The sequence below is a fragment of the Catharus ustulatus genome, chromosome 5, assembly GCF_009819885.2.
Source record: "Catharus ustulatus isolate bCatUst1 chromosome 5, bCatUst1.pri.v2, whole genome shotgun sequence".
Taxonomy (NCBI): Eukaryota; Metazoa; Chordata; class Aves; order Passeriformes; family Turdidae; genus Catharus; species Catharus ustulatus.
Genome location: NC_046225.1, coordinates 71,073,109 through 71,305,221, shown reverse-complemented (window position 1 = coordinate 71,305,221; position 232,113 = coordinate 71,073,109). Strand labels below are relative to the sequence as shown.

The 232,113-nt window shown below is 43.4% G+C and overlaps 8 protein-coding genes and 1 non-coding gene across 11 annotated transcripts; 5 read left to right on the top strand and 4 right to left on the bottom strand.

Moving 5' to 3' along the window:
- The first annotated feature begins 5,230 nt into the window (after window positions 1–5,230).
- Window positions 5,231–21,072, top strand: RNF103 (ring finger protein 103). 2 transcript variants are annotated; one of them, XM_033060215.2, is made up of 4 exons: window positions 5,231–5,549; window positions 7,618–7,757; window positions 16,948–17,063; window positions 19,041–21,072. In XM_033060215.2, exons 1-4 carry the CDS (start codon window positions 5,324–5,326, stop codon window positions 20,617–20,619), a joined length of 2,061 nt encoding a protein of 686 aa, XP_032916106.1. In that variant the 5' UTR covers window positions 5,231–5,323; the 3' UTR covers window positions 20,620–21,072. The 2 variants fall into 2 exon arrangements, with proteins under 2 accessions (XP_032916106.1, XP_032916107.1); XM_033060216.2 differs by lacking the exon at window positions 5,231–5,549 and adding an exon at window positions 5,874–6,003.
- A 3,360-nt stretch (window positions 21,073–24,432) lies between these two features.
- Window positions 24,433–38,437, top strand: LOC116996492 (charged multivesicular body protein 3). Its single transcript, XM_033060218.1, has 6 exons — window positions 24,433–24,546; window positions 29,108–29,168; window positions 32,601–32,780; window positions 35,163–35,284; window positions 36,855–36,969; window positions 37,918–38,437. The coding sequence occupies exons 1-6, from the start codon at window positions 24,502–24,504 to the stop codon at window positions 38,052–38,054; spliced, it is 660 nt and encodes a 219-aa protein (XP_032916109.1). The 5' UTR covers window positions 24,433–24,501; the 3' UTR covers window positions 38,055–38,437.
- Window positions 38,438–40,253: 1,816 nt separating this feature from the next.
- On the bottom strand, window positions 40,254–69,064 carry KDM3A (lysine demethylase 3A). Its single transcript, XM_033060213.2, has 26 exons — window positions 68,976–69,064; window positions 68,402–68,590; window positions 65,793–65,942; window positions 63,584–63,694; window positions 61,988–62,090; window positions 61,265–61,389; window positions 60,708–60,780; window positions 60,539–60,627; window positions 58,255–58,406; window positions 56,724–57,295; window positions 55,320–55,521; window positions 53,675–53,889; window positions 50,951–51,103; window positions 50,645–50,740; window positions 50,211–50,338; window positions 48,402–48,588; window positions 47,734–47,903; window positions 46,758–46,994; window positions 46,206–46,377; window positions 45,180–45,270; window positions 44,511–44,641; window positions 43,580–43,699; window positions 43,355–43,494; window positions 41,421–41,597; window positions 41,206–41,340; window positions 40,254–40,998 (listed from the first exon to the last, which is right to left on the bottom strand). Exons 2-26 carry the CDS (start codon window positions 68,570–68,572, stop codon window positions 40,918–40,920), a joined length of 3,981 nt encoding a protein of 1,326 aa, XP_032916104.1. The 5' UTR covers window positions 68,573–68,590; window positions 68,976–69,064; the 3' UTR covers window positions 40,254–40,917.
- A 16,306-nt stretch (window positions 69,065–85,370) lies between these two features.
- REEP1 (receptor accessory protein 1) lies at window positions 85,371–149,602 on the top strand. Of its 2 annotated transcripts, XM_033060086.1 has the most exons (9): window positions 85,371–85,502; window positions 112,852–112,924; window positions 115,686–115,762; window positions 117,353–117,473; window positions 119,033–119,158; window positions 131,647–131,815; window positions 137,215–137,250; window positions 145,325–145,464; window positions 147,441–148,366. In XM_033060086.1, the coding sequence occupies exons 1-9, from the start codon at window positions 85,471–85,473 to the stop codon at window positions 147,510–147,512; spliced, it is 846 nt and encodes a 281-aa protein (XP_032915977.1). In that variant the 5' UTR covers window positions 85,371–85,470; the 3' UTR covers window positions 147,513–148,366. The 2 variants fall into 2 exon arrangements, with proteins under 2 accessions (XP_032915977.1, XP_032915976.1); XM_033060085.1 differs by lacking the exons at window positions 137,215–137,250; window positions 145,325–145,464 and having other exon boundaries at window positions 119,033–119,146; window positions 147,441–149,602.
- Window positions 149,603–152,646: 3,044 nt separating this feature from the next.
- MRPL35 (mitochondrial ribosomal protein L35) lies at window positions 152,647–155,972 on the bottom strand. The gene is made up of 4 exons (XM_033060876.2): window positions 155,839–155,972; window positions 154,467–154,847; window positions 153,214–153,358; window positions 152,647–152,997 (listed from the first exon to the last, which is right to left on the bottom strand). The coding sequence occupies exons 1-4, from the start codon at window positions 155,970–155,972 to the stop codon at window positions 152,809–152,811; spliced, it is 849 nt and encodes a 282-aa protein (XP_032916767.1). The 3' UTR covers window positions 152,647–152,808.
- IMMT (inner membrane mitochondrial protein) lies at window positions 155,888–177,135 on the top strand. The gene is made up of 15 exons (XM_033059893.2): window positions 155,888–156,015; window positions 160,741–160,817; window positions 162,120–162,309; window positions 163,653–163,773; window positions 165,880–165,963; window positions 167,001–167,093; window positions 167,604–167,740; window positions 168,734–168,837; window positions 170,735–170,870; window positions 171,833–171,962; window positions 173,385–173,399; window positions 174,395–174,618; window positions 175,220–175,351; window positions 175,730–175,859; window positions 176,181–177,135. The coding sequence occupies exons 1-15, from the start codon at window positions 155,971–155,973 to the stop codon at window positions 176,786–176,788; spliced, it is 2,226 nt and encodes a 741-aa protein (XP_032915784.1). The 5' UTR covers window positions 155,888–155,970; the 3' UTR covers window positions 176,789–177,135.
- A 348-nt stretch (window positions 177,136–177,483) lies between these two features.
- Window positions 177,484–194,364, bottom strand: PTCD3 (pentatricopeptide repeat domain 3). The gene is made up of 24 exons (XM_033059894.2): window positions 194,273–194,364; window positions 192,638–192,687; window positions 191,960–191,999; window positions 190,962–191,007; window positions 190,220–190,288; window positions 189,675–189,779; window positions 189,182–189,305; window positions 188,474–188,592; window positions 188,019–188,092; window positions 187,631–187,718; window positions 187,480–187,540; window positions 187,126–187,208; window positions 186,327–186,471; window positions 185,644–185,694; window positions 184,761–184,844; window positions 183,819–183,847; window positions 183,441–183,544; window positions 182,739–182,817; window positions 182,557–182,647; window positions 181,795–181,880; window positions 180,585–180,733; window positions 179,680–179,721; window positions 178,871–179,029; window positions 177,484–178,165 (listed from the first exon to the last, which is right to left on the bottom strand). The coding sequence occupies exons 1-24, from the start codon at window positions 194,362–194,364 to the stop codon at window positions 178,087–178,089; spliced, it is 2,049 nt and encodes a 682-aa protein (XP_032915785.1). The 3' UTR covers window positions 177,484–178,086.
- On the bottom strand, window positions 187,276–187,417 carry LOC116997157. The gene has a single exon (XR_004418106.1). It is a non-coding gene; the product is annotated as a small nucleolar RNA SNORD94 (small nucleolar RNA).
- A 106-nt stretch (window positions 194,365–194,470) lies between the features above and the next one.
- POLR1A (RNA polymerase I subunit A) lies at window positions 194,471–224,107 on the top strand. Its single transcript, XM_033060902.2, has 34 exons — window positions 194,471–194,644; window positions 195,118–195,322; window positions 196,399–196,548; window positions 196,641–196,748; window positions 197,694–197,779; window positions 197,886–197,995; window positions 199,483–199,569; window positions 199,954–200,056; window positions 200,496–200,655; window positions 201,606–201,779; window positions 201,946–202,068; window positions 202,850–203,077; window positions 204,018–204,272; window positions 205,484–205,675; window positions 206,043–206,186; window positions 206,637–206,820; window positions 208,039–208,121; window positions 208,235–208,393; window positions 208,724–208,822; window positions 209,635–209,787; window positions 209,976–210,058; window positions 210,797–210,962; window positions 211,451–211,672; window positions 212,705–212,919; window positions 213,544–213,711; window positions 214,359–214,494; window positions 215,223–215,380; window positions 215,858–215,972; window positions 216,547–216,663; window positions 217,393–217,674; window positions 218,278–218,478; window positions 219,226–219,343; window positions 220,531–220,695; window positions 223,139–224,107. Exons 1-34 carry the CDS (start codon window positions 194,568–194,570, stop codon window positions 223,237–223,239), a joined length of 5,127 nt encoding a protein of 1,708 aa, XP_032916793.1. The 5' UTR covers window positions 194,471–194,567; the 3' UTR covers window positions 223,240–224,107.
- The last annotated feature ends 8,006 nt before the right edge of the window (window positions 224,108–232,113 follow it).

Here is a 232,113-nt window from a genome sequence, read left to right as displayed (position 1 = left end):
GTGGGATGGGTGCGATGTCACTGCTGAGGAGACTCCCGGGTGGTACAAGGGGCACAAGGGGTTCTCTCCCAGCCAGCCTGCGGGGAGCACATCTCGCAGCTGCCCCAAACATCGCCCAAGAAAAGCTGAGCAGCGCCAGGGCTGAGTTAAGGAGCCAGGGGAGCCGGATACGGAGCATTTAACCTGTCCTCGGGTTGGTAATTGGTCGGTAAACTTCCTGCTGGGTGCTGTGTTGTCAACAGGCTGAAATGCATTGGACTGGCAGCGGCTTATAAAAATGTGCTCAAAGAGATGCCTCAGATCGAATTCCTCTTGGTTAACACCAGCTCCGGGCAAATTCAGAGGAGACCACCAAGTTGTTGAGAGTGATGAAGCACTTCTGTGGGGAAAGGCTGAGAGAATTGGCATTGTTCAGCCTGGGAGAAAAAAGGCTTTGAATGACCTGACTGTGGCCTTCCAGTACCTGAGGGGAACTTAGAGAAAAGATGGGGCAAGACTTGACAAGGGCGTGTAGTGACAGGACAAGGGGGGAAATGGCTACAAAGTGAAGGAGAGCCGGGTCTAGATTGGATATTAGGAAAAAAATTCTTCAGTGTGGAGGTGGGGAGGCTCTGGCACAGGCTGCCCAGGGAAGCTGTGGATGCCTCATCCCTGGAAGTGCTCAAGACCAGGCTGGATGGGGCTCTGAGTACCTGGACCAGTGGAAGGTGTCCCCACACGTGGCAGGGGTGTTGGTACTAAATGGTCTTAAAGGTCTCTTCCAACCCAAACCATTCTGTGATTTTATGATAATGGCTCTATGAGCTTTGGCATTTGGAGGCAGTAACCCAAGACACACAGGACTCTGTGTTTTGTGTAGCACAGTACAAATAAAGTTAATAAATTTGGACAAATTTAACTGGAAAACCAGCATTTGGTCTGAGTCTGGGCTAGTGTTGTTTCATCTGTGTCCACAGTGCTGGGCAGGATGGGAAAATTAAGAGGTCTGTATTCTCACAAGAACAGATGTGTTGTGTGGTGTGTACTGTCAGTAATTGGTCAGATTTTGGTCCAGACTGCTGCATTTCTGGTTTTGCTCTTTATTTGATCACAAATTATGGTTAAAGACAAGCATTATCTTCTGGTTTCCTAAGTCATCAGCACAGGGGTTTAATTTGTGAAGTTCTCCACTGCTCCTTGGTCATCTCAGCACACCCAAGCAAGACTCCTTGTTTATTTCTTTATTTTGGAGTTAAACAGAGCTGGTCTTCCCCAAAGGGGCAACAAATAGTTTTCTACTGGTACAGAAACAGAAAATGCAAACTGCCTAGGGAAAAAGTGTCTTTATCTGAAGCTTTAATTATTTCATTCTGCTCCTGTAAGTTGTTTTGCCCTGACTGATATCCGTTTTTGTGCCGTTAATCACTGAGTGTTTATAGCAGATCAAATTCCCTCAGGGGGTGACCATCAGATCCAGCTGCCGCTGGATCACCTGCCCGGGTGTCACAGCTGACCCTGAGCACGGGGTTGGGCTTCAGAGCCTCCCGGCGTCCTGTCCAACCTGAATTCCTGTGTGAATCACCACCAGATCATCACCGGGACTGCCTCACCCAAATGGCAGGGGGTGGAGCTGGATGGTCTTTGAGGTCCCTCCCAACCCAAACCATGCCAGAATTCCACGGTCAAATAGGCAGGGTTTTAGCTGAGCTGTCAGTAGTGGTCACTATGTTACAGATTCACACCTCTGTTAAATCTGCTTCCCCTTGGCCAGTTGTACAAAGCAGGAAACATCTTCTGATTTAAAATTCCTCTGCCTAAAACACAATAATGTCTGGGCTGCTGCCATCTTGCTTTGAGACTCTCACAGAAGCTTCTTTGTTTTATTTAGTATCAACTACAAGGAGGCACAGTTTCATATCACACCTAAAACATGTTGAGATACACCCATGTTGATAAAGAAGCACGTCAAGAATTTCTGTGTTAGTGAATTCCCAGAAATTCACAGAATCATAGAGTATCCTGAGTTGTAAGGGACCCACAAGGATCATCAAACTCCAATTCCTGTCATCAAAATAAATTGTATTTGCAGGGCTGGCTCTTGGGAAAACACTCAGGTTGTTTGAATATTATTGCTGAACTGTTATCTTGATAAAGTCATAAAAAATGGTGTGATGTTATTTTATCATGGTAAAGGAGTAAGATGGTTAATCCTCTCTTTTTCTGATTTCAAAATGACAATACTTATGTTCCCCACAGAGGTCTGGAAAGTGGGTTATTGTCCCTATTCCCAGGCTGCACAGTCAGCAACTGCTCCTGGGAGAGGATGGGGGAGGAGAGGGAATCCTTGCCTTTTACCAAGGGGCAGCAGATAAAAAGACTGCAGGTCTGGCTGTCTGACAAGGAAAAGTGGCTGTCCCAGTTCTCAGGATTTGGGCTCACGAGCTCCTAAATTATAGTATTTTTTTCATTTTGCTGCCAAAATTATTTAAAAGCAGATCCTTGCTTTGGGCTTTTGTTTAAAGGTGGAATGTATATTGTCCATTCTCTTCACATTTGTAATATTTGCTCTGTGAGCATAGGACTGACTGACTGATGAGTGTTTAATGCTGTTAATTAAGTAGTGTTAACCCTGGGGTCTTTAAAAATGCCACCGTGTGTCATCCTTGTGTTCAGCCCCAATGAATTTCAATTCACTCTTAAGATATTTAGATTTTCCAGATAATTAAAACTCCCTGAAAGATTGTTTGCAGGTGACATGTCAAAGACATTCCGAGTTACAACTGGAAACCAAATGACAACTACAGCTAGAAAATGGAACATTTTCTAGTAGGGTCAGCTTAGTGCATCAGGGATGCAGCGGTGGGGAGGGAAGAGAGGAGCAGAGAGCCTGGGAGAGGCACTGGATCCATTCAGGTTTGTTCTGCCACACCTTTGGTTAATTCATCACCTGCAGTTCTTGGTTGTACCCCCCACCCATCCGGGTGCTTCAGTGTTGGCAGCTGCTTTGGTTTGGGTTGTTTTGGGGGGTTTTTGAATACTGGCTTGAAATATCATTTGTACTTTCCTGAAACGACTCCAGGGCTTTGAGTTCTGGCAGATGATTGGCTTTGTCTCTGCAGGGGCCTCATTTAGCTCAGCCCATGAGCACTCGGAAATGACACGTTGGTGACAGCCTCCCCAGCAGTTGGTGTTGCAAATAGTTCAGCTGTGAGCGTAGAGGAGTAATTGTTGTGAGGTGCCTTCCTGCTGGGAGAAGCGAGGGCACCCCGAAGAAATTACAGGGGAGAATCAAAGGAATCTGCTGGAGTAGGGTCTGAGCTGCTCATGTAAAACAAACAAACCAAAACAAACAAAACCCAGCACAAACCCAATAAAAAACCCCACCCCAACCCAACAGTGTTTTCTAACTGAAGTTAAATACACAAAGTCCTTCTTCAAACTCCCACCCATTACTTCACACGGGTGGGAGTTACTTCACACTCACTTGAAACAAAAGGTAGAGAAATCAGGCAACTTCTACGTGTGACAAAAGAAACGGGCCTTCACAAATCTTCTGGAAAAGCTCCTGGGGCACTTCTGGGCTCAGAGCCTGCCTGAGGCCCTCTGACAGGTGATGGGAAATGTGCGTTTTATTGACTGTCCCCTTGCTCCACCAGCTGCAGGGACAAAGCCACTCCCTTGGTTTTTGCCAAGGGCAAAGGATTCATTTTACGATGCTTTGCCACCTGCTCATTAGGGAGATGGGCCCCGGCTCAGGCAGGGGAAGTTTCCCGGGCTGTGAAGGACAGAAGAGCACTTGGCCTCTGTGAGCCCCTCCAGGACCTTCTGTCCCACCCGGCCCTGCCACCCAAGGCTTGCTGCAAACACAGTGGAGGTGCTGAAATCCCTTTGTATTTAACAGAGCAGCACCGGCAGATAAAAGGCGTGCAGTCAACTTTTATCCTTTCCAGATAAAAATGTTGAAGAATGAAGTTGTATATGACAGGTGGAAGGGCATAACATTTACCAGCCCTTAACATCTTTGAGAGCTACATCTGCAATCCCTCCACTCTTCCCCTTTCAAGACCAAAATGAGCCCATTCCTGAAGAACACAGTGTCATGATTTTTCTTCTGGAAGAGGTAGTGTTGGCCATGTCACACAACAAGCTGAACCTACGTTGTTGAGTTTTTTCCTTTTTAAATCATATCAGCACACTGAGAAACCTATAAATGTGTTTTAAAGGCTCTGAGGAGTACAGTGATTTAAATGCTTTCTTCCAGATCAATATTATTGTGCCTTTTTGAAAATTGATAGTACAGAATTACAGCGTGTACACTCTGGGGGGTGCACAGTGTTTTTAAAATTAAGCTGTGCTATTTTTGTGCTCATCTGTATGAGCTGCCAATTTTCATGCAAATTGTGGATTCTTAAAATAACTGAATATACAGAAGCACTGTTGAGTTTCCTTCAGAGCAGAGCCTTCATCTCAACGCAGCAGCTTGATTTTAGTAGGTTTTTAGTAGCAGGCTAAATTGTATCTTTGCAGGCCAACGCTTCCTGTACAGCCTGGGACGGTTCTTCTTCAGCGGGGATCCTTGCTGCGCTCCAAAATGCTTCCAGTGTGAGCACAGACCCAATTTAAATCCTTGTCCGAAGTCGGGGTGCAGCTCACCCTTGCTGTGGCTGTGGCTTTGGCACAAGCTCTCCGCTCGAGTGCCGAGGCAAAGCTGCAGAGTCCGACCCGTGCAGATGAATCTCAGTGTGGAATTTGCTTTCGCGCCAGCCAAGGGCTGGGAGCGGGGCTGTCGTGCAGGAATGAGCGGAGGGATCATCCCTACACCCAGCAGCCCCAAATCAAATAAACTGAGTCCACTAAGCTGCCCTAAAACCGCCCGAACTGATCGGCCCTGCAAATATCAGCCCTCAGTTCTGGCTCTGTAAATATTTTTCTTTTCATGAAAAGCGTCGGCCGAGTCGGATCCTGCCCTCTCCCTCCCCGATATCCGAGGTATTTATATATTATTTTTCTCGCAGCCGCAGGGTCCAAAGTTGCAGCCGGGAGCGGGGACGCGACCGCCCCCGAGCCCGGTGATGCGGGGTCGGGCCGCAGTGCTGAATCACGGCGGGGGGAAGGAGAAGGGGAAGAAGGGGAAGGGGAAAAGGGGAAGGGGGGAAAGGGGAAAAAGGGGCAGGGGGGCGGTGCCGGCTGCTCACGTCACTGTTATGTCTCCGCGGCTCCGCCGGGGCGGGGACAGCGACAGCGGCGGGCGGGAGGCGGGGGGGCCGCGGCCCCGCTCCCCTGACAGCCCCCGCTCCCCTCCCTCGCTCCCCAGCCCGGCCTCCGGCTCGGCGCTCCCGGGAAGATGTGGGTGAAGCTGTGCTGTTTGCTGCTCTACTTCCTGGCGCTCTTCGTGCTGGCCCGGGTGTTCGAGGCCGTGGCGTGGTACGAGAGCGGCTTCCTCGCCACGCAGCTGGTGGACCCGGTGGCGCTGAGCTTCAGGAAGCTGCGGACCATTCTGGAGTGCCGCGGGCTGGGGCACTCGGGGCTGCCCGAGAAGAAGGATGTGCGGGAGCTGGTGGAGAAGTCAGGTACGCGGAGCTCCCCCGTGACCCGGGGGGACGGACGGAGGTCGGTGCCCGGCCACCCCCGCCTGGGCTCCGGCCGCCCTTGGATGGAGACGCGGGCGCTGCTTCCCTTGGCAGGGCGGGTTTGGGGAGCGAGCTGGCTCCCCCCAGCAGGGAGGGAGCCCAGGGACCTCGGGGGGTGACGGGCAGAGCCCGGCGGCGTTGTGAGCCCGAGCGGGTGCGCCGAGTGAAAGGCCTGCGCTGGACGGGGCACCGGCAGCGGCCCTTCCTTCCCTTCCCTTCCCTTCCCTGCCCCGGGAGTTCCGCTGCGGGCGGCCGGGTCAGTGCCGGTGGCACAGATGGGACCGAATGTCGTCTGCCCTGAAAAGCGAGGAGGAGAGACTCCAAATAGCTGCAGTAGGCCACTGTTTACAGCTGGGGCCAGCTTGTTCCCACCCGCTTGCTGGGTTTTTTACAGGTACGGTTGTCAAGATGGGCCCCAAGGAAAGCGGTGATTTCATAGCTGAGGAGCAGAAGGGATGGGTACCCAGGGTTGAGATGGTTTTATACAAGGGGAACAGAACTAGTTCCTGCCTACAGAAACAGCTTGGAAAAAGGCAGGGGGTATTTCGGAAGTAAGGAGAACCAGGTGAAAGAGATGAAGATTTCTTGGGGCTGATGAACAGCGAGGGGGGAAGAGCAGTGGAGATGTAAGAATGGCAGAAGTGTCCTGGAAGTAAGGATGCTGCCTGGAGCAGCTGGAGGGAGCTGGCCCCAAGGACTGGGAGATGGGGCTGATGTAATAGCTGTAGTGCCAGCCAAGCAGGAAAATGTGAGTAGCTGCTTTTAAATCAATGATGGAAGGGCTGGTGATCCAGGAGAGAGAGAGAAATCCCAGCAATCGGGATAGGTAGTGAGGGTCTCATGTCTGGACAGGAGGGAGAAGGATGTAGTGCCTGCCATATAACCTTAAAAATGCTCGTTTAAATAATTGATATTAATCCTGGGCATTTACATCTAATTTGCTGTTACTGTTCATTGTTTATTTATGTTTTTATGTTGTTTATTGGCTTTGCTGCTCCAGCAGTAAAAAGCATTAGGCACTTTCACTTTTGTTTCCAATCACTTTCACTCCTTGGGTGTCAGGTACTTTCATGATGTCATGATGTTTGGGTTGCATATGCTTCAGGGAAGTGTTTAACTCCAAACAAACTGTATTAACCAACTTCTTCAAATGTCATGGAAACACTTCTCATACCAACAGGCTTTGCAGCATTTTTCTGTGGTTGCGTTTTGGTTTGTTTTTTTTCCTCTAAATTTTATTAATATTTTTGCAAACCCCTCAAGGGTTTCAGCTGTTGCACTTATTTTTATGTTTTTAAGGAAAATGGTTTTGGACGAGACTTCATTTCTTAATGCTTAGTAGATTACTTACTAGAATGCAGGTTGTCATTAACAGTGTTTGTAATGATTGTGAAACAAAACACGAGGAGGAAATGAGATTACGAAGGAAACATAATCAGATGATTTTACTGTGAGCTCTTTACGTCGCTGCATTTGGAGTTCATGGGAACTTTTCCCAACTGTGCAAACAAAAGCCAACAGCTAAATCATTCTGCCCAAGATTTTTACTAGCAACAGGACCACAAACACTGGGTTTTGGTCCAGAATTAATGATTGAAGTCTGTTTGACTTATCAGTGTTAAGAAATTGCTTGCTGCAAAATTGCAATCTTGTGAAACGAAAGCAAAGATGTATCAACTAAAATTGCTCTCAGCCACTGAATGCTGTTACTTGCACAGAATGAGCCTTAGAAGATGTTCTTTTATTCCTTTGTGTGCATGTGTGGTACATCTGTGTAATCAGAAACAGAGTGTTCATGTCTTCTGTGGTCTGACTGAAGTCAAATTGTTCATAGTCACATCACCAGAGATAGAATTATAGTAAAAACTTAAAGTTTGGCTACCTTTGTACTGAAAAGGTTCTCAGAGCAACCATGCAGATATGCTTGGTTAAACTGTTACTAGAATTCATGAAGTAATCTTTCTCCAGTGTCATTTTAATTGAATTTCTCCAATTGTCTCTTTTTCAGGAGACCTTATGGAAGGAGAGCTTTATTCAGCTCTCAAGGAGGAAGAGGCCTCTGAATCAGTTTCCAGTACAAACTTCAGTGGTGAAATGCACTTTTATGAGCTTGTAGAAGACACGAAAGATGGGATCTGGCTGGTACAGGTATACATTTGACCGTTTTTTTTTTTAATATATTTATCACACCCAAAATGTGTTTCAAAGGAGGAGTTTATGAGGGTAGTTAACTAGTTGTAAAAATGTGTAACAGAGAGATGGTGTTAAAGATAAACTTCACTCAGGAGATGAACAGAGAAATAAAACTGGAAAGGCTGGAAATGCCAGAGTTCCTATACAGGAAAAAAAGCATGTTATTCTTTGGATTACTTTTTGAAAAGCAGGCATTTTAGAACCAGAAATCAAACAGAGCAGCACACACTGAAGTACACAGAGTATTCAAGTCCTTGGGCCTGAGTTTGTAAGAGCCCTGTAATGTGTGGTTTAAGTGCATTAGTACAGATTCTCCCAGCTGGCACAGGCTCCGGTGCTGCTCTTCCTTTTGGTTGCACTGCATGCTCAGACCCAACCAGTTTGAGTTTCTGCTTGTCTAAAGGGCTTAAAGCACTTGTAAAATCTCTGTTGGCTCTTTACAAAGGCAGGAAGGATATCAGTCTGCCAACTTCCCAGGCTAGCAGGCTGCTTCTACAACATATTCCAGTGCCTAACTTTCTCCCAAACCTTTTGTGGCCAGCAATTTTACAGTCTGTTTTCCCAGGGCTGCATGAGAGCAAGAGATCATTTAGGAAAATAAAGATAGACTTTTCCCAATAAGATTCTGAAGCAATTAATCATCATTCCTGAGAACATAAGTAACGTAGACCAAAATGTAGAATTTATTTTTCTATGTCAACTTCTCTGTTGATAAGAGGGTGATTTTTAAGGCATAACTTTCCTCCTAACAGCCACATCAAGTGAATTCCCCACCAGGCAATTAATTGTCCCATTGACAGCTCCTACCTGGTTTGTCTGGTCTCACTTCATGTTTTCCATTTAACAGGAAGTCATTAAATCTTCGTAATCTGTTTATTAGACCTACACTGTCACCACATCAGATCTCACTCCAAAATAGACAAGAGGACAGATTACCTTCAGACTCAGAATGGCATTTGTGTTTTGGGAAAGATACATTTGGAGTTTATTGAATCCAAGTTTGAGGTTTAAATCCTACAGGAGGGTATTCTTCAAGCAGAGAGAGAGTGTTGAAAGGCAGTTTACATGTCCCCAAGCTAGTTGACAAATAGAAGCATGAATATGCTGTGAAAAACCTTCTCTCCTTCGTGTGCAGCTCAAAAGGGTGAAATATGATAGTTCTCTGTTGTCTGTTGCTTGCAGAATTTTACTTGTAATGTATTTTCCACTAGCATCCTAATAGCAGGTCAGATAGGCTGTGTTTTGATATCTCCAGTGCCATGAATATTGTCATCATTCTGGGAATATTTGCACAGCTATTCAGCTGGTCACAATAGCTGTGAAAAAAAAAATAGTTGAATTTACTGAATAATTTACTTGCTGAACACTATTTGTCTGTTTCTCTACAATGAAAACCGCAAGAGATGTCGAATTTCTATTTTTCATTCTTGCTTTTTGGGTTTTCATCACTTGAAATTTTCATTTGCTCCGTTCCCCACCACAACTCCTGTCTGGGTAACTCCTGGATTCTTCATGTCCTTTCACAGGTTTTCCCACACTCTTTTCTTAGACCTCATCCCTGCAGAGCTGGTTTGTACCATCACTTCCCAGTTCTAACTCTTGATTCCCTCCTTTGCTGTTAGGAATCCTGTGGAAACTTTCCAGCTAATTAATCAGCTGGATGCTCATGTAGGGGAGTGAGGATGCTTCATGGGTGGGTTTGGTGACCATGGTCAAGGTTGGAGATTCCCCTGCTCTGTTGCTGCTGGCTGGGAAGCAGAAAGGATCTCCAGATCCTTTTCAGTATCCTGAACCCTGAATCCCTGTTCTGTGGGGGCTGCTGCAAAGAGCAGAGGGAGAGGAGCACTTCTGCCTCAGCTGGCACAGTGCTGTCACTTGAGCTGGTTTGAACACTCTGTGATGATGTATGAGAGGACTGAGGCTTTGAAGATGATTTTTATTTTCCAGTGCATATAAATGAAATTTCTAGTGTGGCATGGACTGGGTATGTGATAGCCATCAGTGTCTGCAGAGAATCAAAGAAAACAAGAGGAAACAATTACTATTTCTTGATATTTAGACAAAAATTGAGGTGTGAATTTATCCTTTAGAGTCAGCAAGATGAATTCCTTGAAGAAAGTCAAAGTCAATACACAAGGAATCAGTGTTCTGTGGCTTTGTTTCTTTATTTTCTGGAAATCCACATGCAAAGCATCCTGGTCCAGTGGTAATTTGTTTATCAGTGTAGCTGTTCACAGCTCCTGTGCAGCGCTTCCATAGAGCCACAAACAGCAGCATGTTCTTTCTCCTATTAGCTCATGATCTCATCACCTTTCCTCTTATGCCATTCTTCTTGCTTGCCAGCTGCTGCTGTGCACTTCTTTGGCTGGCAAGGAAAGTGGCTGGTAGTTTCTGGAGCTGCTTCTCTTGTTGGTTAGGGGAGTTATGTGTAATGTTCTTACTTTTCCAGGCTCTGGTTAGTCTCTAGAAGGCTGTCACATCCAACAGTATTGTAGTCATTATGGCTTTTGAAAGTGATCTATAGATAAAAATCCTCTTTGAATGAAATTAAAACCTAAATTAATGTATAATTTTATTTTTTAAAGTCTCTACTGCAATGTAGTGGCAGGGAGAAGTAAAGGGAACTTCTTGGCATCAAGGTATGAGGACAGACATTTAGATTGTGTCTGATAGAGCTGCAAAGGCCATTATTCATTATTATGGATATAAAATTCTGCAGTCTACTCTGCATCTCAGTTGCTAGTTCAAGTGTAGTCACAGGGCAAGGGATGTGCCTACAGCATTTTGGTGGTGATGGTTTGTTCTCCCTTTTGCTTGCATATAGGATGAGTGATTTTCATATTTATTTGCCTTCTGAATTCTGCCAGGTGATCAGCTGTTCTTGCTAAAAAGAAACAAAGCAGAAACACTCAATTCTTTCAAAATACATAATTCAGTATTTGTGTCTTTTCCAATAGCCCTTCAGGATCATTTACCACAGAATGCCTGATTTTAAGTTTCAGTTTTCTTCTTGAAAGGCTTCATTCATATCAGTCAGGGGTGCAGAATACCATCAGCTGAAATGCAGCAGTCCTTGTATTGCCTTGTGTCTGTGTTAACTCATTGCAGAAACTCGTTTAGTCTCAATCTCTGATTTAACTGACAGCATATCTGACTGTCCAGATCAGTGCATAGGTGACCTTCCCTCCCTGAGAAACTGCACATAATTTTGAGGTGGTTAATTTTTATATGCTGTGATGGGTGTAGTCTTTGCCTATTTTGATGCGATTTCTCACAATCTCTTTCTCAGAAAATAAGGCAAAAAACCTCCAGATATCTTCAGTCCATATGGGTGGATTCTGAATGAGTTGTGAATTCTTGGGAAAGAGTCTAAATGGAAATTCAGTTCTATTAACACATTGTCAAGTAATAAACAGAAAGTGAGATGTCTCAGAGCTAATAGAAGTGCAGACATTAATGTAGAAACTTATTGACATTATCTGGAAAAAGTGAGCTTTTTTACAAGCTTCTAATAAGTAAATTAGCAGTCCATTTATAATTAATTGTATTTTTACTTCTGTTTTATATATAGAAGCAGAGTTTGCAACATAGTTGTTGATAAAAAAGGGTTCAAGGACTAGAGTTTTTTGAACCTTCTTGTCTCTGTGGATCCCTAAAAATCTTCCAGGGCATGCATGGAATCTTTACAGTGATATTGAGTTTCCTCTGCTCATTTACCCTCTGCAGGCACTGTGGGGGAGTTCATGGGTGTCTTGAATTGGAAACCACTGAACCAAACAGACAATTCTCACGTTCATACAACCTTACCAGCTCATGAAATGAGTTAGAAATCAGTTTTGCCTTTGGCAAAACTACAAAGGTTTTTTCCAATTCAAATCTCTGTGTACCTTATGTGGAGTGACTTGCTGAGGCTGGGTGAGGGCTGATTGCTCCTGAGAGAACTGCCTGGATGTGTGTGTGTGCAGCAGGGAAAGATGGCTCTTACCTAATAGGTTTTGTTCTTCCTGATGGTGTGAAGTCTGTCACAGTGCCCTAGTGCCCTGTTGAGCAGCACTTGGAGTCGTCTTTGTGGCTGAGCTGTAAAACCAAGTTGTGGCTATTACTGTGCTGTTGGTATGAGCAGGTGTGCCTGACACTTGCTGTCCCAGCTAGAATTGGTTAAAATAATGAGAGTTGGAACCCATGAGGTGTTTGTTCTGCTTTTGCCCCTCTCTGACTCATTGTCATGCCTTGTGATATTCGAACACTTTTAGTTGTGAACGAGCTTCAAAACTTACTGAGAACAAATCTCGTTCCTTTGACCTGCTTTGAGATCTCTGTATACCTGCCTGAAAGAAAATGAACAAAATCTGATTTAAATGCACAGAAAAAAAGGATAATGCTCAAGTGAGGTCATTATCATATCGTGCTCAAGTACTTCAGTGGTACCAGAAGAGGAGTCTGTCTTTGCATATTGCATTGCTACAGCACATCTAACATCAGCTGTGCTTTCTGAAGCCTCTTCACCTTCAGTCATATTTTTACTTGTATTTTAAGAATCTATGTTTCATAAAATAATCTTTAAAAATGCTTAATGATTCTTGGAAATTAAGGAGCAGCTGGATCTATGATGGTTATAAAGTAGCTATTGCAATATTGATGCACCTACCCAATACACTGCATTTGGATTAGGCAGGAGAGGCAAAGTGCCTTGCTGACTTAGTCCTCTTTTCCCAAGTGTTTGTATGTTTCTGGTGCTGGGATATTTGCTGTAAAAGTCTTGTCTTTAATGTCATAACTATGACTACTTTAACATATAGATCAAAAGAATTCTGTTTTTCTAATTTTCTGATTTTTCTAATTGCTTTCTTGATTGAACTCTTTGGGGGTAATTCAGTGTCATGAGAACTCTTCCAATTCAGAAGCTCCCTATTCAGTTGTCTCTTGAAACCATCAGAATCTCAGCGTTTTCAGTCTTACAGAGATGGTAATTCAGACCCTGCAGTCAGAGCCAATCCTGTGGCCAGGGTTAGGTGTGGGTTTGGGAGCAGATGCATTCTGTGATGTGAAGTTGTTAAATAGCAGGGTTACTGTGATCTTATTGGATTTCCTTAGCCCATTAAGATGATTAATGGATTAATTGAGTTTCCCTCATTGTCTCACTTGTCGCTCTGACATGTGATATGTCACAAATTGTGAACATACCTAATAATAAGCAAAGCTGAGAGGGTTTGGGTTTGTGCTCCTCCAGACATGGTGTTTGTTAGCTGATCTCCTAAAAAGTGACATCACCTATGAGTGACATCTCCTATGAGCTTGGGCTTTATTTCTATAACATTAAACAGAGTGTATGATTGAAAGGGACCTTTTTGATGAGCTAGTTCAGCTTTCTGCTAGACTGTAGAGTATGTGTTTAGAAAATATTTTGCTGTGTCTCTTACACTGTAAGTTGTTCAAATACTCATGTTGACTGTTTTCTTCTTGGAAATGTGTGTCTGACTTGTGCCTTGGGTGTATTCAGGGCTAATTTGTTCCTATTGGGCATAAATTGACATTGCCCTTTAGTTTCACAGAGTCCTGATGTCAACCCCACTCCTCCCAGTAAGTGAGGTCAATCAACCAGTTTGTTTTGTCAGGTCTGATATATCCTGGGCTTTGCTTGTTTTGCAGCCAGTTAATATTGATGGCTCATGTTTTCTTGTGGAGCAACTGATAGCCCCAAGCGTTTGCTCCCATTGCTGTTCCTAACTGATGAACTCCCCAAGTGTTGTGTTCATTACTGAATTCAATTTCATGTGTGACACTCTGCATTACAAGATTTGTGCAGCTCTTCCTGCATGGTGTTATAATCCTCTTTCCCACATAGATGTGCTTCCTAGTTTTATGTCTTCCACAAATGGCTTTGAGAGACTTCAGGTTCCCATAGGAAGGGCTTTAATGGGAATAGATGCTGAACTGAGCTCTAAGGTAAATCTATTAAGAAGTCTGTTAGCACTTTTCTGGTGTTTTGATGTCTCTTTGCTGCAGCCAATTTCTTGCTCATTTTAAAACTTTTTTTTTTTTCACTCACTATAAAGCCTATCTGTAGCTGTCATGTAAATTTTCTATATGGCATAATACATGATACACTACCAAACTACAAACAGGGTACTACATTCCCTTTTTCTCTTGAAACTCAGTTCTTTTCCTTCAGGGAAAGTTCCTCTCAGTCAGAATTGATACATCTTTAGTAACTGCATGCTGGAAAGAGGTGAAAAATGCAACTGTCTCTGCACCTCTAAAACTTTATCTACAGTTTTGTATCCTATTGATCCTATCAAACTGGTGGGATTTTTTTTTAATTTGCTCTTAAATATAGCTACAAACTTGTTACTGTTCTGTCAAAATGGGAATTGGTGTGATGGGGGTTTGAAAGAAATTTTTCACAGGTTCACCTGTCATCCTGTGTGCTTGTGCTACAGTTCTAGGATAGAGATACCCTGCTTACTCTAATTTAAGTGTATAAAGTTATTTGAATTCTGCTTTCACCTTCAGGTGATGTAGTTTCTTCCCATAAATTTGCTAACTGGTCCATGGCCAGCCACCCCCCCTCACTGAAAACTGAGTCACAGTATTAATTTAACTTTTAAAAAGAAAATTATCTTACATTTCTATCCTGTCTTCATTGTTTGGTGATCCTGCTGCTTCTCCCCCTGCTCTGTTCTTATTCATATGACTGAAAAGCCTTCTGGTACAACTTGTAATAGTCTTTATATGTTCTAACTTGAATAGCTCATTTTTCCTTACTTTTTTTTCCTTGCATATCTCTCTTTGATAGCTCTTCCTTTTGACCTTTTTTCCAATCCTTGTAGATTGTCAAACTATTTCTAACCTCTCTTTGGAAGTGATTGCTAGGAAGAAATGCAGGATTTGGTAACCTTTTTTTTTTCTTTACTTGAAATATAAAATCTTGATAGCTTTAACACCATGGGCTTGAAGAACTTCCAGGCCTCTTCTACATACAAATTCCCAATCTCCTCAGTCACACGTTTTTAAGCTAAATTTCTTACCAAAATTCACACTTCTTAAATAAAATCTGTTACAAGTGTTTGCAGGGTATTTTTAATTTAAAGTACATTTTGATTGCTTAACCTTCAGTATTTTCTTGGCCTCCCTCATGCACAGAGGTGGTGACTGCTTTCCAAAATACAAAGCCTTGCCTTGGCATGGTGAACTCTAAGTGGGTGTTGTCTGCAAGGAGCAGCTGCAACAGACATGTTTATTTGGATTTTTTTCCATAATGACATAAAAAAGCATGAGCTCAAAATATTTTACAAAGCTTCAGTGTGCAAAACCACAGTAGGGTTTCTCTATGTAGTAACAAAGATTGCTATTAGGTCATTGTTCTTCACTATAAATAACTTTCTCCAAGAGGGAAGACTTTTTCATAGGAAAGGAACTAAGCTGGTGTTAAAAATCCCACCAGTACAGGCAGGTGACAATAAAATATAATGGTGACTGTAGTTGCAACAGATTTTTGTCTTGACACTTAAAATGAATGTTGTGGTGCCAGGCAGAAGAAATGGTGAGCAGGATCTGTCCTCCTGCACACAACATTACCATTCTCTCATCACTGCTTCAGAGCATGCACACAGAATTTTGAAAAAAGCCAATCTCTGAGTAGTTGTACCAAAGAATAATTCAGTCACCAAAGTTTTACTTCCATGCCTACTAATAAAACATAGTGGTTTCTTGCCATGTTGGAGGCATTTATCATGCCATGGCAGCTATGAAAATATTCTGGCTTTAAAGGGTTTTTAGGAATTTGGTTTCCCTTGATTGAAGTGCATGAAAGGAAGAAGTTTAAAATATCCAAAGCTTCAGTCACATTGGGTGATGTGAAGAAGCCTCAGTAATACAGCAGATTTCCCAGCTGGTTGTCTCAGTACCTGATGGTTGCATTTATCTAATTAAAAAGGCTTTTCTATGTGATGTATGTGTTTTAAGAATAACTTGAAGGATTTTTACCTAGATTTTGGGCTTAGAGGAATGGGAATGTAATCTGTGACTTCAGTTTGTTTCCCTATGTAGAACATTCTGCTTGGTGAATTCCTCTATTTTAAGATTCTGAGAGGCTGCTGCTTTCCACAAAGCAGATAATATTTATGAGTCTGGACACACTTTCTAGGTTGAATCTCAGCATGTCCACAGAGAACTGTTAATCATGGTGACAGCCCAACTTCCAGGGGCAAGCTGACATTTGAGGTTATTAAGTCAGAAAACAATTGGGATAAGTTTAATGGCGGGTAAACAAATATCTAACAAATGGAAGTTTCAAGATTTAATTTAAAAATATATTTTAAGTGGCTGCCAGGAAGCCTGCAGAAGCATGTGAGGCGTTTCTAAAATAGAAAATGCGACGGCTTGTGGAATAGTGCATGATCAGTCATGTCATTCAAAATTACCTGTCAGCTGCAGGCAGGCAGGGTTTTCTTTTCCTTGTGGGTTTTTTCCCCCTCCCAGTACGGTTATAAGTCAGAGGATGAATGCTGCTTCTTTGTCACCTGTGTCAGCAGAAGCTTACAGTCAGATAACCTGAAGTTCAACTTTAATATAGTGGGTTAGAACAAATTAAACCTTGGGATATATCACAGCAAGTGATTGTTCTGAAATGGCAGATGGGACACTGGAGCTGGTGGAGCAGTCACATAAAGTTGCAGTGAGTCACAGGCAAAGCTGGAATGCTCAGGAATGGCTGTTGGCAGTTTAATCTGGTACCAGGTACATGCATTCCCACTCATTGTACTTGCTCTGAGACTTTCTTTGGTATATTGTAACTTATGAGGGAAAATTGTAGTAAAATGGTGATCCTCTCCCCTACTATGAATTGGTTAATGATAGTTTTGTTATTTTACCAATGTTTTTGTTAACTACCACTGATTTTAGTATTTTAACGTGTACTTAACATGATGATGCACTTCTTTCTCTCTGCAGAAGGCACATTTCTGTCTTAGAGCTTCACTCTCCAAAGACATTTACCATGACTCCCAGTTGTACATTCATACTCTATGTCTTAAAAGAATGGGAAGGAGTATCAAGCATAACCAGCAGTCTGTTTTCTTGAAACTTGCTCTTTATTTCAGGAACCAATCTGTGATACTAAACTGGTATTTCCTTTTGGCAATAGGTCATAGCAAATGGCAGAAACCCACTGGTGGGTAAAGTCCACTGGGAGAAAATGGTGAAGAAAGTCTCAAGATTCGGCATACGTACCGGCACTTTTAACTGCTCCAGTGACCCCAGGTATATCCTTAAAGGATTATCTTAATCCCAAGAATGTCTTAAGGCTCAGCTGTGTTCTAGCAGCAGGGCTTGCTGTGTTGTAAAAGTAGCTGTGACAGAAGGTGGCTTTATTCATGTTTTTATCTCTCCTAAAGTCTGCTCAGAATGCTCCATTACATTATTTATCAGCTCTGCAGCTTCCTGAAGCGTCGTGTGGGCAATGCATGATTAGACTGTGGAGAACATAATACAGCAGTGGAGAGGAATGAACAGAAGAGTTTGGCCTTCCAGTCTAGGCATTCAGGGAGAGGAATTGTGCTTGCTTAGGACAAAGCCAAATATATCAGTTTTAGAGTTGTTATATCACCATTTGGAAGGGGGAAACTCAGGTTAGCATGAACCTTGCATACAGTGCCTGCCTCCCAGAATTACTGACAGATCCTGTTCCCTGACAAATGTATGTTTATATATAAACTGGCACACACCCTTGGACAACACACAGTGTGCTGTGCAAGAGTCACTGTGTTTGCATATGATTTTGAACAAGGAAGAAGAGCAGAGCCAAAGAAGCTATTAATAATTCTCTGCTGCTGTAAAAAGAGGCTTTTTTAAAACATTTTGTTGGAGGCGTTTGCTTTACATGACAGGAGACTTTGTCTAGAATTCCAGTGGCATGTATGGATACGCACATCTTATACAGCTTAAGTCCTAAATGTTTACAGAAATCTCAATGTTAATCATGAGAGGAAATTCTTAGACTTTGTAGTGCTTATGCAAAATAATCTTGTATTTGAACATCTTAAAAATTTGGCAGTGTTTCTCTTTGCACAGCTCCTAAGCAGCCTTAATGTTCTGATCAAATACCATGTTTTAAATTAATTCATTTTTTTAAATATAAAAAATGTTTTGTTGAGTAAACCCTTGTGAATAGTTTTCATCAGGTTGCAGTTGAAATTGAGAATAGTACATGCTGCAGTAATCAGAATACCTTTATTAGTAGGGTAATATGGCTCTTTCTAAAAATGCTACATCCAGATCCCTGGGAAGGGGAGGAGCTAGGTAGGATGGCAGGTGAATGAGGCTGGTGGTCCCAATGTGCAGATCATGTGCCTGTTGGCTCTGTCATATTTTGATTATTAAAGCATCCCAGATATTTCCTTAAAGGAGGACTAGATAATTGGGTGATAATGTAGTGGTAATGGTAGGGAAGATGCATGAGAGAAGGGATCTTGTGAGTCAACAGATTGATCTCAGAGTTACCATGCTCTGGACCATGACTCGGTTCAGCCATGAAGAGCCTCTTCTTTTAGTTATGGATTTGGGGTTTATCCCTTTCTCCTCTAGACAGTGTGGGTATTTTTTTAGCCCAAATCATCCAGCACCATGTGTCTGCTTCCTGCTCCACTGGTTTTGTGGCCAGCTCTCTCACTTCACCCCTTAGCCTGTCTGCATCCTGCCAAAATGGTCCCAGCAGGAAGTGGACACTTGTCAGCTTCGTTAAAGCAGCTGCAAACAGACCAGTGACTGCTCAACTTCACCCCACAGCTGCTTGGCAAAACCAGGATGGAAGGAAGCACTGGGAAAGCTGTGGGATATTGAGTTACACTGGAGTGGTTTTCTTCTTGGCTGGAAGGCCAAGGAAAAGTAGCTTGTATTACTAAAGCTTTAAAGTAAAGAGTCAGCTTGTGTATTACTCAAATCCAGTTATGAAGCATAAATGGCTGCATGGCCTTGTTTACTTTAATGACTCGTGAAAATTAACACTATTCCTCTTCCTGGTTTATGAATGCATATCTCTTTACAATATTCCTGTAAGATATAAACATATTGTAAGAATAAATACTTTCCCAGACGATATTGGGTGCCCTTATTTCCTGCTATTACATTACAAGGGTTCCCAGGTGCTCAGCATGTCTCATTTTTGGGCTTAGAATAGAAATGTAAGGACTCATTTCTGGGGTTATGAAACTGTAATCTGACCTGCTGTTTTCTTTGTAGATACTGCAAGAGGAGGGGTTGGCTGAAATCCACCCTCATTATGTCGGTTCCACAAACCAGCACCTCCAAGGGAAAAGTCATGCTCAAGGAATACAGCGGGCGCAAGATAGAAGTGGAGCACATCTTCAAATGGATCACAGCCCACGCTGCCTCTCGCATCAAAACCATCTACAGCTCTGAACATTTGAAAGAAGAATGGAACAAAAGTGACCAGTACCGGGTGAAAATTTACCTGTTTGCCAACCTCGACCAGCCTCCGGCGTTCTTCTCTGCGCTAAGTGTAAAGTTTACTGGAAGAGTAGAGTTTATTTTTGTGAACGTGGAAAACTGGGACAACAAAAGCTACATGGCAGAAATTGGTATCTACAAGACACCATCATACATACTTAGGACTCCTGAGGGGATTTACAGGTATGGAAATAACACTGGTGAATTTATATCACTGCGTGCCATGGATTCCTTTTTGCGCTCATTGCAACCAGAAGTCAACGATTTATTTGTTTTAAGTTTAGTTTTGGTTAATCTGATGGCTTGGATGGACCTGTTTATTACACAAGGCGCCACTATAAAGCGTTTTGTGGTTCTTATAAGCACTTTAGGGACGTATAATTCACTATTAATTATTTCCTGGCTACCAGTGTTAGGTTTTTTGCAACTGCCCTACTTAGACAGCTTTTATGAGTACAGTTTAAAACTCTTCAGGTACTCTAACACAACTACTTTGGCTTCCTGGGTGAGGGCAGATTGGATGTTCTACTCTTCTCATCCAGCCCTCTTCCTCAGCACGTACCTTGGCCATGGTTTACTAATTGATTACTTTGAGAAGAAGCGAAGGCGCAACAACAACACAGATGAAGTAAATGCTAATAATCTGGAGTGGCTGTCGAGCCTGTGGGACTGGTACACCAGCTACCTGTTTCATCCCATTGCTTCTTTTCAACACTTCCCTTTCGACTCAGATTGGGACGAAGACCCGGATTTGTTCTTGGAGCGGTTGGCCTTCCCTGACCTCTGGCTTCACCCTCTGATACCAACTGATTATATAAAAAACTTACCCATGTGGAGGTTTCAATGCCTCGGCGCCCATTCTGATGAGGAAATGCTGGAAACCTTTGCAGACAGCGAAAGTGACTCTGACAGTGAAAGCAAAGAGGTCTTCAGTAGCGACAGAGAAGTGTCGGAGGACGATGAGCTGGGCACGTTTCACAGGTGCAGCGAAGGAGAGCAGCGGTGCGGGGCCGACGCCTGTTCGTGTGCCAGCCACTATTGCCACCACGAGCCGTGCGAACGCAAAGCCAGGTCCTACAGCTCGAACGGCTCCGCAGGTGACCTGGAGCCAGACTGGTCAGCCTGGCCCTCCGGCATGTTGCACTGTACGGAATGCGTGGTGTGTCTAGAAAATTTTGCAAAGGGCTGCCTGCTGATGGGCTTGCCCTGCGGCCACGTGTTCCACCAGAATTGCATCGTGAAGTGGCTGGCGGGCGGGCGGCACTGCTGCCCCGTCTGCAGGTGGGCGTCCTACAAAAAAAAGCAGCCATACACACACCCGCAGCCTTTGTTGAGTGAGCCCCCGTCTTAGCTGTGTGCCCATGTCCTTTGTAAGCTTTCAGGATATTACTGCTTGCCTTTTAAATGTTAGTCACTTAAAAGATTACGTGGTTTGAAGTTTTAGTTTAAATGTTAGTGCAGTGAACTAAAATATACATGATGCTAACGTTAATGACAGAATCATTTGGTTGCCTTGTATGTTGAACTGAATGCAAACTTACCATACAAATAACTTGCTCTCTTCAACATCTGGAAACTTGATGCTGTTTTTGTAAGCACAAAAATCAAGCCTACAAGAGAAGCGTATTCCAGCAAACGTTTACAAGTTAGGATGTGGGTGAAATTGAAATTCTAATCGGAGACAATGGCTTAATTTAAGTGTTTCTTATTTTAGAGTCTGTTCTGCACATCTTTGTTGAATAATGTATGTTGTAAGACAGTACCATTTAAAAAGAAATTGGTGAAATAAATTATTTTAAAATGAGATTTGTAATGTTAATTGTTTTGATAAATATTTTGTGTGTATGGTTACGGATGTCTTGCTGGCCTGATTTATCTGTGAAGACAATAAAAATATAACACAACTTCTGTGACTAATAAATCATCTCCTAGGGATGCAGGAATTCAGTGCTCCGACCCACTGGCCAAGCAGAAGGCAGTGGTCTTTCACTGGGAACTGCTTTCTGCTGTGTTGAGGTGGTTTTCCAGTTGATTACAAGCAGCTTTTCCAGATGGAGACCTTCTTCTAGCAGTTATCTCTCCAGCACCCTCATCTGCAGATATCTAGAAAGACTTTAGGGTAGCTCCCTCTACAGCCTCAAAGTAAACTGTTGAGAAGGAGCAGAATATGGTCATGAAGTGACAAAAGTGGTTTGTAAAGGTAAAAATTGCCAGCTTCCAACTGTGCTGGTATTCTGAAGTGCTTTCTGGTTTCTTTGATGGTTCTTTGGTGCTGTGAAGAATTCACTCTGTTGTTTTCTTTTTCTTTATGAACCTCTGATTTTGGTGGTACCTTTCAGAAATCACCTGGCTGAAAATACAGAGGAATTGTTGGTTGGAAAGAAAAAGGGGGGGTGGGGAAGAGTAGGAGATGATATGAGTAGAGAAAAAGGCTAAACTAGAAAGATATTTTTAATTCTCTTATTTGTATCCTAAATCTTGTCTGTGTGATATGCAATGGCATAAAGATGATGATAATAGGAAATACAGCTCCTCATTGCAGTTACAGCCCATCTCCCAGTGTCTTTATAGAGTTGGAAGGCTGGTGCTCACAGAGCTGCTAGCATTGTTTCATCTGTCCAGGGTACCTGGGCACACTCTTTTCTATTAACAAATGTTTCGTGGCTCTGTCACCAGGTGTGTTCCCAAGAGGATATTCATGTAATTAGCAGAAGAGCTGTTTTTAATTTACCAAGTCATTTTTTCTCTCTCATTTCCTCTTTCCCAGGACAGTATTGAAGCAGAGAGGTACAAGGGGCACAATATCAGCAACTCTCCTGGGGTCCAGAAAGTAATTTTTATTCCAGTTGAGACCTGCCAGTACATGCCCTGTCTCTGTCATTACAGCCTCGGCAGAGCAGTGAAGAGGCATAATGAGGGCAAAGATCATTTCTGCTTCCAATTTGTGCAGCAGCGTGGCATATGTGCTTGTCGTGAGCTGAAATTCACATTGTTTCAGGACTGTTTTAAAATCTGCACTGAACTCAGGTCTTGCCAAGGGAAAGGAGAAGTTTTGTGAGTATAAATAAGGCTGTGGCTGAGGTGCTGACACACACAAGCGAGGTGCTGTTATCACAGCCCACTGTAGCCTTTCGCTGGTACCTCGGCAATTTGCCAAGTGCTGTGAGTGCTAAGCTGGAGCAATGCTGTGTCCTTGGAGCACTGAGTGCTCGTGGAGTGCAGCTCTGCTGCTGAAGGCTGACCTCCTCACCCTCACACACAGCCCCAGCAGCTCTGCTCCTGTGCACTGGCTCAGCCTTGTTTGCAAACCTCTGTGCACACCTGTTTCAGCTGAAGACTTGTTTTAATGGCCTCGGTTCCTCTACTCATCCTGTTCTTTTGATGGATGACCCAAACTGCTGTTTAATTAGCAGGAGAGCCACTGAGGGCACATCCACAGGAGCAGGTAATTATGACCAGTAGGTCGCTGTGAAGGAAGGTTTAGTCCCCTCGTGTCTGGGTTATATAAATTGTTGTGATGCAGTTCCTGGCAATGCATCTGTTACAGAATCTTGAGCAGCTGGCGTAGTGTATTGAGAGTCCCAGCAGGACAGAAAAAGCAGTTGGATGTGTTTATTTTATGGAATGCTCGTGTCAGTAGCAGCAGAAGCATCCAAGTAACATTGTTTTCTACTGCTTTCTGTGCCTTCCCTGACGCGATGACAGTTGAACATCGGAGAACGGAGCAAAGGCTGTGCCTGTAACAAGGGCAGCAGTTCCGCTGCTCACATGTTTTGCCTCGCAGGGCTGGGTTGTGCTAGTACTTGTGAAGTGTCTTAACTGAGATGCTAAACATTCCTAAAGTGGTATTTTATTCTCTGATGTCTCGTGCCTGGAAGCTGGAGACCAATTGTAAACAGAAAATGTCAAACCACTGAGGTGAGGGTTAGGTTTAATAAAGGTGATGGATGTTTTGTGCTGCTAAAGGATGGATTTAAATAATCTCTGAAGCTCTTTGCCACTCTCGAGTTCATCAATTATTGCTTTATCAGCACTGGCTTTCCCACTGCTGGTGCTTAGTCCAAAATGAGAGCTCTCTTTTCCAAAGCTTGTTTAGATTTTTTTTTTTTTTTTTTTTGCATTGGATTCTGGATGGAAAGATGACAAAGATGAAAGTGTACATTTTTGTAACTCATTGAAATGTCTGTCTCCGGTAATCAAATAATGAGGGTAAGTACAATCGTAAGGTATTAAAGAGTTAGATTACATTAATAGCACCTTCTTTTTGCGCTCTGTGCATCACTGATTTATTTCTAATGCTCTCAGATTGTGCACTGGGGCGTGAAGACATGGAATGACTGGCTGGAGCTCCAGCAGAGCAGCTCCAAGCTGTCCCTTCATTTCAGCCAGGTGACCCTGTGGAGAGGAGGGTGAAGATGAGCCAGGCCTGGCTGCTGGGATTTCTCCGAAAGAGCCCGGGCCGCTGGGGAAGGGGTGGCCACGGGCTTGTGTGAGCTTGGTATGAGCCTCGGGTGTCCTGCGGGCCGTCCCAGGGGACACACCGGAGTGGGAGCCCTCGCACCAGAGGTTATGGAGGTGCTGGAGCTGCAGAGAAGGCAGCGGAGCTGGGACGGGGCTGGAGCATGGGCGGGATGAGCGGCTGGGGGGGCTCGGCCTGGAGGAGGCTCAGGGGGCACCTTATGGCTCTCCACAGCTGACAGGAGAGCACAGCCAGGTGGGGATCAGCCTCTGATCCCAGGAAACCAGCCACAGGACGAGGGCGCCGTCTTAGGCTGGACCAGTGGAGTTCGGGTTGCGCATTAGGAGGAATTTCTTCACGGGGTGATTGGACATTGAAATGGGCTGCCTAAGGCGATGGAGTCACTGTCCCTGGATGTGTTTAAGGAAAGACTGGACGTGGCACCCAGTGCCACAGTGGAGTTCGGTCATGGCTGGACTCGATACTCTCAGAAGTCTTCCCCAACCTGACTGACCCTGCGAATGTGCTGCAAACACGCTCAGCGTGCCGGGCTCAGCGCTGCCGCCGCCCTCCGAGCCCTCCCTCCCCTCAGCGCGGGGCGGGGCCGTGCGCAGCGCCACGTGACTGGCGGGAAGCCATGAGGGGCGGGGCGAGGCCGCTCGGGCGCCGCCCCCACGCGGAGGGGGCGGGGTCTGCCGTGGCGGCGGCGCAGGCGCAGTGCGCGAGGCCGGCCCGGCTGTGGGGAACCCGGAAGTGCCGGGCGGTGCGGCCGCCATGGGGCTGTTCGGGAAGACCCCCGAGAAGCCGCCCAAGGAGCTGGTGAGGGGCGGGAGCCGCCGAGGCGGGGCCGGGGGGCGGCGTGGGCCCGGAGCTTGAGGGGGGAAGTGGCGGCAGGGCCCTGTGGCGTTGCTATGGCGTCGGGCGGGGACTGCGGAGGGGCCGGGCTCGGCCTGGCCCTGGCACAGGCTACACCCGGCCCGGGACCGGACCGGTGGAGACCTCACAGAACCTTCCAGTAGCTGAAGGGGCCTACAGGAAAGCCGGAGAGGGGCTCCTTGTGAGGAACTGGACTGGCGGGACAAGGGGAAATGGGTGCAAGTTGATAGAGGAGAAATTTCGGTTAGATACTAAGAAGAAATTATTCCCTGTGAGATACTGGAACAGGTTACCCATGGAAGCTGTGGCTGCCCCATACCTGGAATGTTCAAAGCCAAGCTGGATAAGGCCTTGAACAACCTGGTCTAGTGGAAGGTGTCCCTGCCCATGGCACAGGAGGTTGGAACTGTATGGTCTTTAAGGCTCCTTCCAACCCCTTAACGTTCTATGATTCTTTGATTCCAGCTCCTCTTCCAGACACAGCCCTAAAATTAGGAAACAGTAGCTGAAATGTTGGGACTTGTATGGGTCTGTAAACAAACTGTGTTTCTACAAACAGCTTTCTGATGTCAGTGAAATGGAATATACAAGACACTGGTGGATTTCACTGTTGCCTTTCATAAGTAGCTAGGAATGCGTTAGTGAAAAAAATCTGCTGTTTGGTGAGAGGAAGATCAAATACATTAGAAGTACAGGAAAAGCAGCAGGGAGAGGGATGACAGGCACACAAGTTGAAGACTTAGACAAGTGTCAGTGTCACAGATGTTCCCTGGTGCTTTGTAGCAGCTGAGTCCCAGGGGAGCAGGTTATGATTGTTGCTTGATGAGAGAATCAGATGAGGAATGTACCTTTGGGAGTGTCCTTTCCCTTCCTCCTCTGCCTGTGTTGGAGCACTGTGTGGGCTGGGTCAGTCTTCTGTGGTCATGCTGCACTGAATTCTTGCCTCCTGTCTCAGAGCTGCTCTTTTGCCTTCCCTAACTGATGAACTTGCTGTGTTTTCCAGTAGCACAGTCTGTGGGTCATCTTGGAGCTCTTGGAGGATGGTGCCATCCACCTTGAGCCTTCTTTTTGGTGGTGCACAGCAACAGGATAAGGAGCAGTGGCCATAAACTAAACCACAATAACTTCCACCTTTACATGAGGAAAAACTTCTTTATGCTGAGGGTGGCAGAGCCCTGGAGCAGCTGCCCAGGGAGCCTGTGGAGTCTCCCTCTCTGGAGACATTCCAAACACACCTGGACATGTTTCTGTGTCACCTGCTCTGGGTGAGCCTGCCTTGGCAGGGGGTTTGGACTGGATGATCTCCAGAGATCCCTTGCTATGCCAGTGATCCTGTGATTCTTTGCAGAAGACCCTGCAAAGGCAGTACGGAACAGGTGACATGGGAGAGGTGACATGAGTCCTCTTGCTCTCATGAGCACTCCCTTGGGGTGCAGGCTAACGTGGTGACTCCACAGGCCTAACACTGATATTGAGAAACCCATTAATAGTTAAAAACTCCTTTCCTTCTGTACCTAACTGCAGCTTTAGAAGGAAAAAGCAGTAGCTGTTTCTGCATCCTAGCTGATGGGGAAACAGCACTGCTTAGCTCCTTTCTGCCAGCAGCTGTGCACAAGATACAGTCCCTGAGCAGGGCTAGAGGGGGCCATCCAAGCACTGCAGGAGGTAGATGATGATGGGGAGGGGTTGAGATTTTTGTGATGGCAATGGTTTGCCCTCAGTTCTTTTGTCTGCCCACTCCTGATATGAGATAATTTGTTTATGATCAATACAAAGCAAATATCTTCAGTCCTTGTGAAGAACTGGTGATGCATTTCAGCCTGTCTAAAGCTGGGGATTTATTATATTTTTAATGCCATGTCTGGGTGGTTTGAACTTAAAAAGTGTAATCTGAGTTGGCTCTTTTTAGCTTAAGTGCTTTGCTGGCTGGCTGGCCTAATGCAGTGCTGTGAGAGTGATGTTTTTGTGTAGATCTGGAGTGGAAGCAGAATTGCTTCTTCAGCATCGAATTGTGTTCAGAATCTTTGCTCAGCTGGACCACATACTCCTGTTCCCAGCATTGCTGCCTTGTGCCATGGTCTGTATCTGTGTCCCTGTGTCCTGTGTGAGATGGGCAGTGTGGCTTCTCTACAGCTCGACAAATTGCTGTCTCATGTAGCTGGGAGCATGGATGAGAATTTGCTCCTCCTCTTACACAAAACAGGAGATGAGTTGGGAACACCAGGGAAGGCATAAGCACCCAGCTCTGCCTTTAGGACAGTCATGTCAAGCAGCTGACTCCTGGCAATGCTGGGGATGAGCTGTGAAAGAGTTTTCTGCTGTCAGAGTACACAGGGATTGATGACAACACACAACCAGTCTGAATTTAATGGTGTCTTTGTGCTGGGCTGTGCATCCCAGAGACAGAAGCTGCAAATCCTGCTGTGGTTCATTTGACAGTTGCTGATTGTGTTTGTACATGAAGGCTGTTGTGTGTTGGTTTGTTCTAGAATACAAATCTAGAGCAAATCTCTGGCAGGTGTTATGTTTGAGACAGCACAGTTGGCCAGCTGGATCTCTCTCATGTTTCTCTTCAGTCTCTTCCACCTGCTTTTTTCTTCTCATGTAGTCCATACTCAAAAAAGGGACCTTGTTAGCTTTCTGTCAGGGTGAGGAATGACTCAACAGGACATTATCTCCTCTGCTCTGAAGAACAAGAGGGGAGGCTGCAATCAGTTGTGCAAGGGTTGAGGACTTTTTGCTTGTAAACCCAGGGTTTGACTAAAGGTACAGGAGCTTTCTGACACCTGTTAGAAACTTCTGCACCTATGCAGGGCTTTGGGTTGTTTGTAGGGATTTTTAAGCTGATTTTGTGCTTGAGCACCTCAAATGGTGGCTTTTGTCTGCAGTCAAAACATAGTTTTGTTCACCATGACCAAGAGAAGAAAGTCTTTTGAGACTGGTGAAAGTCTAAATCTGTTGCTCTGCTGGGCATGTGCACTGAAGAGAACTTGTTTTACAAGTTTTCATTGCACAAGTTCTCTTCACTCTGCTTCCTTAGAGGGGAAAAGAAGCTCCACTGTCAGGGCAAGAGGAGCTCCCTACCTCCTAGGTGAGCCAGAGGATCTGGAACAGAGAGAACTCAGCAAGTACCAGGAGGGAGCTGTTGAAGGAATGGCTGTGTTTGAACCCCACCAAAGGCAGGGGAAGGGAAGCTGGAGGGCAGAGAGACCTGAGCAAGTGGGAGGAGCACAGCAGGAGCCTCATGATGCTGAGCAATGCAGGGTTGTGCAGGTGGGACAGCCATCCCTGCATGCACAGATGTGCAGCCTGGGGCTGGCTGGGCACCAGCTCTGCAGGAAAGGATCTGGTTTCCCAAGGATAATAAACATGAGTTCCCAGTGCACCTTTGCAGCAATGAAGGCACACGGGGCTGTGTTAGGAAGCTGTAGTCACAGTGTTGAGTGTTCAGTCACTGTGCCAGTCAGCAGTAAAGAGGCCACACCTGCAGAAGTGTCCCAGTGTGGGCACAGTTCCAGAAGGATCTCAGGAAACTGGGAAGTGTGGCAGAGGCTATCAGGATGGAGGAGGGCTGGAGCCTGTGGTACAGGAGGAGTGGCTTAGAGAACTGGGCTCGTTTTGGCTTGGAGAAGAGAAGGTGAAGGAGCAAGGATCTGAAGCTTCTGGTGGGGGTGTAAAGACAGAGACAGGTACTTTTGAGGTGTGTCCAGTGACAGGAGGGGGGCTACAGCCACAGCTGGCCAGAGGAGAGTTCTGAATTGAACATGAAAGGCCAGATTGGATGGAGCTCTAAGCAATCTGGTTTAGTGGAAGGTGGCCCTCCCAACAACAAGGCATTGGAAATAGATGGTCTTTAAGGTCCCTTCCAACCCAAACCATTCCAGGATTCTGCAAGGAAATGTCTTCACCACACAGGAGTAATTTAGGTGCCTTTGCTCAGAATGGCTGTGAAGTCTCTGCCCTCAAACAGTATCAAAACTCAATGGATGAGACCCTGAACAACCTGTATGGAGTCTGAACTTGACCCTGCTTTGAGTAGGGGCTGGCTTGGAGACCTCCTGGAGTTCCTCCTGACTGAAATGGGCAGTAGCACTGTTGGGGCTGTCATCCTGTGCCAAAGTCTGCCCCTTCTGCTGAAATCCCCTGTGGCAAGTTCCCTCTGTACACTGACATGGCTGTGATGTGGGAAGTTAGCCAGGCAGTGAGTGTCTGTCTCACAAATCACATCATGGAATCATTGAAGAGTTCTGGTTGGATGGGATCTGTAGAGGTCTTCCTTAACTCCTTGTCTGAACATTAAGAGCAGTGCAGTAATATGGTGATATCTCTGCAACGTTTGGGGGTTTTATTATTTGAGTAATGAAATACTTTAACATCACTCATAACTTGAAGTTCATGCCTTTTGAAGTGCTGCTTTTGATGCTGAATGTTTAAGTTACATGAAAGTATCAAAGCATAGTTTTAAAGTTGGAATTTCAAGTAACTCTCACTTTCTCTTTTTAAGGTCAATGAATGGTCCTTGAAGATAAGGAAAGAAATGAGAGTGATTGATAGACAGATCAGAGGTTTGTACTTGAGTCTCATTTTTTGTTTTTCCTCTCCTTGTGTGTCTTCAAGTTATTTTTGCTTTAATTAAGGCAGGCTGTGAAATTTAATAACCTGGGATAGTCTATCATATCTGGAGTAAAGGAAGATGAATGTGATCCTGGGGCCAGACTTAGTCTGTGTTACAAAATGATGTCGCTGTGCAGTTATCCAAGTAAAATTTTCAAAAGAACATGAATATTTCATGCTCCCACATAATGCTCTTAAATCCCTTTGGATAACATGTATTAGACTTATTATCCTGAATTTCACCCACATTAATTTTAGTAGTGTGGTATATAATTCCACATGTAGACAGTTCCACTGGCATGTATTGGGTGAAAGTGCATATGCCAAGCAAAAGTAACTTGCTGTCAGCTTGGAAAAATGACAAACAGAAGAGAGGAAGGGGGGGGGAAAGTATTTTCTCAGTGGGTGGGTGTTTTGCTCTTAAATAATAAGCATTAAACTGCTGAATATGTCTTGAAAAGCAGAAGAGTTGCTTAATATTGCACTGCTGTCAGTTCAGAATTTGTTCTACCTGCCTTCCCTGAGCCTGAAAATAGATTTGTGCCTAGGTTTTGTTTTCCCCTTCTTTGTCTTCTGCCCTGTCCCTGGGATTTGTCCCTGGGAGGTGCTGGTGAAGGATATTTTGTGTCAGAATCTGGTTACTAGGCCTGTTTGGAGCGAGGCCTTGAGGAGTACATCCTCCCTTCCTCTTCTATTCTTCCCCAGCCCTGTGCCTCTGGAGTAACCTGGCAGGGTTTGTGTCTTCTCCCTCCTGTGGACTTGTATGAGTTGGCTGGAGAAGATTGCTGTGCAGTACAAAGTCTGTCTTTGTCCTTGTCTCCACTGTGAGGAGCTGAGTTTGTCTTTTCAAGGAAAACTGATGTGCAGGGATGTGTTTTTCTTATTTTTTTTTACTTTCTCAGGGCACTATGTGTGGCTGTATCAGGCACAGAGAAGCTGCAACTCTGATCTTACTAGTGAAATAATGTTTTAGAGGTTGCATCTTCCATGAAAGCAAACTACTCACATGTTCACTACTGATGTTTCTTGAAATTTCAGGTTTCTCTTAACTTTTTACATGCCATAATACTTTTAATGGCCTACACAGATACTGGGTTACATGGTAGTGTGATTTTTTTATGTGGATGCAAATCTTAATTATTTTAGCAGCTTTTAACATGTCTGTGTTTCAGAGTCCTACATTCAAAGAAGTACAGTTCAGCACTAACCACCAACCATCTGCCATACTGATAATTCCCCTTAAAATAAGTACAGAATATCTTTGTGCCAGCATTTCACATTCTACAAGTATCACCTGTGGAAGTTCTGCTGGACACTTCCCAGGCTAGCAGGCTGCTCCTGAAGGATGACAGCCAAGTGCCACTGAAGGTTTCCTCAAAAATTACCCCCTGCACTTGGATTCTGCCATGCTTTCTTGTTTCAGCTGAGCCTTACAAGGAAATCCCTGCAATTTTTAAGTAAGGATGCTCAGCTGGAACCTGTTTTAGTTTCCTTGGAGAAAGCTGTGCTAGATGTGTCTGAACAAAGCAACACTAGATCCACCTGGGATGAAATGAGTGGGCTTGGATCACTGGAACACTTGGCTCACCCAGTCAGCATAGTTACTAAAATAGCAACACACTATTTGAAACCATCTGTTGTTGGACTCTTGCTGCTGTGGTGATTTCTCTTTGTGTTAGGTTGTTTTTCAGGGCTTGGAATGTTTGGGGAAATGAAAGGTATCCTTGCTACTTTAGAATTGAATTTTTTGAGTTGATAGAGTTGCAGTAGTACAGTGACTTTGTGTTTTGCTGAGCTTGTGAGTCCCTCTCGTGAATGCTTTGGGCTGCTTTGTGCTTGATAGTGCTGCAGAGGGACTGGAGAAGTGACTTTGGCTCCTTTGAGGAGTGTAGCTGGCACTGACCTTCAAAGATGGAGTTGACTGTTCTTGCATACTTGTGGCACTGATCTCATCCTCAGCAGTTGATGCCAGTGAGAGCATTCACTCGGGTGCAGGCTGCCCTACACTGGCCTGGCTGTAGTAAGACAATGCTTGTGGTTGTTCTCAGCCTGACAAAGTGAATGCTGTAATTCCTCAGTACTGCTGGAGTTCTGGTGCTTTCTGTTTCCTGCTGGAGCACTTCAGCTCTTTCTTACCTGCTCTGATGTGCTGGGACTTGGCTCAGTCTCATGTCTGACATATAAATGTCTTCAAGTTTGTGGTATTTCTGAAAATGATAGTGGGAAAGCACCAAAGGTATGTTTTTCTGATTATGATCCTGCAGCTTTCTGCCAGTCCTTTAAAGGTAAACACCTCAGTGGATGGTACTGAGAGAATTACTGGTCTTGAGTCCAGGGTTCATTAACTCCCACCTGAGAAGCTGTATTGAAGTCTCCAAGTTGGCCTTTGTTGCCAGAAAGTGTGTGTTGGTGACTTTGTTTTTATAAAGGGCAGCTTCTGATTCTTCCAACCTGTGACTTTGTCTGGTATAAATCAAGAAGACTCAAAGATAAATCTGAACCAAAGCTTTCCTTGAAATAATTGTTCTTGTGGTCATTTCAATCAGCTCTTTGCAGGAAGGTGAGGAAGCCTTATTATTGGAATTCTTTATTTACTTTAGGATAATTTTTCTTGTGCCCTCTGAGATCCATATTTCACCAGTGCCTAATTTATTGCTAAGTGTGGAAAAGAAAGTAGGTTGATATTAGTCTTGCATTTTTTACTCTGGGCTTTTTGGAGTACCTGGCTCCTGCTGTTCACAGCAAGTGTTACCTGGCAGGGCAGAACTGTGAACAGTCACATCAGATTTGCTGGAGAAACCAATGGTATTTAAGAAGGCCTTTTCAGTGTTTAATAGTTCAAATCCAACCAGCTCTTTGGTGCTCATGCTTAGTTCAGTATTCCCACTTAAGCACACTCTTAAAAATAGCTGTTGAACAAAACTGGATGCCAGGAGAGTTTGAACAGGATATTTTAAGTAAGATGTATATTTTGTGTATATATATTTGATCAGGCTGTTTAATAATCAGGAAATTATTTTGAAGTTGTAAGTCAAGTCATCCTCTCAGAGTGCTTTGTTCTTATAGGACCTTTTTTTGCTTTATAAGCTCTTAGTCAGCTCAGCATCATGGACTAATATTCTCAGACAGTCCTTTAGAGTACTCTTGTCTGCAAAGGAAATTACAGAGCTGGATGCTCAGTAATGAGAATTTTCCTGTTAAGATTTAGCTGAATGAATCAGCTGACATATAAATCAGCCTGGAACAAGGTCTTTGAGTAACGGAGAGTCTGAAATCAAGCAGAAACAATTCTTTGCATTGGAAACACACCTTAAAAAATGACTGATTTCTCTTATACATCCTAAGGAGTTCATCACTATTTGCTGTGTTTTTCTGTGCTCCAGATATCCAGAGAGAAGAGGAGAAGGTGAAGAGGTCAATAAAGGATGCTGCCAAAAAGAATCAGAGAGATGTGTGTGTGATCTTGGCGAAGGAGCTGATCCGCTCTCGGAGGGCCGTAAGCAAACTCTATGCATCCAAAGCTCACATGAACTCTGTTCTCATGGGGATGAAGAACCAGCTTGGTAAGAACAAATCCTGGGCCCAAGAACAATAACTGCTCTGACAGTAGAAGTGAGGTCTGAGGTTTCCTTGTCCAGAACCAAAATCAAAAGCAGGCAGAGCTTGAATGTGGGAGCAGCTGAGCTCCTGTGAATAGCAGCTGATTCCAGTGAGCTTCAGGAGCCTGGGAAGATCCTCCCATCACAGGCCCAGAGCTGTGAGGCTCTAATCCCAGCAGGCACAATCTCAGAGCAGAGCCTTTGCCACCACCCCATAAACACACAGCTTTCACACATGTATGGACAGCTCCATCCTGCTCTTCCTCTTCAGCTCATGAGGACTGAGGTCTACTGTAGAACACACGTGTGCACGATAGGTTGGTTGTTCCAGGAGCTGCTCTCAGATGCTCTGCCTAAGCTGGCCAGATATCCAGTAGCTGGCCCCAGATCTGCTCTGCCAGAACTGCTTGTACCTGGTCCTGCAGGCCCCTGAGGTTTGTGTGTTCCCTGATCCACTTCAATTCTTCCCCAAACTACCTTTGGTCATTCCGCTAAGATTCAGTTATGTTCCTGTAATCTCCTTAAAAGATCCATTGTAAGTTTTCCCCATGTCCAAACATGCTCTTTTCTCCTACATCCCTGTAAGGAGTTCTGTATCCCTGCAGGCAATAACCTCCCTCAGTCTGCAGGATGTTCTGAGGCTGTTTCTCCAGTGCCCTGCTTGGATGGGTGTCCCACCCTGAGCTCTGAATTAGTCAGAGAGCTCCCAGTTTTAGTTTCTTGGGGTTCCTGCCCCTCATTGTTCCCTACATCCTTGCTGGTTCCCTGTTTCCTTTGATGAACTGCTCAGCAGATGATCTAACACCTCTCCTCAGAGCCTGAGGGTTCCAGTGATGTGAGAAACTGAACTCACAGCAATTTGGGGCACATTCTTAGAGTGCATTTCTAAGCAGTTTCAATGCATTCCTAATATCCCTGTATCCTGGTGGAGCCTGTGTCACTGATTTTGACAGGAGCTGTCACAGGAGTAGAGTTCTCTTCATCTTGTAGATGGTTGCTTTCCCAGCAAGAGTCTGGGGGCATTTACCAATGCCAGCATGGGTATGGGGCAACAGTGTTTGATTTCTTAGTGTGGATGAATCCTTTTGCCCCTTGGCTTAAGACCCATGTTCTGTAAACCCTCCTTGGTTCTTTGTGCTCCTCCAGACCCAGCATATTTCCCTCATTCCTTATCCACACCAGAACTCTGTTGTAACACACTTCCTGCTGGAAACTGTCCAGCCTGTAACAAGCAGAGTAGAAAGCTTTAAAAACAGGAGAAGACTTGGTGGAGGCCGACATGCAGCTGAAATGTCAAAACATTTTCCCCACTCCAGCATCATCCAAGCAGATTTTAACACTGGATGAGTGATAAAACAGGAAGTCACACTGTGAACCTTGAGTGTAATTTTATGATGGTTCAAATGTGGCTCCCCATGCATCTCACTCAGGAAAGGAAAGTAGGACCATCCTTGAACCTAAAGGAAAAACTCAAAACAGCCTTCTCCTTATTATCACTGCCAGCATCTTCATCTTCCTGGGAATGTTCTGATACACTTAGATAAGAAATATGAAGGAATCCAGAGTTCAGTCTGGGGTCTGTAGTAACTTGAGAAATGACCACTCAAAGCAAGGGTTCTGTTAGTTTGTTACAAGTGTTGGGCTCTTAAAAGAAATTATTAAATTGAAAAATAATATGTGCTGTACCTCATTTTGCTTCGTTAAGGAGTGACTATTTTATGTACAAACAGGTGAGTTCTCCATGTCCAGGAAGCTGCAAAGTTAGATGGCAGAATTCAGAAAACTTCAAAGTACCCTTAATTACTGCTTTTGATCTTGGTCTATCAATACATATGAGGACAGCTTATAAATTAGGATAGCCTCTGTAAAGAGTATTGTTAAATTCCATTTAAACAAGCTTATTTTTGGCTTATCTGCTTCACTATTAATGTCACAACTTACTCTGCTGTGAAACTATTGCAGCAGAATTGGTGCAGAGTTAGTTTCCAGTACCTGGAGTCAGGCAGGGGATCCCTGGTTTCAGCTCTGCTGCTGAGGGGCCAGGCAGGAGCAACTCTCTCTCTGCCTTTAATGAACTGGGTGCAGGGGGATGAAATCTCTCTGCAGACCACCTGGGATCCTCATTGTACAGGACCAGTAGCTTTGCTAGAAATGTGACTTTTCCAGTGTGGGTATAAATTGGGCTTTTCAGGAATTTAGTCAAGAATAAAGAAGTGCAATGTCTGCTTATTTTTTAAATTGAATTGCTAAATGTAAACAAGTTTCCATATAGGGAGGATATTATTTTTTTTGCTTTCAGCAGTGTTCAAACTGTTGTTCAAACTGTTCTGTGCCTCTCCTTCACAGCTGTGCTCAGAGTAGCAGGTTCATTGCAGAAGAGCACAGAAGTCATGAAAGCTATGCAAAACCTAGTAAAAATCCCAGAAATCCAAGCAACAATGAGGGACTTGTCCAAAGAGATGATGAAGGTAAGATCTGGCACTAAAATCAGACTCGGGTGAACACAATGTTGTTACTGAGCTTTGTCGCAGGGCTGGTGTGAGCTCAGGACATCCTCTGACTCCCTGGCCAGTCTGATCCTGGTGACACAGAGAGTTTTAAATGTAACAACAAAAGGCTGTTAGATACATTCCTGATAACAATTTTGAGTCAAAATTTGGAACATATGGAGAATTTATTCACCACAATGTTGAAAGAAACAACGATTTTCAGGCATGTATGTACGCTATAACAGCCTAGATGTTTTAAACAGACACTTCCAAAAATCTGCCCAATTATTGCATTGTGGTAGAGGTGTTTTGTTGCTCATCTGTCTTTGTTTAATGGATAACCCAAGTTTTATCCAGCTCACAGAGCTTTATTAAATTTGCTGTCCTGCTTAGACAATTACTATTGATTAAGTTTTCTGGGGGTTACAAACCTATGAAATGGCTCCCTTACTAACCTGCAATGTATTAATCAAGTTTTCTGGAATTGACTCCTTAATTCTCTCAAGATACCATTCTTGTTCTATGACATCTAATTCATCTCTAGTTATATGATAACCATTAAACAATTCTTTATTGAATTTTGTTCTTCAGCTATAGATTCTCTCAGGGGTCAGAGTCCATGGAGTTCCTTCCTGCAGGTGCACTATTTTCTACTGACACTTAGCCAACACACATCTAAACCAAACCCAGACAAAATAACATAATCAAACTTTCCACTCTAGACTGTTTAGTTCAAATAAGTTTATTTCTAAATAATTTTACTAAGTGCACCAGCAGGGTTTGGCCATGTCTAGGTTGCAGGGATTCCTGCAAAGGATTCCTTTCGTAGGGATTCCTCTAAAGGATTCCTTTTGCAGGGTTCCTGCAAAGGAATGTTTTCAAATGCAGATAGAAAAAACCAAGCTGTGTCAAAGAGCAGTTTTATAGTGTGCTACACAATTCATGCTGCATGACTGAAATTTACTCTTATATTTCACATGCTTGGAGCAGGCTGGGTTCTTGGTTTAGACATGAAACAACAATAAATAACCACAGAATCGTAGAAGGGTTTGGTTGGAAAGGATCTTAAAGGTCATGTAATTCCAGCCCCCCTGCCTTGGACAGGGACATCTGCCACTAGACCAGGTTGCTCAGATTCCCATCTAACCTGGCTGGGAACACATCCAAGGATTGGGCATCCACAGCTTCATTGGGGAACCTGTTCCAGTGCCTCACCACCCTCACAGGGAAGAATTTCTTCCTAATATCTGATTTAATTCTCTTTTCTTTTACTTTAAATTACTTGAGGTTTTCAAAGTGAAACCAGATGCCTTTAATCCTCAGTTTTCTTCCTGCTTTTCCTGTGCACCACTTGCAGAGATGTGTACTCATGCTGAGGGCAGGTTTTTTGCCACCCTCCTGCAGCAGCCTCAGTGTGGAACCCTCCCTGGAGCAGGGGGATTGTTACATGTCTGGAGAGGCACAACCTCATCTCCCAAGTAGAAATGTGTCTTCTTACTCTGCTGTTTCCAAGGGCATCACATGCTGCCTTGGTTTTTTTTTCTGCTAGGCTGGAATTATAGAGGAAATGCTGGAGGACACCTTTGAAGGCCTGGAGGATCAGGAGGAAATGGAAGAGGAAGCTGAGGCAGAAATTGACAAAATCCTTTTTGAAATTACAGCTGGTGAGTTTGTGGGTGCTGCTGAGAGCCAAGTCCCTGCTCTGTTCAGTAACATGCAGCAACTGAAATCATCTGTTCTGCGTTCTCCCAGTGGCATCTCTTCCTTGGGTGATGGGCAGAGAGCTCTGACAAACTGGCTTCTCAGGGAATACTGGCTGAGAAGGCCACTGGGGCTCAGCAGGGCAGAACTAATATTCATCAGCTGCTGTCTGTGCAGTTATGTAATTGAGGCTCTAACAGATCTGTGTTTGGCTGTGCAGTGAATCCTCTCAATAAGGTGAAACTTCATGATTGACTAGGTATTGTTATTAATGAAACCAAGAAACAAACTCTGCTGCACTGCCTTGAGTCATAGATTTTGCTAGTCATAGACTGAGTCCTGGCAGTAAAATACTTGTTTGGGGGAAAAAACCCAAAACAAACACAAAAATCCTCTTAAAACCAAAACCACAACTTCTGCCTTCCAGCTCATGAAGTAACGTTTTACTGGTTCAGTTATTTGACTTGGAGAATGCTTAGAATGCTCCTTTCACCTGGATTGCTTGTGATGTGGTGTGACAGGAACAAGCACCAGGGCTGCATTAGCTGTGCCACACTGCAAGCACAGCACCCACCCTGCTGGCACCTTGTACCCAGAACCTGGCACAGTGCCCTGTTCCTTCTCACATCCTAATTTGCTTTTTCCATCCCCTTTCCTGGCTGGAGCAGCTCCCCTCCTCCCAAGCAGGCAGGGGGAGCTGGGAGCCTCCTCCCAGAAGGGAAGGAGGGCAGAGGCTCAGAGCTGGAAGGTCAGCACTGCTGGGCAGCCAAGAGCCCCGGGCTGGCCTGTCAGAGCTCAGGGGTGTGACCTCCACGGGAAAGGACTGGTTAGGTTATTTCAGATGTCCCTGAAAGCCACTAATTACTAAATGAAGACCTGACACTTGCTAACGAGCCTGTTTGTTGTTGCAGGGGCCTTGGGTAAAGCACCCAGTAAAGTCACAGATGCTCTGCCAGAGCCTGAGCCCATGGGAGCAGCTGCTGCTGCCGTGGATGAGGAGGAGGACATCGAAGCAATGCAGTCACGGTTGGCCACCCTGAGGAGCTAGGGACAGGATGGATGTGTACAGTTAGCTTTATTTTATTCTGTCCCCTCTTCAAAATGCAAACCTTAATGTATTCTCACTTATGGAATATATATATTTTTTTTTCTTGAGGATTTTTTTCTCCAAGACACTACTGTAATATACTTCTTGCGGAGTGCAGTCTCTTCCAGTTTTCTGTTCAGCCCATGTTTCCTGTGGTAACATGGCAAGGGTGGTGTAATGTTATGTATTTTTAGACAAAGTATTGAAATATATTCTCATCTTCAAGCAGCATTTCTCCCTAACAGGCACTTTGGTTTAATCTGCTACCACAAAACCTCCAGCACTGTCAGTTCTGTGTTTTCCTGAATCAGTACAAATTTTATTAAAGCTGCTTCTAACAGTCACCGCCACAGAGCAGTTTAGTTTGCATCACTTCGGCCTCTTTCACAAATACCCACCTCTAACACCTCCCTTTTAGTTTTGTAACACCTCACTTTAGCACATTTAGGGCACTCACTGTGTAGTTATGGAGTAGTTTTCAGTCTGTTTCAGGTCTGTACACTCACAGGAGAGCCTGGCTTAGCCAAGGCCGTGGCACAGTGAGGACAGGGCAGTTGGCAGCGGTGGGAGGGGGGCCCTGACTCACCAGGCTCTTGGCAAAGCTTCCCCAGAGCCTGTGGCCATGCCAAGGTCTTTCTGCTGCTCCAATTGCACATTTCAGGGTCAAATGAGAGCTGCATCTCCTCCCAAGGAAAAGCTTCAGGCAAAAACAGATGTCATGGCTCACAAAAGGCTGTTTGCAAACCAAAAAACTCAAACCCAAACCTGTCACTGCCACAGCACCTCCTGGACAAAGGCCAGAGGCTCTTCATTTTAAGAAAGGCAAGTCTCTAACTCCTTGTATCCCAACAGCAAGGGTAGAAAAACACACAAGGCACACAGAGAGCTGGATGGAGTCCAACACCTCCCATTTTCAGCCATAAAACTGGGGTGGGGGGCTGCTGGGGGAGGCAAAGTATCCCCAGTGCTTCAGGGCTGTGCAATTCAAGTGTTCATCTCCACCCCAAATGCAACAAAAACTGGAAGGAGGGACACTTTGTTTCTTGTGGTCTTAAAAATCCAGAAAGGAAAAATGGGTGAGAGCTGCAATAAAACAAGGCTGAACAACAGCACAGTGTAAGAGCTCAAAATCCAGTTTTAACAATGAGTTTTCTGTGCATACACACGGTGTGTAAGATCAGTGTGACTCAGCTCTCTGGGAGGTTCCTGTACTCCAGCTGCCCACAAACACTCCAGCTGGCTCCAAGGAGAGCAATTATCCTGCTTTATGGCATCTGCTTCAACTTGATAGTTCAAGGGAGAATGTTCAGCTAAGTGTTGTTTTTAAGCATACTTGACAAGTTCAAGCACAAAATGGCAAACCAAGGCACCTGAAGTGACTAGAACAAGTTATTTACTGTCAAGAGGTGTCAGCAAGCAAAGGTGGAAGAAAGCTCTCACAGAATACAGTGAAGGGCTATTGTGTAGGCAAACCTTCTGTAAGTCAACTTCAGTTAGCTCTTGGAAGAGAGAGACCCCTGCTCCCTGCACAGCACTGCAGCCTGTCCCCACTCCTGAGAGAGCAGAGGAAGTTTCTCTGAAAATGAATCTTGTCATCCAAGACAGACTCAACAGCTGATGCTGATCACAAACAGCAGGTGAAGTACTACAGGGAGGGGAAGTTGCAGAGTTTAATTTGCTGCATGAGCTCAGAAAAGTGAGCTTGGAGGTTTCCTCTTCTGCCTGGCTGTCCTCAACAGCCAGCCTGCAATTTTCAGTGCTGGGAAGGAGCTGAAAGGTTAATTTTGTCTAAGGGTATCTCATCAAATGAGAGATTCACTTTTCCACTCATAACTTCTCTTCCCGTTTTAAGTTCTACAATGTTTTCAGTGTTTCTCCAAATAACCCTGAGTTCTGTGTGCACCATTTCAGACTGAAGCTGCAAAGCTCATGTGATACAGACCACAGCACTGGCAGCAGTAGTGTCAGCTAAGTTGTGCTTGGGTTAACCAAAAATAACTATGAACAGGTCTGCTGCTAAATTCTATACTCTAAGCCTTCAAATAGTTCAAAAAACAGTATGAACCATTTATGATACACTTTTCTTTTGCATTTCAAAAGTACTGCATCAAATTAATTACATTTTAAACAGTCAATTGAAGACAGGCAAGGAACAGTGTCTGAAATAGAAGAATTTTTATGTAACCATTCAGTGTTAAAAACAAGAGAATCAAACATCAGTTCAAATTAAAGAGCAGTTTCGAACAGAAGACATTTGATTAAAAGTTTCTTTTAACATTTAGAAATTTAAATACATTTACCTAAAGATGGTTAACTCCCATCTCTATGTTACTATACAATAGCTTAAAGCTACTTTTAAATGCTAGTTCTATGTTAATTTGAAATTCCAGAACTGCATTCTTAACTTTTTATGTAAATTGGCTATTAAACTGAGTGATTCCATACTTCCTCCCACCCCAAAATAAATTTTAAAAATTGAAGCTTTACAATGCCTTGAATAATATTTTTCAAATGAGTAATTTGGAATAGTTCCCAACAGTTCTATAGGAGGTATTTTGTACAGTTTGGAGAGCAACTCCATATAAAGTTCTATTGCAACTGAGCATTCACAGTATGCCACAGTCCATACATATTACTACATATACATATCAGGTTTGTAAACATTGGAAGAATACACAGAACATAGTACCACAATCCTCTGGTACTGCTGAAAGGAAGATGAGGTAACATTCATATAATCTCAAAGTCCACAGAGGTCCTGACTGAGTAGGTAAAACAGCTGCCAACGCTTCTGTTTCATAGTGTGTGGTTAAGGCGCTCTACATCACGGTCTGCTAAGGCTGGATTCATTAGCTCTCAGTATCCCAACTGCATCTTTAACAGCGTGGTATATGACATTCTTCACCTGCAGGAGCAAAGGAGAGGTGCTTGATTTTACAAGCAAACAGCACAGATAGTTTTTTCCAGGTTTCCCACTCAGTTCCCCTCACCCTGTGCAGGTCAGTTCAGACACACCCATCTGCCCAACCTTCCTGCAAATCACAAACTTGGGAAAACATCTGTTCTATTTTAGTGGGGTTTTTATAAAGGGTCAAGAGCACTGAGCATTTACCTGCAATTTATCTTCATGGTTTGTATGCGTATGTGACAGATATCTAAATTCCTGAGTGAGCCAGAAGCAGTGTTTGACATGCTCTGGGGATACAAAGTCTTCTGCAACTTTAATACAACTGTACAAATTATGAACCTAGAGAAGACAAACAAGCATTAGCCACGTGCTCAAAGGGCTGCCCAAGCAGTCAGGCCCTCCATGTCCCTGGTGCTTGCCTGGTGAGGAGCTCCTGCTGGGATGAAAACTACATCTCCTAGAAACTGTACAATAGCCCAGCCTTGAACTCCGTACTCCTGATGAAGGCGTTTCCTCAGCGATCGGTCCAGGTACCAACTCTGGTCATGAATGGGATCATGATCTACAGGGTTTTCTTGGCCTTGCTCTTCTGCAACCTGGGAAAGTCACAAGACAACAGGCATTTTAATGCACCAGTCTGACTGTACTGTCAAGTTGTATCTGTGGTATTCCACAGAAACGTGTGCCAGAGGGACTTGCACCATGTGTTCAGGTAGGAGTTACACAATGAAAGTTTGGATCTTTACTCAGACCTTTATCAAGGTTTCAGCATTTCTCAGGTCCCACTGGCTTCACAAACACATTGTAAATGTGGATATGGAAAATGCAAGTAATCCCAACTGACAGTGGCAAGTGAAACAACTCATGTTCACGTTGGGAACCACTGTCACACATGGAACCAGTGTTCTGACACTACTGAAGGAGAGGGACTGTGGAGAAGAGTGGGAAGTGACAGGACAAGGGGAAGTGGCTTTAAACTGAAGGAGAGTAGGTTTAGATTAGAAGAAAAAATTAGGAAGAAGTTCTTTCCTGTAAGGGCAGTGTGGCACTGGCACAGGCTGCCCAGAGAAGCTGTGGCTGCCCCATCCTTGGAAGTGTTCCAGGCCAGGTTGGACAGGGCTCTCAGCAACCTGGGATAGTGGAAGGTGTCCCTGCTCATCACAGGGGGTTGCAATGAGATGGTCTTGAAGCTCCCTTCCAACCCAAACCATTCTGAGATTCTCTGACTCTACAGCCTGTGACTGGAAGACACCAAGTGTGGAATTCAGCAGGTGTCTGCCTTGAGGCCACAATCAGTCAGTGTGTGCTCACTGACCCAGAGGGTGCAAGCCAGATTTTCAGGAGAAACAAGACTGGGAGGCACAACAAGCATTTCAGGACAGAAATTTGACTATTGTGGGGAGAGAATATCTGCAAGAAATTACTGTATAAATCCAACTTGCTGCAGCAGCCATTTACACTCAGAACCGCAGCCCAAAAACTCATTTGGGAGGAGATAAACAGCTTGGTTCTGCTCCACTAAAAGCTGCTGAAAGCCCCACACCTGCCAGCAAGTGTGATAGGAGAGACTGAGGTGTAGGACACAGATGTCAGGACTCCAAGTGCTAATGCTTATCAAACCCAGTGTCATGTTTTATCAACCTTAAGATTTGTTCTTTGTTAATATTAAATAAATCTGTTGCAGCCTCTCCCACCAAGGAAGCCAAACTGACCAGGCTAACAGTTGCTGAGATCATCCCATTTATCCTTTTAAATTTCAGCATACTGGCTCTTTCCACTTCTAGAGCACCAAAGAAGTTTCACAATTAAAGCCACAAAGAACTCTGGACCATCGGAGGTAAATTTAAACACTGAAACAAGTCCTTTTGGATATAGTAGCAAAGCTCTATAAACCCTTAACTCCCACAAAAACACAACAAAATACCTCATGCTTTTTCCTTAATTCAGACCTAATCAAGGTATGGGGGAAAAAGAGGTAGCAAGAGAACAATGAAGAGCATTATGTATCATGTATTGCTCTGACATTTCTCAAAAACATCTCACAGTCTTTCTTAAAATGATCAAATTTAACTGCTTCTCCTTAAATCTAAACCAGCTATTTTCTTGTTCATTATGTAACATTACTCATCTATGAGATGAGTGGGCAGAAGGAACATCTGCACACAAGGGAACTTCCAGCTTCAACTCCCCACCCTTTTCAGACCCTACAAGACTCACGGCACACAAGTTTTGTCTTGGATACAACTCAAGATATGTTTCCACAACAACTGGGATATGAAAGAGGAGAAAAGCCCAAAAGGTAGACTTGCAAACCTACAGGGCCAGAAGATAATTTTTTAAGATGAAAGCTTACCTTCTTCAGGAACTCCCGGATTTTCTCTGTATCTTTGGCAGCATAAATGTGCCACAGAGCTCCAGGCTTTTCTCGGCTTTCAGTAAAACGTTTAATTGTCAGTTCATCAGAGTCACCATCCTGAATGGTCTTAAGCACTTCTGTGGAGAGTCAACATGAGCAGTTACACTAAAGGATCTTCCCTCTGGCCACAGAAATATCCCCCAGACACCACTAAGACTTTACCTTCTTCCTGATCAGCCTGGCCTTTGGGGATCCCCACATAAACCATGACATTGGCTGCATCAGACACATCCAAGTGCAGGTTTGTTGTGCCATATTTTCTGTCCTCTGGTGTTATTAAGCCTGAAGGAGGAATCAAAGTGGAGAAAAAAATGAGTGCAGATCCATTAGTGACACAAAGAAATGTTACACCACTTTCAGCAGCACTTTCTGAAAAGCTTAGAGCGCTTTTATTCCAACTAATAAATGTTTCCAGAACAGCAATATGCGCTTTCTATCCAGGACCTTGCTCCATCTTGTGGCTTCCCAAGTGATCTGCTGACAGGCTGATACAGAACAGCATATCTCTATCTAACCTGTATGATATCAGAGTCATGTTTAAGTCCTGCTAGAAAAGGGTTTCTACAGCAGTTCAGGATAAAGCATTTTGAGAAACCATCTCTATTTCACTCTAAACAGCAGCTGATACAGGATTTACTATCAACAATCTCACTACTGGCCATGATGCTGCTCCATTTTAAGTCTTTTGAGTGACAGCAGATGAACCAGACATGGGAAAAATACCTGCTCAAGGAGAGATTAAAAGCTAAATGACACAGCAAAAAAAAAGAGAACAAAAGCAATACAGCCAGAAACAGCAAAACAACAAATACAAGTTGCCAGCTACAGGAAAGAGGCTGTGGAGCAAGTTCATTGGAAGACCGGAAATAACAACTATTGTCTTCAAAACATCTGGACAAAAAGATGTTTAATAAAATAAATCATATCATTGACACCTATAGGGGAGCCAAAGTCAGATTTTCTGAATCCATGGGATTAATCAAATTGTCTATAACAGCAAGGATTCACATAATCTACAGAAATTTCAACACAAACGTGGGGAATGTGACCTTTAGAATGAAAGATTCCTCCTTTAGAATGAAAGATTCCTTACCATAGGCATTGTACATCTTGGGGCCCAAATCCGGTCGCACAAAATAGTTGGGAAGTCGAGAGGCCAGGTTGAGTTTGCCACCTCTCCTGGTATATTCTGGCAATGGGATGTTTTTCATCAGATCATCAAACCTAAGGTAATGCAGAAATTTAACATTAGGTACTGATAAAACCAAAACCAGACAGACTGCAACAAAATCTCTCTAGTCAAGGAAGTGTACTCTTTTCCCTCACGGGGTTTTGGTGGACACCAGGAAAAGGAGCCAAACAAAGAAGGAACAAAAATACAGCAAATAAATTTAACTGCTCTGAAGTGAAGCTATTTCGTTGTGCAATCATCTCAAGGAATATCAATCAGCCTAAGTCCAAATACTTAAAAATATTTGGCCAAAAAGTAAGCCTCAACCGAACTTCAGATTTCAAAGTATCCAGGCTTTTAGGAGCAGTTTTAAGTGCTCATTTAGCAACAAATACCATCAACCACATAAAAATTTATCATGAAACTTGTGCAGGATTTCCCTTTGTCAGGCATCTCTGAGAAACATATCTGTTCACATGTCACCAAGTGCTGCTCAAAGCTGAGGCAGGTATCACATAAGAATGTTCCTCCAGCCCATTGTTTTGGGGGTGTACCACAGAAACAGTGAATGCTTCCTCTGGAAATTCATACCGAGAGGGCATCATATCTCTGAAGTCTTCTCCTGGAGGCCAGTCCTTGAGCTTCAACACCATTGGCTCTCCCTCTTCTGTTCTCAGGCGACCTAATTTGAAATATTAACAAGTTTTAGTTTTCAGTAGTTGTACAACTCAGAATATAAAGAATTAAAATAAAGAAATCCTTATCTCACGTTTAAAATCATGTTCATTCCACAACTTTTCATGCAGAACTAAAGACATCCAAGTTCCTCTGACACCAGAGTAGGCTGTGACATTCCTGACAAACGTGTTACAACAGGAGATGTCAGACAAGCAGCCTTCACTGCTTCCCTGCCCAAGCACTTCCTACAACTTAGCTCAGAAACTGGTTTGTGTTTGAGGCCACAAGTAGCTGATGAAGCCAAACGTCTTCAGAGATAAAGTAGCAGAAAAGAAAGGTGTGAGTCTTCCACCTCCCACTCTTCTTGCCCTAAGTACAAAACTCCCTAAGCTTACAACTCATTTAAACAGCAAAGCAGATCTTTAGATAAGGATGTGCAACAAACAGATGAAGTAGAACTCCAGATGCAATAGCAAGTGTTAATTCTCTCAGAAAACCTCAAGCTCCTCTAAATCTATTTTTACACAAAACAACTTCAGTTCCTCAGGGCTAAGAAGTACCTTCAAGTTAAAACAGCAGAATCAATTTAACCTGTGAGCACCACCCCTACATGTGCTCTACTATTTCACTCAACTGGGAAAAAAAAAAGCTGGCAGATGAACCCTCTCGCTAAGAAAATCTTGAATTTCCTCAGAATGTTTCCCCAAAAGACTAAAGGCAGCCAAACATACTCCTGAAGGAGAGTACTTCATGGGAATGACAGTTTTTATCCAATCCACAATCCTACAAATGTCTGCAATGAATCCTCACCAACCTGCCCAAGGTGAGGAGAAATCCTTGAACATCTTGTACAGTGCTTATGGATCACAAATCTGTGCTAGGGTCAAATTACTGCTGCTGAGTGTTTTAGCTACTGGAACAAAGGTTCAAACTACTCACTTGAAATATCTTCAAAACCATCCCAGAAATCCCCTACAGTAGCTCCAGTGATGATTTCATTGGTCCTGCAGTTTACCAGGTCTACTTCCTGTTGGCCAAATTCCTTCCTAAAGGACTCTGGTCTCCAGAGGTCTGCATTTAATTTGTGATGCACTCCTGACACCATTACAGGCTAGAAATCAAAAGAATATATTTTGAAGATTTATTAAACACCAAAAATTCTAACTACAATAGGGTAATACATAAAATACACTGAGCATTTGAATGCAGGCATTTTCCAAACTAAATGCTCAGAATTCTGCTTTACCATGCATCTGAGCATTCTCTGTTTCAAACCAAGGCAGCTTTTTATACAGAGCTATAATTTCAGTTCTGTGTTTAGAAATGGATTTAAACAGTAGAACAGATCCTTAGATAAGGATGTGTAACAGTGCTCATGTCACATTTGATGAAGGTTGCACATTGCTTATCACTACAGCAGTTGTAGCTGTGCTTCAGCTAAAGAATGAAGTACATGAATTGCAAATGCAAAGAACAAGAAAATGAAAATACCTGTCCCTGCTTCCAGCACTCCCTGAAGACATTCCAATTGCTCTCATTGTTGGGATCCTGAAGACACAGCAGGCGGTTATCACACAGCCAGTAGTGGGGTGTGTCAAAGCCCATTATCGTGGGCTTTATGGTCAGGCCTTGAGGTTTCTTAGGCAAGTCTGTAATGGCTCTGTTTTGCACCAGGGAAGCAAAAATGTCATCAAGGATTTTGGGTGTACTCTTCAGTCCATTGTCTGTCTGATAAAACACATGAAAGAACAACAACAAAAAAATTAGTGCTCTTTTCTGTTGCCTTATCCTGCAGGCTTTAAAGAAAGTATTTGCAACTTTAAGATTTTTTACCAATCATGCAGAGAAGCAAACAACTGAACTCTATCTAAAAATGAACCATCATTAAATGCCAGTGCCATTTCTTACATTTAGTCTACAGAATTTTGGCACAAGAATTTCTGCTCTGATTTGCATCTCAGCAACGCTGCAGAAACCCATAATATGCAGCAGGGAACAGAACTTGCTTTATATCAAAGACAGAAACTCAGTTTTAGCAAAGAACTCTCAAGGCCAGTATTTTTCCCCACCACTTTGAAGTCACATCTGCAAGATCAGACCAAGTCCAGAAATATCTGAAGTGAACCAGTCTGCAAATGGGGTATGGAGAAGACACCACAGAAGGTTCTTCCCTCCACCTGCAACTTCACTGGCACTTTTTTTAGTCTAAAAGACAACCCAGTCAGTGCAGCTGCCAGACTCCAGCCTAAGGAAGTTAATCTGCTTTATCCCTTAGTTCCCAGTTCCTCAACAAGATTTGCTGGTAGCACCAAAACACAGAAACTGAATTAGTCATTTTTCCCAAATGAAGACAGAATTTTACTTACTGTGACAAGAAATTAAACTGCCTGTGGCAGTTGTTTACAGGTTTGAACAGAATCTAAACCTGGGATCAACTCAAACCTGTAGGACAGAATTTTTCCTGTACCTTTCCTGCAGAAGAGTTCAGCAGGTTCCGCAGGAAGCCCGTGTTGTTGTTGCTCACAGGGGTCAATATTGCACTGTTGAATGTCTGCAGGGCTGCAGCTGGCTTGGCTAAGCTAGGGAGTGTCTGGAGAGGTTTGTTTTCATTCTTTGAAATTGGTATGACAAGTTTCTCTGAAAAAAAAAAAAAGAGGAAAACTGTGAGAATACTTCGAATTTTTTTTTTCAAGACAATATCCTCCTACATGCATACATGTATGTATACATGTACATACACAGATATAAATCTCCCAATACATGCAGATAAAATATCCTTCACTTAACTTTCCTCAATAGACCAAAGTTTTTTACATCTCACATTCTAAAAAAACTAAAAACCAAAACCACAAAAAAATCAAAACCCCCAAACCACAAGAAAAAAAAAAATCCTCAAACTGAATTTTCAAGAATACTTCCATCAATGGGATTTTAATCCAGTTTTTGAAACAGAATATGCTAACTCTGCCAGGCTTTACTCTAAGCCATTGGCATGGCCAGTTCTGCAGCACAAGCACTGAACACTCATCCCAGCAGGCAGATGACATCACTCAGCACAAGACATGGTTGGGTCTGACCTATATTCCTCTGCCAAACAGCCACAAAGGGTTTACTCTTCACTGCTTCTGCACATACCTTTGTTTTCTTTATTCACGTTTCCACTTGTTAGGTTTGAAAACCAATTTAATGAAGGAGAAGTATTTACAGAAGTAGCTTGTTTGCTTCCAAGTGCTGACTTTAAAGGAGGTTCATGTGTAGTGACTTGTGGGCTCAGGACAAAACTGTTGTGTTGAAGGCCAGGCCTGTCTCCAGATGCCAAGTGCTGAAAAAGCAAAGCAATAACTTGTTTAGACACAAACACACCCTACACAAAGAACACAAACAATAACATGTCCAAACTCATCCTTTAAAAAGTAAAATGGTTTGGCCCCTCAAAACATGTGATCTCCACAAGAGGTCAGCACTGCAGCTCAGGATCAGGAGATGACAGTTCAGGATTGGGAATCTCCCAATTTTAGGGGCAGCCAGAGTCCATCACCCCTCAAGAAAAGCACAGAGAGACAAGTTTCCAGGTGCATTTTCTGGGATTGCTTTGGGAACTAAGGGCAGTTTCAACAGCAGTTCTAGTCATAGCTGATGCTCAGGTCAGGGCTAAGCTGGAGCTCCAGTTCAGAGGACTAACATAAGGAGCAGTCCTAAATTCTTCTCTTAAGGTGGCAGCAAAAGTGCCTGAGTGCAGCACTGGCCTGGCCAGCACAATCCAAGCCTAGGACTGTCCACCTCCTTTGCAGCTGATTTATCTGGTCATTTGGAGGTTCTAGGACTAACCAGAACCACAGTTTTGCCCTGGAATTCCTGTGTGACTGGTGACATTTCCTCTCTGCTCAAACAATTTCAGCTACGAAATTATTCTGCTCTTTTGTCTGCCTATCATTACATTCTGTTTCATCTCTCACTGACTGCTGATGCTTGGCAAGCATTCTAAACATGACATAATACAAAATGCTTCAACCTTTAATGAGCTTATCCTCACACAACCAGGGCAGTAACTAATTCTATAAAGATGTGTAGGTAAATTTAATGCAGCTCTCTGTCCAGAATCACAGGAAATCTTGATTCAGAAGACTGAAGCCAGGTCAGCTGGATGCTAACTTTTCATTCACATTAACTATCTTCCACACTTTTAACAAATGAAATATTTTTTGTCTCTTCTGTTCATTACTTATACCAAAATCAAGTCCAACCTGCTTCTTACACTAAAGGTAATATTTATTTTCAAAACAATGCTATGAATAAGCATTAAAAAAATCAAAATCACTTAATTCACCCTATTACTTACAAGATACTTCCAAATTAAGCTATTAATTTGTGCTGTTTTCAAAAGCAAAAAATATTACATCAATTTATAGATATTGTATCTTGTAAGGTTTCCTTTTTTTTAAATTTACAGAGAAGCAAATGACCAGATTGCCAGAGAAATCAGTAATTCTCCACACTCTCCTAACTCTCAAATTTTTTCATGCTTAGTTCTTTTATGAATCCCAGTATTCCTCCACCTTACTTTTTTGGATGTTGCATGTATTATATCTCCAGGACCCAAGGAACAGCCTACACTTCACAACCATTCCCTCTTGTCTGTTCTTCATATTCTTAAGGGATCTCTCAATCTAATCCCATTTTAGCTCTAAAAATCCTCACTGAGCCTTTTTCAAAGCCAGGTCAACTACTGAGGCCTCAGTGTCAAAGGTTCACAATGAGATTTTCCCCAGAATTTGAAGAGTTGAACCAGAAAGATGAACCATGAATACAAATTGTCCCTGTGATGGTGGGGTTATCACAGAGGTCAGGGCTGGCAACCTACAAAGTCAAATTAGGTGTGGCTTCAAGAACATTCAACAGTCTGACACAGACTTAACTGCACAGACATAGAGGCAGTAACAATACCTGTTTTGAATCCTCCTTAAGAGCTGGTTTTGATAGTGCTTTGAACTGCTTGTTTGCACAAGGACAATTTGCCTTTATTCCCCATTTGGTTCTCACGGAGTGAACAATGTCACCAACATCATAGAGAGCTGCAGGGAAAGAACCAGCAGTGAGCTCACATGTAACCACAACATCCAGCAGGCACTCTTTTTAAGAAATTGTGTTGTGTAGATATGTGAATACTATTCATCATTAAACAAGAAGTTCTACTACTTCTTTATAAAGGTCAAAGATAATAAAATAGTATTAGACACATATGCTATTCCTATCTTTCAATAATAAATTTTAAGCTTTTACTAATTTTACTACTAAAATCAAACCTCACTCAGTACAGTATCAACAAAAGACAGCAAAATCCTACAGCACATTTCTATGCTAATCAAATATTTCAATACCTTTTCCAGGAATAATTTGTGTAGGCATTAGATTCTCTGGTTCATGTACCTGCCCCTTCACACATTTAAACCAGGAGAAAGTATCAGAGTCATCATCTGTAAAACAAATCCATTACATTTTGTTACTGCTCTGGAAAGTCACATTTTACTATTACTGATATATCCAACCACAGGTGTCTACAACGTGTCCTTTAGGTTGGGAAGGTTTTGTCTCATTTAAGGTTGTCATTCACTTCCTAGTCCAATACAGAGATTTTACTTCCCCTCTTCCCCTCCGTCATTTCAGGTAGCAATAAGCACTCCCACCTTCATGTGAGTTTTTTTTCCTCATCCTGTAGCAATCCACGCACACCCCAAAGCCACACTTGGAGCAGACCCAGTGCAGGTTGAAGATGGTGGTGTCACAGACGTCACACATCTCGCGAACGCCGCGGACCGCGCGCTTCCAGGCCACCTGTCCTGCGGGCAGAGAGGACAGCCCGAGTGTCAGTGCAAACAAATCCAGAATTTGCATGTTCACTACAGCCACTTCAAATACAGACACACAGCTCAGACTCGGTTTTGTATTGGAGTTCCAAAAAATGTTTTTGCTGTTACACAACAGTCCAGGCAATTGAGAGCAGTTTGCTTCCTCCTGTGCAGCACCAACCACTTATTCCTGACACGTCTGCCCAACTTAACAAGCACACTGCTGATATTCTCCTAAGTGGAAATGCCACAGCTACTCCAGGAAATAAGTTCAGGTACTGCTGACAAGCTAAGCTTAATGTGTAGCTTGCCACAACCAGCTTGTCTTTGTTCTCTATTCAGCAGCATGGTGGCAAGTAGCTGGGAGGTTTTTTGTGTCTGTGTTTATCTGACCTTCTCAGAGTGGTGAATTTTCTTCTCTGAAGCACTGACTGCTGCTGTCCTATATGTTTCCTCTATGTCCCTTCTATTCCCCTTTCCTCATCCCAAACATTTGCAGCATCCTGCAAAAAGTTACAAGCCCTTCTAGGACAGTATTGTTTTTTGGTGGATTTGATTATGCAAAAATTATTTTAGCTTGATCTCTATTTCCTTATGTTGTGAGCTAGAAAACTAGCCTAGACAAAAAGCACACACCTGCCTCCTCCTACCACCTTCCACACTTGTAACTTCTCTGAAACTACTGCCCACAATGTTTCTTAATTTTAAAAGCAAGTTATGAGAGACCATGTCCTAATGCATGCTAAGAAAACCATACCAGGATCCAAGACATCTGTTGCTCTTCTTCTGAATAATGCCCATTGACTATGTATGGAACAACACTGGAATAGCTTAGCACAATTTGTTCTTAAGTAGGAGGTAAAGATTGTTTGACTACTTGCTTCAGAATTCTTCCAAGAGACACAGGTCTAAATAGCACCAGCTCCATTCTTCTCTGCATTTTAAAAAACATGCACTATATTTATCGTTTTCTAGGTCAACTCTCCAATTTCCCCCAGACAGGATGAAGGTTTTTTCTTATCTTTTGAATGCCACTTCCTATCTTTTCTGAATCTTCTCCCTTTCTACTCCTATTTTTTTGGCTCTTCTGTAGTTTAATCCAGTCTCCTTTTGGCAGTTGGTGACCAAGGAACAACATGACCTAATAAGCTGTTCTTGCTATATTGGTCAATCTTTTACTTCACAGGTATAATACACTTAAATTTACCATAACTTCAAGCCATGGTGGCAGAAGAATCTCCCTTTTTCCTGTGCTGACTGAGCAACTCTCCCACTGAACTGTTCAAAAAACACCACAAATTCAGACTGTAAATTACTTTTTTCCTGCCCAGGGCATTCAAAGCCTCCATATTAACGAAAGTGAGTTTCCTTACTCTCACCAGTCAGGGCAATAAAATCAAAGGTGAAATAATGAGATTTTGCTCCTTTCAAGTCAGTTCCAGAACTCACATGTCCCTGGCTTTTAAGCAGAGGATGTTTCTGGTAGCTATGCCAACAGATGCATCCTCTGCTATTAAGAAACACCACAGCTCCCCTTCGTTTCATGAACTCACCCAAAGCTTCACCCTCCCAAAAGTGTTTCTGTATTCCAGTCTATGTATCTCACTCTGGCTGCAGATGATTCAGTTCCACAAGACTGAATATATTGCAGGTCAAGAGAAGAGCAAAGCTTGCAGATTTCAAGGAAAGACCCCATAGTGAGTATTTCTGGAATATCTCAAGTCTTCCCCCTGCTTTTGAAGGGCATTCAAGCTTGTTCAGCTTTTTTTCTTCCAGAACAGTGGAGTGACTACCAAACATAGGATCTTTAATGTCAACACTCCACAAACACAGCAGAGAGTGGAAATCTCCTTAACTGTGCTGTACCCTGGTCATGCACTTAAAATTCAGAAAACAAATACAGTTTTAAGTCATGCTACTGCAAGAAGTGATTATGCAAGGTTGCAGACTTTCCCATTTGTCTGTCTGCCCACATTTGCTACAGAAATATTTTGATGTGGCCAAACCCCTGTGGTTTGGGGTGGCTAAGTTTGCCCTGTCTACATTAATTAACCTCCCCAAACAGTTACCCCAACACCTCTCTGATCTATGCACACAATCACTTCTGAAAGTGCTACTGGAAACTTGCAGGTGGAGGGAAAAATCTTTTACTCACAGACAGTATTAGGTCCATGATGCAGTTACAATAAAATAGGACCAAAGCAATCTAACAGAACCTGTGCAAAATAAAATCTTTATTTCCTTTTCATACCAACAACAGATCTTGTTGTCAGCTACCTGGTAGTTCAGTGGTTTTTAACACTTTGTAATAGGAAAAGAAATTTGATAAATTGAGAAACAACTAACAAAGAAGGGTGGAATTACCCTTCCCTTTCCCCCTCTCTAGAGGGGCAAAGAGCTGTTGACACTCATTCACAGTGGCTCTTCACCATTCCCTCTCTGAGAACAGAGACACTCAAGTCTTATATGGTACTTCCAAATATACACAATTTTCACACAGAAGCTTAGAGCTTCACACAAAGCTGTGAAAACACAGATGACTTCAACACAAGTTGATCTTACTGTGTGGTTCAATCGTTGACATGACTTCCTTTTCAGATATCACCAGCTGGCAGAAGTGGTCTCCAATGTTGGCAAGGATGTATTTTGCTGTGTCCAGATCTAGACCCACAACATTTTTGGATAAAGGTAGCCACAGACTAATAGCCTCAGGGTCATACTTATTTGGAGTTAAGAAACCTTCCTCACGCAGTATTCCATGCTTATTGAACTGCAGCCTGATGAAAAAGGAAGAAAAGGAGAAAGTCTTCATCACCTCAAATGCTGTACTGGTTTATATTCATTTCAACCAGTCAGTGCTTGAGTTGCAAGTGTGCGTACTGTAGACAATTAATTGACTCAAAGGTTACAACAGACATGGGTAAACACACTGGTCAGTGGCATTAAGCATGGTCAATGCACTGCTTGTTTTAAAGAAAAAAAGACTGAAAACATCCAGGTTTTTAGTTAGGAAATCTACCTTACAACAAGTGGCTCTTTATTCTCACAAAATCAAATCGGGTTTAGAATTATTAAAGTGTACCAGCATTAAAGCCACATCAAGAGATAGCAACAGCAATAATTTTATCTAGAACTACATAACTTAAGAAGTTAGAATGCCTTAAATGTAGAATATATTTCAGTAGCAATTCATTTGGAAGTAGTTGTCAAAAAGCACCAAGCAAAATTTGACTAAGATATTCTTGAGTGACTCTGAGTAGGTGGAAAGTATGAGATCTATATTGTTAGTAGTCTTTAATGGAAAAGATGAAGAGTTCTGCTCAGGAACCTTTTTACTAAATTCTGCAGAGGAAAGGCAACTTCTGATGACAATGCGTGCTCACTGTAGTGTTAAGTGTGCCATGAGAACATGTGTTAGCAGCTGCTGTCACCAGACAAATGCCATCTCCAGATTTGGCAGATTTCACATTCAATAAAAAGGGATAGTTCCATCAATTTAAAGTTCTAAACCAAAGGATTCATCTGATGAATTTGACTTGCACTGTAAGTCTGGATTGTTACCCTGAGAGGATGAATTAGCATAGTCTGTTGTTACTTTGGTCTCACATATCAGATTATACAAAGATTTACTATGGTAAAATCTCTAATCTGAGGATAAATAACAGATCAGTAGCACATCTGTATTTTTTTAAAATGTTTAGTAACAAATCTGAATTTTAATTGGGTGCACAGATTAAATGTTTCCATGGCAAGCTTAAATGTCTCCAGCTTTCTGGAAGCCCACAGCCACTTACTGCAACTCTTCCACAGCTGTGGGTTCATGGTTAACATTTCAGGTGTCCAACCACTAAACTTGGGGAAACCTGCATGGAATCTACCCTCTCATTAGTATCTCCAATTCTACTGAGCTGCAGCACTCAAACTAAACTCATGTTATCCTACTGGCACTCAGCCCAGAACAGCAAAATAAAGAACTCTAAGTCCTGCCAAAATATTTTCTGCTCAAATGAAGCAGTTGTATCATTTCTGAAGGCTAAAAAACCATAGGCAGCCACTCATTAGTGGGTCTATTGATCTTACAGCTACACATCAGCATTAAACAGCTTTGAAACAGAAACCTACACGAGACCATTCTGGCCACATCACTGGGGTTTTTTCACCTTCCACATTTAAGGAACTCCAAGGTGTTTCTCCAGATTGTTCTTACCTCCTGAAGTGAAAGAAGCGGCAGAAGACAGTGGAGTCCCTCTGCTCCTTGTTCTTGCGGTAGCTGTCCAGCCGGCACTCCCTGCACTTGTGCAGGTGAGGGGCGATGTTATTGCAGGAGCCATCCTGCACAAAGGCCTCCCCACTCTGCTGCAGCTTCTTCACTTTCGCAGCATCCGATAAAATGGACTTGCGGACAATTACTGCAGGGAAGAGCAGCCAGGATTAGAAAAGCCTCAGCTCTTCACACGGAAATGCCAGCAAATGTATTTTAGTGAAAGGTGCACATCAACTTTTCCTCTAAGTTTCACGTTACATTGAAACAAAGTTATGCTAAAAATATTTGCAGTTGGCAGAAACCGTCTCAAGCTGCAGTTTCAGTGGAGTCACACAGTCTGTGGACCAGAGTTTAAAAGCTCCTTTCACTTTTACACAGGGGAGCATTTTGAAAGAACAACTGTTTTTAAAAGGAAGTTCTTCAGCCAGAGTTAGAGCCCTGAGCAGATTAGGACATGCAGCAACCATATTTCACAAGAAATGGGGACAGAGTACAACCTGGCCATTTCTCAGTCCTGTTTTCTCCCTACATGATGCAACAGCTTTCAGCATCTTACTGTAACAGATGCCAAACGTTTCCCTTCCTCCTACACTGCCAGTGAGGCCTTGCAGGGGACACAACAGTGACTGCTTGGCTGGTTGTGTACCCATGCTAATTATGGAACAGCACATGGTAATCCAAGACCAAGCAACAACAGATAGGAAAAAAAAAAAAAAGAGGTGGGTATGGAAGGGGATTGCCAGAATCCTGAACAATCAGCAACACCACCTGATACACAGCAGGACACACCACACCAGGAGTCCAGCTCCTTAAACAATCACAGCCTTTCCCCTCCTGTCCCATGTGAAAACCTGAAGAGCTCACCAAATGGAAAAGGGGAACAAGGTAGGTGGCTTTGGGCTGAGTGGGTTTTGATTTCTGGTGGTGGTGGGTGGGTTTTTGTTTTGCTCTCATGACAGTTTTGAAAGGAAAGCTCCTCTTGAGCAGAGCTTTGTTGAGGATAACTTCCATCCCTCACCATGTTTGTAAAATTTAGGACCATTGCTAAAAGGCAGCCTCATTATACCACCAGCATTTGTATTCCAAACAGAACCTCTTTTGCCATTCTGTTCTTCTATCTTTTGTAAGAACTTATTTCTAAAAGTTAATAATTACTCATTTTTCTGTATCAGGAATGGGTGTTTCTCCAGTCTATTGCATTCCATCATAAAAGAACATACAAATGACTCAAATTCCCAATTTACTCAATTTAAAATACTAATTCTGCATATATAACAAATTAGCTACTTCTAAGTAGTTAGAAATTAGAAGAACTTTCAAATGACAGGAAATTCTAGAAACACTTACTATTATCCTGGACCTTGGCACTTCCAGTCCAAAAGCTTTCACTTTCACTTTTGTCACAAAGAATCTCATTTGAATTCCTTCTAATAAAAAATTCCATGTCTGCAAGTTCATCAATCTTGTTTCCTTTGTAGCTGCTGTGGCTGTTGCAGCTGCTTTGTGATTTAACCCCACACTCATTGAAGGGCAGCAGATGAGCATCTGAGGTTGAGGGTCTGCAATCTAAAGTTCGCTGCAGTTCAACAGTGCCACTGCCTCTGGGTATTGCTATGGAAGGGTTGGGATGCTGCAACTGTTTTATGGAAATGCATTCCTTGGGAAAGTTTGTTGTGGCCTTCATAAAAGGTTCATTAGTATTCTTCATGTTGGTTCCCTTTTCATTAGCTGGATCAGCCAAAGGTGAAGATCTTGAGGTTTTCAAAGAGGTATATTTACCATTTTGATCACTAAGATTTTGTGTTTGTTCTTTAGACATAAACCCCACTTTAGGAAAGGCTGTCAGATCTTCTGTCAATGGTTTAACTCCAGTATTAAGACAGGAGGGATGAGTTTCCGGTAAGCTTCGTCTACATGTGCTGAAACAACATGCAACAATTAGGAAAAAAAACAAACACATCAAAGAAATCAGAACATCAACTGCTCAATCTAGCCACACTTAAAGCTTGAAAGAAGAAATTATGTTATTTAATTAAGTGCTTTGAGTTCTGATGTATGAGTATTTTAAATTTTGTGTGAGGCTAAATAGGTTTGTGTTTTTCAGGTATTTTATCTGGTTTGATATTTTTTTTGAGAGTTAGAACAATAAAGCTCTACACCCATGCAGGCACACATAGATTTGGTTAGTGGTGCTACTCCACTACCCTCCTCTCACAATTAAATAGTTCCTTTCTCATTTTCTCCATGCAACTGCTGAATAACCAAATGCATTTCATTTGCATGTCTGTAGCAAGATTCTCAAGGAACTTCTGACTGGTAGCACAAGTCAAAACCCTGGAGACTGTAAAACCTCTCAAGAAAACCTTTTTAAAAATCATATTTTCCACATTCAGCATGTGAGAGAGACAACACTAGCAGAAAAAAACCCATTAGCACTTCTAGTTTGGGTTTTCCTGTCACACTATTTCTACCATGACATCTATTTTGTGACAGAATTGCAGGCAACAAAAGTTCAAAGGCACTGCTGTTCAACAGAAATATAACTGAGGACCTGTAGCTGATCTGCAAGAAAGCAGACACCTGTCTGAACATGTTCTGTTTTTTTTGGGGGCAGGAAAGGAATGTCTTTGACAAAGCAGGCACCACACCTGTGTATCCATTTACAGATGGGTACAATGAAGCAGTGACACTAGCCTAGTGACACTAGGGACATTGAAGGGCCACTTCCTTAAAGATAAATAAGAACATTGCACCAGGAAGTAAATTACATATCCAGGACAAGCAAGGCTTTAAATGTTCTTAAAACGACCTCAGTGCTAAGAATCAGAATTGTTTTTGGAGTAAAGAAGCCTGAGTAAGCATAAAAGTGCTTCCTTACCCCTGAGGAGTTTCTGCACCAAGGTTGGGTGGTGAATTGGCTGGCAGGGGCAGGCCTGGGTGCCTTTGGTCTTTATTTGCAGGAGTACATCCCAGCAGTGCTTCACCCAGCACAGTTGGTACTGACTGCACGTGTCCCTGACTGGGAGAAACCTGCAAGGGAGATTTTAACAGTTAGGAAAATTCAGGATAACAAATTACAGCTTTGCAGGGTTCAGCCTGAAAGGAAAAATACATTAATACCCTTCCTACCATGTTTAATAAACCAATTAAAGAGTCACTCAGTTCATGAGGTGGAAAGACTTTAAAGTCTCCTTTTGAACCTTATAGGTTCCATGACTGTTCATGTCAATTCATTTCCCCACAGTTAACAACAAACTTTTTTGGGGAAATGTATTAAGCAAGTGGAAAGGAAGACAGAAAGTTCTGCTCTTTGTAACTGCCAGTGCAACAATGCCATTAAATATCTGCAGTAATTGTCAGTCAGAAATAGACTTCTCAGCTGAAAATCCCAGAGAAAAACCAAAACTGTGAAGTCTGACAGGATTACCAAAGATCTAGATGTGAACTTTCTTGTAGCAAGAAAATCTTTGCACCAGAATTCTAGAAAGAGTTAATAAAGAAATCCTACATTGACTAAATCACCATCCTAAGAAAATTTTAATTCATTTAGGAATACAACAGGCCTACCAAATGAGCAAGTGTCTTTAGAACAGCAGCTTTTCTGTGGGGGTCCTTCCCCAGCTCCAACATCCATATTTAACTCCCACATGTTTCACTTACTGCTGGGAAGTTACACTACAGGCTTGTCTGCATCAGCTCCAAAATATTTCCTTTGTGCTTTGGTATTAACACAGCTGTCAGGCACCAAATCAAGCTCTCAGAAAAATGCTGCAGATAATTAACTCCACTCAGGAAATCAGTACTATCACATACTTACTAACAAAAAATGTGGCTTCAGCTAATCACCCCCACACACTCACATCCACCAAAATCAGAGTAACAAACAGCTTCTGGTTTCCTTACACTCACTGTAACCACTCTGAAAAAATGGTTGCAAGGCATTTCCCAAAGAGTACAAAATGATAAATGATCCAGTCCTTTGAAGGAAGGCAGACTGGAAAATGAGAAGTAAATAAATAACTTCACTACTTTAAGGAAAAACAGTGGTAAAACAAGTTATGAATTCAGATCATGATAATTCTTCAGCAGGGCATTTGGAATGTGAAATACAGACCAGCTTTGTGTCTGTCAAGCAGGCTGCTCAATGGTTGAATTATGCAGAAAACTGAAGAAAGGCAAACTGAGCACCAAAAGCTGCTAGAGGTGCCCAAGCACAAGCTGTGGAAACATAAGACTGCAATCCTTTGCTACTCCATGCTGCCCTGCTGCATGCTCTTCCTCAGCAGTAAATACAGGATAGGACACTTCCTGAGGCTCTTATCCTGTGCTTGTTCCCTCATGCTGCTTCTTTGTGAAGTTGTTAAAGATATCCATACCATTAGCCAGATCTGCACAACTGACCCTACACAGGACTGACTGCACAGAAACAACACAACCCCCTCCCTCCCAATTCCAGAGTTTCCTGAAGACTGGCTACTCCTGCCTAAAATACAGGCCTTGGTCTGAAACATATGGGCAAAATGACAGGGTAAGTTTGAAGTACTGTTCTTCAGCCAAGCCATGATTTTTCACTTGCATTTCTACATTCAAGTTACCCAGATTGTCTTTATACCTTGGAGAATTAATTTATCTCTCAGTTATACCTGGCAGGTCACTCACAAAAGAAATAAAAGTAGACATGGGAGTACTAGAGAAGTCACATCCCCTTTCTGTACTGGAACAACCTTCAACTGCAGCTTGTGCAGCTTGAATCCTCAAAGCATCCAAGTGCAGCTGAAGGTTTTGAATAAAGAACATGAAAAGCCAAAGGTTATAAACTTCAGAATTCCTTTGTGTTTTCTTCCATTGCAAGAATATATGACCAGATAGACCAACTCCTAAGCAGAAGGGGAAAAAAGCACAGTAAAAAAACCCCAAACATACAAAAATCAAATAAACAAAAGCTCTACCAAACCACCAACATCTAAGGCTTAGTAGCTTTTGCTCCAATTATCACAAGGTAAGACATTCAATTCATGCCCAGGCAAGTCTGAAAGAACTCAACACACCCTCCTAGGGATTATATATTTATCATTCTACTTTCCAAACTAATCCTTATTTAAGATGCTTTGAGAAGTGACAATCATTATGTAACAGCCATATACAACAGAGCAAGACATTACCTCAGGAGAAGATTTTGTGTGTTTAGCATCAACACTTCCACTGTTCTCAGATGACTTCCTTTTCACTCCCCCAATTCTTTTTGCTTTGTCTGAAAGAGAAGGTGATCAAGATTAGTCTATCACAAACAACCTACTTGGTGTTTGAAGGACAAAAAGTAATAGCTCTTACCACATTTTCCATTGTTGTCATAAATGATTTCAACATGAATTAATTCTGGATCAAGAGTTTTTAAAGCTGGAATCTTGAAAAAACACAGGAAACAGAAGACATTTAGAGAGGTGAAACTCTATTTGAATATATTTATCTTCAATGTGGTGGTATGGACTAAGCTCAGACATCTAACTTCTAGGTTCTTTGAATACCAAGCTGAATTTGACAACATACCATGTGACAGTGTCTCTGCATAAAAACACAAACTGGTGTTTGACAGCACTGTCTGCACAGCACAGAGAGCAAAGAAACCAAGATCATGTTTGCTTCACTCTTAGAATAAAAATTCCAGGTTTCCATCATTTCTCATAGAAGGACATTTGTTATTTAATAATCTACCAGCAGCATAAAGAAACACTTTGAGTTATATTGTTCTGCACTACACTGTCACATATGTTTAAAGATTATAGTAAGGACAGAAATAAAAATGGTGTTGGTGGAGATATAAATAAATCAAATAAAAGTTTGTTCTTATTCTCCATATCCATTTGTAAACCACTGCAACTGGTTCCTACCTCCTGACAGTTGACTTCTAGAGTTCTTGTAGCTGGATTACCATTGACCACAACTGCTGTGAACCACTGAGTAGAAGGGTCCAGGCTATAAATCCTAATTTTTGAACCAATGATATTTTTTCCACCTACAAAATTGAGGGAAAAAAAAAGCTTAAGACAAAGGAGGCATGAAGAAGACCACAGTTACAAAAAAATTTTTCCAGTCCTTACAGCATGGGAAATTAAAACTGTAAGCTGCAATATTTACCTTTCCATAAAAGTAACTCCCTGCATGTGCAATCACGTAACTACAAATATGCTGGTATGAACCCAGCAATTAAGAATTTAAAGCTGGTAAACAAAAATAACAATTTTAAATTTGACTAAGAAAGGAAACCTCTATGCAACACAAAAAAGCAACAAACTGGAAAAAAAATCAAGTTACTTTAAACAATAAACAACTACAAATGTTTGAGAATTGCTACAAATTTGAGCTATTTCACAAGTACCAGCCCATCTATGCATGCCTGAATTACACAGTCACTCTTACAAAAGAGATATTTGAAACTTAAACATATATAATCCTTCACATTTTGAATTCACTGCTATGAGAGTAAAATCAGTATTTTTGAAAAGCTTTTATTCCCTAGAACAGATTACCAATTCCTTAAACCAACACTGCAAGGATTTCCCTTTGGACTTTAGCATTTAAGGCCAGTTTTCTGCTCCACAGTATGCCTGTACCTTGGACTAAGCGTGTCTCATCAAGGTGCTTCTTAACCAAAGCCTGAATTTCTTCATTTACATTTTGATCATCCTTAAGAGAAAGCCTGGAACTGTCCATATCCTATTTCAGGAAAAAAGAACAGAAGTTTACATTCAAGATAATGCTTTTAACAAAATCCCACAATATTTAAGAACAAGATGCCAGCATTTCATACAAATCCAATTCTCATTCATCTGTTCCCCATCAGTATGTTGGGCTGTAAGAAAATAATTCCTTATCACTAATTTGCAACAAGCATCTACAAGAGAGGCTGAAGTGATTCTCCAAGCCTACTTTAATATTGTTCTGAAAATAATCCAGCTTTGTTGTACTCCATTGCTAATGAGAAGTAAGTTTAAGTGAACTGTCCATTCTCAACTTAGGATTTTAAGTTCTCAGAAGCAGCAGCATATTTGTCCTGAGCAGACACCAATGAAAATAGTTTATGTTTCTATTTATGATGCCAGGATCCAGTCCATCTCAAGACTCCATTATAAAATGTTTATATGAATGAAAACAGAGTCAGCTACATCTAAATTATTCATAATTCTTCAGCATAATACATGCATATTATTTTTTCCTCTCAAATTCTTGAATGAGAATTGATTTTCAAATGGAAAGGTCGCAGCAATTTTCCACCCAAGGCTCAAAGCACACAAATAAAAAAAGGCTTTGGGATTGAGTTTTATCTTTTTGTCCCAGACACTGCTCTGATAGTTGTAAGAGGCAGAAGACTGAAGAACTAGAAGTCAATAAACTGTTATTCAAGATGTCAGTAGAGCAATCTTTTCCACAGTAGTGCTGAGATAAGGCTTCTGCAGAAGGAGATCTTGACCCTGCTGTTGAGCCAACATAAGCAAGACAACAATCTACAACTCAAATTTGGCTTTTAGTGATTCTTGTTGGCTTCTCTAAAGAACTTGTGCATTTGCTGACTGTTAAGAAGTCAAAGTAGAACACTAACAACGGCACTACTTGCAGTCTCAACATGGGACAACCATTACTACTTTTATTCCAGATTTTTTACAGGTCTTGAGAATAGTTTCCTAAAAAGGCTAAACCCTTTATCTTTAGCAGATTCTATTCTTCCAAACACCTGCCTAGGGACAATTGTTTCAACCCATCTGTACCTAATTTTCACTTACAAACTTTCCTCTGCAGCTCAATAAAGGAACTCTAATTCAACCATCTCATTTACATTCTGCCCAATTCCTCATTTGTTTAGGATTAGCAGTGATGTGCTTCTGTTAAATAGCAAGATTTATGCCAGACATTCCTGCAACTCCTTGCACTGTAATGACAATCATGTTCAAAAGAAGAAAGAAATATTGCAGGTTATCCCCAAAATCAACATGAAACTGTTGTCACCTGAACTGAATAACTGTCCTAGCACACTCCCTCATACAGTTCTCCTAAGTGACCCTGTCCTGAATCAGATCCAAAACTGATTTTGAGTTACAGAAATAAACACTTGCAAGATTTTACACATCCAAAGCTTGCATTTCGATTACATTACCCTGATGCATCTTAAATATCAAGTAGAGATTCATCTTTACAATGCCAGTCAAGGTTACCTGGATGGGAGTCAAGAGGTCCTTAGAAAGAAAAACACATTTCTCTTCACCCAGGTAGCGCACTGAAACCAGTGATCCCATTCCAGCTTTGTCTACTAAGGACTTGTAGATCTAAAAAAAAGTGATAGACATGTTCTCAGAAACCGAGTAATAAGATCTCATCATTCATCATTCACATTTTAAAATTTAATTTTGCTTCTATTTCTCTTAAGTTACCATATCTACATGCAACTCTTGAAAACAAAGCTAGCTTCCAATAAAACTCCTAATACACACCTAATGGAAGTGGAAGTTACTGGACTCCACTTGAAATTAATTTCACATATCAGCATAAATTAGGAATTCAGGTGCAGATGACTATCATTAGCAATTAATCATTCATGTCCACATGAAAAATTTATTAATGTAATAATCCTAATTACGGATATATTACTAATAAACCTTCTTATGTTAGACTGAGAAATTAACTAGCAAATCAATTAATGTCTACAGCATAGTTTACATTAAAGTTCTCAAAACTTGTACAAAAGTGGTAATACACTGAAACCTTAATTTAGGCATGTGATGATTTGAACAGCCTCATAGCTGTTGGAAGATTGCAGTGCAATGATGAAGCTGTGTTCAGGTACACCCAAGGCTTTAAGAAGAGACAAGAAAAAAAAAACACCTTTAAAAGCTTCTGAACACTTCCTAATGTGTTCAAAATTAAATTTTGTCTAGTGACAGTAACAGATCTGAGAGGACAGGCACCAGGAGTCTGGAACAACAGAAGCAGCAAGAGTAATTCCTCCCTACCTGAAAGATGTAATTGTGCCCCATTTTAAAAAAGGAAGTATTTCTGATAGAAGACAGCCTTTCTTTGATCAGTCCTTTAAAAACCCAAACAGATACTCTTTCCTCAGTTAGGACAGCACTGACAAAGGGACAAGATCACCACAGGAGGGACAAGAGTCTCTCTTATAACTGGGCATTACAAGATTTCTACAAAGCTACTCCATTTGTCAGAAACACTCTTCCATATACTTGAACCAGTAAGTTGTGATCAAGTTTCAAATAAATTAATCCACACATCTCTTTTGTGACCTCTGCTTTCCTGCCCTGTGTGATGATAAAGGGAGAAAGTCTTTTTTTGCCAAGGCAAGATCCAGGACTGACCTACATTTGATCCTACATCTTCCTTTGCACAATGACCTTTGAGACATGCACCCTGCTTGAACTAACACATCAAACACTTCAGCAGGAAAACCTTATGCCAAAACTGAAGACAACTATCCAGCAAGAATCACTCAGACACTTGGAGCTGGACAACAGCTAAGCTTCAGTATGAAGGCTTTCAGAACAAGAACAGCAAAATCTACCAGAGAAACTGTTGATATTAATGCACAGCCCAGGAAATAAAATTAAGGATTTTTATTTCCACTTCCTCTCCAATTCTATTGGGTCCTACTTACAGTAACTATCTGCTTAGACTGACTTTGCTTAAGAAAGGCCAGCTAAAATGCAGCACAATGAATTACAATGTACACTTTATACCCAGCAAACTTAATACTATTAAAACACAGACTACAGCTTCAGCATAATTCATGTTCAGCAAGTTTGCATCTTCACTTATCTCACTACTTTCTTGAGCAGCAATATCCAAAGTAGTCAAGTACAACTATACTGGCTGAATACATTAAGAAATGTTCCCTGTTCACCTTCCCTGGCAGGTACAGAAAGCTCAGTTCTTGTACAGTATAGCTCAGCTCTTTGTATGCAGAAAAGCTAAATCTCACAAATCATTCATGCCAGGCAGGCACCACATGAGAGAAATCTGAATTATTTTTGTCTCAGGATCAAGAATCACTGTAGCATTAACTTGAGGCAGAGTCAAAAAACAAAAACACAGGCTATCCTTAGAAACCTATTCTTTACACTTTCTCTCTATTCTTAAGAGGAATCTCATGGAAGAAAACATGAGACTAGAGGAAGAAATAATTAAAGCACAGAACAGTGGTTTGAGAGAGAAGCAAAGTCAAAAATACACTCTTCTGTCCACCAACTTCATGGTGAAGAGCTGATGAGCTCTGTCAGCTCAAGCTGCACAAAGAGATTTTCTTCCTTCCAGGACACCCAGGAATGAGGCTGCACTGGAAATTCCCACTGGTGACAACACAGTGGAAAGGTGGAACTGCAGAACCAAAGTGAGTCAAGCCAAGAGTGTACTTGCCATTGCAGGCCACTGCACAGGAGGCATGGATTGGGTTTTTCTTTCAGCCAACACCAGCTTTTGCTCCACCAGGAATGCTATCATCAGTCGGTTGTAGACTTCTATCCATCTTCGCTTTTCCCATGATTCATCATCAAATTCTACACAAATCTACAGAAAGGAAGCAAAGAATGGGTGACTAACTATAAAATTCAGACACATTCAACACTGAAAAGATAAAACCACCAATTTACTCAAAAATAAAAAAACATTAAATGTACTTATAATTCCAGCATGATTATTGGCTGTCACATAATCAAGCAATCACTAAAACATCCAAGGTTGAGCCAGCATTTTACAAGTAACAGTCAATGTTAATTGGTTGATCATTATTACTGTCACATAAAATAACAGTATTTACATTTAACTTTACAACTTCCCATCTCAAAAACTTTTAGGCTGCTCAAGGATAGTTAAATATGTTAACACTGTCACTGGTGTTTACAAGCAATAAAAAATACACACCACCCCCTAAAAAGTCCACTGAAACTAAAGGACTGCCTACAGTAGTGGCACATGGATTCACCACAAACTCTAGAGCACTGGAATAAACAAAATGGCTTTTTTCCAGAAACATTTTTAAAATGCCAATCCCAAAGAATAACTTCAGCCAATTTCTTGAAAGCAGAAATGACAGGACAGTAAAGGTGATCAAATTACATAACGTGAAGAAGGTCACTTCCTGACTGCTTTTAACTGCTATTTATCCTTTTGAATTTCAGAAACAACTACACAGCTTCTTCAAAAGGAAAGGAATTTCATGGCAAAAATATGATGGTTTGACCAACATCTTTGGGATAGCGTTACCCTAATTTCAAAGGCAACATGGGAGATGAGCAAATTATTGGGAAAGACCACAAATACAACTTGGCCCAAATACAGGAATTGGAACATCTTGGTAGAGGACTCTACTCTTGGAAAAATTATTCTTTCTTCCCGAAGAACATAGCAATCCAGCTTAAATACATCTAACAAACGGCACAGAAATCTCATTTGAGTGAATTGCAAAAACATTTTATCGTTTTATCGTCCCTCTCACGGGAAAGGCAAGTGAAAACATGCACATAAACAGCATTACCACAGCCAGGAGTCATAGAACTAATGGGTCCAGAAATGAACTTAGTAATTCTGAGGTGCACAGAAACAATGAAAGAGATAAGCAAATAACAAACAGAACCAGAATAGCTTGTTTCCTAAACTGCATCAACACTGCACACACAGGAAAACACGGCTGAGAAAATTTCAACAGCAGTTGACAGTCTTCTATACAAAGTAAAAATCGAAATAAATACTCCTATTCTTTCACAGGAGAAACACTTCATCCCCCACTCTCAGCCCATTATTATCTTGGCTCTATCATGCTTGCACAAAGATTCGAGAGGAAAGGAGATGAGACGCGCTTTGGTACAAAGCTCTTCACACCTCCATTGTCCACTCCGCAACTTTTTAAACACTTGGGCTGGAGAACACATCAAGTGAATCGCTTCTGGCAGAACCGTAACCATCTACAGAGCTCACAATAGAGCCCCCAGCAGCACCTGCTCCTTCTCCTTTGCACAGAAAGTCCCTGCGACTTTTCTGCCAAGAATCGCCTCCTCGGCACCAGCACGCCCCAGGGCGCAGCTCCGCGCCCAAAAACGGACAAAGCTCCACCCCTGCCGCACATCCACAACAACAAGCCCAAAACAAAGTTTACGCTTTCAAGAAAGAGTTGGAAACACCCCAAGTTTCGTTTTGTTCGACAAGTGTGCTGCTTCTGTTAATCACGGGTCGCTAAGTCCTCGCTATAAAAAAAGAGCAAACAAAATAAAACGGAAAGATGGAGCTGTTCTTGCTGTCACAGGACAGCCACTGAAGTGCTCTGAAAAAACAAGCACAGTGTTCAAGATGCTACAATGGAGTTTTGTCCTTGGGGAGCAAGCACTCAGTCTATATTCTAGTAAGTGCCCGGACATAGCTGAATACTTTTAATTACTACAGTTGCCAAATAAAGCCCCTTAACAACTTCACAACCAAGCCGTAAACATCGCTTGACTTCCACAACAAAATACACAGCTAACCAATTACCCCACCCTTGCAACAACTGTATGTTCAAAAACCCACTTGGTAATCATTAATAAGAAGAGGCCACCGTGCAATACGAGTCCGAGAGACCTCCAACACGAGGCATGAATTCGGTGTGACTTTAAAACCTAAGTACCAAAAAACAGGAAAGAAAAGTCACCAATCCCAAAAACATTGCAGGGTTTTGGTTTCAGCTCTGCGGGCAAAAAACCTGTTCACAACTGGCAAGACCTTAAATTACCTTTAGGAAATAAACCACGGGCACAGTGGGTGCGGTAAAAACCTGCTTTTCAAAATGCCGGTGGAAGAAAGCACGTTTGTAATTAGTGAGCGATAACTTGCGGCGTTGGTACAAGCACATGGGGGCTCGGGCAGGGGTGCACATTTCCGAGCTGCTGCCGTCTCCTCTCCCCCCGAGAGCAGCATGTGCACACACGTGTACACACACCCACAGCAACTTCCCCGGCCACACTCTCCGTTTAGCAGGTCTCTAAGTTCCCGGTTACCTTCAGGTCTTGTTTGGATATGTCCGTGTGTGACACAGCCCGGATCCTGCCCGACTTCCAGGGCCATTCCGAGATGAGGCTGGCGTCCCATGTCCTGTCCTCCTCCTCCGACAGGCAGAGGAACCTCTTCCCTACGAGCAGCGACCAGCTCCCCTCGAGCCTCAGCACCATTTTAACTCATCGGGAGGCCTTCAGCGAGGAAAGCGACGGAAGGAGGAGAGAAACACACAGGGCAGGGCGGTGAACGCTTCCTCCTTCCTCTCCCGGCCGCCCCCCCCGCTTCTCCAAGCGGCTCCAGCCGGACCCTCGGAAACCCACAGGTCGCCCCCCCGCCCACGGTCCTGTTAATCACTACTCGGCGGGGGTGGGACACCAGAAGGTATTTCCAGAATGGCTGCAGCGCAGCTCCCGGCCATTCCCACCCCCGCCGCCTCTTTGTTTCCTCCTCCGAGGAGCCAAAGCGTCGGGCGGCAGCCGAAGGGAAGGAGCAGGCGACCAGGCCAAGCTCCTTCCGCTTCACCAACACCCCAGCCGGCCCACCCGGGCAGACCTCCAGCCCTGCCCTTGCCCTCACCTGCTCCCCCCCGGCCCCGCTGCCGGCGCACCCTGCAGTCACACTGGGCACGGGTCCCGCTCCCCTCCACCCCCCCGCCGCGACCGCCGCCGCGGCCAAGCGACACTGTCGGCGCCGCGCCGCGCACACGCCCCCTCACCCGTGCGCGCGCCCCCGTCCCGCGCCCCTATTGGCTGCGCCGCTCCAGCGGGGCGGGGCCGGCAGCGAGTGTCCTGCTGCGATTGGCCCGAAGGGGCGGGGCCCGCGCGCCCGGCCACACCCCCGAAACCGTTGCTCAGCAGATGGCGGATAAAAAATAAAAACGATGTATCCTTCCGCTGGAGCGTCGAGGGAAGGAGTCCCTCGGGGCCAGCCCGCGGAGCGCCCGCAGCCGAGCCCCAAGGGAGGCACGAACGCGCTCTGCGCCGCCGCACCTCCCTAGGCCCGTGCTCCCGCCTCGGGAGCGCCGAGCCGCCAGCTATAGGAGTTGCCTTTAGGGGCGGCGGAGGGATCGAAGCCAGGCCAGAGGGCGTGATACGGCCCCTTATACGTGCGGCTCGCGGCGTACTCAGATATAGCACAGGGGGCGGTGGCACCTGCGGGGCGTCTCCGCGCATGCGCACGGGGCGGGGCCAGCACCTGCGGGAGCCCCACAGGCCGCCATCTTGTCATGCTGAGGGGAATGGGGACAGGTGGGCCCTGTGGGACAGGGGACAGGGCACAAGGTGAAACATCACAAAATAACTGCGTGCCCGAAGTTCCTGGGGAGGATGGCAGGCTGTGGAGGTGCTCCAGTTGTGGTTGATGGAGGTTGTGTAGTTGGATCTAAAAGCAAATGGCTTCCAGCAGCTCACACCTCTGACATGAGACTTGTATTTTCTTACAAATAACAAGGCAAGATGACAGAATCATAACTGGTGGTTAAATAACATGATAACGAAGTTCAAGTGCCTCACTGCCCTCACAGGAAAGAATTTCTTTCTTATATTGAATCTAAACCTATTGCCTTTCAATTTAAAGCCATTCCCAATGAAAACCAAGGAGTTAAACAGAGAATATGACATGATCTGGGTGATGGTGTTCAGCAGTGACCCAAAAAGACACATGTACTCCTCTACCATAAAACTTTCCCACCAGAGCATGTGGGAGGAAAAGACCAAAAGTGCCGAAAATACCGAAGGCAAAGAAGCTGTTGACTCATCCAGTTTACTAAAAACTCGCTGTGCTCAGCTTGTGCTTTTTCCAGGGTTCTTTCTATCCCCAGAGGTGTTTAAGCTTTAAAAATCTCCATCAGAGAGCAGTGTGATATTCCTGCCATGTTGTGGTGTCATCTTCCATTTTCTCGAAGAATCCATTTCCACACTTGTATTAAATGTATTTTTAAAGCCTTTTCCACCAGTCCAATTTCTTTGATAAATGTAGGGAATCTCTAATGATTTCTCTCCATGAGAAGAACTTGATAATTGCTGTAATTTTCAACAGGGAGAAACAGAAGAAATGAAAGTGAATAATAAAAAGATGGTAGATCAGCAACCATGTGCAGTTTGAAGAGCCACTCATTAGCTGGCACTGAAAGAAAAAACAGGTATGTTTGCTTCTCACATTTAAATATTTACTATGTAGACAAGATCTGCAAGGTTGAATTTGTGATATCATATAAAGCAAGCTAGATGTGAAACTACCAAATTATTTGTTTCATTGTACAGACTTTAGTTTCGTGTAGCAGTGGCTGTACAATTGATACATCACACCATGCAGGTTTTGCATAACCTCATTATTTAAAGCCCTAGATTTTCTGCAGAGAGAACACTTTGCCTCAAAGATTAGATGATTAATACATGCAGGAAGAGAGATGTCAGGCTATAATGAAGCAATATTAGTCAATGCAATAGATCAAGCTGTTGGTAACACTCCAGTTGCCTAATAGTATTTTTTTTCCCATTAGCATCAGAATAAAGGAAGGCTTTAAGGAGAAATTTGAACGACAACAGCATGAGTTTAGTGAATGAGCAGCTCCTACATGCAAAGAGTGGCATGGAGGTTGGTGAAAGGTGTTTTAAAATTTAATGTTTTGGGTGGGTCCTGGCCTAGAAGGCTGAGAGTACAGGGTGACATAGTCCATGAATGCCCTCAAAAATGAACTTACACAGAAAGGATGCTAAAAGATGATGCGATCAAAAACAGCATTCTGAATGTACATAAATAAAATGAATTGGCAGAGACCAGAAAAAAAGATGGGGAAGCAGACAGAGCACAAGTTGACAGAAGCCTGGACAAAACTCAATCATACAGGTATAAACAAACTTTCAAAATCCTAAAAGAGTAAGGGTATTCAAACCCTAGGGACTAAGTAGAAGCCACATAACTGAAGACTTTTTGCTTTTGAAACAGAGAAGGTAATTAGCTACTTGCTTCTCTTCCCTAGAATTTTTCATTTCTTGATATTAAATACGGACCAAATATCTTTCTTAAATTATCTAGCTTCCTTAAAAGTTATGAATTAAAGGTAACCAATAAAATCTTGGGTCAAAAAGTGAAATACATTAAATTTAAAATTATGACTCTAAAGATCTCTGAATTTGCTGCATCATTTAAGAACATGTTTCTCAGTATTACAACTGTAGAACAGAGGAAAAAGGTACTGTTGTTTTTCTTAACTGGTTATTTTATCACCACTCACAATAGTCTCCACAAAAACTGATGTCTGTTAGAAATATTTTGTGTGTGTATGCCCACCTTCAGTGTGTCAAGAGAAACACCAAAATGTTCATAAGTAAGTCTCAGGCTACCCTTGTAACAATGGCACAGGTGCAGCTGTCTCACTCTGCATTATTTACCTCTGGAAAACACAATGTCTGCTGAAGTGCCTGGAAAACAAAGCAGTAATAAGCAGAACTGATAAAACCTCAAAACTGTGGGTTTCAGCCTCTTCTTCTGCCTGCAAGAAGTCTTGAGCATGATGTTTTCCAGCTGGCCCTACCTACTGAGTTGAACTGGTAATAGGTAAGCCTTTAGCTGCTGCATGAGAAAGGAGTAATCTCTGCAAACAGGAGCTCTTTAAACAGTAACTTCAGAACACACTTGAATAAATTCTTCCTTTCAACCTCCATTAAGTAACAGAAAATTTCTCTTGTGCGGGGTATCACTAGGGAAAAAGCAGAAGAGGCTTTGAGGTTTGAATTTAATTATTTGGATTTAACGGTTCAGTTTAAATTGGAATTTAGCAATAAAACTCAATAGCCAATTTTATGCCTAAACAATTGCACATTCAGGCATTTACGCCTACCTCTCTGCATATAAAATCTGGATGTGCTATGCAAATATTTGTGCTTGAAAATTGGCCTCCCACTACCTAGAAGTATTTGATGTCACAGATACTTTACAAAAAAAGGATGTTTCAGTCAGAGAAGGGGTTGTAGGTAACATTAGCTGTCCTTCACCATGTTCTCCAAAGATGTGTTCCATCTGAGGGAGCAAATTGTTTTTCAGGGCTCTCCTGCATTTCCAGGTTAAACCTGCAAGTGTGTGTGCAGCTGCAACAAGCAATGATCAGATAATGTTGTGGACTTGGTTTTAAAAATCTCTACTGTGGCAACATTTAAGGGTTTCCATTCAATCAAAGGCCCTCCAAAAATGGGGCTATACAAGCACAGAAGAGGACCGTGGAGTCTTTTATAGTCTAGAGATTCATGGTGGAGGTGTAAGGACTTTAAGTAAAGTTGGAATTTCTTATGGCCAGGCTGTGAAACCACCAGCTGTGCTGATAGCACGGTGCCAATAGCACCAGGGCTGTGGGTTTGATCCCTGTGTGGGACATTCACTTAAGGGCTGTACTTGGTGATCCCTGTGGGTCCCTTCCAACCCAGAATATCGTGTGAACTGGAAGCAGAGCTTTGGGAGATAACCATTAGCACATTTCTCCAGTATGTCTTGAGATGTGGTGCTAAACAATGAGTGAAAACTGCCAGAAACTTTCTCATTCAGAAGCACCAAACTGATGTAGTTAAATTACTCCTTAAGTAGCTGATGTAGATCAGTCACTGCTCATACCCAACCTAGCTCTAGTTATAGCAGAAAAGATAAAAGCCTGCAGGAGCTCCTTACTCAGGTACAGCCTCTTACCAGCACACCTCATCTGGATCAGCTTTGCAGGAGTGGCAGGACTGGTTCCAGGTCCTTTTTTCAGTGATTATCTCTTTACCATAAGTTAAAATAAAATCATTCATGTCTTACATTACTTAATATTTTCTCACTGTCTGAGGCTGAAGGAAGCACATGTTTTGATACAAAGTACATTCTAATTTTATGCAATTAAGTTTACTTGCTGAAGGAAAAACTCCATGAGAAATGCTGACGTGCTCTTTTCCACTCCCATACATATTCTGCAGTGGGGACTGTCTTTTGCTAGTGATGAGTGAGTGGGACTTCAATTTTTCTTCCCAACTGTAGAAACAGGAAATTGTAAGAGGACTCTTAGGATGATAAATCAGGATCAATTATTACATTTTAATTTACTATTAATTTAGCATTTAATTATTTAATTGTGTGTTAAATATTATCTGGGGATTTGAATTAGATATTAAATTTTGCAGCTTAATTCTAAAGTTAAATTAGTATTTATAGATAGAGTGATGCAATAACCTTTACAAAGTAACCATGAACAAACGTTAGACATAAAGTGTGGTGAGTAATTCCATGCTGGCTTTGTTTTTCCTTGACTGCTTCAGAGGAAGAAGGCATGTGGAAAAAGAAAACCCTTTCCCCTCAGGTATTAATACATTATCAGTTAATAATTCAAAGGGTTTGGGGTACCATTCTTTAATAAAAGAATGTAAATCAATATTATCTTGATGGATATATTTTAACCTCGTGGTAGAACTCACCACCACAGCAGGAATGTCTTGGTGACGTACAAAAGGAGACATTGAAAGGTGGGTAAAGAGATACAGAGAACTTCAGGGAGCACTGTTTAATGATCTGAGGGAAAGTTGTTCTCCGTTAATTATCTGACCAACAGAAGCCTCACACCAAAACTGCAAACAGAACACGTTACTCATATTTCACTACTGAATAATGGCTGGGCTCTTCCATCATGGAAACAATACAACCTGGCTTTGGAAGACTTTGTGTTAGACTTCACACCGTTTCCTGCCAGTGCCAGGGAGATTCTTAGAGCTTATTTCAAGTCCCTCTTGCTCTGTTTTTTTAAGGAGATATTTTGTGGTAGAGTGTCTTCCCTTGGGAGGAAACTTACCTTTCTCTTGTGAATCTGACAGATTTCAGCAGTTTGTGTAGGTGTTGGGTCAGTGAGTCCTGGACTGGGGATAGAAATTGTTCTAATTTTGAATTACCTTGCTATGTACTTTTCTAAGAACATTTGGACCAAATTCACACTGCTGCTTTTGATTATTCAAATCCACATCTTGGAAGTTGTCTTTCAGCCTCTGTAAATTAATGCAGTTTTTGACAAAATAGTGAACATTTGAGAAGTAGTGACCCTTGAGTTACAAGTATGTGCAATTTGGACAAGAACTTTGACTGTTCTTGAGTGTGTATTCACTTAAAAACAGGCTCAGCCTTTTGACTGGAGGGAGGGCACACTGGAGAGTGATCTCAGTGGGTGGTTGGACATGCATGAATCTTATTGACAGACTGCAAATCCTTCCACCCCCTGCAGAGAACACCAGCTCTCTTGGCTCTAGTTGTTCTGTCCTGTCACTTACCAACTCACCCTTGAACTGGAGCAATGGATATATTGTATGGTTTACCTGATACTGCAGTAACTGATTCCAGTGCAAAAATGCAGAAACTTTTCACATCAAGGGTCAACTGAGAAATAATTCCCTTTTTTTTTTTAAAATTCCATATATTGTGCTTATATAATGTTAACAAAGCTAAAGTAATGTATCACTGAAAAAAAAGACCAAAATATTAAGATACCAGATATTGGTGTCTATAGAACTGGTAATATTTGGAAGTTGTATATTGCTAAATGTTGGTTGAACACAGAACTGGGAGCCAGATCTGGAATCTAACACTAAGTGTGTCATAAGGCAGATCATTTAATTCACCTCATTTATCTGTAAATGGGGATAACGATAATCATTCTTATGAATTGCTTTGTGTTGTGCAGCTGAAAGATGATGAGTATTATAGATACTAATTAAACATAATTTTAATCTTCAAATTTACTTTCCCTGTTAAACTTTAATAAGTGTTTATGCTCCCTTAATGCCAGAGAAGAAAAAAAACATGATTGTGAAGCAGCTGCTAAGAATTTCTCCCAGAAGAAATTTAATATTAAATTGGGATTGAGTCATCTGTTTTAGATAAAGGGCCAATGCAAGAAATAATATATGAGAGTTGAAATTTTGAGTAAAATGTAATCCAAGCAGAATCAGAGCAGCTGACACTCCAGTTCCATCAAACTGGCTCCCACCTTCCAGTACCCTCCATCCAGAAATTGAAAATAGACATTTTAATTTCTCTTTAGCTTAGAGCTAATGTAACAGTATTGCTTAAAAATAGTTACAGCTGTAGGTTACAGATTGTTCCTGTTGTTCTCTTGGTGTCAGCTCTCCTGCCATGTGCAGAGGTCCCAGCCTGGGAGTTCTGGACCCGCTGGGGTTGCAGTGGACTCTAGGCTGAATCCTGCAGTGCAGCTGGGCATTGGTAATTGTACCACTCACTATATTTGTCATTGTAAACCACTTGGTGATTTTCTGCTCCTCTCTGTAAAGTTCTCCAAGTCAGCTACATGCCAGTGAAACTTTAGAGTGTCTTTTCCCTGGGCTCTCTTCACAGCTGTCAGACACTAATGGCTGCTCTCCAAACCCCAGGCTTTGATGGTAAAAGTTTGTGCCTAAAATTAAGAGTGGTTCTAAAGCAAATTCCTAACTCCAGTGAAACTAGGAATTTCCTCCGCTGATTTAACAGATCATATGTCAGCCTTGTCTTCTTGTAAGAGGGAGACTGCAATCTGTCCTGTCTCTCATCTCTTTGAAAAGCACAAGAAGGTAAATTTGAACTTTTCCTGCTTCCCAATATCTACTGCCCTAAATAGCATAATTGCAGTTTGCTCAAAAATGGAAATGACATTTTCCAGTTTCCTGTGTAGAGGAGCTTCTGCTGCAGCATAGATTTCTATTGCTGTTTTTACTCTTATTTCCTAAGCACAGTTTATCACATAATAAAATTTACAGCTGCAGTTTTCTAGTTAGAATGTAAGAAACACAGCCAAGTTACTCCAGTCTGTCTCTGTTGTCCAACAAACTTGGACACAAAAACAATGAGGAGTAGCTTAAAACCTGTATGTCTACAGGTTGGGGTAACTGGAGATGGATTTGTTTCAACAGCAAGTAGGGAAATATTTGAGGTGATTGAAATAATTAGCAAGGCTGAAAATTATTTTATAAATGCAGTACTGGGAAAGAAAATTACCAGATCATTGGAGACTGAATTTTAGCAGGCATGGTTGCGTGTCAGGTGTTGGGTTCCCTGACTCACCCCATGGGATGATTAGCATTGTGCCTCTGGTTGCAGCAGAGGTTGGATGTAACTCACTTTGTGTAACATATAGGTCACAATCTGCTAGCACAGAAAATGTGCATTTAATGAACTTCATCCACCAGCAGGCATTGTCTAAGCCTACTCTGCAGGGAGTGAAGAGAAGCTTCTCCAGAAGGAGATTCATACTAAAATAGATGTCTAGAATAAGTGGGACAAATTATCCCTCAGAGATGTCTGATCTTCATTTTCTGTAGAGGTCTCTCTAATTATTGACTTATGTTCTACCCCTTCTGCTGGAGTAAATGCTGAACTAGATACAAACATGAAGTGGGGTGGTGTCTCTGCTACTCTGGTTTACACGTTGTTGCCCAAATTAGGCAGGCATTGAGTTCTGGGGTTTTTCTTTGTCAGAAGCTACTGCAATGAATGCTGGTGTGGGGCACAAATGAGCTAATGGGGAGTGCAGGTGACCTTAGGATCATTAGAAGAATAATGTCTGTAGACAGGAATCACAGGAATTAGTTGTGGGTGTAAAGGATCTTTTAAAGAGGGAGAAAAATGAAAGCATTTTTCTTCTAGTTCATTGTTTTATCAGACTCTTTTAAGCACATATATTATTTATACACAAAGAATGCAGAATAATCATGACCACAAGCTATAAAAGATACATGCAAAAGTTACACATTGTTCAGAATGTTTACATTTGATTATTCCATAGCAGTGTGTTAAACACACTACAGTGTAAAGGGAAGTACTTTAGGCTTTTTTGCTCCCCAAATATATTTGTGTAAACTTCTTCAAAGTCAGCAAAACATAAGTAGTGAATATGGAGCTTTAACTGGCCATAGAAATATTGTTTTATAGGTGGCCTGTTAGCATGGCAGAACAGGGTGTGCTGTGATTGTTAAGACTTTATGAGCAGGTTGTACCAACCTCTGGCTCAAGGAATGCTGTGTTAAAGCATGGCTGGGAATAGTGCTACTGCTTCACTGTGGGGAACTGGTGTTATTACTTAACCTCTTTGCACTTACATTTTCACTACTGGGATTAACAAATATTTACCCACCTTTGAAAGGTACCTTCTGCTCTTCAGAGGAGTGCTGAATAAATACAGGGTAGTGTTCCCCTCATCAGCAGGTAATCCTGTTAATCTAACATATACTCTCTGTCCATGTTGGATATGTTCCTTGAATATGCTACTTGATCACTGTACTTAGATTAACAAAGGATATTACAGGGATTAACTCTGAAATAGTGGCTGCAGCTGCCCACCACGTGTGTTTACTCTAACCCAAAGCCAAGGTTTGAAATCCTCTTGCCTACAGCGAATAGAAGGAATGCACTTGACTTTTGCAGAACCAATTTTCCACCCAAAAGAACAATGTCTTGACCTAAGAGGTTGTAACAACCTGCTGCACAGTGCTCTGGTAGCTGCTGTGCTGCTGGCACCAGGGGAGACAACCCCAGTGCTGAGAGCTCCAGATCTCTGCCCACCACACCAGTTTTACAGAGTTGTGGTAAGGGTAAAACTGTCTCATTTTTTCACTGCACTGTTACTGCTACAGGTCACAAATTCATGTCTTGACTACTTTATAAGATATTATCGGAGGTGAGCTCCCCCCAGTGTAACGCAGGCTGAAAGTTGGGCCTGCTTTGAGCTGAAATTTGGACACAATGACCTCCATGGGCTACTTGTGACTCAACTGTTGTACAAAGTCAGGTGTAGCCTCAGCAGCATGGAACTTGGCATGAGCTGAAAATCATCCCCAGGGCTCCTGAGGACTACAAGTGTCAGGGTGGTTCTGGGAGGACTGTGTGATGTGCTGGCACGCTTCCCTTGGGATGGAGACACACCTTCACTGCTGTTGGCTGTGCTGTTCACTGGCTGTATTTTGTCCATTTTATTTCAGTGGCACTTGGAGAACCTCTGGGCTCTCAGAGATCTGGAAAGTATTTTCAGCAGAGGATGGCTGGGCTGGTGTCTGAGGGAGAAGGGAGCACAGAAAACATTGCATCACCTGCATGCATTGCAATTATGAGTCTCTTACTGGAGTATGGAGGGACAACATGTATTTGCAAATTCTTTGTTTAGCAGCTTGAGAGGTTGGAACTTGCAGTTTTCTGGCTGAGGACTGATATGGAAAATAGGGGTTGAGCACAAATGCTGTTTTAAAATGGTGCTTATTTTTTAAAGCAGTTTTCTCTTTTTTTTTCTCTTCATTGGAGTACATTGTGATATTGAAGTACAGACTGCTAGGAGTCCAAATTTCTATCTTCAGGTGCAGCCTTTTCAAACCTTGTGCTAAGCAGATGTGGTGAATCACTATTTGTGGGGAAAAACTACTGCTTTCCTCATTCAAGCATGCATGGTTCAGAAATGTGTTAGAATACCTTAAGCAGCCATATAAAGTGTTGGGAGCTCTCTATATGCAATGCCCACAGCACTCACTGTGACCTCTGTGAGCTGTAAGCAGGTACCAAGCCAAGGAACCATTATCTGATCTCATTAATAGTGGCATTAAATTGAAATATTGTAAGGCTTTAGAAGGGAGTAAAGTTTATAGGGGTGGGGGCCTCTATAAATAGCCTGCAGAAGGTAACTTGAAAACTTTTATCACAATAGATATGGTTTTCCTTTGTCTTTTTTTTTTTTAATTTTTTTCCTGAAGCCTCTAATTGTTTGGTTTGGATCTTGGGTTTTTTTCTGTTTCAGTTTTGGAATGCAGTCTTTTTTGTTCCTGGGAAGATTATTAGTTCTTGTTCCTATTGCCACATAATGAAAGGGAAAGAAGCAGGATGATGCTGCAAGTTTTTTCATATATCCTGACTGCAGAGAAAAAAAAAAGTTATATAACTTGTCCATGAAAAGAGGCCTCTTTTCCCTATCATCCTTTTTACTTTTTCCAGAATGGAATAAAACTGAAAGTAGCTTAGTGTGGTGGAATTTCATGTTCATGAATATACAGCATATGAGAGTTTGTGTCTTTAACATGCCCTGTGCTTTGACACTCAGCATTTCTCTTTGCATTTGTAAGTGAGCACAAAGCAGCTCTAAGGCAGTGGGTGGTTTACACACCCTGAGAGGAACAAAACAGAACACACATGGGAGGTGCAGGTGTGTTCTGGTGTACAGGAGGAAGAGGAAAATCCTGGCAGAACGGAAGTCTGAGAAATGAGTGCACTCACAGCGAGGTTGCTGCTCACCTGCAAGTACCTCTGAGCAGCTCCCATGGGAGGGCATCTTTGCCAGCTGTGCCAGGGCAGCTCATTTCCATCTGCCTCCCTCGGGGCTCTGCACAGAATTGAAACCATATCCTGGTTTGTGATGGGATTTAAACTGATCCAGACGGTCACTAGCAGCTTTTTATTAACTTACCATTAAGTAGTATTTATACAGTTATTAAAACATGTTTCTACCCTGTCATGTTAGCCTAGTAATTGTTTGGGTGATTTTATCTATGTGCAGGATACTGTTAAACAGAGCAGTGCTCATGGTACCAAATTAGTTGGTCAAAGGTAATTCAGCAAGTGAGCAAGCCCACTTTTCCTCCCTTACTGCCTTCAATTCTTATATTGCATCAGTCTCTGCAGACAGTCTCTAGAAACTGCCAAGAGCAGTCTGCAGCATTCTCCTGACATACTTAGAGCTATGGATAGCCTCCTGCACATTCCTCTTCTGTTTCCTTGAAGGAAACCTCTCTTCTGCCCATCAGAGGGGCCCCTTTCATTATTTACAGCTTCTTGTTATCGTTTGCATTCCCGTTTGCATGGCGTGGCGCCTCAGTGAAACCTCAAGGCCATGCACTGACCATATTTCTCTCAATGTCTCTCTTGAACAAACACCATGTTCACACTGGCACTTAACTGCCTGCCTCCTTTCTCTCTGTGTCTGCTTTCAGGTCAAGAACATGGTCAAGTCATCCTTCAATGCATTCACTATTGTTACCATCGTTAAACACTACACAGGAATAAAACTCAGAACAATCCATCCTTCCAGATCAAGAATGTAAGGACTGAATGTAAGGAATGTAAGGATCAAACCAAAGCTCTGTACATCTCAGTATCTCCTTCCTGGAGGTAGCTGGTTATAAGAACCCAGAGGGACACACACAAATTTAAAGAGGAACAAACCTTCTCTAATCTTGGCTCGGTGTGCATCATCCCATGGCCATTGAATGAGCTTAATATGTGAGATACTGGAGTATCAGTGACTGAGCTGTTTTGTCTTTGGATAACTGGGGCTAAGCCCTCCCATTGTGGTTGCCTAAAGCCAAATGATACACTCAGACATGCTGGTCTCCATGTTTTCCCTCAGCTCTGGTATGAGTCACTGAAATTAAGAGCATTTCTCAGAAATCACAATTCCCAGCACAAATGCCAGACCACACCTCTTTTGAGACAGAATAGGCATTTTTTAATCTCTCTTTGCTAATGGCCATAGCTCTGAAGCAGTTAATTCAATAATAAAGATGGAAATAGCAGCCAGGAAATGCTGAATGTCTCCCTGTGCTTTAACAGTTCTCCCCATGGGTAGGATTAACTTCTTCCTTCTACTCTGTATTTGTTAGTAGAGCTGTCATTTCAGAAATGGGCATTTTTCATTACTGTGTTCAGGAGCTGCATTCTTCTTGGATTTTTGCTCTAACTGTCCATGTTACCCCATTAGGTTTTAATTTATTTGTTTATTTTGTTTTACTTCCCAAGTAGAAGTCAGGAGATAACTGCAAGGAATTACCCATTCTATTCCAGTGGGTGGAACCCCAAACATTTCTCTTTCAAGAGGCTGAGTATATTTATCGATGTGTGTGTGCACATTCCTTGATGAGATGCAGCATATTTATTTCTGATCAAACTATCTTTCTTCTCCTGATACTTTTTAGGTGCTGTAAGAACACTGCATGATATGTGTGTGCACTATGGTTATATGTAGTTTATTTTTTTTAATATAAATTTTTGGTTTTGCCAGATGAACCTCAGCAGCCAACTATCACAGTTTTTCTGTCTGATATTTTTCTCTATTCCTGGGTACATTTCTTGGCTGGGTTGTCTGCACTTCAGCTGTTCTGAAATGCCTCTGATGTAGGTTTGATTCATTAGAGGACATAAGAGTTGTCTGCACTTGTTACTTGCTGACCTTTTCTGGATTTGGTAACAGAGTGCCCTGTGCATGTGTGTCAGTGACGCTTTTGTTCTAAGGAGCCCTGGCTTGCCAGTTGTTGTTCAGCTGTGAGGCAGAGATCCCCTTTCCCTGGCACAGAGGGGAATGTGTCTGATTATAGCAGAGCTCTTGGGGGTCTGACTTTTCCATGGCTATGAACTTCTTGGGAAAAGTTGCTAGGAGAAGACTACACAGTATTTAGGGCAAGGGTGGTGACTCTGCCTTCAGAAACAAAGCTGATTTATTTTATAAATAGGGGAACAGAAATCAGACCATCTAATGGTGCAATCTGTGTAGAATTTTTCACTGCCAAACCTTCTACTGCTAAAGCAGTTCCAAGATGTTCCACAAGCATTGGATGGCATTTCTGCTGAGCTGGCTGTATAAATTAATTCATATCTGTTCCTACACTTTAACTCTTCTTTTATCTCTGTTTTTTGGGAGTCTTTTTGTTAGTTCAGTTTGGTTTGGTTTTTTATAGATTGGATGAGGTGGTTTAACAGCAAAGGGAAGGCTTTCTTCAAGCAAAGCCTCTTTGCAGGATGCTTGGGATGTCACATGCAGAGCTCATAGGCACAGAGCTGTGTGACTCGTCCTAAGACACAGAACATGAGGAGTAGGTAGGGGGCATTGTCACCCTTCCACTGGTGACTTTGTGGAGCTGAATTTCTCTCCTTCACCCTCTGTTTGCCGAACAGCTGTTTCAGTAAATCTCCCTGCATTCACAGTCAGGCTCCTTAAGTTTGCCATCACCAGACTACCTTGTTAACTATCTGTGTACATTTGAGGCTTAAGACCAATCAGGTGGTGATTGTGCCGGTTGTGTACTGCAGCAGCAGCACGAGAAGTGTCCATGTCCTGCTTAACCCTGTCAGAGATTGTTGCCAGCCAGAAAAAAAAAATCCTCTAAACTTTTTGAGGTTTGCTGCCCAGAAAAGAGCAGTGGTGTCTGCAGCAATGGCAACTGGCAGGGGTTGCAGTGAACACGGTAAGCTGGAAGAGGCTGGACGAGGCAAGAGTGAGAGGAGTTGATGAGTAGTTGACTCATGTAAGCATGAGTTAACTATTAAGAGTCAACAAATATTAATCACGAGCCTAAGAAGCAGGATGCGACTTTGCCTTGTCAAGATAAGAGAAACAGAATGCTCCTTGCCTAGATAAGAGAAACAAAACCTGTTGTCAGCAGAAAACGCTGAACCAGCTGGTGAAGGACTGCACATGCTTCAGAAGGAAAGGTGAAAAGGGCGGAGTGAGGAAGACTGCCAGCCTTCATCGGAGCGACCCCCGAGGAAAACTCGGAGCCTTCCTCAGTGCGACCACCGGAGTACATGCCTTGTGTGTCACATATGCTAATACTATTTGTAATTTGTATGACCACTCCTATCCCAAGGAATGGAATGAATATGCATGTAATGTAACCATAAATTGTGCTGTGTAAAAGTGCTGGATGTGCGCTTAGGATTAGCGATCCCCCCAGATACACCTCCCTGAGTCAGTCTCTGAGGTGACTCTTAGCTCAGCCTTGGAGCGAACCAAGAGGACGTGAGGCTGAGTTATGATTTGAGCACTAAAAGGTTTTGTTGCAGCTTTGGGTGTTGTCCTCTGTATTATCTGTCTTTATGATCCAATATCTTCTCTTGTTGCTCCAGGAAATATGCAGCAAGTACTATGCTTGAAATATGCAGCAAATACTAAGTGGCAAGTTTTGTGTACTGTGGTGATAATACAAATATACTTGCAGAGAGATTTGTGCCTTGTACTTGGTAATATCCCATCATTAACTGTAACAATGTTGTGAATTGTCTGCCAACACGCAGTCTAAAAGCTCACGCTAAATAATCCTGACACAGGCAAAATCTCGGATAACAGATTTCCAAGTACTTATTTGGCTACGATATACGAGCAGGACAGCCACAGGATGATTCACTGCTTTAAGAATCTGGGCTGGATGACCTAATGGCTTCTTTTGGAGAGAAGGCAGTTCTCGCTTAGAGCAAGCACGCCTGGAGAAGACGGCTAATTTACTCTGGCTTACTGCAGCGCACCACCCAGCCCTGCCTTTGTGGTGCCTGTACAGCACTCAGTGCTCGCTGGAGCGGTGCTTCTGCTCTCGACCCTTACAGTCCCTGAGGAAAGGGTGTGTGGTGGCCCCATGTGTGGTGGTGGCCCCATGTGTGGTGGTGGCCCCATGTGTGGTGGCAGCTGTGGCTCCCAGCCCGTCCGTAACCCCAAGTGCGGCGCAGGGAGCAGGAGCGCTGCTGCAGCGGGTGACAGGTCACAGCGCGGGGTGCAAGTTCCCTCTGCTGGAGGAACAGACCCACTGCGGCCAGCGGAGCATCTTCCCCGAAATTTAAATTCTAGCGATGCTGAACTTTAATTACGTGTCTATTTGTGCCTGCAGCTTTACCTGAAGGCTGTGGGTTGTTGATTTATCTGTCCTTAGACGTATTGGTTTTCCGGGGACCAGGTCCAGAAAGCCAACATAAGAAAAGGCGATCCTGTTACAATGGACTTTTGAGCTCAGCTGAAGAAAAGTGAGGTGTAAGGTCAGGCTGGATGGGGCTCTGAGCAACCTGGTCTAGTGGGAGGTGTTTCTACCCTTGGCAGGGAGCTAGAACGAGATGATTTTGAAGTTCTCTTTCAACCAAAGCATTCTGTGATAAGGGCTGGATACTGTGGACAGGGCTGTGAGGATCCCTGTGGGACTAGGGATGTCTGTGATCAGCTCATGGAACTGCTGCCTCTGCTTTGAAATGTTCAGTCTCTCCTCGCAAGAGTTCTTCCCAGGTTACTCAAAACACGTGAGAGATTTTCAGCATCTTTCAGTTATGCTGTCTCGGATTGTAGATGCCCAGTCTTCAGAAAGATCGATGTGTGTGGCAGGGAGGTGAAGATCGTGCAGTGCACCCAGGGCCAGGGATGAACCTAATGCCAGAAACAGCCCAGCTGCTCCACAGACCAACCTCTGAGTAAAGCTTGGGGCTGCTCTGGTGGCAAGCTTGAGATCTCAGGATTACTGCAAGACAAAACCTCATCGTGAATTGCCATTGGCGTGTGTGCTTTCTGTAGAAGGGAAAAACCAAAGCCGGGGAGATGATTTCAGGCAATCTAACCACATGTGGCATGTGTCAGTGAAAGAAAGGAAAAGAACCCAAAGGAAACTTAAAGAGAACAACCTGCACGTCAAGCCAACGTGTTGTTTTGTGTGTGGGCAGCTGTTCCTCATGGAAATTGGACTTGATAGCCGTGAGACCTCCTAATGAAAACTGGTGTTGAGGAGAGATTGTTCCTTGTCATCACTGATGATGATGGGAATCTACCTGGATCGTGTGGCCATCACCCTTGTCCGTTGTGCTGGACACTTCGTGAGGAAACGGGGAAATCCTTCTTTTTCTATGGACCGAAGACACCCCTCGACCCCGAGCCTTAGCTTTGCCTTTCCTTTGCCATGAACAGTCCGTAGGGTTTCCCCCGTGTCCTGCTCGGCTGCGGCGCTCCAGCATGACCGCGTACCTGCCCGGTGCGGCGGCTGGGGCAGGGACCCCTCCCGCAGCCCCGAGCTCCGCGCACACGCCGGGGTCTCTCTCTGGGGAGTCCGGCGGGAGCGGGGAGCGTGGGGGGCTCCTCCTCCAGCCGCGGGGGGCGGCTGCGGGCCCTGCCCAGTGTGGGCGGCCGGGCCCGGCTGCGCGTTGGCTGCGGGCGGTGCCGCCAGTGAGGCTGCGCTGAGGCTGCGGGGCCGGATGGCCGAGCCGCCCGCCCCGCGCACTCGGGCGGCGGCCGGCAGCGGGCGAGGACACCGGGCGAGCCCTCCCTGCCGGGAGAGCCAGCCCTGCGGCACACGGCAGCGCCATGGTCTCATGGATCATCTCCAGGCTAGTGGTGTGAGTAGCTGCCGCTCGGCACCTGCAGCGTGTGCCCGGTGTGTGTGTGTGTGTATGTGTGTTCGTGTGCGGTGTCCGCGCTCTCCCCTGCTCTGGATACTGGGCTAAATTTAGCAGGTTGTTGTCGGGGCCGGCGGGTGGGTCAGACGGGATTTTCCAGCGTGAGAAAATCACCGAGGGGTGGAGGGCAAAGCGCTGCCGTACAGCGCAAGGTGACAGGGGAGAAGGAGAGCGGAGCGACATCGCCCGGCGCTCGGCGATGGAGGGTCCGGAGGGGCAGTGGAGCATCCAGCGCTGGGCAATGGGCACGGGTTGGGCAGCAGGGCTTTGTTTCCGGGCTCGACCCGCCGGGGGCTCGCGAGGGGGCGTGGGAGAGGCGGCCGCGGGGTCTCCGAGCCGCCGCCGCTTTCTTCTGTCTGTTTTGCGAAAGAAATATCAAATATTCCTTTGCTCCTTTGCAACTTGCCGCCCACCCTCTCAAAAGACGATCTGGCTCTCCCTTTAACCTGTCAGCCTGCGAGAAGAAGCGTGTGGCTCTTTGCGCTTGTCCTACAGCTTTTCCATGGCTGAAACTGCTCTAGGTGGGAATTCGTGTAAAAATTCCCTGGAAATTCTTCCTAGGCAACAGGGGAAATTGGAGCAGGCTCCAGGTATATGTTTATCTGCCCCATCTGAGAAGAGGTTTAGTGAGAAAAAGGCGTTTTTGATGCCTTTTGGAAAATTCCTGGAGGAGGGGGATTACCAGGTTTAAGGTGGGGCAGCAGGATGGCTGATCTCCCTTCTGGAAATGTGACTGGGGAAAGCTAATTCATGGCATCAGATGAATAATTTGCCGGTTTTCTTTGTCGTGTACACACAGATGCATCTCCTGCACATTCAGGAGAACATCTGTTGTGCCCGTAAGTTATTTTAGAGTGTCTGTAAAGGCCCATCACTTTCTTTGTCTGAAAGAAACGTGCCATGATGTTGCACCATCAGCATGTTTCCAGAAAAGCATTTTTAAGGTCTCTTTTGCCGTATGAGATGAAACATCCAAAGGAAAACTCATCTTCCTCTTAGCTATGCCTCTGTATCAGTAAGACATTTAAGTGTGAGATAAGATTTTAGGGGGCTCTAGAGTTGAATTAAGCCCCTGGAGGACTGACATCTGGATTCAGCTGCAGCTAGCCATTATTTGGCTTGCACTTCATTCTGGGAAAGAGTGTTAAATATTTAAAAGATTTAACTTGAACGGTATAACTGTGCAGATATCTCTGCCAGCAATGTGAGATGTAGCATGTATTGTCTAAGGCACATATAATAAAAAGGCAGCTTTTCTTTCTTCTCTACTAAACTAATTTCCACTTTGAAAAAACCCACATTATCATGTAACCCAGCTAATCCTCAAGAACAAAGAATGTCTACACAGGGATGGTAATTTAACGTACATGTCTGAGCACATGCACATCTACACTGATGATTTCATCTAAGACACATGGACTGGGTGAAAATCTGATAGGGGCAGGACCTGGAGCAGTTGACCAGTCAGGTAATTAGCTCACAGACCTTCCTGTTCTCTTCAGTGTTATCTGAATAACATGTCACAGCATGGAATCAGCTGTGCAGAGGGCAGTACCAGTTATTTGTTAGGCTGCATTTTCAGTGGCAAATAATGAATATGCAGTGTAAATATTAATTATTTAGTAGCCATAGTAATAAGTGAGAATTTTGCAAGGAAACATAGGGCAAGCCAAGCTTTGTCATCACCTTCTTTCCACTGCTGAGTGTACATCCATCATTTAAGAATATTTTGCACCAGAAAGTGCTGGTTTGTTATGATCCCAGTAAGAAACTTGGACTCTTCAGAATATTGCTTAAAACACCGTTTTCTAGAGGTAGTGTTGCAAAAAAAAGGAAAAAAAAAAAAAAGATGAGAGTATAAATAATCTTACGTTCCATCAGATCCTGGAAACCCTGAGGTGTCTGACATGGAAGAGCCCTCCAGTCTGACGCAGCACACCATGCAGATCTCTCTGTGGAAAGGTTCCCTTACACTTTGATCTTTTCAGCTCAGAGCATTTTCTTTTTATTTCTTAAGACATTTCCATTCATCACTCCCACTGCCAGATGAGAAGGATGTTTACAAGAAAGCTTGTTACTACACTTAGATGGAGACCAAGATGGGCAGGAGGTTTAATGTCAGGTGATGAGCAAGTTGCTCCTGCATCCAGAGGGTTTGTGCATCCCAGCACAGCCAGACAGCCAGGACACACCTGCAGCACAGCACAGCCCTGCACCCATCCAGAGGAACTGTGAGTTCCATCCCTGACTCCCTGGTGTGCAGTGGTCCTCAGATTGGGATCGTGGCAAAGATTTACTCTGTCTAATCCAGTTTCCCCATCTCATTATGAATCACCAGTTGATCCATCAGTATGGATAGCTGTGCTTAAAGTAGAATGGCCACCTGGTTGGGCTTTTTTTTCCCTCTACTTGTGTCTATGTAGTTGTTTTTTTCATTAAATCTTATTAACTGATAAGGATTATGAAGAAAGTGGTGTGGTTTAGTCACACTGTGAATATTGATATGTGCTCTTATGACTTCTGCTGATCTCCACAGGGATTATGTCTGATATGACTCAGCTAACAGAAAGGGCTTTAAAACAAAAAGCAAGCCTGTGCTTTCTTGGATGCTTTGCTGCTTCCACTGTCTCTGATTTGGTTGTTACTAGTTCTGTCCTGGCAGTTTCTATTTCTAAAACATTGCTGAAGGAGAAGGACCTGTGAGCTTTTCTCACCTTTTTCAGCAGGAAGTCAGGCAGCTTACTGCAAACCTTCTCTTACCTCATTTCACCTTTGGTGTTTGGGCTTTGTGTCCAGAGTGCTGGCTGGTTCTGTCCTGCCTGCAGAGCTGTGTGCTGGGAACCCTCAGAAGAGAAATGATACCTTCAGAGCAGCATCTCTGTCATAGCTGTGTGCTAAAGTCAAAGATATTATGTTCAGGATCTGCCCTAGGTACTGTACAAATGTGAAACAAAAAGATAATCTTAGAGGATTTTTCCTCTAAAAGCTCAACTCTCATTTTCCTGTGGTATTACTCCCAGGTAGTTTTTTCACTCATCTCAGTGAGAACAAAATCAGGATATTTCTTTTCTCATGGCAGTGGATTGCAGATGACTTTTCCACCAAGGGATGTCCATGATCACTGGAATTGCAACTGATGCATCTTGGAGTGATTTGTTCCTGTGTCTCTCACAATAACAGGAATGGGATAACATCATTATTTGTGGGTTAATTACAGCCTTTTTTTATTCTTCATCTCTGAGTACATCTCAAAGGCCATCCTGGAGCACCTGTATCTCAGTTTCCTCATCTGTGAAGTGTAATGAACTGTTGTGAATTTATCTTCCCTGAGGCAGAGCAGAAGGGACCATTGGCCTGTCTTACCAACTCCAGGTTATTGCTATTCATTTCAAAGGAGATTCAATTTGCCTCAAATGGTAGAGGCCTCTCTGGGAGAAAGACTTGGGATCTGTCTTTGTTACTGAAGACCAGCTCAGCTAAATACACAGCACTGACAACCCTGATAGCTACTTTTGGCTCTTGTCTACAGGCACTTTGAAGTTACAAGTGGTGCATATAAATGCAGCTTATTGTATTGGCATGGGAATCCTGTCCTTTCTCAGAACATGAAACTTGGTTTGTGTGCTTGGGGTCACACAGAACAGAAATAAAGGTTTTTGGCTCCCATTCTGAAAGTCAGACACATCACACTGCCTGTTGAAAGACTTTCAATTTGGAACACGTGGCAGAGGAAGGAAATGTCAGTAGGAACAAGGCTGGGTTAGACAGGTTATCAGTAGATGATGTGATGCTGTGTGATGACTTAGGCATTTGAATTCCTCCTGTGAGAAGCATAGCAAATGGATATAACATGATTAAATATGTTCTTCATGGTGAAAATCCACAGACTTAATTATGCTTTTTTTGCCTGCATTTATTTTCTTTTAAGTCAAAATATCATTAATGGTCTCTCTGATCTCTTATGTTTTGATGTGAAAGAGAATGGCAGCCTTAGATATGTTCACTGGGAATTCCCATCCCTGTGTGGAAGTAACAAGGATTTGAGGATCTGTCAGAGGCATCCTTTCTTCAAGCTGTCCCTGGAAGTGTTTGGATTCTGAACCAAATCAAAGGGGAACCAAAGAATTCTTTAACCTGATGTGTGAAATTTCCTTCCCTATCACGATTTGTTAGCTTTCTCTTTCTTGATTATTGTGATGCTGTTTTAGCAAAGCTGTGAGATTGGCCACCTTCATCTTCATCTGGTGTCAATTCATGGTGGTACTGAGTCAGACATCGATTTCATCTTCATGTCTGTAAAGAATTTCCATTTTAGAGAAACTTAGCAGATTCTTCCTCCTCCTGCTTTTCATATGTATGGGAAACCTGAAGAAATTTATGAATGAAACAAAACCTGAAAAGTCATATCATGGATATTATCTGAAGGTAGAAAATGAGAACTTGTGTCGTCTTTGTGAGAGGTAGAGGCAGGATCTGCTCAGGCAGGCAAGGACTGCTCTTGTAAAAGCAGAGCACAGCTTCAAGCTGTTGGTTATTGATACATCAGCATTGGTGTTTCAGTTGATGAATGACACTTGGTATATATCCTGTATTGGTTATCAGTTCATCTGCATTTGCATTTTAATTGACATACACCATGTCTGTGAAGGTCCTTCACAGCCTGCTTTGTTTACTTGGTGCTGGCAGGTGATGTGAAGGACTCAGGTGTTTGTTGCTCTCTACAGACCTCACATCAGCAGTGTAAAATTATCTGAAAATACAGCAAAGGACCCAAAGTGCAGCTTGAGCTCCCAGCCGAGGCTGTGGGATGAGTTTGCCATAGACTCTTGTGTCCTCTGGAGCTGGGAAGTGTGAAGGGCAGACTACTGCCTTACTTGCAGAGTTTACTGCTAAATTTACCTACCTAAAAAGTGGTGTAATCCCTCCAAAACAAAAGCTGCAGGCTTGCACTGCTGCTGTCCCTTGTGTGAAGAGCACATGGTCTCTGTGGCTGCCAGCTCAGTTCATGTGCATCCCTGCTGCAGCCTTTGGCTCTGCTGAGGGGGCAGAACCTGTTGGTGACAGTGACAGAGGAGCAGCCGGCGCAGGTGCGACATTTGCCGTGCCCTTGGTGTGAAATGTGACCGTGCGATCACGCTGCAGGGGACAGCACTGCCTGCTGCTCTGCCTGCCGTGACCCAGATTCTCCTGCCCAAGCACAGATGTGCTGGAGATGCTCCTGGCCCCAGTGGGGAAGGTTTTTCTAGTGTGCACATCACAGATCTTACTGGTTCTGGTGTGGTAAGGAAGGATGTTTTACCAGCCTGGCAGCTATGGAATATAACCAAGGGACTTGGTCTTTGCAACTGCCTTTGTGCAGTATTTTGCCTTTGTGGGACCCTTTCCATCCACTGCATTAAAGCACTTTGAAGCATTAATTTAGTGTTTTGTCATTAGAGGAATTTTTACTGCCACTGTACAGGTAAGGGCACCAAGACACACAGAGATCAAGTGATGTATCCCAGTATTCCACAGAGTAACAGTTAACATATTTCCTCCAGGCTCCTTGCCCAATTAATTAATAAAAGTGGACCTGATAAAGGGAATTGGGAAATGTGTATGTGGCTTTTGTATGGATTTTTAATGGTATGAGATAGAGCAAAACTACAGACTTAGATGCAACTGAAGTAGTCAAACAACCAAAGGCTGAAGTATTTGAATCATGATCTATTCCCTTTCAGATCCTCAGTGTTGTCCTTAGTGTCACAGTCAGCAGAAAGCAAGAGCCAGACTGCTTAATACAGGCTACTGTGTCAGGCATTGCACTGCCTAAAATTGGTTTCCTAGTTGCAGAAGGGAGATTTAGATCCAAGGTGCTTGAGCTGTGGTCCACAGATGGCTGGCAGTCCACAAAACATCAGTTAGTCAGTGTTTCAGCTCCAAACCAGAAACCCTCATACAGGCAGTTATGTACTAACTGATTTAGATAAAAGATACTATTTACCTTTTTTTTTAAATTACAAGTTTTGAAATTATTTCTATTAAATTACGGTTTTGTGAAGTATTAACATTTCAATATTTTGCCAGTTCCATGTGACTTATTATTTGTCATCTATCCTTAAGCAACAGTGGGGTATAAAATGAGCTGTGTGTTTCTTTCAAAGGTTTGGATGGTCCAGTGATTAGGAAAGGTAGAGAAACACACTTATGTGCTCTTACTGCAGTTAACAGAGTGAGACTGGCATCCCTGAGGAGCTTCCATCAGGGGTTGTGTGTTGCATGGAGAGCTGCTGGGTCAAAGGGAAATACTTGGTACAAATTGGACAAAGAAGGACAACATACAATCACACCTCCTACTTCTTGAGCAGTTACTTCTGAACACTGAGCACTGCATTTGTCTTTCTGCTCCCATGTTTCAGCAGACAGAGCTGATACCTTGGGAACTTTCAGGCTAATCAGGCTAAAGGTGGATGAAGACTGAGTGCTGCAGAAGTACTGGCAAGTTTGGATTGCTGCAGAATCTTTGTATGACAAAAATTCTTCTGTGTCTTCATTAGGCAGCAAGGATCTGAGTCTAGATTTCCTTTTCTTGGTTTGTCCACTTGGCTGGATTGGAGCCACTCAGGTTTCAGGTAGATCTTGTGAGGTGAAATGGCCTAATGAAGGGATGCATCCATGTAATCAGCTCTTTGCAAGCAAAACATTCATATGGCAAAATCTCCATTAGATCACCTGTATGACTGAAGTTAATCACATGCTGCTTTTTGCAGGGAAGGTCTCATACTTTTGTTATCACTGGTATGCTACTTAGATTGCAAACTCTTTTGGGCAGCAAGTTCATTTAGTATTTTCAAATGAGCAAGCTCATCTAGTGTTTTCTGTCTTACAAATCTAGACAAGTGGAGGTTAGTCTCTAACTGGTTCTTCTAAGCTGTTTTATAGTAACAGAAAAATAAATAAAGTATATATACATGTAATTCTGCATTCTAGATTAATCATTCTTGAGACTGATCCTGTGCTCCTCAGTAATTTGTCTGTGACAGTCTTGCTGGTACAGTGTTCTTGCTCTGATTTGGCATTTCACATGCATATAGTAAGACAGAATTTAAACTGATAGAATACAAGCAAAACAGATGGTGAGCAAAGTGGTGAGAAAGAGCTAGAAGAAATGACAAAATGAAGACTGTGTTTTATCTTTCCATGATTTCTGTGCCTTTGGAGAGAATGACTGAGGACAGGACACACCTCATTCCACAGGTAGGACTTGGGAAGACACTCCAGACCTGGAGCACCATGCCAGAGCTAGAAACATGGCTAGTACTTTCCCAAGATTTGTACACAGAACCACTCCGTCTTTTGCTGTGAGCTTCCAAACAGCTATAACCCTTTAGCAGAGTACCCTGCTGTTTGTTTCTTGCAGACACATTTTGCAAGAGAAGGGCAAGGGATTTTAATTTGCTTTGGGTGGTCAAGCAGTGATCTGCAGGCTGGTAAAAGTGGTCACAGAGCCAGAAGCAGGGCAGGGATGGCATCAAAGGACAGAAGCTCGTTGTACAGTAAGTAGAAATGAAGAGCAAGGATTATGTTTCAGAAGGGACACACATTTATATGGAGGCAGAGGGTTGGGTGTCAAGTTGAAGATTTATTCTTGACAGTGACAGGGGAACAGCTGGTGTCATGCTTAGGAAAGGCTTGTTTCTTTAAATGCTACTTGCTGCATCCTTACTGCTCATGCACTAATTGCTAATAAATAAATTCCAGTTTCAAAGAAGGAATCAATCAATTGGTCTGTAAAGCTGCAGTCTCTCCCCTTTCTCTCTCATGGAGCCAATAGTATTTTGGTATTTTACTTTCCAAAAATGGCAGATTTTACAGGAGAACAAAACCAACATTGAAGACCCTATTTGTGAGGAGCTACAAAGACTGCCCCTCATGTCTGGAATGTTGTACCTTTTAGGAGAGCTCCCAGAGATGCTAGGACCATGTGTGTGCCTGTGAATTTACCAGGCAGTCCAATGCTATCAGCATTAATGAACAGCAGCTCCTGCAGAAGAAACACTTCTGTGGAGTTCATACTGCTGCTTCCTTTCATTCAGCTCATTTATTCTATTTCTTGTTTCCAGCCTATAAATAAATGTTTACACAGGAAAGCAAAAAACTGACAGACATTTCTTGCCTCATCTTTTGAGGGAGGCTTGTAACCAATAACCAGCCTCATATAGGGAAAGGGCTTGTGCTGCAGATTTTTTACGAGAATACCAAGAACCTGGATTAAATGCAGTGCTGTAAATTCCCTGTGGGAAGAGGGGAAATTATTTATTCTTTCCTGATTTGGTAACTGTAAAATAATCTTAGTGATAATCTATCCATGTAAACTACCAGTTCTATCTGACACATGGTAGAGCCTGATGTGGGCATGAGGTACTCCCACAGGAGCAGAATTGGAGGGGTGAGGTAAACATCAATTGTGAGCTGAAATTTCCAAGGCAATGGTCAGAAGTCATGGGGTGCTCTGGGATGTTTTACATAGACAAGATTTTTCTGTGGCAGAGCTCTCCTGGCTGTCAGTCCCTGAGGAGCCCTCATGGAGAAGTGAAACCAGGAATCTTTTATGGCATTTCAGGAAGAAAACCTTTGCAGGGAGGACAGATGGGAAACACCTGGTGATGGCAAAGAGCAGAGCAATCACAGGAAGATGACCTTCTCCATTCACCACAATATTTCATGGTCACATTTGTCTTGATGTCTTCAGCACAAATGCTCTGACACTTGCTGTGAGCTCTCTCCAGCTGTAGGTCACATCAAACAGCCCTTGTGATGAGGTGGTTGTTCTAGCTTGGGAACTGCTCTGGGTCATGCTCTGCCTTAGGCCTTTTTGTGGATGAGCAGTTTGAAGCTCTTGAGGCTCATTCTGCTCGTGGAAGGGTTCTGCTTGTCCTGCTGTGGATTTGGGAGGACATGGTCTGTGCATATCTAAACTTAGACCTGTGAGCCACAGATTATGTGAAACTATCCCTGGTGTTAGATCAGGCTCAATAACTCCATCTGGTTCCTAAATCTACCTGCAGAATTCATGTGTCATGTGAAAGAGAGAGATGAATGCTGGAGCTGCCCTGAGGCTAAAAGGCTTTGACTTTAGTCAAATATTTCATGGGAAAAGATTGAGTGGTTTGCTTGAGAATGACTGCAAGACAGGTGGTTGTATGAAAATGAATTGATGGTCATTGTTTAGATTCAACTGAGCATGTCCTTCTGCAAAAAAGCCCACTATCCTAGCTGGTATTTTTTCTGGAAATCACAGCAGAGAGGCCAGGGGCATTATGGACACAAGCACTGAATGAGACTTTCCCTCTTTCAAATAATTTGTCTAGGTCTGAGTTAAAGCACATTGTCAGGGCAGCCTGGAGGCTGTTTGCCTTTTCCCTGGCTTAATTGTACCTGGTTATAGCTGAACAAAGGACTCTGCTTTCCAGGTTTATTGTTTTCATCCTGCTTATAAGGATTTTGGTCAAAACAGAAAGATGTTGCTGTTTAGAAAGAACATTAATAATTAAATTGAGATACTCTGGGGAATATACCCCATGAATTTGTTGAATTTAAGTAGATCATAATAGTTTCCATGGCAACACACTCTGCTGTCCTATATACAGAAAGGGTGTTTCTCATAGGATCAAATGCAGAGAGGAAGCTGCTATTTTAAAATATACCTTAAAAACACAAACACTGAACTAAGAGTAAATTGTTTCCTGCATAAACGTTGTAGGGGTTTTCTCATGCTTGTTATACTGTGCTCACTTCTTTTCATAGCTGTCAGAGTGCAATCAGTCAAACCAATACCCTGCTGCCTCTAATGATTTATGGAGAACCTGAGGTCTAATGATGCTTTCTCAGGATATAATCTATCTCATAGATACATCCATATCTGGATATTTATAAAGCTGTAACTGTCATGAGCCTTCCATGGAGACTTCTAGAGTCCTTTTGAACAGGTCTGCAAAAATCTTTGTATTCTATTTTCTGTCCTGGTGTCTGCTTGTCTCCCATCTGTGCTGAGTAAAGCTGGTTTCATCAGTATTTGGACACTTAGAGATAATTGAGGAACCACACATTCACTTAGAAGATTTGGAGATTCTTCAACCCATCAGGAATTGCACAAACTCTTCTCCTGTAATCTAGCAATCAAATAAGTGTATCATTTTATGTGCTCTAAAAAGCCTTATAGCCATGTGATCAGTTACAAAATCTGTGTGAAATGAAGTGGGATCATCCAAACAAAAGAGGGAATTTAATAGAAAGCTTCTAAATGTAGCTTTCTAAGAAAGAAATCACAGTACATGAGGTGGGGGGAAAGGTTTGAATCTGGAATAACTACAGCTTCTCTGTTTTGCCCTTATAAGTAGGCTAAGGGGTGCATTGCCAAATTTTAGCAAGAACAGCCACAAAAAATCCCAGTTCTGCCTTGTGGTAAATCTGAAGAATCAAGGCTGAATTTTCTGCAGACAAACTAAATAAATGCTGTTTCAATGCAAACCTCAATAATTTTCTCATCCCTAGGGCAATAGCAGAGCTTCAAGTTGTGTCAACTGGTGCTGCTTTGCTGAGATCTATATATAAATGTATATATGTATTATTATATATCTAATATGTATAATATGTACAAATCTACCCAGGTGGGAGACCTGAGGTTGTGTTTGTAACTCAGGATGGTGAGGGCCTTGTAGGTGCCAGCTGCATCCTAGAAAATTGAGTATTATGGGACAGAAGTTGGCCAGTTCAATGGAGGGCTTGTGTTCTTTCTGAGTTAAACTGCCCTTAGAGTGGTGACAGATCAAGGATAGAGGGCTCCTAAAAACATCATTCTGTCATGATCCTTCCATTTTAGTATTGGGAATTTGATCACTAAACAGGAATATGGCTTTGCCTGCACTTCAGCTACCAAACCCAGCTGAATGGGCCATCCCAAAGTCTGTAATCAACTCCCCTCTGACCACACCTCTGGAGCTCTGATGAGCTTTTCTCTAAAAAGTGGTAATACCCACTGAAAGCTGATGATGAAGTGCATAACCACCTTCTCTTTAGATCCAATCTAAAGAATCCAAATGCCTAGCCCATATATTTTTAAAGCTGCTTTAATCACATCAGACAAGCTGAAACTCTCCAATCTCTCATGCTTCATGCCTGTACCTTTGTGTGAAGCTTTGTTACAGAGGGTGCTGGCTAACCATGGCTGCTGCCATTGGCTCTGAGCTCATCCCTGGCTCTGGCTACCTTAAACCAGCTCTGCCTTGCAGACTTTCCAGAGCTGGACACCCCAGCAGCTCACTGACAGACATTTCTAGGGCCTGAGGGGATGTGACATATGTGATTGGTGATGCACACCCTCTGCCTGTTTCTGCATATTGTTCCTAGATCACTGCAAAGTCAGCAGAGCTGCTTGAGAGACTGCAGACAGCCACTGAAAGATTCCTTCCTGCTGTCCATGAGGCAGAATATGCATTTTAATTTATGAATACTATGCCTGCTTTTGCATGGTATTTGAAAGTGAACCAGTCTGCTTTCCATGTATTTTGTGGTAATTAATATTTAATCTCATGTAAACCCATTCTGTAAAATCATACCCCCCACCCCCAAGGATTTACTTGCAGATGTGATATTTTCATCTCTTTCATATAGTGTGTCCTGAGGTTTCTGCACTCAGATGTGCTATACAGCCGCTGGAATAGCTCAGCATTCTTTTTCAATTATCATTATGCTGAGGTTTGCAGATACTTGCCTGCAACAAATCAGGTCTCTATTCAAACATTATTATGATTTATGTATGTTCTTGAAACCAAGAAACCTCACTCTGGGCAGTCAGGCCATAAATGGCTGAAGTCTGTGTAAATTCAATTTTCCAGACACATTTTATACAGCTACATGTGTTTGAAACAGTTTTACCATTTCACTTCAAAATAATGCTTTGTTTAGAGTGGGACTTGCAACGTTGTCATCCTTCTGTGTGAATCCCCTTGCCTGAGAAGGAGGAAAAACACTGGACTGTGACATTTAAACCAGCAGCATTAACAAATAAGAAAAGATGGAAAAGCATACATAAGATAGCATGCAGTGTGGGCGTTCCCACAAAAAGTACAAGCTGCCTTCTCCAGCAGCTGCTTATTTAGAAATCTCTGAAATGGTCCTTGAAGAATTGGCTGTCTTCCCCTTTGCTTTCCTCTCCAGTTATTTCTGTGAAGTCTCCATCTGGCTCCTAAGCCTCTGTTTATATTTTATTTTATATTTTGGGTAGCTGCCAGCTGAAAGGTCTATGTGTGAGAGAAGGTGAGAATGGGAAAGAGGTGAGGTCACTAAGCTGAAAGAAAGAAGAGAGGCAAAGCCTTTTCTGTTCAGAATTGTGCAGTGCACTGGTTCCTTACCCAAGCCTGAGACAAAGTGATATTCCTCATGGTGTAGGAATGGAGCTGTGCCAGTGTCACAGGCTTTGATCTGAACACATTTGTGTTTGGGGAAATGCAGAATGGAAGAGAGCAGCATGACTTATCCCTTTTACTCTCTAAGGCTCTCAGCTAAAGCCTGAAATTCAGAGACATATGAGAAGTCCGTGAGAGATCAAAATTGAATGCAAATGGGAGCATGACATCTTCTGTCAGAAGGAGGATTGAGTATCTGGATAGCAATACTGCTGTCCTTAGGGGTTAAAAAAACCTGACATCTTCATCAAATTGTGAAACTGGATTTTAAATCCCAGCTTCTATAATATGTGCATATATTGCATGTATCTGTGGGCATCAGGTATTTTGATTTGTACTCTGAACCTGCAAGGCTGTGTGCGTGCTCTTTTCTGAGAAACTATTGCCTGATACTTTATTTTGAATGGAAACGTTCCTGTAATTGCTTCCAAGAAATCACCTGACGAGAATAAATGAGCAAATGTGGGAATTGCTGAGATGTGCTCCCAGTGAGATTGTCTCACTGTGCAATGGTGGGGGTGGCACAGCAGCAGTGCCTGGAAACTGAGACTTCTCCTTCTAGATCTCACTCTGCCTGGGCTGTGACCAAGCTGCTGATTTCCAGTGGAGAAACCATTTATTTTCCAGCATGGTCATTGAAACATGTAGATATCTGTCATCTCAGCCTTCTCTGAACGTTTTTACCCTAGGTATCTATTTGACCAAAGTCTAAAATTGTCAGATGTCATTGTAAAGCTCTCAATATGAGTGCTGTGCCATGAAATGCTTCACTGTCCTCACTAGTGAGTCCTGCCTGCACTTTAGGTAATAGGTGGTTGTTACAAAAAATGTAATGTAGGTGAATAGTAGTTGTACTGTAAAAATCAGTGTGAGTAAAAAGAAACCCATTTTTCTCTCTTACCTTTAGTTAAAGACCCAAACTTCATTCACTAGAATATTACAGGGATTGAAATCTAGTCTTTGTGTTTAACCTGTTAAGCTTCAGATTGGAAAATATCAGAAATTAAAAAAGAAATCGAATATTAGGCAAGGAATACAAAACCTACTTTAAAAAGTACTTAAAAAGATAAAATTATTTGAGAGGAATAGGGAAGGAATTGTTCTTTTTGTAGCAGAAGTGTATTAACTTGTGAGGTGAATCATGATGTAGGAAAGTTAAATAGATGTAGAGAGATTTCAAAGTTCAGAAGAGAAGCCTTGCATTTTAAGAAGCATCCTATAGTGGCTAAGGAAATGTGTCCAAGTTCCAGTTTTCTGTCTTGATGCATATACACTTTTACATATGTACTCTTTGTTGAGCAAAACCAGAGATTTTAGAATGCTCTGTACAAACTGCATGAGTTATATATGTCCCATGCATCTGCAAAGTGAATTGCAAGTCAGAAATATTTAACTTCAGCTGCAGTTCTGGGCAACATGCAGGTGTTACTGAGGGGATGGGCATGAATTTTGGAGGCTGGGCAACTGAACCTCCACCTGGGGTATCTTAGCCCACCCACACTGTGTGCTGGTATGCTCTGAGACAGAAACAGAGGCAATATCCTGCCCAACCCAAGCAGGTTAGAGGCATAACAGATGCAGATTTTGTGTGTCAGCACTGCATGATGGATGTCCAACCAGGGGAATGCTCAGCTGGGCTGATGTGGAACCAAAATACACACGAGGGGGTCTGAGAACTCAGCTATTTCCCAGAGACTGAGAGAACTAACTGAAGATGTTGGAGACTTACAGAGATGTTGGTATTTCTGTGCCTAGGGTACTGCTGTGTCCTCAGATACAGTCCTGAAAAGCCTGTTAGAATTATTAGATCAGAAAAATTAAAGATTCCCAGATCCTGGAGTGTGTATTTATCCTGTTACTAACATAGGTCAACCTTTCAATGTGCTCAATGTAACTATTCTTAGGATCAGTTTCATTTAATCTTTCTTCATTCAACCTGAAAATAGAGTTCTCCAACTTCTAAAGGATGAGTTTAGGGGTTCTGGAGGAGATTGTCATTTAAGAAAGCCCTTTAAATCAATTTTAGCTTGATCAAGGCTTTGCAGCTCCTGATCCTTTTAAAAATTATCATAACATGACTATTAACTATGTATGGGCAGTTTACTTTCCCTGTGAGGTTCCCAGGGCTCCCAGCTGCAGCAGAAGAAAGGATGTGTCATTTTATCTCTAGATATGTACTGTGGGCCATGGTGTTTGGCACAGGGGTAAATAAGCTGATAATGACCTCTCTACTCATGGCTTTGTGTAAGAATAGATCATGCAACAACATTACCATAAAACCATTATACTAAACGGCACAGTTAATGACTCAAAGCCTTGCATGTGAGTGTGTGGCTGTAGAGATAAGGGAAAGCTGTTCCTCTAGCTCACCAAAAATGGCTAAGAGAATTAGAGCACTGTTTGTAAATATTCATTTCATCTCCCTACCCCTCTTTTTGAAGCCCTGCTAACAGCACCCATTGTGTGTTAAGTCCCAGAGTTAAGACAGTGTGGTGATGCTCTTCACATGCTTCCCTTGGCAGCCAAGTAGGTATTGCCCAGTTTAGTTCCTTGGGGACAGCAAAGGAAGGGATGGGGCTGAGGAAGAAGGAAGCAGCAAGGAAGAACCTCCTCATCATTTAGGGAGTGGATCCCTGGCACTGCTGCACCTCTGATCCCAGGAATGATGTATGATCATGTAATGCTGTTCTCTCCCAGATCTCAACACAGGGTTGGGTTAGCAAGAGGATTATCCAGCAGGTTGAAGGAAGTGATTGTTCCCCTCTATTTCTCTACTGTGGGGGATGTCACAGTTTCTGGCTGGAGCAGAGTATCCCATTTGAGTTTCCCTGGTAGAAGGAGAGCCCTGGCAGCAATAGTTCAGTGAAAGAGGGCTGGAGTGCATGGTGCACCAGGGCAGGTGAGTGGGATGTTTGTTCAGCCTTAATAAGAAATGGTGAAGGGGAGATGTCATTGCTGGAGGATTGTTACAGAGAAGGCTTTTTGTGGAGACACAGCAAATGGGGGAGAGGCAATGGAAACAAGTTGCAAGGAAATTCTGATTATATATAAAGAAAAGAATTCTTCAAAGCAAGGATACGCAAACATGAACAGGAGTTCAGAGATGAACATACTGAAAATTTGACTGGATGGACCCTGGGGCTCCTGATTTATCTCTGGCAGGGGATTGGTGCTGCTCCTTTGTTCCTGGGTGAGTCTGGTTTCTCCTGATTCAACCATGGAGGAAGTGCTGTTGCTCTGCAGTGAGCATTATCCATGGAAGCTCAGAAGCCAAAGTGCTGAGTGCTGGCTGTCCCATATAATTTCACGATTACAAGCCGCACATGATTATAAGCCGCACTTTACAATAAAGAGTGTGATAAAAGGTATCTGTTCTATCACCATCTGTTGAGGGTGGGGGCAGTGATCCTTATCTCCACAAGAGATATTCTGCTAATGGGCCATCCATTGAAACCAGGCAGGGCATTGTTCTTTATCTTTTCACAGCCCATCCTTCCTCCAGCCAGTCATTTTCTGCTCATGGCCATTGAGTCCCACTGTGGGACTGATAAAATTACTGCATCCCATTGGGAGTTGCTCCAGCCAGGGGGAAGAGCCCAACATTTCTTACCAAGATAAAAACAGAGGTTTTGGGACACTAAGGGAGCCCCTTTCTCCACTGGACTCCAGAGGAAAACCGGATTTCTCCACATCACCACTGGAGCTCCGGAGGGAAACTGCACCTTGTACAGGAGCACTGCTTCAACTGAGCCACATCTGTCACTGCAGGAGGATGCAGCCACCATGGGATGGGACTGCTGCCAACACCCTGCCTGACGGGTGTCAGGTTGTACTCTGACTGTGTCAGGGTTTGGAGTTTGTTTCTTTGTAGTACTGTATTTCTATTTTAATTTCCCTAGGAAAGAACTGTTATTCCTAATTCCCATATTTTTGCCTGAAAGCCCCTTGATTTCAAAATTATAATAATTTGGAGGGAGGGGGTTTACATTCTCTATTTCAAAGAGAAGCTCCTGCCTTTCTCAGCAGACACCTGTCCTCCAAACTAAAACAGCAACTTTTCGTTCTTTGTCCATATACAAGCCGCACCTGATTATAAGCTGCACTTCGGGTTTGGACCAAAATTTTAGTCAAAATGGTGCGGCTTATAATCGTGAAATTACTGTATTCTCCACGAGAACTTCAGAGGTTCAGTAGTATTTTATGTGGTGATCACTGTGGGCGAGTATGTACAGAAGATGTGAAACAAGAGGTGCCACTGTACTGTCATTTTGGTGTGCTTTTCATTCCATGTGTGAGCCCACGTCCACTGTCTGCCCATGCATCCCATAATGAGTCCCATACCCCTGTAGGTACTAACCACCCCCATCTGTGAAGTGCTCTGGGGAGCCTCTCCCATTAATGTGTCATGATGGGGCTGATGCTGCCCTGGGACAGCCCTGAGAGCTGTGGGGCCAGGTTATTATTTAGGCTCTCCCAGCTGCTGTTTTGTACCACTTATCTTAACACCATGATTTAGGATTTGCCACTAAATGCTCATTTTTCTTCTAATTAATTTTAATTAGAGGCAAAGAGCTGTCCTGGTAGTTGAAACTAAATTCAGAGGTGTAGCCAGCAGGTCTGATTGATTATTCATTAGTGGTCCATGGCTTCAGAACAGAGGCGTGTTTCCTTCTGCTTTCCTCTCCCTTATGTCTGGTTAGACTGGAGGCTGCTCTGTATCAGTTCAGCTCCAGCTGGAGATCTCTGCCTTCATGTTTATCTCAGCTGCACCATGCATTTCATTACAATGCTGTTATTATTTGTATAAAATGGAGGGATTAAAAAGGATGAATGAAATGAGAAAAGACCCTGGAGGAAAGAACTCTATTAAATTCCCACTAGAAACCCTCATCAAATACCTGTGAGAAAAGAAGTCTCTCTTTTTCAAACTGTATGACAGTTTCTTGTTTTCCTTTGTTTTGAAATAAAAATTGTGCAGTCCTAGTAAGAAAGCAGGTGCCCAGCCACTCCCTAGAATGTTTATAGTGCCCAGAAGAAATACCAATCTGTATGTGGGCCAGAAACAGCAACTTGGTCTGCATGGCCTGTGAACTCCCCGCAATTTTGCTGCTGTTATATTTAGCATGTGGCATTCAGATACCCGTGCTAACCAAAGCATGGAGCTGGGCTGAATATTCTGAAATTACCTGTAGAATCATCTTGCCTTAGCTTTCCTACGCTCTTGCTTTAAAACTGGAGTTGTAAACTGGGCACTGTTCATGTCCTGGTATGATTCTTCCTGTATGATTTTAATGTCTCACTTTCTTATCGTTAAAAATAGACACAAGCCACCAATAATCAGAATAAATTATCAGAAATCAGTAGTAATGCCACCAGCTTTGATATTCACATCAATAACATTTATACCGCACTTTGAAATCCTTCTTTGAAATGTGTTATCAAAATGAGAAGAAATGTTTTAAAGATGTGTGTGGATTTTTTTTTTGTTTGTTTACTTAACTAGTAGGCAGATATTGTCTCTGGAAGGTGGAGGTTATGACTGAGTTGGGTCCCATTTGTTTTCAGTGAGTCTGGTCCCTCAAAATGTTTGGTCTTCTGGTTTTTCTGGTTAATGTTCTGGAGTCCTCAGAGTTGAATGACAGTCAGTTCCTATGGAATGAGTTATGCTGTTTACTGTTGATTTACCAGCATCCATCATCTCTGCCGTGGCCCTGCCCACAGCAGGAGAGTTGGAACAATAGTAAGAATTCACCCCAGGCTGTTTTGCACCAAGCTGGCTGTGACTAGTCCTGATACCTTTTTCTGTACCAAACTGCTCTCCTTGGCTAGGGGAGAGATCTACCCTGGATTTCTGTCCTCTGAGAGCTTCTGGAGAGCTCCAAGACCCAGAGGTGCTCACAGCAACCTTGGGATTGCTTGATTTGTTACAGTGGATTGTGTCATTGGTAATCCATGGAAAGTCAGTATTTTTCATTGCTTTAGCTGAATATCTGGGCCAAAGAGATCTTCTGGTTTAATTTTGAAATTACATTGAGCTGAAACATTCCTTGCATTTAGTTAAGCACTTCTAGTAATGTTCTGTCCCTGGGAAGCTGAATAACAATACTCTAAGGAGGTTATGTTGCAATTGATTTGGATGTGTTATAGTTTCATTTAATTTTTTATTCCTGTTTTCTATCCCATGAGTACACCACAAGAATTCTAAAGCTGTCTTTCAGTGAGGGATAGATGAACAGGAGCTTTTGTTTTTCTCGCCACTTCCTCAGACAGTGGTGAGACACTTATGGTTTGGTGGTGGAAGTCTTCCATAACCTGAACTGAGCTTTCAGATATAGAGAATGTAGTAGGATTGTGCTCTCAATTAGAATTTCTGTATGTGGTTACATGTCCTAAAAGGTGATTCACATAATATCAGTCAAAATAATTCCAAAATAATACTTGCAACATGATGTGGTTTTCTATGGAAATAATACAGAGTTTCTCTGTTGATAAGCAATCCATATTTTATACCTTTTTTTAGCTTAGAAATTAGTTTGGTTAGGTTATAAGTTTTTCTGTTCCTTTTCATATCATGAGCCTACCATGAATCTGTAGGCTAAATCATAATGCAGATTTTGGGCCATCTGTCATCTCTGGAATATCATATCAGCGCTTCTAAAAAAACTTTTCCCACATAAACATCCCCCTCTCCAGAGTCAGGAAAAGCAGCCCTTCCCATCTAAAACATACAATTTAGTTTTCAAATTGCCATTTATTTGGCTTGGGCTCTCAAAGCCGGAACTCTATGGTCGGTGCTGGAGAGGAAAACATCAGAGCACACAGAGCCTGAGCCTCTTTGGGCAGCGAGGCTGGGTGAAGATCTGACCCAGTCACAGAACAGGAATGTTTTCTTCTGTAGAAGGCACAGAATTTATTGCCCTCAGTATCACACTTTGATTAATTACTTCTTCTTCCCCAAGAAGTGCTGAAGCCGTGGGCTGTGCCAGCGCTCAGTGAGCTCAGTGCCCTGGGCTGTTTTCTTCTGCTGAGCTGGAGCGCAGAGCGGGGAGGAGCAGCGACACCCAAAATGGGCCACGAAACCCTATCTGTGACAGGCAGCTGCTCAGAGCCTCTTGGGGTGTGCCAGGCTCAGTGTTCTTGTTGATTGCAGCTTCTCACCAGCCCCACAGCAGCCCCACACGCTCCCTACACAGACCCCCTTCCAAACATTGTCTGGGTGACAACAAATTCCTCTCTCATTGGCGCTCTGGGCTCTGCGGCTCTGCTGAAGGCAGCGTGAAGTAGAACAGACCAGCTTAGTAAACCTCTACCTGCAAGGAATTTGCTTCCTAAAATAGCTGCAGAGCTGTGGGGTATTTTTATAGCAGCTACACAGGCATTCTCTGTTCTGAAGGAGTGGAAAGAGGACTTTAAAGTGTAAATTGATGGAATTCTGCTTGAGTTTGAAGAGAGTCTGGAACAGTAACCCTGGGAAGGGTTAAGTGCCTACCTAATCTTGAATGGACTTTAAATATGATGCTCAAGAGTACCCATGTAAACATAACCCTGTGAAGACCCTTCACTGCTGGTAATTTTTCTAGGAATGTCATGCTTCAGTAGGCATCACGTGCATTATCATAACAATCCCAATATTTAACAAGGTTTCACCATCAGTGATAGAGTTGTTTTAGTTATTTCTATCTTCTTCCTGGAACAGAAAGTGTGGAAAAGGGAACAGTGGGGGCAAGTTTATCTTGTTTAGATCAGTCTGAATGTAGGATTTCAATGTGAACAAATGTAATAGCTCACAGAATCACTGAGGTTGAAAGAGACCTTCAAGATGATCCAGTCCAATTGCCAACCCTGCACAGCCACAGCCACCCCTAAACCATCTCCCCAAGTGCCACATCCAGACACCTCTTGAACAGTTCCACAGATGGTGACTCATCACCAATTATTCCAATGCCTAACCACTCTTCAAGTGAATTTTAAAAAAATATCTAATCTGAACCTCCACTGGTGCCACTTAAGGCCGTTTTCTCTCATCCTTTCACTGCAGACACAGCAGAAGGGATCAACCCCACCTCACTACAACGTCCTCTCAGTTCTAAACAGCAGTGAGGTCTCTTTGGGCCTCCTCTTTCTCCAGACTAAACAACCCTGAGCAGTTCCCTGAGCTGCTCCTCATAGGACATGTCTTCTAAGTCCTTCACCAGCTTTGTTGTTCCCTGGACATGCTCCAGCACCTCACTGTCCTTTTAGAAGTGATGGGCTCAAAACTGAACACAGCACTTGAGCTGCATCCTCACCAATGCCCAGCACAGGGGGACAGTCACTCCCTGGAATTGCTGGCCACACTGTTGCTGATACAGGCCAGAATTCCATTTGCCTTCTTGGCCACCTGGGCACACTGCTGGCTCATTCCCAGCTGGTTGTCAACCAGCACGCCCAGGTGTCTTTGTGCTGAGCAGAAAAGCACCCTGCCCCGGATGCACGGGGTTGTTGTGACCCAAGTGTAGCTGTGTGACAGCTCCAGGCTGGCCAAGGCCAGTTTCTCCACCCATCCCCACTGCTGTTTCCTCACCTGTTTGTGCCTGGCCATCTGCCAGCTCCTGTGTGAGGAGTGCCCTGCCTGAGGAAAACAAAAAAAGGGTCATGTCAAGTGGAGAGGAATATGTGCTGCTTTCAGAAGGTGAAGACTGCTTAAATTAGAAGCATCAAGGACAGTCCTTGACTTGCTGTTCCTGCTGGAAGGCCAGTCAGTCCCTGTGCCCTGCAGTTATGCTGGGAGGAGCATTTAGGTTTCAGCAGCCATTAGGTTACATTAACCAAGATGAAGTTTCACTTTGCTTCTGTAGTGAAGTGGTTGAGAAGTCAAAGGTGGGTCTGGGTGGAAAGCAGAGCATCTTTGTGTTGGACACAGAGCCCTCCTGGCTCTGCCTTGTGCTTCCTTGGTATGGGTGTGTGTGTGCTTTGGAAGTGCAGATGTGGGGACGTGGTTTTAGCAGGTCAGAAGAGCTGAGCAGGTCACCAAGAAGGTGCAGAGGAATGTTTCCCAAAGCAGAGGGATGTGCTGGGTGTGCAAGTGGAGCTTTACCTGCCAAGGCAATGCATGACTGGCTGAGTGGCATGGGCACACCTGCACATTTGTCCTTGGGCACTGACCCAACCCTATAAGGATGTTTTTTTTAAGTTGCAAGTAGAGGTTGAAGTGAGCCTAATCTGTCTCAGAGGTGTCAGGACCCAGCGCTTTCCTTGAGAGATATTTTTGTCATGAGTATTCTCAGAGTGGATCAGGATGTCAGTCTGGCATGGTCAGGTATCCACATCTCTTGGGGCCCAAGGTGGGGATGGTGTCAGCTGTCACCCTGGGGTTGAACAGGCAAGCTCCTGATTTCCCTGGAGCCACCATTCTGCTGCACAGACCGCAAAGAATTTGCAGGAGCCACCTCCTAAGAGAATATAGCCCAGAGCCTCCTCTGCAGCTGGTGCTTCCTCCACCCCAGCCCCTTCTTGAATATCAGGCATTGGCCTGTCCAGGGACTCAAATTAACCCTTTCCCTGACCTTGTGGACTACTTATTTTCACATCCCTGACTGCTGTGTTTCAACTGGGAACCTTCAGTGCAAAGACAGTGACATTTATTTTTAATCCATGGCACTGTGTGAACATTAATTAGGACTGATAATAAGGAACACAAACCTATTGGCACCCTTCTTGGTGGTATCATTGAGGAATGCTGGCATGGTGACAGCTCAGCTTCTGCTGTCTGTGTAAGAAGCATGCACTAGCCATGAACATAGTGAGAAAATAGGAAATATCTCACTGATTCCTAAATGTGTCCATCCCTGTGAGCAGAAGTTGCCATCTTGGTTGCTGTGCTGGTGAAATGGGAACATTACTCATTTATGGGCAAAATAAGGTCTGTTCTATTTGTGTTGTGGTAGTACAATGTTCTAAGTGTTTGGGCAGCCCAAACACTGCTGGTGGCATGGTAACTAGAGGAGCAAAACTTGGATGGCTTGGGATGTAGACAGCCTGTGCTGGTATATTTGTAACAGCAGGTTACCACGCAGAAAATACCCCTGTGGTTAAAAATGCTCCAGGGAGTGGATGTGCAGGCATTTCTAGAGGTAACCTGAGTCCAGGCAAGAACTCCTGAGAATCACTAAGAGCCTTTCCATTTATTTCAGTGGCTCTACTTTGTGGAGCGTGAGAGTTAATTTTGTGGGTAAATGACTTTTCCATGAGGAAAGCAGCATCACCAAATCAGAATTTGAGCTGTCCTGTGGGACCCTCCCAGGTCATAGTGGCAGCTCTGAGGCTGTTCCCCAGGCTGTAGCCTAGATTCTGTCTGGGGATGGTCTGTGCTCTTTGATGGTCAGATCTGCTCCAGCAGATCTAGAGGAGGAACAGAAGGATTTAATAGCCAGGTCTGACTGTGGCTGTCCTGGTAAGTGGAGACAGAAGGAGATTTGGTGATGATGCAGCTGCTCCCCTGGAATATGGCAGGGTTTGCTAAAGAGGAGCCAACAGTTCAATTGCTTTACTATTCCCCTGACAATCAGGAAACCCCACAATGTGGGAGGCTTCATTCTTTCCTGTCATTTAATGGGAAACTTGGATAATGAAACCCAAACCCCAAATCCTACATAATGTAATTGTATTAATAAATACAGTTCATCCATTCCACATATCTCCTGTTGATAAAGGGGGTTTCTCCCCTCCTTTTGCCTTTGTTCTTTTTATTGAGTTTAGCATCCTCTTACACTGCATCAGGGGGAATAAATAACCTCAGTTATTTGTCTTTGTTGCAAAATAAACAATTACAGCCTTTACAGTCCCTCTTATGGATCCTTCCCAGTGTACTTCCACTTTCCCTGTCTTTCTCTTTCCCCTCCTGCCTTTGTGTCTCCCTTTTGACAAAGGATGACCGGAAGCAATGTAATGATCCAGACTGGGGATTGCTGCTGCTGAGGTACCTAATAGGATTATAGGATTTTCAGCATTAATCCTTATCCTATTCTTTAGGCAGACTAACCTTTTACTTAGATTTTTGCCTCCTGTTGCACAATTATTTGACTCTTCAGTGATTTCTTTACAGCTGCTGTTTTGTCCTTTTTCAAGGTGATTGTAATTTGTGTAGACCTCTGGCACAGAGAAGTTTAAGAACTATCAGGCTGTTGTGATTATTTGTCTAGTGCTGAAAGTGAGCTTTTCCTAACTCACAAATGGATATCTCCACTTTCTTGCCTGTCTCTATACCCTGAGGGTGTGTGCTTGCTTTAGCCCAGACTACAGAACATTTCTGTAGCTTTAAATGGAGCAACTATTGTACATCAAACTCTGGGAGATTTGATGATCAGGATATCTGCTTCTGCACAGAAGGTAAAAGGGCCAAGGCTTTCCTGGGTACACAGCTCATTCAAAGAAGCTTTGAAAGATGGAAAAGATGGAAATGGGTGGGGAGTGAGTTGACTCTGGTTTCCTAAGGAAATGAGACTTAAGTTGTCTGTTTTTCCACTGCTGCAAAACTTTTGGATCTGCAAAGTGGTTGTGGCCAAAATAGATGGGTCAGAGAGGTCTCAAATATAAATTTCCTACATTATTCCTAAGAATTAGCTGCTAGATGTGAGACTGTTTTGTAGCACTGCCAGGAGGTAAAAGCTGCAGTTCTGACTCCATAGGTAGGTCATTAATTTGGCTGGCTAGCACCAGGCAGGCAGTGCCTGTAACACAGAAAGAGTTACAGCACATCTGAGTCCCAGGTCAGCTGCCAGCTGTGGGAGGGAACTGAGGGGCAGTCCTGTGATTTTGGGATGTGGGAAGAAAGCTGAAGGTCCTGTGATCTGGTTCAGAGAACATCAGAAGTGTTGCAGAAGAAGAATATGGAGATGAGGAGGACTGGGCAATGATATGTTTGGAGCTGGTGTGGCTTGGGCTGCTGTCTCAGACTGGGAGCTGTCGGGATGACTGCCAGGGAACAGCTTGTTTTGGGGGCAATGGAATGATGTGCAATGGGGGAGCAAGGAGCACAGGAGCTCCAGGGTGTGGGAGAATACATGCAGGGAACAGCAGAGGAAGAGGGTGGTGGCTCTGCAGTTATTAAAGGAGAGAAGGGACCGAGGTAGGATGTGATAAAAGAGCAAACTAACAGTGGTTAGGAACAACGTTTTTCAGGCATGGAAAGCAAGATAATTTACTTCAGTTTGTTAGGCTGGGAGTGGGGGTGACAGCAACAGGGGTGAGAGATTTAAACACTGGTGCACCCAAGTGGGGTAGAGACCACACAAAGGAGTGGAAAGGAGACTTGGACAAGGAAAGACTTTATGTCTTTCAGGGGACAAAGGAGGGACAGAGGATCAGCCTCAGGTTTGTGTATAGCGTGCAGAAGGAGTGATTTGGCAACAGCCTGAGCATGGAGATGAAGGAAGGCAGGAATCAACAATAACTTTAATTACACGGGAAGCTTGGATGAAGAGGAAGTCAGAATTATTCAGCAGAGTAGAGGAACTGAGGGAAGAGATGGAGGGTTGATGTGTGTGTTTGTATTAAATCAATTGTACTCAACCCTCATCCAAAGCCAAGTGGAGACAGTAACTTCAAGAGACTTTTTGGAATATCTCTATATGCAAATATTTGTCCTAAAAACCCTGAATGTGCTTTACAGAAATACCCAAACATCTTTTGTCTTCCATTTGTAGAGTGTGCCAAGAGCTTAAGTGACCCCAAACCACTTAGTAAGCCACAGCAGTGACAAGACTGGCTTCCAACAATCCTTAAAACAGTTTTCAGTCTGGTAAACCACAGCAGTAATAAATGTCCATATATGCACACAACACACTGCAAGGCAAATCAGTGAAACTCTCAATCTCCAGTTTAGGGAGATCACATCACCTTATTAACTGTCCCTTGCTCTGCACATGCAAAATTATTGCAATTTCCTTCCCTCACAGGATTTTATTTTTTTTCCAAAGTATTTATTGTCTGCAACAAATTATTTTCTGGTATTCCTATAAACCACTTGCTTCTTCAGGATGCAGTGACTTTCTGTTACCAGCACAAACTGAGGAAATGAATATCAATCATTCCGTGATTATTTGCAGGAAATAAAAGTGTGGAATAGCAGCCAGCCTAGGCCAAGAAGGAAGAACAGCATTGCAGTGCTTTTTATAAGCAGAGCCAAAAATATTTTTCGTGTGCTCAGCTGTTATTTTCTGAATATTGTAGCTTTCTTCCTTTTGTGAACTCTATCTTCTTTGGGTTAGCTCCTGCTACCACTGAACTGGGAATATTTGTTATTTGCCTCAGTGAGAACAGGATCAAACCATTGTCTGTGTGTTTGTCCATGCCTTAACCCATGTTGCTGTTTGGTGGGACAAAACCACTTCTGGTTTCCCAGAATCTGAGTGTTTGTATATGATCCTTGCAGATAGCACAAACCCCTCTGAGTGAAATTGGTTTGGAGCTGGCTGTTTCCAGAAAAACTTTTTGAAACCAGTGTGAAGCCTCTGTAAAATGTTGAATCTCCTCACTCTGGCTGCATTTCTGAAATCTGCCTTGTGCTTCAGGTTCTGCTAAGCCATGCTACAGTGAGCATGATGAATAGCAGGCAAATTGCCTTCAGTCACTGCTTTGGAAACCAAGATGTGTGCTGGCTCACCCCATTCTTTCATAAATACCTTCCTGAGCTGCGGGAAGTGCGATGGTGCACCATATCCCAGAGTGTTAATTTTTAATGTCTTATGCACCTAATGGACTTGACTGTAATTATGAATCCCATGGCACACAGTCACTGCTGGCAGGGTGGAAAAAACATGACTGCAGGTCCGTGTGGCTCCACAATTAGGGATTGAAACATCGATCGTTTTCACTCCCTGGAGCAGAGGAAACAGTTGTATGAATTTAAAGCAAAAGCGAAAGATGGGTAGTTGCAAGCCAATAAGCATTACCCTGCAATCTATTAAATTTAGACTTTGCAGCATCATCCTCCTGCATTGAATAAAACTGACTGAAATCTGGGCAGGGCAAAGTGGTTTTGACAAGCCTATGCTTACGTCCAGAATAATCCAAGTGAGCAAGCGTGTAGGCAGTGATGCAGAGAAAATCTAGTATAAAAAATTCTCCATATTTTTTTCTCAGTAGTGCTATTTTTAACTTACAGATCCTTGTTTCTTTCTTACATGAAATCTTGAAGCTGACAGCATCCCTTTCAGACTTGGAAATGAAAGGAAGCTGTCTGAAAGAACAGCAGAGCTGGGATTTTTAGGCCTGTATGTTGGTATATCTTGGTGGGCAGATTCTTCCTTCTTTCATGAGCCCACATTGACTTTACTAAACAATGCAGGGCTCTTCTATATACCAGGTTTAATGTAGGATAAGGCACCCAAAAGAACTTGGATCCTGCTTTATTATCTGCCAGTTTTTCAGAGTACTGAATAGAGGGAGAAGGGATTTTAGACAAATAATTCTCTCCCTGAAAGCAATACTCCCATATTCCTGGTGTTGCAGTAGATTGTTTCAAGATCAGATTTTTATTTTCGCTTTGAAAGTGTGGTGGTGAACTTTTTTATTTTATTTGGTTATTTTGTTTTGTGTGTAACTCATAAGCTACAGCTTTGGAAACAATTGCAAAAGGAAAATCAGCCTGAATCTCTGCTCTTCATTCATGTCACTGGCAATAGCTGTTCTGAATTCAGTGATGCAAAATCACTCCTGTACTATACTTAGTGCACTCAAGCTTAAATCAAATCCTAACACTTTTTACCAGTACAAAAACCACATTTAAAACACAGGGAAAAAAAAACATTTCCCTGTGACAGGAAATCAATTTAATCCATTTATTGTTTGTTTGTTTTTTCCAGGCTTATATTTGGCACACTTTACCCCGCGTATTATTCTTACAAAGCCGTGAAATCAAAGGACATCAAAGAATATGTGAGTAATGAGGTTTGTGGCTGTGCTGGGGGGGTTGTTTTGTGAGATTGCTCCTCACCACACTGGAGAGGTGTTGCCTGTATTCTGGGAAAGCTCATAAAGCAGTCCAAGGGGCACACTGGCCTGAAGGACTGCACTGGTTGATTGCTGGGCACAAATGAGGTTTGGGTTTGTGCTTCTGGCTCCAGTGCTGAGCTGATGTGCTCCTCCTGACAAATGTGTGCTGTTCCTCTGGTGGTGAGATATACAGTCGACTTAAAAGGCATTTGGCATCCAGAGCTTTGTGTGCTCTTCTTTGTTTCTGAAGAGCAGCATAAATCAAAGCCTTTTCAAAAAGCCTTGAAGCTTTAACTGCTCATTCAAAACAAGGATAAGAGGAGGCAACTCGAAGTACATATGACTGAATCCTCAGACAGAAACATCCTTCCTTGCAGAGCGACCTATTTACAGGCAGGTCTGGCAGCTGGGGGTGCTCTCTTTTTTATTTTTGCTGAAAAATCTTCCCCAGGCCCTGGTTTCTAAAGGCATAAGGGGCCATCAGGGAAAGTGAAATGAGAGAGAATAAAAGCACTTGCATGCTGTTGGGGTCCTGTAGGATTTGTTGTGCCCTTCACAACCTGAGCTCTTTTAATTTCTTTGAACCCAGCTCAGCCTCCAGATCTTGACTCTTCAATCCTCTCAAGATCCCAGGGATAACAAGCCCATTTTCTCATCTGGATAACAGCATAGATGTCTATCCCATTAAATCTTTAGTGCAAACCCAATCTGGGACTCACTGTGATTGCTAAGAGTTTTGTTTATAATTTTCCTCCTTCAGAAAATGGTTTTGGGTATTTTGAGAATAATAAGTGTTACAGAACACAGCTGATAGTTAAGGCAAAATGTCTCTGCATCTCTGTGCTTCTCAGGGCCTCTTTGCTTGAAAATGCTGAAGAGGTGCACAAGCATCTCCAAGCAGTGTCTGCTACTGATATTTAATGTTTCCATAGTCCCTTTCTGGAAGGTATTTTGTTGAAGGGCCCAATTCCTGTTGGAAATTTAATTGTGAAAGAGGAACTCACATCAGACACTTGTGGTTGTGACGCAAATGTGAGAGCAGCTGATCTAAGACCTGCTCTGCCCTTACAATTGATTTTTTTTATAGCAGTTCTGGCAATGTATCCATTAAGACCTGATTTTAAAAAAAAAAAGTAATAATTTACACTGACAGAGGAAGAACCTTCATTTATTAATCAAAATTTATATCACTCTAAAGTAGTTTTTTTCTGCTTGGTAATAGTAATTTTGATGAATGTTTTAGGCTGATCCAAGCCCATCCACACCAGGTCTTGGTTTGTGTTTAAAAGTTTTGCTGGCAGTAGTGTCTGAGAGAACCATGTTGGTGCTGAGGCTCTGAGGAGTCACAGTCACATAAAAAGTCTGGCAGAAGCTGTGCTGGGAAGATGATGCTCTCAGGCATTTGGCAGTGCCATTATTGCTGTAACACTATATATAGGTATAAATATGCACATAAATATAAATCTCAGGAGAGCAGTTATGCAGCAGAGTGACAGGTGCTCAGGGAATAATTCCAGTACCTATAGGGAGATGGAGACTATCAGTACTGTCCCACTCTACTGGGGAGAAGATGGGGATATCATTTCCAAGCTGGTGAGATCCAGATTTATTGATGCCTCCGTCTTCCACTCCCCAGAGCAGTGCCTGGTGTAGGTATCACTCTTGTACTGTCTTCCCTCCAACTTTCCTTAGTCTATTGCAATTGTACCAGCCTTAGCTAACATGGTCCAATTCTCTAATTCATGGATTTTCATGAGTTTTGCTTCCTTAAGATTTCTGACACTCCAGCAAAGCTGCTTAGGGATCTCTATTTTCAAATACACCTAATTAAACAACAGTTGTCAGTTGAATAAACAACCTTTGTCTCACCGTCTTTTTCCATCCTAAGAAGAACCAATACTACATACTTCAGAGTAGTTGAGCTGTGCTTTTAGATGCCATTTAGTGCTCAGTGACACAAATTTCCAAATTCCTGAACTACTTGAGGTGCTACAGTTTATGTGACCAAGTCACCATCTCCAAAGACTCTCCTGCTGTCACCCCAAAGGAAACCATCATCCATGACAGTGGAGTTTCCCCAGTTGAACAGAGACAGCACAGCACATACTCTCACTACCAGTGAGAGGTAAAACACTCCCCCCAAAGCCCCAGGCAAGGGATTTAAACTATTGCCCTTGTCACTGTACTGGGTGTGGGTGTGAGCAGGCACAGCCACTCCAGGGCTGCCCACTGAGTCAGTAAACTGTGGTGAGTTGATTGTGCTCCTGAACCCAGGATTACAGGATGGGCAGTTGCCTCTTTACCTTTTCCTGGCTGTAGGTATTATGTAATTATATTTTGTCTTAACTGGAGTTTGGCCAACAATCTTATTTTAATATTTGCTATTAACATGAGCCAAGTGAGATTTTTAATGCCCTGTGATAGGGCTGCCATGCTCCAGTGGCCAGTGGAGTTTCTGTTAGGAGAGAGTCAGGCTTCTCTTCTTTTTCTGAAATCAGTCCTAAAGGCCGCAGTCACCTTCCCAAGGGCTGTGTAAATCTGACATGTTACGTGCTGAAGTGGGGCAAACTGGCACCTTCAAGTCCACAGTAATTGCTAAATACACAGTGGGGAGGGTGAGGGGATAAGAATTTCTTTTCCTGTGAGAGTTATTCTGTGCACTTGTGCCTGTAAGAGATAGTTTGAGACTGTTTTTGTTTACCAGGTCAAGTGGATGATGTACTGGATCATATTCGCGCTCTTCACGACAGCAGAGACATTCACGGATATCTTTCTTTGCTGGTAAGCATCAGAGGGGAGAGGCCCTTTGGCATGAGATGAAAAGAAAATGGAAATGTTTCCAAGGGGAAAAAAGGCACACAAAGGTGCACTGACTCCTGTGCAGGGCTTCAGCAGCTTCGAGTGCATAGAGGGTTTTTGTCTGCAGGAGACATGCTTCCTTTCTCAGTGCTGTCACAGGAAAAACAAGAAAGAAGTGGAAAGGCTCAGTGGTATCTCATTAGTGGGAAATCATTACTGCACTCTCAGGCCCTGCCTGTCAGAGAGGCACAGCTGACTGCCCAGTTGGATGCTTGCAGAGGTCATCACATAAATAAAGTTGATTTAGCTACGGGCAGGGTTTTAGACTTACCTGGCTGTATCCTTCAATAAATACACAGCCTGCATCAGGTACAAACAGCCCTGCAGCACAAGACTTTGTAGGCTGCTGTGTAGGGGTTGTTCCTTGGATGTTTTGCCTGACATATTCCTGGTTAGGCTGGGTTTCTGGTTTGATGGAGGACAGTGACAGTCCACAGTGTTGTGGCTCTCTGGTGCCAGTGGAAGAATTCCTGGTGACCTTTGTCAGAATGGAAGTGTGTAAATGCCCATTTATCAGATTCAGCTCTTTTTGGATGCTCAGGTTTGAAAGTGTTTGTTGCTTGGCTGTCCTTTATAGTAAGGTCTCTCTGCCAGAAACCAATGAGACCAGCAGACTTGAGGATGAAAATTTAACTAGTGCATGACCCTTACAGCCTATTCTTGCATAGCACTGCCTTCAGTGAGTCCTCCAGATAAAGGAAATCGGGACAACTTGGCAACATCAGATCTATTGAAAATGATATAAAATACATTATTGTCTATCTAATTTGCATGCAGACCTACCTCACCTGTGTTCATCTGGAGGTTTGGTTTTTTTGGAGGATGAATTATCACAGGTCTCTGCACTGCTCTTGCTTACAAAGGGTAACAATTGTCCATCACACCATTGTGGCAGCAACATGCCTGCCCACATGAAGATGGGTGGCCAGTCTTGAGCTCTGGGCTTCATCCTCCAGAAAAGAGTCTGGATAATTTAATCTCAGGATGTCCCTGGCTGCTTGCTACAGCTAAAGCATGTCCTGTTGTTAATGTCCTGTGTATTTTGCAGCCCTACCTGAAAGTCAGTGTGGATCTGCACCTTTATGTTGCTTGGACAACAAAGGTTCTTGTATTTCAGTTTCAGCCATGTAAGTGTTAGCTTAAAAGCTGAGAGGCAGAGAGATGGAACGTGCATAAATATATCAATGAAATATTGGTTTGCTGGTCTTTGCTTTTTTGCAATGACTGGGGATACTGTGAAGGCAGCACCTGTGATCTTTGCATATAGAAACCTCATCACACACCAGAGTCTCTTCCAGACCATTAAATAATGGCCTGGTAACCAAGTAAAGATTCACCCACATGCCTCAATGAGATGTGCTGAAAACTGAGTCAATATGCTTCAATCTTTAGATTTTCTGGTAAGCAAAAGCTGCCTTGAGCTAGGCTGGCAAATCCCTGCCTGTGCTGAGCATCTCTAATTAAGGGCAGTGGTTAAATTGGGAGCAGACAGTAACTTTCTTTTTCTTCTAGGTTTCCATTCTACTATGAACTCAAAATAGCTTTTGTAGCTTGGCTGCTGTCTCCATACACAAAAGGTTCCAGCCTCCTGTACAGGAAATTTGTCCATCCAACACTGTCTTCAAAAGAAAAGGTAATCACATGCCTGGACCCTCTCTGGGTGGAACAGAGCTATGGTGTGTTTGCTCCAGTCCCTGTATCATTCAGGGAATTCTTTTTCATTGAAGGATTGGGAGTTGCTGATTCTCTTCCTCTGTCATTTAATCCCCTCCTTTTGGTTGGTGTTTTTATCCTTTGTGGTTGTTGTGTTTTTAAATACTGGCATCTGTTCAGTACACTCACACTTATTAACTCATTTTTGTGCAGTTGAGAAGCTGGGAGGGAGTGGGATAAAAATACCTCCTAAGCTGCTTTGCATGTGCTGGGTGATTATAGCTGGAGTGCTCTGCTGTGGCTGGATATAACAAATAAGAGAAACTTGGTCTGGCAGCCAGGACTCCTCAGCTTTGTTCCCAGCTCTGCCTAAAACATTGTACAGGAATGAGACAAACAGCCCAGGCAGTCTAAAATGGGCTTAGCAAGCACATGCCTGGCTGTGAAATGTGGTAAAAAAAGGCATGTAGCATGTTGAGGTCCTAGGTTAAAAAATGTCTTGCCCAAATTAAAGATGCTAATTTTGGGAGGGGAACATTACAGCTTGGATCATTTGCCTGCCTGGCAGATTCCTGTGGCTGTGAATGGGACACTGCCAGGCAGATCCATTTGGTTCATGTGAATAACAGGCCAGGAACAGCTATTGTCACAGACCAACGTGAAAACTGAGTGAGTAACTGTTTACTGCCCTGGCAACTTGGAAATGAAAGCTCCATTTAGCCATAGGCAGTGAAGGAGCAGTTGGATCTCAGTCCTGTCCAAGTGGGAATCATTCCCCTGTCTCTGCTTCCCTTTGCTTGTCTTCTCCCAAGCAGGGCTCATGCACTTTGAGCTGTCACCTCTCACCCATGGGGAGTAGGGAGAGCAGCCAGCAGCTCCTCACAGCCTCCAGTCCCTGCTAACCCAGCATATCTACCAGCTGAGTGCTAAAAGTCATTGTTATCATTATCATCCAGACCCCAGTGTCCTGAGGGAGGAAGAATAAGGGCAGGAACCTCCTTAACTGTTTCACTGTATACTGAGCAGCATCAAAATCCAGAAACTCTGTGCCTACCAATTCCATGGGCATCTGTAGCTGGGCACTGCCATGATGTGCAGAGATATCCCAGATATTTCTGTGGCCACCTGTCCTGGACACAGGGCAGTGCAGCTTCAGCTGCCCACTGTCATAATATTAAGTTATTTTTAACTATGAGGCAATCCCATTTGTCTTTAGAATGCATGGTTTGCAAATGGCTGTCAGTCCATGTTGCTCAGGCAGATTTCTCTTGCTTCCAGGACCCCAACTTTGGGTGCCAATCTTCCATGTGTAGAATAAAGAGTTCCCAAACCCTGCAATGGAGGTTACTGCCCCCCAGAAAACTTTTCATCTTCGCAAATATTGGCTATGAACTTCTTTCCAACCAGGAGGAAATGGAGGACATCCACCTCCACAAAGTGTGCCCTGACTCTGCCAAGAGTTTGAGGCTGGGAGCATAAGCCTGAACTTTTCTTTCTTGTGCTTTTTCAAATTGTTTGTTTTGTTTTCTGCTCTGACAGGAGATCGATGACTGCCTCATCCAGGCGAAAGACCGGAGCTACGATGCCCTCGTGCACTTTGGGAAGCGGGGGCTGAACGTCGCGGCCACGGCAGCCGTCATGGCAGCTTCAAAGGTAAAGGTGCAGGTCAGCATGGTGACTCATTAACACCTTATCTGCATCCACTGCCAGCAGCAGCCACGGTGTGGAGGGGGACAGGTGGTGAGGACAAGGATTCTCTCATTATTTGTATAGTGACCTGTAGTTTTGTGTAGTGACAGGAAAGAAGATGGCATTCATGAAGGCTAAAAGTTGTTTTTCTGCAAGACATGCACATAACATAACTGGTGTATCATTCTCTGCAGAGATGTTGTATAAGAGTGAATGGGAAGTTTCTCTTTTTTCTTTCATTAGTTTCTTTTGGAGGATGAGTAGATATTGGACTAGGAATCTCACCTGAAGGGGTGCATTCTACACTCTCTTCATGGCAGAGCCAAACCCAGAAAAGAGCTGTTATCTCTTGTTCCTTTTCTTGCATAAAAGCTGCAAGGACTTGATAACTGCATTTTGGAGTCCTGCCCTCTGGCCACAGGCTATCATGGCTTAGAGTTGATGTGTATGGTGTGTTTTGGGGGTGAGACTTGGCTCCCACCCTGTTGCAAAAGGATAGTTAGGAACATGTGGACAAGGAGGTTACTGGTAGTAGGAACAACATGAGAATGGGAGTTGAAGGAAGTTATTTTCCTCTGCCAAATGCTTTTCCTATGACCTCAGGCACACCACTTTAATATGTCTTGGCCTTATTTCCTGCAAAAATGCAGAATGCATCCTTGGGAGAACAAATACCATAAAGTCTATAAAGCCCGTTGAATGCAAGGTATTACAGAAGGGGGGAGCCCAAAGGGTGTGCCATGCTCATGGGATCACAAGGATACACTAAACTCAAAAATTATCTCCCTTTTCTCTGCTTAGCATTGTGCAGACTGTGTTGTTGGGACTATGTTGTCCTGAACTGTTTTTCTTCAGTAGGGAGACTCTTCTAACCCAGAGACCGTGAGATAAACCAAATCTGGACTGAAACCTGGGGTAAACATGGAGCTATGCCCAATGAAATAACATTTTTGTGATGCCTCCAGGACATTTAACACTTTTGCTGCTACCATGATAACCTGAAGAAGTCACACTGGGGACATAAATAGTCTCTAGGAATGCCAGTTTTGCCAGCACTGCCTTTGCTCTGAGCCCCTTCCTGCAGTCTGTGCTGCAGACTGTCTGTGCTAGAGCTGTTTTTAGGACACAGTGAGAAACTATGTGTGAATCCCAAAGGAATTCTGGCTCCTCTCTAGGTAGATCCTGAACATGAGAAGCTCAACAGTAACCTAAACCCACAGTGCCAACCTGTTCCTCCATCAGGACTGCAACAGTGTCTGCATCAGCTGTTCATGTGGAATGAACAGTCAGCACCACAGTTCTCCTTCCCACTGGTTCACTTTCCTGGTGTTTTTCTGAAGAATCTCCCTGCCTTGAAATGTGGCACCAGTGGCAGTGGAGAGAAGAGGGAAGAGTCTCCACAGTACAAGGAAGCTGTTGTTTTTCATAGTTGATGAAACTTCTCATTCAGTGGTGGAAGAAAACAACTCTGTGACCCGTGTGGGATTATTGTACTGCACATCTGCCAACACGACTTGAGAGAAAACTGATAAGATATTGCAACCTGTAAATGGGCCTGAAGAGTCTTTCCTGCACACTGCTGTGGGGAGGGGAAAATTATTTGTTAATAAGATTGAGAGATTGTTATTGAATAGATTGATGGGTTTTTACAACAAAGCAAGGACTGTTCAAGTATTTTCTTCAGCCTTGACATTTAAATCACTCTGAATGTCTGAGGAAAAAATAGGACCCCTGGCTTCCTTCACTGCTTTGGCTTGTTTCTGTGTGCCTCAGGGTGCAGATCCAACAGAGTGAGAGCTGATCTGACAGCTCTCCTCCTCCAAAATGAGGTAGCTCTCCAGCTCCCAGTGTGCACCAGCATTTTAGACCTCCTCAGGTTGTCTCTAATCTATCAGAAAGTTAATCCTGAAAGAAAAAGAAAGGGGTGTGTTCTTTTGAGCATTGTGAGGAGCATGGCCAGAGGAAAGCAAAGTAAGATCATCCCTTCCTGGGGACAGATTAGCTGTGCTGTTCACAGAACTACACCCCAATCTGTTCCCAGTGTAATATCAGGAATGGTTAGAGCAGCTTCTGTCCCTTGCCCTTCTGAGACAGAATGTGCCGCTGTTCTGGCAGGGAGAGCTGCCTGGTGTGAGTTACAGCCTGCTGTGTGGCAGTGCAGGAATGCTGAGCTGGGGCTGCTCAGGTATTCAGGGTGTGATTGGGTGGGTGTCCCTGCTGCTGTGGAGGGAGCTGTTCCCCAGAGAGGAGTGGTACAGCAGGCAGGGGTAGGAACTGTTTCTGTTGCCCTGGTTTTCAGCTGCTGTCCACTGCATGTCAATGCCCTTACTTGCTCACTCGAGAAGGTATAACTGAGCCAGATTATCCTGTGTGAGAGGTGTTTAAATGACTAATTATCTGGAAAACACTTTGAGCAGACAGATGCCAGACCAGACTGCAGTGCTGTCCTTAGGGGGAAGCTTCCAGGGAAGGAGGAAAGAGAATATTATTTCTAAGGCTTATCATGGCTTTCTCAATGCCAAGATTTGAGGGTATTCCACTAGTCTGTGATAAGCGTTAAGTGTAGATGGGAAAGTGAGCTGTTCACTTGGTTTCAGCCTTTAAAGGATTGTGTTAAAATTGGAACCTATAGAGATGATGATTTATTCAGAAGCACTGAGCTCCTGCAGCTTCCATGGAAAACATGGCTTTTACCAGCAAGGGAATGTGAGAATTATTTATTCCTTCACCTCACTAGGTGAGGAAAAGATGCTTTTGTAGGCAGAAATGGACCCTCAGACTGTGCAAATCAACTTCATGTAGTGGCAATACACAGTGAGCTGCTGGGCTGAAAAGGGACTCTACAGACCTGTTTTTTGTAAATTAACTGAAATCTAAAGGCTCCTATACCTGGAGAACATCTCATGCTGTGCTTAGCCCTGTCTTCTCTGTTTGAGCTGTGATCCATCACAGTCTTTTGTTTTTCATGATAAGATCTTTGGACAAGGCCTGTCTTTTAATTCTTTCCATCCATCGTATTTTTTTAATCCATTCTTTTTGTCCATCATATTTTTAAATCCATCCTGTTTATCCATCATCTTTTTATTCATGTAGCACAATGTGTCTGGCTCTCTGATTACCCTTTGTGTGTGACAGGCTGCTGCTTGTGTATTTACTGCAGGCTACGATACTGCAAGCTGTGCACAGCCACACCTTCCTCATCTCTTATCCCCTGTCCCTTTCCCTTTTCTGTCTTAAATATCCCATGGTTTCAGTTAACCAACTGCAGGCTTGTCCTTCCCCCTTCTTCTGTTCCCTGCCCCTGTTCTGTTTTGTTTTGAAGCCACAGTTGTGCTAATGCTGGCACAAACCTGTGCCAGTTCATTTTACAGGCTGAGGAGCTGTCAGTGTCCCAAGCACCCTGGGTCTGCCCAGCTGGCTCACTTGGGTGTTTTCTCTCTCTCCAGAGAGTCTATTTTTGATGCTCACTAGGCAAACAGAATGTTGGATATCTGGTTTATTGCCCCTGGTAGGTGCTCAACACAGATCTTTTCCCTGCCCCCAGCAGCTCACATCCCCACCAGGGAGCATAATCTCATTTGGGGCTCTAATCCTGTCCTCATCACTTGGTGATTTTGTCACATGTGGTGACTTCAAGTGGGTCAGTCCTAAGTAGTAGGATTAAATGGCCAGGGAGTAAATCCTGCTGCTCTTTGTGTGTTTTCAATTAGTTCCAGCTAATTCAGCCATTTCCATTCCTGAAGAGCCTTGGGCATTGACCACCACCATCTTTCCAGCTCGCATTGATGGAGTGAAAACAAGTGGAAAAGGAGCTTATTTTGGGTCACACAGGAGGGAGCAGCAGCAGGGCTGTTCCTGCCCCAGTCAGGGGCTGCTGCAGGGCCTTGGCCAGGCAGTGCAGCCATCAGATGGCTCCTGGGCACCAGTGGGCTTTTCATTGCCCAGTGTAAGCATCTGGGACACACATGGCTGCAGCAAGGAGAGGCTCCAGTGGCTTGGGAGCAGCTCCTGCCTTCTCCAGCACACTTGTGTGTACTCCCTTGCTGCCACCACACTCCCAGCACCTATCCTCCACCTGCCAGCCTGAGCCTCCTACCCCCTGCTTTGCCATGTCCCCATTCTCCAACTCTTCTATCCCAGCCCTGCCATTGCCTCCTGCCTTTCTACAACCTACACACCACCAGTTTTACACTCTCCCCCAGCTTTCTCACTCTCTCTTTCAAGCTCCTGGGTTTCCCAGATCCTGTTTGGTTGTATCATTGCTCTCCACACTGAACAAACCCATTCTGCCAAACAGACCCACATCTTTCCCCACCTGAAGACAAATCCTGCTCCCAACCACTTGACCATCCCCAAGCTGCAGCCTCAACTCTGCTTTTCAAAGCAGATTTGGAGAAAACATCCCACTGCCAACAGATCAGTGTATCCCAGAGGTTTCTGATGATGTCCCCTGCCTTTCTCCTGCCCTGCTGCAGGGAAGGTGGCAGAGCAGCTGGTGCTGTGGCCCATTCTGTGCCCTCTTTAGTGAAGGGGAGTGGGGCACAGTGTGGTGCTGGCAGTGGGCACAGAGCCTTGGCAGGAGAAGATAAATGAGGTGGAGGGAGCAGGCACACATGACTGGTGTCAGTGAAAAGCCTGTTTGTGCCTAATAAGTCTGAGAAACAGTCCAGGAGCCTTTCATGCATGGGGAAATGTGGCTGGCAGTGCTGCTGGAGCCAGCAGTCACTGTGAGTATCGTTCAGAGGAGCAGGCATGCAGACAGGCAGCAGGGTTTGCAGGATGAGCATCCACCTGCTTCACTAATGCTCAGGAGTGCAGCCTCAGCAGTTCCCAAACACCTGTCTGGGCTGGCATTTCTGTTCTAGTCATTTCTGTTTCCACCTTTGGGCTCACCTTCCCCTGGAGGGTTATAGCTTCATTACCTTAGGGCCCCTGAGCCCAAGAAATTTATCAGGAAGTTTTTTCAGTACATTTGCTATTTTTTAAACAAGAACTCTGGGAGGGAAATGCTGGTGATGATTTAGGCTTTATCCTTTTTAAACAGACAGCACATTTTAATTAATTTCTAGTATCCAGCTGGTGTAGCCAGTGGAATTGCCCCAAAATCAATATTTAGATCCCTAATTTACCATGAGATTTTAAACTTATTTACAGTGGAAACTGGAAAAAAAATACTTATGTGGGAGAGACATGCTGCCTTTTGTGCCATACCAGTGGAGAACTACACTTCTGCTTGAATTGGGAGAGGGAGGCAGGGGGTGGGGAGCATCCTTTCCCTTAAGATGCTTGATAAAGCCTCTTTGTAATGATTAGATCCTGCTGCTCGGAGGGAGAGTGCTCCTTTGCTGAGCAAACCCATGGGAGCACAGTTCTGGCCAATCTGCTTAGCACCGTATCTGTGATGGCCACATCATGTGCCCTCATCAGTGACATGGCCTAGAGCTGCAGAGGGCAGGAGTGATTCAGAGTTCACAGACTGAGAAGCCTTTGGGGACACTTTGCTGTTGTCTCAGAGGAGCTGATCTTGTTGCTTTTGAAAGTAGCTTCTTTTAAAGGAATCTCCATTTGGGATCCAAAATCTAAGATCTTGGAGTTATTTTATGCCAATAAAGAGGAACAACAAGCAACTTTCTTAAAACACATGGTAGCATGCCACTGATTACAGTAGTTTGTGAAGTGTTCTTGTCATGTATGATGCATATTTCATTCAGAAGTCTTTAAGAATCTGTTTTTCACAAATCTATAGAATCCCAATGCTGTTTGAGTTACAATCCAGGTAACTCTTTCCAGTTTCTCTTTCATGTTGGCTTTGTGGTTGGTGTCTCCAGCAAGCAGACAACATTCACTGAATGCACAGGACAGCAGAACAAAAAAAAAAATTTATAGAGAGACTAGTGTTGGAGAAACAATATGTGTGGGAGAAACAATAACAAAGAGTTCCCCAGGGAGGAAATTAACTGCACAAACGAAAAGGGTGGATGAAATTACATTTCCACCATCAACATTAATGTCAGCTGGTTTCCCTTTCAGTCTTTATTACTGTCTGACATTTCCAAATTTCCAGACTAGGCATGGCATGCAGGCCCTGGCCATAAATAAGGATATTGCTTGTAGGATATTTGTGTTCATATGGTGGCAGAAGCAATTTACTCCTTCACTCATGACCATAAAGTTGATGGTTTTGCTAAGGGGCTGCCTGTATCCAGACATGAGGAAGGTTCTGTGTGCAAACTCCTGCTCACTGCTGTGAGCAATTCCCCACTCAGGAGAACTGTCAGTCCCCAGGACTAAAATGACTGCCACGTGTCCCTCACATAATCCTGTGCCTAAATTAGTCATTAGGCCCTGACACTGGGGATTTCTCCAGTGGGAAGCATCAATCAAGTGCAAGGAGTGGAGTAGCAGCCCATTGTGTTTATAATTTGCTTTACTCTTTAAAAAGACATGTTAGGTGACACCTTGTCAGCTGGGGTTGTGGAGTGGTTTCTCCATCTCTCTGGGGAGGCTGAGGAAGGGAGAACCTGTGTTCAGAGCTGTAGTCCACAGGTAGGTGTCCCTGCTTTTTATGTGTACGTGAGTCCCTGCACATGGTGCCCAGTGTCATGCTCATGTCTCACCTCGATTACTTATGCTTCAAATAGATCTTATTCTCAAAGCTTTTTTGTGTGTTGCCACAATGGCTCTCTTTTTTCCCTTTGCTAGGTATCTCAGCTACTCCATTTACACTTGTATTTGGACCAGAAAAAAGGGCAGGTAATCTGCTGAGTGCTTTTACTAACCCCTAACTAATGTCTGCTCCCTGTTAGACTAGTTGTTAGACTAGTTTGAGCTGTTTTCAGTTGAGATTGGTCTGTGACCAAATGCTGTCTGCTCTGCTTCCAGTGGGTAGATCCTGCGTGCTGAGCTTTAAAAGCCTGTCCTTGATCTCATCAGCAAATTGCCTTCCAAGTCCTCTGCTGGCAGTCACAGACTCCAGCTCCAGGCAGGGAGCTTTGTACATGGAGCACTCATTTAACTGGGCTGATTGCTGCTTCACTGGCCAAGCTGCTGTGTTTGCTGTTGTGTTCTCATGTTCTCACTAATGGATGAAGGGAGCCTCTCTCCCTCTGCTGTGATCCCTGTGAGGATGGTTGGGGTTGCAGTGGAGCTTTTGGAGGATCTCTGGCAGGTGTGGCTGGGGCAGCCCTCCTGACACCACGGCCATAAGTGACATCCTGGGAACGTGCACTACCCCTTGTAGTGCAGGATGGAGGCTGCAACGTGCATGCAGACATCAGTGGAGGAGAACTACTAACCACAGTTCCAGCAAAAAGAGAGGAGAGCATTAACAGATTGAGTATTGTGCTGGAAGTGTGCTGAGTGTGACTTAGTGTTCCCTTGCTTGTCCATTAACTGCTGATCCTAAGAGACAAAAGGCCAGGAGGTGCCATCCTGCATTAACACTGATTGTATTAAAAGCTTCTCTTCTGTGACTTGGCAGTTTTGGGTTCCTGATTTGTCATGCTGTGTCATAGTTTCCACAGCTGCAAAATGGAATTTGTAGGTATTAGAGGTGGTTTGAAGCTTAAATAATGTTTACAGAATTCTTTCATATTTTCAGACTGAAGAAAGGATAAAATCTAGACACTGTTATTTGTTTATATTTAGATCATTTTCAATGGGACTGTTTTATAAATTACAGATTTTTAAATTATATGCTTAATTTTATTAACTTTAGCTTTAGCTACCTATGTACATGATGTACTTATAATGAATAATTCCATTGAATGTAAACCCAGTATTTCCAGACTCCTAAATTCATCTCCCTCTAAAATGTTTTAATTCAAATGGGAATGCAGAGACTGATTATAAAGTGGTAAAAGAAATTAAGATATTCCAGCTTTTTCTGATGGAGTGCCTTTTGCAGGGCTTGTCACAATGCAGATTTCATTTTTTTGAAAGTATTTCTGATCCTTCCAGGCAAATACTGCATCAGTGTTTGTGCTCTGGACCCAGAGAGGTTGCTGTTTGTTTCTGGAGATGATGATGGTGATGTCTGCAACATGAGGAGGAAGGCAATGTGCAGATTGCTAGCTCTGGAAGTTCAGTGTTTTAATACTGTTTTGTTATAGTCTTTAAAGCAAAAAGGAGGGAATGTGCTAGATGTGGGTGAGGAAGAAATGTCTATGCTACAACTGCCATTTTGACCAAGTCAGGCAGATATACTTAAATTAGTTTTAGATTAATTACTATGCCAGGTGGATGGGAGCTTTAACTTCACTTAGAATCACAAATGAGTTTCTGTAGCTTGTCTTGATGGCCAGTGCCCTCACACTGTTGGTGCAGTCATGAATCTAAATAAGGTTGATATCAGGTGATAGCAGTTATTACCATGGTGTTATTACCATGTCCTTTTCAGTATTTGTCTTTTATCCTAGTAGCACTGAGCCCTGGCTCTTCCCTGTGAAAAGAGAACTTGTGAGGTTGGTAGATCCTGGGGGAAGAGGAGGCAAAGGAAGCCTGAAGAGCTCCACTTTCAGTTTGTGCTGTACCTTCAGCTCTCACATGAATTAGGGGGACAGATGCACTGTAGTGATCAGGGAACAGAGAGACAGCTGTTCCCACCTGTGGTCCCCAAAACCTCCCTGTCTAGCAGACTTACTCTCTGTAAAATCAGAAGTGCCATATCCACAGGGATGGTCTGTGTCTTAAGAGAAGCTGGATGAGAAGTTGAGTCCAGGCAGGGAGTCTTGGACTGAGGGAAATAAGGCTCAGTTTTCCAGCACCATTTTGTGCTTGTGTCCTCTAAAGTCCCAAGAACACAGGTCCCACACTGCCAGCACAATCATCCTGGCAACTGCTGGTGTTCAGTGAGAGGAGACAGAGGTGGTGTCACCCTTGGTCCCACAGCCCTCCCAGTCACCATTTTCAGAAGGCTGTGCAATGACATGGAGCTGTTTCTCTGCTGAAATGGTGTTACTACAGCTCCTGCCATGGTGTTACTGCTGTCACACTCCCCAGGATGAAACTAGCCCAGATCTGTGTGGATGTGCTGCAGTGTAGGCATAGCTTCAGGACCTGGGTCCTCTCTCTGTGCTGAGATTCCTGGGATATCTCTCATGTCTATAGCAGTTGGAAGAGCATCTGCATGATCATGGCCACAACAGTAAACAAAAATCCCCCAAACAGCTGCTCTTCATCTTCCACAAGACTGTTTTAACAAAACACAGCCCAAAACATGTGCTGTGCTAAATCTGTTCTGTTGAGAAATAAAGTTATTAACTTATTTTCTTTTGCTAGTAAATGATAAGTCTTTTTGTGGAATAATAAGCATTACATCTGGATAAAGTATTTCTAAAACATAGCTCTGCAAACCCTCACCATGCTGGCTTTTAAAATATTTGTGGTTTCATACACACCAGCTGCTTATGTGGCAGGGAAATAAAGGTTGGTAAACAATATTTTCCATTTTACTTTGAAACCATCCCCATTCTGTGGTAATTTCTGTCAAGCTTCTATTTTGGGTCAAGTAAAAATGTGGTAATTGGGAAAGAACTGTGAGTGTTACACTGTATTCTAGGAGAAGTTAATCAAATCTATCCCTACAAGGGCCAAAGATGCAGAAACTGGAAAGAAAAGAAATGGAACTCTGCAGGTTTTCCCTGGTGTTCAGTGCCTTCACTCAGTCCAGGCCTTTGATGTTCTTGCCATTTCTGATATTCAGCAAAATGGTTTCATAGAGTGGTAGGAACAGTAACAGTAATATTTTGCTATTACCTGTTTTATAAACAATCTTTATTTCTGCTGTTAGAAACTCAGGTTAAATTAAAGCAAAAATTAAGAAAAGGCATTTTAGTTATTTTTTTTCCTAGAGAAAGTCAAGTTCTTTATCTCAGCTGCTTCAGTCTGTGCTCAAGGCTCTGTATTACACACTGATATAACAGACTCACAGATGACAGGCACATATCAGGTTCCTGTTTCAAAGCTCTCTCTCAGGCTTTTGATCATTCTATGCTGCTATATCACAAGGTGCAGAGCAAGAATATTAACACATCTTCCTCATTTTCAACATGTTGGTGTCACCTTCCCTGCCAGGTTGGTGTGACACATGAATTTCATCTCCAGCCTGACTCATGTCCACATACATAAATTGCTGGCTGGAATGAAATGGAATTTGGGTTAGCTGGCTGAGCAGAGCAGCTGGGGGCAGGTTAAAAGCCTGAGCCCTGCTGACACTTGAGCTGGGTGTGAGGGAGGAACACAGCACTCAGGTTACAGATCATCAGCTGCTAACCCTCTGGCTTTGATGGCCCAGCCATTCTGCACTAGCAAAATATTATTTAATGGTCATCTTGCTCTCACTGGAGATCTGTCTGTTGTAATCAGGCTGCAGGGTAGGATATCTTGTGTTGGCTTTGAATCAGTCACTGAGAATAGGGTGTCTGTGCAGGAATTCAGTGCAGGTTCCAAAACCCATCCAGAGCTGCACTGAGCTCTGGGCAGCTGAGATCTCACCCAGCTGACCATCCTGCAAGGCAACCACAGTTACCAGCCCAGTAACATTTGCACAATAAATGTAGCTTTCACTGGCCCAGTAGAATTAAGTGGAGATGCCTCTTGGAGTGAGAACATACCCCAGGAGTGGCCAAAATTCAGGCATCAACTCTTATGCCAGGCTGGAGAATATAAGAGCAGAGGTGAGAGTTTAGCCACATATAAGTTCTAAAGACTCCACTCCACTGCCATGCATATAAAATCAGCAACAGAATGTGTCTTGGTGTATAAGCAAAGAAACCCCTTTCATTTATAATACTTACAAAAGTGGAATAGGCTAGTGGGAAAGAGCAAAGTAAGTCTGCTGCTTCTCTGTAATAATCTGTAGGAAAGCTAAATGATTTGAGAAGGAAGTTTGAACTCATTTTTTTTGTACAAAAAGCTTCAGGTTGAAAAGTTGGAGATTACTGGTCTGTCACTTCTTGAGTGTAAAAAGTGTCACAGTGGCTGTAGGTATGAGCACCTGATGCCCTCTCTACTTACACACCCTAAAAGTAAGGTGCTGAGGAATTTGTGTGAGGCAGAGGCACTGATTTTCCTTTACTGTGCATGCAGAATTTCTGAAATGGTGTTGATAAATCAGTAGGTAAATTAGTGCACAGGGGACAGGAGTGCTGCTCAACAGCTTTAGCAAGGGATGTGGCCAGTCTTACCTTTGATTGTAGCTGTCCAGGATGAGTCCTTTCTCTCTGCCAGGCCAGCACCAGAGTGAGCTCTCCACTGGCCTTGACCTGCACCCTGGGTCAGGACACTCCAAATGCAGCCCAGAAAGGAGCAGTGACATGTTCTGGTCCAGCCCAGCCTGAGTCCTCTGGCAGCATTTGGGCTGTGCTGTTTGGACAAACACAAGTCTAGATGAAAGTGGTGGGTGAATTGCTACAGGCTGTCTTATCTTTTTGTTAAACAGGACAATATTTACTGTCTGCTATTTGCCTACTTTCTGATTTCATCTCAGTCAAAGCATCCATTGAGTTTTCCTAATTTACAGTTGCAGAAAGAATGTTAGAAGCAGGCTCTATGTGTTTATTTCAGTATTTTTTTCAAGACTATGTGTTATGAAGTATCTTTCAAATCCTCCCCCCTCAATAAAATGTTAAAACATGAAGGTAATTTTTATCAGTTATGCAATTTATATTCTGAATGTATTTATTGTAGCTCAAAAATTATATGATTCTGTATAGATTAATTTCTAGTGTTCCTGCTTTATGGCTGTGGTGTAGTATGAGGGTTACAGAATAGTTACAGTCAAGCTTTTGATGTGATGCAGTTTAAATGGAAACCATCCTTTAAAGATGGGTTTCTTTCCCATCTAAATGAAATACATTCCTTTCACCAAGGAATAGCTTTGTTATCAGATTGAGAATTAGTGTAAAAAAGAAAGAAAAATATTGCATTAGTTCATTTCTTCCTTAAGCTGCATGGAAAAAAAAAGCATTGTTGTATTTCTTGGAATTTAAAAATATCTTTTTATTACTTTAAAATTTCAAATTTGTTGTGCTCTGGAAATGTTGTGTATTGCTGAGAATGGCTGGCTGAATATCATAATTGATAATTAACTTTAAAAGGGAGTTATTTTGATGCAGGCCATTTAACTGTGATTCTGAAGCCAAGCATCTGACTCATTCCTAGTGAAGAAAAGTACCTACTAGAAAGAGACAACAACATCCTGCTCCTTTACATGTGGCCAAGGCTGCTCTGTGCTCAGATCCCTGCAATGAAGAACCAGAGGTGTTTGCCATAGAACCACTCCAAAAGGAAGAGCCAAGAGAGGGAATGATGTTTTTAGCAACACATTTTTGTCATCTCTCGGTTACCGGACCACACAAAGTTTTTCTCTTCCTATTGTCCTGATGGATTTTAATGAGCAAGAGAGAAAAAAAAAGTCTCAAAATGTTGTGTATAACTGTGTTATTTACTCCCTTGTTTGCTAGGGACAGGGAGCCCTGTCTGAGCGGCTACGGAGCTTTAGCATGCAGGATCTCTCAACGATTCGCGGGGACAGCAGCAGCACCGTTCCTCCCTCGGTCACTGTACGAACAAGTAGCAAACAGAGCCACCCAAAACCATCCAGAAGTGCATCAGAAGGCACTGGCAGCTCAGGTAAGTGCCAGTGTTATTTTCAGTGTTGTGGTGCCTGGAATATCACACTGTTCAATGAAGTCATGCCCTTGGCAGGGACAGGGAGAAACAGACACTGCAGGCTGCACATACCAGAATTCCCAGGACACTGACATGCTGTTGAGTCCCTTGGCACTTAGGGGAAAAAAACAGTATCATCATTTGGTGGTTACTATTCCTGGCTGCTGCCAAGGAAGGGACTTGAGCATGCAGAGAAGCCAGACTCAGTCTTTGCAACCTGAGCTGGAAAGCTGGGCTGGGGGCTGCAAGCCATGCTGAAAAAACTGTGTCTGCTAAGGACAGTGGTTTGTTTTCTAAATTCTGAAAGAGCAGAGGGAAGAAATATCATGCTGTAAATAAGATCCATTCCTGAGGACTCAGCTAAAAAAATTATTTCAAGCTTGATTAAAGAAATCTTTTTGAGTCCAAATCCAGAACATTTAATTGGAGATAGCTCTGCAGATTAGATCTCAAAAATTGAGACACGGAGGGTTATCCCAAGTAGGTGGCTCCAGATGGCTTCTGGGATTCCCACACACCACCAAAGATCACTCCACTCCAGTGCTGGGATGGGAAGCCACAGAAAGTTGCAGGCGTGTTCCACTTGTGAAACATATGCTGGAAATTCAGAAATTCAGCAGTTTCAACTTGTGTGTTGAGATCTGTGCAAACACTGCAGTGTTTCAAGCCTGGGTAGTTGCTACCTCTTCTAATTTGCTTTAGTTTTGGAATGGTATTGGAAATGTCCTTCCTAAAGAGTATGATTCTGTGAATCAAACATCTCCTTTTTTTTAACATTATCTGTTGAATACATTTTCTTTATGAGTAAACTGAAATGTTTGGTGCACAGTGGTTTTATTCTCATCTTCTTATATAAGGTCTTGTGTACACTTCTCTTGAAGTAATCAATGTGAAAATAAACTGTCTGCACACAGAATATAAAGGTCTTTGAAAGTCACATATTTAGAATAAACCATAATTTGGTTATCTTAATTGCACGTTGAGTAGAGCAGGCTTTGTAGTTTTGCTCACCTGGCCACAAACCTCTGTCTCAAGACAAAGACTCAAGAGTTTTTTATTTTGCTCTGGTTTTGTATCCAGAGTGTACAAGGATCTCTCAGAATGAATCTCTAAAAAATTGTTCATAAACTTTTTGAACTCAGTCTAAGTGTTTAACACAAATTTTTAGGCTCAAGTAATTTGAGATTTTGGATTTAATTTTTTTTTTCCAATGGAAACTGCACAAATTTTCAAAATCTTCCAAGACCTCTATCTGTCCCATTTAGTTGGAGAACTGAACATAAGGGATAGACAGAATTTGCCTCTGCCCATAAGTGTGCTATATGTACATTTAATATATGCATATGTGAGAATGTGCATGAGCAATCACTACAGAACAGCTGACACACAGCCCTGTCCCCTGTCTCAGAGCCCTCAGATGACATAAATGGCCCTCTCAGATGTCCCCACTGCCTCACAGTAACATTGAACTCCTCTGTTTTTTCCCTGCTTCGGAGATGGTGTGTGTGACATCAGGTGGAGTCAGCAAAAATGACCCAGACCATGTGTTTGGCATGAGGGTGTTCACATTTTAAATAGCCAACTTTTCTTAAGAATTCCAGAACCTGCTTCTATTTATCTGATGCTCTATCACCTCTTATATCAGTGACCTGTCCCTCAAAGCAGACTTAGAGTAAATATCTTTGTTTTGATAATTTTTGCTGTTTAGAGGTATTTCCCTCTCTTTTTTCATTCCATCCTAGTCCCACTGCCAATCCACAAATTATGTTAGCAGAACTGAAAAAAGAACTAACAAAAAAGGAAACATCTTACCCTTTCCTTTTGCAAGTGTTTTAAAAGAAACCTTAAAATAGGAGGATAATGATTCCCAAAACAAAACCTAAGGTTTTATATAATTCAAAGAAGGCTTATGTTGATTGTCCTTGACTGCTGCCAGCTAGAATTGTGCCTGCTCCTTGATCTCTTTGTGACCACACTAATTGAGGGAATTAGCTGAGGACTGGGCTTAAAGGTTATTCTCACAGTGAAGAACCCAGAGTCCTGTTCTTACCTGGTGTATTTTCTTTGGCTGATAGGACAGCAGAGTTCAGTTTCTCAGGGGTAATAGCCCTGCTATTACAGAATTTTAGATGAAGCACTCAAGAAAGAAAAGCACACCTAGAACACCATTGCTTTCTGATGAGAGCTCTGAAACTCACATGGTTAGAATTAAGGTATAAATGGAATAAGCTGTCCAGTAGAACTCAGAGGAAGAAATCCTGATTTTGATATGTTAAAAAAATACTTTCTTGTACTATTTTTGAGGGATTATTTTTAGTTTGAGCCAATGTGCTAGTCTACCTTGTTGAAAGTGTCCAAGATCTCTGTTTTGGGAGACTTTCAGGGAGATATGAGATCAAGAGGCCAGGAACTGGAAGTTCCTCCAGCCAGCTTTGCTGCAGAACAAATGGTGTGTGGAAGCAAACTCTGACCTAGAGCAGTGAGGCAAAGAGAAGAGAGGGCTCTTCAGGCTGAGCTTAGAGTTGTTTATATAAGTTCCATTCCCTAAACAGTGGGAACACAGCCAGACCTGGTGTGGAATTTGGTGTTGCTGGTTTCAATCCTGTTGTGTGACCATGTTTAAGAGCAGATGTGACAGCTGATATAAAATGATTATGAGGCCAAGTGAAGGAGAGAGGTCTCTTGTCTTTTGCACATGGAAGGGAGTGCTAAAATTCAGTTTTGTTGGTTTTAAACCCTCTAGTCCTCCTGTGAGCACCAGCAGCAGTTCAGGTTCTGGTTTCACAACTCTTGGGCATGTTTCCAAGCCCATGAAGAATATGAAAAGCCTGTCCTGACACCAGTGGGCTGTGGCTGTAGCCAAAAGCTGGCTGTAGGACCAGGCTACACAAACACTCAGTCTGTTTTGTTTCTACTGTTGTTATTTTTGCAATGTGAATGGTGCTGCTTAGATGGATTTGTGATTCTTTGAATCCCCTCTTGACACAAAGTACTGTGTGAAGAGCTTGGCATTTTGTGATGATCTCATGCAGATACAGCAAAGGGGTTTTTTTGCCTGCTGAAGAGTGTGTTATGAGGCCAAAAAATAGAATGAGCAGGAGTTGCTTTTGAGACAAGGGGAATTTCTCCTTTTCCTCTACCCTTTGCTATATTTTTTCCCCTCTACCATTTGCTGTCTTTGCTGCCTTTCAGTGGTGCCTGTCCATTGTGCAGCTCTGCTGTGAGATTGTCCTTCTGCACACAGTGGGCTCTAGGTGTGTTCACACCCATCCCACACAAAGACCCTTCTCCCCCTCCTCACACCCAGCCAAAAGCCACACCCAGGTGCCAGGAAGAGGCAGAGGCTGCTTTTGCCATGGTTTGTGGGTGGCTGCTGACCCCACAAACATCCTGTGAGGCATCAGCTCCAGGGAAATGTGCACACCTCCCTTTGATGGGCACCAAGGACAATGATCCCCTTTCCCCACATAGCAGGCTCACCACCTCTTCATTTTTCACTCCACTCTTGGTTCAGCATTTCTCAGTTTATTGTCCTTGTCACCCAGATGATGGACTGTGACATTTTACTTCCATGCCCGTTCCAACCTGTGTTTTTTCCACAGGCAGAACTGCCTCTTTCCTTTGGGAGCTGTAAATGTCATGTGGCTGTGCATTGTTATGGAAAACTGTAAATTCCAGAACAGTGTCTCCAAATATTTTTCAGGGGAATCCTGTTGTTCTGGCAGCTGTCCAGTAACAATCCACATACAGACTTGTTTTTATTAACAGGAGCTTTTGCACTTTTTAACCTTGTAGTATTGCCTTGATTTGTGTTGCATCACAGGACAGTCAGTGTCCAGAGCTGATGCTGCCTGGGACAGAGGATCACAAACAATGGAGCCACCCTATGTATTGCCTAAACCCAGTGTTCTTTCTGCTTAAGCTTGTCCCAGGCTAAGATCATTCTTATCTGGAATGATTTCAAAGCAGAAATGGACAGTGTGCTTTCTGATACTCTCCATTCCTTGGAGCAGGAGAGAATCAAAGCTGATTTTTTGGTCTTGTGCTGAAGGACCAAAGGCTTTGCAGTAGAGAACAAAGGTGGGGGAACATCAGCAGTCAGGATGTGTTTGGATATTCAGTCCACATCAACCAGAAAGATATGTGACAACAAGCCAGATATATGTTGTCTGAACTCCCAGAGAATAAACTGCTTTAAAACTGTGATCAACTTCTTTCTGTGTAAAATCAGAGGCTGAACCCACAGCAGATCTCTTGAGGAAGCCCATAGTTTCACAGCAATATGAGGCAGCTCTCCCACTAAAAGGGTATAACCCATTTGCTTGCCTCTGGCCCATCTGTCTTTTCCTTTGGATACATTTAAATCTTATTTTTACATGCTGACCCCAGTCAAGGATTTGGTTCAAGTTAAATGCTATCCCTTGCTTCCAGGTTGCTCTTGATCCTCAAGTCAGTAGAGAGCTGCAGCACAGACATCAGCAATGGGACAAGGAGGACAGAGGCCAGAGTGCAAGGGACAGTGGAACATCTGCTGTAAATAGTGCTGCTTTTAAATGACTGTGAAACTATGGAAGAATTTCCAGTGTCTCCAGTGCAGGATAATCATAACTAAAAAAAAAATCACACAAAACTCAGGCCCTTTTGTTCTTCAAAAACTTTCTTTAATGTGGAGTCATTGATGCCACTGTAAGTGTTGAAGGGCTCAAGCTCGAAATTTAGGCTATTTCCTGGAACACAAACTGTGCTCAAGATGAAACTGTAAACATCACACATTATTGAACAGTTACAAATCAGCTGCTTTCACTGAAGAGTGCAATGCAATTCCCTTGGCTGCTTTCATTCTCATGGCAATTCCATCAGGATATTAATTCTGAAGGACCCTCCTGGTTTAGGAAGATCAGGGATGTGTGGATAGTTTTCTTTAGAAGCTGTATGAGTGGTTGCAGCAGCCAGACTTCTTCCACAAGAATTCTTAATCTACTGAAAAAATCCAGGCACACAGCCTTACAAACTGCAGTACTGCACCCTGCATTTGTTATCATACAGCCTTTTGCCCTGGGTTATGCATCCATGCTCCCATTGCTTATCCACACTCCCAGATCCCTCCAGTCAGGAGTTCCTTCTGTTCAGTGCTCCAAGAACAGCCCCAGGGAACTCTGCCTAACCCCATGCTTCTCACCCACATGGACACAGCCTGGGATGAGGCACATTCCTGAGTCTGTGCTCCATGCTGCTCAGTGGAGACACTCATCTCCCTGTGCACACAAGGGCCTTGAAGTCCACTCCAAAATGGTTCCAAGTGTTTTCTAAGAGTGAGTGGCTTCACCTGATGAGTTCCTAATGCTCAGCTCCTCTTTCAGTGTGCACGTGTTGCTCGGTATGCCGACTCCTCAGAGGTGAGTGCTGGATTTCCTGTGTCCTGGTATCCATGCATCCCTTTTGGGCATGGCTGCATTTCCCAGCCTGGCTTGCTCCTGATGCTCTTGCTCACTGGGTTTCCTAACACCAGGGGGACAAAGCAGGGGAAGGCCAGTCTGTGGTGGGTTTGGGAGCTGTGTGTGTGCTGATGGCAGGAATCGCAGTGCTTCTCGCCATACTGACCTGTGTTACCCAAGGATGGGGACTTTTTCCCTGGAGAAGAACTTCATTCCTTTCTCTTCTAGAGGATGTGCCATGTCCTTGCTGTGCAGAGCAACTCCTCTGCCCCATGTCCCCCAGAGCAGGTGTAAATCCACTGGGAATGCAGCAAGAGCAAAACCTTGTCAGTCCCAGCCCTGTTTTGCTCTGTTCCCTAAGGTTTGGTGCATATTTCTCCAGTAGTGGTGAGGACATTTGTGTTTGAGGTGAACAGGGTATGTAGCAAAACCCAGCAGCAGACCCTGGTATGACAAAATGAACTGACAATCCCTGATTCAGTCTCTGGCAGAAGCATTTCTGAAAAATGTCCCCACTGTCCCCAGCGTTTATTGTGTTTACAAACATGGGAGTGCAGTGAATGGTTTAGTTGCTGGTGGTCTTCTCAGTGCTGTGCCAGTTAGCTCGGTTGCTAAGAGCCCAGACATGTCACTTCTGCATTTTTTCCCAGTGACAGATGAAAGGAGTGGGAGAACTCCAATTTGGGCATGCAAGAGGATGGGGCTGCCAAGCAACTTGTCTGGGGAGAAAAAAGAAATACAGGCTGGCAGTGTCTCATGTTGGTGGAAGCAAAAGACCTTTGTAACTCCTTCTCAACTCATATGCTTTGTGTTTATTTTGCACACGAATCAACCTGGAGACAGCAGCAGAAGGACTGAAGGATCACAGTGCTGCCACCATGCTGCAGCCACCTGTGCCTTCCCACAGCCCTGCACCTGGTGCCAGAGCCCTGTGCAGTGCTGGTGCTTGGAGCTGGTGGCTCCAGCCTGACACAGCCTCCTTGCACCCTCCCTGGGTGGCAAACTCACCCTCACATTTGATTTGTTACCCTTCCTTTTCTGGGTGAATGTGCCATTGTGCAGGACAGGGAAGCATGTTTAAGGTGGGAATCTGTTGAAGCAACCATGAAACACTTGTATTCACAGGGCATTTTATTAGAACCCTTCTAATTTTAGCCTAAACCTATTTTATGGATTTGACTTCAAAGTGGTATTTATAAAAAGAATCACTGAATCCTTATGGGCTTAAGAGTCATGAGGTAATCTTAGGAAAGTCATTTAATGATGCTAGAGCAGCAATCAGTCCAATATGTTTATGAATTGGACCCAAATTAATTTTGATCTTGTTGAAATTGCTTGCCCTGTCTTTCACATTGGCTTGTTTTACTATTCCTGCCCCATCTCCAACATAATCCAGGCCCTCAGTCCATGTCAATAGGGACGTGCCGAGGCTCTGTGTCACAGAGGGCTCATTCTGCTTCCACAGGCTGCTCTTTCTCTGTCTCCAAGGCAATAGATGCATTAATGCACTCTCAGACAGTGGCCTGCCATTAAAATGCTCCTTTGTAAGTGCATCTTTGGTAGCTTGGAGAGCTGACTATGTCATGTGAACATTTTACAGTGCCACAAAAAGCTGGAGGAAGAGAGAATCTAATTTTGTTTAGCTAGGACTAAGTTGCCTTGAGCTACTGGCACTCATCTTTTCTTGGTGCAAACTTTAGTGTAGCAAATTTCAGAGTGCCATCATTAACAGCACTTATTTCCAAGGAGTTTATAATCTAAATGGGCAGATAGTCAAGTCTTTCCTCAAGCAGGGATTTTAAAAGCTGCTACAGAGCCTTGGTGCAGTCTTTTTGGCAGGAGCAGTTGTCTTAATGCTCTTGCAGGTCAAGCTCAATTATTTCCCTGTCTGACTCACAGAAACCTCCACAGAGCTCAGGCTGGTGGAGCAGAAGCCCAAGCATTCTGCTCCCTAGATGGCATCCTGAGAGAAGGTGTCATGAGGATGGGGGCTGCAGGTGCCATGGAGTGTGCATTTCTGCAGAGCTGAAGGCCAGGCTGAGCACAGCCTGAGCTGGAGCTGTCCCTGCCAGCAGTGGTGGTGGGCTGGCTGCTGATGGCTCCTCTGCTGCTGTCAGCAGTGCTGGGTTTCTCTGTGCTGAAGCTCTTGAGCCCTTCCCTGCCCACTTGGATCACCTCACTGGCCTCATGGTCTGCACATGACAGAGCATTGATGCATTCAGGACATTCATCCTCCTCTGCTCTGGGCAGCTTCACTGCAGTATAAGCCTGTTTGACAGATGTACTCCAGCACACCTTTTTGACAGCTCCTATGCCAGCTCCTTTGCTTTTGTTCAGGGCCAGGCCTTTGCTGGTGGAACTCCTTCCAGGTCTTTACCCGAGTTTCTGATTTATCTCCTTTGTGTTCCGTGGAAAGTCAGGCTGCAGCACTCAGGAACAGTGGTACAATTATGTAAGAGCTCTTTTTCCCTTTCAGAGAGGACAGGGTGAAAATCTCCAGGGATATCTGTTTGTCTTTTGGCAGTGCTTGGCAAATGCTGAAATGCTGCTTGATATTAAACAATCTTGCTTGGGACCGGCATTTAAGAAGCAACAAAATTGTGTTTGGTGGTGTTTTCTCAACTAATGTCTCTTAGGTGCTGTTGCAAAGACCTGGGGCATGGTTGAGAAGGAGAAACCATTTTAATTCTTGTGGAGAATAAATATATCATGAATTGAAGGATCAATTGTATATCAGGAGAATTGTTGGGACTGCAAGTATTTGAAGGGGCATTTAATGCTAAAATGCTGATCAGAAGCCTTAGGCAGTGTAAGAAATGTGCAGGGACATTGGTGATGAATGGGTCTGGCTTTGGTGTGCACTGCAGGGCTGTGCTCCACGAGGTGACAGATCACACACAACCAGCAGTGCAGCTCACCAAGGACCTGGCTGGGACATGCATTTAATTGTGCTTTAAACAAATCACCTTATCAGTCTATTAGCTGAATCCAAGCCCTTCTTTGTGGTGTGCTAAAAAGTGCCCAGAGTTATTACAGTGGAAAGTGCTTTAAAATCACTAATTGACTTTGTGTCAAGGGGGATGATTGTACATCTCTGAACTAATTCAGTCAAATGGTATAGGTGGTTTTATTTTGGTTCTCAGCCAAGTTTGCTTCCAGCTCTCATTTGGAGGATTATTTTTTAACCTTATTGAACTTAAAGAACAAACAACAATTTTCTGTTGCTCTAGGCATTTTATTCCTTAAAATTTCCCTTTACTAAATACTGAAGCAGATTTGCTGGTTTGCATTACTTTGCACTGTTATTTCTTAATACAAATTTGTGATTTTCTTTTTGAGATTTAAAAATAATTTCATTTATTTTGACTATTTCAGGGAAGAAAAAAAAAATCACAGAAAATCGGTAGTTTTCAAGTACATTTGCATTTTACCAGCAGAAAGTTAAAACATTAATTGTTGTTTAATAAACTCCAGCTGAATTACAGATATGATAAAAGCAAAGATGAATATGTCTGTGTTCTGAAACAATGTTACTTCCCCCTCTGCACCCAAATGTTTTCTCCTAACAGTTTATTCTTTCTTTTTCTCTATGTAAATATTATGGGACTCTGATGTAAGTGTTACAGATTGCATGAATTTTCCTCTGAGGTGTTTGGAATAGAGTAGCACTTAACAACTCACGCATTTGTGGGATGTGTTTTCATTAACGGATGACTTTGTTGATGTGATTAGGCTTGTTTGCTTTGGTTGCATTTGACTCCAGCTTTGGAAAGGATGTCTGTTTGGTGGCTCCTGGGCAGTGTGTGCTGTTGTAGTTGGCTGCTCCTAACTCCTTGGTTTGGCGATGAAAACTTTTGGGGAAGTACAGGACTTGGGTCAATGTGTTTTGGAAATGATGGTGAATTTATCTTTGTTGCAGGGGAAAGAAGCTGATGGCCATCGTATAATAAATGTCTCTTCTCCTGTACTTCCTAAGTGGTGTGCAAACCTCTTTGTATGAATGATCCCCTGGGAAGGCTTCACTTTGGAGTGACTTTACTTCCATTACAAACATACAATACCTCTCTCTTGGTTTGTGTAGTCTGTGACTGTGGTTTTCCCCACTGCTCCCAAGGAATTTCAGTGATGGGAGAAAGAATTATTGTTCCTAGCAAAATAAGGGCATGTCCAGTGTCAAAGTTGCCTGATTCCCACTGTAACTGTACTCAAGTGTCCAGATTTTTCAGAGGATCTAGGTCAAAGTGATTTGTTCACTTGCACTTAGGGTGGGCCAGGTCCTGACTTCTTCTGTACTCATGAAAATCCACAGGAATTTGCTAAAGATTTACTTGGGAGCATGGACCAGAGTCTGAACCAAAGTGATTGCTGAAAAAAACAGCACAGTGAATCCCAGATATTGCTGCAGAAAGAGTTTTGCAAGTGAAATTTCTTAGCCTTGTTGAATCACAGAGATCAAAGATTGCAATGATCTGGCCCTACATTTCCTGGTCCATGCTGGGTTTTTCCCTGAGCTGCATTAACAGCTCAGATCTCAAGTCTGCAGAGCATTCAAATGCCTACCTAAACTTGAAATGTGTCCAGGCTTCCCACACAATATGTTGGCTGTATCAGTTCCCTTGGGAGGAATTACGATGGAATGATAGGAACTGGAATTAAGGGGTCCATTTCCTTAGGCTGTTTACAGTCAGATTCTGTCTTGCTTTAGTGGAGAGAGCAGTGTAATCTGGTCTCTGCACTGAAAAGGTGTTTGTACACCAGCCTGTTTCCCACTTCTGCAGCAATTCAGCCCCTTCATACAAAGATGTGGAGTCATAAATGTAACAGGTGGAGATACCTGAAACACAGCCTGCCCTGGGATGGGGAGTGAGAGTCTCCCAAACAGAGTCAGAGCAAAGGTCTGGTGTACAGTCCATGTTTTTACACAGCCACCTCCTGGCTGTGACAGTCCCTGGGCTGTTGGCTGCTTTCCTGGAGCAGCACTCACTGCTGACTCTGCTGCTTTGGGGACATCTGATAATGACCTGAGGCCCTGCTGATCATAAAGATGGCTCTTAGAAACACACAGGGATCATCCAAGGCCAAGTGCTGTCCTCAAAACACATGCTCCAGCCCTGACAATATGTTTTGCTCCTCAGTCTTTACCTTCTCTGGAAACAAACCTTGGTGTCCCAGAACCCTTTCATTCACCTTAAACCTTATTCTTTCTCACCAGTTCCTCACATGTGTGTTTGTTCTTCTGGTTAACCCCCTGCTTTACATTGTTATTCACTCTCTTGGTGTCAGAAAATCAGTTTTTTACCATGTCATCACCATATTCACAAAAAATAGCAATTTCAGAGCTGTGGCTCACACAGCAGCCACTCTTTGGGGATAAGTTCTCTGCCATCCCACAAGAGCAGAATGCTTCTACAAATGTGGGACAAAGTCTAGCACCCCAAAGACTGGCAGATCAATACGAGCTTGGGTTGCTCACAATACAGATGACTTTCCCAAGGCAGGATGGGCAGGGATCCTCCCTTCTTGTTCCAGGTCTTAAGGAAAGTGCCATGTATATTCAAGATCTGTTCTCATCAATGGCCACAAGAGTAGTGGAAGAGCCTGGGATAGCCAATCTTCTTCCTTTTTCCAGTTCAGTGAGGCTGAAGCAAAACTGCTCCCCATTTGGCTGGTTTTCAGTGTCCCATTCACAACAACATGGAGCAGGGAAGAAGAAGGCATCAGCCCAACTTCCAGTGAACTTCTCAGACCTTCCAGCTGCAGGGATCAAAGCAGCATGTGCCAACTTGGAGGCTGAGCTTCCCCTTGATCTACATGGAAGCAGCTTCAGGACATGGATGTGCTGCTTGGACTGATGGGGAGAAGGGAAAAGCCTGCAGGAGACTGTACCTGCTGTGGAGGTGACATGGGTGGCAGAGCTCTCTGGGTATCTTTTTTTGCCCAGCATCTAATTTAAGAGAGAGAACAGTAATGAAGAAAGCAATGTATGCTGCAAAACCATGGGATTCACAGAAGCATGATCAGGCTGGCAGTTCCTTCTGTCTCTTTTTCCAGGGGAGTGGCTGGTTGTAGAATGGGAGCAGGGCACATTTTCATGATTCTGTCCACTCAGCCTCAGCAGGCAGTGTCTCCTCATTCTGGTCACTGAACACCCTAACTCTGGGGCTCCAACACCCCTCTATCCTGTCCCCTTTCTCCCTGGTGAAAGCCCCTGTCTGCTCTCAGTGGCACATGACTGAAATGTGTTGTTGGGCCACTGTGCAAACCTCAGTGATGCCATTAAAACAGGTCCTGGCCTTTTACTTCTACTAAACTTGACTAAATTTTGATTTGGCTTAGGCAGGCAGCAAAGAACAGCTTCTACATCCAAGGAGGGTCTAAGCTAGGCTGCTCCTGGATAGATCACTTCCCAAGTGGAGGGATAAAATAGTGAACCAAAACATTCCTGTACTGTTTTACCATGTGATCTAGAGCACATTAAATTCTCCCCAGAATGCAGATTTCACACTACAGTCCAGCATAGAAGAGAAACATTTCAGCATTATCCTGGGCCTCTCTGCAACGTGCCTTTCAACATCTTCAGCACAACTGGGGTAAAAGTCAGTATCCAGCTCTTCCTGAAAACCTGCAGTAGTGTCTTCCAGCCTGCCCATGTGAATGGTGATAAAGGGGTGGAAACATGGGGTCAATGGGCAGAGGATGGTGTGCACAGGCTGATGTTGAGCAGCAGCTGCATCCTGTGGGCTGAGAGCAATTAGCTGCTGACTTTAATTTGGCACTGAGAGAGCCCCAGTGACCTGCTCATGACTCGTGGTGTTGCTGTAGCCAAATCATTTCCCCTCTCTCTGTTACCCAATTGAAAGAGCTATCGAAGAATTCAGTTCTTTTTGGCTTTAAGAATCTAAAGGGATTAGTAAGTATTAGATGTTTAAGAACTGTTTTTGGTTTCAGTCTTTGGGGTTTAGTCTTTGGTCCAGAAGACTCTTACAGACAGGCTGAGACAAGAAGCACAGAGCATTATTTCTGTGTATGTTCATGCAACAAAGTATAGACTCAGTTATTCTGATTAGTGATCCCTAAACAGCAAATAGTTCCACTCCTGCCATATTTCAGAATCAAAAAAGCCTTCTCAATTAAACAGAGAAACCTCCAGCCTTGCTGGTAAGAAAATGGGGAGCAGGAAACTTGGTCATGTTGAGTTTCCTCTTCTCTATCTCTTGCTTTGGACTGGTCATTAAAAATATTCATTTTTATTTCTCATTTACTGAATGTATTTAGGCAGAAAGTGGATTGTGTTGTGTAACACAACCAGTCCCACAAAGATTGTGCCATAAGTTACAAGGGTAAGAACCACCAAGTGTTTGTGGTCTGTAGCTATAGGGCAATAAACTGCCTTCAGGTCCATCAGCAGAGCTAATGCTCCACACATTTGCTCCAGAGGGACAGAAAAGAGACTTTTCCCTGCACTGGCTTTCCAGCAACACACCCCTTGCTGGGTGTCCATTCAATGCCTGGTGAAGCTTTTTGTGAACTTCAGTGGATCTCAGACTGAGTGCTTGCCTTGACCACTCCCAGTTTCAAGTCTGTAAGTGATGCTGTGTTTCCTATTTCTGCATCCCAGGCAGGTCTCTCTGTGCTTAACCAGAGGACTTCAACACCCATTTGGAGTCTTCTAGAGGAAGCAGTAGATGCAGGAGCTATGGATGGAACCAGCAATTCAAGAAATCAGTTGTTTTGTTTATCCTTGAGTAAATAAACAGTCTTTCTAGTGTAAACCTCCCAAACATCAGAGGCTATGAATTTAGTCTCAATTCCATGGAAAATAATCAAAATAGACTTTATAGTGGCTTTGTAAACAAGAGCCTTTTGATTTCTAACCCCACAGCTGCTGTTTTTAGAGTGTGATGTGTGACCCTTGTGTCATTAATCCCTGAAGATGCATGGCTTTGCAGTGAGTGACGTTTGTGTGAATCAAACCATCACTGATTTCCTCATCCCGTGTCTTCACATTTAGGCTGCAAATGGCTGTGTTAAATAGGTGAAATAAGTGTGGACATTAGGTATGAGAAGCCACCTGAGACAAACTGTGAAACAAAAGGCTCAGTGTTCTCAGATGATGAAGAGAATGATTGTGCATCCATGAACAAAAGGCCCAAAAAGAAGGATCGACCCCTTGAGGTACTTCCATATTGTCAAGGCTCCTCCTTCTATGACATTCCTTCATTTTTCAACTGGAATCTTCAACTGAACAAACCTCTCTTTGGTCTAAACTCACTAAATGCACTCTAAGTTGCTTCATGGAAACGAAATAACTAAAGGAAATGCAGATCTCACTCTGTGATTTGCCAAAATTTTAGCAACGTTTTGTTATGGAGGAAATAAAACCTCAGTGGGAGATGCTGTAGGCAGAGAGTCCTTCAGATCTGGGCAGGGTGGATGAGCCACAGCCAGCTGAGGTCTCCACCTGTGGACAGCTGAGTTTGTTCCCTCTTTCCCTTGGCTCAGTGTGAGGGAGCAGAGATGTGGTGTGGTCAGCAGGTGCAATCCCTTCTGCTGGGCTGTCCTGCCTGTGGGGGCTTTCACCAAAGTCAGGGCTGCTATGGAAAGGTGCAGCCACTCCAGCTGCTCCCAGAGCTGCCCAGTGGCCTCCCAAAGGAGGCAGAGCTGTCCATGTCCCATTTAAGAGTCTTGGCTGTGCAGTTAATGACAGCTTTGCTGTCCATTAACTATTTGACATGGTTTCCCAAAGAGCAGCCTCCTCCCAGGCTGCAGGAGGTGCTGCTCTCACTGTCTGGCTGTGTCCCTGGGCTCCTGGTTCACAGAGCTGCTCTGAGCCAGCAGCTCAGAGTCAGGTGTGCTGTGGGATCTTTACTGCCATGCACAGCAGCTTTGCTCCTCACCTCTGCTCCAGCTGTGCTTTCTGGGCACAGCCATCCCATCCAGACCTGTTGTGCTGCTGGGGATTCACCATGAGCACCTGGGGTAAGATTTCAGGAAAATGGGGTGAAGTGTTGCATTAATCCCATCTCTATGAGAAACTACTTTGGTTTATGGTCAAGCTAAAAAAATGGAGATTTAGGTGGAGTCTAAACAAAACCTCACTGTGCTGCAGTCCCTTGTCTATATGAATATTTATATCTTGCTGCATCATGGGAATGCAGAAATATGGCATGGTCTTGGGTTTGAAAGTCCTGTAAAACAGAAATGACAAAGTCCTTGCTTTGGTGCTGCCAGGCCCTTACAAGTAAATATAGAATAAAGCTCTTAAGAAAACAAGGCTTTGGATATTTATGTAAATGAGGTAGCAGAGTCTACCACACCTTGCAGTGTTATTTGATGCAGTGACAGGGCTCTGTTACAACATCTGATAACCATTTCTTGTTGTGAAGCTCATGAGGCACAATGCCACACCAGAGCTCTTCTGAGAGAAGTAGGCACTGCAGATTGGGGCTTTTTCTGTCATTGATTTGCTAGCCTAACTAATATGTCTGAGTCTGGAGGACAGGGTTAACCACAGGAAACCAAATTCATGGAGTTGTCTGCCTCCTCCTGAGCAGTCAGGGCTCCTTGTAAAAGCTCTGCACCAGCTGACTACAAGGCAGCAAATTCCAATAGTTGGTTTTTAAAACAATTTCAGCAGATTTTGTCTGGCCTCTTTCCCAAGCAAGAGGGTGAATTTAAAGAGTTCTGCCTCATGAGAATTATGGGCCTGGTGTGTTTCACCTTGGGGACCCCTTCAGCTTTGTAATGCCATGAGCTCAGAGGAGCTGTGGATGGGTTGGACAGGGCAGGATGGGCTGGGAGACACCAGAACTGGCTCCCTGCCATCAGTTTGATCTCTAGATCCATGAGCTGCTGTAAATGACACCAGTTGGACCTGGCTCTCTCAGCTGTTGAGTTATTAGCAATCTTGAGCCACACCTTTAACCAAGAGGGGAAGATGTTGATGTTACCTGGGTACACAACAGGTTTCCTAAAGAGATCAGTCCTCAGCTGGTCATTCATTACTGATCTTCAGGGCCAAAACTTCTGCATTACTTCATGTGTGGAATGGGATCCTGGTCACAGAGGTCCCACAAAGATGGGTGAGTTGTAAGGGAAAAGAAAAGATGTTTCCTATTATGCCTCTGAAGTTGTGTCTTGCTTTTCTGCAGGCACCGCCTAGGACCCTTAGATCTCGCTTCAGGAAGAAAAGTACCTCGTCCTCTGCCACTGAAACAATGTGAGTGCAATGAGCCAATAGCACCAAGATCCACAGAATGTCTCTCTTCTGCCTTAAAGAGCTACTCGTTCATGACAAGGAAACAGCAGTGGGATGGATGTGTTTGCTGTACAGCCATGGCCTTTCTCCCTCCTCTCGCCGCGCCCTGCTGGGACTCGCTGCTGCCGTCTGTCCCTGACGTGGGCAGGACAGTCTGGCAGGCACCTGCAGGTGAGGGGTCCTGGTTTGGTTTGCAGAGTGTGCACCCACCCACAGTGTACATTTACAGTTTCATTTGTGTCTGCATAGCTCTTGCTCTGTGAATGCCCAGCGGAAACAACAGTAATCAGTTACTCATGATGCTACATTGACAGTGTATTTATTTATGGCTTTATCATGGATGAAGTGGATTTGCAGAACCCATGGATTTCTCTTTCCTCCCTTCCTCCTCAAGACTGTGAATGATGTAACAAATGTCAAAAGTACTTTGACTGTACAAAATGTCCATGATTTGTTAGCAAATACTGAGCTGCAACTGTGTTTTTCTGCAAGTAAATCACATGTTCTGAGAAAATCATTGTGCTAAACCCACAGAGACAGAACCACTTACAGAGGATGAGGAAGTGATGTGCAAGAGAAAAAAATGGTTTCAATAATGTAATGAAGGGGGAGTCCTAATTTTGATCAGCCTGAGCCAGGAGAGTATTTTGTGGAAAATGATGCATAGAAGAACTAGATCCCACCATTTGTGGCCCAGTGTTCTACTGTGAGTTTTAAAGTGTGAGCAAGCCAGGCTTGAGCAAGCTGCAGCAACAGAAATCAGAATCGCTTTAGTGATGCATTTCCAGGGGAAAACACACCTTTCTCCCCTGCTGCAACAGTGCCAGTCCCAGCACTCTGCTCTGCTGCTGAGGGGCTGCTGTTCTGCTTGCATGAGCAGAGGGTCTGAGCTGCTTTTGAAGCCTGGAGTTTCTCCTGTAGCGTGGAGTTTGGTTAGAACCACAAGAAGCAGATGGCGTGGTGTATTTGTATCCATATATAACTGAGAAATATAAAAGAAGAGGAAGACATGGTAGGGTTTGTGTATTTGTGCTTCAAGTTGGTGTCTCTTGTAAGTGTTGAGCATGTGAGATTCACACATAAGTTAATTCTGTGGCCCTTTGTGTTTGCTCTTGGACCTGTCACATAGACTAGAAAAGCATTTAGCGTTATGTAGGATGTGCTATCACCAATGGGTCAGCACAGGGCTCGATGGTGTCACTGTCACCTGGCCCAGGGTGCCAACAGCCAGCTGGAGTGTGCCAGGCTTGGAGATAACTCTGAAGTGGCCTTTGAAACCATTTCTCTGCTGGGTGTGCATCCATATCCCAGCTGCCCATCTGGTGGATCCCTGAGGTCACCCCCACAGCTTCCTACATGTGTGGGGAAGAAAGAAATAAATTATGCACACACAGAAATGTTTATCTGACCTGGCTAGGAAAAGAAAAAAGCAAGCAGGTATTTCCTGTGTCTGCCACAGTATTTGGCCTCATTACCTGAGAATTTTGTTTCCTTTACATATGCTGATTCAGTCATACTTTGCAAATTTTGAAAAATTCTTCAGAAAGTAAATTTGATAAAAACCCAAACAAACCTGTCTAAAGAGCAGTTACAGAAGAGTCAGTCCTTGGAAGATACTCAGCAAAAGCTTTGAGAAGCTAAGCTTATGTATTTTACTTCTAAGCAGCTTTAGAGTTTATTTGATTTTTTTTTTTGGCTAACATTAAAAAGAAATAAAAAAACTGCCTGCACTGTTAGCAGAAAATAAAATCCTGTTGCAAGCAAGCCATGTTTCCCTGCTATGCAACGGGCTGCTGTAAGATAAAGAAGAAGCTGACAAGTTTGCACTCAATTATGCCAAATAACCCAACAACATAGAGCTGCATAACATCTGACAAGTTCTAATCTCAGACACGCTGTATTAACATTGATTATCACTAAAACTATTTAATGTGCGTCTAATCTGCTGTTTTACTGTAAACTTGACTGTTTAGCATTTCTTAAGTGCTGAGGTGAAATGTTGACAAGGGAGTTGCCTTATATCTCTCAAAACATTCACTGTATAAATGAGAAAAATAAACCTTTTCATATCTCTGGAAAAGACAAAATGTATTATCAACAGAGCTGTATATTTGTGTATAGATAGACAGACGTGAATGCCTGACCTCGTGCACTTGTGCTCCTTGTGCTCCAGTGTTCTGTACAGATGAGAACGGGCACTTGCTTTGATTTCTCACTTTCCTCACACAGGTTGTTTACAGGGGCTGCCCCCAGCCTGTCAGTTCAGTGTTCATTCCGGATAAACACCAGCCCTGAAGGCTTTTGTTCCAGCTTTTCTCTGGAGCCTCTGCCAAGGAGCCAGCCCGGCTCGGTGAGTCACCTTCCTGCGCTGCTGCTGACCCCTCCTGGCAAAGCAGGGCGTGCAGGACCGGCACAGGAGAGGAGGAAGGGATGGATGGATGGATGGATGGATGGATGGATGATGGATGGATGGATGGATGGAGGGATGGATGGACGGATGGATGGATGGATGGATGGATGGATGGATGGATGGATGGATGGATGGATGAAGGAATGGATGGATGAAGGGATGGATGGATGGATGATGGATGAATGAAGGAATGGATGGATGGATGGATGAAGGAATGGATGGATGGATGGATGGATGGATGGATGAATGAAGGAATGAAGGAATGGATGAATGAAGGAATGAAGGAATGGATGAATGAATGAATGAAGGAATGGATGGATGGATGGATGGATGGATGGATGGATGGAGGGATGGATGGATGAAGGAATGGATGAATGAATGAATGGATGGATGGATGGATGGATGATGGATGGATGGATGAAGGATGGATGAAGGGATGGATGGATGGATGGATGATGGATGGATGGATGGATGGATGGATGGATGATGGATGGAAGGATGGATGGATGGATGGATGGATGGATGGATGGATGGATGGATGGATGGATGGATGATGGATGGAAGGATGGATGGATGGATGGATGGATGCTTCCTGGGCATGTGTTGGAAAGGAGCAGTTCTCAGCTCTCTTCCCATTCCAGCTCTGACTGTGCAGGCTGGCTGAGCACTTCCAGCTCTCCCCTCCTAAAATCAAGCAATCTTTCAGCTGATGGTTTAATATAGCAGCAGATCTGGCTAAGTTAAAAATGCCCAGTTTTGGGGCCTTTCAGGCAGCTGGCCCCTTCCATCAGTCCTGTAGGGAAAGCAGGCACGTCCTGATGTCTCAGAGAGGGCTGGAAGAGTGGAACTCTGAAGAGAACAGGCCAGCCCTAGGAAATGGCCTTTACCCAGCTCAAGGCTCCAGTGAAATGTGCATTACTTTAAGCACGTAAAATTGAGGCTGAGGGGAAGGGAACTGCAGCTGGAGATGGTCTGTGGTAAACAGGCCTGTGAATTACCCCCCCAATTTACCATAAACTCATGCAGTCATGAACAAATAAGCCTGGAGCAGCCCAGTGCAGCCCTCTGTGCCTCCTCTCCTGCCATAAGGGTCAGCATCAGTGCAGCTCCTGTGGTCACCAACTGCTGAATCAGGATCCCATCAAAACAAGACAGACTTCACATGTGTCCCTGTCACCCTGCAATGAATCAACCTAAAAACCTTGTGGAAGTGCAAACCCAGCACAGAAGGAAAGAGAATCTGGCAATTTATTCCTGCTAGGAGGGAGAAAGCTGCTTGGAGAAAGACAATGCTCCTCCTGTAAACAACCTGCTGCCTCCAGCTGCTAGCGAGTCCTCGTGTCGTGATGAACCCTTGTGCTCCTCACCCACAGTCTCCCTTTTGCTGTTAGTTTCAGGTACCTGTTTTGCATCCAGCACATTTGAACTAGCAGAGAACACGTTGGGATTTGCGTTTAGACAAACTATTTAAGGCTCATAATTGTGCACTCGGTGTGATTTCTTTCCTGTGATGGGTAGAAAAGGTGTGTGATACAATGGTACACTTGGATGCCTCACAAGGATGGCCATTACAACAGTATTCCAAAGGTTGATGTTTTGCTGGTTTTGTTATACTGCTTGATATACATCTTGAATAAAGTCTTAATCTTTTCTTTATTAAAAAACAGAAACAGAAACAAAACCAAACATCTTTAGTCTGTTCAATGTATCTGGCAGGCCAGAATAATCACTTTGATTGCTGTATTATTTTTATCTGAATTCTGGCTGACTGTATATAGATGTATTCACTAAGTGCTGCATGTTCTTCAGAACTTTCTGTATCATGAACTGGAAAAAGAACAAAATACAGCTACTGAACACTCTGAGTAACTAGTGAATTCATTGCCATGCTACAGCCTTGTACAGCAAACCACTTCTGCTACACAGGCAGCTCTGGGGCTGACAACCAGGGGCTGTCTGCTCAAAAATGGGATATCAGGAAATGCTTTAAAGCACTGCTTTCATAAACTTTCTGGAGTATCAGCTTTGTAGAGAAAACATCTGATCCAACCCTTAGCAAAACCATGGTCTAGTTGATCTCACTGCAAACACACCTCATGATAAACCCTTGGGTTTGTTCCATTTGTGTGTGACCAGGAATGTGCAGTGTGAGGTGTTAGTTAGGCTTAAAGGAAAAATAAACAAAAAATCACTCTGACTTGTCTACTTGAGGTTGTTATGCAGGACACCAAGAATAGAATCTTCTACTCAAACACCAAGAGAGGACACAACATGTGAGTCCTGTAATGAAAGCTGGTGGCCAATACATTTTAAAATCAGTTATAAAACCAGCATGTAGCTATGAAATTCTGGTTTGGGGATTTTTCCCCCTATGCTTTCTAGCATGGACACAAGCAACTGTGTGTTATTGTAACAGGAAACAATGCTGCGATGGACCCTGCTCTCCTTTTAACTCTTCCCCAGAAGACCTCATTCCGTGAGCCATCTGTAAGTGTGGATACACAAAATAGATTCTGGGGTTATTTAAACATCTTTATTGAAAAAATAATATTAAGTATGTTGAATTATTCACTTTTAGTGCTGTTTAATATATTCCTCCATGTTAGACAATTACAGGAAACTACCAGACATCAGAATGTGTAAGCAACCAGCCTGACCTCTGCTAAGTAAAACAAACTGCAGATGAAGATACTCTTGAATATTCCTTTATTTTGGGCATTAGTTCCCATAATTCTGCTCAGATGATATGCACATGTTTATTTTAAAAAAGTACAGGCATTGCAGATTTATGTTCCAAAATCCAGACCATGCCACACAACCCCCTTTCCTAGAGATTGCAAACCCAAGATTCCTACACACGAAGATTTGTGCGGTCGTGGTACTTCTGGTAGGGATCATCGGCGTACCAGTTCCTCCTCTTCCAGAAGGAAGTGGTCATTTTATCCAGGAGCTTACACTGTGTCCTCGTGCACAACACAAACTCCCTCAAACGCTTCCTCTTGGCAGCTGACTTCTTCCACAGCTTCTTCTTATAACCAGACTATCAGGAGAAAACACACACAGAAAACCCTGCTTTTAGTCACTGCAAATACACAAACACAGTCCCACTGCTCAGCAAACCTGGATAAATATCCCACTTTCAGGAAAATGGGAGTCTCTCTACAGAGTTTTTGAACTTCCACACCAGGCACTGCCTTCCAAGGGAAGGAAAACAATTACACTTTACCCTGACTTTTTTTATCCAAAAAAATCTCACCTTTCTCCTAACCCAGAGGCCGTTGTGCAGCCGGAGGAACCTTTTCACCACAGATTTCACACTTTTCCTCTTTCCTTTCCGTAAGCTGCAGTAGGTGAGGGTCCTTGCTGGCTGCTGGAGTAAACTTGGAAGTAGAGGTGTGACACTAAAAAAAAACCAGACCAACACCAAAACAGGGAGGAAAACAGAACAGGAATGAAACAGCTTTTTCTAAAAGTAATAATTGCCTTTGTCACACACAGAGAGATCAGAAGGGCTGTGGCTTGTTTGAAGGATAACAAGGCTTCCTCTAATATTACAGCGCAGCACCTAATGGGTGTAGAATACAACAGCAGGGCTGGACTCTTGTCAAAATTCAGCTCAAAGTTATTCCACAGAGCACCTTTTTTTTTTTAATCTACTAAAAGTCTACTAAAGTCAAACACACACTCAGAAGCAAACATTTAGCTGATATTTGGATTCAGAAATCACTCTTAGAATTTTAATCACAGACTCAGAACAGTTTGGGTTGGAAGAGACCCCTGGAAATCAACACCTATCAGCAGCAAAACAAACAGCAGTGATTACAAGAAAACTAACAGTAAAATACAGCTGCAAGGAATATCCTAATTTACCTCCTGCTTCAAGCATGAATGGTGGGAGGCTTGCAGTGGTGGAACCACCATGCCTGTAGGGATGTAAAATCTGTGCAGGTGCGGCATTTGGGGGGGCATGGTTTAGTGCTGGCCTTAGCAGTGCTGGGTTAAGGGCTGGATGGGATGGTATTAGAGGTCTTTTCCAACCAATGATTCTAAAATATTCATATATATATATGGAGGAGTTTCAGCATATACACTACACATATTTTATATATTATATGATACTACATATTGTATTATTAAATATAACATAGGCTATATTAACAACTTAATATTAATGCATACGATGAAAAATTATATATGTTAGATATATATGTTATATACTGTGAATATACATAATTCATTCACAGTATATGATATGTAATGTATATGTAGTGGAATATAATAGATTTATGTATAAATATATTTTAAAATAATATAAATGTATTTCAATTTATTTACATTTATATGAAACAATACAATACATATAAAACATACAAGGTGTACAAATATAAATATATATAGTATATATATATATATATATATATATGTAAGATATATAGAGAGAAACTCCTCCATGTATATCTGAAACCCCTTTTAAGGCTTTTTGCAGGAAGGAGAAGCCGCGAACCACACCTGCTGAGCACCGAGGGGGTCCCTGCCCGGGGCCGGTTCTCGCCGAGCAGCCGCGGGGTCCAGAGCGGGGCCGGGGCCGGGGCCGGGGCCGGTCCGTGCCCGACGCACCGGGCGGAGGGGCCGCAGAGCGGGAGGGCGCGGGGGGCCCAGCGCCGCAGGATCCCTGGGGGGACACGGGAGAGCCTCAGCACAAACGTCCCAGCCACACAGCCCCAGCCCCGACACCGAAACCGCCCCGACACCGCCACGCCGCCCCGGTACCGATCCGCCCCGGTACCGACCCGCCAGGGCCCCGCGCGCCGCCGCCGCCGCCGCCATGGCCACGCTGCGCCGGGCGGGGCCGCGCCGGGGCCCGCCCACGGGGACTGCGGAGCACCGGGGCTGGGATCCGCACGACCCCAGGAACCCTCATGGTCCCAGGAACCCGCACGGCCTCGGGATCCCACACGGCTCCAGGAACCCTCACGGCCCCGGGAACCCCCATAGCCCCGGGTCCCCCACAGTCCCAGAGTCCTCCTCGTCCGCCCCGTCCTCGGAACCGGCTCGGTCCCGCTCCGTCCCCCTGCGCACTTGTCACCCTAAGTGACCGGGACACACCGAGCCTCCGCCCCAGGGGTTACTAAAGTCTCCTAAAGACCCCACCAAGTGGATTGAACTCATTGTTTGTGGACATTACTGGTGTATTCTGATTTTTTCTCTTCAGAAGTCTGGCCGGACTGGTTGAAGGATGAGATAATGGCTTCTGAGAGCTCTCAGCGAGAGGTTTATGAGAGAGCTGTGAAAAGTCACGCCTGTAAATTGTTGATAAATGCTCTAAAATGTGCTGTGTGACATTCAGACTGGGGGTCTGGAACATCTCTCTCCTGAAGAAGGGCTGAGGGGAGCTGGGGCTGTTCAGCCTCGGGACGAGACACCTGAGAGGTGCCCTGATCAATGTCCGTCAGTGTCTGAATTGATTTCTAAAGTGTCAGTGCTCGGAGCAGGGACCGGGCAGTGGGATAAGAGGAAATGGCAGAAGCTGATCCCAAGAAGTTTCCCCTGAACATGCGGAAGAAGTTTACAGCGCAGTGACCGAGCACCGGCGCGGATTGCCCAGCGAGGGTGCGGAGCCTCCTCACTGGAGACATTCCGGAGCTGTCTGGTTGCAATCCTGTGCCGTGTGCTCTGGGATGACCCTGTTCAAAAAGACAGGTTGCACCAGCAACCAACTGCGGTCCCTTCCAACCGGACGCATCCTGTGATTTTTATTTTCATTTTATTTTATTCTATTCCGATCCGGCCGTGCCCGAGCGCCACTCCGCGCACGCGTCCCCGCCCGCCGGCGTCGCGCGGGCCGTGCCCGCCCTGCCATTGGCCACGCGAGACCCGTCACGCGCGGCCGCCCCCTGGCGGGGCGGGAGCGCCGGCGCAGGCGCAGTGCCCGCTGAAGGGGGGGCGGAGGCGGCGCCGGCAGGACCCGCGCAAGGCGCCTTTCCGCGGGCCGCGCCGGCTGCCGCTCCGAGCCATGCTGCGGGCGTGCCGCCGAGCGGGGCTCGCCGCGGCCAAGCAGGTGAGAGTTCCCCGGGGGAGCCCCGCGACTCACCCCCGCTGTGGACAGCCCTGCGACCGGTGCGGCCGGGCAAGGCCTGTGGGGAGGGGGGAATCCCTGTGACCGCGACTCGGCGCGCGCTGAATGACTCCGCACGCGCGGGCCGCGATTGGCTGCCCAGCCTTTGACGGGCGGCCGCGAGCGCCAATGGAGGCAGGGGGCGGGTGCTGGTCTGTAGGACGTACTAGCAGTCCCAGCGTGCACCGCGGCAGGGCAGCGCGGGACGGAATTAGGCACGGCCGCAAGGCACGCCGGGACTCGTAGTCCTTAGTGGGATGGCGGGGCGCCGCGTTGCTTGTTGGGTGTTGTAGTCTCGCCCGCCATGGCCACGCTGGGCCCGCCACTGCGCTCCGCCGCGCCCGGCCCAGAACCCCGGACAGCACCGGGAACCGCGAGCGTGGCCTGGGGGTCGGCGGGAGCTCGGTGGGGCTCCGTACGACCCGCCGGCCCTGCGCCGGATGGGTGGCAGGCGCGCTCCCCAGCGGGGAAGGACGTGACCTTGCCTTCCCCGGCGCGGCCTCCCGCGCAGCCCCTCCGGAACCCGGTGGGTCCGGCCGCCCGAAGGGTCGGGACCGGAGTGTCGCGTGGGGACACGAGCGATGTCACCGCGCGTGTGCGAGGGGATCCTTCTGTCCGCACAGTGGGACACGAAGAGGACACAACACGGGTGCCGAGGGTAGAAGTGCCCATGGGACTCGTGCTGTGTGTCCTGGACCTTTGCTTCTCCTTATCAGCAGAGATAAGGATGACGATGCGCTGTGGAGCCTTTTAAAAGCAGTAGGCCAACTTTAGGAAGCCACAGGGATTTATAGGTGAGGGTGACTCCTTTACCAAGGCCCCAAATTGTATTTCAGCCCACTCATAAAAAATGGCCTGAGTAGATCACTTTTATATCCCCTATTCCATCCCAGTGTTCATTACCCTCTGTTCACACAGTTTAGCAAGGTGAAGCTGTATGTTCTTCCTGCTGAAGCTCCAGCCTTTCCCACTGCAGCAGCTGCATTTCCTCTGCAGCTCTGTAGGGCTGGAGAGTCCTTGGGTCACCTGATGCCCGCTGAAAAAAGGCTCTGGGTTTGCCTGGCTGTGGAAAGTTTCATCTGGAAGTTGAGAAGACAGAAAGCAGGCTTTGGCAGATGTTTATCACTTGAGGCTATTTGCATGTGCTTGGCCTTTAGCAGAATGGGTCTGGAATGACTGTACAGCTCCGGAACAGCCAGGGTGGTTCTTTGCAGCTGGAAGTTGGTCATCAGGCTATAAATATTTGGTGGGAGAGTCACAGAGTGGTTTGGATTGGAAAGGACCTTAAGATTTTCTCACTCCAAACCCCCTGCCTGGGCAGGGACACTTTCCACTATCCCAAGTTGCTCCAAGCCCTGTCCAGCCTGGACTTGGATACTTCCAGAGATGTGACATCCACAGTTTCTGTGTGCAGCCACCATACCACCCTCACAGGGGAGAATTTATCCCTGAGACCTGTGCAAACACAGAGATACCACAACACTCTCTGAAGTTTGTTATCTGTGCCAGAGAGGTCGTGGTGGAGACTGGGAAGACTTTATTCATTCTTTCCTACTGTGAGCTCTGTGCTTCCAGCATCACTAAATTTGTAACAAGTAAATTGAAGTGGCTTTGAGAGAAGGGGATCTTCATCACTTTCAGAAATATTTTCTGCTACATGTGCAGTGCTGCACAGAGAATTTTCTCTTACTTGAAGTATTTTTAAAGTTTTCTGTGAGAAGAAACAGGGCTTTTAGTAAAAGTGGGTGATATTTGGCAGAAGTCTTGAATGATGGGAAATCAGACTTTTGTGGTTAGATGTCCTTGTTGTACCGGATCTCTGTCTTAATGAAGAAAAACCTGTGAGTTTCTGGTTTGCCCTTTCTGTTTAAACACATGAATCCCGTGTTACAGAAATTCTGGATCAGGGTTCTGGTGCCTAAGGGAGGTTGAGCTGGAACTGAATGAGCAGAGGATGGTGTGTCCTGGCCATGGTTATTTGAAGTTACACATAAAGTATAAACCTGCAAGGCAAATTTAATTTGTTTAATGATGTTCTGCCATGCTGTTCTTGACCTGAGCACTGTGCCAGAATGAGCTCACACGGATATCCTTAAATGTCCTTAAATTGCTGGGGCTCATAATATTAACCAGAAGGTGTGATGTGCCCTGCAAAGTGATTCTTGTGGTGATTAAATAGTAGATAATAAATGTAAAATAATAAGCATTTAAGAAGTTGAGTAAAGTTAATGTCATGTAGAACTGCTGAAGGAGGAGGAAGAAATAGAAACAGCTGCCCTGCAGTGCCCTTGCTGTAGGCATCCTTGCAATGTCTATGCTGCATCATCCAAAGGATTTTCTGTGTTCTGCAGGACAGAAAGTGATTTATTTCTGCCTTTTGCAGGGCACAGCAAAGCACCTGTAATGTATTTCTCCAAAATTCTTTGAGGCATTATTTAATTACAGGGGTCTAAAAATTTACAAACTCCTGGAAATTATGCAAGGGCGAGATTAGAAACTACCTGCAAGTTTCTGAATTATGGTGGTATAGCAAATACAAGCAATATTATTATTACGGTGGCCAAAAGAAAGCAATGCTTCTTTAAAATTTGATTTTTGAAAAATCAGTGATTTTTGGAGGTATTGGTGTATCTGGATGTGGGGGAGGAAAAATTGAACCTGGGCCTCTGTTTATAGAATGTGGGTACTTACAGATTTTCGTTTGCTGGCCAGCTGTGGAAATTTGTTGCAGTGTCTTGAAAGATGGAGTAGGTGAGGGTTTGTTTTGGATTTAATTACTTAGGTGTGAGAGTCCCAAAGCCAGAGATGGAAGGCCTGTATTTTCATTCCTCTCATCTTGATGAAAAATAAACAGAAATGAGGATTTGGCTAATTCTAGAAGAGTCCAGCTTGGAAATGATTTCAAAAGATCATCTGGTCCACAGGGCATCTGGACTAAAATCAATAATCCCTCCAGAAAACTCCTCCTGGTGTATAAAGCAGAAATGCTGAGCTAAGAGAAGCAGGTTCTGTGCCTTGGTGGCTCCCTGAGCACAGCCTGATCCCGAGGGCAGGCGCTGATGTTTGCTGAAGGCGTAGAGCCAGATGGGTCCAGTGCTGTTTGCCATCAAAGGTGTGAGAAGGGGTTTTAGCCAGCAGGGACAGGGCTGAGCTGGCCCAGAGGGCAAGTCCAGCTCGAGCAAGGATGTGGGAGTGACAGTGGTGCAGGGTGGGATAACCTCCAGAAGGCCTGGCCAGGAGCTCAGGAGTGGTGGCTTATTTCCAGGGGAGCACTAGGCAAGAGAGCATAATCCCAAAGTGCTGCAAGAGAAATTCAGTCTGAACTGATGAACAGAAAATCAGAGTTTTTTCCTTTCTTGTTTTATTGGATTGAGCTGTATGCATAATGCTGGATTATTTTGCTGTTTCTGTGCTTCATGGTGTAACAAGGTCATGCTGAGAATCAGGAGCCCCTTCAAAAGTTGATTACAAAATGATTTGCAAGGCTTTTATTGATGAAATTCCCCTTGAAAGGACCGGTGAAGCCTCAGGAAGTGCTCCTGGGGTAGTCAAGTCAGTAAATCAAAAACATTACAGAATATATTTATTATTTTGTTGCCTTTCTATCCATCACTGTTCAGAAAACCAACCACAGAGCACAGTGAAAGTCTGAAGGTCTCAGGCAAGAAGAGTACGCTTCCTCTTGCTGTACATGTGCTCCTGCTACTAATGAGAAGTGTTTTGGCTGCCTTTGTGGAAAGAATGGGAATGCAGTGTTCCTGCCTTTTCCTGTCTGTGCTGTTGGACAGGGGTAGGACCTAAACCACAAGAGTTGTGCCACATGTTACTGCCATGTGCAAAAGGAAACAGAGAAACTTGTCTTCTGGGATTATGTTGTAGTGGACCATCTCCCATTTTTTTCTTTTTAAAGGGAAAATTTCCCTTTTGGGCAAAATACCTCAACTGTGGGAAGAGTTCTTTTTGTGCCTTGTACTTTGATTTCTCATGAGTCCTGTATTTCCCTGTTAGTAATTCCCATGTGGGGAAAAAACCTCTGAGGCCAACAGTGTGTTTTCTTCTGTAGGCTCAGAGTAGCTTAACCAGTCCTTCAGAGAAGATAAAAATCTTGGTAAGGTGGATTTTGCTAAGCAGAATGTAATAAAATATCACTCTTCATATACTAATTTAATTTATATTATAATCTGATGTCTGTCTGGAAAGTGTACATGTTATTAATTCTTTTAAAGAAGAGGTCTTGGTTTGGAAGCTCAAGGAGAATTGCTTGAGAATTAAAAATAGTTTTAAACATTTAAACAGCTGTTGTTGTGTTTTGCTCTGCTCACACTGAGCTGTTCTAGTGCATGAGATTGAAGTGCATCTGAAATGAACCCAGCTGTACTGCCCTGCACATAAATCAGCAAAATAATGCAGAAAGAAACGGGGGTAGAGGTTTATTCCTTCTCATTTTTCAAATTTTCAATTCATTTTTCAAAGAATTGAATGACTTCTTAAAAAGCCCTTCACCTGGAACTGCACCTGGGAAAGCTCTCCAAGTGTTTACAGAAGAGTCCAGTGTTGTAGTGCTGGTCACAGAGACACGTTGAGGTTGTGGCAGTGGAGCAAATCAGCCCAGTGCTGGTGTTGAGGGGGAAATTTTCAGTGTGCTCACTGTGACCTCTGTCCCTACAGAACAGTCGGTGTGTGAGAGCCTCACTCCGTCCATCGCGGCTGTACCGCGGATATGCCACCCACTCCGGAGAGTCCGGGTACGTAACGGGGCTTGGGGGGGGAGCTGGTCCTGGGGTGTTCACCAAGAGGGACTCTGCTCCTTGTGTCACACCAGAGCAGACTGCTGGCAGTGGGGAGTAACTCCTGTTCTCATGGGGTGTGTTCCTTGCTTGGTTCAGTCAGATTTAGGTGAAGAAAATGAAGATGATCAGTATTGATTGTGGAAGTTGTGGGCTGCCACCTTACCTTCAGTTAGTCACTAGCCAGTGTTGTATGGGGTGGATGTGATTTGTAGCAGGTTCTGGATTTGTTAACAGAGTGGTGGTCCCAGCTGTAAGCTGAAGCCTCACAAACTGATGTTTGCCATTTAATGTACAGTAATTTCATGATTATAGGCTGCACCATTTTGTCTAAAATTTTGGTCCGAACCCAAAGTGCGGCTTATAATCAGATGCGGCTTATATATGGACAAAGAATGAAAAGTTGCTGTTTTAGTTTGGAGGAAAGATGTCTGCTGAGAAAGGCAGGAACTTCTCTTTGAAATGAAGAATATAAACCCCCTCCCTCCAAATTATTGTAATTTTGAAATCAAGAGGCTTTCAGGCAAAAATATGGGAATTAGGAATAACAGTTCTTTTCTAGGGAAATTAAAATAGAAATACAGCACTACAAAGAAACAAACTGCAAACCCTGACACAGTCAGAGTACAACCTGACACCCGTCAGGCAGGGTGTTGGCAGCAGTCCCATTCCATGGTGGCTGCATCCTCCTGCAGTGACAGATGTGGCTCAGCTGGAGCAGTGCTCCTGTACAAGGTGCAGTTTCCCTCCGGAGCTCCAGTGGTGATGTGGAGAAATCCGGTTTTCCTCTGGAGTGCAGTGGAGAAAGGGGCTCCCTTAGTGTCCCAAAATCTCTGCTTTTATCTTGGTAAGAAATGTTGGGCTCTTCCCCCTGGCTGGAGCAACTTCCAATGGGATGCAGTAATTTTATCAGTCCCACAGTGGGACTCAATGGCCATGAGCAGAAAATGACTGGCTGGAGGAAGGATGGGTTGTGAAAAGATAAAGAACAATGCCCTGCCTGGTTTCAATGGATGGCCCATTAGCAGAATATCTCCCACAGAGATCAGGATCACTGCCCCCACCCTCAACAGATGGTGATAGAACAGATACCTTTTATCACACTCTGTATTGTAATGTGCGGCTTATAATCAGGTGTGGCTTATGTATGGACAAAGAATGAAAAGTTGCCGACACCCGGAGATGTGGCTTATAGTCAGTGAGGCTTATAATCGTGAAATTACTCTAATTTACATCCTTTCACTCTTCTTTCCTCCTCAGCGTTTCTGTGGGCAAAGTCATTGGTGCTGGTCTGCTGTTTGTGGGTGGAGGGATAGGTGGGACCGTCCTGTATGCCAGCTATGACAAACAGTTCCGGGAGAGCGTGGAGAAGGCCATTCCCTACTCTGACAAACTCTTTGAGATGGCACTTGGCCCTGCACCTTCTAGCACACCAATGCCAAAGAAACCAGTAAGTGTTTCCCATCCACCCCCACACATTCACTTCTCTGGTTTTTAAAGAGAGTGTCTGCACTTAGGTTTCAAATTGTGATTAATTTTGCTTTGTGCTAAGAATTAAAAAAGTTTAAGAATTATGAACTCAGTTTCTACTTGTTGCTGATAAAGTGAAGCTTGTATGTTTCCCATTACCATCTCATTATTGAGGTGTGTGGGTTGTAAAACTTATTTTTATTTACAGTAAAAAAATCTAATAGAATCCCAACTGAATAGCTGCTCTGCTTATACTCAGAAGTAAAATGGGGACAGAGAGAGGCAGGTGACAGGCTGGAATTTAGCTGCTTTACTAGAGGCTAAGTGCAGTTAGTGGTGTAGGAGAATTATAAAACTTACTCTAAATGAACTTATTTTAAAGAGGACTGAGAAGATTCTTGAGCAGGTAAAGATTTGGATGATGGAGAGCCAGGGATAAACATCATACTTCAAAATCTTTGTGGCATTACCCTGAAGAAAGGAAAGTCTGATACTGCCTTTGGCACAACTCTGGAAATTGAAACCTGGAAGTTTCTCTGCTCCTGCATGTGAAAGGAAACACTTCCCAGTAATCAAGAATACTGTAAATCTGCTCTGGCCGTGGTTATTTTTTTTGAGCTTTCAGAAGCCATTTGTCCTTCTCAGAAAACTCAAAATATTTTAAATTGAATTTTAAGAAAGCTGTTCTTAATGAGAGAGGAAATATCAGTCAACAAAATGTTCACTCTTCTCATTTATAGCTACATTTTGTGTGATCATCCAGGCTCTTGGTGCCTCCCAAGCACTAGGGGAATTTTACAAACCAGATTGATCAGCAGAGTTACCACCTCCCCAGTCATGGCTCTAACTCACATGGTTTTATTTTTACGTTGTGGCTTTCCACAATGGATATTAAAGGATTAATATCATAAAATCTCACAATACTCTGTGTTTGAGTGTTTATCAACCCCAACCAGCAGCATCTGAAACTTTCAAAAGGAAATTGGTGAAGCCAAACTTAGGGTTTCTGCATTCAGCACACTCAGAAGTGTTTGAAATATTTAGGACATGTAACTATTCGTTCTTTTATGCATAAGTTCATAAATATTTGTTTATAGTGAAAACCACCACAATTGTACCTGCATTTTTGAGGAGGTGAAAATTGTAAAAATTCCTCCTGAATTATAATCAAGTCAAGACATTAGATGGCTGTTTTCATTTTCACTTTGACGCTCAGATTTATGGTACAGACACCTGCATGTGGAAAAGTTCTGTTTCACTGGAATCGATGAAATCCAAGCTGCCTGAAGATCTGATTATATTTTTTATTTCTGACTTTTCAAGATACATCAAGGTCCACTGAAGATCTCATCTGTAGCAGAAGTAATGAAAGAGTCTAAACAGCCTGCTCCCAAATCCCACATAGTCAAACCAGAAGCTACTGCTCCTACAGAGGAAAAAGGAGGTAAATTTATAGAATGTCATATATAAAGGAAGCAAATCACCTAATGACCTTCTGTATCATATATGTTAGAGTAGATTAAAATTGTCCTTTGAATGGTTGAAGGTAAATGTTGTAATTTCTTAGCATTAAAGTTTTTTCTTTCCAAGTCATAATATTTGCCTAAAATGGCTTTAGCTTTTTTTTTCTTTCTGTATTTTTAAAGAATTTATTTAATTTAGAAGATACTTGGAATCTAAGATAAATAATTACTAACCTGCATAGTTTAGATGTGAGACTCAGCAGGAAGAGAACTTAAGGTGCTGGACTCTGGGGCTCTTGCAAGAACAAGACATTTAATTTTGGATAATTAGTGGGCTACAGAAAAGCCAGATCAAATGGAACTTGTTTACAGAGGAGCACTTGTGATGTCTTTTTACGTTTATTGCTGATGGCTCTGTGTATGTGTAACTAATATCTTGTTGCTGTTTATCCAGGAAATCATCTTCTTCTGGAAATAGTAACATCCATATCCAATTAATATTTTTCTACAGAGGGAAAAATTAAGTGTTGTATCCCTGTTATTGCATTATAACACTTAGCATGGAATGGTTGAGAAGGGAGCTTAAAAATCATCTCATTTCAGCCCCTTCCAAGGGCAAGGACACCTTCCTCTAGACCCAAAAGACCCACCCAATCTTGAGCACTTCCAGGGATGGGGCAGCCACAACTTCTTTGGGGAACCTGGTCCAGGGCCTCACCACCCTCACAATAAAGGATTTCTTCCTAACATCTAATCTGACCCTGCCCTCTGTCAGTGTGAAGCCCTTCTCCCTTGTCCTGTCACTCCATGCCCTTGTCAGAAGATCATCTCCATCTCTCATGAAACCCTTTGTTGGTAGTGGAATATATTAGGAGGCTTCCCTGGAATCTTCTCTCCAGGCTGAACACACCCAATTCTCCCAGCCTGTCTCCACAGCAAAGATTCTCCAGCCCTCTGAGCATGTTTGTGGCCTCCTCTGGACTTGCTCCAGGTCCTTGTCCTTATGTTGGGAACCCAGAGGTGGATGCAGCACTGCAGGTGGGGCCTCACCAGAGCAGAGCAGAGGGGCAGAATCACCTCCCTTGGCCTGCTGCCCACACTGCTGGGGATCCAGCCAGGACAAAGGTGGTTTCTGGACTACCTGTGCACATGACAAGGTCATGTTGAGCCTCTCATCCACTCCTGGGGGCTGTTCTTGATCCATTCTCCCTCCCCAGCCTGTGTTTGTGCTTGGGCTTGCCCTGACCCAGGTGCAGGATGTTGCACTTGGTCTTGTTGAACTTCCTGAGGCTCTGTACACAGTCCCACCTCTTGAGCCTGTCCAGGTCCCTGTGGGTGAACATCCATTCTCTCCAGTGTGTGACTGCATAGCTCAGCTGGGTGTCATCAGCAAACCTGTTGAGGGTGCATCAATCCCATTGCCCAGTCACTAACAAAGATGTTAAACAATCCTGGTCCCAGGAGTGACCTTGAGGAACACACTTATCACTGGTGTCCACTTGAACATTGAGCCGTTGTCCACAACTCTGAGTGCAACCATCCAGCCAACACCTTATCTGTGGAGTGCTTCATCCATCAGTTCCGTGTCTGTAGTTTAGAGATAAGGATGTCATGCAAGACAGTGGCAAATGCTTTCAGAAATCCAGGGAGATGATGTCACTTGCTCTTCCTTATTCAGCAATGCTGCCCACTCAGTGGAGGGCCTCATCTACTCTGTCATCCTGCTCAGGCAGGCTGTAGCAGAGCCCCAGTGTCATGTCACCTATCCCTGCCCTCCCTTTAATCCTGACCCATAAACTCTTGATTGGCTCCTCATCCATCCCCAGGCAGAGCTCCATGCACTCCAGCTGGCTCTTGACAGAGGGTGATTGCACTCCTTGTCAGACCTTTCTAGAGAACCTTCATCCTTCCACTCCAGTTGCAGGGTTCCCTTTTCCTGGGTCCCCTCTCCCAGCAGCTTCGGTTTAAGCCCTTCCTCACCAGCTCAGCAGGCCCCTGGCTGAAGATGCTGTGGCCCATCCTTCTGTGGCAGATGGAGCCCATCTCCCCAGCTGTACTAACTGGTGTGTTCTGCAACTGTTTAACAGCAGGCAAGGCTGCAGCACAGATCATCTCTGCAACAGGGGTAGCCATGTCGGTGCCAGCTCCGGGGATTGAACAGACTGAAGAAGGTGAAAAAAATCATGTGAATACAATGAAGAAAGCCCAAATGCTCTAGTTTCACGTGCATGCATTCTTGCTTCTGTGTTGGTATTTGTCAGTGTTGAGAGGTGTGTGTTTCTGTGCCTTGTGCAGAAAACTTCCATCGTCTGTTAATGGATTTTTAGCACAGTGAGAGCTGTGACTGATGCCTGGGACAGGTACAGGTGTGAGCACAAGAGCAAAGCTTGCCTTTGGGCTGAACTGAACTTGCACATTCCAGTTTGCCTCTGCTCTTGGTGGCTTTGTGATTCTGTTCAATAGGGACAGGTGAAGAAACCATGTTTATTGTTAAACTCAACAAGAGACACCAACCTCGAAATGATGGTCTCTTCCAGATGAGATTAGGTTATAGTAATTGTTTTAGTTATGAACACATTTCATAGAAAGCATGTTGGGGTAAGTACAGCTGCAGAGTAGCATCAGCATTATCCAGAGGCGACCTGATGTGTTTTATTACAGCTTGAGGCTGAGAGCTCTGGGCTCTCCACAGTTCAGATGCAACTTGCTGTTGATTTTGAGAGCATTAATTAGGTCAATTGTCACTCTTAAAGGCATTTAAAGTGGGTGTAGGCAAGGGAATAGAGTATGGTTGTGATCCACCATAGCCTTCTCACTCATCCTTTGTTCTTTTGGTTGGGCTCTGTAAGCATGCCAGGAGAATTGAAAAAAAGCACGAATGGAGATTCACTTGAAATTTAAACTTGGCTCTGTGTTTCTCATTTCTTGCTTTGCCTTTGGCTTCTGAGTCTTATGTAATTTTGTAACTAGACAGTGGAAAATCTCCAAATGCATGTCAGGTGTCCATTATCTTTTAAGTTGTGAGATTGGCCTTCGTAATTATGGATATAAAGATTCTTCAGTATGGCTTTGAGCAGGAGTCAGATCTACAAAGTGATACCAACTGTATAAATCAGTTTTGATAAAGTTACTTCCCTACAAGTAACCTCTGTACACTAATTTGGACTCTCCACTTAAGCAGTTTAACTCTTCTTTTACTTCTGAATAGGTAAACAACAGGATGCTCTAAAAGAACGGCCACCAGAACAAGTTGCAGCCCGGCTTGCCCAGCAAGACAAAGAGGAGCAAGAGAGGGTATCAGGTGAGTCCACACTGTCACTGTTACTGTGTGTGCTGCATGGGACAGAAATGTGGAATTGCATTGGCTTTATAGTCCTAGGCTCCTTACACACCTCTTGGCTGTTGTCCCTGTCAACACAGGCAGAGGTTGGCTGAGGGAATGGTGGTGAAGTTTCTTCTACCCACTCAGAAGTAACTGAGAATTCAAGAATAATGAACTTCAAGGTTCAAGGAAGACATTAAAATTTGTTTCCAGACCCATTAGAACAGGTGAACGTGGGATATACATGCACCCCCCTGCAAACCCATGGCAAAGGTCTTCCACTGGGTGGTGGTTTGCTGTAGGTACAGATTTGTACCTCCTACCCCTGCTCTAAATGAGGAGAGCATTTTGGTGACCTTTAATTCCCAAACTGACCAGCCCTCTTAGGTCATAGAAAGTAATATAAGAGATGTAGAGGCTGTAACATGTTATTTTACTAATTATAAAGTTCTTTTCTTTATTGTTTAATTGACTTAATTTTTTTTCCAGCCCTTGTAGCAGCTCTAGAAGGAGCCTTAAACACAACTGCTCGTGTAACACTTCAGGCTATCACTGCTCAGGAGTCAGCTGTGCAAGCAGTGAATGCCCATTCCCAAATACTGAAGGAAGCCATGGATGATACTGAGGTAAATTGGACAAGTGGGGAAAATTTTTTATTTTTCATTGTGTTTAGCAATATGTCAATCTCAATTAAAAAGAAACTTGAAATCTTTTTTGCAATGCCATATATGTATCACAGTTTTAACGTACCTTTGCACTTGTGAAATGTGGTATAGTCAAATAATACAGAGGTTTTGATTTTGAATTTTGTTGGTTTTTTCCCCCCAACACCGTTTTTTTTTTTTTGCAAGAAGAAAATTCAAGTTAAGACATGAATAGTCTTCACACTGTATTTTATTTAATTTTATTATAATTCCCAAGACTTTTTTTACCTAATTGAGATCATGCTGTCCACCCCAATAATGCCATTGAACTTTTTCCCTTTGCCAGCATCCTCTTAGTGAATTGTTTGTTTCTTGTCAGGAAATAGGAAGGGGATGTACAAGTTATAACATTTGTGGTGTGCTCCTGCTGGGGTTTGTGTGGGTCTGCCACTGCCCATTCAGTTCTGGAGCAGAGATAAAATTCAGTTGTTAATCAATTAGCAGGGACATGGGCAACCAACCAAGCATTCAAGACTTAATCTAGTAGTTAGTAAAATAACTGCCTTAAGAGATTGATTTTAGGCTTAATTACTAAGCCTAATTTAAGATCAACCAACGTTAAAGTATTATGGTACTTTAAGTATTAAGTTTAAAAGCAATTTTAAAGTATTAAAGTACTGTAATACATGAGGAAATTTCCCCACAATGCATTGTGCACCATACAGTGATCCTCATGTAAGCCCTTCCCTGTGGCTCAGGGAAAAAAGCCATTAAGAATGAAACAAAACCAAAACAAAATGTTGGAAGAAAAACATCATTTGTAAAGCTTCCAGCTGTGCTGTTGAAAAACAAAAGAATGGTGCTCAGTTTGAGGGAAATGTTCAGCGACATGTGAATCTCTGGAGGCTTCCACTCCATGGTAACTCTGTTGTTCAGTGATTGAAATGACCCTAATGAGGAATGTGTGCTTCCCAGGATGCTGGGAAGAAAAAATCCTCCCAGTGGCGCACGCTGGAGGAGGCACTGAAGGACCGGAGGAGAGCAGTGGATGAAGCTACTGACACCCTTCTGAGAGCCAAGTGAGTTGCTTGGTTTAAATCTTGGAGTAATGACTTACATTGCTCATGTAAGCACTGCTCAATGCTTGCATTGCTGGCAAACACCAGATGAGTTTCTAGAAAGTATGGAGTTAATACATGTTCATATTGAATAATCTGTTTGTGCCAAATCAAAAAATGCTTTAATGCTCACTAGCATGAGCATTTTAATTTGACATGTGCAAAGCTTGGGTGCCTGTACACAAAGTCCTCCCTGTACCAGAGAGTCTGAAACAGTCCTGTTCTTTTTAAGAACTTGTCCATCTCCTTAGTACTAATATAAAGTGCTGGTAAGTTCAAGTAAGATGAAGAAAAAAATAAATCCAAAGTCCTTTTAGTATTATTGTTGAATAATTTTGTTAATAATAAACCTAATGTAAGGACTTGGAGAAGAGACGGCTCTGGGGAGATCTTCAAGCACCCCAGCAGCAAAAGGGGCTACAAGAGAGTTGGGGAGGGACTTTTCACAAGGGCAGAACAAGGGGGAATGGCTTCAGCTGACAAAGGGCAGATTTAGATTGGATATTAGGAAGAAATTCTTCCCTGTTGGGGTGGTGAGTTTGCTCAGAGAGGCTGTGGCTGCCCCATCCCTGGAAATGTTCCAGGCCAGGTTGGATGGGGCTCTGAGTGACCTATTCCAGTGAAAGCTCTCCCTGTCCATGGCAAGGGGTGGAATGAGATGATCTTTAAAGTTCCTTCCAACCCAAGCTGTTTTCAGGATAACTCCATGACTGCACTCTGTATTGAGTCAGTTATATCACCAGCTTCTTTTAGTTGTAATGAAAAAATTAAATCTTGCAGCATCCTTTGACAGTTCCCTGTGTCCACAGAATTGCTTTTAAGCAATTAGATTTTTTTCTGAGCACATGCCTAAAAAAAACTTGAATTCTGAAGGGCAGCACTGTTATTAGTACCCAGGGGTCTGTATGACCTTTGTTGATGTTCCCTGAGTGTGGTCTGTGGGCACTGAAGGAGCAGAAATAAAATTACAAACAGTATCTCCAATATGCCCTTGTAATGAGGTTAGAAATAAATTTGGAAACCCTTTGATGCTGCTAAGGCTGAGAGGGTAACGTCATCCTTGAAGCTGCGTGGTTGCTATCACATTATAAACTTCCCTTATCTTTGATGCTGCTGTGCTGACTAAAATTAGTGGGAGGTGTAATTGAGGTTCCATTGTTAAAACACAGCTAATGCAAACCCCACATGCACCAGCTTTAATTCTCTATTGCTTTACTGGATATCTTTGCTTTTATTTATTTTCTTAATTTACTTATTTTAAAGCTTGTTCCTTATTCTAATGAGGTCATTGGAAACCTCCATTGGTTTGAATGGATTTGGAAAAGGAATATTTTTACACTTTTTCCTTGATTTCCAATTGTGCTAGAGGAAAGCATTTCTTTCCTAATTACAAAACCCCATAATCTATCTTTACAGAGCCCTATAAAATCTGTCCCATCCTCATTAATTTCCACCAGTCACCATGTCCAAAACACTTCTGCAAGCGTAAGCCATCTATATTAAAAATGTTTCCTTGCTGCTGTTACATGCTGGAAATGTCTGCTGTCTAATTCTAACCTAGTTCTACTAATACTAACTCTATTCAGTGAACTTCCATCTTCCCCTCCAGCTAAATCCTGAGTACTAATTGCAGTGTAAATAATTCTCATTTTACATGGAATAGCCACACTGACATCTTTAGATTTCAGGCTGTGGGAAAAAAGTCATCCTTAGTCAAAGCATCTTAGAATTTGTAGATAGGAAGCACCAGTAGAGCTACCCAATAGTTCTTCCTGTGAATACCAACAGCATAAAGTAAATTTTCTTTGGGGTGTTGATCCCTGCATGTGTTACATTTAGCAGCTGTTTCTCTTTTCAGAGAGGAGTTAGAGAACATGAAGGGTGTCATTGAAAGGGCCAAGAAGTCTCAGCTGGCAGGAGCCAAACCTCACATTGCTGCTGCAGAAGAAAATCTCCATCACATGATTGGGGACTTGGACAATGTGGTGAAAAAGGTAAAGCTTCCTCAGACTGTTTATAATTTCTGTAGAGAAGGGACTCTTTGGCAGCTTGTGCAGACCACCCATTCCCAAATTCTCTGCAGGGGGTGAGATACTTCATAGAATCACAGAATATGCTGAGTTGGAAGGGACACATCAGGATCATTGAGTCCAACTCCTGGTCCTGCACAGAACACCCTGAGTATCCCACCCTGTGCCTGAGAGTGTTGTCACTTGAGCTCAGACAGGCTCAGTGCTGTGACCACCTGCAGTGTATTGTGAATTGTAAACCCATCCTCCTGTAGCTGTACTCAGGCTGTGAGCTCGTTATATTGCCAGTAATCAGATATGGCAGAACCTTCATGAGAACTTGAACTCTGTCTTGAAAGAGTCTCTATGTGGTATGATATTGCTAGTCCTTTTTGTTGGCAACTTCTAATTCTTCCCGTTTGATTCCAAGGTAATTTACCACAAGGTTAGGGAGGAGTTCAACATGTGCTAATGGTTCAGAAGACTGGGAAAGAAATGTAAAGCTGAAGTTTGTCTCCCTTTGCAGGACAGGTGGTAATTCATCAGGCATTTGGAGTGAATATAGCCTGATAGTGGGAGCATCACTGAGGATGGCAGCAATCACAGGCATTGCTAGGCCTGTATGATGGCTGGGAGCAGAGGAAAGGAGCTGGAGATATTTTAAGATATAAACTGGATTCAAGATACTCTTGGTCCTGTCCAGGCTGCAGACTGGCTGTGTAGTTATAGTGGGCATGTGAGGCAAAATGGATTGGTGATAGTTCCAGCAAAAAATTATTGTGTAAGAGAGGTTTAATATCACTTTGTGCTCTCCCAAGTGAGTTTGCCTTGTTTGGGCTGAGGGTTGATATGTGCCAATATCCCAGGGCTTGGCTTTAAATTAACTGTGCCTTCAATTTCAATCCTTGCCTTGAAAAACAAATTAATCTCATCCTTGTTTGTTCCAGGTTCAGGCAGCACAATCTGAAGCCAAGATTGTGGCTCAGTACCACGAGCTGGTGGCTAAAGCCAGAGAGGAGTTCCAGCGGGAGCTCGACAGCATCACCCCCGACGTGAAGCCTGGCTGGAAGGGGATGAGTAAGTCTCCCACTGTGCTGTTACCTTGTGCTCCTTGCACTGTGGTTTGTAGGGCATGACCACTCAATGTCCAGCACCCCAGTTTTTAAATTTTCACAGTATTTGCTTGGTCTGAAGTGAAAATGATTTCACAACTAAATTAAATAATCTAAAGCAGGTGTTATGAAGAGAATTAGATCTATCTGTGCTGTATGGGAAGTATCACAAAATGTAGCTCTTGTGTGATAAATATCATATTGGTTGTATGAACATCCCTCCCTTGGTGTTTCAGGAAGGGAGCCACATCATTCAAGATTTTAATCAAATCTCTCTCAATCAGTAATCAAATATTTGGTTGACTCTGTGGTTAGAGGTATTGTAAAAAACCGTTGTTATAGGGTGATAAAGAACTCCTGAATTTTTCTACATCATCACTTAAACTGGGAGGTTTCATTGTTCTTACCCTGCCTGCCCCAGTACATTTTATTTCTAAACTAAACTGACACAGTAACACAGTTTGACATAAATGTACTAAGTGATCTCAGACTTTTCTAGCTGATGTGTTCAGAGGCAGCTGTTAAGGCTTTATTTCCAAGTTACAGATTTTTTATAGCCATTAAAAAAAAAATGTGGTGTCAGTATTGCCTTAATATTTTTCATGAAGTACACAATGCAGAATTCAACAGATTTTCTAAATGCTACTTTATGCTTTAGGAATGGGACCTTAGTCCACAAAATAATTTTCCTGGCTAAATGAATACACCAGACCTTTGGAATGGTCAGTTCTCATTTAAAAAACAGCCAACCCCACACCCAGTATATGTGGTGAAAACATTTTAAATTAACAAATTGTTTGTGCAGTTTGCTTTTGGGGTGTTAGTAGTTCTGAAGAAAAAAACTTGTTTAGGCTCCTTGGGGATGGAGCTTCCTTTCCTTGCACAGGACAGAATCTTGGGTTTTGTGATCACTGCCCTTCTGTGGGAGGAAAGGGAAGCTCCTGGTAGCTTCCAGGTGCCCCATTTCTTATTGGTGTCCCTGCTGAAGCACATGGGACAGACTTGGGGTCCCTGACTCTCACTGCCAGTGGGGAATTTGTTTCTTGGCCAACTGCTTCTGTTTGTAAGAACCTAGAAATCTCAGACTAAAATTTCCAGTGTCTTGTTGCACTTTCCTACTTCAGACTTCTGTTCCTTGCTTTGGCTGAAGTCAAGTGTCCATCTGTGGGTTTCCAAGGGTGATTTTAGTGGTTGGGGTGTCTTGGGCTACATCTTGCCTGTAATACAGAGACTTTTATACTCCACATACTGTTCTTCCTGAATTCCTAAAGACTTGGTCTCATGTTTAAGTCGCTGTAGATAAGCTCTTTGTTTTCTGTTTTACTTTTGCCTGACTGCCTTGCTGTAGTGAATGTGCACTAACTTTTCCAACTTCTTTCTGTTGCAGAGATAACTGACTTAGGTGAGTTACTGTCACTTGTTCTGATCCCTTGAAAGTTTTCTTTTTTGTTGATTTTTATGTTTGTGTGGGACATGGCTTTAAGTTACAGCTATCAACAAAGGGTGAAATGTGGCATTCCTAGAACATTTCAGGCTCAGGTATGCCTTGGGATCCTTTCCAGTCATTTTGCACATTTGGCTTAAACGACAAACTGATCTTTTTGTAACACTGTTAATCCAACAGCTGAGCTTGGTGCTGCTGGTCAGCTTTCCCACTGGACAATGAGCACCACTGCTCCAAGTCCTCCTGTGCCAGTCCTTTGTCCAGCACTGAACAGCAAGGTGACTGAAGGACTGTGAAATCTTGCTTGCTTTAGACCCTGCAGGAATGCTTTCCCAGGTAGTCCCAGCTTTCCATACAGATGGTTTAGGTGGCAGCCAGTGCAAAATGAGCTACAGCATTTTATAAAGCTCTTCTCAGGTCACCAAGTGCTGCAGGGCTAGCTTGGGTCCTCTCCCAGGTACAATGTGGTTGTGAATTGTGCTGCCCTCTGAGTAGCAAAACCTGAAAGGCACAACCTGGGGTAAGGAATCTGATTAGGAGCAATTGATCTGGAGGACTGTTGAATAGAAAATGTAATTGTCTGTCCCTCACAGTGACATTCCCTGCTGCTCTGTGTGCTGGCAGAGGGGAAAATATGTGATGGTTTAAAAACCAAGAAATATGACAGAGCTGTTGACAGTCTCTGAGTGTGACATGGCTGTGGAAGTGTAGATTACAGCTGGGAATAATCCAGAAGAAACCAAGATAATTTCTCTCCTGGAATGGAAATACAGTTCAGAAAGTGGTCTTGGGTGGGCAATAGCACAAGTCAAGGGCTTGAAGTGCTCAGAGACCTTTCCTAGAGCAAGCTCACTGTCAATAACCCCTTGGAGTGCTTGGGTGGGAGGCAGGGGGGCTCTGCAGTATTTCCCTGTGGTTTCCATTCCTTCCCTCACACCCTGTGTTTCCTTTAGCTGGGCAGTTGTCCACGGATGACCTGAACTCCCTGATCGCGCACGCCCACCGGCGCATCGACCAGCTGAACAAGGAGCTGGCGGAGCAGCGCGTCCGCGAGCAGCAGCACATCGAGTCTGCCCTGGAGAAGCACAAACTTGAAGATAACAAAGTATTTGAGGCAGCTGTGGCCAAAGCGCTGGAGCGTCACAAAAATGAGATTGAACTAGAACAGGAGAAGAAGGTAAAGTGGCCTAAAGCACCTGGTTAATGGGAAGGATTTTGTGAAGTTAGTTGCCTCCTGTTGCAGATAGGATTACTGGTTCAAAATAAATCCTGGAATGATTTGGGTTAGAAGGGATCTTCAAGATCACCTTGTTCCAACCTCCTGTCATGGGCAGGGACACCTTCCACTAGGCCAGGTTCCTCCAAGCCCCACCCAGTGTGATCTTGGGAAGGGGTTGGAGCAGCCACTGCTTCTCTGTGCAGCCTGTGCCAGTGCCTCACCGCCCTCACTGTGAAGAATTTCAGTGTTGGGTCTGACCTTGTGTGGCCATTATAGGACTATGTATGGAAAAGGAAAAGTCTCTTTGGTTTGGAAGCTCATTTATAAACCAGCTTCCAAAAGTGCCTACTGAGTAACCAGCAGTTACTCACATGGTGAACCATGAATCTATTCCTTAGCATCTTTAGGAAAAGGCTCAGCTGTAAAACTGGACCTCAGCAGGTCTCTGAGATGAAAGCCAGGCTCTGACATGTACTCTCAGTAGTCAGTGGTGTGACACTGTGGGTGTGTGACAAGCAGCTGAGCAGCAGTGCTGCGTTAACCCCTCGTGTGTGTCCAGATGGAAGAGGTGCGAGAGGTGATGGAGGGCGAAATGCGGACCCAGCTCCGGCGCCAGGCTGCTGCCCACACCGAGCACCTCCGAGACGTCCTGAAGATCCAGGAGCAGGATCTAAAGGTGGAATTTGAGCAGGTAAGGGAGAGGAGTCCTCAAGGGAATTAAAGGGATATTTAAACCCTTGCAAAGCACACGTTTCAAATGACAAGAGTCTTGAACCATTTCCAGGGGATGGAAATGGGGGCTGGGGAGAGAAGCAAGCTTATCTTGAGGTGATACAGAGTGCCTCACTGTGTAGTTTTTCTTCAGACTGGTCTGAAAAGCTTTTGCTGTAGGTGACAAATTTTTGACACGAGTGCAGTAACTGTTAAATTCACCCCAATAAGTTTTCTTACTGGTATATTGTATTTACTGTATGCATTTTTCCTAACAGGTTTATAGAAATGTGTATTAAAAATAAGGTAAATATTATTAACCAGCCCTTTCTGTTACTTACATTGCACTCTGTTTCAGAACCTGTCGGAGAAGCTCAGTGAACAGGAGATGCAGTTCAGACGCCTTTCTCAGGAACAGCTTGACAACTTCACCTTGGACATAAACACCGCCTATGCCAGGCTGAAGGGAATTGAGCAAGCAGTTGAGAGTGAGCACTGAATTCCTCTTTTTTAAGTACTAAAACTGTGTTCCCCCAAGGCCCTTGCCCAAACTTGGGTGTCTAAACCGAGGCTTAGGCATGTAGCTCACACACTGCTGGCACTTAGCAAATCCTGCATGAGCAAGTGCAAGGTGGTTCTTCAAAAAGTTGTCTCCTTCTGGCTCTGAACTGTGGGACAGCCTTGCTTTAGAGCACGTGCTGAGGGGGTGGCTGCTCTGGAAAGCAGAGGGTGGAGAGAGATGGCTGTTGCTACTTGTTCTCAAAGCCACGTGTGCCCAACTGAGAGCCCCTTCTTGGCATCCCTTGCAGGTCACGCAGTAGCAGAAGAGGAGGCCAGGAAGGCCCATCAGCTGTGGCTTTCCGTGGAAGCGCTCAAATTCTGCATGAGATCGGGCACGGGGGACAGTCCCACGGAGCCCCTGGGGAGCGCGGTCAGGGCCATCAAGGCCAGCTGCGCCGACAACGCCTTCACGGAAGCCTTAACAGCGGCTCTGCCGCAGGAGTCCCTGACGCGGGGCGTGTACAGCGAGGAGGCCCTCAGAGCGCGCTTCTACACAGTCCAAAAACTGGCAAAACGAGTGGCCATGATCGACGAGACCAGGAACAGCCTGTACCAATACTTCCTGTCCTACCTGCAGTCGCTGCTGGTCTTCCATCCCCAGCAGCTGAAGCCACCGGCCGAGCTCAGCACCGACGACCTCGACACGTTTAAGTTACTGTCTTACGCCTCCTACTGCATCGAGCACGGAGACCTGGAGCTGGCGGCCAAATTTGTCAACCAGCTGCGAGGAGAGCCCAGGAGGGTGGCACACGACTGGCTCACGGAGGCGCGCATGACCCTAGAAACTAAACAGATCGTGGATATCTTGACAGCATACGCCAGTGCTGTGGGGTTGGGAACAACTCAAGTGCAGTGAGCTAGGATCGGAGCTTTGGAGGCAGTTCAGCTGTTCTGTGCCAGAGAGCAATCCCATGATCTCCTGAGGGTTCAAACAGAGCTGTTGGCAGGGGCTGGAAGTGTAAATCAAAGCACGGGTACCGTCTTGTTTCCTTGCACTGTATTTAATTTCACCACCTGTTGTATTTTTATTGGTTTTGAGATGTCATGACAACCAACTTCAGGAAGCTTCCCTACAATTTGTGTAAGAATTAATGTTTCCCCATCTTACCAAGTGGGCTTGTGATCCAACCAAAATAATGTTTGTAACCTGCCATTAATCATTTGCCACTTTGTCAGCTGAATAAAACAAGACTTTCAACCACTCGCTCCTGCTGTTCAAGTCTCCTGTTTAAACTTCAATCACACCTGAGCAGTACAAAGCTCAGTCTTTTTCCAGGACCTGAAGAGTTAAAACTCTAATTTACTTCTTTCAAGGAGCAAGACAGCAAGAATTCACTGATGTGATTTATTAATTTGTACAGCATAAAAATAAATTAACCTATTTTTGAGTACAGGATATGTACAAAACTGGTGTCAGAGCACAGCTTGCCCTTGTAGGTTTCTTGTCAAAGCTGCTCTGCTGTAGTTCTAGAACACCAGGTCTTTCTACCAGGAAGGCAAACTTTGGTTCAACAACAGTTTTTGCTCAAGGATTATCAGAATAGAGCCAGCTTTAATGTCAGCCATTTATTAGAGACAGTCTCCAGCTGTACAAAGTGTAATTTAACATCACTCCAACCCCTGGCCCAAAACACCAACAGGATGAGGAGTAACAGCACAGGGGCCGAGTACTGCATTGCTTCAGTGTTCACATTCAGAGTAAACTCGGTATTTAAATAGTTGAGCAAAGTCAGATGGCAAGGAATTACATCTGGTGTAGGGTTGAGTGACAGGAAGCCCATGAGAAGTCTTGCTCAAGCTCTGGAAGTCTTGTGCCTGCCTGAGGAGCCTCCAGGGTGCACTGCACCCCTGTCCCTGCAGCCCTCCACCCTCAGTGATGCTGTTTGTCAGGAGCCAGCTCTTGCAGGCATGCTGGGGAGGAGACCTGGGGCAGCCCACGCTGTGTTCCACATTACCAAGAAGATGTAACAGCTTCCAGCTACCACATGAGGACGGTGTCTTGCCAAGCAGGTCCCGTATCAGAACTCTCCGAGCGTTCATCAGTGCTGCAGAATCTCCCAGAAGCCATTCCTTCAGTAATTCCACTGCTCCCAAAGTCTCCTGCTATGGCAATGGTTGCTCCCATTTTTCCCAAGAGGGAGGCAAGAGAGACAGCTACTCACTGTCACTGTCACTGCTGTCACTGTCACTATCGCTGCTGTCACCATCCCACTTGATACTCTCCAGTGCCTTCCTGTGATGGCAAACAGATCAGACATCAGTCACCTGCTGTGATTTCTGCTTGAAAACAGAGATCCCAACACAAGGCACAGAGAACATTATGGGCTGTCTAATGTCCTCAAAGTGCACCCAGCATTGGGTGGAAGCAAATCCTCTTGGAAAAGCCAACTCCTTCAGTTCCCCTCAGAGTGGTGAGCTGGCTGTCAGGGATGCTGGGCTTGGATTTATTCCCTTGGAGCACATCTGGCTCCAAACTATGGTGCTTCAAGCCCTGATCACCATCTGAGGATCATCTGGGCTTGGCTGCAGCAGGGCAGTGAGAGGTGACCACAAGCCTCAGAACCTGGCAGCCACATGCAGGGCCATCCTGTACCACCCCCCTGCTCGTACTGGGCTGCAGCAGTGTCTTCACAGACAGCCACACCCAGCTAGGAAAAGATTCTGGGAAAGAAAGGAAATAAACAGCAGGACTGAGCAGTGGATAAGGTCAACCCCACCATGGAAATCTGCCTTCCCTCCTAGGTGGGATGGATACAGCATGGAATCAGAAACTGAGGGGCTATTTCAGTCCTGGAATCAACACACCAGCCCATCATTCTGAAGCCAGCTGTCTGCTCCCTTGTCAGAGAAGCCTTTCCAAAGCTTTCCAAAGGCACTGCCCCTCCAAGACCCTGTCTACAGTACCCCTTCAGCAGTAACATTAAATATTCCAACTTACTTCTGTGTTTCAGAGAGTTCAAACTCCTTCTCCATTCTGCTTTTCAGCCTTTGAGATGACAACAGCCCAAGGGATGCTGCCAGCTTCACCATCTTTATTGCCTCATCTGGACAATTGGTTTGCTTAGCACAGTTCAAGAACTCATCCATCACCTTGTCACTGCAAAGGAAAAGGGTGACTGTTCTCAGAGTCACAGGAGAGGTGCCCATTAACTTACAGCCCCAACTTCATTTTAAGAAAACCCACACCCAAACAAAACCCATTACTATTCCTTACAAGTTGTGTTCTACTTCAAACAATTCCCTCCTCCAGAATCCCAAGACAAGCAAGCTGGTGTAGCTAACAGGGAACCACCTAAGATTTGGCATTTGACTTGATAAACTTGTCTTCAGAAATGCAGGCACCTCTGAAAAACCTGTGCTTGGTTAAGAGCATACTGGAATATTTCTGAGCATGTGGGAAACCAGATGTTCAGGAGTCCTGCTCAGATTGACTTGCACTGCTGGGTTCATCAGTGGTACTGCTCTCCATGGCCCAGAGCTTCAGAGACCAACCACTTCACTCCCTCCCACTTTGCACTTCCAACATGTTTTGATTCAGAAATCTCTTGGAATATTTCCACAAACAGCCATGCTCACAGGGGCAGACACACATTCATGTTCAGACCACTACTATCAGTTACAACTGGAGATGGGACTACCTGGCCTTTAAAAAAGTCCCATCCCAAACTATTCCTTCATCCTGTAACAGAAATTCAAGATCTCAGCCAAAGGGGAGACTCAGGAACTGAAGAACCTAAAAATACTTACGTAGGAATCCTATTGATTTTCTGGAAATGCTCCATCATATTCCTATTAAAAAATAAAAATATAAAATTTAGTAACTCCACATAACAAGACAGACATATTCAACCCCTTGGATGAGCCTCCACTGAAACACAGTAAGCTCAAATTCATGAAACAATCTTCCCCATGGATCCCATGCTGTATCCTTGCAAATGCAATCCGTACCAGCTAACTTCACTTATTTTAGTTTCACTTAGATTAGTTTAACACAAAGTATCTTAAACCCTACAGAAAATGTTAAGTGTAGCTGGTGGCAACTTTCCCTTAAAATACTACGTATTTTTAGTATTTTAAAATACTCTATTGTTGCTATTTCTTTGTTTCAAATGAATCACTGCACATGGAACATTTGTATTTAACAGAAAATAGCTCAGAACCTTAAATTGAAGGCTGGATATTTTAACCTGTATTACAAGTTCAGAGCATGTAGGACAGTAAATTCTAGCTATTAGAATTCTAAAAATAGCCTTTTTGAAGTTTTAATTAGTGCTGCTTCTAATTAAAAATTTAATTTAACTAATTAATCTCTATCAGTTCGAATTCTAAAGAGTTCTATAAATCAGAAAATGGCAAGTTGTGGGCACTCAGCAGTGCTCAGGGAAGTGATTACCAGAACACACCTTGCCATAAGCAGCTGCACAAATCTCTACACCAGATACTACATTAGTTTCTGAACCATTTTTGAGACAGAAAACTGTAACTTGATGTCAAGAAGGAACAATAACAAAGAAAAACCAACCCACATCACATTCTTTGCAGGCTTTATCTCCTCCCTTTGTCTGCACTGGCATTCCAAGGAATCAGTCATTAGCTTTTGCTTTTTGTGACTAAGCCATGAGCTGCAGTGTCAGCCCAGAGCCCACACGTACCAGGCATCCTGGGTCCTCCCAGCCCTGGAAAACAGCACCACGACATGGCCCAGAGCACTCCCTGTCCACTCCAAGGGGACCTGCCCCGGCCCTGCAGGCTCATGGACAGCTTTGATGTCTTCAGCACACTTGGCAAATGCCAGCTGAATCTGTGAAAACATTGCGCTATGAAGAACAAAACCTCTGACGTTAACAGAAGCTTTTCAGTGCAATTTCTCCTGCAGCTCCTATAGGTTTGCTCTGTATGTGGCTTAAATTTGTGAACCAACAGTCATTAACCCAGGAGACAAATCTGTCACTTCTGTCAGGACAACTGTCCCCACTTTGCAGGGACAGCTATATCCATCTTCAACACCTTTCACCTCGAGAAAGCAATTTCTACAATTAAATCCTTGGTAAAAATCCCTGAATTCTGCCATGTGCTTCCCCAGAGATACGGCTGGTTGGGCTGCATTACTTCTCCAAACCCTGGTAAGAAGGGATCCTGCTCTGTCAGTTTGAGGTTTCTTTACAGGTTGAAGACAATCCAAAGGGTTTGGCAGGCCTGGATAAACTCACATGGATCTGGAAATCTGCAGTGGCAGATGCACTGGAACTGGATCTCCAGGAATGACCAAGGTTACAGCATTCACCTACAATCTGGGAGACACCACTACTCTTTACTGAGCTTCTGTGCTGATTTTGGCTGGGATAATGTGAAATTTCTCCACAGTTTCTCCTTTCTTACTGTGGGCCTGTGTTTTATATTTAAGATGGAAAGTACGCTGATAACCCAGGGATATTTTTGTTATTGCTGGGCAGTGCTCAAAGAGCATCAAGGCTCCCCCACCAGGGAGTGGGCTGGGCATACACAATGTGTGCAGTACAACAAGGAGTTGGGAGGGGACATCTCTGAGCCAGCTGACCCTGTGTGACCCAAGGGATATTTCAGACCCCAGGATACCATGCTTAGCAGATAAAGTAGGGAAAGGAGGAACAGGGGATACACTTGCAGTGATGCTGTTTGACTCCCCAAGTAACTGTTAAGCATGAGGTTTCCAGGAGCCTGGCTCTCCTAGGGATGGCTGAACACCTGCCTGTCATGGCAAATGGTAACTGAGCTTGAGTTTTGCCCTTTTACTCTGTTCCAGTTCCCTCCACCCTCTAACAGGGGAGGAGCCAGCAGCTGTGTGGGGGCTCAGCTGTTCAGGGGCATTATCAGCTTCCTTACCTCACTGGGGTGCTGGTCCCTGCTCATCAAAGACAAGAACTCTTCCAACACATCTGGTATCCTGCTAAACCCCAGCTGTTTCACATCTGTTTAGAGAGAGGCAGTAATTGGTAGGTGTGACCAGTGCCCCTGTTCCTAAATCCTGCCAATATGGTGAGCACAATTTCATAAGGCAGAGCCATTCTCTGTGACTGAGCAGGTCACATTTAGTTCCCTTTCTTTCCCCTCATTATCACATCCTGTGCATCAAATACATGAACTAATCTGATTTCTTCTTCCCTTCCCTGCTGGTCTCGAGATTTCTGGGTGACCCTACTCCTTCTGGTCCTAACTACTCCCCTTGATAATGGCCTTCAAGGTCCCCAGCACTGAGCAACCTGGTGGTGGTGATGACCCTGTCACAGAACAGGGAGGGAACAACACACACAGCACTGTCTGTAACACCAACTACCAGTTCTCAGGGGGAACATGAACCTGATCTGCTGCAGGACAGTGAGTCCCACAACCCCCTGTAGCCAGAGCCCTCCACCACTGTCTGCTGAGGATTAAGGAGTGACTTGTATTCTTTTGATTTTTTGGAGGGCTAGATTACATCTTAACCAAGGATCTGCAGAGGGTCCAGGTGATTTGATACCACAGGCAAGCACTGCACCTTATCATGGCTACTCCAAGCAATGGGAAATTTCCAAACTAGCTCCAACTTTGCACTGCTCCTGGCATTGTCAGACAAGCTGCCTGTGAAGCCACGTGGCCATCACTGACCTTCCCAGACTGAAGGAATCACTTCCAGCTGGTTGGCTGCATCCAGTGCTTGAAGGAGGTCCAATATATTCTTAGGACTTGGATAGAAGAGCTGATGAAAGAAGAGAACCATTTCAGTCACCTGTGACTGCTCCATTTCTCCATGCACAAGCTCTGCAGCTCTTAGCCTGGCACACACTTACCGAAGATGACATTTCTTTGTACCACTTCAACACCACCTCAATTTGTTCCATCATGCACAACAACGAAAAGAATTTTGACCTAGAGAGAAAAAAAGTCCTAATTCAGTGATGATTAGATCAAGCAGACCACACAGAAGTTCCAGCAAATGATGGTGTGCTGATCAGATTTGTACTGCAGATCAAGGACATTTCACTGATTGTAACACTCCATGCAATAGAAAAGCAGCAGTGTTTCTAACAACAGCTTAATGCTGACACTAGATTATTGGCAGAACTCATCAGACCACTGTTAAAATATATTAAGAAAAGCAATCTTCCTGCCTGATACCAGTTTCAAGGTACCTGAATCTGTCTCAAATGCAACTTTTTCATATAAGAACTGAACTATATTAACCTTGTTACTTGTGCAAGTTCACAAGACAAGCCTGAGTTCTTTATCCAGTGCACTGACTAGGAAACCATACCTACATTAAGAAATTATGCTGTTTTGGTGTTACCTCCAAAGCTGCCATCCAGGGCACACAACAGAATGGCAGAACCCACAACTGGCTGTTCTAGTTGTTGGAGGGTGTTGAGATAAACTGATGCTGTAAGACACTGGACTTCAGTTCAAAGGCCACAAACTGAAAATAAATCCTAAGCAATCACTGCTCTTATGAAGGATCTAATTCCCAAACTGGACACACAATACACTTCACTCACCAATAGCCATTTAACCGATCCACATCCAAGAATTTCCAGTTGTCTCCCTTCTCCAGTGCCCTATTTAACTGATAGGCAAGCTTGATATCCTTAAGATCACAGCACTGCAATAAACCAGTCGGATTTGAAAGCTGTTACCAAATGTAACTCACAATACTCACAGAGATACATGCACGTATCATGGGCATGCAAATTACCAATTAGGGAGGAGTCAATCAAAGAACTGCAGAATTATAAAGTTACAGAAGGTAATGAGCACAGATGAAAATGGGAGACATTGAAAGCTAAACCTTATATGACAGGATGTAAACTCACAGACAATTCTCCAACAGCTGGAGGGGCTCAAAGGAATTCTGATGGCAGGGAAGAGGCACTTACCACTTGCATGGCGGTGTTAAAAAAGTTGGCTGAAAGGGAGCAAACAAGAGACCATTAACTTCAACCTTCCAAGGAGACATAAAACAGCTCATTAACCCACTCTCCCAGCGGATGGATGAGGTATGTTCAATTAGAAACTCAATCTGTAGCTCAGTTTGACAATGTATGAGAGCTCTTTCCTTTTCTTTTTCGTGGCATGAGTTGGGCGGGGTTTTTTACACACTTCTAGCCACAACTTAGAGCACAGAAACAGTTTAACACACCTAGGAGGACAGAAGCAAAGGAAGGAGGGGTACAACATTCTGACTATTTCCAGGAATCCTTCCAAAGACAAAAAATAAAGCTGATGAAGAGTGGCTTTCAACACATCATTAACACCATGCTGCCTTACAGACCTTTCTATGCCAAACCCGTTTTCAGATGGAAGCTGCATTCCAAACTTACAGAAAAGTTTATGAACTTCCTAGAGCAAAGCTGTGCACACACAGATGGCAGAAGGAGCCAGTAACACATGGGATGTTCAGGATACACCCCTCTACAGACCCACACTCCGGTTTCCCTCTAAGCTTTATCCAATGAAATTTTCTGAACAGGATTAGGAAGAACTAAAATAGGAAAACTCACACCATACCTACAACAAAAACCTGCCATTCACCTGATGTGCATCATTTCATGAAACTGCTCTTCCTTAAACTGAACTTGCAAATAAACCTAGGATTTTTTATCCCATGGACTGAAGACACTCATTCACACAAGCTACACACCCACTTTATCACAGAAGCCAGCGCAGCAATGCACAGCACAATTCCCAGCATTGGAATTGGCCCTTTGTCTCCAGAAATATCAGAAGGGACAGAGAAGCAAGCTGCATGCATTTATCCTGGCTGAGTAAAACTACCTGGCATTCACAGGCACCTTTTCACCCAAGCTTGAAGTCCTTACCATCATCAGGGTCCTGGGCAGTGAAACTTCGCTTTTCAACCTCATTTAGCACCTCAGAGATGATGTCTGATGACTGAGGATCAGCTGTGGGACAGAGAGACAATCACCATCAGTTGTACCAAGCATTTCCTTAGTGAAGAGCATCAGTCTGCAAATACAATATGAAACTGGGAACAAGCAACATCATTTAAACAAATGTAATTTCCATGGTGCTGCACACTAGCTGCAATTTAATTTGCTCTAAAATTTGCCCTGCTACTGCCAGATTTCCACAGCACAGCAGGGCAGATTCAGAAAGATAGAAGTGCTTTCTAGCAAGGAATCAAACAGGCCTGTCTGTTAGAAGGCTACACTAGAAAAAGCAAAGCATTTCATAAACAAACAAAAATTTAGAAGGGGGAAAACCAAAACAAACCCCCAAACCCCAGAGAGACTTCAGAGCAATTATTTTACATTTCTTAAAACACAAGGACTGCAGTTACAGCTACTCTGCCCATTCTCTTCCTATAGCCAAAAGTCTGTGGGCATGGATTGGGTTCCTGCCTTCTAACATAGCTGTTGCTCATGACAGCTCTTGTGCAGAGAACTGTTGCAGGAAAACAAACTCCCTGTGCAATTTCATCCCTGTGAGTGACACAGAAAGAAATCACACATATGTGGTCAGATCCACCCTCCACACTGACTGAGCAGCATTTGCTCCCTGTATGAGGTTCTCTTTATTTTTTCACCCAAGCAGAATCAGGCAGCACAGGGAACACTGAGATCACACTCATTAAAGGTTATCTTTCAATCCATGAGTGAACTGCCTTCACCCATCACATGTGAACAGCACCAAAGCAGCTGCTACACAAGGCACGTTGATGGCCAGGCTGAGTGCACGTACCGCCTTTGTAAAACATGGACAGGAGATGATCGTAGGATGCAAGGCTGGGCTCTGGAAAGCAAAAACATTGCAGTTACTGCAACATTCCTGGCTGAGCTTTGGGCCACAGCTCTAATAATTCACAGTCTGCTCCTCCAAGCAGGCAGCATGCACAGATTTACTCTTATCTCTCTCCCTGCCCGCCCTAATGCTGGACCAGACCTCACATCCACACACCTAGGAGAGGTGATATCCAGCACTGGTGATATCCACCAGTCAGAGTATCCTATTTCTATGGGAGAGCAGCCAAGCTTCCCTGCTCTAAATTAAAATCAATAATACTTCTTGGTTAGTTTCCCTTCTGCTCATGAATGTAATCTTTAGCCTATCAACAAGCACGTTACTGGGGCAAAGCAAAGCCCATAGGACATCAAATCTATTCTGCAGATATTCTCTGTTTCTGCAATACTTATTTGGTAGAACAAATCATCATCTAAATCAAAAACTTTTTTTTCTGTAGAGATGCAGATCTATAGACCTGAACTGGCTTGGGTGGCTTGTGAAAGACATCTTCCCTGGAAAGAGAGAATCACCGCTGTGTTGTGTGGTGCTGAACTCCTAAGTCAGCTGTTCTTTTCTGGAGGTGGCACTGCAATATCCTAATCATATAATAGTGCATGTAATAAATACTCTGGTTCTCTTACCTATATCAAGTGCTTCCATTTCCTTTAATACCGATAAAGACACAGCTCTGCCCACACCACCACATCTTCTCAGACTCTTCAGTACAGAATTAAAAGTTAGCAGAGTTGGTTGCACTTTCTGTTGAGCCATGTGAGTCAGGAATTCCTTAAAACAAAACCCCAAAATCCTTAGTGCTTCATGTTATGGATCACAGTTCAGCTTTAAGATGAGTTATATATATATTTCCTCAACTTACTCCTTCTCACTCCCTTCAACTGAACAACTCTGCTTTAACTGATTATTTATTAAGGGAGTACTGTTTAATTTTTAAAGATCAAAACCCAAAGCTACATTACATCAAAATAAATCTTAGACAATTACATCTAGAACAAAATGGAAAATTTTATAGTTACATAATGTTTTTCCTTACTGATGTGTTATTAAAACCCAAAATGCCATTTCTGTTATAACACCATGAATTAAAATGCAAAGAGTTTTTATCTATAATTGTTCATTTATTTTATCTCCCAGCAGTAATTTATTTTCTGCCCAGGCAGCTCCTGGATCAAGTGCATTCTCACAAGGCAAATCACTCTGCAAAGGAAAGGTTGGATTTTTCACATCTGCCACTCCTCCATAGTTACTTTTTCTGTTTTAAACTGCTGTACTTCCTTTACAGCAGAGATCAGTATCTGGGGACATAGTTCTTGCTTTTAGTCTTCCAACAACTGCAAAATTTTACTAATAAGGCACACCCTTATTAGTAGGAAAGCCCACACTCTTACCACTTCCCCACTTCTTTTGCTCTACCCTCCTTACCTTGGCTAATTCCCATCTTTCTGGGAACCTCTCCTTTAGATATGGGACTGCTCTGATCAGCGCATTGAAGGTGTGCACATCAGCTAGAAAATGTAAGATAATGCATTTTAAATTACAATTTATAGCCTACAGTTAACAGTTTATTCTAGCATGGCTCAGTTTCTGGCAAAGTCTCATGCAAACCTGTTTCCAGAGAGCCAGCCACATGCCAGCTGCACTGGAATTACCAGTCTGCATTCAGCTCCCATGATCCAGCTGAGGTCCGTACCCCTGCGCCAATCATCACTGCCATGCACAAACACTCCTGTGCCCAGCAGGGCTTTCTGTACTCAGAGACCACAAAGGACAACTCACCCTTGTGCCTTTCATTCAGCAAGTCTATGTACATGTCATAAGCTTTAGAATAAGCCTCATGCTGCAAAAACAAAACCAAAGAATCTCTGATTATGTGAGATCTCACTGAAAAAAGCTGAAAAAATCCCCCAGCACTGAAGAACAACTTTACCTTCACCATCCCACGGATCATCGTGCAATAGGAGTGTGCATTCCTCTCTGGCATTACCTTAAATATCCTTTCAGCATGGTTGTTCTCCCTAGAACCAATGAATAAGATAAATGTTAACCAAATAAAAGATATCCTTAGGAGAAGGATTCAACATGCAGAACAAAATAAGGGCTGTATCCCCAAAGACTGACATGCACATATCATACTTGTGATACTTGAAATTAGTCTACAATCACCTACCAGATTTCCATGAACACTTTAAAAGATCAGCAAACACAGGTTTATTTAACAAGTAACACCTCTGAGTATGGGCTGCTACAGGACTTAAGTCTGCTCTATAACAGCATGTGCAAAACCCACTGAATATGGGAATATACATTTTCTGTACCTCCATTTGGGGCCAGATGACTGTGAACCTCTTTGAAATTGTCTCTTTGGAGCTTTCTGTTCTGAAGCATTCACCTGGAGAGATTTTTGCAAAAAGAGCTTTCTCAGAGTTAAATTATGATTTAACATCAAATGACATGATTTGCTAACAAAACTGAAGATCAGCAGCATGGACCAAAGGTGTTTTTTAATGGGTTATATTAGAATAATTTCTATCAAAACATTCAGGAAGCAATAAATAGATTGACAAGAATGTTTGTTATTAAACATATTAACAACTTTACACAAACTGCTGCTACTAGGTCAGTTTTTATAACAGAACTATTTCCTGGGAATGTTGTCTGCATCTGATCCACCTCATGGCATCTTCAATGCAGACAGTACAAAAATCTTGATGTCACCTTGATATACTCCCACTATGTATGAAATAAATAAAGATCAACAGGTTTCCCATACCTCTGGTTCTTCCAAACCCTCTTTTTCTTCCTGCTCTTTTTGAGGAGTAGGTTCACCACCTCCATAGAAGCATAACAAATCTAAAAGGCTGTTTGTGGTCTCCAGAGACACAGGGGTACCTTTAGAAAAGGAGAATTTATGACAGAGAAAGTGAAGAGCTCACACTCTACAGCCATATCAGAACACCACTTTGCTTTCTTCCAACACAAAAACATTCTCTAGGCAAGTCTCCAATGCTGCATGTGACACCCACAAACCCACTCATCACAGGAGACAATTTTAACACTGAACTACAGTATGTTTTTCTACTGAAGCCACTGAAAGGGCAGAGTTTTCCCAATCAAGTAGGAGAAGGAAGTGACAGCTGACAACCAGAATTGTGAAGCAGCACAAGCCCAACACAACATCTGAAATTTCCAGTCCTTTCCTCCTAGGATACATCCTGCTGTGAAGAACACTTTGCATGTTTCACTTTCTATGAAATATTAAAAATCAACAGAAGTATTTAATCAGCTTCCTCTTCAAGAAGTCATTTGTTCTCCTTATCACCAAAGTAACATGTGAGACAAGCAGTGCCTAAGATTCTCCAGAGTCAGTTGTGAAAGGAGCAACAGAGTCACAGAATTGTCTCCATAGCCTGTGCCAGCTACTGAAAGGTTTTTAGCCCAATTTAAGCTCCACCACAGAACCTGGCAAGTGACCACATACCTGCCTGTAGAAGCTGATCAAACATGTCCACAGACTCCTTCACCAATCTGAGGTGGATGCGTTCCCTCAGAGCCCCCTCACTCACTCCTTCAGTCTGAGGTGTGAGACTCTCAGGCATCAGGCACTAAAAGCAAACAGTGGAAGTTCATCATAAGCTCAAACCTCCTGTAAATATTCTTCTCTTCACCCAAGACACTGCTTGCAGCCCAACACCACCAGTCCTGTTGGTGATGAAGGACCACACACACCCTCATCCCTCACTTCCGTGCCAGGAAGCAACATCTAAACAACAGTGCTTTTCTTACTTTTATCTCAAGAACCTGATATGATACTGAACTCTCAAGGAAAAATGTCCATTAAAAAACATAATGGAAATACAGTACTGTGTTTACACTGTCTGCAAAACAGTTTAGAAGTTATCCTTTTAGCAGTCTGACAGTTGATTTCACTGACAAAGCACAAATACATTGAAGAGAAAAAGCAGAAAGCTTACTGGTACGTTGGGCTCTGCAAAAGTCTTGTCAAAATACTGAGGGAAGTTCTTTATGATGTATTTTGCAGCATTTCTCCCAGACTCCTTTGACAATGAATACAGACGCTGCATAGAAATGAAAGAGAACAAGATGAATAAATACACAAGTTACAAGGCTGAGAGTGAAGAAAAACATTTTCTTTAACTATGATGGGATCAAATTAAACACATGCATGATTTTGAACTTAGTAAAATCACAGGCATGAGACAAAATTCCAGGTAAATATTCTGGTATTTGTGCCAGTATAAGAATCCCTATTCTTTAAATGCTATTGTATACTGCTTTCTTGTTACTTAGTCAAGGGACACAGTTCAGACATCTGAAATGCTGCACTACTACCTCAAGCTCAAAAACATCTCATTTTAGAGAGAAGAGAAAATTCTGAATGCAATCTGATACTTCCTTTTATTTTGTAATCAGAACCAGGCTTCAATCAGGTAAGAGTCTCCATAGCCTAGACAAAGGCAGGAGGGAAGCTATCAAGGATGTGAAAGGAAATACCTACAGCATTAGCTGCATTTCTTGGCATCAGGAAAGGGTCATCCTGGAACATGTAATGAGCAGCAGTAGGATCCTGTAGAAAGAAGAGTCCAGCATTGAAAAGTTTATAGTTATGTGCACAAGCACAACACACTGCCTCGTGGAATTTAAAGCACAATGAATTCTTCCACCATAACCACCACCACTAAAGCACGTTTTACTGAAGTTCCTCTTGCTCAAAAAGGTTTAGCCTGTTTGGAAAAAGTTTAGAAATATTTCCATTTCACACACACACTTGCAGGCTAACATGGTGACAAAAAAGGGTCCTTCCTATAATATATGAAACAAGTAGGACCCCAAGTGTAACAGCCTTGGGAAGCTGATGGGACTTGGCAGGTTTTGATTCAATTCCCAGAATTCAAGATAGACAGGATTGAAGAACAGCATCACAGCATTTCCAGCTTTTGCCCAGCAAGAGCAGACACTGACTGTATTTTTTAAAGGCTTTCTAGACTGAGATTGGGAAGGACATTGGAAGCTGAACTGGTGAAGGAACTTGCTCCCTATGTTAGTGAAAGCATTACCAAAGCACTGCAGCTCTCTCTTAGCACAAGAATGAGGCTTTAAGGACACAGTAAAACTGAGCCAAAGAGAAAACTCTGATGTGAAAGTCCCACCTTGCAATCATGGCCACAGAAGAAATTAAAGGACTCCTGAGCACAAGGGTATTGCACAAAATGGACAACCTGACCCACAGAACCACTCACCCTGTTCACAGTAGAAGCCAAGGCCTGCAGCACCGCGAGCTTGTCCCTAAACACAAAGAGTTTCATTAATGTTCAGCTGCAGACTTTGCGTGCTGTTTGTCTGGAGAACAGGCACAGGATTATCCTGACTCAAAAGGAATTTTTTACCTCTAGGAAATAATGCTTTCCCTGCACTTATAAAATAGCACTTTTCACAAAGAAAGGGAAAATGCAAGAATGGTCTCAGTTCTTTAACAACTCCAGGAAAAAAAATTATTTTGAGGAAGACCATTTGTGTTCACAACTATTACTCCTGCTCTTATAATACATTATCAAAGAAAGATCATAGGGAAGACACACAGAAATGATTCCTTGGAATGTTGCTCCTAGAGCATCTCAGAGGCATAAATACATTAAGTCCCTATCCAAGACACAATTTTGCATGAAAAATCAAATTAAATCAAAACCAGGTATCTCAGCACTCCTGCACCTGTGGATCTTCAAGACTTTGGTTGTTTCAAGCAAACAAGGAAAGGCCAGTGAAAGTGTTTAGGTGAAGGTGGCCTTACTTTAGGTTTATATGCTGACATCATTTGACCATAAACTTAACTTTTGCTATACAGTCATGCAATTCTATCTTAAGTGCTCCCAACAAAACAGCTTTTGGTTCAGTTGTGTGATTTCTAAGCAGGATTTATTCAGTCACCTACAAATGACCCAGTTTTATTTTGCTGGAAGAAACACATTCCCATGCAAACTTATAAATGAACTTGGTTTCACAGATCTTTAGCAAATGTAATCTTTTACAAAAAAAAAAACTATGCTTAAAAATACAGTTGTGTTTTTAAAAGAAATGTCAGGAATGCAGTGTACATAATCTGCACAGAGAGTAAGAGTCAAAAACCACATCAAGGGATACAGGAACCTCAGCTTTCTTTTTTAAATCTGGTGGACAGACTACATTTAGCTGTCTAACACTGATTTTCTACCTAGTCAAGATTCCAAAAGTAAACACTCACCATGTTTTCCTTCGGGGAAGCACAATTTCTTCTTGAGTTACTGTGAGAAACAATATTAAAATGGTCATTAGAAACAGATGCCCAAAGAAAATTTTGACTTCATAGCTGTAGCAAGGTAGGGTCAATCTATTCTCCCAAGTAGTAAGTGACAGGACAAGAGCAAATGGCCTCAAGTTGCACCAAGTGAAGTTTAGATTGGATATCAGGAAATTTCTTCACTGAAAGGTTTGTCAAGCACTGGAACAGGGGAGTGGTGGAGTCACCATCCCTGGAGGGATTTAAGACATGGCAATGTGGCACTCAGGGATGTGCTTTAGAGGTGTCTTGGCAGTGCTGGGTTAAGAGCTGGACTCTGCTCAGAGGTTTTTCCCAATCCAAACAATCCTATGATTCTACAAAAAATTGGTGAGTTAAGCTGTTTCAGCTGAAAGTACTAAAACAAGGATTTTAAAACCACAGTCTAACATAGGCTAATGGAGCTGCACAACTCAGTTCATGGTCTGGGAGCATGGAGCTGATTGGAATCAAGTTAATCCAGGAAATTTATGCACAATGAAGACAGGAAGAAAGAAAATCTGAGGGTGGGAAAGAGGGTGTTTATATCATCTTTATTTCCTGACACTGTGTTGTTTGAAGATTAACATACATATGCAAGGAACCAGTAATGAGACATCTTACCTTGTGAATTGTCCACAGTCTTCCCAAGAGCACTGGTGCTCGAAGAGCTCCTACAAAAAACAACCAGGGGTTTGAATTTATGGCAGCCACATTAATACAGCAAAAGTAGAATAGAGAAATTCTATACTACAGGTCAGAATTAACTAAAACATTAAAAGGAACTGGAGTGCATTAAACTAACTGGCAATGTTGCACTGTTACTAACTCCAAATTATTACCATAAAACTTGTATTTGATGCTTCTCTTAAGGCTCTCATTTCAAGAGACCAGAGGTTATATGTGAAAAATTGTATTGCAAAAAAAATCTGTGATTACTTAATAGTGGAATGTAACATTTTTAAAGTAGGTTTCATGAACTACTGCATCTTAGAAAGAAAACCACGAACATAAACGAGAAAAGGCATTTCATGCTTTAGAGACAGGATCACACTGAAAATAGCACTTAAAAAAATAATTTAGACAGGAGCAGCGCTCACAGAAAGAGAAAACCAGAGTAATGATGCAGTGAATCAGCCCTGGTGAGTTCCATATGTCTCTACAGAGGTGCAGCAGCTCCTCACCAAGCCACAGCTGCAGCACACACAGACACATGGACTCACTCTGCTGCTTTGTGCTCACTCACGGCACTGCCTCAAGTCTTTCTCACCACTGTTCACATTCTACTGCTTTTCACACAAACTAAGGGTTACATGAAAATACTTTTACTCGTTTTACTCGTGAAGCAACCTAACAATAAACTTTTACAGCAACTCTGGCCTTCAGTGCCTCCACACTGACCTTGAGCCTGAGGGAGAGGCTGTTAAGGTGCAGTCACAGCTCTGTGCTTTACCACGGCACTGCACAGTTCTAGCTGCTCCTGGGAAGTCTCATAAACTGATCGAGTATGATTTTGCCATCCCAAAAATGAGTAAGTGGGACCCTTTCATTTGAGAACCATTGCATAGAATCATGGAACGTTCAGGTGTTGGAAGGGACCTTTGTAAGATCTTATTCCACCTCTGCTGCAATAGGCAGGGACCTTACACTAGACCAGGTTGCTCCAAGCCCCATCCAATCTGCCCTCGAACACTTCGCTGAGCAACCTGCGACAGTGTCTCACCACCCCCACAACAAAAAATTCTTCCCAATATTTAATCTGTATTTCTCCTTTTTCGATCTGTACTCGCTATTCCTTGTTACTCCTATCACCACAACTGCTGAAGAAAGGTCCCTCTCTGGGTTTTTGGTAGCCCCCTTTCAGATACTGGAACAGTTATGGGGTCTCCATAGAAAATTCCTTTCTCCAGGCTGAACAGCCCCCAGCTTCCTCAGCCTCCGCAGCGGAAGTGCTCATCTACTTTTTCGGGAGACTCAGCTCCAGGGATCGCTTAAACGCTCGAACACCCTCCCAGGGAGGCTCCGAGCCGCCAAAAAAGGGAAGATCCCCGGGAAAGGCGTCCAAAAGTGGATAAAAGCGCAGGAATTGCGCTCCCTCCAGCCACGCCGCCCCGACCACGCCGAGCCCCGCACACACTCACCGCGCCTGCGCGGCCTTTCCCGCCTCCCTCCCCACACCCAGCACGGCCCGTCCGTCTATTCCTCCCCGGTGCCGCTGCTGCCGCCGCCACCGGCCCTTCCCTCCCGGCAGACCCTCACCGATAGCTCTCCCGGCCGCCCGGGAGGCGGCACCGCCGGCCCAGGCACAGGGCCCGCTGCCAGCAGCCGCCCGCGACCCGCCGCGCCGCCATGCTGAGCCGCGCGCTGCCCGCCGGGAAGGCGGGCGGTACCACTCCTCCAGCGGAGGGCAGCGCGGTGCCGCCCCTCCGCGGCGGTGGTACCGCCCGGCCCCGCCCGCCCCCTCAGCCCGGACCGCGTGGTGCTGCCCGTGGCGCGGCGCTTCCAGCGGGAGAGCGGGACCGGCTGGCGGCAGGGAAAGAGTTGCTCGTTCGCCATGAAGCCGTCCAAAGTGGTGCCGTGGCGGCGGCTGGTTGGGGTGACCTTCGGGATGTACACGGCCGAGGAGATCAGGTGAGGCTCCATGTGTGCGCGTCCCGAGCTGTGCCTGTGCTGCTTGGCACTACGAGTCCCGGCGTGCCCCGCGGCAGGACGCCGGGCAGCTGCGGCGGGCTGTGGCGCGCGGCATGCTGGGACATGTGGTCCGACTGGGCCGTGGCCCTGCCGCAGGGATGGCGGCAGCCGAGTTTTATACAAAATCTCCCACCGCTCTCGCACCACTGACAAAATGACGTGATTTCTTAGTAGGGTGGCTAGAGATGTAAAATAAATATTTGGTGTGATATGAATGATTTTGCTCATTGTATCATGAAATCAATGGTATAAAAATTCCCGTTGCATTTGGAAAAAATTCCTTTCAGAAAAATCTTTTCATCAATTGAGAAGATCACACAGATACTAAATGCCCATGCTATTTGTATCATTCAAGTGTGTACCATGTCGCTGTTTACTGCCGTTGATTTTTTACTCTTGTCTTTCAACTTCAGGAAATTGAGTGTAAAACCCATAACAAACCCCCAGTACCTGGATAACGTGGGCAATCCGGCTGTAAATGGTCTCTACGACTTGGCCTTGGGACCCCCGGACTCCAAAGAAGTCTGTGCGACTTGCCTGCAGAACTTCAGCAACTGCCCCGGACACTTTGGCCATATAGAGCTGCCTCTGCCTGTCTACAACCCCCTGTTCTTCGATGTATGTACACTTAATTTCTGCTGTGAAAGGGTCCTGGTGCCCGAGCTGTCGTGTAGTTGCAGTCCTTGGAATTAGTAAAGGTGCCAAGGTCTGTTTTCTCTTTTGAGTGTAATATAGCAAATGTAGTAGAAGAGCTTTGTTGTGTTGTGATAGTTGAATACAAATAGAGCTTTTGAAAATACACACTTTGTTGTAACTATTGTTTAATTCAATATTAACGGGCAGGTGATGGGGGAATATTCATCCTAAAGTGTGTGACTGACTAGGATGTCATAGGCTTTCATGGATGATGTAGGCTTGAATTAAATGAATGGCACAGTAAAAATTATAATTTCATTTAAACAACTACTGCACATGAACAACTATCTATTCTTCCAGTTTTTCACAATCCTGAGCTGGGATGAATTTTCCTCCTGAGGTGTTGGTCTCACCATTTACAGTAGCTGCCTTTTGCACAGGCTACTTGAGAGTCAAAACCTCACTTTTTAGTGACCAAAGTTAGATGAGGTCCCCACTTCCAGCTTTCTTACAGCTTTAAGTCAAATAACTTGTCCAAGGATTAAAACTCTGCAGCAGTAATTCCCAGCCTTCAGACCATGGGGGCTGTGTGCAGCTGGAGTGAGAGAACTGTGTTAATAATAACAGAGCTGTGTTAAATAGGAAAACCCACTGATAATTTCCCAGACCTTGATGAGAATGTGTGAAGGATCTTGTGGGATTGAGACCAGAATGTTTCACTTACTGGTGTGGGGGTTTGGGTTCCACATGGTTCTCTGTGGGGTGAGCTGTTGGGAGCTGTAGTCACCATGCTGTGTAACAGCAGCCTTGGTCTAGCTGCTGTAGATACCAAAGTGTTTCATGTATCTGCACAGAGTTTATCTACAGATCATGCTTTTCATATGAGCTTGGTTGAAATAATTTTTTTAAAGCAAATTCTTCATGATTAAAATTAACCATTAGTGTAATTTCCCAATTATACTAACACTTTCTTTAAGTCCAAACAATTGTATTTACTTGCTTACTGTGCAAGCTAGTAGATCTACCAGAATAACCTTTCTTTCTCTCTTTCATTCCAGAAATTATACCTTCTAATCCGAGGTTCTTGCTTGAATTGCCACATGCTGACATGTCCTCGAGCCGTGGTTCACTTGCTGCTGAGTCAGCTGAAGGTGCTGGAGAAAGGTTTACTTCATGCTGTCCATGACCTTGAAATCATTCTGAACAGGGCAAGTACTGTGCAATGCTCCATCCCTTTTGGAATTCACAGTTTCATAATTATAAAGCTCTCTACCAATTTCTTTCCTTCTGTTCCTTTTAGTTTGTAGAGCAATGTGCAGATGCAACAGGCTCAGAAATTGAGGAAGAGTTAAATCACCACGTTCAGGAAATGTTACAAAGCTCTCAAATAAGAGATCGGTGTTCAAATGTAAGTACAGGCAGTGCTTCCCCTAATTTCTTGGGCTTTATCCTCTTAAGGTAGCAATGTGCAGAACAAAACCTGTCTCTGACTCTGCAGGTGCTGGATTTTGTCCAGTTCTGAACTGAGTTATTAGCTTTTTGAGGGAAATGTCTGAAATTAAACTTAAAAAGGATTTTATTTCCCATTAGTAGAACTGTTGAGTTTCTGGAAAGTAGTGTCTGTGTAGGGCAGTGTTTTGGTGGTGTAAACACCACATTAAAATCTGATACTGCTGTCAGTGTATTACCTGCAGATGTTGATACTTCTCTGTACGGTGCTTTGGCTGTTTTGAGCTACAGAACACAATTTGAGAGCTCATGCTTCCAGCAAACTTGCAGAATTAATTACAGTGATATTTTTAGGAAGATTTGTGTAATTGAATTCTAGCTTCCACTTAAATGTAGTTTAATCTATATAGTTAGTAGAGGCAAATGAGTGAAGAAGATACTAAAAAGTCTAACATCATTGAGCAGATTTGTTTATAAGCCAGGTTTAATTTCTTGATTGCTTTTTTAAAAACTAAGCTTAAGCACTTTGTACATCATACATTCGTGAGCAGTCAAAAGAAGCAATTGTTGTCACTTTTCTACCTTGTTAAGTCATCATTAGTGAAAAGCTTTAAATTCCAGTAGTGAGTTGAAAAGTAAAGACTTTATGGAACAAATTGAAAAAGGAGGGTGGAAAGCACTGAGGGATGTATGTCTCCAGCAAATGGGAAAATGATGAAAGAGCACTGCAGATCAAGGCATGAATTAATGAGTTCATAGATGTGTGTGCATTGATACTAAAAATGTTCATGCTGATAGTTAATGTTAATTGTATAATATTCAATGAATTCTTCATATAGGATATCTTAATTTATTTTTATTATATTCATTATTTTTAAGGTTTTGTTTCTTTTTTCTTTACCAGGTCAAAAATGTGTGTGAGTGCAGAAATAAACTGGTATCACAGTTCTGGAAAGCACACATGGCTTCAAAGAAATGCCCAAACTGCAAGTAAGTTTAACAGCATGAGGAAGCTGATTTCTAGTTAAATGCTGTATTTATATTAACCTTTATCTGCCTGTCCTGTTTGTTGTTTTGGTTTTTTTTTTCCTTTAAGATCCAGGAGATCCCTGGTGCGAAAGGAGCACAACAGCAAGCTGACAGTAACCTATCCTTCTGTAGCCTACCATAAGTCAGGAGGGGAAGGCATTCTGGATGAAACAGCAGGTGAAATATTTGTCTTCTACTCAAACATGTTTGTACTTTTTCCCTGCATTTAAGGGGCACAGATTTTTAGCACTGGCTGTGCACTTGGAACTCATTTATAAAAAATACTGATTATAACTAAACCAGTGAGCTCAGGAGGCAGAGAGAGCCCAACTCCATTAAATTTCTCTTTGAGAGCCTGTTGTGCTTTTGCAGCTTCAAGTGTGTCTGTGTCAGGAAAAGAAGTACAACAGCATCATCTTTGTCAACTTTAGGGTGGTTTTGGGGCACTTCACTTTTGGCAGGCAATTGATTTTCTGCTGGATTTTTTTAAGTGAGCAACTACAGATCAGATTAATTAGGAAAAGGATGACCTGCTTCAGAAAGCAAATCACATAATCCTAAGACTTATGGATGAATTTCCTCTTAAAGAGTAAAATACAGAAAAGAAAGTAGGTGGCACTTTCCAGGATTAATTAACCTATTGTTTGAATCAATTTAAGCCTTTTTCTTCTCGTATCCTTCATCCTTTACACCATGAGACAGAATTGAAGCAGACATTTATGTGAAACCTTAGGAAAGGTTTCCATAGAGGGTTTGTTTGCTACTCTGTGATTTAAATACTAGATTAAGTCACTGGAGCTGTGGCTGAAAAAGCAAAATGGGAAGTATTCTCTATTCTAAACTGGGATGGATCACACAGTTGGGTACATTGTGCACAGCCTAAGGGAATACCTTTAACCTTGGCATTGATGCACCTCTGTTTAAGGGATGGAAAGGTTTTCTAGGTGAATGGAGAGCTGAACTTTCAGTGTGCAAAAATCTGCATTTCTGGACCTAAACCAGGAGAAGAAAAGGAAACTGTCTGAGGTCGTGGGAGAATTGCTTTTCACTGAGTTGTGGAAATTGAGATCTAAAATCTCTGGCTTTGTTCTAGAAGTACTTGATCTTTTTGCTTTTCAGTAGCAAGACTATGTGTTTTTCTTTCTCTCCAGAGCAGAGGTATCCCAGACTCTCCCTTGTAATATGTATTGATTGCTGGCTGGTGCTATTGTCTCCTTCAGCTGGGCATTTCATGGGGACCTTGGTACCTCACTGGTAGTACCTGAACCCCACTGAAAGATTCCCCAAATGCAAACTGGCTCTTGATTTGTATTTTGGTCATGGGATGAGGTCATTTGAAAAAAGGTTCCAGTTCCCTATAAGTCAAAAAAAGCATAAACTTCAGATGTTAAAATGGAGTCTTATTTCTGTTACTTATATTCATATTCTCTAGTCACAGAAATTATTTATTTTTTACTTAATTTCATATTCCCAAAGCAAACATTTAAGTAGGTGTCAGCCAGTATATTTTGTGAATATTTCCATTCTTTCTCTGAGCTGGAAATACCACTGTAAGCAAAAAAAAAAACAAAACAAAACAAAAAAACCAAAAAAACCCCCCAAAGTTTCAGAGTAATGCCTTGAGATTTTTTAAAATAATTTTTTTTCTTTTTTTTTTTTTTCAGGTATTGATGAAAGCCAGTTAGGGAAGAGAGGATACCTGACACCAATGACTGCCAAGGAATTCATCCTGGCCCTGTGGAAGAATGAAGGTAATGGTTGTATGGTTGTGAAGAGAAACATTACTTTGTTTTCTGTACCATTCAGAGGACAAACCTGCAAATCTTCCAATATGAGCTCCTTGTCAGATCTTTGCCTTTTGCTTTAAGGGCTCCTGGCTGCAAAATAGGTTTTGTGACAGGAGGACTGGCAGCCAGTTGATGCAGAGACCTGAACTAAATTAACACTTTGATCAGTTATTCTCAAACTGTGGCTCCCCACAAATGACAACTGTGTCTGAATGTTTTTATTTTAAACAAGCTCAATAGTGTTAACTTAGCTGATTCTTTTGACTTGGTTGACCAAATGCATCTGGGGGTTTGGATTCCCTAACAAGAGCAATGAGAATGAGTTTATATTTCTTTGTATCTTTTTAGGTTTCTTTCTGCGTTATCTCTTCCCTGGGATGAATCCCCATGAGAGTTCAGAATTCAGTCCAGAGATGTTTTTTTTAGACCTACTTGTGGTTCCACCTTCAAGGTAAATTTTATTTTGTAGAAATCACAGGGTTTAGTGCATCCTTTGCAGGAGCTGGAGATCCAAACTCCTGTAGTACAGACACTGGTCTGCTCAAGTGTCAGCGGAGTGTTTAAATTATAAAAATCACACTAATAATCGATGATAAGTTCTATTGTAACTTCGAGTGAGTTCATTAGAAGACTGAAATAGTAATTATGGAAACATATATTTTAGTGTTAGTATTTTAAATTATTATAGAATATTATAACTGCACAGTATTAACAGAATTTCTTGTTAAGCATCATTCCTCTATTATGACTGTCCCAGTAGAATATATGCATTTTTAAATGCCCATTTGGATTATTTTCCATGCACTGAAGATTTAGCTTAGAACATTTGAGGTTGATCATGCTGCTTTTGAGTGGCTTTCCTCTTCTGAAGAAAGTTTGATTTGCTTCAGGTATCGTCCTGTAAATCGCGTTGGAGATCGCCTGTTCACCAACGGGCAGACTGTGAACCTGCAGGCTGTGATGAAAGATGCACAGTTGATTCGGAAGCTCTTGGTTTTCATGGCTAAAGAACAGTGCCAGCCAATAAAAATCACAGAAGAAATTCAAACAGTAAGAGTTGCTAGTTTTCTTACTCTTTGCTTTTTTGGACATGTTGGTGGAGTTCAGGAAAGCTCCTGTTTAAGCTGTTTCTATAACAGCTTTTGCCTGAGCTGTTGGAATATCTGCTGCTGGAGATGTTCGATACCTTGTTTGGTTTTTTTCCCTCTGCTCTTTTCTACCTGGTGGAAAGGGAAAAACCATCTTGGTCAGATTCTCTTAGCCACGGATTTTTGGTGTTAGATTACTGTATGTGAGACATAACAGGCTCCTTTTTGTGGAGAATGAAATACGTACAACGCAAACAAAGTTCACAGCAAAATTTTGTCAGCATCTCATCACATGAAAAGAGCCACTTTAGCTTCTAAGTTTAGTGGAGCCAGTTGTGATTGTGTTTATTTTTTGACAGTTGATGTCTAAGTAGGACCCAAAACTTCATAAATAATATAAGTAGTAACATTATTTGTCTGCTTCTGACAGTTCACATAGTTGTATGGTGTAAATAATAATATATGTCAGCTGCCTCATTCCATATTTGTTCATCAGTTGTATCATTGAGGGGTCTTTGACTTTGGACTCAGTTTTAGGGAAGCTTGATTTACATCTTCAGTGTAAAACATTTTGGAAACATTGTTAGTTAATCAGAATGTAGCCACTAGGTGGAGATCTGTTCTTAAAACATTTGACAGGGGGTCAATGAGTTTTGGATGAGACTGGTTTAGCAGCATTTAGACTGAAAACAAAGTGATGTAGGTGATAAAAACTCTTGGATTTACATAATTTTTATATAAGAATAGGATTTTTTAGTTCCGACGATTCCTAACATGGACTGACTACCAGTGCAAAATAATGATGAATGTTTCTTTTGCTGTATTTAATACTGTAATTAATACTGTAAGTTCAGCCTAGTAATTGGAAGATACTTTCTGTTGTGTCCAAGTTTCTAATTTCTGTTTCTGTAGGGGACAGGAGGGGATAGTGAACCTCTGGACCGTTCTGTGCTGACAACAATTCCAGGACAGAGCCTTGCAGATAAGCTGTACAGTGCTTGGATACGTCTCCAGAGCCATGTCAACATTGTGTTTGATAGTGACATGGACAAGCTGATAACAGAAAAATACCCTGGCATTCGTCAGGTGGGTAACAGGTGGAGTCTGAATTAAAAAAGAGAAGCTGATGGAGTAAGAAAAAAGCGAACTGATTGTTGTTAGTATGTGGTCATTTTCATGCCCCTCATCATTGCAGGGATCCCTCTGGTTTTCCATACTTGCAGGTTTTAATTGTCACCTTGTGTTTCCAAAGCTGTTGGAGAAGAAGGAAGGGCTGTTCCGCAAGCACATGATGGGGAAGCGCGTGGATTTTGCTGCTCGCTCTGTCATTTGCCCTGACATGTACATTGGGACCAACGAGATTGGCATCCCTATGGTGAGCATAAATAAAGGACTTTTGTGTCTTTTTGGAGCAGCTCAGGACTGAACTGCACTGCTGGCACCTTGGTAGCAATTTAAAATCTAGTTAGAGGGTTTCTGACTGTACTCTTTCCTGCCCAGTGTTAATAAGGAGGGAGCACTGAAGAGCAGGAAATTCTTGCTGTTACAAAGAAAGAACACCACATCTGAGAAAGAGGATAAAATAAATAAAAGAAAAAGCTGCACTTGCTTCATGGGATTAGGAATTGGTGCAGACTTGAAAAGTAGATCCTGTTCCTTCTATGGTCTTTGCACAAGATATTTTTGAGGTATTGCAGCCTTAAGAGAAGGCCATGATAATGTCACCAACTTCATTCATCCTTAAGGATTTTTAACTTCATGGGGATGGCACCAAGCCTGAATTTGAGCTTCTCATTATAATATCTTTGCAGAAAATAGTGAACCTGATGATACTGTGCTTTTTCTCTGTATATGTTGGTTGATTTGCAGAATCTAAACCCATGCTTGCTTTCTTTAATTGCTAATTGAGTTTTACACTGCAGTAGAAAATTGTAAGAAGGACATTGTTTATATTCACATGATAGAGGATTTTAAAGCAGAAATGTATTTATTTGACATTAGAGTAGACTGAGGAGGAGATGCATTCAAGAGCTTAAAGTAATTGATGCTTGCATTGTATTTCCTAATTTTTGATGCTGTTTTATCAGTCACTTTTAGAGTTTTAAGCCAAAATTGAACAACATATTTTTTTCTCTCCTCTTTTCCCTTCTGTCTAGGTATTTGCCACCAAACTGACCTACCCTCAGCCAGTGACTCCCTGGAATGTCAAAGAGCTGAGGCAGGCTGTCATCAATGGCCCCAAGGTGCACCCTGGGGCCTCCATGGTCATTAACGAGGACGGGTCTCGCACGGTGCTGAGCGCCACCAGCCTGACCCAGCGCGAGGCCATCGCCAAGCAGCTCCTCACCCCCTCCTCAGGGGCACCCCAGACTGGGCTGAAGATTGTGAGTATGGGCAGAGCCCTCCTCCATCTCTGGTTGAGGGGGTAGGAACAAAAACATGATACTTTTTCAAATTCTAAACCCCATTGTCCCATCCTTTACTTTCTTGTGCTACGCAGTGTGTGGCATTCATGGTGCCAAGATGTAGAATGTTCTTTGTGGTGGCCTTGGCAGTGCTGCCTTAGCAGTTGGGCTCCATGATCTGAGAGGTCTTTTCCAACCTAATTAATTCCATGTCAGTTTTTTCTCCTCTGTGTGACAATTTAATCAACCTTTGAAACTTTTTAACTGTATCTCTGTCCCTTGCAAGAGTTGAAGATGTACTATTTAGCTACTAGGGCACAATTTTTGGTGTTGGATAGTTTTCACATTGTTATATATTACCCTGTCTCTCATAAAGTCTTAGCAGAGATTTAAGTCTGAGTATTTCTGTGATGTCAGTTCTTTCAGAACCTGTCAGAGAGTTAAACATACCAGTATTTAAATTGTACAAACAACTCACCATACTCTTGTTGATAATCAGTTAAGTGGATATTTGGATGTTACTAAGAGAAAAATTAAATGAGAGTGTTCTGAGAGACTGTGTTCTAGATAAGGTTATATTGTGTTGTGCTCAAAGCTGAAATTAAGAGATTCCTGGCCTCTGCTTCAGGCATTGGGTCATAAAACCACCTTAGTCTAGGGTGTATTGTGGCAGGTATCAATTCAGCCCAGTGGGTTTGGATGAAGAGCTGACTGATTTGATCACTGTGGTTTGGGGGAGTTAATGGGGAATAACTGTTTGGTGGAGAGCAGAGTGTGTTCAGGGGCAAGCAGCCTTGAGTTTTGCCCAGAACATGAATACCAGAAAGAAGATGTTTAGGATGTGTGTGCAGTTAAAGATAAATTAATCCTTCCTGAGGCAAGCAATGCCTCGTAGGCAGCAACCACATCTCTCTGGCAGGTGTGTCGGCACATTAAGAACGGGGATGTGCTGCTGCTGAACAGGCAGCCCACCCTTCACAGACCTTCCATCCAAGCTCACCGAGCCCGAATCCTGCCCGGGGAGAAGGTGCTGAGGCTCCACTACGCCAACTGCAAGGCTTACAACGCTGACTTCGACGGCGACGAGATGAACGCGCACTTCCCGCAGAGCGAGCTGGGCAGAGCAGAAGCCTACACCTTAGCCATCACTGATAAACAGTACCTGGTGCCAAAGGCAAGTGAAACTGCCAGATGCATTCATTTCTGGATGCAGTCACTTTTGTTTATTTTGTCTAATGATAAATGAGATAATTAAAAAAAATAAAAATCTATTTACAGTAATTTCACAATTATAAGCCGCACCATTTTGACTAAAATTTTGGTCTGAACCCAAAGTGTGGTTTATAATCAGGTGCGTCTTATATACGGACAAAGAACAAAAAGTTGCTGCTTTAGTTTGGAGGACAGGTGTCTGCTGAGAAAGGCAGGAATTTCTCTTTGAAATGGAGAATATAAACCCCCTCCCTCCAAATTATTATAATTTTGAAATCAAAGGGTTTTCAGGCAAAGATATGGGAATTAGGAGTAACAGTTCTTTACTAGGGAAATTAAAATAGAAATACAGCACTACAAAGAACAAACCCCAAACCCTGACACAGTCAGAGTACAACCTGACACCCGTCAGGCAGGGTGTTGGCAGCAGTCCCATTCCATGGTGGCTGCATCCTCCTGCAGTGACAGATGTGGCTCAGTTGGAGCAGTGCTCCTGTACAAGGTGCAGTTTCCCTCTGGAGCTCCAGTGGGGATGTGGAGAAATCCGGTTTTCCTCTGGAGTCCAGTGGAGAAAGGGGCTCCCTTAGTGTCCCAAAACCTCTGTTTTTATCTTGGTAAGAAATGTTGGGCTCTTTCCCCTGGCTGGAGCAACTCCCAATGGGATGCAGTAATTTTATCAGTCCCACAGTGGGACTCAATGGCCATGAGCAGAAAATGACTGGCTGGAGGAAGGATGGGCTGTGAAAAGATAAAGAACAATGCCCTGCCTGGTTTCAATGGATGGCCCATTAGCAGAATATCTGCCATGGAGATCAGGATCACTGCCCCCACCCTCAACAGATGGTGATAGAACAGATACCTTTTATCACACTCTATATTGTAATGTGCGGCTTATAATCAGGTGTGGCTTAAAATTGTGAAATTACTGTACTTATTTCTGATGTTTATTTCTGTGTTCTTTCTCTGCTTGTGGTTCTGTTCCTGTAAAGAAGGCCCAACACATCCAAACAATTCTGATTCTCTGAATCTCTCCAGAGGAGATTCAGTAGAGAGTTGTGGTGTTATTCTTTACAAATTACTTAAGTGGTTTTTTATCCAGGGGGAATAATTTTGGGACCTGGAGGCACACGACTTATTAACCCCACTACCACCTTTTTCTTGTTACCCCTTTAGGATGGGAAGCCACTTCCTGGCTTGATCCAGGATCACATGGTTTCTGGAGTCAGCATGACCCTCAGGGGCTGCTTTTTCACCAGAGAGCAGTACATGGAGCTTGTGTACCGAGGGCTGACAGACAAAAAAGGAAAAATTAAAATCTTCCCTCCAGCCATTATGAAGCCACAGCGACTATGGACAGGAAAGCAGGTAGTTTATAATTTGCTGGGTTAAAGAATGCTGGTGGTTTCAGAGTAAGCAGAATGCTAGTGCTAGAACCAGTGCTGCTAAGGGAATTTGGAAAGCCAAATCCCATCAGCACCAGGGTTTCTGAGCTGTAAAACACAACAGACAGCTTTTTTTTTTTTTTAATTTTAATATATCTAATTATTGGATAAACCTTTGCTGTTTTATATTTCTGAATAATTATGTGTCTCACTCACTGATCCTTCAGAGGACAGAGTAGCAGGAGGACATTGGACATTGCTTTTCTCATCTGTGCCGGATTTTTTTATGTTGAGAAATGATTATACAAAAAAAATATATAATTCCTGCAATTCATTCTGCTTCTTTATAGGTTGTTTCCACTTTGCTAATAAACATCATTCCAGACAACTATGCTCCACTGAATTTGACTGGGAAAGCAAAAATTGGTGCGAGAGCCTGGGTAAAGGGACCTGCAAAAGGATCTCTGAATCTTGATTCAATATGTGAATCTCAGGTATGCAACAGCTCTGGGGGTTGGCTGGGCTGTGTTATATTAAAATTGTGTGTACAGTAAAGGAGTGGGAAAGGAGCAAGGCAGATGACAGAGTTAGAAGCAGATTTTTGGCAACAGTTACTGCCAGAAGTAGGTGATTGAAGGATAGGCCTGGGAGTCAGGAAAAATTCCCTGTGGTCCTGACTTAGGTGAATTCCATCTGTTTTTGTTAGACCATGGATCTTCATTGTCAGAGTTTATAAGTGGAAAAATGCAGGTGGTGCTAGAAGTTCCATTTCTGCTGTAAATTTTGAAAGTATAGCTAATCTGACCACATTTAACCTTTCACCAATATGCAAGCATTTTAAACTTAAACCAATTTTCCCATATATTACATGGAAAAACCTGTAGAGGTCACAATAAGATTAAAATTTCTGTTTTCCTGATTCAAAGCTGTGTTTTATTTTTCAGGTTATTATCAGAGATGGGGAATTACTGTGTGGAGTCTTGGACAAAGCTCACTTTGGCAGCTCTGCCTATGGGCTGGTCCACTGCTGCTATGAGATCTATGGGGGTGAAACCAGTGGGAAAGTGCTCTCGTGTCTGGGGCGCCTCTTCACTGCTTACCTGCAGCTGTACAGGGGATTTACCATGGGTGAGTACCTGCAGCAGTGCAGCACCTCCTGAGGTATAAACCAGACATGGCTGGGCAATAATACATGCTAATTCTGTTAATGACATTCTGCAAGACTGGGATAGCTGCCTGCCAGCCTTTTTTGTTCTTGGTTTTTGTCAGTGCACAGCTGGCCTTCTAAGCATAAAGAGAAGGTACAGTCTTGAGCATGTCCAACAATTTCTCTTTTCTGTCCTGCCTAGCCAAAGTGTTCACTGTTAATGTGTCTTGTGTTGAACTTTTGTTTAGATCAAAACCTCATGTTTTGCTTCTCTGAAAAGTATTTACTGCATAGAAGGCAGAACATCTAACAAGCAAGATGAAAGAACTCTCTAAGGGCTTGGTGATCAAGTCTTGCACATCACATTTTACTGTAAAGCTTTCTGTAAATCAGTTTGAAAAGCTTTCATTACAGGTTTTCAAAGTCATACAAGAATTATGGAGACACAAACAGAGCTGTGAGCCAGGGAAAAGGGAGGGGTGTCTTTTGGAGTGAGGAAGGTGACTGATTAACTGTAAGACACAGGACTCCTGAAACCCAGGGTCCAAAAACTAGTTAGGAAAAGATAACGAGCCTGGGACCACTAGGGCACATCAGAAGAGAAGTGAGACTGGAGCAGAGTTTGGGATTTGGTGTTTTGACAGCCATTTTAGCGACCATTTTAGTGTCTGTGGCAGGACTCCTTACAAACAGCTCACAGGAGTTCAGGTTCCAGGGTTTAATCTTTTCTCTGGTCCTGTCATCTCAAGGATCTGTATTTTTAATTTATCTTTTGAAAAAAAAAAAAGCTAAGAAATGCCAGACTTTGAAAAGTTCAGGTAATAGGAAGTTTGGTGTGGATGAAAGGAAAAAGTTTGATGTGGCTGGTTCATAAAGCATTAGTTTGTCTAAGTGCACTAATTAAGATTCTTTTAGAGACTGTTGAAGTTAAGACTTCTTCACTTAGAGGGTTGATTTTGCACTCTTACTGCCTAGTAGATACTGCTTTTTTTTTTTTTTATGGCTTACAACTTCTCCATCCAAAAGCTGCTCAGATTGTTTTTCTTCTTGTCAAACTGCAGGCCCTGAGTCTAACCATCATTATAACTTTCATTCTGACTCTTTCTCAGCTCTTCACTCAAAATCCATGACATCAAATATGGTTCCTTCCTTGGGTTTTTTTCAGTTTTAGACCACTATGTTCTGTCTCTCTTTAACAGGGATTGAAGACATTTTGGTTAAACGTGAAGCAGACCACAAAAGAAAAAAAATCATTGAAAGGTCAAGGCAGAGTGGTATTGAAGTAAGTGTGCTTTGCAGATTTATTTTTTTTTCTATAAAGCAAAATTTTTGAAATTACTGCCTTGTTTAATCATATCTGTTTAACACTTAAAACTTTCTGTATTCTACTTTCAGGCTGTTAGAGCTGCTCTTAATTTGCCAGAAACAGCATCATGTGAGGAGGTCCAAGGGAAGTGGCAGGATGCTCATCTCTGCAAAGACCAGAGGGATTTTAACATGGTTGATATGAAATTCAAGGAGGAAGTAAACAATTACAACAATGAAGTCAACAAGGTTGGCATCGAAGCATCTGTGCCTACTAATCTTATTTAACTTTCCAATTAAGTTCATTAATGTGGATGTGCAGTGGCTGACTCTTGTGGAGGCTGCAGCTCTCCATCTGTCCCCAGCATGAGGCTCCACATTCTGCCTCTCCTCCTCAGCCTTGTTCTCCCTGAGTGAGGAGATGGCTTGCTATTCAACATGCTTTTGAAATTATAAATAGGAATGTTTGTGATTCCTCATTGTTTCACTTGGTTAAAGCCTTCCACAGGAATTTCTTGTGTTTATTATTTTATTAATAACGTTTGGTTTTGTTCCTTTCACTCCTCCACAACTCTGTAGGTTTGCATGCCCCTGGGTCTCCACAGGAGCTTTCCAGAGAACAATTTGCAGTTGATGGTACAGTCAGGAGCCAAAGGATCCACTGTAAACACAATGCAGGTAATGACAGCCAGAGTATGCTCAGCACCTACATGTGCTGTTGGGAAGCTGTTGTGGGGGTATGTGATACCAGAGCAAGGTTTGCATTCTGGGCTTTGGAATGGAAAAATGCTAGAAGAATGTAATAAAGACCTCAGAGGGTGATGGAAGAGAGTCACTGTTTATTATAACCTATTTTTGAATCCTCAGTATATATTGAAATAGCAGATCTGTTTTTGAGAAGGAATGCTGCAGTTTATACAAACAAACCTACAGCAGGAGAAAAAACTTCTGGCCTCTGTTGGAGATTGACCCTCTCCTCCTTCTGAACAGGAGCAACATAATTTTTGATTTTGGTAGAAGTGGCAAGGATGCATTTTCATTTTTCCATTTGCAACACAGACACTATAAAAATCCCATCTAAAATGGAGAGAATGACCACAACTCAAAAGAGAGAGCATTTTGGGTTGAGGTTTTTGTTCTGTTTTTAGTACACTGCTGAGTGGTGGTGAGGGTAATGTAGGGACATAAAAAATATTTACAGTATTTTTAGTTTCACATCTGTGTTAAAATAAGTATACAGAATGGGATATTGAGGTAATGTTGAGGATGAGTCAGGGTACTGGAATAACTTTAAAAAACCAGGTGAGATCTCCATGCCTTTTCTGCCCCTCAGTACCTAGAACATTTCATGAACAAGTCCACATTGAGCTACAGAGCATTTACTGAACATTTGACTTTTTTTGCTGTATTTTTCAAGAAAAATTACTAAGCTTATGTGAACAAAAGTTGGATGAAAAAGTGATGTTTCCTTTTTTCCTGTCCACATTTAGATTTCTTGTTTGCTGGGCCAGATTGAGCTGGAAGGCCGAAGACCCCCACTGATGGCATCTGGCAAATCACTGCCATGTTTCCAGCCTTATGATTTTTCCCCTAGCTCAGGAGGATTTGTGACTGGCAGATTTCTCACTGGGATCAGACCTTCTGTAAGTTTAAGACTGCTTGTGTTGATACTGAAGTTTATTTAAGTCTTGGTATTTTAATAGGAAGTATCTGCAATTACAGATAAATGGATTTTTTTCACCCTTTTGAGGAAGCTTTTGAGGAAGAATATAAATTGCCAGATTTGATGCACTTTTCAGCAGAATGCTGATGGTATTGTGCTTGTGTTTAGGAATTCTTCTTTCACTGCATGGCTGGCAGGGAAGGTCTTGTGGATACAGCTGTCAAAACCAGCCGTTCTGGGTACCTGCAAAGGTAAGAGCCTAGTTTAGAGTTGGAGCCTTTAAAAGCTCCTTTTGTTGGTTGCTTGATTTTTCTCTTTTTTCTGAGAACATTCTGTAGACTTTTAAGTGCCTGTATTGCTTAGATTAACTTCACTGTATTTGATTTTTACAAAATAGTCTGAATGTTTGTTCTAAGTACAATTTTCTAGAGATCTAGATACACTGGAATATTGTCATTTCAAATTTACCTCTGGCACGTAACAGCAGCAGCTTCTCCTTTTGCAGAAATCTTTTTTTCTGGTACAAATATAGATAAGTTTCAGGCAATTCTATTTTTTCTTGGCCACATAGAGTGGCTCTTGTCTTTACTCAAGTAACACCTCTAGTGTATATAGAAGAAAATGGAAATTTTTAATTGTTTGAGAGGGTAGTGACAAGCTCTAAAGGAGGGATGTTCCTTTCTTTCAGAAAACTCTTGAAGCATGACAGCAGAAATGGAGAGTAATTTACTGTTTCATTTTAAGTCAGATCAGTCCAAGGAAGCTGGAGGGAGCAACATGCTGAAAGCTTTGCAAATTAAGCCTTTCACATGAGTGTTGTGTCTATAGGATTTTGGCTTCCAGAATTCCTGATCAGCCCTTAAGTACACTTAAGATGTTGATGAATGCAGTGGGTTTTGTGTTGGAGTTGTATCATTCTTGTTGCTTTGTAGCCTCTTAACAGCATTTTTCATCTCTCTTTTTTTCCCCCATTTTTTCCCTGTGGGTAGGTGTATCATCAAACATTTGGAAGGACTGGTAGTTCAGTATGACCTGACTGTACGAGACAGTGATGGCAGCGTGGTGCAGTTTCTGTATGGAGAAGATGGGCTTGATATCCCTAAAACTCAGTTCCTACAACCTGAGCAGTTTCCTTTCATTGCAGAAAACTATGAGGTAGAACACCTAAATCTTAATTATTTATGAGGGGTGAAGGGGAGGCTGAAACACATGGTTAACATCTGGCATATCTGTCAGGGATGCAGTGGCAACACTTGTCTCAGTTACATTCAGACTAATGTACAATTTTATTTGCCATTGTATTCAAAATATGGAAGCAATCTGAAGTCTGCAGTGTGATTTCAGCAGTCTCAATTTCAGCAGAGCACCAAGCACTGTCTGTTCTAACTCTGCACTTGAATTTGACAAAGATGATTTCACTTTTCAGTCTGTCAAGTTTGATTAACTTCCTTTTACCAGTATCACCACTGCTTATTATTATTGAGTGGTGATAATAACATAAAGTTATAAGGAGTTTTGTCTCAGTTGGGTTGAAAACCAGATCTGTTTTACAGCAGTGACAGATTACCTTTTCAGTTTGCTTTGCCTTTTCTGGTACAGTGAGGACAGGGAGAAGAACAATCACACAAATTACTTTCTTACAGGTAATCCAGAAGACAAACCATCTGGATGAAGCTTTAGCAAGGATGGAGTCCCACCAAGCTAACCAGCAGTTCAAAGCCATCAAGAAGTGGCGAGCCAGACACCAAAAGTCTGTGCAAAGAGAAGGAGGCTTCCTGTTGTTTTCCCAAAAGAAACTGGCAAGTTTGAAAGCACAACTTCCAGGAGGTGAAATAAAGAATGGAAGAGATCCTGCTACTTTACAGGTAACACAGAAGCAGTTGAACTGACCAAACCTTTCAAAAGAAGTTCCAGAACTCAGTATCTGTTTTAAATAGCTCTGTGTATCCCAGAATGTTTCACAGTCTAAAGTTGCCTTTTAAAGGAATCATGTCAACTAGGTGGGTGATAAGCAGAGATTATTAAAGTCTGTGGCCCCTAGTGCTAGGGAAGAGGCTAGAAGAGGTTAGAAAGCAGGTCATGTTTGTGAATGGTTTGGGGAGGTTGTTTTTGTTCATTGGTGAGTTATTTGGTTTTTCTCATGTATACAAAGTAAGTCTCCCTTGCATGGACAGCTGTCTGCTAGCTGGATGAGAGCCTGTTTGAATACCAAAGATCAGAGGGCTGAGCCAGCCCTCCCTAGTTTTTCCAAAAGACTCTTGCTTAAGCCTCTTGTCCATCTCTAGGACATGTCTCTAGGACATGGCTTCTAATAAACATGGTGTGTATGGACACCAAATGCAGAAAGGTCCTGCTTCACAGCCTTACTGTCACAAGGAATGTATCCTGATGGACAGTTAGCATGGAATTCCAGGTTGAAAGTGTGAGAGATGACTCCTTGAGCTTGTCTGCAAAAGCTGTTTTTCCAAATCAGAGTTTCATTTATTGAGCCATGCTGAATTTGTGTTACTCTTGCATTTTTTGATAATAAGCTCCTTTTTCATGCCAGCTTTGGACAGGTGAGGTGAGAGTCAGCTACAAGCAAAGGTTTAAGTGTACTGAGGGTGTTCACTCCCAGTTAAAATCATTTTTGAGGCCATGTTTCACTGATTTCTGGAGTAGTTACTATGGATACATAAGTTGAGTATTTTTAGGTATGTAAAGAATCTTGAAATCATTTGGCTTCAAAAGTATTAAATATCAGAAAAAGGAGAACACCATATTTGTAGCTGAGCTGTTCTGTTGTGTACACCCTTAAATTCTGCACAGGTCATCTTTCCCTCCTTCACTGCTGCTTTATTGTTTATGGTCCTGCTGTGGATAAACCACCCAGCTTAAAAACCTCCTCTTATTTTCAGTTGTTGAAGATGTGGTATGAACTTGATGAGAAGAAACAAAGGAAGTATCTGAAGAAGACAAATAAGTGTCCTGACCCCAGCCTTGGGGTTTGGCGTCCAGATATTTATTTTGCATCTGTTTCAGAAACATTTGAGAATGGAGTGGAAGGTTATATCAATAAATGGGAATCTGAAAACAGCCGCAGTTACACGTGCCCAGCACTTTCTTCTGATAGGTAAAAACCTCTGAGTGTCTTCTTTGCACTGAGCCAAAACCCAGAATACCTTTTTGGAGTGAGTTTGCTAAAACTGAAACATCTTTTTTTCTGTTTTGGTCTTTGTGAAACTAAGCAGGGGGTTTCAGAATGGTTCTTCAAAGGCAAACATGCTTAGTGTGCAATGGAGAGGCTCTGCTTAACTGTTCCTTCCAAGCCTGAATTTTCCATGCTGCTGAGTGCTTTAGCAAAGCCTCTCTGGAACATCAGCAATGTATTGTTGTCCCTATACATATAAAATAATATTTTATGGTAATCTTGAAAAGCAAAGTATGCTGTTGATGCACCTTGGAGTTAGCAAGGCAGTTAGGAAGTACCAGTGGGAGTAAATGAATTCTCTTGACATTCTGGGAATTGGCAGCAGAAATAAAATACATTTTGGCCAAGGCTCCAGTTCTGTGTTAATGGGCTGTGTTTGTCTGATCACATGGGGATAGACAATTTTACGTTTCTGGAGTGTATTTATCTGTAAGCTACCAGGAGAAGTTGTCTCAAAGATGTCACTATTGAACTGAGGAATAATTCATTCTTTTTGGAGTTTTAAATTTTGTATGTTGAGCTAAACCTTTCATTTCCTGTCTCCAGATTAAAGGATCTGTTGTATGTAAAGTGGCAGCGTTCTCTTTGTGACCCAGGAGAAGCTGTGGGGCTTCTTGCTGCTCAGAGTATTGGGGAGCCTTCAACACAGATGACTCTGAACACCTTTCACTTTGCTGGCAGAGGTGAAATGAATGTCACATTGGGTATTCCAAGGTGAGAAAGCTGTGTCCTCAATGGGCCCTTTATTTTAGGTATATAATTGTTCTAGGTACACTAGCAGGCATGTGTGAATATTGAGGGTGAACAGTCCTTCAGTACTTGTAGATTTTGCCTGTTCAGAACTATTTTAATGTTACACAATTTTTCAGTTATTTTGGTTCATTTTCCAGATAAATATTTGTGAAAGCCCTTTTCTCCAATCTGATATACAGCAAATCCTCAGTTTATTTGGAATAATGTGGGTCCTGACCTCACCTCATGTGAGAGTGTGGGATGCCTTAGGTGGGAGGAGATTGTGTTGCTTCAGAGAAATGGGAAGGAAGAATATACAAGGAAGCATCCATCATGCATCTGTAGGAAACAGACCTCATTAGTCCTTTAGTTCTTGGAACAATTTATTATCATCTCATAACTGGGGGAATAATCCATTTGAGGCACTGGGGCAGCTGTTGTGCTGTGCCTGGTGGGCACAGAATCAGAACAGAGAAAAGGAGCAGTGCAGTGTAACCACAGCTCTTGGTGCACATGGTTTTGGTGGAGCTGCCAGTTGCTGCATTCTGCCTAATGAAATTACCTAGATAATTACTTGATTTGCATGGTGCTTTTATGGCTTAATTTGAATGATTATTCTTTGTTTAAAGATTGCGGGAAATACTGATGGTGGCCAGTGCAAGCATTAAAACACCAATGATGAGTGTTCCTGTGTTCAACACCAAGAAAGCTCTCAAGAAGGTGAAACAGCTTAAGAAACAGCTCACAAGAGTGTGCTTAGCTGAGGTGAGCCTCCTTTTCAGTGCATCCTTTGAGAGTCAGCAAAACAAGCTCTCATCTGAGCTCATCAGTAGTTTGCTGTGCCACAGTCTGTGGCTTTTTCTCAAGCACATTTTCCTGTAGAATTGGAGGGATTCTGTTTTGTCTTTGAGACAGGCTAATCTGAGATTGACACAGCTCAGATAGAGACCTTTCTATCTGTCCCCCACCCCTTCTTAATCTCACACAAATGGCTGAGCTCAATAAAAGTAAAACATGTCTCTGTGGAGATTCATTACACTGGGATGTGTTCAGTGTTCCCTCTCTTCCTGGGAGTGCAGCCTTCTGCTCTCCTACATGCCCTCCCCTCTTCTGTTTTACTCCTGTGAGTTGAAAGCAGCAAGAATCAGGTTAAGGCTTAGCTGTGTGCTGGAATAGTGTCCTGCTCCATGAGCATGGTCAGTAAAAGGAAGCTGATGGTCCCCTGAGGAAGGGTAATCTCTTGTGAAGGAGTTGGTGAGAGGTGAGGCTGTTCTTCTTCTTCCAGTATTGTTTGAGTTAGTTGTTGGGAAGAGTTTAAGCCAAAAAGTGCAGTAGGGTACAGTCCTTTTGCCCAGGAGCAAAGCCTCCAGAAAAGTTTGCCAGTTAGCCTTGTGTAATTCTGGTTTCCTGTGGAAAGCACTGGAACTGCAGGAAATAAATGAAGTGTCTGCATCAAAGGAGTAACAACACTTCTGCTTGGGAATGTTCTGTAGGTCGTGCAGAAAGTGGACATTGAGGAATCCCTGCATGTGAAGGACAAGCTGAACAAGCATCGCCTCTACAAAATCAAATTCCATTTCTTGCCCCATGAATATTACCAAGAGGAGAAGTGTGTGAAGCCCAGGCAGATCTTGCACTTCATGGAAACAAGGTGAGTTTGCTTTCAGATACTTTAATATTTGCTCTTCTTTTGTTTTATTGGCTTTGAATGTGGTTGATTACAGCTGGTGTGGCTTTTAGAGCAGCAATTCCAGCAGATACACAGAAAAAATTTACACAGTTGCTTTTGTGTCTTGAATAAAATTGGCAATTTTATTATTCAAGTCCAGTAATGAACCATCTCTTCTGAAGGTCAATTTGATGTGCAGGTTTTATGTCCAGATGAGTGTATAATAGCTACATCTGTGACAGTAACAGAGCTCATACCAACCTTTTGATTCCTAAATGAATGAGAAACAGCTGAGAAAAATTATTTGCATTATCCTAGAAGTGCTTTTGCATCCTGCAGGGAATAATGTCCTGCTATGAATTGACTGGCTTGTTAACCAAAATAAATAAATTTTTTCACAACTTCAGATTTTCTGTGGCACTGCTGAGCTTTGACATTCTGAGTTGCTTCTTCTGTCAGGTTCTTTAAAATTCTTCTGGAAGCAATTAAAAAGAAGACTGCAAAGATGGCATCTTTTAATGAAGTCAGCACTCGGAAGACAACTCGGAAGGATTTAGATGATGACCAAGACAAGGTAAAAAAAATCCCCTGAGAAACACCTCACTTCCTTTCACTGTTGTTGAGAATCAGAGTTGGAAAAGTGTAGCATGTTGCAGTGTACACAAAAGTGTGAATACTAAGTTACTACTTAAATACTTCATACATAAACTGTCTTTACATTCTCATAAAATTAACAAGGAAATTAAAGTTTTTGTGTATTAAATGCCTGTTAATTTTAGCTTCTTTGAGACAAAAGCATATCACTCTGCTTGCTCCCAGAGTTGCTCCTGTTGGAGCAGTGGTTGTCAAAACTTTGGGGAAGGTCCTTTGTTCATTGAAATGCTTTTGCATGCTTCTTCTGCCACTCCTCTCCCATCATGGACTGTCAAAGCAGAGCTTATCCATCTTGCAGACATTCTTTTTATTAAATGTGAAGTTACAGGAATGTGAGTTCATTTCTTTATAGTAGTGGACATACAGAAATTAATTTGTAAAGGTAGAACATTGAACAAGAGATTGTTAAATTCCAGATGTTTGGCTGAAGCCTTTTGATGCTATTGATACTTCCTAGCAGTCAGCCTGATTATCCATCTGTCATCAATTTTTAGACACTGAATGGTCTGGAAGCTGTAGCAGAGGAAGAAGAGAACATTGTTGATGCAGAAGCTGATGAAGGGGATGGTGATGCTACAGAAAGAAAACGGAGGAAAAACCAGGAAGAAGAGGTAATGACTTTATAGGTGCTGAGCCCTGCTCTGTAATTCCCTATTTTTTCTGTATTTGACTTGGGAAGAAAAAGTTCCACTGAAACAAAATGCTGAAAAGAACCAAACCTCACTTGAGAAGACAGGAAAGTGTCAGCTTTGGGCTGAAGAGTTTTCATTTATCCCTTTTCTGAAGCTTTGTTCTGTAAGCATTTGGGTGGATGTGTCTGGCAATTAGGCTGTCTGTGGTGAAGTTAACCTTAACTTTACCATCTGCTGATTTCATGCCATGAATTGTTTTTGAAACATTACTGTGGTTCTTAAAAAATAGTCTCCCTGCATGTTTCTCTATGTTCAGTACTTCATAATTAGATCTCAAAAGATGGAGTGCTGTAATTTTAGCAAGAGGGTGGGATAACTGAAAATTCTGAGGGAATCCCACCATTAGAGTTGGATTATGGAAAGAAATTGGACTTTCTCAGGGAGAGCAAACTAAATTCTGCTACAGTCTCAACATCCTGTAGCATCCTGGACTGTGCTGAGAAATAATGGTGAGATTATAAAGAAATAAAGACTAAACTGAATCTGTTGTATTATTTTCTTTACAACAAAATTGCATTTTATTTGTGCTGTAGGGGCAAGATCCTTGCAATTCAGCAGTGGAGAACATTCCACAATTAAGCTGTTCATGGTGTGCTGTGTCTCTGTACAGGTTCTGGCTCAGATAAACACAATGTTATTTCTTTGCAGGTTGATTATGAGAGTGAAGAAGAGAACGGGGAAGAAAATGCAAATGAGAACCTGGAAGATGAAGAGGCTGAATCTGAAAAAGAAGGGGGAACTCCTGGTGCTGAAGAGGATCAGAACACAGCAGAGGGTGAAGATTCTCAGCATCTTCCCTTTGTGTCTCAGCCTAAAAAAGGGAAAGATCGATTGCTTCAGTCAGCAGAGGTGCGAGTGAGCGCTGTTGTGGAGAGCCACCCATCCATACAGGATTACACATTTGACACCAAAAGTGAGCTCTGGTGTGAGGTAAGGTGGAACATCTGTGGGTGACTGCTCAGTGGTTGCATGTAGCTCCCATAAAAAATGGATCTTTTCAGTGCAGTGCTGCTGTTTTGTCTCAACAATACCATATGAATACAGAAAGTGGCACTACAAATGTATTTTTTAATGTCATTTTTAGTAATTTTTCATTTTCAGAACACCTCATGTAACTTTTTCTAGAAGCAGTTCTTTGACAGGTTTATTGTGTTTTAATCTTTTAGTATGTGATTTAGTCTTTTAGTCTGCTCTGTAGCCCTTGATGAATAAAAGTGATGGCTGGACTGTTGAAAAAATATGTAACTATCTTAAAAACAAATAAAAACCTCAACAAACATATTCCTGTCCCACTCAAAAAAAAAAAGTCATCCTAAAAAAGCAGTCCTCCTAAATTCAGAGACATTAAAAGCCATGCTGGGATGGGGAGTTCACATTATCATCATTCAGCTCTAATTCCAGTCCGACATTTATGTCCCTTAACACACAATGAGGATAATTCCACTTGTCTGCTTTTTGCCTGAAAAGAAGCGTACTGGTTATTGAGCTTGGTGTTCAAGCCTCCTTACACTGTGTTGTTTTTTATTTTTTTAGGTTTCCTTGGCATTGCCACTGACCAAGGTGTACTTTGACCTCTCCTCCCTGCTGGCGTCCCTGGCGCGCAGCACGGTGATCCACGAGGTGAAGGGCATCACACGCTGCCTGCTGAACGAAAGCACCAACAAGGAGGGAGAGAAGGAATTTGTTCTCCAGACAGAAGGGATAAACCTGGCAGAGCTCTTCAGATACTCTGATGTGTGTAATCTATTTCTAATCCCAGATTTCAATGATCTTTTGTGTTCTGGGGGAGACGGTGGATGATGGATGTCATTTCAATTTCTCAGGGGTGATGTGCAGCCTTTTCAGCTCTTGAACTGTCTTCCTCCTCTTTTTATCCCCAGATGTGTTCAGAGCTCAGCAGAGCCGTTTCTCAAGGGCAGCTTGCAAATCAGTGTTTGTGCAGCAGCCAGGGCCTAATGACAGATGATTTCACACCATTCTTCTCTCTCATGTCTCGCTAAATGTTACTTGAGGGACTTCTTCCATCTCAATGAATTGCAGAGCTTGGAGATGAATAGTTCTGTTATCCTGTCTAGCCCATAGCTCTCCAAATACAGGATTGTTTTAAGCTGCATCTTCTCTTTTGCTGAAAGTTCTGGCTGTCTGAGACACACTGGGCATTGCATTGTGTTGTTTGGAAGACTGTAACATGTTTTGCTAGTGTATTTTTCTAGCTTGCTTTTTGTGATTTCAGTTTATTTTCTCCTGTGGTGAATTTTAACTCCAATGCTCCTAGTCATGTATTTAATGCTGCTTAACACAAATCCTCAGAATCATTTTTGTCTTTGTGTGACTCTGAGCTGCTGCCTAGCTGTTCTGTTACTGTTGGTGCTGCTTGAGCTCATGAAAAATGGAGGGAAAAAAAATTTATCTTAGCTTAAGGTATTTATAAATACAGACCAGCTATTGTCCTGACTTGTATCTCTGTTTTTCTGCTTTCAGATTTTGGACCTGAATAGACTTTATTGCAATGATATCCATGCCATGGCTAAGAATTATGGAATTGAATCAGCCCTGAGGGCGATTATAAAGGAAATAAAAGATGTATTTGCTGTATATGGTAGGATTTCTTTGTATTTTTATAGTCTTTAATACCATTAAGATAGGAAAATTCAGCCACATGCTTTCAGTTACAGTTTTGCATGATCTTTTCATTTATGTGCCTATTTTTAGGTTGCAGGTTTTCATTGTTTTAAGGATTTTAGAGTCTTCTGTGAAGACCTTGTTAGTTAATTATTAGGTTTCTTTTAATCAGTAGAAAATAGGTGAGGTTGAATTTATTCCCCCTTCACAGAGTTCTTCCATTCTGGTATATTTTTTGCAAGCTTCAAGTTTCAGAACAATTAATTATTAATCTCTGAGGAAGCCAACTGTTAGACTTGTACAGTGGCCCTGAGAATAGGATCAATGTTGCTTCACTTTGCCTTTTTAATGATGGGAATCTAGGCTCCTGAGTTTTTTTTTATCTTTCCTAAAATAGCTGCACTGCACTGTCTGAATGTTCTTCTCTCAGATAGATGATTCAGAGAGCCTGGGGAAGCTGCATGACTTCATAGGCACTCACTCACTGGAGTGGAGTCTTGCTATGAAATAAACTATTGAAAACAGGGAGGATTAATACAGTGGGAATTTAGCAAGCAGTTAGATCAAACAGAATTGCCAGCTGGCAGCCCAGAATGGTCTGACCTTCAAGTTGTTCAAAAACTGCTCAGTAAATGCTGACAGAGCTGTTAATGACCCCCATTACACTGAGTCCATAAGTGTTGTTTAGGAATAAGTGCATTTTTGTTTTTTAGCCTAAACTGGGTTTTCTGTGAATGCCTGATGTCATGCACAGAGGATATCAGAACCTTTCTGACTCTGGGGCCCAGCTAATCCAGGCCACCAGGTGAGGGGCAAGAGCTCTGTCCCTCCCAGCTGATGGATGTGTGGTCCCCTTCTGTGGAAACAAGGATGGTGCAGACATTTGCTGATTTTTATGCAGACAAACTCTGCTGCCTTACATTGCAGTTTCCCATTCTTTTCATTTCAATTTGGAGAGATACTGTTTTTATTAGAATGAGGTCTGCCTCTCTTGGATATTTGAGGGGAGCAGTTAAGCCAGAGAGACACTGCCAGAAGAATGTAATAGAGAGGTTCTCCAAGCTGGTTGGATTCAAGGGGTTTGTTTTAGACCTGATTTGTTTAAAAAGCCTCACAGACTTAGCCCTTGAATGCTCTGATGATTGGTTTGTCTTGTGTTTTAAGGAATTGTGGTAGACCCTCGACACCTTTCACTTGTGGCAGATTACATGTGTTTTGAAGGAATTTATAAACCACTGAACCGAATTGGAATTCAGTCCAACTCCTCCCCTCTGCAACAGATGACATTTGAAACCAGCTACAAATTCTTGAAGGAAGCAACAATGATGGGTAAATGGTTTACTTTGAGATCTCTTGCTGCAGCATTTCACATATGCTTGGTTTTTGTTGTAACTTTCTAGTATTTTGAGTAATGCATAATTGCATTAGAAAAAATGCCAGAGGCAGAAATTTTAATTAAGCCCTTGCCTAGGAAAATGTTCCAGATGTTTTTAGTAAAATTCTGTCAGCTTAAATAAAGCCAGCTCCCACATGTAATTTGTGGGGTCTGTGACTACTTTCTGTAAGAATTAGATGGGCAATTTTACAACAAACCTTAAGGCTGTTAAGATTTGTTGCAGCTAAGCTTTATAACAGACCACTAAATCTGCCTTTTTCTGTCTCTACTATTAAAATTATCTTCTCTGCTTTATTTTTGTGCCTATGTTACAACTTCTATATCTTTTCCAGCCTTGCAATCCAGCATTCTATTTTGAGAACAGACCTCCTGGCTGTTACTTTGACTTAGCACTTTATCTGTGTGTGCTTTTTTCCCCTCAAACACAGACAGAGTCAGACTCATTTGTCTAATGGTAGGTTTCTGCTGCCATTTGAGGTTCCCAAGAGTATCCTGCTGCCCTCTGGTTGCCTCTCTAGAAGGTATAGAGATCACATGGCTGTGTGGATCATTTAGGACATTTGGAGCAGCACTAGCCATCTACATTTAAGGCCTTCTTTAAAAAAAAAACCTTTGTGCTTTGTGTTATTTGACAGTTTCTGTGATCTCAGCCTTTTGATACTAATTACATCTCCTTTTAGCAAATAGACCTGGTTTCTGTCACTTGCCAGTCAGATGCTTGCTTTGCAGATGTTGCTGTGCTGTGTTCTTCCAGTTACAAATGGGGAGAGCTCTCAACATGATCTCTTCAGCTTTTCTTAAACTGCCTTGCACTGACATCAGAAATACTTCCGTCACTGAATTCCTTTCTGCTAATGCTGTTCTATACCTTTCTTAAGAAGAAAGATTGGGTTTTAATTAATAGCATTGGTTACAATTGACATAATTAATCTGAAAATCGTGAAGGAAAATTGTAAATCCAGGGTGAAATTAAAGAGAAGAGGATGTTTCTTGCTCAGTTTCACTCTCTGGATTTATATTGTATTGCATACTGACTTAGAAATGAAATCAGGGGAGGTTTTTGCCAAGTGAAATGTAATGTATGGATAATATTATGAATAAAGACATTCAGTGCATGCTGACAGAAGGGCAGGGTGGCTTGGCAGGAACTGCACTGATTACAAGCAGAGGGAGTTAATGATTTCACCACGCTGGAAATCAAAGCCATAATGGGGATTGCAGCAGCCTGGATCTAATTTGCTTTAATGCAACTGATAACTTGACTGTACAGTTCAAGAGACACTGAGGGTGCCTGGGGCTGATGCCCTGAGCAGCAGGAAGGAAAGGAGGAGGTTTGTGAGGATGTGCCCAGCTGGGGTGAGCAGGGCTCCTTGTGCAGGGAGCAGTGAGATCCCCAGGGCTGTCTGCTCACTGAATGACTCTTTGTTAACATCACATGAGCAAACAGGGCAGCACTACTGTCCTGTTTAACCGTCTAACAAAGGGGCTTTTTTTCCTTCAGCTGACGCACATTTAGGAGCAGCTATTTAATTATCCAGCTGTGGCTGAGAGCAGTGAGCACATGCCATACACAGTGCTGTATATGCTCATGCCCCCACCCTTTGCATAACAGAAAGTTGAGTACGTTTTGCTCAGTGGAATAAAGATAACCAATCTTAGCAGCAGTTCAACAATTTTATTTCCAATTTCCTACTGCTCTAGTGATAAACTTTTAGCTTGCTGTAGTTAGGATGAATGAAAAACAGCCTGAATGCTTACAAAAACAGTGGAGGCAAAACAATCCCAGCCAGACATGTCATCTGGAGTGCTTCCAAATTTCTGTGACACTATTTCGCTACAGTGAGTAACCACAAAATCAGAGGAATTCATGGAATGTCTCTCCAGTGAAAAGTTCTCTTCATATCTAGCCAGAAGGATTTAAACTACACATCAAAAGGATTCATGCTAACAAAGGAAAAAAGGCAGCAATGACAAGGGAATCTTTCTGGTTTTGCCTCACATGTATTTTTTAGTCATCTGTATAGACACCAGGATGTGTTAACTGGAAGGTCAAATATGTGTTCTCTTGGAATTCAGACTGTTTTGTCTTTCCATGTGGAATCAGGAGATTTTAGTAATGTGTGGCCTGATTATTTGCTTGGACCAAAGATGGGGATGAGATAATAGTTGTTGCAGGAGGGGTAGGAAGAGTTCTGGACTCTGAACTCCCAGAAATCCCAATTCAGTGTGAACAGCAGGTGGCAGAACCTTTCTGAACCTGGGGGTGCTGAACCAGATGGCTTCTTGCACATAAACCAAAATGTTTTCTTTCCAGCACTGACCTTGGAGAAACCTTTGGGAACCTCCTGATAGGATTTTGTTTGAATTCTGTTGCAGGTGCCCACGATGAGCTGCGATCCCCCTCAGCCTGCCTGGTGGTTGGAAAAGTTGTCAAAGGAGGGACTGGCTTGTTTGACCTCAAGCAGCCCCTGACATAGTGTTTTGGTGGTAACTGAAGGATCTGATTGAAATGTTCATCTGAGAGCTGCATGTGCCCTACAGCTGCACAGTGAGGGCATGTGCTGTGCCTCCAGACATCTTCCCTGTGCCAACAGGTTCCTTTATCTGGATACCCAATGAGCCTTACCTGTTTAATGACTATAGGAGCTGTCTTTTGATCCAAAGAAACACTTATTTACTGTTCATCAATGTAAAAAATGAAGTTGTTTACATAGAAAAGAATAAAATGCAGGAGTTGGTCTGGGTCTCAGGCAATTCTGGCAGGCAGAAGTGGAAGCAGAATCTGTTTATGCTGTTTAATCTGTTCATGACTTTAGTGGGGCAGAATCCCATCAGGGTGGGCAGTGCCAGTTTCCATGTGGTCATTAACATGACAAATTTCCAGTACTGGAAATAGCATTCCAAACTGGCAGGTGTAGCTGGGCACTGCTGTGCTGAACCTCCACACTGCATTGGAGCATCTGTGCTCGAGGCATTTTCTCTGTTTTTGCTGCACTTGGGTGCACTGACATGAACTTGTATAAACTTCAGAGGATGCATTTTCCTGTTCATTTATTAAGAAGAATGTGTCTGTGACACAGTTGTTAAATTTCTTTTAGCTGAAGAGTGGAATTCAGAGTTTTCACAGTTTCTGTAGGCATTTTCCAATGCTCTTTTAACTTCTTTGGGTAGAACAGATCTCACACAGTGAGAGACTCAGCTTTTGCTAAGGATTTATTCCTTAAATGCCAACATGAGCTGCTATAGGAATGACTATGCGAAAGACTCCTGTAAGAATTACCAAAACAGAGATTGTAAACTATTTTTGCTTAAATATTCTGTCTCAGAGGATATTTAATAAAAGAAATTGCAAAGAAATATTCTGAATGCCCTGTTGTGTGGTTGTCTTACCAAGGGGAGTTCACTTTTGACTCTAATGATGTTAAAATCATGTGGCCCAGGGCTGTTTGCCACTCCTCAGAAATCAGACTCATCTGTATCTTCTATTTTAATCAGGATGTACTGCACACATGTAATTAAAGTTCTCTGGAGTTTGCTCACTGCCATCTAGGCAAGTTCTCTAACACATCTCAGTGTCTGATTCTTCTCTGCACCAGTGGGAGTGCCAGAGCAGAGGAGGGCCACTTCAGTGGGGCTGCACTGAAGGGATCAGATCAGACAGTGGGAGATGTTGATTTAGGGTTGTGAAAGAGCCTCTGTGGAGTCTCTTGATTGACTCTGTTCTGCCTCAGCCCCTTAGAACTGTGTCACATGTCCTGCCAATTGCACTGAAGCTTAACAAATGCATTAACTCAGCAGGTGTCCAGTTTCACTTCAGAAATCTCTGTAAAATATTTCCTTGTGTCTTACTCCAGTCTTAGCACCTGCTTTGTAGTTGTCAAAAATGTCATTCAGCAAAGAATCATGAGAGACTCAGTTGGGTACAGTTCAGCAAACAGATGGGAAAGAACAAATGTACAAAAATGCTTTTACTTCCAGGTTACATCTGTATTGGTACAGCCTGTTTGTTGAGGGATCCCCAAGATGTGTTCACAGTCCTGCAGTGAAGAGTGCTGCCTTTCCTATCTGGAGATGTGGCATCCCTTGGTGCTCAAACCAGTTTGATCTAAATAACTCTCATTCAAGTTAGGTGGTTAGTCAGTGCTGCTCCCAGTAACAATGGTGATTCTTTAGCTAGAGCCATTTAGAAAATGGGCTCAGGCTATGGCAGGGTCTTCTAACTTTCCCTTTCTTTCAATGTTGAGTTGCCTTTAAAATATTGGCATAGACCAGGATCCAAAACCTGATTCTGATTGTGCTGAAAGAATTGGCACTGTAGGAAAGTCTCAAACACACTATCTTAGATAGAAAAAGGAAGTAGTGGCTGTCCCTGTTCATGGACAAAAATTATACGGGAGAAACATGACCTGAGATGAGAGGCCATATCTCCAAGGCTGGAGAAAGGAACTTATTTTGACACATAAATGGGTTATTTTATACTGTGAAGGAGAAGCAGATGAGGTAGCAATTGCTCTTAATCCCTGGTGTGAGCAGGTTGGTTTGGGGATCTAAACTGCTCTTTCTGAGAAAGGAATTTCAGTTTGCTTAGAATTCGTGGGTGTGTAGAAAACTGCTAGAAACAAGTCCTGCTTCATGTGGTTAGAACACTTTTACTTTCTTTTCACATCCCCTGAACCTCTATGCATCTAGATCTTTTCTTTTAAAGTGTCTTGTTTTCCTCCTTGCGCTCATTGCTCTCACTGTACAAAAAGTACTTTTTGAGGAAGTGTGAGCTGCTCACCCGCAAACACAGTGTGGAAAAAGGATGCTGTAATGGGTGCGGCTCTTGCTGCTTTGTGATTATTTGCAACAGACAAATGAGAGTCACTTTTTGGCATAAAGAACCCCAAAGAGTGAGCAGTAGATGTGATTTTGTAGAGAGGAGATAGTGATTGAAAGGCTGGAAGAAGGGAACCATCCCTTCTCTTAGCTGTCTGCTGCACTTCAGGGTGCCAGGATATCCCAATGCTGTGAAAACATGGGAGGAATGAGAGAAGAAAAAGTAACTTCCAAATTTTCTCCCTTTCTTTATGTCTATTAATAATAATGATCAATCTGTCTGGAAAACTAAAGGATATAAGCTTCACTGAATGGGCACTCCAGGGATGGGCTGGTGAGTGCATGAAGATGTGAAAGCTGGGCAAGAGGATTTTGGAAAATTGTAATTAGGAGAACTTGGAGTTAGCCACAAGTAGGAAGCAGTGATCTTCATCTGGTCCCACGTGCCTTGGCAAGCAGGACATAAGCTGTGGGTTCTATCCTTGTAAAGATGTGCTTTTGTGTCCTATGAGACAGGCTGAGTTAGTCTGTAGAGCTTTGGGGAGACCTTATAGCAGCCTTCCAGTACTTAACAGGGGATATAAATAAGGGAGAATTATGTTTTACATGGGCAAATAGAGATGGCATAAGAGGGCACAGTTCTAAAACTAAAAGAGATCTACATTAAATGTAAGGGAGAAAGTCCCTGTGAAGGTGGTGAGACACTGGTCCAGACTGTCCAGAGAAGCTGTGGCTGCCCCTGAAAATGCTCAAGGCCAGGCTGGATGGGGCTCTGAACAACCTGGTCTAGTGCAAGGTGTCCCTGCCCATGGTAAAGGGTTGGAGTGACATTTTAAGGTTCCTTCCAACACAAATAATCCTGTGGTTCACACCCACTTGCTGGTGCAGATTTGGTACCTCTAAAACAGAGATAACAGATGTTTTCAGTGTGTTGGTAACAGTGAATCAGCTTCTATTTGTTCAGGAGTTGGAATGCAAGCCATGTTCAAGTCCAATACATCATAATAAAAGGCTTGTTTTTCTCAGTAAATGATTTTAAAAAATCCTAATTTGGGCAATGAGAATGGATACGAATAGAAATTAGTTCTTCTTTCATCTGAAAAGCAAAGCTAAATATTAGAAGACAGGGAGCAGAAAGGTTTGTTTTCCCAGGTCACTGGTTCTGTGTTGCTATGCTTGTGTAGGCCAGTAACCAAGCAGTGGCCACAACACAGCTCCCAGAGATCTTTAATCACTCTGAGTCTTTCTGGACAAACCACTTGAAGCTTGCCAGTAAGTGCTGAAATCTGGAAGCAACCTCATCTGCTGAGGAATTTGGCAAGTGGGAGAGCATGTGGCACCCCAGGGACGCTTCCCACAAGGTCAGGCTGTGGTGACCAGGCCGCGCTCCAGGCCGTGGCTGGCAGCAGGAATCCAGAGCAAAAATCTTCCTCTGGAATTAGGTCAGATGGGAAAACTGCCCCTAAGGGCTGAGATCCACTCAGTGTTTGGAAGGTTTTGGTGCTGAATGTGGCAGTTTTGATCTTTGGGGTGGGTGTGAAGGTGACGGCTGTGGGGTGGGGGAGCCTGAGCTCTGCTTCCCACAGATTCCTGCATGGCAACCAACCCCCTCAGCCAGAGGGGACAGCAGCAACTTGGTGCCTCCTCAGTCTCTGCTTTGCTGTTTTACACACCATGGATGATGATTTGCTTTGTTTTGTGGATAAGACAAGTGAAAGAGAGCAAAGGTGAGTTCTTAGTGCACCCAGGGAAGAGGCAGTGACCTGTGCCTGGCCCTGCCCTCTCACTGAGGACACAGAGCCCTGCTCTGGGCTCTCTGCCCTGCCCTGAGGGGCTTCAAACCCCCTCCCAAGTGCACCTACCACCAGTACAGGAAAATTCCAATTTTCTTGCTCCAAAACTCCTTGCTGCTGCTGGAAATAACACGCTGTTCACAGGAACAAGGGCAGAAGGAGGTCAGCTCCATTCCCAGGGGAAGCTCCAGGGCTTTCTTGGAAGACCAGAGAAACCTTTCTCCTTGTTTGTGCAGTCTCATCCCGAAGGGCAGAGAGAAATCCTGCCTCAAAACAATATTGCAATTAGGTCTTTTTCCAGGATTTAAGGTATTTTCCTATGATGAGAAAGGCAGGGGTTTTAAGTCCTCAGGGAAAAGAGGGTTATGAAGCCCTGTGAGCACTGTAACTCGCCTGTGAGGCAGACCCCCAGCTCCTCCAGCATTGCCTTTCCACAATAATTCTGATTTACAGTGCACTACAGGTTTGATGAGGCCTGAAGATGCTCCCAGTGGGAATTGAACACCAGCACTGCAGTACCCAACCCTGGATGCTGAGCTGGAGATCCATGGGGTGCAGTGGGGTGCTCAGAGGGCTGTAGGGTGGGAAATGAAGGTACCTACAGAGCCCCACGGGCTGCAAGGTCAAAGGGCAGCTAGGCAGCATTTTTCAGAATGCAAAATTGATCAGGGAGGCATCATTAGAGCATCCTCCATGGAGGCCTGCACTGCTGAGCTGAGCTGTCAGCCAGAGCCATCCCACAGTCTGTTCCTTCTCCTGTTACAGTGGGTGCCACACAGCCAGGATTAAGCAAGCTGCTCATTAATGATGCTTTAGTTTCCTGGCTTAGATCCCTCGACAGAGCTGACTGTCCAAACTGCCCTGGAGAAGTTGTAGGTCTGATCACAGAGACGGAGAGGATGTGGAGCTGTTCCTGTTTTCCTAGTGCAGTGTGCCCTGCCAGCATTGGGAAGATAAATGATCCCCCTCGGTGGAGCTGCTTTGAGTCTGGAGGGGCTTGTGGCTTGCTCTGTAGTAACACTGCTGCCATTGTTTGGGTTTTGGAGGCCTGCCTGGCACTACAGACAGAATAACGAGTGATCAAGAAGTAACAGTGGAACAGTAATGCAAACTGCAATAAATACAGAGATGCATTATTAATGGGACATTAAAACCAAAAGGGCAAGTAGAGCAAATCGTATGCTGGCAAGCACAACAGCTCTGCAGAAAAATCCCAGGGCTGTCCCTTGAAAAAAAAACAAATCAATGCTCTGTGCAACCTTTCTATAGAGGGTTCTTCTGCTTTCTGTTATGCTGTATTTGTTCTGCCTGGGAGCCTGGGTTATTTCTGGAAGATGCAGAATTTGAGACGCATTTTAGTCCCAGTAACCTCCTGAGTGTAAATAAGGCTACAGACCAGAGCAGTGCCCTCAGCCTGCCACAGAAATCAACTGTGGCTTAATGGATCTTTAATTTTGGGTTAAGCTACAGAACTGGATTTTACAGGAGTGGAAAGACAGCAGTCTGAATTACTGCTTTTGCAAAGCTCAGGCAGGAGTTGGAGGCTGGACCCAGATTGGTACCAAGAGAGACAGGAGCAGGAAGGGCCCATTTATGCCCTCTTTGCATAAACACCAGCACTGGGGACAAATTTATGTAATTTTACAGTAAATGAAGCTCAGGCAGAAGCTTTTGGCTTGGCCTCATGTTTTGAGGCTGGTCCAGAGCTCTGGGGAGGAAAGAGCTGCTGAAATAGCTCTTTTAAGGTGCTGATGCTTCTCCACCTATCATGCTGAAGATCTGCTCAGCTATCTCTGGTACAGCCAGATCACAACAAACTCATCTTTGTCCATCAGAGACTGAGATCATGCCCATGGATGTGCTCCAGCTGAGCAGGCCAGCAGCAACTGGGTGACACAAAGCATGTGGTGGGAGCAAGATTGACCCCTTTACCTTCACCACAGGGCTCTCACTGACCCAACTCTTGGCCCCTTGAAGCCAAGTCCTCCCCAGGCAGTGCTTTTACAGTCTCTCAGCATTATCTTCCACTTGCAGAGGTTTCACAGGTATGGCTTTGGCTTGCACAAACAGTTCTTGAAGCTCAATCTCCAACCAGGTCAAACTTAACTGTGTCCAGCTTAACTGCATTTCTGTGCTGTGTTCCTGTCCCTCACTTCCTTTGTGTCAAATTCAAGGAACTGAAATTAATTCGGCTTGTTTGGGGTATTTTTTTTTTCTTTCCTGCCAACATCTGTCATACCCAACTGTTTTCACAGTAAGCTATTTATGAGAATGAGGCTGCTCGTTCATTTTGGGGATGAAATGGGAGACCTGCATGGAGAGTGAATGACCAATGGCACATGCACCTGGTCAGGCCCTGGAGATTAAAGCCAGGCTGGGATTAATCCATTGCAGCTAATCCCAGCATTACAGCCCTGGGGCTGTGCCACAGGGGTTTAGGTTCCCCAGGGCCCCTCTGACTGTGACTCTAAGTTGGCAGCTGGGCTTAATTCCACACAGTCCTACAAAGCCATGTGAGGCAAATATTTTATCCTCCTGGGATTCATGGGTATTCTTTTAAAGGAAATGTTTAAAATTAATCACAGAATCATTTAGGTTGGAAAAGACCTCCAAGCTCGAGTGCAACCCTTGACCTTCTGTATTTTTTCTCAGCTTAAACTGATGACTCCTGTGGTGGTAACAGTCATGAATTTATGTCATGTGGTGTTGGGGGAATTCTCTCAGAGTTTTAATTCCTTGAAAACAGTTGGGATTTTTTTTAAAGAAGTTTCGTACTGTGAGAGTTACCATTAAGGACCTGAGCATAAGAACTCTGATCATTAAAGGCAGAAAACAAAGTAAACTCAAAAGATGTTACATTTAAGAAATATTATGGTATCAGGTGGCCTCACAATATGAATATCTGGGATCATCAATAATAAAAAGAAGCAAATACCTAATTTAATTAGTAGTAAAGAACTTAGAAGATTGAAAAGGACACAGGTGAATGAACAGAAGAACTAATGATCTGAGTTTCTGATAAGCAAATCAGGAAACCTCTTTTCAATGGAAAGATGGAAATACAGATTCCATAGGCTTTCAAAACACAAAAGAATAAACCACCAAGTGGGTTTGTAGACATGGGTATATCAGAGGTAGACTGTGTCCTGAGTCACTTTTGTGGCAAACAATCTCCTGCCTCCACTTTTGACAAAGAAGTTTTGCCACCACTGCCTTCCTAAGGCACCCCACCCAGCTGCCAGGAAGGTGCCTTTCCCAGGTAAGGATTGCTATTTTTTTCTGCTTGAAAAACGTGCTGCTAAAGATATGAATGGCAAATGCTGGCCCACTGTGGTGAAGAGGGTCCATGTCCACCCTCTCCAAACTCCTCTGCACTTGCTGGGTGGCCTGGCTGCACCCAACCCTCAAAAAGTGGCCAGGCCTTTGTACCCAGTGCAAGGTGAGAGAGTTAATTATTATTTTCTAGAACAAACAGGAGACACAGAGGTGAGGTTTTACTGTCAGGGGTAAATCAATACATGGAGTTTACTTTGGTAACATCAGAGAGGGCTGGTAGCCAACACAGCTCTCCACAGCATTGACCAGAGAGGGGACAGCAAAGGCTGGAGGACCCCAACTGAGATGTCCTGAATTCCCAATGACCCTCAGTCCTGCTACCTCTGCAGCTTCTTTAGTGTCCCCCTTGAAACATCTCTGGCTGCATCCCCAGCCTTCCCACCACCTCTCAGCATGTTACCCATAATTCAGGCACCACCCTCAGTGGTGCCTGTCTCCCTTTTCTGTGAGTCAACACATGCTGAGGATATCACAGATGGGCAGTTGATTCACCTGCTGCTGATTTGGCCCTCCCTGCTTTTCATTAACTAAACCCCCAAACCTTTGTCCCCTTTGTCAGAGCTGTCAGAAATCATCCCCCAGGTCTAAAATATGCCAGGACTGGGGACTGGACAGGGCTTGCAGAGGCTGTTTTTGAAGACAAAGGAAAGATGTAATGAGGATTTGATACTGGCTTAAGTGCCAGTGCTGAGTTAGGGCACAGCATGGGTGGTGCTCAGCAGGGAGGAGGAAGGGGAAGCTGAAGGGCAGGAGAGTACCTTTAGAAAGTGCTTTCTGCTCTCACTTCCTCAATGCTGGTCTGGATCCTGATACAAGCAGCTGTGTTAACCTTTGTACTTATAATCTATATAGTAGCTATTTATGCATTTATTCCTTCAGTTGTGCCTTTAGGCAGGATTTCACCCTGCTAGACCCAGCTGCAGTGAGCAGGGGGTTGATCAGAGCCAGCCCAAACTCATGAGATGTCCCCATGTGTGGCTGGCTTCCTTGGAGATGGGCTCCACAGTTTTCAATAAAACCCACACCTTCCCAGCACAGCTCAGGGAAAAGAATCCTAGAATCATGGAAAGGTTTGGGCTGGAAGGGACTGTTTACCTAGTCCAAACCCCACAAGAAGCAGGGACGTTCTCAACTAGATCAGGCTGCTCAGAGCCCTGTCTCACCTGGCCTTGAATGTTTCTGAGGATAGGGCATCCACCACCTTTCTCGGCATCCTGGGTTTTACCACCTTCATTGTAAAACCTTCTTCCTTATATCTAATGCAAATTAACCCCCTTTTAGTTTAAAGTGATTACCATTACCCCTTGTTCTATCAATGGGGACACTGCCAGTAGCTGACATTCAATTAAATAATGTATGCAAAACTGACAACAAATTACAAATGAGCATGCAGAATTTGGAGCT

Coding starts and splice junctions, on each gene's coding strand:
- POLR1A (XM_033060902.2), top strand. CDS start 194,568: ATGAAGCCGTCCAAAGTGGTGCCGTGGCGGCGGCTGGTTGGGGTGACC. Junction 203,078..204,017: donor CCCAGACTGGGCTGAAGATT/GTGAGTATGGGC, acceptor TCTCTCTGGCAG/GTGTGTCGGCACATTAAGAA. Junction 206,187..206,636: donor ATTCAATATGTGAATCTCAG/GTATGCAACAGC, acceptor TTTATTTTTCAG/GTTATTATCAGAGATGGGGA.
- MRPL35 (XM_033060876.2), bottom strand. CDS start 155,972: ATGGCTCGGAGCGGCAGCCGGCGCGGCCCGCGGAAAGGCGCCTTGCGC. Junction 154,848..155,838: donor CCGCCAGGGGGCGGCCGCGC/GTGACGGGTCTC, acceptor TGCGGATCCCAG/CCCCGGTGCTCCGCAGTCCC. Junction 153,359..154,466: donor ACCCCCTCGGTGCTCAGCAG/GTGTGGTTCGCG, acceptor GTTTTTTTTTAG/TGTCACACCTCTACTTCCAA.
- PTCD3 (XM_033059894.2), bottom strand. CDS start 194,364: ATGGCGGCGCGGCGGGTCGCGGGCGGCTGCTGGCAGCGGGCCCTGTGC. Junction 189,306..189,674: donor TTGCAGAGCCCAACGTACCA/GTAAGCTTTCTG, acceptor GTTTGCTTTTAG/TGCCTGATGCCTGAGAGTCT. Junction 181,881..182,556: donor GATTCCTTCAGTCTGGGAAG/GTCAGTGATGGC, acceptor CTCTCTAAACAG/ATGTGAAACAGCTGGGGTTT.
- LOC116996492 (XM_033060218.1), top strand. CDS start 24,502: ATGGGGCTGTTCGGGAAGACCCCCGAGAAGCCGCCCAAGGAGCTG. Junction 24,547..29,107: donor AGAAGCCGCCCAAGGAGCTG/GTGAGGGGCGGG, acceptor TCTCTTTTTAAG/GTCAATGAATGGTCCTTGAA. Junction 29,169..32,600: donor GATTGATAGACAGATCAGAG/GTTTGTACTTGA, acceptor TCTGTGCTCCAG/ATATCCAGAGAGAAGAGGAG.
- IMMT (XM_033059893.2), top strand. CDS start 155,971: ATGCTGCGGGCGTGCCGCCGAGCGGGGCTCGCCGCGGCCAAGCAG. Junction 160,818..162,119: donor ACCCACTCCGGAGAGTCCGG/GTACGTAACGGG, acceptor TTTCCTCCTCAG/CGTTTCTGTGGGCAAAGTCA. Junction 162,310..163,652: donor CACCAATGCCAAAGAAACCA/GTAAGTGTTTCC, acceptor TGACTTTTCAAG/ATACATCAAGGTCCACTGAA.
- RNF103 (XM_033060215.2), top strand. CDS start 5,324: ATGTGGGTGAAGCTGTGCTGTTTGCTGCTCTACTTCCTGGCGCTCTTC. Junction 5,550..7,617: donor GGAGCTGGTGGAGAAGTCAG/GTACGCGGAGCT, acceptor TCTCTTTTTCAG/GAGACCTTATGGAAGGAGAG. Junction 7,758..16,947: donor ATGGGATCTGGCTGGTACAG/GTATACATTTGA, acceptor TTTTGGCAATAG/GTCATAGCAAATGGCAGAAA.
- KDM3A (XM_033060213.2), bottom strand. CDS start 68,572: ATGGTGCTGAGGCTCGAGGGGAGCTGGTCGCTGCTCGTAGGGAAGAGG. Junction 61,390..61,987: donor TGAGACACGCTTAGTCCAAG/GTACAGGCATAC, acceptor TCAATTTTGTAG/GTGGAAAAAATATCATTGGT. Junction 50,339..50,644: donor ACAAATTATTCCTGGAAAAG/GTATTGAAATAT, acceptor CTTTCCCTGCAG/CTCTCTATGATGTTGGTGAC.
- REEP1 (XM_033060086.1), top strand. CDS start 85,471: ATGGTCTCATGGATCATCTCCAGGCTAGTGGT. Junction 119,159..131,646: donor CTTCAAAGGTAAAGGTGCAG/GTCAGCATGGTG, acceptor CTTGTTTGCTAG/GGACAGGGAGCCCTGTCTGA. Junction 131,816..137,214: donor AGAAGGCACTGGCAGCTCAG/GTAAGTGCCAGT, acceptor CTCCTCTTTCAG/TGTGCACGTGTTGCTCGGTA.